Below are 250250 nucleotides of genomic sequence, written 5' to 3'. Positions count from 1 at the left end.
CATCCTCTAAGGTAATGGTGGAAGAAGAAAGTGATCTTGAAGGTTTCTTTTTCTCTTTTCTACCACCGTGATCTTGTTCAAAGTATACGATACCATTCATGTCACAGGAAGAATATTCCAGAGCACTTTTTGCAAGGTTAGGAGATTTTTGTTCTTCAAACAGACTTTGTAGAAAACCAGCACATAACACATTTAGGGAGCTCTGGGATAGCACATGGTGCTATTAATAAAAGACAGGGACAGGTTTCACATTATACATGCAAACGGATCTGCTGGCTTAAAGTACAGCCATTACATTCTGCATACTATTTGGTCATCATGGCAGTTGCCAGCCTGACCAGTACTAAAATGTTTTTAATGCAAAACCTCCCTGCTGTGTAGCTAGAACACCATCAGGATACCCAATCAATTTAGCAAATAAGAAATGGGGTGGGCATTGGCCTATGGCTTCTAACATTTGTCAAAACATCATGTGCAGACCTTTACTGTTGATTCCAAGTGATCTTTTACACTGGTCAGAAAGACAAAGTTCAGATCATCTTCTAACAGAAAGTTTGTTTTGGAGTTTGTGGTTCAAAGTGTGTGCTCAATGCTAAGAAGTCCATTATTTGCCTCATTTTTTTTTAAACTGAAAAATCCCCAAACGCTTTCTACAGGTACCAGACACTTTTTAGTATGTATAAAGCACAGTGCTTTGAGCTGCTGCTCAACTAACAGTACTTCAATAAGAACTTAACTTACACTAATATGTAAAGAACACAGAGTCTACATCCAAGTTTTCCAGAAATACTGCAGCCAACAGTGGAGCAAGAAGAGAAGTAAAAGAATAAAACTTGGATAGAGGCACATGAAAACTTTATCCTGTTCTGATAAATACTGTCATCCCTCTGAATGATAAAAACCTGAATGGTTAAACTGAACGATTAAGCTATATAAATAATTACCATGTAAGGGAGGACAGTGAGAGAGAAATCAGATTGTTTCAAAAATGTGTGATGATTCTTTACAAGCCTGAGAACTGCGCAGTAAGATAAGTTGGAACAGCATAGAAAGGTTAAAAAAAATAAACACCTCATTCTGACAGATTGTGGGAGATTTGCCCTGTAATATAAAGATTGCACAAAAGCTCTCAGGATGATTCGCAATTGCTCTGGTATACAGGCTAGCCCTGTGCCTTAAAGGTGACACCTCTTTTAACTGATTTGAAATGTTAGTTGCTTGGTGGCACTGGCTGAAATTGGAGCCAGCGACCTTTCACCAAATGCCACAGTTCAGCCTCTGAGCGGGGCAGTGGGTAGTACTGCAACGGGGCTGAAGCTGGACGCTGTGACAAACTGACCCTCCCGACCTGCCTCGACACACAGGGTGAGCTCTGAAAGGGGCTGTGGAAGGCGACTACTGAAGAGTTGTCTTCACTGGTGGCTACACAGGGATGCCATTGAAATGTGGGTTTCTGTATTACAGATAGAAAGAAAAACCTAGCTCACAATGTGAAAAATGCTGGCTATAAAATGTCAGCATACAGGCAAAACCAAAACACTGGAAACTGACCTAGCAAACATGGGCAGTATTGACTTTCCTTCTATAACCTTTACCTGCTGCCAGTATGGTGTCTTAAAAATAGATAAATGCAGCCCAGGGATTCCTGAAGAGGTTGAGGGCAGAACACAGCCAAGGAATTACTACAACTGAACAAAAACGGCTGCTGTGGATACTGTCTGTCAAGTTGTGGCAACAGACTAGTGAGGCATTGTAGTCCAAACTAATATATGGGAAGCCAGAAAAAAACCCCTGACTTCTGACTATCCTCTGCTCAGTGTATTAAATAAATAAAAATGTGTCCAGCTTGGCTCTGGGGACAGGTCACATTAGAAACATAAGGGTCTGAAAAAGTTGTGCATGACACCAACAGTCAGGTATTTTCCTCTAGGAGCAGAATACAGAACCTCAGAGAGGTTTAGAGTCCTTCTAAGCATGCTGCCTGCTGTAGATGATTCAGTGAGCTTGGAGCCTTTTAAAGTGCTATGGGTTATATGCCAGAGCCAGCAAGTAAGGAAATGCTCGGGATAGGAATATGCTATTCCTTTGGGAAGTGTTTCAGTGGGTGAGGTAGGCATCCCCACCTGCTTCTAGCACCTTTGCTCCTTGTCAAAAACTGAAAGACATTTGCTGTTTCTTTTGAAATCACGATGAAAAGACAGAAAGTATGTAAGCCATAGTATGCTCCTTTCCTAGAGAAAAGTTTAGCCTACAAAGGAGCCCAATCCTGTGCAGGGCCAGAATTAGGCCCTCACAGTGTGAAAAGTGGGTGCACAAGCAGAACGAGAGCTCCATGGAAATTTCCAGGACTGCCTAAATCCTTTAAGGGCTCAGGTCCCTGAAAGCCCTGTCTTCACTAACAAAGCCTCATCAGAAATACCATTTTAAGCAGAAACTAGGCCACTCAGTGCCTACCAGAAATGCCTTGTCCTGTCACTTCAGAGAACAGGTGCATATATACACCCATCTAAGGTTTGCCAGCATGCCTCCAAATGTCTCAAATGCAACCTGTGTCAGAGCAAGGGCCCCCAGGTTTTTTGTGTGTGAGCCCTCATAGAGCATGCCTTTGCAGCATGGCCTCTGGGTTCCCCTCACTCTTTTCTTCTTGTTTTACAAGAAGAACCAAGCTCAGACAGGCTATATCTGCACTGATGTATCCAGACACCTCAGACGGGCAGGTGTATAGCTCATTGCATTCATAGACATTGCACAGGGGCTCCTAGGCTATGGCTTGAGTGAGAATGTCCAGTGACACTCTACCCAACAGCAACATCTACTTGCCCCCTAATCTGAGTTTGGCGAAGGTAAATGGGCAGTGCAAAATGTCAAAGATTTGCAGACTTGGACTGATTCAAAAAGCATGTGAGCCATAGCCGTAAACAGTACCCAGGCAGGTGAAGAGTCCGTCTAGCTCCCAAGCACCAACATCATGTTCCCAGTAGCAATGCTCTGAATCAGCATATTAAATGTCAGTATGCTTTTGGGGATCTTTGCAATTTACTTCTGCTTGTGCAGCAGAATCCTTTTCCATGGTAATGCATGCTCCCAAAATAACACAAAGAACACCTGGTGAGGGTTGCTAGCAACACACAGGTTCATTTTTTTCATCAGGCAAGTAGGTTAATTTCTGGCAAATATAGCCAGCTCATCACAGCAGAATGGTACCAAGCTGTCTACACATGCTCTTTATCCAATTCAAAGTCCACCTCGAAAATGTCATTCTCCATCCTTGTGTAACTGGATCTGATAGAGTGCCAACTGGCAATATTAACAGTATGTGTCAGAATTAACATAACATGTACATGTTTCACAAATGTTAATTCTCAGTCAGAATAAGCCCAGCCTGAAGTACAGTGAGTAACTTCTGGGGCCTAGAAACTACATGTCAAGGTGTCCACATTAGCTTTTATATTTATTGCCAAAAAACTGGAGGCTGGTCTAGGAAAGGACACTCACTGTAGAAGGCTGCTGAGTCTTCCCGCAAAGATTTTTAGAACAGGATAGTCAGATGTTTCAGTGATAGTTTGTAGCTTGTCTGAGAAAGTTGAGTCTTCCCCTAAGTTATTGAATGCAACACAGTAGCTCCCAGTAACACAGTGGCTTTTGTGTAATCACAAATGGTAAATGAAAAGGCAAACATATTTTCCCTTGCTTTTACTTTTAATGCTTCTTTTAATGCAATCTTTCAATGCCTTTCATTGCACAATCCAATTGCACAAGATTTCACTTTAAAAAAATCTCATGAAAATATGGCTCATTTGCTCTCTTGCTACAGAGGTCAGACAGTTCAGTCTTGCAGTACTGCAATGTGTTCTTTGGTTCAGCTGTAAGGCATTCCTTCCCATCTGCACAGTGGCTGGAGCAAGTTTTGTTTACTTAGCTGAATGCTTCTTGACTATCTCAAGGTACTCCTTCACATCATCAGGAGATCCCAAAACAATAGGCACTCTTTGGTGGATATCCTCAGGCACTACATCCAGTATTGCTTGATGCCCAGTTGTTGCTATTCCCCCAGCCTTCTCAATAACAAAAGCCATAGGATTGCATTCATAGAGCAGTCTCAGCTAGAAGACAAAAACCAAAATGGCAATGCTCAGCCCAGGCAATGCTGAGAATCATGAAATGTAAATATATTCGGTGTTTGATTTAATTCAATCACTCCAAGTACTCCATATTTCACATAAACTTTGACTTAAGAATGAAATTGTGTGGATTTTTCTTTTAAGGAAAACACAGTGAATACAGGATTTGCTCAATGTGTGTCTTTCTCCATAGCTCAGGTTTGCATTGTGCTCTTTACACAGAGATAAAGCTTGTATGTAAGACACAACCTTTAACAAAGCAGCAGACCACATAGGCCTGGGTGAAAAGAAAGAAAACCACTGGCCCTGAGTGTACCATTAGGTTTCTCTAATGAATAACTGCATCTTATCTGCAACCTGAAGCAATAACTTATGGACAATTACAAAACAGATGAAAGGTCTTTGCTGAATAAACAGTTCCCTGTCAGCCTGTAAGTGTGTGACCTTCCCCAAGTGACTGTCATCCTGGCAGAGGCAGCCAGGCATAGTTCCTCCACTGGGACAGAGTTACCAAGTACAAGATGCAAGTGGTTTTCTCTTTGGCAGAGCTTCTCATAAGGGGTGCACTACATTTAGGCTTCTTACATACTAGCTTGTAATAGGAATCTCAGGGTAATGTGGGTTGTTTGCTTTGCTTTGTAATGTTTTGCTTGATCAGGGCCAGCAGCACCATTTGGGCTGAGACGGTACAGAGAAGCCTGTTTGAACAGCACATCCACTGCTACATTCCATAATCCAAGTAAGTTTGGGGACAAAGAGAAGTCAGTACAATAGAAACAGGTTAGCAGCAGCCCTGAAAACCTAAAAACAGGTTACTGTCGTGACAGTGTGCAAGTGGTGGCCATACCCACAGACCGGAGATGCAAACTACCAAGTTATAAAATACATATTCTGCAATCAAAACACCGATCTGTGATAGTGAAATATCTAGATAATATAACATTTTTCTATAACTGGCCTTATTCAGATTTACCTTTCCCTTGGGACTTTTGGAGTTTGCAGGATACAGAAAGATTCCTCCATACACCAGCGTGCGATGCACATCAGCCACCATAGATCCTATGTACCTTCCACCATATGGTGAACTGCCATCCTACAGAAAGACATTTAAGTAAATGTAACTTTTGAGCACATCAGGGTACATCCCCTCCCCCCTTAGTGGTCCTAATACCTAACTCCTCCATATTGTGATTCCTTGATAATATTCAAAGTAGTTTTGGAGAAAATGTCTGTTTCCTCCTCGTTTTCTAATTGGGAAAATCCAAGGAAAAGGACTGACAGAAGATTTCAGGATAGATAAGCGATAGACCAAACAATAGAAAATGCACCCCAGCTGTCCCTCAGTGCTTTAACCCTTGGAAAATACTGCATTTCTAGTAGCAAAAAGATCAACTGCTAGGAATTTATTTTGTTTTTTTTTTTTTCTTTTACAGTTGAAAAAAATATCAAAGAACAAAAGAAGTGACCTTTTCTACTTCTTCCTCCCATTTTTGCCAGCTTCTCAACTTCTTTTGGTATGAAAAAGTTAATAGTTGACTACTGACATTATTTCCTTAGTATACTCAAGAGAGTACATTTTGATATCTCTTGAACAGCTTGAGCAAGTCCAGCAGAGAGCTATGAATATGATCAGGGGACTTGAGCATCTCCCTTATGAGAAAAGGCTGAGAGTCTTGGGTTTGTTCAGCCTGGAGAAGAGAAGACTAAAGGTGATTTCATCAATACCTATAAATATCTAAAGGGGGGTGTCAGGATGATGGGACTAGGCTCTTTTCAGTGGTGGCCAATGACAGGGCAAGAGGCAATGGGCACAAGCCGGACACAGGAAGTTCCAGCTAAACATGAGAAAAAACTTCTATATTGTGAGGGTGCCAGAGCAGGGGAACAGGCTGCCCAGGGAGGTTGTGGAGTCTCCTTCCCTGGAGACATTCAAAACCCGCCTGGACGCGTTCCTGTGCCCCCTGCTCTGGGTGTGCCTGCTGAAGCAGGGGGGTTGGACAAGGTGATCTCCAGAGGTCCCTTCCAACCCCTACCATTCTGTGATTCTGTGATCTCAATAAACAACACCTTAAGCCTGGCATGATTCTAGGTGAAAACACCAGTCTTTCTTCAAAACAAGATCAAGAAGTCAAGAAGGGACATGAACTCTTAACAACAGTAAATGTTTACATTTCATTGCCATTGTAATAATTCCAGTGATGTCAGGTGTAAGATATGAGAACAGACATGATTTTTACAGGCATTCCTCAGAGTTTCAGGCCTCCTGACACCAGGAAACTGCACAATCACAAAGCAGACCCTGAAACTACACTAGCTTTCCAAGTGAGACACTGCCTCAGGACCCAGCTTGTGTAACCACTAAGCAATGATCCACTGCCAGACCCACTCAGCTCTCCCTCTGCTTGGACATTACAGTGAGGAAGCAGCAATCTAACACACATGTTGATCAAATTTCTTCCTCACCAGATGAGACGTCGTCTCTACTTGACTATGAAATGCCCAGTTTTGCCTCCAGCACCATTACTCAGGCCCCGAGCCAGGAAGGAAGATTAAAAAAAAAAAAAGAAAGAAAGGAAAAAAATATGAAAGAGGTGCAGTGCTGAAGGATGGTGAAATATCTGGCCACATCAGCTGCTGATCTAATTATCGGTCCTACATGAAGACAGACTTTAAACAGAAAATAAAGGAAAACAAGCTCTGAACAGTGCATGAGACAGTGTTCAATAGTAAAGCTGGAAATTATGAGTGTTGCTTGTCATCAGAAATTTCCTCTGAAACAAGATCTTTTACCTCAGGGAATTTCTTCTTTTTGAGATACTCTGTGACTGCAGGATCGAAGTATTTAGCATAGCCTTCATTAAGACTGTAGATATTTCCCTTCTTTTTGATTTTCACATCCCTATCCACCAAAATGAATTCTCCAATTGCCTAACGATAAGAAAGAAAAACAACCTGTTAACATTAATTGCTCATTTGTTTAGGAACCAAGGGAAAAACCAATCATACACACAGTTCAGGAAAGATTTACTACAGCTGCCACTTTCTTTAATATTTCAGTACCTATGAAAAAGTGGTATTTGCAGTCTAGATGCAAAGTGTTTTGTTTATCCATAAAACACAGGCAGACCATGAATCCTGGGGCATGCAAGGGTCTTCATACCACCATTCTCAGCTCTCTGTCACTTTTCTATGCCAAAAAAATGCTGTTCCTTGTAAATTTATCTCGGTCTCCACTCTTTTGCTAGACTTACAATAAAAGTACAGCTCTCAGGAGTTCGGAAACTGAGAGTGCCGTATGAATGCATATGCAATGCATAAACTTCTTCAAATAGCTGCATATACTAATAAATTCCAGTTCATCCTAGCTTGGGCTAACTGGAAGCCTGGAGTCAAGACAGCCAATCTCTGTAACCAAGGGCTGGTCTGTTTAGTTTTCACTAAGTAAATATCCAAGTTAGTGCTAAAAATAAACAAAATAACGTGCACGCATGCTCAAAGTTAAATCTGCTATCTGAATATAGACAAAAATACATGCAGCTACTTAAGCTGTTACTTAACAGGGAGCACCAAGTTGTATTTTCTGCTGCTTGACCACTGCAGGTTCTAAGACTTCAATACTGGCAGGTAGCACAGCCTGACTGACTGATTATAAAAAAAAAAACCAGGTCACTAAAGCAAACTACTTTCCGCTATGATCAATATGTTTGTTTGTTTGGCTTTTGGGGTTTGGTTTGGTTTGGTTTTTTAAAGCTCACACGGTCAATGCATGTTAGAACATCAAACGTACCCACACACATCACTTACTATTTTACACATCATGGTGGGATCTGAAAACACAGAAGGTGGTTAAATATTTCTGCTTCTCTGGTCTACTAAGGTCCTAGCATCAAGGAAAAGACAAACAAGTCTTAAAGGGCATTCTGCACTGCAGAAAACAGCTCATTTTAAATATCACGTGATTTGGCACATGCAGCATATTTGCTTCACTGACTCGGCTGTCTTCCCATTGTTGAACCACACATAGCACCGCTGCAGCGGGCAGGCAGAACGCAAAAAATTGCTGATGGCTTATTATGTGTACTTCATCTCTCCATGTTAGGTTGAGAATTGCTCCTTTGTTTGATTTTTTTGGGAGCACAAGGAGTTCGTATAGACAGTACCTTGTTGGCCCTAATAAAGAAGCAGAAACAGAAGAGATTCTCACCGGATCCAGCATGAAACAGTTGACGCCTCCAGCAGAAGTGGCCAGTACCAACATTGTGGCACTCCCATAGAGAGCATAACCAGCTGCCACAAGATTACGCCCAGGCTGTAAAGCATCTCTCCCAGAAGGTTCATCAGGGGATGCCTAGAATAAGAAGAATAAGAATAGTCAGTTTTACTTCATTTCTATAGCTGGTACGTAACTGGATTCTCTGGGATAGGGACAGGCTTCTACTCCATACCAATGCACTAGGTGGCACAAATGATTCCATGATCACACAATTGAGATTCCTACTGGATGCACTAATACAAATTATATGGGGGAGACAAACACACTGATCTAGAAATGCTCCTGTATAAGCCTAGTTGGAATGCAGGAAGCAGGAAAGGATTAAGGAGATAATATAGAGCTGTGTACCTCCTAGTGGGTGATGATGATGAACACAGCTCAGAGGAAAACTCCGGGGCACAGTTGAAAAGGAAGCAATGAAACATGACTCACAGAGTTCACAGCTGATCAAGAGTGCTTGGGATTTTTTTTGTTTTCTTTTGCTTCATACAAAAATGAAGTTGAAAATAGTTTCTTTGGGATGTATGACAACATACAAAAGATTATTAAAATGGACAGTTGGGTGCATTTTATCTGACTTACTCTTTCCCCCATCTTGTGACATGTAGGTCCAGTATTTCAAGCTCCTTCAGACAAGGCTTCTGCCTTTCAGAGTGAATTAGGCACTTCAAGTGCACATGCCATGTTTCAGCTCTGCTTTGTGTTTGAAGCCTGTCCTCAGGCTAACAGGACTATTAGTACAGAGAACAAGAAAACCTGAAAGCACATTCCCCAGGTAGATGACAATGACGTGGTGTTTTGTCTCAAACACAAATATTCATGAAATCTAAGACCTGATTTGTTTGTAAGGGTTAGTTCCTTTAGCTGGCTAATTAAGTATCAGCCAGGATTCCACGTACCTGTAGGTACCTCATCTTCTAAGAGAGTCATGCAAATACCTCACAAATGTTTTATGCAAGAGTGTGAAATAGCAGATTTGACTTAAAGCTGGTCCTGAAAGTCTCTTTCACAAACAAGTTTTGTTAGACTTTATTAATCCTTCACATGCAATTACATTTCATCTAAAGGTGCACAGTAACAGTTTTTCCTATCCTACATGAAAGCATTTTACCTTTCTATAGATGGCAAAGATGGTCCCAATGGAAACAAGACAGTCAATGTTCGATGAGCCATCTAGAGGGTCTATGCAGACTATGTATTTGCCCTAGGAAATACGAAAGAGGGAACAACTAGATTAGTGACATTATTTAGCCACTTCCCCCAAATAAAAACAATTCCATAGGTAAATTTTCTCAGAGACTTTCAAAGCATTATAAACTGAAAGCCTTTTCTAGATCATGAAGGAACTGAATGCAAAAGTCAGAAATTCTTTGGCCCAGATTTCATTCTTGATTTCAACTGTGTGATTTGTGCCACAGCAGAAGCTGGGAAATCTTTAAAGTAAGTAGTAGATGGTGAAATGGGAAAGGTGAAGTTTTCCCACATAATTTTTAACATATTAAAAAAAAGATACTACATTAGCTTCAACCATTTAATTAATCCTGATCCATTTTGATAGACATCCTGTAATATCTACCTTAGGTTACACTTTCTTGTCTCTAACAAAATGGCTTTCTGAATTATAAGGAAAAAGAAAAATGAAGAAGATAAGCCTTTTTTATTTAGAGATAAAATTAGAGAGATCAAAAAGGCCTTCAATACCTGACATTCATAAACTATACATTTCACTTTATTGCATGTTCCACTTTAAACTCCTTAATGAAACTCTGTGCTCTGAATGGACAGGTGCACAGAAATTACCTTAACCAGCCTGTGGTATTACCCTGGGTTTTGGGGGTTTTCCCCCCCAAAAAAAGAATGGCCCCTGCCTATTGCTGTATTAAGGGTTCCTGTAGGTACAGGAAGTTGCCAGTACAGAAAAAACAGCTGAATCGGCTGTACCTTTTAAATAACTTCTTTGCCCTATATTTTATCTACAGTCATTTTAATAATAATGTATAACAGCAGTAAATATTTACTGGCTTTTCGTTTGATTTCACTCATGCCAGAAACTTATTTAAGTCCAGCAATGCTCCAGTCTGCAGGTAAGAATTTTGATAAAAACACCATATTAGCTCACATTGAGTTTACAAAATTATTAACACCGAGCCTCCCTCAGTGATCTTTGAGAGATAGTAACATATTATCTAACTCATATAACTAAATATTATTTTAATAATCAGACAATATTAATAGTTTCTATTTAGTAATTTATGATTTGATAGAAACATAATTACATTAATTACTTTAATTTTATAAAGCTATTAATTGTATTTAATATTAATTGTAGTTCTAATATAGGATCAATTAAACTTTAATGATATATTAATAAAATTAATATAAATATTATTTTAATAAAAATTAAAATAAGACAATAATATCACTAAAATCTTATTTGTTGAGATCTAAAGCAATCTTTGTTCATCCAATGCCTATAAAATCAGTTTTGAAAATTTCTCAACAAGGAAAGAAAGAGGGAACTGCTTTGACAAAGCAAACATTATTCTACTTTCTAAATTATGTTTTAGTTGTTTCTTTTCTCAGATTTCACCATGATCTCACCAAAATATTAGCTAGGAAGAAGGAACTATCACTCAGCTAGTGCATGTGTGAATATAAATACTAAGTAAGTAAAACCTGTTTTTGTTCCATTGTTGCTAAGTCTTTCAGGGGCTTCAAAGAGAATTTTCCTGAATCAAAGGACTCAAGATTTGACCTGCACGGGACAGCTCCAGAATTAGAAAAAGGGAAGGGGGGGTAAAAAGAAGGTAGGGAGGAACAATACAGAAAAAAAGAAAACCAACAGCCATCAGTCTCGAGAGCAGAAATAACAGAAAGGACAAATGTTGACTGACACACTGTCCACCCGCTCCTCCCCCCCTTCATTTGCCAATATAGAAAAGTACATGTTTTATGAAATTTTAGCTCAGTTTCAGCTTCTCAGATCTGAAGCAATATACCTGTAAAGGCTTATTGGAATCAAGACCTTTAAAGCTACTAACCCTTTTTTCAGTTTCCACTATCACAGCATCTTTGTTTTCCTCTGACACGATAACACATGTACTGAAGGATGACTTCAGCATGTTAATCACCAGGTCATTGGAAAGGATGTCCAACTTCTTTACTTGATCTCCTGTCACATTGGTAGACCCAGCAATTCCATAGCTAGAGCAATGGCAAGAGAACATTTCGTGAGAATGGGCACTATGCCTTCCAAAGCACCCTGTCTCTGGCAACCTTGTATTTGTAAAACACCTTGTAAAACAAACAGCTCTTTTTGATGATATCTCAGTTCTCTAGGCCTGGTTTTTTTTATTATTTCTGTCCAGTGGATTCTTGCTGCTAACATTAGCTGTGGTGGCAAACATAGAAGACACTGAATGTGAGGAACACAAAACAAGGAATCACCTTTGACTAGTCCCTAAACTATAGGCAAACAGCCAGAACAGGCTGTGAAGGCTGATTACAATAACTGTGTTATTTGATGAGCTCATAAGTCCTAAATACTGCCCCTGAATCCTAGGCTTTAATATTATAGCTGCACAGCCTAAAAGCTAAGACTTTATTAGAAAATTTCAAAAGTAACATGAACCTGCCAACACTAGTTGCACTATAAATCCCTATGCAATTTGCTCCTGGTTAGCAACACGGTGTACAAACTGCAGTAGAAACACTTTGCTCACAGGTAAATCAACATTTTTACGGTTCAACGTTTTCAGTTTTGATTTTAAGTAGTAAACATTTCCTCGGGAATAAAACTGAGAAATACAAATATGGAGCACAAATAAAACCCTGCCAGCTAAGCAGAATCAAACCATCTGGCATCAGGAAGTACTAGGGGACCTTGTGATAGGTGATTTCGAAAGCATGCCAAACAGAGAGAGGGGAAGTTTTTCTCTTAGAAGAGGAAAAACTATAGCCAGCTCTTCACACATTCAGATGACTGTTATGCACTTCAGCTACAATTCACTGATTAGGCTGAATACTCGTATTTCAGGTTTTCACAATAACACTGAACACGCTACTTTGAATGTACAGCATTTCTTCCATTTAATGCACAAGACAAAGAAAAAGACCTGGCGTAATTCTCTGTCTTTCTCTCTCTCTGCTACAGCAGCGTGAACATTTTTCCGCAAGTGTGAAAGTGCTTTTAGAAAACCATATACTTTGGACACCACGCTTGTGGGCAGAGGCACAACTCCTCATCCTCAGAGCAGAAACTCTGTACGGCCAACAGCTACGGCTCTCATGCCTCGTCTGTTGGGGAGTCCTGGGAGGGGATGGCAGGGTGCCCTATGCAGAGCCTCCAGCTGGGAAGGCACTGTGGCTTCCCCAGCTGTTCTGCACCTCTGCTGCTGGGCAGCACTGAGTATACACCTGAGCCTGGGGACAACCCAAAGAAATGGCCCCAGTGATCCCTACTTGTTCATATTCGCTGAGAGCCAAGCAAAATCCCACCACTGGTAATAAAACACAGTCCCACAGTGGGGGATGTACTGCCCAAGGGGGCTCATAAATCCAAAGCTGGCTACCCCAGCACTGGTGGAGAGCCAAATCCCATAGGGGATCATAAGGCAAGGGGCAGCTATCAACAGACACACATGTAGGACTCATAAGGAATGAGACCTTAGGCTGTTACAAACCATGCCACAGATGGGAAATCCTGGTCTTCACTGATAGACACAGGAGGCACGTGAAACGGCTAGCACATAGTGGTTAAAAAACTGTCACAGTTACATAAAGTCTGAAGTCAAGACAGAGAAAAGTAGTTCAAATACACATAAAGTAGAGGATTTTTATTCTCTCTTGCAGATCCTTCTATTTTGTTAACTTCACTCACCAATTTTTCAGCTTTCTGGTACATTTTGTAATAAATGTTACTCTGTATTGCCAGAGGCCTTTTGCTTATTATGTTTTCCTGTCCTTTGTAGAGACAAATTCCTTTTCTCTCTACTACAATTTCCAATAAATAATGAAGGAGCCCTGACTAGCATACAGTTTGGTTTATCAACAATATGTAAAATACTTAGGGGGACTAGTTACCTACAACGAGTTACAGTTATTTAAAGTCTCCAGAGCTGTCATTTCCTTCTGATGCGTCTCCAGAGCAACTCCCCTCTGACTGGCTGACTACAGATGCTACTGCTCCTAACCAATGCTCTTTCTAAAAGCCCTAGATACCCAAAGCTTCATAGAGAAACTCAAACTGCTATGATGCAATGTGGAAAAACCCCACTGAATTTGATTAATCTCCTCATAGTATAAAATGATGCTTTGATATCAAGCTACTGACTACAATGGACAATAATTCAGACAGGCTTTGTCTTTCTGTCTGTTTGCTTAGTCTTCTGGTTCAAAGGACCCAAACCTGCTGAGAGTTCGCATGAAGGTCTATCAGCAGCAGACATCTGCCAAAGACTGCATGCCTCATATTATTAAGAAGTCATAGGACCCATTTCACTTGAGAAAATCGAGGGTCCAAGATGCTGAAGGAGTGAGTTACAGCTCTGTGCAAGCGGGTGGGGGGAGGCAACACCACTCACACGCCTTTCGGGTGACAGCCCCCCGTCCCCACCGCCCTGGAGGCGGCAGGATCCCCTGGGGATGCGGGGATGTGGGGTGCTGCCGGAGCTCCCCCGCTCCCCGGCATCCCGGGACTTACAGGTTGGCGATGCCCGCCTTGCGGACGGCGGTGGAGATGGCTTTGATGGCGGTGCAGAGGGAGTTGAGGAGCTGCGTGAACTCCCCGGTGCCTTTCGCCCGCCTGCCCTCCTCCATCACGAAGCGGGTCATGGTGATGACATTGGTGTCGAAGGCGGAGCGGTCCGTCATTGTGGCGGCGCCAGGAGAGTGGGGCCGCCGCCGCCGCCGCCGCCGCCACTAGTCCCGCTGGGGCGTGGCCGGGGCGTGGCCGGGGCGTGGCCGGGGCGTGGCCGGGGCGTGGCCGGGGCGTGGCCGGGGCGCGGGAGGTATCCCCTCGCCCCGCCTCCCATCCCTCCGGCCCGGGGAAAGGCTGGGATGGAGACGAGGATGAGGATGAGGAGAGGGGCCCCACCCCACCATTTCCCCCAACCCCCCTAAAATAACCGCGGCGGGGAAACCCCGCAAGAGCTTTTTTTTTTTTTAACCAAAGCGAGTCTCATTTCCCCGTGCTGCGGGTGAAACGGTGCTTGAGACATCCGGTATGCGAACGGGCACAGAAAGTGAACCGAGTCGCGGGTCATGGTAGCTCTTAGTGTTTCCAGTGCACGCACTGCGACGCTGATGCTCCTGAAAGCGTGCCCAAAAATCCAGAAGTCCACCGCGTTTCACCGCGTGATTGCAAAACTCCGAGTCTGGCATGTGGGTTATGGTGAACTGCACGCAATGCACAGAGCAAGGTTAGTATCTTCTTCTTCACAGGAACGCCCTTATCCTGACCCAGCGGTAGAGGAAAAACACACATTTAGTAACCAATTCCATCAAGTATTAACTTCTGTTTAAAGAGATCATGCTAACCCCATGTGCACCAATGCATCTGACACCACAACACGGCACAAAAGGCAAACTGCCACTGGCAGCTGGACCCAATGAGATTTTTATAACAAACTCTCCAAACCTGTTCAGTAGAAAGGTGTAGCTCAAGTCCCACTCCAAAAGCTAGACATTAATGCATCTCATAGAAATACTGCTACAGGACACACCTAGGAACATAGGCCCTCCTGAATCACACTGCTTTTGTCTCCAGCCTTCCTGACTGTACAACAAAATCAAGCAATATATTTTGCTACTAATGTTTGATCAGAAAAATCCAGGCATTAGTAAAAGAAACCAAGTTCACCCAACACCTGACCCTAGATACACCCTTTCACACAATAATTTCACAAATACAAATCTGGACAGTGTAGGTTTATTGTACTACCTATCATTTTATGTGTGCATTATCTAAGGAGTAAATCCAAGAAATTTTGATTACTTTTCAGTAGAACACATCCATGAGTTGGATAAGTACAGTCTCAAATACTAAAATTGAAACCACAGACTGAAATAATTCCAGGTGCTATCAAACGCAGGCCAAAAATCTTTTAAAATGTGCACCTCTTTGCATATATATGTTTTTTTTTCCTGCAAAGCACATTGCCTATCTATACATTACATATTTCAAAGGCATGCGTAAACGTCTGCTCCTGCAAGTGTACACAGCTTTGGCCTAATTTAGCCACGCCCAGAATTATAGACAATCCTGAAGATATTACATAAAAGTAGCTGTAATGCTCTTCCAAGTGGGATATTTCAGTCTTTGGCAAGTGGTTACCAGCCCACCATCATAAAAATGTTCTTGGAGTGGCAGGTGGATTTTGGAAAATTTACAAAACATTTAAATTAGCTTTTTCTTTAAGAGTAAACAATGCTTTACAACTACCTATAACAGCTACTTCAGTCCAAACAGTTGAGAACAATTAATAGCAAAGTTCCCATAAAAATTTTGATGATTGCACTTAAACTGGGTAGAAGCAAGCAGGATAGAACAGCCTGGGAGTATATGAGTTATGGTAACAAACCCCAGAGTCGCTGATCTGGGACAATTTACCTTACCTGTGAAGACCCTAACAAATACATCAGTAACCTGCAGGAAGAGTGGAACTTTAGTGTAAAATAGCCAAGATAAGGTCAAAATGGTCTCAACCTAAGGTTTTGGCATCCATGCCTGAGGAGAACTACCTTCTTTCACCTTACTCACAGGGCTATGCATACTCTCCTCAAGTTCTGAGCTGAAATCCATGCCCTTTTGGAGCTGGTGAGGTGAGTGGGGCGAGAGTTTTACTCCTCCATTCCTACCATGGAAACCAGGATGCTGGGTTTGCACTCATCCATCCAGATCTACATTTTCCACTGTGGGGAAGTAATTATTTTTAGCAATATAGCATGTCCATAATCTTCTTCAGTCAAGGCAACTCAATATTCTATAGATTAACCCATGCCCATACCCCTGGCCTTAGAATATGTGTATACATTGGTCATTTCTGGGATTCCATTGTAGTGTAGAAAGTTGACTTGACATCAAATAATTAAGATCTAATGGTCGAGGGTAGAGAAGTTGTGAGAACATAAAGCTTAGTGCCATGAATTGCCTGATACTTCCCCAGCACCTTGGGCAGAATCTGCAGCCTGCAGTGAGTTCCCTGCTGGGACCACTGGCTATCTGGCCAGGCTATCTAGCTAAGTCTGTCTGTACTAGCCAGAGACTTCAGTATAGGTATATCCTGAGATTATTCTGATCAATTCTCAAATAAGCATTTGTTAAGAGAAAAGGTAACTAGCTTAGCCAAACTCTCTTGAGCTCTTAGCTCAAGAGCCCTGTCTAAACTCTGGGCTTAATTTTTCCCCTCTTTGTCAGTATTTTCACGTATCTTAGGCCAATACAGAAAGATATCAGAAAGAAAATGAAAAAGGAGGTAACACAAGTGTCAAAAGACACTTGGAGTACAGATGAAAAATTTTAACCTCCTAAAACATATATGCAGCCCTACAGCAACCATGCTGTGTGGTGACTATAAAATTGGTGTACGATTAAAAGTAGGCTCTATGTGTTGTAAACCTTTCCGTTTAGAAATCAGTAGTTAAACATTTATTGAAAACAAATTTGTGGCTTTTGATAAGAAAGGTCAGTGCTGGTTGATTAAACATTGCTGAAACACCTCACCTCTATACAGAAGAAAACACGGTCTTGTTTGTGAATTTATGATGTTCAACTAGACACGGTTCACAGCTGTTTTAGAACTGTAAGCATCCAAAACCACGTTTCTTTGAAATAAACTTTTTTCCCAGCACATAAAATCCCAAATGTGTAGTTATTTTGAAAATAAGACACAGGCTGATGGACAATCCCCAGGTATTTTATTGTGAATGTTGCCTGTTGCAGGTTCAAATGACAGCCAAAAAGTCAACAGGAGCGAAACGCCTTCATAAAGGCCTTTTTTTTCCTGAAGTGTGTCCATACAGGAAAGGCAGCTTTAGATCCCACTTCTGTTGAGAAAAAAATTTTCTTTGTGCAAAAGTCTCACAGCTGCAGAATTTTCATGCTGGCTGGGTGGACGGAGGGTAACATACATCAAGTGACACTGAGATTCCTTGCAAGGCAGTGTCAATCCACCAGTGCAGATGTTCTCTACCTTGCTATGCCATGATGTTTAGGGCTGGAGCAGTGTGAAGGGGATGACTGAAGCTGGTCCTGGCTGCTGCATGAGATAGATCTAGAGGAACTGCAGTAGCATGTCCAGAGCTTCAGGTGGGGAAGAGTACTATGTGGGAAACTACCAGGCTGATTTCTAGCTAGACAATTAATCTTTCGTCTCTTTGCTTCAGAAAGTGTTTCATTTTGCCTACATTAATTTCCTATGCTGGGACAGCATACCAGAATATTTATTTACGACTGTGATAGCAAAGCACTTCACATCTCAGGACACAGGTGAAAGATAGCAGACAGTATAAACTTACATTTAAACTTATGTAATTACGAGTACATATTGGCTAAAAAATAAATTCTCAGCGTAGTAACTGTAAAACGGGATGCATTTGATATTATGCATTAAATTACTGTGACAATTTGTAGGGATTTCCCTGTGATCAATAAACCGAATTGAACTATGAGGTTGATATTAATCAAAATCCAGTGTGAAGGGATTTTCCTGTACCGTGCTTGCCTAGTGCCCCCTTGTGGAAGAGTGAACATTGTCAGCATTTTCGTGTGAGACTAGCTTTTGTGAGAGTACATTTGCAGTTTTCTGCAGGGTGACAAAGCACCTAACCTGCAGACAATAGAGTCTGGAAAGGAAGTCTACATGCCTCTGAAATACAAATATTGAACTGTAATTTTTAAATCTCTGTATTTGTTACTTATCCACAAAAGTCTACCAGGCAAGCAGAGCAAAGAATATGCTACTTGAATATTATATTTGCAACCACTTCTCATCTTGTAAAATGTATAAACCAGAAGTCTTTTAAGTAATCATTCCAAATCTACATCAACAAAATAATAAAAAAAACCAACTGCTAAAAACATGTAGAGATTTCAGTGCACTCAATACTAAGCTAAGAAGGTAATCAAAGTGTAGTTATAATTTTTGACAGTTCACTTTGCAGAAATAATTTTTGTCAACATTGAGTGATATAATGTCATGATTACATGATACAATTTGTCAATATAACAACCAAATGGAAAAAAGAAAGATTGCTTTTTTACATTTAAACTGGGATCCTGCAAAATTCAAGACTGGCAGAGGAAGAACACTTGGTATAAAAGGTCAAACTCTGTTCTCAGACGCTGATCCTAGGTTAGATTGCGAGGACAGATCTCCCATTAAGATCCTTGTGGATTTAGTTGCTGGCTCAGATACCTAGTTATACTGCTGAATTTCAAAGTACAGTCTGTTCAGGTTTTTCAGATACTGCGGTTTGGGATGAGTTACATGGACACTGTCACAGAGGTTCAGCTATGAATGTCTAACTTAGGCATCTTTTCAGCTCTGGTAATTTTAACTTTATGTGATTCAATTCAGAATTTCTGGATACTCTTAAATATTTATCGGCACAATTAAAAGTATTTTCTTCCATAAAGGTACAGAAGAAGGAGTGGTTGACTTTTCCAGCTTTATTGGCACTGTGAGGAAGGTCTGACCTGAAACTCTTCTGTCATTGAGATAGTTACTATAGACTATCATGCAGAACTGCAGCATAATATCCACAAAGACTCCTTTTGTGTAAGCCTTTGAAAAATGTGACCAACAAAGGGGTCTGGGTGACTGTTTACAGGGTTATTCCCTGTTGTTCTTTACCACATGTATTCTGTTCAATGCCAAAAGTACAAGCAATAAACCCATTTAAAATGACTGATAACTATTACATTTTAAAAATTAACTTTATCCATAGTTTGCACAGTTTGCCACAGCTTCTAAATCCTGAATAAGCATTAGCTAATCAATATAATTGCCTTGTGATGTAGGTAGGCAAGTAAAGAAAATCAAAGAAAAAGCTTTATCCTGGGCCACAGAGGACATTTGTGAGAGAATGAAAAGCAGGCTGATTACTTTGGGAGTTCACATAGTTTGAGAGAGAGTGAAAAAAAATGGGAAAAGGAAGCATATAAATGAAGAATATAAGAATTGCATTTCTGTGCATTCCCTTTTGCTGTACTAACTTGGTGTTTCTTTGGTGACACAGCTGCAGACAGTACAGAATAAAGGAGAGAAGGGACATGCCAAGCACATACTGGGTCAGCTCTGGAGAACTAGCAAGAAAGTTCAACCCATACAGCTAGAACACCACTGCAAGATGGTATGACTTTAAAAATGGGAGCGAAAGGTGGGTAGAGAGAAACCTATACTTTAGATTGCTATAGAGTTCATTTAGTTGTGAAAGGATTAATAAGCAGTAGCTCAAAACCCTTTTCCATGCACTAGTTTCTAGACAGTTATAAAATCCTGTTCTATAGTCTGATTTTATCTTACAACTTCCCATCATTGCTGCAAGTAGGGTCAATTTACTGTTGGCAGTAGTAGCAAAAATATTTCCTGTAATAATAACAGTATCACACATGTAAGGCCATTTAGTGCTTGCTTTGTACAGTCTCTAGCACACAGGGGATCTAGTCTGTAACTGGATCTTGCAAGCAGTTCTGCAATACAGAAAAGGCACTGTCATCAGTCTTGCTTGAGATGCATACTAAGCAACTTTGTCTTGACTTTTATGTTTTTCTTCTGATAAAAAAATCTACTGTAAAAGTATATTCACCTGTGCATGAGTACACATGTAGAGTTAAAATGAAAAGGATAATTTTTAAGACTGCTTGAGAATTTAGTTTCATGACTCACGCGGGTATGAATGAGTTGTGTAGGCTAAACCCCAGTCTTTGCTTTGCAGATGTGCTAGTACAGTTCCCAGTGCCTGTTCATCACACAACACAAGGCTGATATCCAAAACACAGTATGCATCAAGACAGGCAGAAAACACTGTAGGTGGCAATATCAGAATCAAGCTTCTGATCACTGGGAAATATATTTCAGCTTCCTCAGCCTCCATTATCCAGGTGTACTGGTTCCCAGTTGATTTCAGAACATCATAGGTAAGAGATCTGAGGGGTGCATCTAGCCTAGGGTCCACCTCCCACAGTAGCAGTAAGAGGTGGTCTTTAGGAGAGGGTGTGAGCCTGGTCATTCATGCACTCCTTTCCCCTCCTACTCCCTCCATAAATAACTGGACTAAGGATGCTAGAATATGCATCCCTGTCTGTTGCTTTAGTGCTCACTGTCCGGGAATTTTTCTCACAGATAGCTTAATAGTAAGCCATAATACAAACCCTAGAGCATTGCAAGATATGGCCTTGCGACGCTAGGGGCCTCATAGCAAAGGCAGGCATTGTTGGTTTAATTAATTTCTATGAGTCTAAGGAATGTAGCATGAGCACGTGGAGTAGGCAACAAGAATACCAAGGATCCAGCTGGAAAAGCACTTTTTAGTGTGGCTCTGAGGAAGCAGAAACAGAGATTTTTATATGTGTGCTGGCTGAGAGAGATCTGAACAACAAGCAAAGTCTCCTTTCTGTTCTTGAATGAGACAAAATGTTACTGTGAGGTTTCTATAAGGAAACAGGATAGTAATCAGTGCTTGAAGAAAACAAAAAAGAAAGGCATGGATGCAGCTCTGAGTGTATCAGAGGTGTCTTGACTGGCTCCTACATCCTGTGGCACCTAGCAAGAGCCACCAAGAGAGCCAAGATCTAGTCTCCACATGAGGTGGTGTCTCCAGCTGAGCTGGGAACTCAGCACTGGTGCTTAGCCAGGATCACTTCCCTTTTACTGAGATGGTATCTTCCTACTGTGAGTACCAGTGCACTGCCCTGCTCCTTTTAAGCTCCAGAGTTAGTGAAAGGTGTGAGTTAGTTGCCCTTATCTGCAAATCCAAAAATAAGCCAACTGTCCAAGCTAGCATCTGAAGTAATAATGGGGTGAGGCTTGTAGAGTCCATAGCACTGGATAGGTTGTGGTGAAAGAGGTACTCAAGACTGCTCAGTGCTGACCGTGGGAGACTCAGTATTGACTGGAGAGAGCAAAAAGGGATGCCAGCCCATTACCTCAGTACATAGACATGTTGCCATTTTTCCAGAGCATGTTAACTCCACAGGGGATATTTGGCTGTTACATCATCCACCTCAGCCAAATATATCACTTTTGGTGACATGTTTTCAATGGTTTCTCCAACCCCTTTCTTAAAAGAGCAAGTATGAATGATTAGAGGGAGAGACTAAGAAAGATCAGAAGTGCTGTGGCACTGAAGGAAGTCTTCCACTAGGGCCAGATACTGCCACAGTGTGAGTGGGGCCAGGGCAGTGCAACTGCAGAGCTGACACTGAAGCATGGCAGAAGCATGCATGCACACACTCACACAGACACACAGACACTTCTAGCAGGGCTGGTACAACTGGCAGCCTATTAATTTTCCTGGGTTGACGAGAACCAGAAATTTTGAGGCAGTGACATGTGGTGTCTGCCCAGACACAGAGCACCTGGAATCTCATGAGAAGTGTATTATATCACAGGAAAGGTGAAAGAAACCTGATCTCTCATCTCAGATGAGAGACAGAAGGTGATGGAGCAGAAAGTGGCTCAGAAGGCCAAAGTCTGAGAAGGTGCTGTCAGATGATGGCAGCTGCCAGCTGGGTCAGTGGGAAGTCTGGAAAGGAGTGTAGGTGGAAACAGCTAGCATGATGAACTACCCTCATGAACACTGAAAGAGAGAAAAAAAGCCCCTTCAGGGTAAAGACAACATGACAGAGTAACATGCAGCTATCAATATCTGTGTTCGGTATTGCGGCAGATAATTGCTGCCTTCATGCACCTGCCAGGAGGAATACCCAATCAATATGCGGGAAGAACTGACACTCCAACACAGACCATCTTTGGTCTGTTCATGCCCAAGGCAGTCAGGATAGGGACATATTGCAGCATTACACCTGCATGATACTAACCAGCATCTTGCCTGCAGACAATAACCAGCATAGAGATTTGGAACTGCTTTCACCATGGCAAGCTGACTTACGAATAACCTTTCATGTTAATTCCATCTGATCTTTACCATGCAGAACACGCGGCTGCTTCAATCATCCTTGTAGACCAAAAGTTAACTGTTTCCCTGTAGAAAGTCACAGAACATACCTTTCTTTCACCCTGTTAAGCAGCTGATCATCTCACACATATGACATGCATGTTAGAGACGAAATCTGTTTTCACACAGGCTGAGACTAAGATAAAAAAATCATGGTGGGGTGGAGAAAATTTCATACTCACAGCTTCCAACAAATGGGATAATGATGCTGGTATGGGTAATGATACAGGTGCAAACAGGTAACTCATACACATCTGTATCACTTGAGGCTATGCTTCACTTACAGACATCTTACTAGTGACAGAAAGAGTAACAGCGATAAAAAAGTATGGTGGAAAAAATATAGTCTCTATTTTTTCTCTTTCTTCTGTAATACTGCTTAAGATTTGTGAACTATGAGGTGTAGTTCCCTTGCCTGAAACATCTGTTGGAAGGGTACAAAATAATAAATTAAAATTAACTGTATTCTTCACAGGGAGTCTTTTCTGCAATGTTGTTAGGAGAGCATGACTACAGATCAGTACGGCTAAAACCTTGAAGTTCAAGTTCATAGTGCTAACGGAGACAAAGAAGCATGGGGAAGTTAAAAATCAACCAATGGCTCTGAAATGTCATTAATTTTAATAGCAGAGTTCTTTGTTTTTAAATAGGATAAGAATGTATTAGTGATGTTGTTCATAAATTAATCTGACTCATCCTCTGTTTTGTACCCACCTTCATATGATATGCTGTGCACGACCTTGGTAAGAGGAAAGTTCAGTCTGCAGCATGCTGCAACAGGTACGTTACAGAATAATGGTTCAGGGAAACTTGGGTGTTTTGAGTACAGGCCATAATGAAGATGTATTTTTTTGTACACAAGGCTGGAGTGGATGTATTGAAACACAGTACTCAAAGCCTACTTGCCAGTAGGTACTTAGTCTGTTTTCCCTGTCTTGCATTATTTTAGTTGCACTGCTTATTGCCTATGATGATGATTGCAGTCTGGTTTCCATGAAACAGAAGCACCTCAGAAAACCTGGAGGAGCAGCAGTGCATCACACTAATGAAATGAGATAAATAGTGGGGAACAACTTACAAAACTAAGCAAGAGAACATCCATGATCTAGCAGAGCTGTTATTCTTAGGGAAAATGCTCAGACACAATACTTTGAAGCAGCCTGGGGTAGGCTGAGGCAAAAGGTTTGTTGAACAGATTTGGCTCATATCTTCACTTAAATCACACATTTGTGCATATGAATGAGAGCATACATCCTACACCTCTGTTTTCATGCTCCGGAAAGCCATTAGTACAGAATGTCATAGAGCATCCTGAGCATCATGAGCAGATATCCAGCACTTATGGATAGCACTGTTCTCATCTGAATGCAGTATCTTTTTACAAAGGTGAGATGGTACTTTCCAGGTGACAAATTAAAACAGAAGGAGCTCTTATAACAGTAAGTCCATGGATAACAAAGGATGGTAAACCCAAGCGTCAAGGTTTAAAATGGTCAAGTGACTAAGGTATCTTCCAATTTTCAAAGGACTGTGGGTTTTGCATATGTGCATCTGCACTACAATACAGAATTATATTTGCATTGGTTTTAGACTTCTTAGGTTAAATCTTGCAAGCAGCATGGCGCTCTGCAGGAGCTGATAAACATTGTTTTCCAAGATACTGGAATAGCCTCAATACTCATTTCTTATCAGGACGAAATTGGTAAGGCAGGTACAAAGTTGTGAGCACCATCTTCCAGACCAAGGAATTGAAAAGTTATGTGCTACAGAAGTTGAATTATTTGCCTGGTCTTTGCTGTTGCTTTCAGAAAAATGCGATACATCAGAGTTGCCTCACTTACAGGACAGGCAGTGAACATAATCAGTTAGTAAAGAACTTTGACATCCTACACAGAGTACGATATAGAATTATAAGCTACATATTCTTCTCTTCCTAAAATAAATCAGTAGTAATCAATCTTTTCCCTTTTCCAGGTCCCAAATACAATGCTTTTTTAATCTGTCTCTGTTTAGCAGTAGCACCAAGAACATCAGTATGTCTCCTTCAAGGAGAACTGACCTTCAAGTGGGACCAAAGTTCTGAATGGAAGGGCAGGCTTCCCGTGCCAAGCAGTAAGCCTGGCAGCATTGGAAATATCAGCCTTACAGTGGTGATGCTGAGGCACAGTTATACAAACCACTGTCAGAAGTGCACAGTGGAGAATGAAACCACCACTCTTGACAGCTGAAATACACTAATACGGTCTTTATAAGGAGTGTCTGTCCAAGTACAAGGCATGCTGGCACCTGAAACAATAGCATGGCGCTCAGTAAATGCCAACAATCCAAAATCACAGTATGTGCACCCAAAGAAGTGTCACTGCCTGCCACCCCGTGCTTGTCTGAATGGCTGTAACTGACACCACAGGGGGCCAAAAGGAGGAAAAAACAAAAACAGAGCAAAAGTTTCCAGCATCCTGTCTCTAAGGAAAAGCTAGAAACAGTGATCAGGGATGAAAAGGGTTTTTAATGTTGCAAACATTAAAGCAATCTCTTTCCTGCTGCTTAAATCCTGATGAGTTCAGGAAAACAGGATTTTCATAATGAGAAAATCATCACTGAATGGTGTTGAAAAAAATGAAATCTGGTGTTTAGTCATAGACACTTCCTTTGAGAAAAATCCACTGGCTTTAATGTCAGCTTTCCACTGGCAGGGAGCTGCTGTGCAGTTCCAAGGCTCCGCCATCAGATGGCAATGCTTAGTTATGCCAAACTACTGCAAAACTAGAGCCTGGCAGTCCTCTGGAGGCGCACAGAATGATCTGGGCAGCTTCACGTGTCTCTCCCTACAAAAGAGGTTGCGAAGCTCTTAGCACTGGTGGTGACTAAGTAAACGGAGGGGAGCAGAAAAGCTGTCTCTCTTCTAAACCTGTAGAGAAGAGATTGACGCTGTATTTTGAACCTACTGCTAATACAAAATTATAATGTAAATCCTACTGGAAATGGTGTATTCACCACCCTGAGGTCTCTGCTCCTGCTAACTGAACACTTCCTCCCAGCCTGGTTCCTTCCAGGCAGTTTGCAGTGGTGAGTGAAGCTGTTTTAGCAGTACAGGATTATACCTTCTGCATTTCATATTCCTAACTGTTGCTGCTCTGATGACTGTGATTATTATTTTTAGTACAGTTGTTGTTTATTATGAAGGGCATAATTCTGTAGCAATGGAAGTAATTATTGGCACCATACAGGCAGAGAACAAAACCACAGTCCTTCTCCTATGCAGTCCACAGTCTGAGAATAACAGAAAACAGAGAAAAACAGGCATATGAAGATGCACCTGGTTTTACAGCTGAGCTGCTGCAATGCTCATTTGGACAGAATTTCCACTGTCATTCAAAAATTCACTGTCAGTTTTTCACCTTTTCCTCTTTGTATTCTGCAGTCTACAAGTCATTCTGCAAATGGCATTTTGCTAGTCTGTCCTGAATATATCACCTTCAGAAGAAAAAAAAAGAAAAAAAGATCAAAATTCAATAAAGACTTGAAAAATAAAAAAACCCGTAACCTGTAAGAATAACATATATTGGGGTTGGAAAAGATAATTTTCAATGCTCAAGTTGGGTGAGGTTGCCAGGTAACATATCCCCAACTCTTCCAGCCTTACATAAAGAAAAGATGGCAAACTGTCCATGCACATTCAGTGCTTCCTTCTGCTTGTAAGCCCAGATCATAGGTTCAGCCATTTATAGGCTGAATATCAAAACCAGTTAAATAGGCCCATGTGCGTTCTGTGACATGAACTCCTTATGAGATAGCAGGAGTCAAAACATCTTGCCCTCAGCTTCCAGTGTGTCTTAATGGCAAAGGATGAGCAAGCACTGCACAACCAGGCACAGCTGGAAGTTGATTTAGCCTATTTTTATAGGGGAAAGAAGACACTTGTTTTTATAATGGCTGGTAGGGTTTATCTTTTATGCCACAGATACAGGCCTAGCTAACTGAATCATTCCAGTTCAATCGTAAATGCAACCCACTTCCTAGCACTTTCCTGAAACTTGGCCCAGTGCTGTTTCCACACCAGACTGCAATCTAGCCCAGCAGTCCCTACAGCTGTCAGAAGTAATAACAGCCCTTTGGCCAACAATAGATCACGTATATCCTAACCCCAACTGCAGTTCTAACTTCTCAGGTTGAGCATACCCATTTCACAGCCTCTCCATCAAAGAGGAAGCAGCTTTGACATTCATACATCGAGGTTTGGATTTGGGCTGTCATTATACTGTTTGTGGCACAAATACTTAGGTCTCTTGACCTAACATGATGCTCCTCCCAAGCACTGTGCACACACTGCATGGCCCCATGCAGTATGTTCTCAGCAGCTTGCATCACTCCTCAAGTGGAACCAGAAGGGCCCTAACCCTTTTGCATGGTCTGTATACGTTTTCAAAATATGCAGCCATCTTATTCCAGATACTTTCTGAATTTGCAGAAGCTATGCCTTGGTGAAGAAATTCAGACTTTCAAAGGAATGAAAAAAATGGTTATGAGAGTTGCAAAGAAGTTTGAAAACATGATCTTAACGTAAGGAGCCACTTCCCTGAAATCTGCACAAAGCTTAAAACAATGATAGTCCGCGGCTTGGAATGGGCTTAAAAAGTATTTTTAAACATTGCGCTAATCCACGTGTGTTAGCTGAAGGAATGTGAACACCATTGGGGGATGTGCTAGACGGACACTGGCAAATCTTGTTGTGGCAGGTCACAGGGTCACTGGCCTTTGCTGTTTCCCTTCCCCTTCTGCCTGAGGTTACAGTCCCAAGAGCAGGCTGAGCAGAAGCTGTCATGTGGCTGCAACTTTGTGCAGCTCCAGCTCACTTTGTCATCTTTCAAGGGCCTGAATTCACCTCCCTCGGTGGTCACCAGGTCACATTAGACCCCAGGTTATGCAGAGGAAAGCTAGGCATAAACCTGAACAAAGAACTGTCTGCTACAGAAACTTCACAGGCAAGTCTTACATGCATTTATACTATAGGGTAACCTAATTATTTAGGATCATACCTGACTAACTCAGAGCAATTTTTTTGGTATATGATTGGATGAATGACAGTTGAAGCTAAAAAGGAAAACAGCATTAAGTGACAGATAAACTTCTTGGCCTCCTCCTGCATTCTTCTTAAGGGCAAAAGCTGCAAATGAGCTATAGGCAGTGGAAAACTCTACCCAGTGCTTTTTTGGCAACCTGCTATTCTAGGAATGCTTAATGATATATTTAAAGTAAAAGGAAAAAAAAAAACAACAAAACTGTTCTCACATTTAGCCCAATTTTTCTTTCATTAATTTAGCCTTTTCTTGTCTACAGTCCAAAGTAAGAAGTTTTGGACCTGGAAAAGGCCTGTGCTGTTCCACATTGGTTTTCACCAATAATCTCTTCATTTTTCATTTTCAACTAATAATATGCTTTTAACTCACTTTCAAATACTAACATTAGTGCCAGAGAATGCAAGTTCACTACACAAAGGCCTGTCTGAATAAGTACAAAAAAATGTCCTGATTTTTCATTAATTACACAAATATTTAGCAAGTGTATTCTTGCTTCCCACCCAACTGCTTTTATTTGAATGTTTCTTACAAAACCTTTACTATCTAAAATGGCTTGGGGAATGTATGGCATTACGGAGCTCTTTTTAATAGAAAGGTAGATCAGGAACTCTAAAGGGAGAACTGAAACTCTGGTGTTTCAAATTCTAATGTCACCTTTGATGCTGGTCTCATTGAGATAAAACAAAAACTGTCTTACAAAGTTGGCTGGTGCTTGACAGATAAAACTGTGGCAGGAGAATGCAGGGTTTCTGCACAACACCATGCACGCTTCCTCAGCCCATGTTCCCCAAGATATTGATCTTCAGACCCTGGTCACAACTGCCCCTTCCTTCTTGAAATGATGCTGGGAAAGGTTCATAGAGGCAGAAAGAATTCGAAGAAGAAAGTACTGACAGGCTGGCACAGCATTACAACAGGGAAAAGGCAAAGGGTTTAGTTGCCTGATGGTCTGAAGAAAAAGAGCTCTGAAGCGATGTGAAGTGAAAAAATAAGGATCTATAAATAGAAGAAAAATAACATGTTTCTCTAAAATAAGGGCAGTGTTTGAATCCAGAACACAATTCAGTGGAATGTTGGGAATCTCCCTCTCACTGAATGTCTGGCCCCCTCTGTACTGGATTTAAAAATCTTATTTTGGACACTTGTTTTGGAAATGTAGCTCTCTGTTTTCTAGATCTGAGTTTTGACAGCAGGAAAACATGCACTGCAAACATTGGGATGATGCTTACTAATTTTTTGAACAAGCTTCAGTGTGCTGCTGGCAGAACAGCACTTGTGTGCTGTACCCTCTCTCCACCCTCTTCTCCACCAAGACAATCTTTGCCTTTGACACACTGTAATTTTGTCTGGTCAGTGAAGAGCTCGCTGTTAAATTTGCCACAGATGACACTGTCTTAGAAACTGTCACTGCTGTTCAGTTTTTACTTTGGGTTCTGTTTTGGATGGATTTTGGTTTTTTGATTACATTTCCACCCCTGTAAGCTCAGTCTGCTGCCTAAGGTGGGTTCTTACTGGGTCTGCACCACTACTAATAAGGAAGACTCCATAGCTTAGACTTTGTTAATACGTCTGTAAACTGGGGAAACAAGGTAGGATGCTTGGTCTTCCCCTTAGGTCTCAACCTGCTCTATAGGTCTAAGAGAAAAAAGCTGGAAAAGGTAATTTTACCTACAAAAGTATAGTAAGCAGGTGGAATTCTATAGAAGAAAGGAAGGTAAAACGTTGGACAAATGAGTGGTTACCGCTTTCATGTTTTCCTTTTATTTTGCAACTTCCAATTCTATTCTCAGTCTGTTAGTCAGTCTGCACAACAAACTAAAAGCAGAAGAATGCTGGAAACACGGATTGCTTTGGAGAAACAGAGTAGAGTTACCGTCAAGGTAAATGTGCTTTACTGAACCAGCAGTGTAGCGGCTATCTGGTGGCTACAATCAACACATGAACTAAGGTAAATTGTGGCACATTTTAAGTTCTATGACCCTATAGGAATTTCAGGATTTTTAAATGTATTAACAGGAAATAAAAAAATAATAAGGTTTTATTTAAAGCCACAGGCTTTGAAATGAGGTATTATAATGTTTCAAAAATCAGGGTCTCATGGTTACCATGAATAGGGGTAGTGTACAGACCAGGATATTGGAACAAATTACTGGCCCGGTATCTGCAAACATTTTTGTTGTTTCTCTGTATTCAGTGAAAGTCAAAAGAGTAAATTATCAGAAGAAAGCTCCACACTCTCCATAACTGAAGAGCCAAAGGCCATTGCGTGATTGACAGCTGGGAATATCCCCTGGGCCATCAGTTTCACATTTGATCTTTCAGTGGAATTAAAAATGAAGAATAATGCAAGGAACACTTAGGCAAAACATGACAATCGGCTATGTTACTACAATTTTTCTTTATTCTTACACAATTCTTATAGTCAAAAGGTCAGGCTATGAAATGCCAAGAACATCCCCATGGCTGATCTGTTAATCCTGGGAATGCGTAACAAGGATTGCACGGGCAGTCATAAAATTTTAAAGAGCTACGGTAAATCTCTCTGCAAATACTGCCTTCATTTTTACAGTAAAGCAGTTAAGTGAAATAGAAGCAGGTCACTCATCACCAGTGAGGAATCCATTTAGGCCATAATAGCTAACACCTTACTTCAATTCCTCTCTCCCAATGTCTTTTGCCTTCTCAGCGGTGTTTCTGAAAGAAAAACCATGTGGGTTAAGAATTGATATTGTCAACCATTAACTAAGTTTTGTTCACATTAGCTTTGTCCATTGCAGGAGTAATTTAATTGTTTTCTTGTCGAAATGCTTATCTGCAGTTTTCTGGCACAGCTGCTTAACATGCCAGCTTGATGTTGTTCAGAGGGCTTGCTAAAACTCAGCTCCATCTCTTCTGCAGTTCATCGGAAGCAATACTTATGTGCTAAGCAAGAGGGGTAGTTCCTATATGGCATGAAACAGAGAAATGACAACTAAGGGAAATAATTTCATCATTTTCTCCCTGAATTATAACTGAGATCTCACATGCAAAATAACAGTTACATTTACAAGAACAAGCAATGGTTTGAGCGACGTTTGTCCACTGAAAAAGTGCTTTTAAGCTCCACTCTTTCTGGTTAAACTTTCAAGAATAAATCTTTATGAATGAAATTCCACAAAATTGCTGTCTGCTTTTACTTTTTCTTTCTGATTAAAAAATGTTAATGTATAACAAGACGGTTTCTTCTTGGCCTTTCATTGACTTCTCAGGTTAATGGGGAGTTCCAGCTCCCTCCCCATCATTAGCGATATTTATTTGTACAGGTACGTGACAGAACCGAGACAAGGTGGCTCCCTTTTCCTTAGCATTTAGAGTCTGTGCCATTTGTCCTGCAGTCAGATCCATCAGATCCAGGAGCTGGTTTTTATACAGCAGTGTAATTCAAATTCTGTCAGTATGGCTGTCCACTGGACTAAAAGCCAACCATTTTTGTATCAGATTATGGGCCCAGGTGTAAATGAAAACCCAAGGTAAAGTAGTTCCCCAGCTAGAATTTAATACTGGAAAGGACTCTGCCTGAGTGATCAAATTCAGTTTCCTCATAGCTACACACCACAGATAATAGTTATCAAATGTCAAACCATCTACAAATACCTTCTTGGATCCCAATCTACACCACATGCTCATTTCTAACTTGGAGTGTTCAACAGAAGGATGATGTTGGCAATTGGCACAGACAATGTGCTTGTTGGATGCAACAGCAGAGGTCTGGGTAGGCAACAACGCTCACCTGGCCTCACAATGCAGACCATACCCTGTGCTGTGGAGCAGGACAAGGCAGCCCATCAGACTCCCACTGAGAGATGTGGGCAGCAGAGGAAGGAGTGGGTGGATGAGAGAAAGGTAAAAAAATGTAAGAGTAACATCACATAGCTAAACAAGGAAAATTCATAAGCATAATTATAACAGCGATGTCAGCCTCACTAATTCCCTCAGTTATCGAAGAATGTATCTCATGAAGTATGGTAAGCAGTGGAAAAACAGAGGGGCAGGAAGTCGTGTGAGATGCCAAGGTTCTGTATTAATCCAACCCATTAATTTCACTGTTCATACTTACTCGCTACCGATAATGGCCACTCAGAGGGTTGCAGGAGAGGGTAAGGCCTGTCAGAGTTCAGAGGAGAGAAACTATATGGGCTTCATGTATATCACACCCTGTGTATGCATCTACTGTCCAACAGCAGGAAGAAGTTGGCAGAGGGCAGACCTGTACCCATCTCCCTTCCACAGCATTGCTTTGCTCTGGAAAGGAGACAGCGATGTGCAGACCTGGTGTGGGAAGTTGGCAGAGGTCTAGCAAGGGTATTTAGAACGTAAACTGTTTACTACCTGAGGAAACACCACAGTGACGCCCCATTTTGAAGAAGGCATTCAACTCCCTAGGCTTAGTGAAAAAATATACTTTAGCTTGTGAATCACAATAAGAATTTTACTGAGGAATATGAACATAAGAGCTCAGTAACTCCCAATAATTATCCTGTTCAGCCTTAGCTCGTTCTGTTGGATGGCCAGTTAGTTCTCAGGACACAACGAGTACAGAGTATCCTTCTTCTCAGTCCAAGCCTAAAATCCACCACCTTTACCTGCATTTTTGTCCAATTAAAGCAGAAAATTTGGCTAATCTTGCTAATAGCTCCTTCCATCCCACAGAGTATCTTCCCAGTCAATAACTCCTGTCATCCACTTTGTTCTAGTGCTGCTTGGAAAACATCAGCTCCATTCTTTACCTTCCTTCAAGTTCCCACCCCATTAAAACTAGGAGAAAGCTATGAGAGGAAAGACGTCAGGAAAGCTCTTTATACCAGTCTTTTCCTTCTTTCCATAAAGAAGAAAAGACCAGGCCTCCAAAAGCCTGCTTCTAAATTAAAAGTGTTGCCCAGTTCTAGAGGAGACAGATTCTTTTTATGCTAGAGAAACATTTGGATGCTCATCAGAGAGCTGTGATCTCCAACACAGAAGGAAATCCTTGAAATGTTATGGGGGACTTCGTAAAACTCGGTTTCGAATTTTGTCTGCAGGCAGCAAGTTTTGAAATCTTCCTTTGCAAAGTCCTTTATTCAGTTCACATCCATTAATAAAGAATTGTCCCACACACATCTGTGGTGCTTATTTTATAAAAAAAAATCCAATGTACAGAAAAGATAAAGGGAATGAGGAAATGAAGATATTATCAAAGTGTCATTGTTTATAGAAAAAGAACAGATGGAAAAATGAATATATATTATGTCAATAATGCACCAGCAAACATTTCAGTTTTGAACTATGACAAGCATTTATTTTGTGGGTATTTCTATGTTATGGTGGGTGTGGGTGATCCCATGCTGAACTGATGGTACCATGGTAAGCTCTCAGGATGCGACAGTCGTTAAGAGTAACAGAACAAACTCACCATAGATGTAAGCAAACATTCAGAGCTGTAATTCTCGGTTTTCCAGAGCTGTGCTGTACTATCCAGGACTTAATTTTGACACAACCAAGTGATTATAACTCTCGCTGGGATAAATATGTAGAAACTTTGCATAAGCTAAACCTGATTCTGAAACTTTGCTCTTTTACCTTCTTACAATATCTGCAGTACAATAATATCGCTTTGGTGCAAAATTTATTTTATTTTAATCTATTTGTTTATATCATTACTCTTATAGCAATTAAAAATCAATTCAATACTGGCATTATATTTGCACCGCATTTGTGTGCCTTCTGTCCCCTTGGGAGGTAAACATCTAGAGACATCTGGAGAGGTAGTGTCTTTCCATTGTCTGAGTCTCTGCGTGCCACTGCAATGTAAACATTTAATAATAAATTGGAAATTACAGAGTTGCCATGACAGCTATTGCCTATTTCCAGCAACTAGCATGGGATCTGTAGCTATTAATATGTACCCAGGACACAGTACTGCCTGTAGCTTTGTGCAGATTGTTATTCAAGTTAGCACTGAACTTAAAGCATTACAGATCAAAGCAATTTGCTCTCACAGTGATAGTCTTTTAGAGTATGTTAGTTAGCTCATGATTAGTTAGCATGACCTTTACCGCATGGTTCTAATAGTTTAAGGCAATGTTGTAAACCAGCTTGAGTTACTTTAGGATTTGTAAGTCTTAGGTTTTACTGATTATATATACTATAAATATACATCCTATATATTTAAAAGAGCTATGAATTGTGTTTGTGCGTAATATAAACATGGTTTCTATAGACAGGGGATTAACTTCAAAATAGAGAAGGATGAGAAATTAATTTAGCAGATATTATAACATAATAATGAGACACATAGAGGCAATTCCAGCTAATTTATGATTAGTAAGTGAAAATTAAACCATGAGTGACCTATATTTTGACCTATATATATTTGCAATGGTCCTCAGTAAATTAAATTATCAGCATTGCTTTGCTTCATTGTGTATTTTATTTATATCAGATAAAATCTTAGCTTGTGTGCCTTTTCCCTGTTTATCAGATTTTTTTCCAGATACTGGGGCAGTTCAGTTTAATAAAAAAAAGTCAAAAAAGTCAAGTCAAAATGCTAGTTCTTACTTTTATATCAGGGTAGACTTGCATCATGTTAGCATTTGTTATGGTTAACTACAGAAGGAAAAAGTGCTATAAACTTTGAGGTCATGCAGCTGCACAGACCATTATACCAGTGTAAGCTTTTACTTGGAAGGTTGTGCACTCTTCTATTTAGTCCTGTATTTTACCCAGTGACTATTTAATGTAAACACAGAAACAGTCTGGAACGGAAGAGGAGTGGGAATGAAGGACTCCCTCTTACAAGGCAAGTATCCTCTTTGTAAGCAGGCACACAGCTTCAGAGCTTTCAAGTAAGACTGCAGGGGCCTTTGGGATTTAAGCAGCACCTGAGCAAGAGTCTTCAGGTTCAGTGTTTTGCATTTGCATACTGGAACTTGGCCTGACTTCCCTTTTCAGTATGTTGACTCTGCATGATACTGTGCAAAGATCCTCAAGCTAGTGACACATGACCTAATGTTTCTTTCCATACAATCTCAAGAATATGGCAAGCTCAACATCTCTAATTCTGTGCAGTGTATTTCGCTGCAAATACATAGCCTAAAATCTTTATTGAATTTTGCTTGCATTTCCTGAACAGCAAAAACTCAACGACTCATGAGATTAATTTTCTTAACAGTTTAACACCCCCACAGACAACGTATATTCAAAAATACTCCCCTTCTTTCCCACTGAAGGTTTTTCACAAGTCGCTGTTGATCACATTCAACTGCTTTTTTGGTTGTGATCTAGAATATTGCCTGTGATGTCATTTCCTAGTGCCAAATTTTAAAATCAACCTGTAATCGCCACACAGTGAGCTAAGTCACCTCTTCCCGCAAAAAGCCTGATTCCAGCAGGATCAAACAGCACAAACTGGCAGCAACAAACCACCGCTCAGAGCAGATGAGAGTGCCTTCCCAACACCTCCTCACTCACATCATCCCCACAAGCAGCAAGTTCTCTTATGAGCTCTGGCAAGTGAAACAACAGGTTTTTTAAGTAAATTCTCAAGGATCATTTTCACATATATTCAGACCATAAAAAAGTTAAAAAACCCTCATACACACAGCTGTATCTGCTGCAATACATTCAAATGCACGTTGGAAAAGACCTCTAGGATCGTCAAGTTCAATCATCAGCCCAACAAATATGACTGCATCAGTTTGCTTAAGGCAAGCAGAGGTGTTCCAGGGATTTCTCAAAGCTTCCCAGATTCCCTATAAAACATGCATGTGTAGCCTACTTCATTAAAATGGAGCTTATGGGAATAACAGAAAACTTCCCCCAAGCTAAAGTTATGAGACTGGGACTGTTCACCTATGCAAAATCCTGGGTGCACGGTGTCTTATCTATGAACTATGAAGCTGGTTCTAACCCTACTTGAGCAGTGAAGCCCAATGGGAAATACCTACTGTCCTTGAGAAGTGAGTTAACCAGGTCCTCTATCAGAAAGGCAAGTTGTCAAGTATTGTTGAAAGAATAGCACAGACTAAAAAAAGCCTGTGTGTCAAGCAGGCTTACCAAATGACACACACTTTCCTGTTTTCTTCCTTTTCGTAGGACTGTTGAAAGTTCAAGCCCTTGCAATATCACCATAATCATACATATCCCCCAGTCATGCTTTTCACCCCTGCATATACCAAAATAGTCTCAGGAATGCCGCCAGCAGTCCCATGACTATGGAATTTTTTCCTTCTGATCCTCAGAAATAAACATGCTCCTTTAGTGATACCTTAGACATCTCTGCAACCATTATCATACAGTATTGGCGGCAAACATATATGTCACCTTCAGAGTAAATGAGACAACACACGGAATTCTTTCATTGCTAACAGGTTTCATTAGAGAATTATACATGGGTTTCAGAAAGTTATTATGGTCACTTTTTCCCTGCCAAAATTTTCAGCTTCTGAATTATCACCATTCTATACTTACACACGATTGGCTGTCTCTTCTCAGCTGGGAACACCAGAGAGGCTGTGAATTGCAGATTAGTTTTGGGACAGAGATCCAGGTCTTTTCTCTGCCTCATCAGACTTAGCTGCAGAAACTTAGTATCAAAGAAGCACAGGGCTTGTAAACCAAGCAAAACATGAGCCAGGCAGTGAGAATTCCAATTACACTCATTGTTCCCAAAGATAAAAAAAAAAATGCGTAAAGAATCTGATAAATCATTCAACAATGAATTACATTTTATTAGCAAGGGCTGAAGGACATGAGTTAGTCTTAATATTATTCCCAAAGCATGTTCATTAAAGATATTATAATTTTCTGTCTTTCAAATATTCAGACACTTCATATTGTCAAAGCAGATGGTGAATCATGTTTAGAATTCAAAGAATTCATCTTAATTAATGTTCTTCTTATAACTTCAATGTAATTCCAGAAACTCTATCCAAATTTGCAACATATAAAAATGCTATATGTTCCATATATATAATATGCATGTTAAAACAGTATAAACAAACCTATTTGTTTTGTGTGTATTAATTCTTTGTAGATTATGAATACATCATAAGAGTCTAACTCATGAGAATAAAACCTATAATTCATTGACAAGTTGAGGAAAATTATCTTTCAACATTTACAGCTGTTAGTTAGAATCAGTTAGGTCACTTAAGGCATGTAATGCGTGTATCATGGAATTATGTGTTGAGCAGTATGTCCTCCTCTGGAAGACCCAATGTACCTTTTTTGGAAAAAGTGTCATTTTACCGCTCTTGTGAATGCAGTGATTAGTACATAATCTGAACACCTTTTCAAGGAATTGTTTTTCACATTATATACTTCCACACAGTATACATTTTTGTTTTGAAATTCTTTGGCCTGTGTCATGCAGAAGATTCAGCTTAAACATTAATTAACCCTCCTTGCATTCAAGGCTATAACTTACTAGAGAGATATTAAGTTAGGACAAAACTTACTCTTGAGTCCTGTGAAAGCAATGCTGCATTTTGCTCTTTGATCTAGGTGCTTCAGGGTTTTTTCCCCTCCCCACTGGTGCTGACATGATGGACTGATTGCCCAGAAGAGGCACAGGGTGTAACAGAGATCCACCACATGTTCCGTCAGCCTCCCCAGACACAGTCCTCCAAGCACTAATGAAAGGATTTTCACAAACAGTTGACCCAAAATGCCACTTTGAGTTTAAAAAGGGAACAGCTTTATTTTGGTAAAAAAATATACATTTATTTCCCTCATTAAGTCTGGCACAGTGGGTTTTATAAGTCACCAATCACGCTGATATCTCAACACCTCTAAAATTATTTATAGTCCTGGGGACTGCTCACTTTAGGTTTGGACCCAGTCACAGAATCACAGAATCACAGAATCACAGAATGGTAGGGGTTGGAAGGGACCTCTGGAGATCACCTTGTCCAACCCCCCTGCTTCAGCAGGGACACCCAGAGCAGGGGGCACAGGACCACATCCGGGCGGGTTTTGAATGTCTCCAGGGAAGGAGACTCCACAGCCTCCCTGGGCAGCCTGTGCCCCTGCTCTGGCACCCTCACAATATAGAAGTTTTTTCTCATGTTTGGCTGGAACTTCCTGTGTCCGACTTGTGCCCAATGCCCCTTGCCCTGTCATTGGCCACCACTGAAAAGAGCCTAGTCCCATCATCCTGACACCCCCCTTTAGATATTTATAGGTATTGATGAAATCACCTTTAGTCTTCTCTTCCCCAGGCTGAACAAACCCAAGACTCTCAGCCTTTCCTCATAAGGGAGATGCTCCAGTCCCCTGATCATCTTCATAGCTCTCTGCTGGACTTGCTCAAGCAGTTCCATGTCCTTCTTAAACTGAGGGGCCCAAAACTGGACATAGCACTCCAAATGTGGTCTCACCAGGGCAGAGCAGAGGGGGAGGATAACCTCTCTCGACCTGCTGGCCACACTCCTTTTAATGCATCCCAGGATACCGTTGGCCTTCTTGGCCACAAGGGCACATCTTTGGCTCATGGTCAGCTTGTTGTCCACTAGCACTCCCAGGTCCTTCCCAACAGAACCACTTTCCAGTAGTTCAGCCCCCAGTCTGTACTGGTGCATGGGGTTGTTCCTCCCCAGGTGCAGGACCTTGCACTTGCTCTTGTATTTAATCAGGTTCCCCTCAGCCCAGCTCTCCAGCCTGTCCAGGTCTCGCTGGATGGCAGCACAGCCTTCTGGTGTATCAGCCACTCCTCCCAGCCTGGCATCATCAGCGAACTTGCTGAGGTTACACTCTATCCCATCATCCAGTTCATTGATGAATATATTAAACAGGACTGGACCCAGCACAGACCCCTGGGGAATACTACTAGTGACAGGCCTCCATCCAGACTCTGCCCCATTGATCATGACCCTCTGAGTTCTGTTTTTGAGCCAGTTCTCAATCCACCTCACTGTCCACTCATCCAACCCACACTTCCTTAGCTTGTCTGTGAGGCAGCTATGGGAGATAGTGTCAAATGCCTTACTGAGGTCAAGATAGAAAACATCCACTGTTCTCCCTTCATCGACCCAGCCAGTCACGCCATACTAGAAGGCTATCAGGTTGGTCAAGCGTGATCCCCCCTTGGTGAATCCATGTTGACTACTTCTGATAACGTTGTCCTCTACATGCCTGGAGATGACCTCCAGGATGAACTGCTCCATCACCTTTCTGGGGATGGAGGTGAGGCTGACTGGCCAGAGTTTCCCAGGTCCTCCTTCTTGCCCTTTTTGGAGATTGGAGTGACATTTGCTGTCCTCCAGTCCTCAGGCACCTCTCCTGTCCTCCACAACCTTTCAAAGATGATGGAGAGTGGCTCAGCAAGAACATCCGCCACCTCCCTCAGCACTTGCGGGTGCGTCCCATCAGGGCCCATGGATTTGCAAGGATCCAGTTTGCATAGGTGATCTCTGACCCAGTATTTCTCCACCAAGGGGAAGTCTTCCTTTGTCCCAATTTGTCCTCTCTTCTCTGGGGGCTGGGATGCCTGAGGGCCAGCCTTAGCAGTAAAGACCGAGGCAAAGAAGGCATCCAGTAACTCTGCCTTCTCTGCATCCTGTGTCACCAGGGCCCCCACCTTGTTCAGCAGTGGTCCCACTGTATCTCCAGTCTTCCTTTTACTGCTGATGTATTTAAAGAAGCCCTTCTTGTTATCTTTGACATGCATTGCCAGATTTAATTCCAAGTCGGCCTTGGCCTTCCTCGTCACATCTCTGTGCACCCTGACAACATTCCTATATTCCTCCCAAATGGCCAGACCCTTTTTCCACATACCGTGAACCTCCTTCTTCCGCTTGAGTTTCTCTAGAAGCTCTTTGCTCATCCATGCAGGTCTCCTGGCTCCTCTGCCTGACTTCTTCCTCCTGGGGATGCACCAATCTTGAGCTTGGATGAAGTGGTCCTTGAATACTGTCCAGCTCTTTTGGACCCCCTTGCCTTCCAGAGCCTTAACCCATGGGATTCCTCCTAGCAGGTCTTTGAAGAGGGCAAAGTTGGTCCTCTTGAAGTCCAAGGTTGTAACCTGACCCATGGCCCTGCTCCTATCTTGCAGTATCCTAAACTCAGCCATCTCATGGTCACTGCAGCCAAGGCTACCCCCAACTCTCACATTCTCAGCTAGCCCTTCCTTGTTTGTTAGGATAAGGTTGAGCAGCACATCTCGCCTTGTTGGGTCCTCCACCACTTGCATCAAAAAGTTGTCCTCGATGCTCTTTAGGAACCTTCTGGATCGTGCATGGCTCGCCGTGTTGCTTTTCCAGCAGATATCAGGGTGGTTGAAGTCCCCCATGAGGACCAGGGCCTGTGATTGTGAGGCTACTTCCAGCTGTCTGTAGAAGGCTTCATCAACTACTTCTTCTTGATCAGGTGGCCTGTAGGAAACACCCACAACAGTATCACCCATGCTTGGCTGTCCCTTAATTTTTACCCACAAGCTCTCAATGTGTTCTCCTTCTACTCCAAGGCAGAGCTCGATGCATTCCAGTTGCTCCCTCACATAAAGAGCAACTCCCCCACCTCGTCTTCCTGGCTTGTCTTTCCTGAAAAGCCTGTAGCCACCCATGACCACATTCCAGTCATGCGAGCTATCCCACCATGTCTCTGTCATTGCAGTGAGATCATGGCCCTGCAACCGCACACAGTTTGTCTCTGCCATGAGGTTTGGTGGTCTGAGCACAGTTCAAGAGCCAGAGATTTCTTTCAAACATTTTTTCAAAATGTTTTGAAATAGAAATGCTAACCCCACTACATCTACTCTCTTCCCTTCCAAAATGTGGAGTAAGTAACTTGACTAGTGAGAGTAAATAGCTTGACTAGTTCACAGCTCAGTTCCTAATTGTGGGAAATGTGGCGAATGTGCTGAAGAAAGCTGCGACAAAGAATTACACTTGTTTTTTTTTAAACTAATTCGGGATGCAATCACATTGCTTTTGAAATTAAATTACCTTTTATGATATTCTCAGCAGAGTTCTGAGTTTTTGGTTCCCAGATTCAGGAACCGGAGGGCAGTTAAGAACATGGGAGATGACTTTGTCACACTTCATGCTAAGTTACTTTACATTCACTTTCAATCAGTGCCTCCTCAGACAGGTGTGGGCGTCACCTAAATACTGAGATAGAGCTTACTGTCCTAAAAGAGACAGAGAGTTTTACATAAATATTTCTGGCAGGCTTTCCCACTTATGTCCTCACCATCCCTGCGTGAGGTTTCTCGTGGCTCTTGAATCAAACGATGTAGGGAGCGGAACCTCATATGGCTGCAGATTTTGGTGTTTTGGTGTTGTCTGGAAAAATTGCACAGGCTGCAGCAGAAGATTCCAGTGTATTCCCGTGGCTTCTTTTGGATGTGATGGATGCAGCTGGTGATGTGCAGGGGCACAGCTGGCAGGAGGGTAAAGGCTGCCAGCAGAGCCGAAGGGCCAGCAGCCACATCTCAGACACCCTCTGCACCCAGGCAGCCCCAGAGGCTGACAGCTGGCAGCTGGTTCTGAAAACTGGACTTTGCCAGCTTTCTTCACCTTCGTGCTTAGGAAAGGGAGGATACATACTGCATGCTTGAGAGGTCTCCAGGTAATGAGTTTGGCACTGAGCAACCCATATCCTTCAGGACTGCCATTTTCTTTCTTTCTGACATACAGGGAGCTGGGGAACTTACAGCATCATAGGACATTCTCTGCAGCCATTCTCCTCCAGTTTCGTGTGAGAAGATTTTCAGCCTATCTGTCAGATTATAAAATATTCTCTAGACACTCATTTGTTTATATTCAGTCCTATCCTGCAGCAGTTTTTGTGCTGCTGAACCTTTTCTTTCAGTTTGCTAGTGGCAAGCCACTTCATATTATTAACAGTCATAGGCCTACAGGAAAATATTAAATTATGCATATGTTTATTTACACTCTTTGTTTACATTATATTTGGAGATCAGAGAGTGAATAGATTTTTTTTTTTTTTGATGATTCACTCCATTCATCTTTCCTTTTGTTTACAAGCTGGAAGGGTTCACTCCACTGAGTATAATGAAACCCACATTCTCAGGAGCAACAAATAATTTTCTTGTGTCAGTTGAGAAAAGGTTCTTGAAAGCAAGAGTTTTCAGTCTCTTTATCCCATATTTGAATGACCGTATTAGGATTTTATCAGGCCAAATTGGTATCAAAGCATGAGGCCAAAATAAGACAACCATTGGTGTTCATGTGGAGGAGGCATTTTTCCGCTCTGGATGATAAGAATCACTGCAGCTGACATAATAGACTGGATGGAAGAAATAATCCTTTTAGGAGAAGACAGGCGAAATTAGATTGCAACACTCTTGATGTAGGAGTAATTCCATAGAAGAACATTCATATTTAGCAATTATATCAATGACTAATTCTTACAAGTGATGAGCTGGTAGCAATAGCCACTGAATCCCCACAAAATTTGATCCTAAGATCAGATGTCCATCTTTATCTTCATATTTGCTTCCAAAAAATATCTTCATGTGAGAGATACCTTTGGAAACCCAAAACTGGAAATGCTATATGTGTCTAGCTGAGATAAAACACAGCATCAGAGCTTCATTTTTATCGTCTTTGGTGTCTTTTAATATTCCTTTGTACTATTTTAAAATGTGCAACCAAGGAAAGATTACCAGGCAAGGTACAATTTTTTTTTCTACCTCTCCTGGAGCTTCAGGGACATCTCCACAGCCAATTTGCTTTACAGACTTACACATATGATATACTTAACACATTGATTTTGAAGAAACCACTTGGAGAAGAGCCTCCCTTTGTATTAATCAAAATACTGACCAAGTAGGACAGTGGCTTCAGCTGTTGACTGCAGAAGCAACTAAAGCAGAAAGGACTTTCTTGGAAGACGATAAAACTTAACCACAGCAGGGCCACACCAACACTCCGAACTGTACGGGGAAAAGTTTTAGTGTCAAGTAGCATATCAGGTGGTACTTCTGTTAACTCTTTGTCCTAATCAATGTGTAGCATTGGGGAAAAAACCCACCCAGCCAAGAAATATCTGGTAACAGCACCTATGAAAGCCATCAGAATAAATAAAAAAAGACTGAGGTCTGCCAGCTTCCCAGGCTTTTAAATTCAGTTTCACACATATCTGCTTTTACACCACTCCTCTACCATGCTTCCTTACTCACTCTCATTTTTGTTTCCATTTATAACGTTTATAAACATTTATAACATTTGTTACTTACATACCACTGCTACTAGAGTGGAGGTGTGTGTGAGATCCTTGCTGCCATCACACTGCCTATGCTGTCTCTCTGTTAAACCCTTTTCCCCTGTCCTGTGAGTCTCTTGTTTCTTCAGATGATAACTCTCTGGAATACAGGAAGCCTTTTCCTCTATGTTGGTAAAACTTTTAGCTCAACTGGTTTTTAGGCACTATTGTTACAAACATAATAATTAACAAGGCAAGCCATATGTTCAAACAAGTTTGAAAGGAGCCAACCTCTAGTTTCAAACTATGCCTAAAATTGTGCACATTTTCAATCAAATGCATCTTCATCTTCAATCATCAAATATAACCTTCAACTAATATTTAACAGCTTAGGTTCCTGTGCCATCAAATTGCCATACACACATGTAGTGTTGATTTTTCTGGATCTAAAGATGAGGTCATTTTTTAACATGGGCTGATACTGTTCTTGAACAGTGCAACATCATAGTGTAACTGAAAAAGAGAATGTATGCACAAACTTTAATCTACTTAGATGCCACAGGATGGCGAAAATATTAGTTACAAGATAATCTAGTTACTAGGTAACTGGCATAGTAATTAGACTATTAACTAGGTTAGTTAATGGCAATACTAGTCACTCCAGAGAGCAATCTTCAGGGGTCTTTTATTTCTTCATGGTCAGCCTCCTGTGATCAACTGAAAGTTGATCTGTAATTATTCAGCTTGTGAATTGTAAGCAGTCAACTCAACTTGCTGGACTGAGTTGTGCCCTCTTCCCCATGTTTCAATTGTTCCTTCTATAGAGCAATTGCCCCAAATAATTGCCACTGCTGTCATGTTTGGCACCAAAATAAAGTTGGTGTGGTACCAGTGATAAGATTTTTGAAAAAGTATTTAGCAGTTACTTTCAGTATTTTTTTGTTTTAGAATTTGTCTTAAGCCTGATTGTTAAAGGTGTAAAACATTAATACTAATGAAATATTGCCCAAATAAGCTGTTATAAAAATACCCCTTTATGTAATTTTTTTTTTTTTTTGCCAAAGTTACAGTAATGTTTTTACACTAAGCTTTTCTTTTTACTGGCAAATAAGCTCCACCAGTGGAATCACAAGCAGGTAACTACTTTGCTCATGTTTAAGGCTGAATAATGCAGGCCTCTGATATTCATGTACATCAGGCTATCCACTCTTCACCTGATAATAGCAATCCAGAGTGTTTAACTGTAAATGGGAAGGATGATGATGATGTGCCACACTGTTTGCCTTTGGACAGCAACAGGAACTGGTATGTGTCAGAGAACAGCTCTTCTTTCAAGAAATAAATAGGTTTGAGGTAAATGTGGAGCAAAAGAGGTTCTGGTTTAGCTTTTTCAGGTTAGAACAATGCATTCCCTCAGTCACAGGAAATGGCTGCCTCGTAAGCAAATAAAAGCAAGAACAGTCAACAATGCTGACAATCCACGATCTTTAAGAAAGCAAAGTTGATTTCAAGAGCTCTGTACATCACCATTGCATCAGTAGGAAACTTGTTCTATATTGAGTACTGAAGGCCAAAAAACCCACTAAGGCTGGTGCAGTGCAGCTTTTGCTTAAGCTACAGCATTCCTGATCAGAAAAAAAATACTGCTTTTCCAGTATTTGCAAAGTAATGTGTATTTTTATGGTCATTCACTCTTGTTTTTATATATATATCTGATCTTCTCAAGCAGAACTCGTATAAATATTGGTTTCACCTGGCTTCAGAACACAGACTTAATCCTATCCCAAGTGATACACTGATTTCAGACTCAGCCTTTCCTTGATTACTGCAGATAGACCTAGCCAGAAAGGCCTTCCTAAGTATGGGTAGTGTGGCTGTAATCCTGAAAGAGAGGACCCTGTACTGGATCTGACTGGGTCAGAGATATTTTCTATTATCTTTCTACCAGTGCCAGTATGTTCCAATTATTTTGGAAAGACTGAGATCTCTAGCAGGTTTTGACACTTTAAAAATCATCTCAGTTAGACCTGCTCTGAGTAAGTTTCCATTTCACAACGGCAAGTAGGCATCCAAATGTCATATAGGCTCCCGACTCCAATGTTTGTGAGCCTCCAAACCCTTAAAATTTCTGTTCAGTTGTGATTCGAGCTCCTAGCTACCTAAATTTCTGCAAGGCAGTCTTTAAGACCACTTGGAGTAGATTTACTTTGCAACCAAAGCAGAGGTCCTTAACCATGAAACACATAGGTTAGGTCTGGAACCAGCACTTTCCAGCTGATTGCGAGGTGGAGACTAAGCTACTGAAGCAATATAAGGCAGATACATCGCTTTCAGGGTCCAAAATTCACCGCTGCACTGCTTTGAGTGGATATGCCTACATTTTCTGTTAGCGGGCATTCATGAAACTAAAGCAAACCCTTCTCCTCAGGATTCTCAAACTACATTCCCAAATTCCCTGCCCAGCATACCCTGTCCAGTGGGGACAGGAGATCTGCACAATAGATGATCTCTGTGTTTCTTTCCCTGTAATCCAAGGAAAACAGCATCTGCTTGCAGGGAGGGAGCTTTGTCTGCAATTCTCCTTAGTTAGCAAGTATCTGAATCCAAACTTCCCACCTCCCTTGAAAATGACCCGGAAAATGCAACTGGGATTTCAGGGAGAGATTCTCCCAATTTCCCCTCTCAGTGTTTTTCCACTTTGCGTAAATAGTTAAACGTTCGTGGGGTTAAGCTGTGGCTAAGGCGCTCACATTGGAAAGCCCGGTTGGAATCCCTGTTCTAATGAATATTTAATTACCCTATCGTTACCAAACAAGCTACAGAGGCATTTCCATTCCCTCCTCCCCAGCTCCTTATGCCAGCTTCGTCAAGGAGCCTGGGTACCTGTGGACCAAGAATCTAATAAGCAGCAAGACTCACAAAACTGAGCACTACAAAGCTAAACTAGGTATTTCAAATACCTTCCTTCATGGTCCCGATTTTAACAGCCGGCTACCATTCCTAGAAAGCTGCAGAGCTGATTAAGTGCTAGCACCCCTTGGATATTTTTGGTGGCTATTCCTTGTGCTGACAGTTTGCCAGCAGGAAGCACCCTTGGCTTGCCCGGGAGCCAGCTGACAGCTCCAGCACCCAGCCAGCTCCGAGGCACAGGAGCAGGGCAGCTATGCCAGCAGCTAATCAGCGATTAATTGCTCCAAGAGCTTAACCATTCTCTGCCAATCTAAATGACAGAATAAAATATCTAATTAAATATGTGCTGTAAAAATACATCCTTTCACTCATACGCTGAGCTGCAGTCAGTGGGATTTTCTTAATGATTCTGTGATTTTGGCCGCCTCGCATTCCAATGACAGGGCCGCCATTAGCGTGCAAAAAAAAAAAAAACCAAAAGAAAAAAACCAAGGTGTTCTTCTCCAACCCGTGATCTTAACGCGCCTGCAAAGCACGTTAACGAACGAGCGGCCAAGCAATGCTGACGCTGGAAACTACCACCAGTGACCTCAGAAGGCCCGTTCCTGCTCTCTCCCCTCATGCCCCTGCTCCCTGCGAGCGGGAAATTCAACCCGCAGCCTGCGCGACAACTGCCACCCTCCCGGGCTGTGCGCCGCACCGCTGCCGAGTGAGGGCGCGGGGCGGGGCCGGGTGGAATGAGGTCATCAAAAGGCGCCGCGACTGGGGTGGAGGGCGGCGGGTGCTCGGCGCGGGAGCCCGGCAGGTAAAGCCGTGGCCATTGGGCGGCCGCTCGCGCGCCCGGCGGGGTTGGCGAGGGAGGGTTCTCGGTAGCCACCCGGTTGCTACCGCCTGTCACCGTCAGAGACCTCCAGAGCCACCGCGTGGCCGGGGAGCCGGCCCGTCGGCGGTGAAATGGCCGCCGGTGGTGGCTGCCGGCGTAAGCTTGCCTCGTCCGTGCTCCCCCCCGCACCCCGTCGCCTTGTAAAGTTCCCCTTGTAACTAGGCGGCTGCGGCCGGAGGGTGGCCAGCAGCGGGGCCGTGAGAACGCAGAATGGCAGGGCACGAGCAGCCAGCACGTACCTGTCGTCTCTTTTTTTTCCACGATACTTATGCAACCTAAATCGGTGTCCTTCTTTTAGGGCTCTGGTTTTAACTATAATTTCCTGAAAGAACTCTAAAAGTAATTCTCTTCAAGCTTCTCAATGCTGAGTAAAAAGTTTCTCACTGCTTAGTAATATGCTCCTCCGCTCGTTGGCCCCTTTAATGCCTGGAAATGTACAGGTGAAACCCCATAAATGGCATTTTGTAATTCATCTGAGGATTTCAGCTTAGCTGTGTGTTAGGTCCTTTGCTCAGGATCACGCTTAGTTGCGCAGAGGTCAAGTTGAGTGGCTGAGGTGGCTTGCCAACGTCAACATTGGAAAGAGAAGACTTTTGTTCTGATCGCAGGCTTAAAGAAATAGTTCTTTTGCGTTGTAGGTGGTATTTATAAATGGCAGCTGCATTGAGTTAAAAACAGTCATTCTATTTCAGCACAGACTTCATTGGACATTTCCTGTGTACGGATATCTTCTCACTTGCATGCTTCATCTCCTGAAAATCAGAAACATACACACCCCCTTAATTGCACCCTCCTTGGTGCAGATGACACCAAGTTGGGTGGGAGTGTTGATCTGCTCAAGGGTAGGAAGGCCTTACAGAGGGACCTGGACAGGCTGGATCGATGGGCTGAGGCCAGTCATATGAGGTTTAACAAAGCCAAGTGCCAGGTCCTGCACTTGGGGCACAACAACCCCATGCAACGCTACAGGCTTGGGGAAGAGTGGCTGGAAAGCTGCCTGGCGGAGAAGGAGAGCAGCTGAACATGAGCCAGCAGCATGCCGAGGTGGCCAAGAAGGCCAACAGCATCCTGGCTTGTATCAGGAATAGTGTGGCCAGCAGGAGCAGGGAGGTGATCGTGCCCCTGTACTCAGCACTGGTGAGGCCGCACCTTGAGTACTGTGTTCAGTTTTGGGCCCCTCACTACAAGAAGGACATTAAGTTGCTACAGCATGTCCAGAGAAGGGCAATGAAGCTGGTGAAGGGTCTGGAGAGCAGGTCTTATGAGGAGCAGCTGAGGGAGCTGGGGTTGTTTAGCCTGGAGAAGAGGAGGCTGAGGGGAGACCTTATCGTTCTCTACAACTACCTGACAGGAGGTTGTAGTGAGGTGGGTGTTGGTCTCTTCTCCCAAGTTACTAGTGATAGAACGAGAGGAAGGGGCTTCAAACTGTGTCAGGGCAGCTTTAGGTTGGATATTAGGAAAAATTTATTTCCTGAAGGAGTGGTCAGGCATTGGAACAGGCTGCCCAGGTAGGTGGTGGAGTCACCATCCCTGGGGGTATTTAAAAGGCATGTAGATGTGGCACTTCAGGGCATGATTTAAGAGGCATGGCAGTGTTGGGCTGACGGTTGGTCTTGATCCTAGGGGCCTTTTCCAACCTTTATGGTTCTAAGTTTCCCTGTGCGTTTTGAGCAGAAATAAAATGTAAGGTAGTTTTGCACCTCTTTAATGCTGTTCAGCATCTCCACAGAATCACTGTGTGGTTGGAGGGGACTGCTAATGATCATCTAATCCAATGCCCCAGCTCAAGCAGCGTTAGGTATAGCAGGTTGCTCAGGAGTATGTCCACATCAAAATAATTTTGTAAAATAAAAAATCTAAAATTCCATCCTTACACAAATGCGTTTTCTATAAACATAGTAATTGTAGATTTATGGGCAGTGTAAGATGTTTAGCTCTACGTATTTGAGTTCTGCTTAATGTTTTAAGTAGTTGGTCACTACTGTAATACAAAGAACAACTAATGGACTGAAGAGAGTTTATAGGGAATATCAGGATGCTCTTCCTGGCTCATTTACTGATAGTGAGCTATGCTTCTGTCTCAATCTTTTCTTCAGAAATGTTTTTTTTTGGGGTGGAAAGGGACTTTGATTTTTTTGTGTTTCCCTTTTTATTTCAGCTGAAAGGAGTTTTCTGTCTTGACTTGTAATTTCAACTCAGGGGAAGCAACTTCCACTGCTGCTAACTTGTAGTTGGTAAAGAAGGTCTTCCATTATGCTGATTATTTCTATAGTTTAGACTTAAAAGGAGGCTTCTGGAAAAGCACCCAGGTGCTTTGTCAAGGGTTATTACCAATTGAATTAACTTTTACATCGAAGCCTCACTATGATGTGTGCTGGTTCTCTTGTGACACAGAGTGAGGTCTGCAAGCTCTTTTGTATGGATTGGTTTACAGTAGTTTAACAGTAGTGACTGTTTCTGTTGGTTTGTTTAAGCCTTACTTTCATCTACAGAACAACTCATTCCTGCCTTAGAAAGGCTTAAGTTGGCTTAGCTATTTGTGTTAAGTATATGGAATAAAAATCAGTGTGTAATTACTGAAAATTATGTATACATATTACTTGATATTTAAAGAGTAAAGTTACTGTTTATGCTTATGTTGAGAACTGACTTCTTGCTAAGATCTTAGTGTCTTACATTGTGTGAAAAATTTATAAAACTATTTGGAAGAAGATTCCTTGCAAGACGATTCCTTGAAAGCAGTTTAAAGGGAATTAGTTATAAACCTCTTATAATTATTAAAGAGAGTCTACATCCAAAAGACTTTTTTTTCATTTTTAATTTCTTTAAATGCTAAGTGGAGAGGGCGTAGGTTATAATTCTAACACCTGCATGTTGAAAGCAATTTAGTTAGCTTTTATCTATGGACAAAGCAAATCATGCTTAACTGAAGGTGAAGAGAAACCAAAGATGGCTTCATTTTGCACTCTTACATGGGGACAAAAAGCTGGTGGTGTTTAAATGTGTAGCAGCTAGACGCTGGCCAGGGGTAGGTAAGGAAAGTCTGTGGTGCTGCAATACTTCTACACCTTTTGAAGATTCCAGTGAGTACATAATACAAAAAAGTTGGTGTCTGTGCTTCAGAGATCCTTGTTTGCAGCCCAGAATATTGGCTTAAATTACCAGTTCGGCTGCATGTGCCAGGCTCTGGGCTGGAGTGACTGTGCCTGGAGACACCCGTCTCTCTTGACTGTTGTTCAAAGGGTGGGATTCTGGCAGAACCAGCAGCTGGGATAAATATCTTCAAACAGACCTAGCATAAATTGGTAGGGTTTGTCTGGCCATTCTTACTTTTCTAGGAAATTCGATTTGTGTAAACTTCTATTTAATTGCTTTAATTGGCTATTATTTCAGGGAATGAGTTTGTGTACTGCCTGAAAAACAGAAGAGCTGAGATAGAAATGGCTTCTGTCTTGGGGATTAGTGTCTGCTACTTGTGTCATCTGTGTGTGAATAAGTTTGTGCAACTCTGATTTTGCACAATAAAAATATTAGTATGGTTTTTAAGGCATTAACCACCAGTTAATATATTAAAATTTTTGGAACAGCTTTAAGTTGGGAATTTTCCAGGGCTTGGCAGACGTTAAATACAGAGTTGTAACTGCCTGGTTTGGTTGGAGATCAGTTCTCTTGATCTTCTGTCATACAGCCCTCTCTTTCATTCATTTTTGCTTTCTGAGATCTTGGAAATGCATGAAAAGAAACAGCTACAGTTGTGGTCTGAAATAAGAGGTATTTTGTGTATGCTTACAAAAGAACATGTTTGGCCTAGTCCAACATTTTGCTGTGAAGACATAGCTTAGATGACTGCCTTTTGCGCCTGCCTTTCACTGTTGTGTAGTAACAATGTAATTAACGATGTCCATTGCTGGCTGATTGAGCAGGAGTGCAACGAAATAAAGCGTGTGCTTGGAGAGGGAGTAGATGATTCAGTGCATTCTGGATAGTACATTTCTAGCTTGTGCCACTGTGTTATGGAGTAATCCCTAAAGTCCACATGTCTCCTCTGTTTTTCAAGGGTGTTTTTTTTAAGTTTGTAATCCTTTCCCTTGCTACCACCTTGTAGTGCCTGTGCTGGACCTCCCAACAAGTTCAGATGGTTTTCTGATTTTCTCATGTGGATTATTAGTGTTAGAGTGGAATTAGACTGGAATAGTTAGTTGTCATCAATTGAAAATAACAGCTTCCTGCAATAATGGAACATCAGCATCAAGTATAATTGATCGTTCCAGTTTTTAATGGGCTATTTGATTTACAGGTTTAACTAGACTAATTTATATAACAGTTATTCTCACTTTCTTAGTTTACTATTTCTGATGGGTATATTCCCAGGGTAGTGCAGGTGCCTGTGTTTTTTCTTTTCCACTTTTCCCTGTCGGATCGGATTATGTTTCCAAGTTCTTCTCTTCTCCTGTCTCTTTATTTCATTTTCCTTTTAACTGCAGCAACCAAAACTGTGCATTACTGTGTATTTATTAGCACAAGTAAACATGTTTTTTTTGCTACAGATATTTTTAGGAAGTTCATTCTCTGATCTTGTCTACTTTGCAACTGTGTTTTATTTTGCCTGGAAGCTCTTTTCTCGGGTTTGCTTTCAGAGGCGTATGATTCTAATTCAGGCCGATGCTTTCTGTGTCACGTGGAAAAGCAATGTTATACAAACACCATTCCACGAAGGATCACTTCTCCCCTATTTCCCATTCTTTGTGCCTTTTATGCAACTCTATTATGCACAGATGGTCAAGAGTGACTCTATTCATGTGGCCACCATCTGCTATTATTGTTGTTTATTCTTTTGTGAACACCTATCTTCTAAAATACTAAAACATATAAGCAAACAATTAGCTTGCCTTACATTTTTATGACTTACGAAGTACATTTCATAAGAAGGTGCATTGAATATGAGATCTATTTTTAAAATGTACTAGTAATTTATTATATCTTTGTGTGTAGAAGTAGTATAACGTGAAACAGTGTTTATGAAATGATCATAAAGAGTTTGTGGTAGCATTACAGTGCTTAATTTGTTTTCATGTTTAGAATCCAGCTAGTGAACCTCCTTTTCTAAAGGTGAAATGCATTACTTCCCAAAAAATGGAAACTAGATATTCAATTATGGACAGTATATGGAAAAAAAATGTTACAGAAGACAATGTTGTATAAGAAGAGTATCTCAAAAAAACATGACAGAAATAATGGCTTTAGTATCTTCTCTGTGATGACAGTACCTTGGTATGTGCATAAGGTAGCGGGGAACTAGTCATATCAAATACAGGGAATACTGACTCAGAACAATGTATTTAGGAAGCAGTAGTAAAAGATACACTATTTGCATATACAAAGCTTGGATATGTATAGACAACTTCCAAGGTGTACAGCGAGGATATTCCTTAAGCAGCTGAGGTAGTATGTTTCTTGTATTACGTGACCAACATGATTAAAATTTATTCTCTTAACCTGTTAAGGAAGAATGAAAGGAAATGAGAATGAAGTTCGTTTACAAGTGTGTACTAGACAGCTGGACCACAAGATAAACCAAATGATACCTGCATGCTTTGACACTTGTGTGCAGAATGCGTACCAATGCCCTTTGATTGACTGGAAAGCACTTCAGAGGTATTTAAACCACTTTAGTAACAACACAAGATACATTACATCATGTTAAAAAAATACATAAGGTATGACTATATAGACAAGGGTTTTCATTTCTGTGTATTTAGCATAGGCAGTTCTTTTTGTTTAAAACAAAAGCCCAGTTTCTCTTTGTATATGTCTAACTCCGACTCCTCCTTCCTGTGGAAGTGAGGAAAATGTTGAATGTCAAATGCTAGTCCGAACTAGTTCCATGATCATGCACTGTCTGGGAGTCAAGTTTGTTACACTTTGTCTGAATCTGTATTCAATTAGTCAAAAGTAGGGAAGCATCCTGCTTTTGCACACTTAGGCTTAACTTGCAAATTTGCATAATGCTGCAGCTCCTGTTGATGTTGCTTAGGATTTTTATAAGGTGTATTGTAGTACTCTCAGTAGAAAATATGTTGGTGGAATAATTATGTTATTATTTTTGTACATTTTTGGGACGACTTGATTGAAGAAAAGATCGAAGCTTCATTTAAACAAATTCAGTTGGAATCAAATGGTAAATAGAATCATTATTTACAGCCTGTTCTGTTAAACTCCCCAAATGACATATTTATGAGGAGACGTCACAGTTCAAACAAGAGGAGAGCATGGGGTTTACAAGCATGTTTGAATATTGCAGCTACCTTTTCCTTTTTTTTTCCTCACCTGTCTCTTGTACCTGTCATTGCAACTTTTTCCTTTTGTGAGTGCACACGTACTTTCTGTCTTATCTCTCCGATTTAGTCATGGTGGACCAATGAGGGACAGTCTATGTGTAGATGTTAAACTTCAAACAAAGTATCAGCATGTTTTTACAATATTGTTGAAATAACAGTGCTGATTGAAAGCAAAGATACAGATGCCTAGCATTTAAATAATACAACAATATACTTACATATATATCTTTTGGTCCTGTTTAGTTGTGGGTTTTCACAATGGTCCTTTTAAGAAATTTAAGAAAAAAAATCTTTTAGCTCTGATATTACATTCTGCAGTAATTTTTATCCTCCTCTTGTTTAAGTGCATCCTTCCTTTATCAATTTTTGCTTGTCTTTTTTTCTTTCCACTTGGTTTGATTTCTGGTTTGCTTTAATGCGATTGCTACATAATCTGTTTCATTCCTACAGAGGCTGGGTGCATAGTCAGTAAATGCCTTGATCTTCTACATTTTTTTCTTGATACTAAAAAGGCTGTCTGTTTATGTGACCAAATAAACAGTTCATTCCTGTCTTGGATAAAACCGAGGCGTTCTCCCAGGGTGGTTGAGATCCAATATTTGATAAGCCAAGCATAGCCTGAAGGAAGAGATGATGTTCATCTTGTCTAGAATGCAACTATTTGTCCATGTATTTTAATGTCATGAAATCAGAAGACCTTTTGAAGACAATGCATTTGTACATATCATGTCAAGTTAATTCTTATGTAACATGGCTTTGGGCCTAAATGAAACATTTAAATCATCTATCTATCTCTTAATCAGGTGAATATCATGTATATATCTTAAAATATTTCTGCTAGATTGTTCTATATTCTGGATAGCCTTATACAGTTTTTCTGTATTGTAGATGCTGTGTGCTTTCCAAAAATGCATCATTTTCCATTAAATTTTTTGTTAATAAAGCAGGTTTAAATAAAATAGGATTAAAAAGCACAACTTTTGCAGCTCTATTAATATTTGCTTTTTTAAAAAGTCTGGAAACTGCATTGTTTTAGCACTGATCATACTTCTGTAAATTTTAGTCTGATGTGAGCCTGAAGTTGTAAGATTAGTTTAAAGGCAGCGTGTGTTGTTTGTATTTTATAATCACTTACAATTTTAAAGAGAGAACTTTATCCATAGTTATATATTGCACATATTAATTATTTTTATAATTAATACATAATAATATATTAAACAATATATACATATCACATATGTACCCAACCAGTTTAATGTGTGGTGGTGTAACATTACCCACACACAAGAGGGCACACTAAGCCCTCTGGAATAGAATTATGGAAAACCTTTTCAGTTAGGGTAAATTAATATCTGCAAAGAAAATTATAAAAGCATACCTTGAATGTGGCGCTATGTATAATTTTTAACAAATGTTTTGTATGAATATTTTATGTATGTGCCAGAAAGCTTAACTAATCTTAGCTGAAACCCCTTTTGGTTTACTTCAGTGAATATTGTGAAGTTTTGCAACTTAAGATGAGCATTGTTGTTTAAGCTGCCTTAAAGAAAAGTAGAAAGAAATCTAACTCACATCATCATTTCTTTCTTTACCATAATGTGTTATAGTAGAAAAAAAATAAATACAAGAGTTCCCATAGTGAAGTGAAGTTCCAGGATTCAAATACAAACATTTAATGATCTGAAAAGTTTTTAAACGTTGTTGTTAACTTTTGGTAAAGTTCTTCCCTGTTCACATCACAGGTTTTATTTTGTATTCTCTCTCTGAAACAAGCACAATGCTTCTCTGTTTCCATCTTTAAAATTTATGTATGGAATGAATTTTTTTTGAAGATACGTTAGTGTCAGTTGAAGAGTTTTTTGTCCTTGGACTCATGGTAATTTATTACTGAAGTAACAATTTTTTAAGGACCATTTTTCCCTCAGTATTTTCTGTACTAGTGTTAGCTTTGTAGTTCTGTTTTAGAGTTTTTTAGAGTCATTGGAGGGAGTAAATTATTAGACTTCATTATGCATTTGGGCTTATGTTCATCTCTCCACTTTTCCCATCCCTCCCTCCCTAAGAAAACATTTAGTGGTCCAACCTCCGTTAAAAGCACTGGATATGATCTCTGCATATCTGTATACCTTCTGAAAATCTGTCATATAGTTTGCAGAAGTCTTAAGATGCCTTTAAAAAGATTCTTAAGGAATTTTCTTTCAAAAAACAATGCAAACACTATTGCTCAGGAATATAAATCATACTGTTTAGGCATCTTCATTGTTACAGACAGTTAACATTTTTAAGTAGCCACCCTGAATACTGTGCAGAAGATCACCCTAATACTACAGCAATGAAATACATACTAAAGCTAAATTCTATGTGGAAAATAAACCAGCAACTTCAGAAACAGTGATGTAGTCTGACTACTTCTAAACATATCTTGCAGATGTCTGGTTAACTTGACCTTGGAGCAGAAGAGTAATATTTTATTTGTTATTTCAGCTACATTCTAGACTTCTATTGAAAATGTAAAGAACACTGTTTCCTGGGAGTACATTTTGGTATACTCCTTCTTAAAATGATGTATTTCTGTTCTTATTCTTTATTTGCTCCTTACCTTTTCATTTAGTGTTTCAGTTCAACAACGAGTACAGCTCTGTGGAATATAAAGATGACCATTTTTTGTATTTTAAAAAAAGTTAGCTCTATTTGATGCAGTATAATATGGAATGTAGCTGTATTTGCAAGACAGCTTAATATCTTTTTGCTTGTCTTTTCTCTGTGCCTCTCTAAAAAAAGTCTGGCTGCATCTTCTGTACATACCCTTTAGGTACCGGGACATAGCAGGTAATCTTCCCTAGCCACCTCATCCCAAGGCTGACGAGACCCAGTGCCGTCAGCCTCTCCTCCTACATTTGTCTGCTTCAGTCCTCTGGCCATGTTAGCGGCTCTCTGCTAGGCTTGTCCTGTCAATGAAATGGCAGTTTTTCAATAGCCTTACTATAAAGTTAGTTTCTTTCCAGTCGGTTAAGTTAAGCTAAGTGCATTGTTAGACAATCAGCTTATGAATATTTAGTGGAAAAAAAAAAAATGCAGTAGAGGCTTGTAAAAAGTTAAAATTGTTAAAATAATCTGATTGCTTTCTCTTACTAAACAGCTGAGCCATTAGGGAAGCAACGATGGAAGTTTTGCTTTGCATTTGGAAGGTCTTTTAAGTCCTATATTAACTTTTTTCAATTTAATTTTTAATTTTCTTTTATTTGTTTGTAATTTAAAGACCCTCCAAACAAAACTCTCAAGACCATCTTCAGCGTTCACCAGTGATATAATTTTTAAATCTGAGAACATTTTAAATTTCTCTCAGCATACTTAAATCTGATTGAGTCTGTCCTGGATTTTGCTCAAGTTTTGTTAAATTTGGATATGGCCTTATGCTGGTTTAACTCTACCCCAGTCTGGACTGCCTCCTGAAGGGTGATCATACTCTGTCACGAGCTGTGTGTTCTCGCCTCTTCCCTTGAGCTGCCCTCTGCACTTGTGCAGCTTTATAGGAAGGGATGCTGTGCAGAAATTTGAGGAAGAAAGACATATATTTCCTGTTGTGGCATCTCAGGCTAAGATTGGCTTCGTTTTTTTGTGAATACATAGCCTCACATGTTTTGTGGTTGCATTAGCTGAGGGATTGGATGGGGTCAATCTGGAGAGTTTCCAAGCACTTTGGAGTTCAGGATATGTGTTTTTTAAAAATAACTTGAAATCATTACCTTGAAATGCAATAGCAGTAAGTACAAAGTATTACGGAAGAAGAAATTCAGTGTGCAAATAAAAAATGGGGAAAAGTTCAGAGAATTGTTTTGTGGTTATAGTGATAGTAGCTCATGTTTAATAGAGCAAACACTGAGATTTAAAGCCTGAGGTTACAAAGGAACACCACTTGTAGCTTTAGCACTACAATTATTTATTGTCTTTCTTGCTGGGGCTCTGCTGCCCCTGTGGATCTGTTGAATGATCAGGCTATGTAAATGGTCTTAATTTATTACAGGCAAAATGAACTGTTTTGTTGCAGAGCACAGTTTAAACTTGATTTTTAAAATCTGCCTATTCTGAATTGGTGTCTTGAGTGATTGGAAAGATGGAAGAGTGACCTCTGCGTGGGGGTGGGGCTTAGCCAGGGTGAGAAGCAAATTGTAACCAGGGTGATGAAATTAACCAACCACGGATATCACCATACTCCTTGGATAGCCCTATCCAACTGGACATCAAGTCTGGAGGCATGGAGCATACAAATTAGAAAAACATGAGCAAACACATTGGGGTGTAGATGCAATGGTTTTGAGTTTAAAAACCTCAGTAGTGTGTGTAGGGATGACAGGAATAGTTAAATCCATAGTAGCTAAGTGTCCAATCTGTCTTAAAAATAACCCCCTGAACCAAAAAAAGAAACCACCTTTAGGATTAACGAAACAAGGAAACTGTCCTGGAGATTACTGGCAAATTGATTATTCTGAGTTACCCAGACAAAATGGGTATAGATACTTTTTAGTGTTGATTGATACATTTTCTGGATGGCCAGAAGCTTTCCCTTGCCACACCAACAAAGCTAGAGAAGTAGTTAAAATATTGCTGAAGGAAATAATACCAAGATTTGGGGTGCCAATGGGAATGTCCTCTGATAGAGGACCACATTTTGTGGCAGATGTAATTCAACAAGTTAGTAAAATTTTGGGTATAAAATGGGACCTACATACCCCCTGGAGACCACAGTCAAGTGGGAAAATTGAGAGGATGAATCAAACACTAAAGGGGCAAATAAGTAAGATCTGTCCAGAAGTATCTTTAAAATGGCCGCAGGCCTCACCATTAGCTCTCCTGAGAATTAGAATTCAACCGATCCGAAGATGGTGTAAGCCCATATGAAATTTTGTATGGCAAACCTTACCAAATTCCTCTCATCACAGGGGATATGAAGGTAGCAGGGGAAACAGATTTAAAAGTGTATTTGGTTTCTTTAGGAAAAACTCTTGGAGCTTTCCAGAGATATATTGTGTTGACTAGATCTTTTGCCTTGGATATACCTATATATCAGTATCAGCCAGGTGATCTCGTGTACATAAAGACCTGGAACTCTGAACCACTGCAGGAGAAGTGGAAAGGACCCTTCCAGGTACTGTTAACCTACACTGCAATCAAAGTATAAGGAGTGGAACCATGGATACACGGCACTCAGTGAAGAAATCACCATCATGGAAAATTGTCAATAGAGACCCAGAGACGGCTAAATTGACTTTAAAATATGTATAAGTTTTTCTGTAAATGGGTGTTTGTTTTGGTGCGGAAACTTCTTGATAGGAAAAGAGGAGATAAGAGCAGAGGATCAAAAAAAGGGTGATTATTTTTATAAAATGACATTGCAGGTTAGGATGGACTTTAGATATGCTCTTGCTAAAAGAGCATGGAGTCTGTGGATATCTGAAGGATAAAATAGATCATTGCTGCATACATATCCTGAATGTTAGTCAGGATGTTGAACATGATTTGAGTCTGTTCGGACAAGTACAAAAAGACGCTCACAGAATTCAACAAGGTATGCAGGAAAACTAGATTGATAAGGTATATATTGGACTGGGATGGAATCTCAGCTCTTGGGTAAGATCTATAATAAGCATGGTGTTGCTCTTGCTGGTCATGGTTCTGATAATCCTCCTTGTCTATTCTTGTCTAAAGAAGGTTCTAGTAGAAGAGATGGTGATGAATCAAAAGGTCACTCTTGCACTGGCAAATGGAAAATATGGTCCAGAGAATTTTGATAGGGAAATCCCTGTCACGTAGAGGTTAACAGGCATTAATATTATAGGGTAACTAGAGGTAGGATATTGAGTACTAGTTTGTACTGAAAGTATTGAGAAAAAAAATCTCAAAAATTTCAAAGGCGGGAAATGTAACTAGGGTGATGAAATTAACCAGCCGTGGGTGTCACTATACTCCTTGGATAGCCCCATCCAACTGGACATCAAGTCTGGAGACATGGAATATACAGATTAGTGTATTCTTTGATCTGTATTTTAGTCATTAGTTAGTCATTAATGTGAATGAAACAATAGACAATGTGTTTCTGTCAGAACCCCTCTTTTAAGGCTCAAAGCCTAATTTTTAGATCCCAAACCCTCGCTTTTAGGGTCCAAACCTCTGTTTTAAGGATTAAGGATTAAAGCCTCATTTTTTAGGTAGCAATGATTCAGGGAATAAATGGTTGGGTGTTACTAATGTAATCTAGTGTAGCTCAACTGATGCTGGGGCCCGGAGCCAAAACTTAGCCAGGATAATGAGGTAGCCTTAACAGGAACAGCCAGCATGATGACTAAACCTTGTTGCTTTGGGGGAGTCAGAAAGGCCTCAAGATAAGAAGCACCTAACCAAAGTTACAATGGCATTTGACCTTAAGAAAAGCAGATGTACAGAACCATAAAGATAAGGACCTGCAGAGCAAACACTAAACCAGAACAGACCATCCCTCAAGGACAGTACATATGTAATCTCAGAACTGAGTTTGCGCGAAAGCAAGGGTTAACTAGTGGACACAGTGAGGAAGAGTATATCCTTCATCCAGAGACCCCGACGACCACCCGGAACACCAACAGGCATGCGCAAATGACATTGCATATGATGAACATGTATATCTTTTATCGGAAAACTAACGAATATGTATACGGAGCATGCACTTAACTGGCACAATTAGATCTGACGGGATGCACGTTAGGAGGAGCATTCCTCTGTGCATCCATCACCATAAATAAAGAATGCCTGCATTTTAACACTACATTGGTGTTGCGAGGTTTATTCCCAACTTCTGTGACAAAATGAGTGCTTCCACAGTATAACTAGGTCATCGTTATTAAAAACTTTTGGAAACATGGACTTAGTGAACCTTAGAGGTGAAAAAAAATATTTACAGTAAAGAATATTTAACTAAATATTATGAAAAAATGGATCATACTAACTAGTGAAATAGAACAATTCCCTTCTGCAGAGGTATTTAAAAAAAATAGAGGAGTGTTTCGCATACTCCTGTCTCATCTCAAGGGAAAGAGCTAGATTATTCCACTGCGGACTCTTCCAGACAATATAATTAATCTGTCAGGTATAGGAGGTATGTATGCAATAGTGGAGGCACAAAAAATAGAGCAAACAAACAAACAAATATATTTTGAGAATATTTTAAATAAATCTAGAGTTTGGATGACATGGATAAGAAAGGCCAAATGTAATCAGAAATGACACAGTTGGAAAATGAAAATACATTTTGTTGTGAATGAGTGGTAACGTGCCAAAATTCTAGTTCACACATACAGGGCACATTTTAAATAGCTCCCTCCGTGTATTTGAAAATTGTTGCTTTTACTGAGTATTGGGTGTGTATTTTGAGCAGTTCAAGTATTTAGAGTCAGGTTATGAACTTTCTAAATATTTTAAATGAAGTACACTAGACAAGAGTGCACAGTTAATTCGGGCAAATATGAACAGGAGTGGGACAAGAGCTGAGAGTCCCATGCCTTATCAATACTGTGGGACCCTGGAGAGTGATGTAGCAGGAGAGTTCTACTAATACCTAGCATTATTTTGTACAGCTAAAAGTTTCCACAGAGGTCAGTCTCTCATACCTTTTTTTTTTTTTTTTAAGAAAAATAAAGACTAAAGAACATTGTTTAATGTCTTATTGGTTGCCCATAGGGCTGAGAATGCTGTGGTAGTAAGTGTGTGTTAACCAGGTACTCCTTTCCAAATGCATTGTGATAGCTTCTAATAAAATGATCAAACCATTCCTCAAAAATACTCGATTTTTGACTTTCAGAAATTTCTAATCAGATACATTTTATTGAAGTTTTAATGTTTAGAAGTGTCAGCAACTGATAAAGCTAACGGGGATATAGGAAATAACTCATTACTGTTATAAAGCGAGTATTATATGTGGCTGTTTCTTTACAGGGCTGTAGTGCTAGGTGGAATGGCAATGAAAGATTTTTTGTTGGACTTTTTTCTTTTAAATTACAAATTGGATCCAGTCTTAATAAATGTTTTTATCCATCTTGTCTTATTTTGCTATTTTTATACTATTTTGTATTGTTGCAGGGAGTTCGGCTTCTGCTTTTCAGGAGGTAGAAGAAAATGTCAGGTTCTGTTAACAAGCCTTGCTAATGAATTATTATATACTTCTCAGCAAGGGGCTTTGTCTCTGCAGTTCCACCCACATACTCCTAGTGAGTTTTTGGATTTCTATGTGAGTTTTTCCTTATCACAGTGATAAGGAAGTCATGGCAATAAATAATATAGAGTTCCTGCCTCCAGAGGATGGTAGTATATAGTGGAGATACAAAATCAAGGAGAGAGCTTATGTAATAAATGATCAAAGCAATACACTAACAGCAGCTTATTTACAATTTGTCTTAAATGTGATGTTTTTGTATATGCTGTGCATGGACTATTGCTGCTGGCAGAAAGATGCTGAATTGTGTGTTAGCAAAATTTTTGTGGATGAGTTCCTCACAAAGTTAAGAACTGTCTAGTGCAAAAATGTTAGTGGACAATCTTTTTACAGCAGAATTAACAATTAACAGCATGTGCACCATCTCTGGTGGTTATTTAGAGTTTCAAGGTTGGACTTCCAGGACCTTTTACTGCTTTTTAACATTTACTTTTGACCATTTATTTATATTCTAGAAATAGATATATCTAAGTTACTTGCATTGAAATTACACAGATGACCAAAAAATAGTTTTAAGCTAACCTCTAAAATTGAATTTTTGGAAATAGTTTTTTTTCTTTTGTTTGATAGTATGTTTCTGATATTTCTTAATCTGTACAACTATGCAGTGCTACGAAACTGCCTAAAACAAACATGCTATTGTGCATGACCGTGATGAACTAGAGAACAGAGAAAGGAAGTAATTTTGTTTTAATTTATGTTAACAGTGGATATTTGGCACGTTATTTAGTGAGCTGTAACTCTTTGGAGGCTCCAGGCATAGACCAGATAGTATAGAAATTACATTTTTTAAAAAATCATGCTTTTTGTTTGGTTTTTTCCTCCTCTGAATTCAGGGTATGTATGTTTGCAGTTGGATATTGAAAAACTAGCGGTGAAGCTGTTAGCAAATATGTTTGGTTTAGCTGGAAGCAGGTGCATTATGAAGTACGAGAACTTCAGTTAACATCATATAGACATAATTTCACACTGAGGATGTATATCCTAAGATGGACAAATAAGTTCATAGACATATATTTAATTGGACTTCTTCAGTGTTCTTTTAAATATGATTTTCCATCTATTGTTGCAGATTATACCATCTGAAGTCGTTATATTTAGAAACTCCACAGATGATTAGTGGAGTTTGCTGTACCTTCATCATGCAATTCCTACTTCGAAAAAGCTAAAACCAGTGAAATTATTACAAAATTAACATTTAAATTAAAAGCATGCATGATTAACCTGTCTTAAAACTGTGGTGTGTTAAATTCAGTTTCTTTCCTGCTTCAGGGAGCTCTAAATAGGACTATCTAAAATTACTTGAGACACCACCTCATTTCACAGGATGCAACTTCCAGTGTGAGGCTTTAGTGGTGAAGTAAAGTTATCATTTGCAACAGAAGCATGCTTTGCACAGAAAACAGAGCTTTTTGCTAATTCAATGGAAATATGAAATTATCAAAATATAGTACAAAAATACAAAGATATTCAAATGAGTGTGTCCCCAGCACCATCAGGATAGAATAGCATTATCAGCTTCTTTGTTCACAGTTCTAATGTTCTGTAGACTTCTTAAAAATATTCAATAAAAAAATTCATCAGAGGTTCAGAAACCAAGACACCTGAAAACAGGCATTTAAGTTCACTTACTAGTGCTTGGAGATAGGGTACCTGCAATTTTTGACCACTGAGATGTCTTAAAGTTGAGGTGATTTGAGATAGTATTAAACAAACAGTGTTACATTTGAATTAAAATTCAGTGTTAGAGTGTATGCAGTAATAGTTGTTACTTGTCTACAAGTGTGTTCCTCTTGTCTGTTGCTGTGTTTGTAAACATGATCAGATGTGTTATCTCCACTAAACAGAAGTGTTGATCTGAAAATTTCAAGTGGAGAAAATGAATGTCCGCTCTACATGTTTTTTAGCCTCATTGGCCTTTGTTTTGAATTCTCTCGTGAATCTCATTGTTTTAATGTTTTGGTATTAATAGTTTTGAAGAGGATTTATATTTGTAAATTTTTAATAATGCTTCAATTAAATGTGTTGTGTTTTTTTTTTTTTATTTTGGACTCACTTGTACGGCACTATGTGTCACTTTTAATCTGCCCTGTTAATTAATGTTAAATAAATCTGACAGTCTTCTAAATACAAAGTGTGGTTCTGTAGGTATTGAACTGCAGCTTTACTATTTATTTTAAGGTGTTCAGAGGTGCTTCTTACCCATGGTAGCTGAGAATTTAATGTAAGCTACTGTAATTAATGTAATACTTGTGAGGTAAGAAATTGGTCACATCTTCCAAAAGGAAAGCAGAAAAACAGGGATATAAACACTTTTTATTAGTACAGCATGAATATTTATTGTATCATACTCATATTATATAAAAATGTATCAGTATTGTATTATACCTGATATTCAAATTAGAAAATCTAAGTATTTGTGCAAAACAGGGATTCTTGAATGCCAGTTCAGTGTTGTGTTTTTTCCCATCAAGTCACTTTATTTCTTTTCTCTCCGCCAATGCTTAGCTAACCTGTGAGAAGTTATAAGGGTTTGGTAGTCAGAAACAAAGCCAGGTAACAGCCAGTTCAGTCCAGAGCATTACACACAGACATTGTAGATGCATTGCTTGTGTCACAGCATTCAGATCTTTTGGTGGCTAAACAAGGACATGATTGTAATGGCCACCTACTATTTGTAGACATTGCTCGTTCACCAGGCTGAGGTTTCTGAATCTTCCCTCAGCTTTTCTTATGGGTCTTCCTAAATGCTTCAGTTCCACTTATGTACTAGTTCTGGACTTCCTTGATTTAGAGTAGAAAGCAATCGCTATGATATTAGGGCCCAATATGCATTTCAGGGAACTTAATTCTTCATCTTCCTCTTGGTTTTTTTTTTTTTTTTAAAGTCAAACTGGCAAAACACAGATGAGCATTGGATATATATCTGTATGATAATCAGTTTTTGGAAAGCCACACTGAAATCACTGGGATTCTGCAGGAGCTCATGAATCTGTTTTTGGATTCTGGTACAAGGTTGAATTCTGAAAGTACACAGATGTACACATCAGTTAAGGCAGTGCAAGATGCAAAGTGTTTTCTTGCAAATATGTGAAGTTTGTAACACTCGAAATAGTAAACTGTAATGATGAATAAGATGATGATTAAATATGGAGAAAGTTTATGAAAGCTCTCAGAGAATGGAGAACTCTACTGGAAGGAGTTTGAAAGACACAATGAGTGTCTCTTGCAGGAAATCTTCAAATTATCCTGAATTGATTGGGGTATTTTAGTGAAAGAAGGACTTCTGAAGTGACATTGGTGCCCTGGTATGTTTGCGAAAGTGCAGGAGGATTGATGATAAAAGTAAAAGATTTTCCTCAGCTTGTCTTCGAAGACATCCCTGTAAGAGCTGTTTCTGACCAGTAGAAAGTCGTAAGGCAGGGAAATATTTGCTATCTTTTGTGTGCTTTGTGTGAACTAGTTCAGGCAACAGTATAGATAATTTCTTGGCCTGAGTCTTTCACTTACTGATACTAGCTTGACAGCATGCCCTGGATTCCTACAAAAGAAATAGCAAGTCTTGGGGGAGTCTGGGTTCTCCTTTGTGCTGACTTAGAGAACTCCACAGAAACTGACTTTGGACTCTGAAGTCTATGATGAGGCTGTGAAACTTTGAAACAATGTCACAAGGGAGTATCTGTTCGCTTAATGTGCTTAAAAACAGTCTCGGCTGCCTGTCATGAAAGCGTCACGGAACTGGCAGGGAGAGAACGGCGGGCCTTGAAGAGTTGCTTCTTCCTCTGATTTCCATTTCTAGTCTAGAAAGTAGGCAAAAAGGATTTCAGTGAGCTAGAAGTGCATAACTTTAGCTCAATGGTCATAGCAAAACTGAGGATGCGTGACAGTTAAACTTCTGTGAGGAGCTTCTGCCTGTTATTGCAACAAATGCTGATGCATTTTAATATTTTCTTGCTTTTATAGGTATTTGCATATTTTCCAGTGAGAAGCCCTTTTGTTTTCTGTAAGATGCTATTATCCCAAGTGTTAATGGGTTTCCAGCTATTACGATGTAATCGTATACCATAAGTATTTAGCTATAAATTTGAAAAATCTTCTTAAGCAATCTCAATGGAATACTTGGAATGCACTCATAGTAAATTGGCTCATTTTCTTGTAATTTATTAGAAGTGCTGGTATGAGAGTAGTTGTAATGTGAAAAGTATATTAATTGGTGGAGGTGCATTGTATATATGAAATTATAACTTTAAAACTTTAAGACAGATGAGGTGCTCTAATCTTAGCTTTGTTACTTAGAATCACTGTAGAAAAAGACCTCTATTTTTTGAGGTAATGCATTTGAAATAAATACAGCAACCTTAAAAACAAGCAGTGCAGTAAGAAATTAAATTAGACGTTGCATAACCGTGTATCTTTTCTAAAGGATTATTGTGGGTGAAGAGAGTTAACAGGAAGCCTATAGTAAAGTTTGTTTCTTTCAGTTTATAAAAGCTGTCTAGAAATATTTTCACTTGAGATCTTCTCTGAAAAATAAAACCAGTGCTTCTTGACAGCAAATCCTGAAGCAGCTAGCTTGATGCCATTCTGTGGAGACACAGTCACTCTTTGGCTGTACTAGTTTTAATTAAGACAACTGGACTTTAAATAACTTCTAGCTTTAGTGCATTTCAGAAATGATTGTGAAATTATTATCTGATTTTATATTTTTTTCTTTATAGAATGTGAGAAGTGGAAGAACTGCAATTGATTTCAACACTGTAATATTAATCAAAATCATTTTTGGCACTGGGAGGCTGAATAGCCTTGCTTTTTATGGAGATACCATATGTAAGAAGTGTCTAACGCTTTGTAAAACTTTTGCCCAATAGACCAGAACATGGAGACACAGCTGGACCCCATGAAGGATGACTTGCCCTTAATGGCCAACACTAGCTACATGCTTGTAAAGCACTATGTATTGGACTTGGATGTGGATTTTAAAAGTAAAGTTATTGAAGGCATCATAGTTTTATTCTTTGAGAGTGGGAGCCGGTACAGGAAAACCAGCTGCCTTGACAAAGAGAGCTGCCAGTCACAGGTTGATGAAACCTGTAAAATGAGGACATCTGAACCCTGCCATATTCCTGTGACAAATGTGAGAGCCTGTTCGTCTAAAACGGCTGTCTGTGGTAAAGGTGAAGAAGATACTTCTGATAAAAATGGTAACCATAGCAACAAGGAACAGGATTCTGGGATTTCTAGTTCACAGGACTGCTGTGACATAGAGAATCACGGGAACAAGGATTTTCTGCTGGTATTGGACTGCTGTGATTTATCTGTGCTAAAGGTTGAGGAGGTAGACGTTGCTGCTGTGTCAGGCATTGAAAAATTCACAAGGTCTGCCAAGATAACTGATGTTTCAAAGGAGTTGGAAAATCTCAGGAATCAGATTGTACATGAACTTGTGGCTTTACCTGCAGATCGCTGGAAGGAACAGCTATACTATTTCACTCGCTGTAGCCAGGCTCCTGGCTGTGGAGAGCTTCTGTTTACTACTGGCACTTGGAGCTTGGAAATAAGGAAATCACGAATTCAGACTCCAGCAGACTTTCCTCATGCAATAAGAATATGGTACAAAACCAAACCAGAGGGAAGATCTGTTACGTGGACTACAGACCAGAGTGGCAGGTATGGAACTATTAGCTGAAAGTTTTTCACAGCGAAATTTTAAACATAGGTGCAAGAATGTAAAATCGTGTAATGCTGAGCAACTGTGAAGATGATGAGCATTCCCTTCCCTTGTTTTCATTTCAACTTTGGTTTTAATTCTGTTGCTGTCCTGCAGGAGAACAAACTCTGCTCAAGAAACCACGAAGGACTTGCAGACCTCAGGCCAGTCTAAGTGATTGTGTCTTTGCTCACTCTGATTGGGAGTAAATAATTGTATATCAGAATAAGTGTGTGCAGGGAATAGGGAATTATCACTCAGGGGAAGGGAAGGTATGCATGACAGGTTATTTTTACTTTAATACTTTGTGTTCTTTTTCCTTCCTGGTTTACACAACTGACCACACAGCATAAAGATTGGTATACATAATATTTAATAGAATTGCTTCACGAGTAGTCTTTCATCAATATTGTAATAAGTTTAGAGATGCAGTCTTTTCCTGTTTAGACTCTCATAATCAACTTTTAAAATCTCCTTCATCTGTTAGGTAAAGTACATTGATGTTAGCAAATGTTAGAAACTAAAACTGCAGGAAGAATTGGCATTTTATCTAGTGTTTGTGAAAGTACACAGTGCTGCTCTACAGAAATCTTCAAGATAAGCTCTTTATAGGAGGGAAACTACAGTCCACTCTTGACTTCTACAACTGTAATTGTTTTACTGTAATGTTCAAAGCTGGATTTTAATGGCTGTTAGTTCTTTGTGATACCTAAAAAACAGGAACAAAGCTGGAAGATGAGGAAGAAATTTGGTCTAACTGAATATTTGCTTTTCATTCCCAAACTAGAGGTATATGGTTACCTTCATTTCAGTTATGCTAATAGAAATAAAGAGTCTTCTCACTGGCATCCACATTAGGGAGGAAAACCAGGTCTTTTAATTGTACATTTGTTAGTCAGGTAATTCTACTGCTAAACCATGAGCAGCATCAAGTCCAGGAATGTCTCCGTCATGTTCATTACCTGTTCCCCTTCCTCCTCCCTTTCTCTCTCCCCAAGGAGTTATTTTTGGTATGAGTTTAGGACAATTAACTCAATATAGTATCTTTAGTTATGAAAATTCTGAATTTTGACTGGCAGGCAAATTGAGTGTTAGGGCAATTGCCTGTGATCACACAATATGTCCATGTCTACCTGCCCCTGATGAAAGTCTCTGAGACTAATGTTAACAACACTCGGTATAGAACTCCTCTGTGCATTGTCTGTGTGTTTTGAGCGTTTGAAGGTTTATTTTAAGCATCTACATCACTAACGTCTTTCAGTTTTGATTCTTCCCTTTCATGGCAAAGCATTATTCTTTAGAGACATTTCATGGCAGTTGTACACGAACACACGGAATTTTATTAATCCATAATGTAGTAAGAAAAGATGGCTTGATGTGGGTCATGCAGTCTGATGGTAGCAAATAGTCTCAAGCAGGTTTATTTTCAGTCTTTTGTAGGGTATTCCAGAAACTAATGTCAGTCAGAAAATAAATTTTCGTATTACAGTCATTAGAATCTTTCTTGCTACATTTTAAAAGTTAAATTCTGTATGTGATGAACCCACAAATACAGTCTTAAAGCTAATTGTACAAAACACTGTCATACTCCTTTCCTTTCTAAAAATAAGGTCCATTTATAATGTATGGGGGAAGTACTATTATATTATATTCTCATAGGGGAATTCTTCAAATTGTTCCTAATTGTGTGTATGATGTTTTTTTAGACAGATGTCAAATCCTTTCCCAGAGGAGTCTATATTCTATGGTTCTAACCCCAAAGAAAAGTGAAGCAAATAACAAAGTACAAGCATTATGTGGCCACTTCCAATATGTTTCCTGTAATTTAATGCTACTACAATGTTTCAAGGTTTAACTTACGCACTGTTCTATAAAGACTTCAATTTTATTTGTTTTAACCAATGATGTATTATAATACACACACAAAAAAATTGGTTAAAACAAAGCTTTCTGGGTGAGTTTAGGCAAGCTGAGATACGTGTGTGCAAACCTGATGTTAGCAGGGCAGGGCTCACTTCTGTTTTCAGTAGAGGAACAGAACACATGGAATTTCAGCATTTCCCTGTTTGGGCTTTTGATACTAGAAAATACATTAAGGATTAAGAAGGAAGGCTTTCTTTAGCATTAGACCATGTCTTTTGCAATAACATGCTTTTTGGGGCCTTTATGTAGAAGTACTAAAAAGGGGGCAAAATAGAAGAATAGAATAGAATAGAATAGATCTCTGAGTATATGCAGGTATGCACATATATATACATGTATGTCATAAATAGACACACTCCTTTATCTCTCCAAAAGTAATAGTTACAAGGACTATAACAGTTCTTAAAATTGGTAGGCAACTTTTAACAGTGATCAGTAACATAATTATTAAAATAGAAAAAAAAGTTGTTTTTAATGTTTGTAATATACTTATCATGAACAAAGAATAGTTCTGTTTCAAAGCTTTTCTGTTGTTTGCTGGCACAATACAGCACTGGGATTTCAAACTAAGAATGTAATGTTGCAGTTTTAAAATCATACTGAAAATTATACTTTTCTTTGAAGTATTCTTACTAATATTAAGTATTATAAAATTATTTAAAGTAAAACTTACTTTAGACACTGTAATAACTGCTTTGTGGAGGGAATAACATGCATAAAACATCTTTCACTGCTGAGAAACTTTTTGCCAGCCCATCAAGGTGTTTAAGCAGTTTTGCCTAACTCAGGAGTATGTGGCAGTGTAGAGTCAGCACAGCTACCAGCGTATTTTGAATTAAATGCTTTCTCATGGTCATTGTTAAGAATCTTTATTCATTTAAATATCCTGGGATCCCACCTCTTTATTGTTTAAGAATAGGATTAAAAACATTTGGGTTAAAATTAAAGAGGTAATTTTCCTAGCAGACAGGCTTGTGAATTTATCCCTAATGGGAGATTCCTGCCACCTTTTTCTGCCCTACTTATTGTCATTTCTACTTAAACTAGTCTTCTACTCTACTTCTACTAGTCTTAAACTAGTTCGTGGTTCTGTTGATATTAATAAGTGACTGGAATGGAACTCATTTCCTCATTGTGGGGTTAGGAATGAAAGAGTATCTTTGATATGAAAGGTTTCAGTGAAAGACATTCCATGACACTGAAACCTTTCAGTACTCAGTCCTAATCCTGCAAGCTACCTGTGCATTATTTACCTTGGCGTACATGAATTGGTCAGGCACATGGATTTATTTTTTCAGGTTGGGGCCTACATATCAGATATACAAGAAAGGAGACATTCTAGGAAGTAAAAGGGATGGGTTGAATTACTCCAAGTGTATGATTTTCATGAGAATGCTGTGGAAAAAAAAGTATATTTTTAGAGGCAATTAAAGGATGATTGAGCAGTGTTGGGGAAATGCTCTAGAAAGAGTTAACCTGATGCTAATTTTCCGAAGTGGGAAATATGGGAAAACATTAAATGATCTCCTTAAAAAATGGTTATGATATCTTGATATTTGTTTGACCAATTTAAATGCCTTACCTTTTAAAAATATTTTGTACCTGTCTGCTTGCTGATCTTGATGATATCTTATTAATGGATTAAAAAATCAATGCATTTTTAAAGAATTCAGGAAAAGATTTTGCCTTTATGAAAGCTATGAAGGTGAATACAGTGATTCAGGGAATAAATTGTTAAACGTTACTAATGCAATCTAGTGTAGCTCAACAATCATTGGGGCCCGGAGCCAAAATTTAGCCAGGATAATGAGGTAGACTTGGGCTGTAAGATAACAGGAACAGCCTGCATGATGACTGAAACTTGTTGCTTTGGGGGAGTCAGAGGGGCTTCAGGACAAGAAATGCCTTAACAAAGTTGTAAGGACGCTGCAGAACTACCGAACTCCTATCTGGAAACCACCCCGTGATGCCTGAGGTTCCACTCAGAAGCACCCAGGACAAACACACAACAGTCTCACGACTGCCACTGTTGTAAGGGGCCTCAGGCAAGAATGCACTCAAGGACATAATCTTCGCAAGCCTGATGGGGAACATCCTGGTGGGACGCAAACAACTGGCAGCAGGCACCAATCGAAACCAAGACCAAAGGAACTAAGGGCATCTCCATTTAGATAAGAGTCAGAACACCAGTTGAGACCAACACACCTTGCAATACACTGTGACTTGATGGGCCAACTCATGATCAAGTAATACAAGATTACTTGGTGGGCCAACTCATGACCATATGTGGAAGAAGGGACTTAAAACGCATGGGTAGTTAAGATGCAAGTATTATAATTAGTTCCAGGAAATCTAATGCATATGTATATAACTGAGCAATATAAGCTTTGTCCATCATGACTTGCGGTGTGCAAGTTAGGAGGAGCAATCTCCCTTCGCCCTGCAATAAACATATCTGCTTTATAACTCTCTGTGACTTACGGAGTTGGTTTCTGTGCCTCAACAGCAAGCATAAATGTACAGTTTGGTAGAAGTGCTAATGCTAGCATATGTTCTGTAAGTAATGCTTCTTTTCGGATGGAGCATTCAGCTGTATCACAGACATCACTGAACTGCATGGTTCGTCATTTGTTACAAATAATCTTGCATTTCTGTAATGTGCAGCTGAAGCATTTAAGCTAGGTAGGGACTGGGAGAATATCCAAAGAGGTGGTACCTAGTGTAGCAATAAAACAGACTTTGGCTTCCAGTTTAAATAATTTGATGTTACTGAGTCTGCTGAAACAGCAAAGAACTAACAGAAAACTTCTGCTGAATGTATTGTGATCTGTGCACCTGCATCAAGAGTCTGTGTCAGGCTGGATCTCAGTGGCATGGAGACTGGCACAACTCATAATTTTTTTGTCTGCAGATAAAAAAAGAGAATATTTACCTTTTCTGAAACTAGTTCTTTCAAGCCTGCCTCTCCTTAAGGCGCATATGTTTTGAAATGCAAATCATGTTTGAAGAGAGTAGTTGCAATTGTTCAGTGCATTGTGATAAGAGCTATTAATGAATTTGGGTACTTCTGAAGATAAGCTCTTCAAGAATCATACTCTTTGGCACTGTAGTCAGTCAGACTGTATTATGTCGTATGTTGCATACAGTAAGGACTAAATAACTGTATAAAAGTATGCATAGCAACATTGAAATTTTTCATTTTTTACTATTGTAACATTAGTTCATAGTTGATAGTCCCTTTTGAAAGAGACTGACATTTTCATAAATGTTCTAAAATTAAGATTTTTATAAATATTCAGGATAGCAGAAACATGCTAAATATGCTTCTTGAATATTTAGCTAAAGCTTGAAGCTGGAAGTGAATTAGTGAGCAGTGATCTCTAATTTCCAGCAGATTACACATAGAAGTCCATGTTTATGAACTTTCTGTATATGGAAATATAACTTAGAAAAACATTTTGTGTAGTTGTGAGCACCATGTTTCTAGTGTCAGTCACAACAATGATATTTACTAAAAATCAAGAAGTGGAGTTTAATACATTTTAGTATATGTAATTTTTTTAAGTTTCAGAACAGTTTGCAAGAATTATGAAATTGTTTTGTTTTATCTAGAGACTGCTGGAGAAGCAAAATGTCACCATTTCGCATGTGGAAGGATCGTCTTCCAAACATAAGTCTTCAAAGCTTTGGTTTAGAATTGTTTAAGCCAGTCATCTTTTATGTCCTGCAGAGGTCAAATGACCATCTAAAGGCTGCAAAATTGTTCTTTGTGTCCTAGCGATTGGTACTTAAGAGCGAAGAATTGCATTTGACTACAGTGAGCTAGCAGTTTGCAGTGGATATTGCCTGGGCATTGGCTACAAGCTATTCCCTAATCATACTCACATACCTGGGCATTTTAGGCCATACTTAGAACATGTTTACAGTAGGCCTGCAAAAGAAAGAGAGTAATTGTACTGATTCCCAGGCTGGATCATGTGGTTTCTCCGTACTTAGTCTGAAGTCTTTCTGATTACCTGCGAAGTTCAGTATAATGCTTTGTGTTTGTATTTTCTGTCTCCAAAGTGTCAATCACAGAGCTATTTTGTACTTATGAGAAGAGGGAAGGAAGGAGAGCTAAAAAGGAATGAGGAAGAAGCCTACCAAAATACACTTGCTGAAAGAGACACTCTTGACCTCTCTAAACCTGGATGCTGGTTCCCTCCACCACTGGTATGGTGACATAGGTGTGTGTACAGCTAGGTGATAAGGAATATTAGGGAGCTACACTAACTGAAAATAATCAGGGCAAAGGGGAATGCCTTATAGGAGTTGATTGGAATATGCTACTAAAGTTAGTTTGGAAGTTGGAGTTATCTGTTTCACTGGTGATACAGGTTCATGCCAGTGCAACCCTGTATCTATAGCCTTTATGGGCTCTAAGGCATCCACTGATTTTTCATAATGTATTTGATATTTTCAAAGCAAATTTTTTTCCAGCACAGAAATTGGAAAAATGAGTAATTTTCACAGTTTCAAACTGCAAATTAGAACATGTGTCATGAAAATAGATGTTTATTTTTCAGTGGCATGAGTTAGCATGATTCTGTGCTATTGGGTGCTGGTAATGCAGGAAGGGAATAAAGAGCTTGTTTTCCTTCATGGGCAAGGCTTGAGAGAATAAAATGCTCCAGAATCCAGGCAAGTCACAGCCTAAATCCTAAAAGGCTACCATCAGCTGTGGGTAATTCTCTCCTGTTATTTTGTGTAATTTCATTCCTAATGATGAATATTTATAATTGAGTAACTAATGAAGCAGTCTGACGTTTGTTGATTACTCATGTCTGATGCAGTGATTTCTAAGGAAGAACAAATGGGTATCAGGAATAGAATGGAGAAGTAAAATAAAAATAAACAACAACAAAAAGTAGGCAGGCCTTGAGTAGAAAGTGAACTGATTTGATATTTCTGGAAATGTGGATGGCAATGAACAAATATCTCTAAAAAAATCTAAAATAGCTCTTCTGATTGTCCTAACTAAAAAGGAAGATGATGAGAAACGAGGGGGGTTTTAGTGAACTTAATACTTCTTCATAGTTATAGCAAGTTTCATGGCCTGTCAGGACAAATGATACTCAGATGTAGGTGGAGTAAGTGGATGCCTACAGCACAGGACAAAGGAAGGAATTGCTGGGCATTCACAGAGGCACTGCATACTGGAGCACGAGGGACAAGGCTGATGATACTCCTTCACGAAGAAGGAATACAAAAGGCAAATTTCTTCACTAAAATGTGCCAATGAGAGGATCATACTAGATCAGAGGAGGCTGAGAATGAAATAGTACCAAGAAAATATCATTATCCATATAAACAATAAAAGTGTAAGTGTTTTAATTGTCAAATTTAAAAGGGAGGTGAAAACACAGAAGATTAAAGATCCAGTGATGTGGGGAATGATGAGTCAAACCAGCAGTTGTGCGGTTGTGAATTGGCTGGCCAAGAAACCAAAGCAACCTTTGATTTCAGAATAGAGCTGAGAAAGTCCAGCTGTATCACAGGTCATATCCATAGGAAGACTGTTGTCTGTTTTTAAAGACAGAGTCTTACAAGAGGTTGGAATTTTTTTTGTTCACTGATGTGGAAACAGAACAATTAGAAAATCTCCTGTTTTCTCTGCCAACAGTCAGTTATTTCCAATCTTTACTACCATTTAAACAGGAGCTATGGCTATGAAATTACATTTTGTTTAAACACAGTCAGGTGGTACTTCCTAAGGTGTTACAGAATTAGTATTAAAGGATGTACAGGGAGTGGAATACCTAAGGGATGGGTCAGCTGTGTGATTTCAAGTTTAGGAAACTTTCTCATAATGACACTGAAGAAGCTGTTAAGTGTATTGCATTTGCCAAAAATAGAGGTCAAAGCAAGTGAAAAAATCCTTACTGTTAGAGGCAAAGTGGGAGCACGGTAAGCATTAAGTTGATTTACTTTAGATGGAAAAAGTATGTCCTGTCTTAACCTTATTATCCTTGCTTCCCAGTGATGACTGTACCAAAAGATAAAACTTTTGAACAGGAGATTGTGCATGTACTATGTCTAGAAGAATCAGGATTGATATACCTGATGTGGTCCACAAGTAAGTGGGCAAAAGTCCAAAAAATTTACAGTGAAATATCAGTCCAGAAATGTAGCTATCCAGCTGTTGGAAAACCAGCATCAGAGTAACAGAGGTTACTGGACAAGTCAGCAGAATCACTCATCTCATAATCACATTTAGTACTTTTAAATTGAGGATTGTTTGAAGAGGCATACCTAAAGAGTATATGCTCTGTTGGAATCTCTTGGCAATCACTGGCACCTTGCAGATATGCGAATTGATAAGGCAGAAGTTGGGACTGATTTAGGTGCCAGGAAATCCTGGCACTTTGTGGAAATTACACTGTAATTTAGAGTAAGAAACAGCTGCAAACAGCGATGGTTTTACAGGGACTGGCCTTGTAGTTGCAGGAGGTTGCCACTGTACATCTTTGCATGCAGACAACCCTTGAAGAAATAGGGAATGTATTTTTTCAAATACAGAACAGGGATAGAGTTGATGAGCTGTGCATTTTCCTTCAGAAAGCCTGAAACAGGCACTAACCAAAGCAGGCTGACATGGCTGAGCCTTAGGACATAATTCAGGTGTTTGATGGCCAGTAGCTCAAAGAGGACCTGCAGATTCCTGTTTGGAGAACAGACTATCAACTGAACACTTATTAGCTTTAAGGTAGCAGTTTAATTTGTTATTATAATTTATATGCTTACATGGGAGAGGGAGATCTGCCAAGAGCTGGTTTGAACTGGTTTTGTTATGTTATGAAAATGTATGGAATACTGATGAGTTAGGATTGCATGAATCAAATTGTCCTCAGAACCCTTGGCTCTGGGAGATTAGTGAACAACAGACAGTCCTGAGTCTCCTCTTGGAGTAAAACCAAACAATACCAAAACTAGTGCTTGATTTCTCCAATAGCCTGGGTTGTTGATTACTGGGAATTACTAGTCATAAAGTTGGTCAGGTGAATGACCAGAGACGTGTTTTGTGGGTGCTTGTTTTTCCAATGTAACAAGTAATTAGATGAATAGTTTGAGTTCTGTGTTTATCTTACTTCTGCTGTATTCAATTTCCTTATTGCTTCCAACCTATTGTGGCAAAGATTATGGCTGGCATAAACAACATATTACATAAGTAGATGATTTGAATGTTACGAGACTATTAAAAGTGAAAGATGAGAGATCGAGAGGATAGATAGTGGGAAAAAGGAAATTAACTGGGAGGTTTCTTGCTAGCAGTGGTAGGGATAAATTAGAATCAAGGCAAATTTTGTATCAATTGACCAAAGAAGTCTAAAATCAGTTATTTGTCATTGCTGTTCTTTGATGTACCTTGGTTAGCTAGTAATTTTTCTTTTTCTGGATCAGGTGAAAAATATAATCAATATCAGGGTAAGAGTTGTGTTTCTGGTACTCTTATGTGCTGTAATTGTGCTGCCTGACCCAAACACAGAAAACTGTCAGCTACAGTGGGTGTCCTAAAGTAACGCTGGACTGTTACCAATGTTTTATAAAGAAATTACTACTGTAAATGAAGTATAAAAAAATTAGTGAAGTAAAACATGATTTGTCAGGGGAAGCAAAATATCTGTGGAGGTATATTTTACAGTGAGAAGAAAACAGATTCAAAATTCCAGTGAAAGAAGAAAAGATTATAAAATAATGAGTTCAACTTATAAACACGTCTCTAAAGCAGAACAGGAGACTATTCAATGTTGGCTGACACCTCAGTTAATAGCGTGCTGTCAGTCAAGCCTCTAGGTGATCTGGCTATGAATGTATGAATATCTAATTGAAAACTGATGTAATTGTTGTTCTGGTAGTTCCTCTTGAAATTTAGAACTTGTATGTTTCACTACTATTTTCGTAGCAGACTTTGACATGTTTGAAAATAATTTTGTTTGAAATAATTAAGTTAATAAGCATACCTGGACAAAAATGGTACTAAAATGGGTGAGGAGTGGAAAGGAGACTGAGTTTTGAAGAAAAGATTATGTACTTGACCAGTCTTTCTCTACTTTTCTAACTCCCTTTCTACCTGGGCCTTAATTGTAGAGACTTATGACCTGCCTGTGTATGTATTTTAGCACTAAAATGTTTTAGAAAAGCAGTTTATTATGTATGTCTTATTTCTCATAATGAGAAGCTTCCTAGTCCAATGTTGAAAACATAGTTTTTTAAGCTTAGGGGTGTTGTTATGCAAGTACTAGGAATTAAGACAAAACTGCAAAATGCAATAAAAGTAGTAAAACAAGAATTAATACATCTGTGCACCAGCAATAGCAAGCTAGAAGGTCTTAATGAAAGGCCTTGTTACCTTCCCAGCTGTGGCTAAGCTGCTAATAAGAAATTGGCTGGCATCAAATATTGCAGCTGAAACTGGAAAGGGGCAGTAGATGAAGAGGCTGCCTAGGAGAGAGGGAAACTACAAAAGAGCAATTCTACAAGGAAGATTGCTGTGTGAAAAGGGAGGAGGCAGAGGCTGATAGGGAAGAAACGCTTTCTTCTCATTATATGCCTTGTGGTTGAAATTCTGAAAGGCAGGTGAGCTAGTGTGCATGACCTTGATGCAAGAATAAATATAAAAGTGTCAAGGTTTATTGAGGCTTGGACTAAGGAAGGCTCATGGCTAGTTTGCTGTGAGTTTGGATTGTACAACCTCCTCCAGGTTGTACAGAGGAATGGGATTGATTGTAATGAAAGCAGTACTGTGATGACAGCAGGGAGGTGTCACAGGTGTTGGTGAAGCCCTGCAATGGTGTCTTCAGGAGGTATTCAGAAGCCTTATTTGGCCTTATGGGTTCAGCTGAGAGCTATTGTATGAGGCTGGAAGGCTCATGCAGAAGCAGGAGGGGGAAAGACTGGAGTTACTCTTTTCTAGTTTATGTAAAAGTTATTGTGGTAATCTTTTCTTCATCCTGTCTTAAATGACTTAGATTGTACTTTGATTAGTTCATGTCATACAGGCTTGAAATCTACATAGCTGAGGTTAAAAGAAAATCAGTAAACAGTAGGTTTGATTTTTTTACAGAAAACTTAATTCAGCCTTTCTTACTGTAACTCCAACTTCAATCTCTTTTCCTTCCATCTAGGCCATGTGTTTATACGATGGGATCACCAATAAACAACAGAGCCCTTTTCCCATGCCAAGAACCACCCGTTGCCTTGTCAACATGGCAAGCCTCAGTCCGAGCAGCTGCAGGCTTTGTTGTGTTAATGAGTGGAGAAAACTCAGCAGAACCAGTCCAGCTTCAAGAAGGTGAAACATATTTTCTATAGCAAATTATTTTCAATAATTTTGTAGTTAGAAATATAGCTTAGCAAATATATGATTTTTGAAAGAATGGCGTTTCTAACCATAAAAGAACTTACATTTCTATCTATAATCTCCATGTCATTCTATGGAAAAGTTAGCTGCTCAAGGCCTCAGGATAACTTAGTAAGAATTCAAGGCATCTACATTTCACAGTGTTACTTTTACTTACTTCTCTCTATGTTTTTATTCATTTTACTTTTTCTAAACCTAGACTTCACTTGTCAGAAATTGGCTTTGTTTTAATCACTCTGCCGCTGAACTTGTCATAGACAAAGTACCTTATCAGACCCTTGACAACTTCAGGCCTTGGTAGATAATTAACTTTCAGTTTTAGTTCTCCAGTCCAAATGTAGCTTAGCATGCCAATGATTAGAAGCACTCATTGTGTCATATCTGTTTCCTGAAATAATGGAATAGATAAAGAATAGCAGGTCAGTGCTCAGAAAATCTGGTCTTCAGGGGTTTTTGGCATTGGTAGATCATGCCTTGCGCAACAGTAAGCAAGCAAACAAGCATTTTTCTCTGTGTCGGTGATACTTTATTCTCTGACCCTCTGTCTCCACAGAGGAGGAAGTTTTTAAGGCAGTTCTACACATAATGATACAAAGTATGTCCTGCTCCCATTAGTTTTGAGATAATCTGTCAAACAGGCTCAGTATTTTCTAGTGTAAGTAGTTCTGATGAAAAGTAGTGTATAGGAAAAGGTTAGAATTAGGTGTTTCTGGGAAAAAAAGAATGAAAGTCTCCTTGATTTGAGAGCCATCAGTTAATCCATTTGCATGGAATTGTCTGGTTATTTTTGGCCATATGTGAGGCCTGATTCAAGCCTTGTCTCTGCTGTTGAAGTATGGAAAACTGCCATGATGAGCTGCTCAGCTCGCTTGGACAATAATACTTTCCTGTCTTGGCATCAAGAAAGCAAGAGTGCTCTTGAATTCAGATGAGGAGAATAGCTCTGCCATCATTGTTTAATTAGTTTAATCCACACTTACACCTTGCAAATGAGTTGTTGCCTGCCTGTCCCTCAGTGGTCTGAAATATTAAGAGGAAGAGGGTACTTATGTGAATTTCTAGAAATAGAAGCCATGGGAAAAAAATTCAGACAGGATAAATTGGCATAAGTCTATTAGAATTGATAGTCAGACCAGTTAGGTTGTTGAAAAGGCTGTATTGTGAAAGAATTATTTACTCATTAATGTCAGTTTGTCATTCTAGTTTACAACATCCATTAAAAATTTATACTTGAATGAACAAAAAACCTATTTGTGGGGAAAAACATTTTTTAAATGCTGTTGATGGAGTGTTGAGAATGATATCAGGGTACCATATTAATGATAGCACTGGGGCTTAGTCACCCAAAGTCAGCCTTGTCACCCTGTGGAGAACAGAAGGGGATTTTGTTTATCGTTGTTGTTTTTGCAGTGGGTCAGTTTATTTTGGTAATTCATGTGTCAGCTTAAAGCTTAGTTTGTTTTGAGTGTTTTTTTTTTAATTTCCGAAGGCTAACCCAGTGTATTTTCTTTCCTAAAAACTCTGTGAAGGCAAGAAATACTGTAAGAAGTCTTTAATGGAAAGACCAGTAGGGAGGAAATGACTCATTTTAGCTTTACAGAGCTAATGAAGCCTTGAGTGAGAAGTGTGAACTGGGAAGAACTAAATGTGGCATTAAAGCTGGCTCCTTTAGGAGCCATGTGACAATGGCAAAATTTTATGCTGAACTTCACTGAAGAGAAGCAGCACTTAATGTCCTTAGAGTTTTCCTTCTGCCTTTCCTCAAGATGGAATTCCCAAGAGTGTGGAAGGTTCTGCTTACAGATCTATGCAGCACACACAATTATTCATGCTAATTTTGATGTCACGATGAAGGGTTGCTGGGTTTCTCTAAAGGTAGTAGGCATTGTGTTCCTGTAGCTCTCAAACACTCAATCATGGATGAGACCCTCCTTACCTTGGTACTCATAGAAACAGTTGGAAATGACAAATGAGTGCTAAAGAGCTGTTTGGAATTGCAAAATTTTACAAAACTGATAGGAAAGAAGGGAAAGGAGCAATATTGTGAAGAATGTTTTAAACAAACAAATCCAAGGCTTAAGTGCTAATCTGGTGCCTTGAATAAACCCTTAATGAAATTTAGAAATACAAATTCATTAGTCTAATTACTAGAACTTTTAAGAGTTTAAAAGTTCAAAATAGTCTCTAGTGTTAAATAACCTGTCCCACATAGATCTTGTTGTTAGACAATTATGCAGGGAATATGAAATCTTTCCAACTTAAAATTTTGTCTTTACATTTAAAAAACACACCTAAAAGCCTTTCAGGGTGGCTTCAATTAAAGTAACTTTTCTTTGCCAAATTATTTACATAGAGTATATTATTGCTGTGCTGCATAATTATAAAATAATACATAACTGGCACACAAATATTTTTAAAAAATGCGATTTCTCAGAAAGGATATGCATTTTGGCAAGCAGTTGTGAATGAATTTATTCTGAATAGAATTACAAGCTAGCTGAATATTTTTTCCTTTAAAAGCCAATTGTGCAGGCAGATAATAAAAGAACACCAAGTAAGGATGACACCTTCATGCTTTTCTGCATTCTGCTTCACAGACCCGCATAGCTAGACTAGGTGTCCTCATTTGCCACTTGTATTTGCAGGTTTTGGTAGTACTGTACTTTCTCCTGTATGTGCCATTGTTGCATTCTGCCTCCTATGAAACTGGCTCATCTTGTCATATGAAAGAAAGTGAGGCTACATTTGTTTGAAAATACTGATATGTCACTTACTCAATTACAAAGAGTACCTATTCGAGTATGACCTAAAAGTGTTTAAAAATACCATGCATTCTTTATGGAGTACTTAGAGAAGAAAAATTTATCAGAAAAATGCAATTGACAATGCCCTTTGGGAGAAAGCTTTACAGGGAGCACTACGTGTGTGTCTCCGTAGTGAGCCATTTAACCGTTGGATTCATTTTTCAACACTTGTCATTTTTACTTTCTCTCAGCATATTACCATAACACATAGGTGCAAATGTATTTAGTCACAAACACCTTTGCGTTTGTTTTGATTCATGTTCAAGAAGCAGATATTCAACCCTTAAGTGTGAAATTGACTGGCTTGCTTTTTGTGCGTTTACCATTATGTAGTCCTTGATCTTGTTTTGCCATCTCTGGTTCCAGAGGGGTGTGTATTCTGTTACTGAGGGGAAATGTGGTGCTAAAGAAGTCACTGCTACTGCCGGGGAGCTAGCTGCAACAACAGTTGCTTTTGTTTGTGCTCCTCTATTTTTCACAAGGCAAAACAAAAGCGTCCAGTGCTGGTGTTGATTGACCTCCGACATATATCAGGAGCTACAGCATGGGAGTTGACAGCTCATCACGTGCTACTCATCCCTCTGAGCCAGTGTTGAACTCATGCTCTGGCATGAATTTGAGGGTGGTCTGTGGGAAATTCTGGCTTTCAGATCATAGATGAGATCAAAGATCTCAGCAAGTTACAAAGAGTTTCAGAAAGCTGGAGGGTTCTTAATCCTGGTGCTCCAGCCAAGTAATAGTTTTGGTATAACTGTTTATTTACCTGATGTTTTATGTATTAGCGCTAGCTCTTACTTTGTATATTGAATGCTGTGCGGGGATCTCTCGCTTTTCCCCTACAGGTAGCTGAGTTTTGTGGGTTTTAGTAAATCATGGACATCATTGGTATTTTGTGGTGTTTATAATTGTGTTAGCGCAAACTCTTTGAGGGAAGATACAAGTAATAATACTCTTAATGTTCTTGCATCTGGCATTAACAGATACTGACTTGCAGGTGTTTCTTCAGTTATAATGGACTCCACAGGGCTCAAACAATTTTATTTTCAAAGATAGCTAAATGCATTAAAAATTCTAGGAAGTAATTATATCATTCATCATTATTATCTCAAGTAGAAGAAATAAACAGCCTTTAAATTGTTCTTTTGCACAATTATAAATAGATTATAATTTCCTACCCTTGTAAAATATAGTCCAAAATGTTGCAAGGGATGTTTTCCAGTTACACCTCATAGAATAGATGATTGTTGTTGCATGGTTTGTGCAGTTACGACATATTAGATTTGTTCTGTAGAGCTAAAAAAAAAATTTTAAAAAATTATTTTCAAAGTTACCTGTAGAGAAGATATTCTGAAAGTATTAGAAGTACCTAAAATAATTGTGTGTAGGAATCAAGCTGCTTTTAAATTAGGTCTGGTTAAATTAGGTAAGGAGAGGGTATAAGCATTACAAATAGAAGGACTTTTCAAATAAAAGGTGTTCTTCCCTTTTTTCCCATTGGACTAACCTCAGCCTAATCTCTTGTTGTTCCCAAGGTTAGTTTTAAGGTTACAGCTTAAGGTTGCTTAGTCTGAAAGTGATTTTGTGTTACAAAATGCTGGGTTTGTGGTACAAAATGTTATTCGTGGTAAAGAAAGCCATCTCCGGGTTTCAGCTGCACTGTTCTGTCTTATCCTAGAGGTGGTGCTGTCTCCAAGGTAGCTACTGGAAAGCAGAGGGCAGCCAGGGGAAGGGGAGAGATGGGAGGAGTGGAGCTTGTGATCCCAGTCTGTACCCTGGGATAGAGGTAAGGTTACCGATGAAGGAAAACAAAACAAAGCCCACTGACCTGAAGAAAGTTAAAGAAAGGAAGTGAAGCTTTGGGAGTAAAGGGCAGGCTGGGAGACAGTCTTACCAGAAGTGAGAAAAGACAGAAGATAAACGGGGGTTAGACTCTGAAAGAGTACTTCATGGTGCTTGCTGTAGAGAAGTATTCCCAACATAAAGACCATTTCAGTCACTGATCAGTGAATGCACTATAGAGGGAACTCACTCACTCATGCCAGTGCATGTTGATTTCAGTTGTTCAAGACAAAACTGTAGGATAAATATATAGTTATCCTACACAGTTCTAGCATGTGAATGCAGATGGCATCTAAAAGCCCTGCGGGAAAAGGATTGAGCCCCAATCCATTCAGGTGTGTAAAGTCAGTATTAATCTTGGATCTTTTTCTGGGCTTATCCAGAGTTCACATGGTCTCTGTAATACCTGCAAAATAAAAAGGGTTTGGAAAAAAGACAAGGATCTGTATGTTAGTTGCTTTTCTTTTCTTTGGGAGGTCCTAACTGAGATAAATCTGAAAACACATACTGAGAAAAACTTTTGTCTTTGGTACCTTCACCCTTCTGCAAGGTTTGTTCCAGCTCAGAATAGCATATGTTTGTTGCTAATTCATGTAAATTTCTGAATGCAGTACAGGCTGTTCTCTCTGGATGGCTAAACTGATTCCCTATTCATTTTGACATCGTGTTCACATTACCCTTGTTTTTTTAAAAAATCTCTGTGGTCTTGCTTGCTCTAGCCTGTCTTGCTAAACTTGTTTCTCACTGTAACCCTCTCTGCTCCCTCTGTTTGCATAGCAGGCACCCTTTCCTTTTAGACAACCTCCTTGCTGTTGTGAGCGCCTTCTCCTTTACATCTTCTGCCGTCTGGAACAGTTTTCTGTGACTGGCTTTTGACTTTCATGCTTGTTTCAGGACTCAGTTGAAAACACATTAATGTTTTTCCATTAAGATTCCTCAAATTTTCACTCTTCATCTGCTGCTATTTAACTCTTAAGGTTTTAAAATTAACATAACTTCATGGAGCATTCTGTAATTGTTTGTATATAACAGATGCTACACAAAGCAAAGCACTGTAGACTACCTCTGGACCTTCTCTTGTATGCATTTAAGTCAATGGTAAAGCTGCTATTAACTTCAGGGTGTGGAGGCTTGGGCCTCCAGCACAGTTTATCGCAATGAAACTCTCTACATCAGGAGTTTGGTATTTCAAAATAATAAATTGTTGCTGTCCTGTGTGACCTCTTTCTCTCAAGGTGGCATTTGTTTGCCTTTGCTCATTTGTAGCTTTGGTAAGTTACTGAAAAAGAAGGTGGGGGGAGATTTGGCAAAACAGTTATCCTCTTTGTTCCTAATGTGTTTGGACCAAATAAGTTCCTTCTGCTCACATACTGACAGGAGCCATATAAGTTCACCTGACAATACAGAAAAGATTTTTGACGATAGTGGTGAATGTTGCCAAAAGTGGAATGGAGTGAGAGAGTGTAAGTGGTTGCAAGTGCGTATAACAGGCAGAGACTTTATCTGCCTCTTAAAAGACTTCACAAACAGTATTGTTTTGTCATACTAAGTAGGTGGAAAATTTGTTGAGGCTAAGTGTCATGGTTTAAGCTGGGATAGAGTTAATATTTTTTTTCTTGTATTTTGTTTGGACAGCTTGGTTTTCTGTGGTCATTAAGGTAGGAATCCCAGAGATGCTTTGCTGCAGTTGTTTATTTCGTTTCTTCTATGCCTTGTGGTCTCCACTGGATTTATTTCCCCCTCCTTTTTTTCCTTTTGATAGTTTCATAGCCCTGGTCAGAATACTATTGTAAAAGAACAAGTATTAATGTTCTCTTAAAATAACCAAAGATTGTATGTTCCCACAGTTGCCACAGCTACAGTTATTTGCACATGATTCAGCAGGTTGTAACTCATGCTAGGGTCTTTCCAATAGTAATTAACCTATTAGTACAGTGTAGTTATTGTACTTGTGACCATAAATGAGTACTTTAATGTGACCTTTAAGCTATACCCTTTTTAAAGGAACAAACGGAAACCCTGAACAACATTTAGATTAATGAAAAGTATGCTGTCCTAAAACATCCTCCAGTTCATCCAAACGTCTTCGTAGATACATTCATCCTATATTGTACTCCTTGTCTTCCAGTACTGTGTTCCCATAATGATAAGACTAATAATCTTTTTATGTTTTAATAGACTCTCTAATCTTGTTCTAGCAGCTCCTGGATTATCATGACCAAATCATTGACTTAGGCAATATCCCAACTGATTCTAAGCTTTGATTTCTCACTGCCTGGTTGGCACATCATGTATCTCAGATTGCCAGGTCCAATTCACAAGTGCTAGTGTTGTTTGTTAGAACTTACCTATCAGTCTGGTACTGTCCAGAACATAAAGAAAAGATTTAATTCTGTGTGAGATAATGCAGTTAAGACAAAACCATAAGCTGGTTGATCCAGGGTTGAAAGAGTTAACATTTGATCTTTTTCTGTGTGTGGATTTAAAGGTGCTATTAGATTTCACATCAGATCCAATTCTTGGGCAGTAACAGTACAATCATGTTAAGTTGCATTAATAACATCTCACCTATAGATGATTTATTTATAGATAAAGACATCAGCAGATAGAGGAAAGTTGCAGGTTTCAGTAAAAAGTACTGAATCCATGGCGGTTACATATGACTCTCTGCAAAATTATTTTTCTTTCCTCAACAAAAATACCGGGATGTAAAGTGGGAAGTTTGGCCCAAAATCTGTAGTACAAAAAATGTAAAGTACTGAGTATGTGCTGTGACTGATGAGTCTGTATTAATGTTCTTTTTATTTACAGGTATCTTGAGCTGGTACTACTATGTGACTATGCCAATGCCAGCATCCACGTTCACTATTGCTGTGGGCTGCTGGCAGGAAGTTAAACAGCAGTCCTTCACAGCTGCCAACCAGACAAATGTTGAGTTTCCCTTGCCATCTTCACAAGCTGATTTCAGGTTGGTGTTCAGAATATTGTTGAAAAATTAGAGATATGGGTAGCATTTTCACTTACTCTGTGAAATATGAAAATGAGTCATATTAGCACAGGAATCAAAATAGAACTTGTTTAATCTGAACAGAAAAGTCTTGACAGGAAAATAATTCCAAAGGCATTATTTCATGGGTAAGGGTGTGGTTCTTTTTATGTGGAAACAAGCTGCTTAGTGAGCAATAGGGTTAATAAATCCCAGTGCCTTCTGGATTTGCATCCTACATCCTGTGTCTCTTAATGCCCTGCTGCAACAATACCAGGTCCTCCCTTGTTTCTTACAGGGCTTGGCTGTAAGATCATTTGTGTTCTAGACTCAGTCCATTCTGGCTACCTAATGCCCCCTGCTACAATATTGCCTGCTCACTCACTTTTTTCTTCCTGTCCAGTCCCATCACAGAGTTAGAGCTGGCCTGTGCAGTGGTTTGCCTGGAGTGATATGTGCTGACAGGGTATATGAAAGACGTCTTGCAGTGGTCCTGTAAAATAAAGTTGATTCTTTTCAATAAAAAAAAAATACCCTGTTATCTAGTACATGTAATGGCTACTTAGCTGTCTTTCACCAAACCTATAGAAATGTAATTATTTTGGACACATCTATTCCTCCTTCCAATCCAGTCAAAACTGCTCATTGAGTTTAAATTATTATAGAGTGATGGATGAACAGAACAATACTATATAGGCCTGCAAATGAGACTTGAGGCTAAAAATTAAGTCTCTGGAGAACTACCACTTGTTTCCCCATAGAATCATAGGACAGCCCAGGTTGGAAAGGGCCTTAAAAGATCATCTGGCCCAGTCTTTTATGGGAAGGGGAGTTTAAATGAGATTATCTAGCACCCATTGCCCCTTGTCTTTTCCATGTGGCTCCTTGTGAAGAGAGAGCCTCTGTGCCCTTTGATGTCCTTTAAATACTGGAATACTGTGATGAGGTCCCCCTGAGCCTTGCCTTTTCTCCTCTCTTTCTCTTTTCTTCTCAGAAAAGGCCTAGCCCCTTCAGTCTTTCCTCACAGGGCAAATGAACTTTGTTCATTTTCGTGGCCCTCCTTTGGACCCTCTCCAGTCTGTCTGTGTCTTTCTTTGATTGTGAGAACCAGAACTGGACACAATACTCCAGGTGTGGCCTGGCACAGACTACCTGGAATAGACTGGGGTGATCACGTCTCTACTTACGCTAGTAATGCCCCTGTGGATGCAGACTGGGATCCAATTTCCCTTTGCTGCTTCAGTGGTGCACTAATGACTCATGTTCAAGTGATTGTCCACCACACATCCCTGGGTCCCTTTGAGCAAGGCTGCTCCCAGACACACAGATCCTAGCCTGTGCTAGGCTCTTTGGTTATGTCATCCCAGGTGCAGGACTTTGCATTTGCTTTTGTTGAGCTTCACACTGTTCTTTCTATACCACACTTCCAGCCTGTCCAGGTCTCTCTGTAAGACAGCTCTCCCTTCTGACGTGTTCATCTCATCACCCAGTTTGCTGTTATCAGCAAACCTGGTGAGGATGCTTTCAATCCCATCATCCAGGACATTTGTGAAGGTGTTGAACAGTGTGGGGCCCAGTATTGATCCCTGGGGCACTTGTGACAGGCTGCCAGCCTGAGTAAAAACTACTGATTGCCACTTTCTGGAGTGTGGCCTATGAGTCAGTTTCCTACCCATTTCACAGACCATCCATCCAGTCTGTTATATCTTGCCAGTTTGTCCGGGAGAAGGCTGTGGGAAACTGTGATGAATGTTTTGCTGAAGTCCAGGCAAACAATATCCACTGCTCTCCCCAAGTCAACAGAACAAAACAGTTGTTTTGTTGCAGAAGGTGATCAGGTTAGTTAGGCTGCAAGTGTAAGTATTTTTTCTGTTATGCAATTAGAAACTTAGCCAAAACAATACTTGCCTTTTAGGTAGCTGTTTTGGGCCAATATTGTGTTAACATTAAGACAACGGGAGTCCTTACTGTTTTGGTAAAGCTAGTCAGACTTTGGAACTTGAGGACCTGGTAGGGATTTCTTATTTGAATTTAAAATGAAAGGATTCTGATGGCTTGCACCTTGGCTAATTTTTGTTTAAAAAAATTCTAATAAGTCTTGAGAATAAGGATTTATTAGTAATCAGTAAGACATGCTTATTCAAGCTTTAAAATGGTTTATAGGTTTGATAAGCTTTTAGAAATTGTTCTGTGTTTATTCCTCTACTATTTATATGTTTATAGTATGACTACCTCTATAGAAATATGCTGTAGATGTTCACTGCATATTCCTCTGTAATGTACAACACATTCAATAATAGGAATTTTTATTGATTTGGTGCAAAAGATTATTCTGCCAGAGTGTTGATATAATAAATGAAAGTTTCCGGCTTTTTAAAAACTTCTGAAAAAAGGGAAATACTTTTGTACCTATTTGTAGCAAAACTTAGTGCAAGTTTTAATCAACGTGATGATTGTTATGAGTCAATCTGTGTGATGGTCATTGGACGAGTTAATTGTCGCAGGTAGTGTGGTATATGTGCAGCAGTTGAGTTAGTGACAGTGGAAGAAACAGAACTAATGTGTTTTGGAAAAAAAAGTGACTGGGGGGAAAAAAAATCCTCTGCAGGTGTGATGTCCATTATGCATAGACAAAAAGTAGAGCCTGGGTGTGCAAGGTTGTTTTGCAGTTAAGTAGGGCAAAAAATCTGTCCTCAAAAATGTGCTCTTACAGTTACATCCAGTTAATCTTTATTTGGGAGTTACTATAACAGATACTTGTTACTTACTTTAGTCATTAAGATGAAGTAACCAAACCAACATTAGGCACAGTAGTAGGCATTTGTAGAAAGGGTGTGAAATGCATAGATCAGCAAATGTTAAGGTAGTGTCTTAGATAAGATAATGGAGATTAACTCTTGGGCCGCAGGAAAAGGAAGGATTTCTGAAAGAAGTCGTTGAAAAGCGCCATGTAATTTATGTCCAGGTGTCTGTGAGTTTTACATATGGAGACTGTATCAACGAAAATGTTAAATGGTTGTAGGGTATTAAGTAAGTTTCCTATCTCCTTGTGGTCATTAAGGACTTGGCAACTTTTACAAGAGACAGGGTGCTAGCTTTCGTGTTCTTGCCTAAACTCAACTCTGATAATTAAATACACAGTTACATTGCTTTAGAGCAGAAATATACTGGGTTAGACCACCCTTGGAAAAAATTGTGTAGTGATAGATGTAGTTTCTTTGCATATGTAATCAATAAAATAGCTTAGAATCCATTACTTTCACAGAAAGAGTTATGTAAGGTGTTAAAAGTGTTGGCACTTCAGCAAAATGTGGTCCTTTTCTACATGTTATAATTTTGTTTTGTGTGTCAGCACTCACCTGGAGCATGATCTTCCAAATGTAAATGCTTTGGGGGATGCCAGGTACTGTAAGTGCTTTGCCTGTCCAGGTGTAGTAGAACCAGCTTCCTTAAGTTGAAATCTCAACCCAAGAAGAGGCTCTGCACTGTATGGAAGACAAGCTACCAGCTGAAAACATGAAGCTGATTTCTGCTAAGATATGAGTCTGTTTGGGCAGATAAATTATTGTGAAGGTATACGACTCAGTGTTTAGGAAGGATTTGATTTACCCCTCCTTCCTTCCAGCTACAGCTCTGAATAGCCTGTAAAAGTAATGTAACATAAGCCTGATTATTTTCAGTGATATTTTCAAATGTCTAGAGTGATAAGCCTGAACCGGTAACTACTGTTGGTTTTTACTTAAGAAAAGAAAATCAGAAAAAGTTCCTGGAGAATTTTAGTTACAACAGTATTAAAAAGAAGCCCCTCTGGAATTTCATTCTAATTGCACTTACTATGTTTGTGTTAATATGTATGAAACTTTATTTTTGAGGTCAAGTTTGAATAGGAATTCTCTGAATAAATATTTTGTATTGTTACTTAGTTTATGTTTATTTTGACCACTTGTTCTTTTGATGCATATCTATTTATAAAAACAAGGTTAGACTAGTCTCTTTTTTGTATTTACGAGTAACTCTATCAGTTCTACTCAGACATGTAGTAATAAGTGTTTTCAGTGCTGCACGTGTGAATAGTGTGAGAATATAAATGAATTGGGTTTATGCAAACCCATTCTGATGTCTAGAGAATATCCTTTTTCCAGTATCCTATTGTGTTAGCATACTGAGTTGTGCACATTTCTTGTATCATATTAAACTATTTTTTCTTTTGTTTTGTTTTTTGTTATTGTTTTTGTCAGATGGCATGAAGAACTCTGTAGTCATGTGGAATATCCCTGCCGTTTCCGAAATCCTGCTGCGAGGTTGCAGGCAGTCATTCCTTATAGAGTCTTTGCTCCCTGGTGCCTTATGGAGTGCTGCAAAGAACATTTGCTTCAGCTAATTCCTCGGTGCCTCTCAGCTGCTTACACCACACTGGGTACCCACCCCTTTTCCAGGCTTGATGTTTTGATAGTTCCTTCCAACTTTTCCAGCCTGGGAATGGCTAGGTAAAGAAACTTCTCATCTCCTGTATTTTGTAAACTCCTTTTTATCAGCTAGTTAGCAGTGTCAAATGGCTTATCAATATACAGTTGGTGTGCTAGTTTTTGTAAACCAAGCTTAAAACTCTAGTTCTGGCTTCATGTAGCTACGTTGGTTTGCATCCTTTGTGCTATGATCGTTGATTTTAGTTTTACTAGGGCCAAGGGAAGGAAAATACAAGCTTATTAGACACGTGGGTTGGAATTTCCTCATTTGCCAAAATGAAATTCTTTCATTGGCTCTGTTGATTTAAATACTTCATGTTGCTATCACTTCGTCATGCTTTCTTTTGGCATTGATTTTACCATTATGTCTTGACAGAACAAGAGCATATTAAAATCCAGATCTAGAGTTTATTCATAAGCCTTTTGTGATTTATGAGTTTCTAGTCAAACACTGGTCTTTGGAAGCTGAGCAGGGCAAATTGTAAGGATTATATTATCAAATTTTCATGGAATTTTGGAGAATAAAAAGCTTAATTAAATATTTTCGAGTTTACAGTATAATGTCCAGTCATTCAGTGACTAAAGAATTTTAGCTGTATTAGTTGTAAGGCAATGCCTAGCAATTGAAATTCCCCATTTGTTTTTTAGTTTTCTTAAAAATATATATCTTAAAGTTCATAAAGAGATAGTGTTTGTTAATAGCAGAGAATGAAGCCCTGTTTTCATTCACTATTTGCCTAGTGCCAGCAGTAGAGTGAATTCATTTAGGCAGATGGACAAAACATCCAAGGGAAAAATTAAAGGCAAGGGTCTGTATAGAAAGATGAGGACTGAAAGGAAAGGTATATTCTCAGGCTGTTGGTGTTGCATATTGGAGCTCTTGGGGCAGTTGTCAGGTAGGTTTGATATCTGAAGAAACTTCAACAAATTGCACAAATCGTCAGTCCAAGTACTTAGATGAACCAGAAGTTTATTTATTCTTACAAACTGAGTAATTAATCAAATAAGGAAACATTTGTTTTATACTACATATTTTGTTTCTTATTTACCTAGATTTTTTTTATACAGCTTTCCTCTTGCAGTCTTCCTTAGGGATAAAAGTAGAGAATTATGCTGGCATGTAATAATATTGTATAGTTTTTAGTATGTTTACTTTTAAAAATGAAGATCTATAAAATTTAAAACTTAAGCATTCAGTGACCCTCCTCTGTCATATAAGCTTCATCGCTTTGTAGATAAGTTGTACTACTGAGTTTCCAATCATAGCTCTTCTCTAAATGAACTCCTAAATGAAAGCATCAGGAAATCTACATGAGTCCCAGTTGCTTTGGGCACCTGCCACAGACTATATTCTCTGATGCTTTGCATAGTGGTTTGATTTAGAGGTGTGATGTTGTGTACCATGTTCTTGAAGCCATATGAAATCCGTAGAGATGCCTAGCAATTTCCTGTGACTTCAAACACGTGGTACAAAAAGGCTGACACAGTGCCTTGTGGATCATCACTGTAATTGAGGAAGAAACTGGCCATTTTACTTGGCTGTGTGCTAAGAACAATGACCAGTGGAACCATGAAGGACAACACATACAAACAGTACAAAATGAAAGAGAAAAGGGCGAGAGATGCCAAAGTGACAGCACACAGTAGGAGAAATCTTCAAGATTCAGTTGTTGATATGCTACTGCTGTTTGGGAAGTTGTCAGAGTTTCCCCTGCATGTACCTTTCCCAGAATTCATAAGCAAAAGATGCCTGCAGCGTATTCTGTTGCAAAACCATCTGTGGTTATCTGAGTCCAGATTGTGTGTTCAGAATATTGTAATTGTACTTTCTTTGTGAGGGAGATGAGAAAAGCCTATGCTTTTATTTCCCTATGCTGCTTCTAACCACTGTCAGTTCCAAGTGATCCATATCATTGAATGAAAGTAAGGGATGAAAGAAAGAGCATGCATACTTCCTGATGCTTCTCATCCAACTGTTCATCAAGCCAAGTACATTCAAATTTTCAAAATTGAAATAAGGGAATAATTTAAGGTGTTTAAATATCAAGCTGTATTTGGACAGCAAAGGAAATTAAGTGACTCATAATAGCTTGCTTGTTCTTGTTTTCTGTGATTTTTTTCAAATAGAGGCTTCTGTCTATATAGCAAGCTACTTAAATGGTTAATTCCTGTGCATGCAAGGATAATTACCTAAATCATTTCAGTTCAGTATAAGCTATGTGCAAAACAATGTCCAAACCCACATTCAAAAAAAAAAAAAGTTAGCAATTATCTTGGGTTAAAAGGGTGCTATAGTATTTATTTTTTTATCTTCTAGTCTATCTGTAGCAGTATAAACATAACTCAGCATGCCAGAACAAAGGGGGTGTTGTTCTGAGAATTCCAATTGTACTCCTGTCTGCCAGGGGAGGAGGCAGTCATAAATTTTAGTCATTATCTGAAGTATCAGGGCTTTACAGCATTTGGCACTTTTCTTGGTCTGTTCCTCATTTGCTGATACTTACTGTGTTTTTTATATCTCAAAATACTTAAGGGGGATGTTTTCCCAACATTTTAGACTGCTATGAAATGATGATAGCTCTTGCATAGAGTGACCTAATTAGTCTTTTTAAGCTCTCCATTCTAGTAGCCACTACTGTGGGTCAGCTGCATTCGTCTTGAAGTCTGACTTTTTGAAAGAAACTCTGGTTGAAAGTATATTCATTTTACTTGTGTTTTCTGTACATCTTTTCCTGTGTTTTTTTAATTTGCTATAGACTTCTGTATGGAAACGGGATCCTGACTGTTTATAATAATTGCAATCATCCCCTCTTGCTTCCTGCAGATCCTTGAAGCTGGAGGATTTAATTTTGCACTCTCTTTTGGTTTTACACTATTTTAGTTTAAGTGATTCAGTATAGCTTCTCTCAAATTTATACTGATAAAAGAAGAATGTGGCCTACATGTCTTTGGTGATATTATGTTAAACTGTACATAAATTAATAACGCATTGTGGAGCAAATTTAAATAGGTTAAAAGCCAGAGATTCAGTGCTTTCTGTAGAATTTTGAGGGTGTCGTGAACACCTAGTAGCACTTAATTATCTGATTTTAAGTTCTCTCACTAGCAGAAGGGAGTGAATTGGAGGAAAGGATTAGGGGAATGTGTCAGACTGCAAAGACTCTAGAGCTCCTAGTTAGATTGTTCAGAGAAGAGATCCCTGACCTCACACTACACTGAAAGGTTTGCATCATTCATGTGCTAGGAGTGCTAAGAGGTTAAAAGCAGCACCATATTTTGGTGCTGTTGATTATGACATGCTGCTCCCCGAGGAACTGTCAACCCCATTGGCATTTAAATAGCCTTGTTAATTCATGGCTGCAAATGCTCTCATGTGAACCAGTAGTTACTCACGTGAACAAAGCTGGCTGAAAGACCTCAGATAAAAAACAGAGTCTGTGTGCCCTGGTTGTTCATGCTCTTCACATCAGTTCGTTCCCAGTCCAGTTTTGTTGATCACATTTGAAAATGTAGTGTTTCAAAATCTCTTCCCACTCACCTGCAACTCAATTTCCTTTCTGTTTGGCAAAAGCTGACGAGACTCCGAATTCCTGGTTCTTTTTCATTCCCTGAGGAAAAACATTATTTTGAATACAAAGCCTAACATTTTGTGCCATCTGAGCCTGTGCTTGAGACCTTGACTTCTGCTGCAGTGTTTAATTGCAATAGAATTTTACTTTTTTTCCCCCCATGGAAGTAATTATTTCCATGATAACCATCAAGGGCCTTCCACAGTCACACCAATATCTTGTGTTTCTATGATGTTAGAAACTGCTTACCATCTTTTGACTTCTTCACAGCAAATGTGCTGATACTTATTTTACTCCCCTGGGGGCTGTAAGCCTTTGTTTGCATTGAGTTGAAGTACTTTTTTTGAAAAAACGGTCTTCAAAGTTTTTGTTTCCATCATGCATAGTTTACATAAGATTACTGCTTTTTCTGTTTGAATTAATGTACTTAAGATGTACTAGCTTTGTATTAAGATTCTAGTTTTACAATTCTGAGCCAAGCACTATGTGTCAGTAACTTGACTAGTCACATCACTTGTTGCTGGGACCTAGAAGAGTATGATGAGAAAAGTGTCCTTTGGTATGTACCATGCTCTTAGTTTTTCCTTAAATACTTAGGACTAGTAACTGCTGAAAACAGAATAATGGGATAGATGGACTTCTGATCTTACCTAGTTAGCTGTTCTTACAGCAATTTTGCCCAGCAGAGCTAGCAAGTAAGTAGAACCAAAGAACTCTGAGCAAGACACTGACGTTTTCTAAGCACGATCCCCGTCTTAGGTTATTTGAATCCTATTTAGGATCTGAAATTAGTAGCCTGATTTTCAAATATGCTGGATGTCCTTGAAAACCAAATGGTGCATGATGACAGAAACATAGAGGATGCTTGGCATATTGGTAAATCAGGTCAACTTATATAGCTGGCTAAATATCGATTTGGCAACCCAACTTTCAGTTCCTATTTATAAAGATCTTAGTCACTCTTGTCCTCTCAGGTAAATGGTCTTTGGTATTTTAAGAGGAAAGAATATCTCTTTCTTTAAAACATGGTATATCAGCAGAACTCTTGAGTCTTTCCGGGCCATGTCACTAAGGTGGTTAACTTTTTTAATTGAAAAAGGAGAAGGAAAAAAAAAGAAAGTGGGAAAGAAAAAAAGCCCAAGCAGCTTCCTTGATGTGTGCATCTGTAGACACCATTTATCCAATCTGCATGTCTGCAGTTTTCCAACAACAACTGATAAGGCTACAGTAAAATCAGCCAGGACTATTGGAAAACATCCAAGCGTCAAACATAAATGTGAGTCTTCAGTATTGTTCAGTCTTCCTGAACTGTGATTGACTGCCTCAGCTGTAGAAGGCTTTTGTGAATATATACATTGTTATAAACTTTTTTGCACAACATTTTCAATTGTGTTAATTTGACAAAATACTTGCAAGAGTAATCCTTAAACATGAACTCTCTCAATTTTTTACATATCATTAGTTGGTTATCCAGAGAGAAATAACAAAGTACAAAAATTAAATTGAAGAGTAAAAAGTATGATGTCTGGAGAAAGCAAGCTTGATTCTTTTTCCAACTTTTTTTTTTTATTCATTATTTGGTGGAGAATCTTAACTTGAATCTTGAATACTTGTTTGCTTATGTGTGTGGTGTTTTTCCTTTTGATTATTTTTATATGAGGGACTGTAAATTGCCTCAGATTTCAGTTGCTGACCCTGCAAATGGTTTTGCATGCCCTCAGATTTACATACAAAAGTCCTTTTCTTTTCATTCAAAAGCTGTACCTGCATCTTTACTTAGTGTATTTGTTGGCAGGGTCATGACTTGATTAAACATATGTGAAATTTGACTTAATGATGCAAGTGACTTTAATGTGATTTGAATTTAAAGAAGAAAAAAAAGCTATTGAGCTTAGCTTTCCTGGAAATATTTGCATGTAGTAGTGTTTTGGTATACATCCAGTGGTTATTTTTAAGTTGAATTTGGAGCTTGAAATCCATAGTGGAGTCTACCTAGGATGAAATAGTATCTGTCCTCTTTGTCCTTCTCATGCTAAGATGGAGAATCAAGCAGGATATTTGGGTGAAAATACTATGAAATCCATTCATTGATGAAACAAAGTGCTAAAGCAGGATTAAGCGTAAAACATGCTTTAAATCCTAGGTTCTGTTATTCTGTTCCATTCTGTTTTCTGTATAGGTGATGACCACCTATGCTGAGTTCTTCAAGAAAAGATGCATATTATCAGCTTTTTTTCCAGAGGCAGTTTTTCCAGTTGACATTTTTTCATTTGGAAAATTATGTACTTTGTAAATCACACACAAATAAGTAAACCTTGTTTATTTTAGTATTGTGGGAATTACCTATGAAATCCCTGTTGCCTATGGTACGAAGGCTACCATAGAGAGTTATAAATCTAGAGATTCGCTTTGATTTACATGGTCTTCCTTTTGAATAGAGGCTGTTCTGGTAGAAATTTGGCACATTTGCTAGTCTCACACACCCTGCAATACTGCTCTAAATAATAATTAAGTATATCTATGTTTAGCAAAGGGACTCCATAGATTTCCCTTGATGATTGGAGAGGGGAAAATGTAATAGTAGTTGGGGACATTTTCTGAAAGAGTGGAAGAAGTTGGGTATCTATTTAAAATGTTGGTTTTGTTGTTAATACCAGAAAGGTGGTCAATTGTGGATGACATAATATGCAAAGTTTACTGTAGCCTATATGGGCTATAACCTACAGTCAGTTTTTAATTCAAAGATATCTTGGATCTGTCTTCCAGTGATCTAAACATTTAGCTTATTATATTTCGCTTTAGTCTTTCCTTCCTCAAATTCGTCACTGTCGTAGGAATTTGGGTTCAGTTTTTAGTGCTATAGAATTTAATTAGAATTTTAATGAAACTAATATTAATCTGCTGATGGGTAGCAATTTAGTAATTTTTACTTTTGCTGAAGCACTGCTATACTATTTCAAGAAAATAAAGCTGTTCAAAATTCATCCCAATTGGAGTCTTATCTGTGATAGCAGTAATTCAGAGTGTGTGGCTGTACAACACATGCGTACAAGCTTAGTGATATTTAGACGTTAAGAACATTTTCTGACACTTAGCTAGAGCCTGATGTATCATTTGCTAGCACTGCAATTACAGTCCTTCATCCACTTGTCATTTTTGGATCAAAATAGGATTTTGAGTACTTCGGGCACAATATATTTCTTTACTAATGTGTTGAGCTGCCGTGTTGGTCTATTAACTCTTAACAGATGTTCTTTTAAATGTAAACCTGCAAAGAGAATAAAACAAGTTCATTTCTTGATGGAAAGCAAAATTTGTTTTTCATTATTTTATAAAATTGCTACAGTCAGAGAAATATTATTAAACAAATATCAGAAATAAGAGTATGTCCTTTTTGCCCTTCAGAATGATATTTAAAAGATTAATCAATCAAAGAGATTTCTTACCTTCAATACCTCTTTTTTTCCTCTTCAGTTTCTTGAAAATAAATACTTAAAAAGTAGTGAGTTCTTGAATTTTAACTTGGCAAATAGGCTTTCATGTGCTTTGCATGGCACTGGAAAAGTAAATGGCTTGCTTTATTTTAAGAAACAGTTCAAGTTTTGTATAAGGTAGCTTCTTAAGCCAGATACTATCTGGTTTTATATTGGCATCTTCACTGATGTCAGTTACGTTTGACTGCTGCAGCACACTGAGAAAAGAGAGAATAAAAGGTTTTTCACTTTGACTGTGGCAAAGTAGGATGTAGAAGTTACCTGCTGCAAATAACTTTTTTGTTATTATTGACTATTTCCCTCCTTCCATCACCTAACTGCCACATGGTTTTGCACTATGGCTTATGACATAAAAACAAAAGGCACTTGATGTTCTGGCAACCACATATTTTAAGTCTAAGGCATGAGACTGTGGTAGGGGAAGCCTTGTTTCTTTAATTTGTGGAACATCTGCATAGTTTAAATATGGTTTTGGTTTTTTTTTTTCTTCCAATGGCTGAGCACCCAGCCATCTGAAAAGCATGGCCTTCTATTTTTTTTTAAATGCTTGAATGTGCAAAGAATTATATGCTTTAATACACACTTAAACCCAACATACACAAGTTACTTTTGAATTTTTTTCCCGTTAGGCTTGCATTTCACAATCTGACAGGTTGATGAAATAGCATTTGAAGCTATGAAGAGTAAAAATTGATTTCAGCTTTTTCCACCATCCTTCTTACAGTGCCACAGCAATAGCTGCTTTTATACTTAATCCCTAAAGGGAGATTACTCAAATGGCTTGTATAACCAGCACAGTTCAGATGATGTGTCCTTTTGCTTTAGTGTGATATCTCAATGTAACATCTGTGCAAGAGTGTATATTATTTTCCTTCCACTAGCAACAGCATAAAGCAGAAAACAATGTAGTAGTCTGCTAAAACTGTGGGAGCAACTACTGCAGCTTAAGGTGGATTGAAAGGGCTCTACATCAATGTAAATTCCATGCTCTGAAACTAAATTTTGAGTTGAAAGCAAATTTCAGCCATACTGCCTGGTACTATCAGCAGTCTGTGCTGGACCACTCACAGGTCCTCAACAGACACTCACCAGGACCCATCCAGATCCATATATGAGATGATCTCCAACCTGATCTGATATATGATAATATCTATGAGATGTATGACAAAATCATATATATTTTATGTATGTATATGTATATAAGTGTATATAAATGTTTGTGTATATATATTTATTACATCAATATATATGTATTATATCAATCTGTCAGTCATTACTTCCTTGCCTGTCAGTTGTAATATTGCTGACTCTTTATGGACACAAAAGTGTAGAAGCTGAGTTCACAGTATTGCATCACAGGTATCTCTGATGAGGCTTCTTAATTTGTTTCAGTCTTGTGGCATCACCATCCCAGGAGGTGATGAAAAGAGGTCCCATCAAGCTCGGCTTCTTTCTGAGATTCCAAGCCTTCATTGCTGTTACCTGCGGGACTGCTTTGGGATTTATGTTCAGTGACAAATGACACCTCTGCACTCCATGTTACTTGTGTGACATGTACATGTTGCCACAGTACTTCGAGAGCCTTTCAAGAATTAAAATGCTTAGTTTTCAGAAAATCCTAGGGGGTAGTAGGAATGTATTCTTATATTATGGGTAGCTAATTGATGTCTGTAGATGTTACAGGAGAATCTTTTGAAGAAATATACAATTTCCTAATTCCCTTTTCCTCTCCCATCCCAAGCTAAGGTTAAGTAAGGAACTGAGTCGATGTCATTTGGACTCAAACCCAGTGTTCTAACATTGCATCAGCCTTTCCAACCTTTTCTTGTTTGTAGTGTTAAGTACTAGCTGTTTGCCAAGTTTGCCAAGTTTGAAATACATACTCCAAACCTCTGTGCTGCTAGTACTAACAAAAATCAGTCTTTAATTTGAATAATGTATAGTGCTTCCTTTTTTTACTCTCTGATTTTAAAAAACACTGTAAGCATTTTCATTATTACCTCTAATACTGGAAAATTAAAATTTCACATGTAGAAGTTTCAGTACATTAAAAATAATGAAAGCTACTGAAACTGGTGGTAAGGGATGGGATCTTTAGTGACAGAGCACCTAAAATTCTGACAGAGGATTCTAATATTAGTCTTACTGCCTGTGGTGTCATCATATATGGAATGTTTTTGGAGTATGGCAATAGACTTGTTCACTTACTTAGAAATTGTTTCAGAAGGTGGTTAAGCTTTTGGAAATGCCTTATTTGGTGCCAGCAAGGTCCTCCTGCAGCATGGTTAGTTCAAGAAAGCGTGTGTGTCAGCCATTGTGAATGGAGGTGGTGGTTGGTTTTTTTCTAGGTGAAGTGGTGCTGGTTTTTTCTCGTCTTAACATTGATTTTACTGGTTGGACTGGTGAATAAAGAGAAGTATTTCTTAACTTTTTTGGTTTACTCTTCCACTGAGAATCATTTTAGGTGCAGTAGAATTCTGATATGGGACATTTCATTGTTGGCTAGGTGTAAAGGTGTCTATGATGACTATTTTTCCAAGTCTCTTTATCTTTCGGATGATGCAAGCTGAGCTCAGACTGAACCAGCAGTATAGTCTTAGACAAGAAAAATGGCTTTAATGTCTTTCCTTCTGCCTCTTTCAATCTCTCTCTCAAAAAAAAAACAAACCCCAAAAACCATATCCATGATATGTGGTTTATGATTTAATCTGTTTTAAATTTGTGCTGGTATTTTTGATTCAGTTCTCCAAATAATGTGTCCAAGGAGGCAATTTGCTTTTCCCCATACAATTACAACTTCAGCAATCAGGTCATATATGCAGCTGATGATTTTTCTTATTTTGCATATACTACAATGAATGTTACGGTCCCCATAATGCTGGTGTAAATCATGAGTTCTGTGTGGGTATGTCCCATGTGCATGAGACCATAATTTGTTTATGAAACTTAAAATTTTACAGCCAAATACTAAAAAATGTAAAGGTAGGTACTCTTGTAAAAATTTGGGCCTTTTTGCTGTTAATGAAGGTGAGGCATTAAATGCTGTTCCTAATTATTATAAAGTATATTGTGATATTATTGAAAATCAGAGCTCGTGTGCAAATCAGGATGACTTGCCTAAGAGTTTAGAGCTTGGTACAGAAAAAGCAGATTCTGATGATGGCTTTCTCATCTAATTTATCTAAAACTTTTGGGACTCTGAAGGAGGAAGAATTTCACTCATTTGTCTATGCTTTAGACAGGTTTAGTCTTTGTTGAGACACTAGTCAGTTGTGCACAAAGTCACTTTCTGTGAACACAGCAATTAAACATCTTTTCCTGGAGCCTTTTTTGTCTATCAAATGAAAACGGGGAACAGAGATGGAGTTTTCTGCTAGATCTGTCAGCTACAGGCATTCTTGGAGACGGGTGGGGAGTGAAAGGCTGCGTTGAGATTGCCTGCCCATTTCTACTGCAAGGCTAGTAATTTGTAGCATTGTTTCTTACACATGGGGAAAAAAATACTGGGGAGAAAAAAAAAGATGGAGATTATTCTTTCTCTGCTTCTCCTTATCTTGATTGCAGTGTATGTTATGCTAAGTGTGCCTCACTGCTTTCTGGCTGAGAAGCAGGGAGACTTGGCATGTGATGTCAATCCTAACAAGTGCAGGCTGCCTCCAGTACTCACAGTAGCCATGTGCGTCTATGCTGACATGCCTTCTGCCAGGCAGTTCTGTGCATAAAAACTGTGTTCCGAGTGCATTTTATTTAATGATTTGGCAAAGGCCAAATTGCCAACTTTCTCTCGTTTTCAGCTGTAGCGGTGTAGAAATTGCCAGGAGGGAGTATGGAGAAAGGCATAGGCATAGTAGTGAAATAGATAAACACGTTGTGAGGAAGAACAGATAGAGGATTAGCTGAGCAGTGATAACATGAAGGAAAATAAATAGAAATGGATAATGACATAGGAACCTGTGAGGGAACAGAAAATGTTGAGGCTAGTGAGGATATGCTAAACACGACCAGATCAGTAGGTGTTTTGCACGGTTTAGTGAAAAACAGCAAATTCCTTTCTGGAATCTTAGATTGTATATTTGACACTGGTGAAGGATAAACATAATGAATTTATTAACTTGCTGCAATACCACTTTGTGACTATTATTTCTGTTATTATTTCATTTTTCTGTAGTGACCAGAAGCCACAGTAACAGAGTAAGTCTTCCAAAAGTACCTAATTAGGGCAGGGACCACATAGCCCTGTCAAACAATTCCTGTGGAGTGCTTTTCCTTTTGGTCTTTAAAAAGTAAAGACGACAGCAATACTTATTTTCTGAAACTTGCCAAACTTCAAGCTTAGGTTGTTTTTCATTGTGTAAATGTATAATTTCTGTAGACTTCAAGGTGGGGTTAGTACCCTGTTGAAGGCCTCTTTTGGGCTTTATTGGGAAATGTTTGCGTGATAGGATTGCTGTTTAGGGATGTGAGAGTCCTTTTGGCACACTGAAGTGGCAAAAGTAGATGGTGGACAAGGGAGATGAGCATGTTCAGAGCCCATTGCAGGGATCCCAATGTTAAATGCTTTTGCTATTTGTTGGAATCTTTTATTACTGTTATTAGTAATAGTTTGTGTCCTTTTCTGTGGGTCTGTTTAAATAAACTGCCCCAAAAGTTATTTTAATTAAGAACAAAACAAAAAACCTGCCCAAAAATGTGAAAAAAAGGCTTTCAAAGTCTTCATATGTATTTTTGCACTGATTTGATGTTTGTTGTCACTTCTCCTAGAAGGGCTTGTTTGAATGGATTTCCTATGACCTGCTGCTAAAAAGCCTGTTTTTCATGTTGTTCCTTTTCCTTCTCCAAAGTGAAATTCAAAATAGAAGCTCTGATATGAGGAAATTTAAGTCTCACTTGATTGTGAAGCAATTGGAAGGACGACAGAATGTTTACAAACAGAAAGAGAACTCCATGTTAAGATTCATGTGTCTCCTAGTCTGTGAGTTGAACTCTTTCGGCTGGTTTTGGTCTTTTTCCAGAAGTGTGAGTGTCAGGTAATTTAAAGTGAGCAACACACAGGGGCTTTTAGACCTTTTGAAATACACAAATAGTGAATTATTTACTCTGGGGCAGAGATTCAAGATCTTTTTTACCTTCCAGAAAGCTTAGGAAGAAAGAGAAATTAAAAAATAGCATAAGCTCAAAATAATCCAGACAGAACATTTAGAACATAGACTACGAAGTGATGAAGATTAGGTCTTTCTCTGCAATGAATAATTTTTCTTGTAACCACGTGTTCCTTCCACATTTCTCCACAAGCCTTCTCAAATATATATTTTGGCATGTTTGTAACACTAGTATTCATACTGACACATTCTCTGGCAGGAAAGAAAACCAACTTATAACAGCCATCTGTAATTAGTGGAATCACTTATTGGTCATTAAAAATAATTCCTCTTCAATGGCCACCAACAGAACTTGTAAGATCGTTGTTAAAATCATACTCTTTTTTTTTTATCATTGAGTACTAAGTGGTTGGACATAGGTTAGATGAGGTTTTTGCCACCAAACACCTTTGCAGTGAGGATTTGGTTCTCATGGTTTTATAGTGCTTTATGGCTAGTTTCCGTTCCCCAAAATATGCAATTTCTCTAGTAAATTCTTACATAAACAAAATCTGGTGGTAAAAGCTCTGGCTTTATATGAATCGGGAGGCAGGAATGCCTTTCTTGTCACAGGGTTTTATTTATGGTTTGGTTTTTTTTTTTAATTTTGAAAGTTTCTGCAAGTACTTCATTATATGGACACTGCCGCTAATAAAGGTAACTTTATCTTCTTAGACCTCAGTTTAGCCTTCAGTCTTATTTATCCTTGTCCTCTTTGAAAAGTTACCTCAAGGTGTCTTTTTTAATAGCAGTGGTGCTTGGGATATTTTTTCCCACTTTGTTCAGCTGCTGCAAGTCTGGTTTTTCACTTTCATAACATTCACTCCCTCTAACTCTGTGCTATTGTATAGTTAAGTCTCTTTTCCTTATATATGTTGTAATTCAGTACTAGCTTTGATCGTGACCATTCAGCTAATTCTTCCTCTGCTTAATGGCTTGGATCCTATACTTCCTGTATTTGCTATTCTTCTTATTTCTTTGCTGTCATAACATTCTCCCAGTTGGGAAACTTCATTCCTGAAGGACAGTTTTATGAAATTCATAGTGTTCAGCAGCTTATTTCACCTTAGAGTGATCCTTTTCACTTTGACATTTTGTTAGTCAGTTTCTCTCTCTGCTCAGTCCCCACGTCCGGCAGCTTGCGGCTTCACAAGGCTCTAGGTCAGATTTCAGGTACTTTTGATTAGAGGGAATAGCCAAAACTTTCTTTAGTGTCTCATGATTCATTGTTAGTTTTCTAAGCAAAGCTCTGACATTCCCTTGCTATGCGAGGTCTGAGGTTTTCCCCTACCTTCACCAGCAATGGGATGCAAGCTGGTCTAGGGGGCCTTCGCAACTCTGAGTTTGGACCATAATCTTTGGGAGATTCCAGCATGCATCAAAAAGCGTAATTTTCTTCTGTCATACGTTCCGTGCTTTTAGAATAGTTAATCCAGTCTGCTTGGCCAGCGTTACTGTACTGATGTTTAAATGCTGATTAGTTAAACTTGCTGCTGAATCCACTGCTGAGCTGCGATTATGACCTTCAATAAGCTGCTGCTGCTGTTTGGCTGAGAATGCAGAACTCATTTTTCAACACTGCCACCATCAGACGCTGGCAGCTGTGCACCCGTTTTGCCAAGGAACATAATTTCTTCTTTCCTTCTGGCTTCCTTCCACTGTATGCCACTTCCAGCTGCATTACACACCACTGTAGTACCATATAATGTTTCTCTTTTTAAAAGTAAATAGCCTTCCACGTCTTTGGTTTGGGCAAAAACATTTGGAGGTAAGCATTCAGGTGGTTTACCACACCCTCCGCAAGGAAGTTTTGCATTTTTAGATGAAAAATTCTGGTTCTTTACAAGGTCTGATAGATGGCAGAACTGCTTTACATTTTCGGCAAAGTATATATTTTGGTAAATACTATAGGAAGCACTGGGTCCAGCAGCTGTGGAAAGGTCTTATGATCCTTCACTGTTATTTTTGGAGTGTGTGTGTTGAGGGGATTGGCTGGCCGTCTCATTTGATTTTTTTGCCTGTAACAAGCTGGGAAGGGATGTAGTTAGTAGTGCCTTGGACCTTTTGCTTGAAATGAACTCCATGGATGCTGACTTAGTGTCGTGGTTTAGCCCCAGTCAGCAACCAGGCACCACGCAGCCGCTCGCTCACTCCCCCCTGGTGGGGTGGGGGAGAGAATTGGAAGAGTAAAAGTGAGGTAACTCATGGTTTGCGATAAAGACAGTGTAATAGGTAAAGCAAAAGCTGCGCACAGAAGCAAAGCAAAACAAGGAATTCATTCACCACTTCCCATGGGCAGGCAGATGTTCAGCCGTCTCCAGGAACACAGGGCTCCATCGTGCATAACAGTTACTTGGGAAGACAAACGCCACCACTTGAAGTGTCTCCCCCTTCGTCCTTCTTCCCCCAGCTTTATATACTGAGCATGATGTCATATGGTATGGGGTATCCCTCTGGTCAGTTGGGGTCAGCTGTCCTGGCTGTGCCCCCTCCCCTCGCAGCTTCTTGTGCACCCAGCAGAGCACGGGGAGCTGAAAAAGTCCTTGGCCAGTGTAACTGCTGCTCAGCAACAACTAAAACATCTCCACATTATCACTGCTGTTTCCAGCAAAAATCCAAAACACAGCCCCATACTAGCTACTACAAAGAAATTTAACTCTATCCCAGCTGAAGTCAGGACACTTAGGTCACAGGTATTTTGTCACGGAGGCCTGTAAGCCTGAGAAGTTTAGCTGAGCTAACAAAATTGGTTTGCTTAAGTCAGACCAGATATTAGCTAATAATTACCTTATGTCCCTGTTTTGCATTGAAATCAGACTCAAAAGCTAAATGTAATAAAAAAGTTTACAGTGCCACAGTGCTGAGCTAATTTCTAGTTTAGAGATCAGCATGCTTAGAGATACAAATCAATAACTTTACAAATGCTTCTGCATGTGTCTTTGTATTTCTGCCTGAAAGAGGAAATTAAGCAAAATAAAAATGAGACAAAAAGTAGTCTTAAAAACCCCACACTGTTAATGGCATTGACTTTGTTAACTAGTAATATAATGCCATTATAGTGGATGAACAGGTTGAAGTGGTCGGTATGGAGACACCTACATCTAGAGTCTGTACAGCTGGAGAGATGTACTTTGGTACTTTATTATTCTGGTGCCCTGAGCTAAATATCCATTCCTAAGGATTGAATCTGTTCAGAGGAGTGCTTATTTTTTCACACCCTTATGTTCCTGTTGGGGTGAAATGGTCCACAACTGGAACAGAGAATCCTGTCTGGCATCCTCTAGAAATAATACAGGTTGCCTGCACCAAAATCTCCCCAAGAGCTGAACCAGTTTGGAAATCTAAGTGTGAATGACTGGAGGATTTGCTTTAAAAATATACTGTTGGTCCAAACAAAAATATTAATGTGGGCATAGCCATTATCTCCCTGCATCAATAAACTCTATCAAACTGCACTAAGTAGTTTGCATACAAACTATGTGGAACGGTGTTTAACTATACTATTGTACATAGTAACAATGCAGCAAATACCCATGGGGAGATCTTACAGGTGGGAAAGTTGATTTTACCTAAAATAAAGCCTGAAACGAAGTAGGTTTCACTCACTGCCCAACAGTCTGGCACCACAATATTTCTGTCCAGATGTTAGGCTCTGGATCAGTTGCCATGACATGAAGTCCTTATGTCTCCTTATGTCCTCTGGGTCCCCTGGGTTCCCCTGGCCACCCCACCTACCCCCCGCCAAACCCATTCTAAACAGGACACATCTTTGCTTCTGCTTTTCCCCTGGAGGAAGGATCAAAGCAGAAACAGTGTGCCGCACATGGTAGTCACATGGCTTAATGTAGTGTGATCTATGAAACTGTGCAGAGTATAATTTTGCTTCTAGTTACATTGTTGTTAGTAGATTACCTCAGCTGAAATCTAGTCAAGGTAGTCCCAAATTATGCAAGAGAACAGAATTAGTCCTGCCCACACATATGGTTTATTTAGATTGTAAGGCTTGAAGATGATTTTCCAAAACTTCATGTTGTTCTGCGTTTGTGTTAATGAAACAGATTCTGTTCAGTCATGAGCTTTTGTTTATGTACAGAGTGTATTTTCAGGAATTATTTATTCAAACGTATAAAGACTGTTAAAAGATTCTGAGTTGATGACTCCTATAGCAGTCTGTTTTTATTTTATGGTTTACATTTCTTCATTAGTGTTGCTTTAAAGCTTAACAGAAGTAAGAGTTTTTATATTCTACAGTCTACACATACTTTTTCTTTAGTTATCAAAGCTATGATAAAAAGCACGTTTTACCAGTGCAAGTATTTGCACTGTACCTTAATTACTATTCCAGCAAAAATAAATTGAAAATTATGTGTATTTCATTAGTGGTGTTCTCCAGTGACATAGTATTTTCATTCTGATAGCATCGTCTTTTTAGTGCTTCATTAATATTCACTTGGGAAGTGCTGCAAAAGCTAATCCAAGCTATTAGGACACATTGATACAAATCTTACTCCTTGTGTAGCAGAGCATAAAATAGCCACCAATAATTTCATAGGTAACTCAGTAGTATAACAAGAACTCTAGAAGGTTACTTTAATGATAAATTGTTGTTTTTATTATTTAGTTGCACAACATAAGTTAATAAAACTAAATCAATAAGAAGTGTCCTCAGGTAACTCTGTACTGCATTTTTGTTTTTATACACATACCCCCGAGGCATTATGTATGCAGTAAATCAGCAGCAGGTATAAGCTACTGAATACATAGCATATTTGGTGTGAAACTGCACTGTGCAAGCATGTGTAGGTCATTCTGGACACCTTAGAATTACTCTTTTAATGAAAAGTCGTTGTGTGTTCAATTAAAATCTGGGAAGGTGGTGGCAACATTTTGTAGAAAGGAGGATAGAAATGTACAGAGAACTTCCCCAGTGATTAACAGCAGTGATAACATTCTACTTTACACAAAACTGAGATTTCTCTTTTCTGAGGTGTTTTTCAGTTGTTTGACACTAGAGACAGAGTATGGGTGCTATTTTTAAACAGAATTCAGCAAATAAATACTTTATGCTTAAAAACATCTGGCATCTCATGGCATAAGGACTTTTAATTAACATCTGCTTAACAAGACTGAAATACTCTGTTTGTTATATTTGCATTCTAAATTGCTGGTTAATGTGGTGTTTAAGGAGGGTAAAGCAAGAATTATTAATATTTTTCTCCATCTCAAAGTGAACTGTTTTTTCCTTGTGTCTTTCTCTTCAGTCTTACATTGTCTTAAATATGATCCTTTGTAAAGGGAAAGAAGGGAGTTTTTTCTTATTTTTTGACAGCTGCATTTGTTTATGAGCTTGTGGGATTTTGTCATAATTTGTTCTAAAATGGAAAGATGTTTGAACTCCTATATAAACCCATATTCTAAACAGTGTAGCTTATTGCTCAACAAGGATGCTGAATGTGTCAAAACAGAAATACCTTTCCAATAATAACCACTTTGAAAGCAGAAAATAGCAGAGCTGTCAGTTCTGTGAAATGATCCAGATAAAGATATCAAACTTCCATCCTTACATTTTCTTTCTACTTACAATTAATGTCACACATAAATCACATTATCACGATAGCAGGACATTAAAAAATGTGCAAGCCAAAAGATTAGGAGCGGTCCACTTCTCGTTTTCTTCTATGCGATTTACTGCCAATTAGAATGAATTTTAACATAGATTAATTTTAAGTGAAATAGACATTGTACACACCAAAGATGCCACAAAAATCTTACACCTGCATTGTAGTAAAGAGAACTACTGGCATCTCTAGAAGTCAGAACATTTGCATGATGCACTGACTATTCTCTCTCTACTTACTTTTAGCCATTATTATCCTTGCTCCCACAGGCTTTCTCAGAGTTGCCATAACTCCTCAGTCTTATGAAAAGGTCAACATTCTCTCACTGTTTTTCAGAAAGTGCTCGGCCCTCCTCAGATCACCGCCCGTGCGTTGTAGCTAGCTAGGAAATTTCATAACCATAACTGGCCTTAAAAACTTTGTTTTTATATAATATATCCTGCTCTTTTGAAACACCTGCATAAATCTTATTGATGTTAATGGGCATTGTATACTCACTCAGAGAAGGAAGGATAACCATTTGTCTGAGATTTACCTAGTTTTTGTGTTGTTGTTATTAAAGATTTCTGGACAGTGTTCAGGCATAAGATTTTCTTCACAGGGTTCCTATTGACGTCAGTAGGAGGTATGCTTTCATATCTGGAAAGCATACTCATTTGTTTTTAACTACATAACATATGGATCAGTGCTTAGATACTAAGTTTATAGGAGCCAGAGAAATACCTAAATAGAGAGACATGGGTGGAATGGCTAAAAATATACACGTAGTTTTAGATATTTTAATCTACTATAGTATGTCTGAAAATGCAAGGCATTCTTAAGATGTTGATCTTGGCACTTAAAAAAATGAAAGAGATTAGTCTGTAATCATACCCAATCAGTTTATAAATTTAACTTTCCTTCGGGTAAAAAATAAACTAAAATCAAACCTTGAATTAAACCAGCTTAGTTGATGGATATTTGTGCTAGAAAGCTTGCCCTCTACCTTTAAATATTTTACATAGCCAGATGTAGTCAAGCACAAATTATCCAGATCTGAATGTAATATTGTTGTGTTGTAATCTTGTTGTGAATGTAATGGTACAATATCACATTAAAAAAAGGCTGTTATTACATTAAGGCTTTTTTTTTAGCCTGCCAGTTTGTTCCTTTTCCTTCTTATTAGATTTTGCTTCTACCATTCCAAATTGATAAAAGAATAAATCCTTCCTGTTTATAAACTATTATCACACTGATCTTTTCTTTTTCTGTTACTGAACTTGACTGAAAATGTGAGATGTATTGTAAATCATAGCTAGCCACTTCATCACATCATTTTAGCATTCTCTCTTCCACATGTGTATGGTACTTTGCCCTATGATTTCTAGTCAATTTTATGCCTTTTTACGTTGGTTGAAAATGAGTTTATGTTTTGGAATATGCAATGTGTCTACTTGTATGTATCTTTTCTTATGTACTATCAGTATAGTTACTGCTAATACTGCATGTACAGTGAAGAAGAGTACATTATGTGTGCAGTGTGTTTTTAAGATGGGGCTAAACTAGTTGATCACTTTCTTCCTCCAAAGGTATCAGTGCTTCTGGTAGCTGGACATTTGGAATAAGTTAAAATTCTAAAAGAAAGAGATTTTTCATTGTTGTTTGGTTTGATATAATTTTTAAAATATTTTTCTACATATAGTTATTGTGGTCCAAATTATCTGCTGTTGTTAATAGGTGTGAGATTTTATTACTGATAACCTAGCTGAAGAAATCAGGTGGCTAAATTCCAATCTGATATGTTTACCTCCTGACATTCTCATGTCTGAATGAGTCAAGAAAAAGTGTGGATGAGATCATTTACTTGTGTTTTTTGTGTTTGGTATCAGGGGTAGAACTGAGATTTTTCATCTTGTGAGCGAGTTCCTGTCATGAGATTAAACTAGCAATTTTTGCTGTTGCAGTTACTTCCTAGCACCCCAGGCTTTTCACCTGTGTTGATTAAGTACTATTCTGACAGTACAGGAGTTACTTAAGGTGTTTGCTCTGGATGACTACGGTATCTATGCTGCCGTGGCCTGTAAATAACCTTAGGATCTCCTAGACACTATGAAAACTGTGTGTCTCAATACTTCTGCCACAGCAACAGTCAGGTGTCTTTGGATTCCTAGGCGAGGGACTCAAAAGGAGGTGGTAACATCCATGCTTTGTTATGGTAGTATCTGCCTTTGTAGGGTTCAGGTCCGAGGCCATACAGGTTTGAAATAGGTTACATGGAGTGCCTCCTGTGAGTGACCGTCAATATACATGTTCCACTTTGGGGTTTATTTGCACATGTGTATCTGAGCTTGGTACAGCTTTTCCTAGACAAAAGAATCGGTACCTTATACACACCTAGGTTTTCTTTGTGCCCTGCACTAAATGCACGGAGGGCAGCGCATGCCTTCCATTCTTTAGTGCCTCTCAGTTCTCGCTTTTGCTGAGGTGTTTAGCCAGCATTCTGTGGCTTCTGGTTTTGTCTCTTCTACGCATCTGAAGTAAATCTAGTTGCAAATTACAAATAACTAGTCCTCCTTACTTTGTGCAGTACTTTTAAATAAACTGAGTTTGCAAAAACTGTAAACATGAATAGTATACAAATGCATTCATGTTACTTAAAATTGAAGTGATTGTGCTCCTGGAAACTTTTTTTTTGTTTGGTTTATGATTCTCTCTAACTCTTTCCACAGTGATTAGGAAACTGTAAAGTTATGTTATATGTGTGGTATAGCATTTTAAAACCCATCTGCCTTTCCCCAAGTGCATAATTCATAGGAAGAATTAGCTAGTGTTCAGATAGAAAGAATTGTGCTAATCCAGGCTGCTGTTACAGTTCTGCAATAATGCCATAGAAAGGCAAGGACCCTCAAGATAATTTCCTTTCCTTGTTCCCGGATTTGCTGACAGAGTTGCTACCTGTGAACTGTGATTATTCTGTTGCCATTTATGGCTAGGAGAAAGTAACACGGGAGATACAGATCTGACAGGCTCATTAGAACTTTCCAGTCGATTGAGGAGTGCCATGTATTCTTGTTTACAAATAGGCCAGTTTTTTATGGTTAAGTTGTCGGTTTTCATAACTTAGGTAAAAATATCTGCTCTCTTATTTTGTGTACCTAAGTCAGAAAGGCACAGTGAAGCAGCTCTGGCAAAGGCCAGCACCTAATTGTTTCCTACCACATGATGTTTAAATTGAACGTGACCTGGAGCATTCATTGGACAAGGAACTTGCAAATAAAGATGTTTTGGAGTTTTCTTTCCATGGTACTAATTGCAGAGAGCAGTGTGCTGCTCCAGAAGCCTCTGATGAAGCTCTGTGCAGTAGTTGCACATATATAAGAGATCCCAAAGAATGAGGTGGTTGTGTGCTCATTATTCCTGGGGTCTGTTTTGTACTGTGTTTTGCAAAGACCTCTTCCGGCAGTTTCTTTGTGTAATGCTTACGCGGGGCCAGTGCGGGAGTCTTTGAGATGGTCTGTGCTTCCGTGCCATCAGTATGCTGAAGATACCCACCTCCCTGTCATCATACCCAGATGGTGCAGGCTCTGCTTTCCCAATGTTTGTTTGATTCATATGCTTACATAAGGAGGAGTTGGCTGAGTTTCAGCTAGAGGTAATGCTCATAGGAAGAAAGGAAAAAAATGGTGCTTTAACTGATTCCACTGTAGAGAAAAAATGCTTGCCCTCTTTCAAGAAGTCTCATCATCTACTGATTTATTAGATTCTGCTGATTCTATGGAATCATTGTTGGATACAGCTTTTTTTGTAAGAGGCATGTTTTTACCAAATAACTAATTTGTGGTAAGGATTATTGGTCAACGAGCACATCTTCTTTATTTAGCTGAATTTAGACCTTCCTGTTTCAGTTCGGGAGGTGAATAGTCTTCTTGTATGGGCATGGGAGGCCTGCTGTCAGTCATTCCCAGTCAATTGTTATTTTTTTAAAAACTTCAATTATAAACTTGCCCAAAGCTTTATGTGTTGACATGTTTTATACATTTGAATATTAGAATAAAATTCTTGTCTGAGGTACATGTATGTCTGTCTCCCATTGAAATAACAAAGAGTCATATGCATACATCCAAAGAACTGAACTTGGCTTTAAGCATTATCTCAAATAGATATAAAGTATGAACATAACTTGCTTTCATTTCTCTGTATGGGGATCCCTGGAAGGGCTCAGAACAGTCAATGCAGAAAAATACCATGATTCTTGCAACTGTTTGCCTTCTGTGTTGCATTTCCTCCTTTACTTTTTTCTCATTTTCAGCTGTCGTTGAAGTTACCTTTTCCTGATTTGTATGCAGGTTATGCTTTAGAACTGGGAGGGACCCAAAGCTGTTGAACTGTTTTGTGTCTGATCAGAATCTTGCCCCTGCACAACACAAGCATCGCACCTCTGAGGAAGCCTCTAGTACCTCTAGGGAGCAACAGTCTGTTGGCAGCTTTGTTTATGTTTCCCGCATTTACAGCACATTTGTATTGCTGTTTCTGCTTTGGTTATATGACCAGCTTAAATTTCATTCTAACCATGTCAAATTATCAAATAAAGCTACAGCACTTCAGTGGACAGGAAAATGAGAGGCTGGACAGTAACATACTTATAATCTAAATTCTTCCTGCTTTTCAATTCTAAGGCTGCTGTAATTTTTCCATTTTACCAGTCCAGTGTACATGTTCAGGACTTGCCTGCAGATGTCTGCATTAACTGAATAACCATTTCTTTATATATTTATTGGGTTTTTTGTTTTGTTTTGTTTGTTAATTGAAGGAAAATCCTTCTGAGCAAATAAACAAAGCTGATAAAGTTTGGGAGTTGGTAAGCTGAGTGATTCTTGACATTGAGTAGTGGGCTGCATTATTTGGGTAGTAGCTTAATTCAACTTTTCTGCACATCACTACCTGATCTTTACATGGGAAGGAAGACGTGTGCCTTTGGAAAGTTTCAGCTTAAAAATAGTACAGTATGGAATTCGTTGAAGAAAAGTGTGTTTTGTGTACTCTGAATAAATCAGCATTATAGATTAGTAGGTTTTCTTTACTGGGCTATTTTATGCCTAAATCCAGATTTTTCATACATACATGACTCATTGATGCAGACATCATATATAGAAGATGTACATGGGGGAGCATTATAGCCCTCCAGAAACTTTATGTTGCTAGTTCTTGACCCAACTCTGTGTCTGCTCCTGTGTGTATATACTTAAATAGTATGTTTAGTTCTGGAGTAGAATACCACCTAATCTTCCTGAGAGGATTTTGACTGGTAAATGAAAGTTGATTGGAGAGGAAACTTGTCCTCTTTCTGAGGTGTGGTTTAAGGCTCCATAAGGAAATACAAGATTTCGGTCTGTCTCCTAAGAGCCTTGTGTTCTCAGTTGTAAACACAAACACAGACACCTCCAGAGTTTACCAATGTCTTGGATTAGTTCCTTCTTGTTAATATAGCAGAATTACACTGCAGTGACAATGTTACTAAGAGTGTGAAGGAAGCAGCTGGTAGTTAAGGATCTTACTGAGGGTAAAGAGCTTGTTTGTGGTCATGTGTATTAATTCTGACTCCACCTGATGCTTGTAATGTAGCTAAAGGAGGAATTACAGGTGATCTGCAAAATGTGTAAAGGCCTGCCTCTTCTGGAAAAGAGAAGAAAACTTCAGATAATTAGACGTTTTAGCCCTTTTGACATAAAGTTGGGATTTAAAAAGAAAAAGGTCTTAACCCTGCTGCAGATGCTAAGCTTTCTAGCAGATTCAGTTTGAGTATTAATGTGAAATGTGGTTAGAAAGTCCTGTGCTGCCCCTTGACACAGTTGTTATGCACTGGCAACCTTTTATTCTTGTTTTAATATAGCAGTTTTTATTGCTTTAAAAAAAGGCAGGAAAGTGTTGGTGATGCACCCAGATACCATGGTACAAAAGGATTCTCTTTCCCCTCACTCCGACGGTCAGGGAAATTACTTAGTATTTACTCATTAGGCACTTGAGAACATAGACACCCATGCTGACACTAATTCTTATGAAGTGTCAGTGAGATGCTTCATTTCTGTTAATTGCATGGTTTCAAATGAGCTTGTTTCATCTTGCTATCCTTAGCTTTGTTATCTTAAGCCATGGCAAAATCCATTGTTGCTATTATGGTGACTACTTTGAGCATAGTCCTATGCCTGTTGATTGCAGTGGGAATGATAGCAAGGGTCTGCTCCTTTATATATAATTCTTCAGGTGTGTTTCGACCTATTTCAAACTTGTTCTTTATTTATTATCTGCCTAGAAACCACTGTCTTGATCATATAAGTTTTAGACTTTTGACATCTGAACGGGATGCATACATACAATTCTTAATGGTGGGTGATATTAAGCTTCACAGTGACAATATATCTGGAAAATCCCTCCAGCAATGGTGTGGATTTCTTGATGTTTTGATCCCTTTCTGTTTATTGCAGAGGGTACTTGACTTAAAAATGTAGGGCTGCTGTCTATTGTTATTATTAATGCTCAAATGTCAAAGCAGGTATTCCAAAAAACTTTATGTTCAACTAATCGTTATCATCTGCTTATTCTAGGTTTTAACTAGTCTTGTTTGGTCTCTTTTGCAGTAGATCAGTTCTCTTTCAGGAGGCATAGGAAACTCTTCTAATTTGCATTGTTTTTCTCCTTGACATGTAAGCAGAAGTAGAGAAGACTGTTTGGATAGAACTGACTTGATAGAACTTCTGTCATGAGATCGATGTCCACAAGCTCATCTTGGAAATGTTCAATGGTATACATAAGAACATGAATTAAGTAACAGTGAAAAACACGTTGAAAGGAGAGGGAACACCATAGGATGCATTAGGGGGATACAGGGCAGTAGTGATATTAATGCTTTGGCTTATCCCTGTTCTGAGACTTTTGCAGTGAATGTACTGATAAAGCTAATAAAATAAGGGATGTTTATTATAATTCTTTTATACCAAACGTGAAAAAATTCTTCGCTAGCTTTTGCACTTTCTCTGCCACTGCTAAATTTTTAAGGTTTTTGTGTTGCATACAGGGCAGATTCCTCTTATGTGTGGTCATCTCCAAATTATTCTGTATCTTTATGTTTATTCATTGATGTATGAAGGAAGGAGTGAAGAACAGAATTCTGTATGCTTTGTGTCTGTTCCACTGCATTTAAAGTAAAAAATATAATTCTTCTCTTCAAAAGTGGATTAACATGTATAGTTTATTTTAAAGATTTTTTAGAAATATTCCTCACAGGAAAGAACATTCTTTGAAAGGTGCAAGCAGATTTTCATACCTGTATGGGTAAAGTAACAATTTATTTAGGACTTCTAATATATATTGAACTATATTAGTTGCCCATTCAAAACAATTTCATCTGAAGTCTCCTTCCATCTGTTCCATCCAAATATTTGCAACATTATTTAATTTTTAGAAGAAAAATAATAATTAAAAAACCTCACACTTTCCAAACTCTGTTAATACTACCATCAAACCCTAAATCTTTAATGGGGTTAAAAGGAGATTTTGCTGTCTTATTTTACATTTCAGTGATTGACTTTCTGACATAGATTTCTTCTGATCGTGGTTACTAAGGAAAGGTTGGGGGGGTTTTTTGAGGAAAGCTGGACTGTGGAACTACAGAATTTTTCAAGGTAATGTCAAAATGTTATATCTTGTCCTATAAAAATTAGCACCTATTGGGTTGTGGAACATTATATTTGACTGGAAATTTGAAAAATTTTTTTTAATTTTTCCAAGGGCTGATATATGATACATTGCAGTCTGAGTGTTGTCATATGAATTTTTTTCTGCACACATGAATGCTTCCCAACACTTTGTGGCTGTTGGAGATTTTCTTTGGGACTAGTAGGGTCCTCATGAAACAGACTGAGAGTTAAATTGTTGAAATTGGTGGAGGAACACAGGTAAGAATGTTTTGCACTTAGGAAGATCAGAAGGACAAGTAGACTGCTGAGGAGAGAAGGGTGCTGTGTGTTTCCTTTTCCTGTGAGGGAATTTGGTCTATGATGGATTTTGGGGAAATTGAGATGTGTGGTTTTGAAAATATGAAAAATTTGCTTGGAGATTGTGGTTTGTGAACAAAACACCACTTCTGTTTTCTGGGAGGTTGTAGGATTTCCTTTGTCTGTGGTATCATGAAGGAAATAGCTGGTTTCATTCCTTCCAATTTAAAGGCCAGTCCGTTTTCTTGCTGGGTGCCAGGCATCTGGTTTGTCATGACTGCCTGCTCTTTCCACCATATTGCATAAATTACGTCTCTGCTTAACAAAGGAGGTTACTATGTGCTTTGGTATTACCAGATGATAATAAATTTGATTTCTAAGTCTAGTTTCAAATGTTGAAATCAAACAGTGAATTCATATTCATTTCATAATCTGTCTCATTCATGGTATGATGCTGCATGCATATTTATAAAAGTTCATTTTCCCTTTAATTTTAGCGTAATTTTAGAATATTTTGCACTTCTCAGTGCTAGCTGAAGCACCACTGTAGTTTACTTACAGTACAGTGCTCCAGATAAAATGCAGCATATCAGAGACAAGTTCGTTAGTTTGGAGAGAACACTAAGTTATTTCTAAGTAACTGTAGAACATGATTTTGAGGTGTTTGGGGCAATTTTTCTCTTCCCCACTGCATTCGGTAGCATAATAAGGTAAAATCTTTAGAGCCACTGCTGCTTTTCTGATTTTGATTGTGCATGATGTGTTTGTCATGCTAAACATTACATACTAATATTACATAATATATATGTAAAAGCAGTATGTGCAAGTTATGTCTTGGAACAAACAGATTTACAGATTAATTCCTCTTTCTGAATCCCATGACTTAAGTTTGGATTATCATATTTCCTCTGCAACAATTTGATAGGCTAGAGGCGTGTTTAAACAGTGCAGAGAGAACTGCTTTTACTCACTCACTTTTCCAGAGCAGTTGGAATACCATTTTACTGTAGTGGCATGAAGATGCCTGATTTAAAAAAAAACCTATCTGCCTTTACCATAAGGAAGGAGAAAAGGGTAAAATGAAGCTTACTATTGGTCTACAGTCTGTGTAAACTCTTAGCTTCTCATAATTTTCTGAAAAGAGCTATTGGCAGAGAAGGTAGGATTCAACAAATTCTATTTATGGACTAAGCAACTTCTTTTTCTTAAAAACTACACTGGGCGCATCCTTGTAAGTTCAAGCTATTCCATCGTTACAGCCAGTCTAAACCAGTGGTCTCTACCTACTGCTGTTTACTTTTTTCTTAGAGTATCTGAGAAACAGGCCTCTGATTTCGAACAGATCCTGGTGTTATTGTGCTGTCTGGTAGTGCCAGATTAGATATGTTGTTTGTCTATTGAAGCTTAATTTCTATTTTTGCTTGACCAGTTGATCTGTGTTGATACAACAGTGCATATGTATAAATGCATATTCTTTAAGTTCCCGAAAAAAACCGCTCTGAAGTAACAGAGGTGTTTCCAGTGCTTTCTGAGAAGAAACAGCTGCATTCAATTTGTTTATGTCTGTATAACTGTAATATTTGCAGTAAATTCTCAATTGACTAGATTTAAACCTCTTGAAGGTATAGCTATAGAGTGACAGCTATAGGCAGGGGTGGGGTACCTATTGCTGTCACCAAAGAGCTTTTCCCTCCAGAACTTGGAGCTGAGCCCAGCAGAAGCACACTGGCAGACATTGTGCTATCCCGTCTACTGTCAGGCCACGGAGAGAGTAGCAGCTTCTTGTTTCTGCCTGTGACTTTGCTAACAGGTGGTGAGGACAGCATGATAGACCTAGAGGTTTGAATCCAGAATATGACCTCAGTATGGAATTTATCTTTTTAAGTGTTTCCTACTCTAAAACCGACATGAAAGCTGTACTAAAGTTTAAGTTGCAGTCAAGCAAGTATGTACAGCACATCAGGGACAGTCTGATAGTTGAAGAAAGTCTCAAGGAGTGTTCTCCCACTTGACATCAAATTCTGCTAAAACTAAAAGTGTAAAGTAATTATACTATATGTGGAGATTAACCAGATTTACAGCAGAGTGAGTGGATTTGGCTGTAAAACTGCTAGTTATCTCAAAATATCAATCTGTACTTTCTGAAAGTTACACAATTTACACAACTTTTTGATCATTAGGTTCATAAATCTAAACTGATATGAATGCCAAATACCATTGAGATTTAAAAAAAATTAATTTGATCAATGCTGACAGTGTGGAATGTATAGAAACAAAATTTAACCATTTAACAAGATACAGACCCAACTGAGTCTGCAAGTGAGTATCCGACAGGAACTGCCTGCTATCCACCTAGCATTAACTGAATTTTAACGGGAAATCTGATGCTGTTTGGCCTGGGTAGAAATTGTGGAATATGTTCGCTTCCTGTGAGTGGTCAATATCCACAAGCAAACTTAAATGTATGGTCTGACAAAAAGAAAGAGGTTTTAGTGTATTGGTAGAACTGTTGTCAGGAGAGTACATGGGAAACAATCAAAAAATGTCTACTTTTTAAAATTTATACTCCTTGGTGATAAAAAAAAAACAACAAACAACAAAACTCACAAACAAACAAACAAAAAACCCAAAACAAAATAACCTCAAAATGGATATCTTTTGACCCATGGTAGTGTATTTGCTGTGGTCTTGCAAGGCAGGAAACCACCTCACACTCTCCTTTTTGGACTTGGAAAAATTCTTACTAATATAATCTGTATTAGCCTTAGCATTTTGCCAAATACAGAATTTGGCATTCTCAATTTAACAACTTTAAAATTTTCTTTCTATTCTCAAGGTTTATTTGATGAATTCACAGAGCACAAGTTATCTGGCCACTGTTGGAAATCTCCAGAAGAAATGTTGGATGCAACAAATGTTTCTAGAATATAATAGTGTTTGCTTCGTTTTGGCATCTTTGAAAAGAATAGGTAAATTTATTCTGTGGCAGTGTCCTGGACAAGAGAAAAAATATTTGTTGAGTCCTTTTGATGGACTGAAACAAATTTAGAGATGCATGAAAAGGTATATTGATAGAAGATGCAACAGAATAAAAGTTCATCAGTAGGTGATACTTAATATTAGAAGACATTAACACAGTTACCAGTTATGCTAGCTATTTCCAGTTAAACTATCCCTTGCTATGTGATTCAATAATAATAGCTGGATGTCTTTGATGAATAAAGTAATTCACATGCACACTAGCTACTTCCAGCTAAACTGTCCCTTTGCTATATGATTCAACAATAATAGCTAGATGTCTTAGTAATTCTCAGGCACACTGAAGCTCTTCTATCACTGGATATGATGTAATTTAATCTTATTTTTCCACCAGCACAATAAATGTGACTGTGTGTGAAAGAGAATCTGTGTTTTTGTGTAAGATTTTACTTGGAAATAATCTTCTAAAAAGGAGGAAAAATAATGCATTGCAAAGAGTTTGATGTTCCCAAAAGATTTTGTTTACGGCTTTGTTGAACTGTTAAGCATTTATTGTAAGGAGAGTAGATTGTTCTAGTTTTAATAATTATAATACTGTTCTGTTTTAATATTGCATGATCTGTGGGCTGCCATAAAGTTGTTACAAATTCGAAGGGCTGATATAACATGAAATGAGGCACCTCTTCTGAATGTTGCTTTTGTTCTACATTTAACAAATTAGTATGTTGACATTTGTCACTGATGGATTTCATTATTTGCTGAAAGGTTTTTAGGGGGTTTGACAGCATGAATGGTTCATCCTACAGACTTCTGAGAATTGATAAAGGCATCTTTGTTCTTTGTGCAAAAGCACAACAGATATCTTATTGACTGATGCATACAAAAAAGAAGGCTTGTATAGCTGCTGTGCAGAATAAACTAAGAAAATAATTTTTAAGCCAGTATGTATTCTACTATGTTCTCTCCTTTTGCTAACATGTATCTTGTTAATCAGTGTAACAAGAAGTATTGGATCCTCATTTAGTAAAAAAATACATGCGTTTTATGTCAGTTTACATACTGTTTATGGATGACAAACATAAGAATTACAGGTAGTGGATGATAGCAGCACTAGTTAGTTAAATTCCTATTGCCTGAACCATTTTTAAGATGGCTGTGCAGAGAGTTGTAGCGTTTGTATTTACAGAGAATAAGTGCATAGTGGCAATAATGCATTTTAGTAGGGATGTTGAAAATCAGAACAGACTTGTCAGTGTTGGATTTGCACCCATTCTTTTAAAGTAAAATGAAAGGCTTCAGAAAATGGATTTCTAGGTACCAATTCTTAAAAGCAAGAATTATGGGTGATAGCGCATATGGGCAAAGATTAGATCACACGCAAATTGGATAATTACCTTAATATCATTGTTTGCTCCCACATTTGTAGCTGGTACAAGAAGCAAGAGTTTATTAGATATGAACTGAAAATTTAAAAGAATTGGATCTCTGCCTGTTTTGTGATATAGGTAGTTCTGGGTTTTTTTTAAAAACCTCTGAGCTTTACCTTTTTATTTATTTTTTTTCTTAGAAATATCAGGGATTTATAGTGCTCTCTCTTTCAGTAATGTTTGGGATTTCCTGAATGATTCAGGCATATATCAGGCATATATGGAGCTTTCTTGGTCTGCAGATGAAGTATTTGTGATAGGAATCCTTAAGAAAAAAGAGCATTCCTTAGGTTTGGTGTGTTTTGTGATACTACTCTAACTGTAGTTGTAGAGATTTAGTAAGAACCACTTCTGCCTTCAAGCAGATTTCGTTTCCTTGCTGCTTTTAGAACAGGGATACCATGAGCTTTACATTGAGAAAAGAATCCTGAAAAACTTGAAGAACAAGCAATCTCTTTTCCTTTTTTTCCTGTTCATTTGGTTTTTTTGGTATGTGTGGATAAAAGCTTTCTTCTATATATTAAAATAAGAAAAAAAATACCCATTCTTTATTTTACTTTTTCTTGTCCATGTCACCTTTTGAGACCGCTAATGTATGGGAACTTACTTGAATGAATTTTCACTGAATACAGAGAAGCAGATAAATTTTGCTCTGTCTATTTATCATAGTTGGTTATTTGCACTTTGGCTCTCAGCTGTGTTAATATCTGCCAGAAACTTCATGATGGAGTAAAAGGAAATCCAGGTCTTCCAGTAATAACAATGATGGAAAGCTACAAATAATGAAATCCATCCATGATCAAAAAATATAATCCATCAGTGACAAATGTCATTATTGAGACAGGAACTGTGGAATGTTGTTAGAGACTGTTCATCGTATTAATCATTTTAGCAAGAATACAAAAACAAAGAATAGTTTGAAAAGGCTCTGAAACAAATGTTCTGTGCATTTTTAATATAAAACAAGAGTTTATCTTTTTTTAGTCTTTCCTTTGGTATATGCGAAGGAAACCTAAACAAAAAAATTATCACACAAAACCATTTTGTATTTATGAAATGAGAGGTGTGAGAACCTGTATCTATACATGTTTCCGTTACCCTTTTCTTGTTAAAATAATATATCAATTAAAATAATTAATTACAATTTTCAGTGTCTGTCTGTTGCTATTTCCTGCTCACTTTTTTTTTTTTAATTTCAGCAAGTGCTTAAGGTTAATTTTGTGGTCCTAATCTTATAAATCAATTTTAAAGGAAAGAGAATGAATATAAATGCATGGTTCTGGTAGAGACTTTCCACACTATTATTTGTAATTAGCCATTTTCACATGGTTAATAGCCTAACTTTTTGTGTTCTTCTTTTCTTCATTTGGCCATTTTCTAATACTCGGAAGCACTCAGAGGAATGTGGTAGAAGTTGCATTTGAAATCTGGAATTTAGCAAGTCCAGTATGTAAACCGAATACTGCACTTTTATGTGTATATAAAGTTCTTACTGGAATTAGTGGGAACATAGTATTTCCTCTGGCTCCTCAGACATGAAAAACATTTTTCCTTAGCCTCTGAACCTCTTGTGATGCTACCTACATCAGCTAGGGTAGAGATGTTGTATCGTTGCAATTGATCTTAGCATCAGCTGTCTTATGTCAAACAAAAAAAGATACTTCTATGAAAATTTCCATATCCTAAAATACTATTCACAGAACAATCTGAACTAGAAATATTTTTACTGTCTTGATCTTGATTTCTTTGCTCTTTAACTGAAGTGCTCTAGATTGATTTCCAATCTATCTGGGTTTTTCGTTGTTTGGTGTTTTTTTTTTTTTTTTTTTTTAAAGAAAAAAAGAAATAAGCTACTTGAGTTGTGTAGCTTATAAGGCTTGTTTGGAAACATCTGCCATGTAACAGTGGGATTTTCTACTATGAATACTTCGTAAGGGATCTAGAAATTTGTGTCATTGATTCACAAATTATTTTCAGTGTTAGCAGCGTCAGTACTTTTTGAGGAGCAATTGCATGTGAAGTGTGAAGGTTAAAAGTTGAGCTCCATAAAATATAGAGAGGATTTTTTAAAGAACAAGACAGGTGCATGCATTTATTGAAGCTGCTTTACTTGTACTTATTCCTAAATTAGTTAACTAAATCAGTTAAATACGAAAAATTCATTCTGTGATATACAACATGAAAAGCTTTAGACCTCAAGGTGTTTCTCTTTGAAAGCTGACTGTAAGATTTTTGAAAGTATTGTAGCCATTTGTTATGAGGAGATATATGCGTAAAAATAATTTTTATAAGATAATTCCATTACTTTGTGTTTTTTGGGGCATGAGATTTCAAACAAACCTGGATAAAAAAGTTGATGGGAGCTGAGGTTTTGAATCTGTAATTCCTTCTTTCCTCCCACATAATTTTCTGTGTTTGCTTTTCTTTCTGTAAAACAGCAGGCAATTTGCTGCCTATCACAAATCCTGGGAGTATGGAAGTTTCTGTGGGGCTTACATAAGACATTAGGAAACAAAATCTGAGGAGCTCCAAAAAAGGTTCATGCCCCTCAAGTTCTTACTTGGGTTGACTGCAGGTTGATCTCATCACCTCTGGTTCCTGATGAGCTTACTACAACGTTGGGTTAGCTCACTGGCAATACTTGGATCCCAGACATCAACCTGAAGTCCACATGTAAAATACAACACCCTTTCTTTCCTTCTTGGTTTACATCCCAAGTCAGAACATTTGAAGCAGGTAGGATTTATTACCATGATATGTCTGCAGCAGGATTTCAGCTACATATAATATGTTTTGTGAATTTTTTTAAAACTCCAATTAAAGTTTTTTTGTCTTAGCACTGTCAATCTGTGTGCTCTGTTTGTGTTAAAGAAAGGATGAGACAGCATTGTTTAAAGAAATTAGTTGCATTATTGCCAGATTGTTAGTCTTGTGATGTGTTCCTGTTCCTGAGAGTTACATCTAGGGAAATTCTTGTAACCCTTCTGTGAGAAGTGATAGTTTCAGTCCACCATTTCAACATTGCGTATTTTCGTTGGATGATGGAGGACAGAGGAGCTGAGCCCCAGAAGAAAGCTGGAACTTCAAAACAGAGCATGCTTCAGAAAAAATAAGAACAGAGTATGGCGTGTTTTTGGCAAGACTGGTGCAAAAATTAAAACCTCCAAAATGTTTCCTGTCTGCTAGATGTGCATTTTGCTGGGTGACTACATAAATATCTTGTTTTAGCAGGTAAAGCTCTACATTTTATACCTGAGGTCGTTTAAGATAGAAATACAAAATGTGAATCCCACTTTTAGGATTGACTGTCCTATGGTAGCTTTTTCAAAGAAGTAGTTAATAGATGGTATCACCCTGTATGTGGCTAGTTGCCATTATCTAATTGTAAAAGAAAAATTCTTCAGTAGTTTGGTTTGTTTCTTGACTTTTATTAATCTTTTATTGTAAAAAATAAACTAAAAATGCCGGAGATTCTTTTTTTAATACTTTGACTTTTTACTGATGTAAAAGTTTCAGAATGAGTTATGACTGAATTTTTGAGGAAATGTATGCAAATATATACATGATATAGCATGAAAGGATATAGCATATCTTTCAATTTGTGAACATAAAGTTAAGAGAATTGAATTATGGGGAATGAGATAGGCTGATACCGTTTTCCTGTAGACTGATCTGTATTAGCTGAGCGTGCGTTAAATTCTTTGTTTATTTTTTGAAGTACATCAAACCTGTATCCTTTTTGTTCAGGTCAGTATAATCAGTCAGTATAATTTTGCAGTACCAAAGTAAGGTCTCCTGGCATACAACAATTATGTTTGTCAACTCTTGTCAGTATTTTCAGTGTCGTTTAGTTTATTTTTGTTCATCATAAAGTGCTAGAGCTATTTTGATATCTGAAGAAAATTTATAAAATTTCTGCTGTGAATAATGTCTGGAAAAATCTAATAAATAGTTGACTTGTAAGTCCAAAGACATTGGAAGGTGGTATATGTCACAGCTGTGGGTGACAAATACATACTGTCTTTTTATGCAGATTTTTACTTCAAGGCGGTTCATTTGGTATAATATGGGATTAGAGGTAATGAGAAATATCAAGAGTTGTTACAAACCCAGTTTTTTGTGTAGGAGCTGTTTGAGCTTAGGCACATGTTACCTTTTTCCTTTCACTGTATAATTTCTTCAGTTTTATGCCAAATAACCGTTTTGCTGTTGAACAGTAATAAAGAGAGTTTCTCCTGAGAGGGTTTCACCCTGGTGCATAGGCATCCTGACTAACCTGGTTTGGTGTGGCAAAATAAGCAAGACTGAAGTGAGTTTCTGCCAGTTCATGGAGCAGCTGCTATTCAGGTGTTCAGTTCATTAATTAGGTGCTTGACTGAAATTTGAATTTTGGATGTTGAGTTGCTGTACCGAGTTGGCTGATACCATCCTCCTTCCAACACGAACAGGTTGGTCTTCTTTCCCTATTGCCTACCCTGCTGTATTATTGCACGATTTATGGAGTAAAAAGTAATTTGCTCTAGAATTACTTTCAGCTGTAACTTCCAGCCACTTGTTAGTTTCCCACTATGATGTTAGGAAGGCAAAACTTTATGAAGTTTCCATTATTTCTGGAACAATGCTCAGAGTATTCTAACTACTAGATCCTCGTCTCTACAACTGCATCTACATGTACATTTGAGTTTCTGGTACACAATAAACCTAGGAGATTAAAAAGGTTGTTTGTCCCTGTAGTTCTGTCAGTACTGGACTGTAACATACACCAGAATGCTGGAGATTATGGAGGTAAGTAAGTGGATGTTGCATGTTCTTGTGTCTGCATTCCAATGACACAAGTGTACTCAAAGATAAATTAAGCTAACATTCAAAGTCTGATGTAGATACCGCAGACAATATGCTACTACTGTTCTTTGTATCAATGGAGTAATGTAGGTTGAAGGCAACTGATGAGAGACTGCACAAGCTGTACGTAAAGAGTTGCCATTTAATTGTCTAAATTTCTCAAATTCCTTCAGTCCTGAAATGTATATCTTAATTTTAATGTGTTCTTGGGGAACTATTTTTAGAGCGATTTCCCCTGCTCCCTTCCACGTGTTTAAGAAGGGATTATCTAGAAGTACAATAACTGTCTACCCATTTACTATCTGACTACCTTTTTCTAAATAGGAAAAGATAAGAAATATGTGGAGCACTATCAAAACGTGAAAAATATTTTTTTATTATCTATGTTCCATCTGTAATAGTGATTTTGGGTGCTACTCTTGACTCCAGAGCATAATTTTCCAGCTGATACGGTCTTGGCTCTGTTATTTCAAGAGATATAAAAGAAAATGTGTCTGCAAATCCCTGCGTATTAAGAGGGAAAGACCTCTGCTTCCAAAGGAATGGAACAAGTCTGTTAGAAATGAGCTTCGTGTTCTTATTTAAATGTTTGCTTAAATTCTTGTACTACGTTTAGCTGGAGTTAGTACTATGTCTCTCATCTGATTATGTGTGAGTGGCCAAAGATAGCACACAGCTGCAGCCTGTGTGCAAAGTGGCATCTGCATCTAAGTCGTAAGTCTGGAGAAAAAGTTTTGCAAAATTTCTTTCAGCAATTTGGCCTCTCAGCTGGTCAGGTTACTGTTCAGAGCTCTAGGACTCACTGGAAACCTGTTATTTGTTAAAGAGACCATTTATTAAGAACATCTACAGAGGTGGATTTGGATGAATGGAACATCATGACCCTTTGGCCTTCCACACTAAAAATTTCTTTCCCTTCGGGGCTCAGTTTTTCCTTCGTATATGTTCATACTATAGTTATGGCGTTGAGATTTCCCTTACCTGCAGTTTAACTGGGAGGGGGAACTTGTTCCTTCTTTCAGTCAAATGATACAAAGATCTAAGTTATAAGGGTGTGATTCTGGTTGGAACAATAACCTTTTGCTTTAAAAGTGCAACCAAGTGTATACTTGTTGAAAGCAAGTTATTAACTTGTTTTTCTGTAAGAGCCATTGGGAACTTGTCCAGCTTCCTGGGAAGGACTGGTGGGGTTTTTATTTTTTTTTAACTGGGAGAGGTTTCCCGTCTTCCTTACTACATCCAGCTAGCCTGTTCTGGCCTGCTTTAGAAACATGGGCCAGACTTGAAAAGGTATCAGCTAGAGGCATTTATAAGCAGCATTTATGTACCTCGTCAGGACTTGATGTAATTGCTGAGGTGAGTCACCTTTGTCCATTCCTAGTGTATGAATGGATTTCTTTCCTCTTCAATTCCAATGAAAGCAATGGCTTGTAATTTGTTCCTAGTAAATAAAATGGATGGTAAGAGGGCCAAATTTCTATTCTGGTTTTAAAAAAACCAAAAAGGTTTTGGCTATTGCCATTTAGTTATCATCCTGATTATCTTATTTTTCACATAGACATTTTCTTGAATTATTGAGTGTTTTAGGAACAACAGTAGTAGTAACAATGCGCAATAAATAACACTGCACATTCTGAATGATGTTAAGAAATGTAAATTTTGTTAGTATCAGTAGAGGTGGAGCAGAGCTTCTGGAATTCAAACGTATTGGAAATAGAGAATCTCTATTTTAAATTAAAACATAGAATCAATCCTCTCACCAAACTAATAAAAGCTGGATGTGTCACAGAAATATGTTCAGTCTTTTCTAAAATTACTGTTAAGATAAACGGGAACTTTGCACTGCTCTGTAGTGATATCTGTTATTAAATGAGGCTCTGAGTTGGAGATACAGCTGCTTGTTAAGGGCAAACAAAATAAAATTAATAATTTAAGGTGTGTCTGGAAAGGAAGTTGCTGGCTGTACCCAGACTCTAAAATGAAATTCTGCTGCAGCATCTACTCTTATTTTTGGCCTTGTAGAAAGCGGTATTCTTGTTCTTTGGCCAAAATTTAACTCATATACATTTTTCTCACTGAAGTGATTTGTAATCCTTCCATAAAGAAGATTGTCCAAATGTGGCATTTCTATTATTTAAATGATTGGAAAAAGCAGGAAATACAATTTCTACTTTTATTGTGTATTTACCTACAATAGACTTAAAATGCAAACCATTCTGTGAGCCTGTCTATAAGGCATGAAATTACTTTTGTTTTGCTTAACCAAATGGCCGAAACACTGCCAGCAGTATGTCTGGAATGCTATTTACTTGTCCATTTCTGTGGCTTTTCACTGTAGCACTGTACAAATGCCACAGTTAGGGGTCATTTACTTACAACTGACCAAAGTAATACCCCCCTAAGCTGCAGTTATTCTTCTCGTCAGGGGTTTTGTAATAAAAGGTTCATCATGTTCTGCAGCTTCTGTGCTTGCCCTTTTCCCCGCTCTCTCCCTCCTTCCCTTCTCTTAATCAGAATTGCTTTTGGCGAAAATTTGGAGAGCTGCTGTTTTTTCTTGCCTTGTTCTCTGTGACTTGATTCCTCTATTAGTGCATTGATTTTCTTACATTGTTTCTTACAATGCTAGCTGATTGAAATGTATTAACTTGCTTTGCTGGATGACTATTATTATTATTATTTTATAAGGAGATGGTTATTGAGTGTGTTTGTCTATTTAAGTGTGTATCATATTTTATGGACTCAGATCTAGACTTTCAACTGGTTGCAAGAAAACTGTGGGTGTTTTAACATTTCCAACGGAAGGGTAGGGCGGGTGGGGAAGCTCTCTGGAACGCTTACGAATAATATTTGACTCTTGGAAATGTCTTAAGGCCATGCACTCCCCTGCCATGCTTGGAAGGCTAGACTTAGTTTTAAAGACCTGTGGTCTTGAAGGCATTACCATTATGCTTTATTTCCTTTCTAACTGTCTGGAGTTGAGAAAACAGTTGAAATTCAGGTTATGGATGCAACAGGTTAGCCCAGGAATACTCTGCAGATGCTGGTCTTAGTTTATGCCCTCGCTACTTCTATCTATGGCACAGTGCCCCTTTAATGCATTGCATGCTAGTCGGAGGGCTTAATTCTGCTACTTTTCTTTCCTAGATGTACTTAATTTCAAAAATTATGTAATTTTTGAAATCTTAACATCTGTAATGTCTATAAGCACAGCAGAAATTGCCTTACAGGAGAACATGAGTTGAGAACTGCAGTAACTTGCAATTCAGTGTGTTTTCAATAGCAGGGCAATAATTCGTAACAGTTTTTTTCCCCCAATTTCTTCTTATAGTACTTGCGTGCAAAGCAGAGTAGGTACAGATTGGGTTGTTCTCCCCTGTTGTGAAAAGCAGACATTTAGTGAATATCGAGTCTCCGCAATTCTGTGCTTCTGGTAAAGGATGTTCTTCCTCTGTATTTGCAGATGATATCTTTTTAGCTTGTTTTGAGTTTTAACAAGCACATGTGTTTTACTATGCATGATTCTTGTTGCTTTCGGATAGTGATTTGTTTTCTTTATAAAATGTTTCTGCTTTATTTGTTTCCAGCTTTGATCATTTAACTGATATATACTTGCTGCCTATATTCACACCTGCTCATCTTTTATTATCCTGGCTTATATAAAAATGTTTCTATTGAAATAAATCAGTCTTGTAATTTGGAAAATATAAAACTTTGGTTTAAGTTACTTCTTACAGGTAATAGCTGTTTGACGGTTGAATACAAAACAACTGCTTAGCAGAATTTTAGTTTGATTCTCTGCCAACCAACAATAAAGTACAACCTAATTTCTAAAAATGCCTGAGCTATAAACTATCAGTCATGACCTAGCATGCATATAGTAATAACAGGCTGACAAGGCTAATAAAGCCTATACATTATTATGGCCATGCAATACATGTTATAACAGGTCAATAATGTGTTTTGTCACTCATTCCTATTGTGCAGCCCACACATCATCTTCCTGTCACAGAGTGTATTACCAGGAGGGAGCCATCTCTGTGGAACACGTCTGTGCCATGAAATTGCTCATGCTTGGTTTGGGCTGGCCATTGGTGCTCGCGATTGGACTGAAGAGTGGATAAGTGAAGGGTTTGCCACCTTTTTAGAAGATATATTTTGGGCTAGGGCACAACAGGTAAGGTGATGATATGATGATACATCACTTGTCAATTGAGTTATGTGGCAATCAAAATTATATATCCTGCTGTGAATTAGATATAAGTTAAACCTCCTGTGTTTTGAAGACAAGTCTTTTAAAATAATATTGGAATTTGTTTGATAACTTGATCTAAAAAAAATCAGAAATCCTTCCTGATCCACAATCTTTACAGAGGTAGAGGTCAGTGCAAATGAGACTAGAAACAGCTGTTTGTCAGTGATTACCTTCCCACAAATGTCCTGCTCAATTATTATAGTTCAGCTATGAAGTAGTTGCTCTGCATTCTTTCCACTTGTATTGTGTTCCTGAAAGTGGATAATCAGCGGAGTCTTACAGATTATTGTAATATTCCAGGTATGTAATGAAAGTGGTCTGATTTTGTCCGGTGGACAGCCAAGAAGCGTACCTCAAAACAAAATGGAAACTGGTGAAATAGGGCAGCAGCACTTACACTATTTTTCTTTTATACTGCCCAGCAGGAGTTACCGTCATGTCAGAGATTAGAAATCATTATCTGCATTAAAGTGAAAAGCTCATAAATTGCATGTCAGCTAGCAAAGTGGTTTTCTGATCCAATTCTTATTTTTGTTGTACCTGTGCTCCTTCAAGCATTTTGTGTGTTAGTAATTTCTTCCTGTGCTTGTGTCAGGCCCTGATTCTACCCCTTAAGTCTGCAGAGCTCCATCTGTGGAAGAGCAGGTGGGACAGGGAACTGACATTGTACACTCTTTTGAGTGTCTATTTTATTAAGTGTCAGGCATATTTATAGCACCAAACAAAACAAATTTCCTTGTCACTTACACATTTCTGGAACAAGAAAGATAGGAAGGCTGTCCTTGCTTTTCACTTCCGGTCCTAAAACTCATTTCTGCCCTTACATTGAGCATGACTCCTCCGCTGTGAGCTGTTTTACCTTCTATGCTTTTGTGAGTCACTTGAAAGCATTTTCATTCTAGTAGACACCCTTCCATATAGCTGGATGGAAAGGAATAAGCAACAAAACAGGGTGATTAGTGCCTTTGTTAATTTATAAGGTCAGAAAATAACGTAGTAATGCATTTTTTTTCTTTTTAGGATTTATGAGTAGTTTTTGTGCTGTGCAATTGTACAATTGTAGGATTATAAGTATATTCCATATTGCCTGACAATAATTTCATGTGACTGAAATACTGGTGTAATGCAGGATAATATTAGCTGCTTTTGCTTTCTCCCATCTCCCATCTTTTCTTATAATAGAGAAGCATAAATTAGTTGTTATTTGTAAGCTGACAAGCTGGCATTTATTTCATAAGCATACATCTCTGTTAATATTACGTAAATGGGAAAAAAACACAACAGGGAGCTTTCACGAGTGTGTCAGAAGTAGGAAGAAAGGAGTGAAGTCAGGACACAAAGCAGCAATTTGCTTTCAAGGCTGGGAAGATTAAAGATGCAACCAAAACTGATATGCCAGGTATCTGTACTGTACATTCAGTTCACTTATTGCCACTCACAAAGGGGAAAACAACATGCCCAACTATCTCCTCAGGCAGAACTATTGAACTGACTATTGATTTGATGCACACAGCGAGGCTTCTGTTTTCCTTAGTGCTGCTATTAGCTCTGATAGCAGCAACTGTTATTTTTTGGTTTGCCTTTTTTTGACATGGATATTGGTACTGTTTTCTGCATTTTCTGCTTATTAAAGGGAAATAAAAGAGGTTTCTTTTTCTGAAAATTATTATTGTCTGTTGAGAAACAGCAATCAATGATCTGTGTTTTTTGTACACTAAGCAGCTGTCACATGATGAAGTAAAAGGGCAGCAGGAATTGAAAGCTTCACTTCGCTGGCGACGACTGAGAGATGAGGTGCAGAACTCTGAAGAAGAGCTGCAAGTTTTAAGGTAAAAATATGATAGTGTAATCTTTGCTTTTGCATGTTCTCTCTCTCATGTTTTCTACCATTTTCTCCCTTCAAATCATCTGATTAAATCCACTGCATTTCCTTATTTCCTTCTGGAGAAAAAATAAATGTCAAATTAAATTGACTAGGTTATTCATCTTCTGTATAATGCAATTGCTTTTCTCTTTGTTATAGAAAGCTTTCAAAAACCATGGGATTTAGTTTGATATAAAACGTCACTAAGCAGTTTACAAGAGCCTCTATTCAGGGGAAAAAAAAGGCCGTTTCCTGAACAAAGTTCACTGTTTGAAGCCGTAACAGATTCACTTTCTGTGGCTGAAGACAAGCACATACAGGAGTTTGGTATCTAACTGCCAAGCTGAATGAAGCCGTAAAACACAAAGGAAAAAGCATAATGAACTATGTAAAGCTACTTTCTATTTAGAAACTGCTAATAATGCTATTTAAACAAGATTTTGGTCTATACATACCAGATGCTGAGCTCAAGGCTTCTTCTTACATAGCTAAAGACATTAGATCAAAAAAGATTCTTGCTTTGCTAATGATTAATAATCTGGGTTGTTCTGATTGGTGTCTTGCGAATTTGCCAAAGTCTTTTATCTTGAGTGGCTTCCTAACATCTCCACTGCTTGTCTCCTCACAGTCTTTGACCAAGAAAAACAAGTTTACTAACCCTAATTCAAATTAGCTCTACACTGACAAAATCACGGAAGTACAGGGACAGATTTCAAGAGCGTAGGTAGACCATTCTTCTACACTGAAGTACAGGCAGTATACATAGACCATCTTAAGCATGTTTTTGCTACCATGTTCTTAGAAACCTCCAATAAAAAAGTTTCCATGGTACCAAGCTAGGCTGTTTCAGTGTTAACAATTAACTAGATGATCCCTGAGGTCCCTTCCAACCTGTGATTCTCTGATTCTGTAACTGCTTCCTAATGCACAGTTGAAATATTGTTTATTTCAAACAGTGTAGATTTATTATTTTCTTTTTCCAAGTGGAAGTGAAGAACAAATTGATTCCTGTCTTCTATATAATCAACTTCTAAATTATTTTGGAAGACTGTTGCCATTTCATTCATTTTGAGGTCTTCCCTTCTTATTGTGCTTTCCCAGTAGGACCTAAAAGCCTTTCATATTTGGTCACTGTTCACAAACACAGAAATTCTTCTCTACTGCCTCATGTCATCTGAAAAGCTGTCATCAGCTTTGCATAACTGTAGTCTTTCATTGATCTGTTTTCATGTTTATTGATGAATTGTTTACCCTACGTGTAAGCAGAGTCAGTGAAGTTACTAATTTGCAAGTATGCAATGTGATGATAGGTATAAAAACAAAAGCAAGGCTTATCACTAGCTGTCATACAGCTTCTACCAACTCACCTACTGATTGAGAGATGCTAGGGTTTTTGTTGGTTTTAAAATAAATTATTTTTAGTAACATTCGTTCTCATAATATGAAGCTTATCTGGATGTATTCAATTTTCAACATTATGGAATCATATCTGTCATCCTTTGTATTAATTATGTAGTTTTTACTTTTAATAACGTGTATATGTGTACATTTTTGAAATAATTTTTCTAAGGGCCAAAATATCCTTTGTAGTTTGAAAGTCAGGAAGGACTGATTTATCCTGAAATTGAAACTTAAGCTTTCTGTTGACTTCCAGGGTTAGTAGACATAAGTCTCTGTAATAAGTATGCTGCTTAACTTTTGCATAGTGGTTTTCTCAAAGCTAATACAAAAGAATGACCATTTCTTGTCTGAAAAATATGCCTCTAATATACACTTCAGGAGAGGAACATAATGCCAGCTTGGGATTCTGGCAATCTCTTCCTCTCTTATGTCTCTAGTTTCCTGTGGTTGCATTAAGGCTATCCACTAGTTTCAGTCAGATATAAATATTCACTATTTTTGTGGCATGGACTTGAATAGGATCTCTCTTTGCATGTTTACCTTTTTTTTTTTTTCTTCTTCCTCCTCTAGTACGTCCATGTGCTTTCCAGACTTGGTATGTAAGAGAGAAAATTTCAGTCTTGGCACTGCACTGAGTTTTAAGTCTGAATTGAGGCATGTGCTGGTTCAGGCTTGTGTTCTTATTCAAGGATATTAAAATTAAATTATAACTGTTTGTCACTGATTGCCAGTTATGTCAGGAGGAAAAAAATCAGACAACCCACTCTTCCAAAGCATAAGGTTATTCTTCATTTACTTTTTTGTTCCCTGATATATGATCATATGATTTTCTGTGCTTTCTACTGACAGCAGAAAAACCCTACCCAAAACTTGTCAGCTGATCCTATTAAATTTTGAGACAGCAAATGAATATCTGTTCAGCCTAGGTGAAAGCCACTGAGCCAACTGATCATCAGCATAATGCTTCTTATTATTATGGATATTTGATGTTATGTTATAGTAGCATCTCATAAGCTACCTGTGAAAAAGGAAGTCAGGTATGAAAGAAATAGGTAAGTGTCTTTTCAGCAGGCAGCAGCTCTGAAAGGCGGCAGCATCAGCAAATCTTAGTATTGAAGAAGGAGTCTGTGGCACTGTAGTGGTCATACAGGACAAGACTTAAGACAGAATACTGCGTATATTCTCACAGAGTTTGAAGAAAACCTACGGTTATAAAAGCACCTGTGGAATATGTCCTGGCACTAATTCTGCTGGCATGCATCAACACCATGACTCTCATCGAGTCTCTCATGTTATGAAAGCAAAGACGACTAGAGAAGTACATTTCATTCTGTGGAATAAAGCTGATGTTGAGATTGTTTCATGACCTGGCCCTTATGACTGAACTTCAGCTTGTGATTCTTCCTTAAGACAAATAGGTGTTGATACCTACTTCAAAATTTGTCTCTGAGTTCGACTTGAGTCAAGTCTGTTTCCCTCCTGAAGCAATGCTCTGTGACTGTTCTGTAGGTGTTCGAATGGTTTTATTCTGTCATAGTGATAAGAAACATGCCTTTTGGATGGTTTCTCATGGTTGCTGCAAAGGGTTTCATAACTGCCTAGGTCATAAGGGCATTTAATTACCAAGGACTTCCTGATGAATTGTACTTTTACTTCATACAGTGTAATTCGCCACCAGGCAAACAAAAAGCAGCATCTTTCACTTCCTTCAGAAATTTGCTAGTATGTAAAATGTGCAGCTTGAATACCCTGAATCAGCTCGCCTTGAGCATTATGCCTAGCTTCATCAACCAGGTTAGATGCCAGATTTTGTAGGTCAGTGTAACAAACTTTCAGTCTCTGTCCTTCAGTGTGTTTTAAATACACTAAGCATTGCTTTAAAATGTGTGCTGAAGTACTGACAGCAGAGACAGGGTAACTTTCTGAATATTTACACTCTTTTGCAGACATTACCAGGGGTATATATGCATCCTTTGCAAAAGGAAGTTCTTCAGTACCATAATTCAGATGGGATACTCCTTTCTAGTCACCTACTAGGATCTACACAGGCACAAAGTTGGAGGAGGAAAGAAGGAAGTTTGGTTGCGTAATTTAGAATAATTGTGATTATGGGAGGTATTTCAGTTTAGTGTGGATCCTGTAGCTTGAGCTTAATGTCCATTTTTCAAAGTCTGTAGACTGGGCTATTATGAGAGAAATGAAGCAGTTTTGGCTTTTTATATATGCAGAGAACAATGAAAAGTTGTGTATGGAATGCCAGCAGGCCTTTCTTCCAGGAGAGTGATCCAGAATGGAAATAGGTGTACCTCTGCTCTTCTACAGTGGGCCTGCAGTGGTTACATTCTCTTGAAGAACTGGAGTTTCCATAGGATAAAAAATCAGTTATTGATCTCTTCCTTTCAGCGTTGAAGGAAGATCTTCCCTGAAAAAAAATAATAACTGTAGCATGGCAAAGGACTGTTAGGAGCAGTGTAAAACTGAATCTGCATTTTTCATTTCTATTGTATTTCAAACAGTTATATTTTATCAAGATTTTACTGTGTGAAGTGAATTTCACGTGCACAGGTCCTAAATATAGTGCCTAAAGTGTGGAAAACAAAAAAAGCTTAGCACTCTGGGCAAAACTCTTATAAGAAACCATGACACAGACACAAAAAAGGAAGAATCTTTTTCTCAAAGCAGACGTAGATAGGAAAGAAATTTGATCACAGGGATTAGTTCATGAGAAGTGTGTGAGTGATGTGGTTTGAAGAATCCTGCACTGCTCAGACCTGTGTTGCCTCCATTCTGTAGAAGTTGGGGGAAAGATGTTGGGTTTCCAAGACCAGCCATTTCAAAATCCACACTTAGAATTGGAGAGGTTGTTTCTGTCTCAGGGTTAGGCTCTTAAGACAGACCACTGTTTGCTGGGCTTTTTCTGGATTGAAGGAAAAAAGCTAGAGGCCTCTTCAGTACTATGCCTGTGAATGCACTGCTTACAAATGAAGAAAAAATGTTTGCATACCTTCTCTTTAGTCTCACTCTGCACTCACAGGAGCCTAGAAGTCCTCCAAACTTTACTGCTGTAGATTTCTGGCATACCAGATGCTGTATTACATTTTAAAATCAGGCAGTGAAGCAGTAGGCTTGTTCTAGATGTTATTGTCTGTAAACCCCAAACCTGTGTGTATGTGAAAGGCTTGCTCTTTTAAAACTTCAACTACATTTCTTCCAACCTGAAATAGCAAAAATGAAAAACAGAATGTTATTTCTTCTGCGGTGTATTGCATGCAGATGAAAGAGGTTATTCCTGCAAGTATAGTCATGTAAGCTGTTAAGCTAATGTAGAGGTATAAGAAGAGAAATCTCTAGTTGAACATAATGACTTCAGTATCTGTCCTCTCCCCTCCCCTCCTGTCCTCTCCCCTCCCCTTCCCTCCCCTTTTCTTCCCTTCCGTTTTTTGATTGTTTCTCTGTTTATAATGTGTCTGTGCACTGTAGAATGGCATGCAACGTGATGTCATGCTGGCAGTGAAAAGAGTGCAGCAGCTTAATGATGGATTTCACTGTCTGGTTAGCTATGTACAAAACTGCATTAAAAGTACAACGTTTGTTTGTTTGTCTGTGTAAGCCAAGTTATTTAGGGTAAAGAAAAAGTCTGAACTAGTCACAGGTGTCTGAAGTTACTATGTCATTCACAGTGCTTTCAACTATGAGAACACGTAAATTATCAATTATGTCTTTACTTACTTAACCAAGGTTTAATTAATGTGTTACCATTTTAGGCCCAAAAAGGAAAACACAGGAGAACTGAGTGAGTCGGGAGCATCTATTGTCAAACATGGTCTTAAAGCAGAAAAAATCTTCATGCAGGTCCACTATTTGAAAGTGAGTGTTGTCAGCTGATTTCCATTGAAATTGCTTTACTCATATGAAAAAGACTTCTTTCTTCTAGATATCAGTGAATTCATAGTATCCTACTTGTTTCTGGCTTAATTTCTTGCAGGGTTATTTCCTTTTGCGGTTTCTGGCAAGAGCAGTAGGAGAGGCTTCATACCTTGCATCTTTACAGAAATTTGTCCAGAAGTTCCATGGTCAGCTTGTCCTTTCTCAGGTACCATGCTTGGCGTTGTTCCTCACTTTCTGAAAAAACAAATGACTTAAACTTCCGGTTTGACTATCTAAATCACCATTTCTAGTTGTAGTGAAAAGAGAGGCAATTGTAACTTGGCAATATGGGTGAAATTCTTGCCTGGTGGAGGGCAGAACATTTTTTTCAGGGTGATAGATAAATTGGACACCCTGCTAATATCTGATAATGAAAACAAGGGGTGGTTTTTTTTTTTTTAACTTGCTACTTTGCAAGGTCAACGTTCGTAGGTGCTGATGTTATCAAAGATAGGGTTGTTTACTATACTGGAATACTGAAATTGTCTCCTGTAGTCTTTTAGCTCATGGGTTTGGGTTGTGATCATTCAGTCTTTTCCCTGATACCCGTCTGTTTCTGATAGAGAGGAAACACAGAGTAGGAATGTAACTGAAAACTTCTATAAATCATAACAGTGCATGCAAGTTATATTTCTGAATTTATTTCCTTCCACTCTGCATGTTGGTTCATTCAGTGCTTATAATTTCACAGTCTTTCTTACGAGTCTCTCCCACCAAGACAGAGTGATGTCCCCATCACTCTGTGACCTTGCACCTACCTGTATTACAATCTTGTCACAGCCTTTGTATACATAGCCTTGGTATACATGGTACACATGTATACGTGATCCATACTCCTATGCTTTCTAAATCATTCTGTTACTGAAGTATTAAACTAAAAGGGATGTTTAAGATGTGTTGCTTTTTTCACTAGCCTTTCTCTGACAGTGATACTGTGCAGTGGCAGCCCACTCTTAAAAGCAGTTGTCATAGAACAGGATTTCTTCCTGGATTGGTGAAGGCTTGGTTGTAAAAAATAGTGTTGAATTGGAATCAGATTAGGGACAGGAATTGGAATCTACCCTTTCTAAGTCCAACTGCATATATTTAATCACTAGAACTGCAGACTTAGCTTGTCCTCTTGCTGGTATAAATGGTGTATTATTATTCCACGCAAAGAACAGCAGCTTCAAAAGGAAAGATTGAGCAAGTCACACCACAGTATATTGTACCATCTGTTACACAGAGAACCCACCTGGGGCTATAAACAGAAATTTACTGCGCCCTGGGTCTTCCTGAAAAAGTCTTGTAGCCACTAACTGTAGCATTAAAAGGGGGACTGTCTTGTCCTCCAGTGTTTTCTTTTGAGAAGGGAATGACAGCTCTCTGAACCCAGAGTTCTAGGAAATCCTGTCATTGGTGAAGAATCCAGCTTGGGCCACGGCACTGCACCTTGTTGCTTCTGTATTGCTGTGAAGACAACCATTCATGGGGGTGTCTGTAAACCAGGTCACTGAGCTCATCATGGTTAAAAACAGGCCTGGAACAAAAGGCACAACATCACAAATAGTTGGCATCACTAGAAGACCCATGTGTTGAGAACAAGAGGCAGGGGAAGAGAGAAGAGAAGGGATATGAGTGAATTTCTGAAACCAGTTTCGTTGCTGAAGTCTGTCTTTTCTGGAGTTATGGTTGAAATCTTTGAAGGGATTCAGAGTGGTGATAAATGTCTCCTTGTAACACAGAGTAAGGGTCTCTTATTTTGAGGAGTTAATATCTTAACGCTTTCCTGTTTCTTCCAGCCACAGTGATTCTTTGCTTGTGCACTTGCTGTTTTGAATCTCACTCTTACGGTGTGAGATGTACACCCACGTATCTTACAGATAACTCACAGACTTACGGATTCTTTCACATGTCAAGTCACCCAGAAGTTAGGCATAGTAGCTCTCCTGCAGCAGCTCAGCCCCATGGAGAAATGTTTGGAGTGTTAAGGGAGTTAATATTTCCACTGCTTCAGCTGTTTACTCTACCACGTTGCTGAGACCCTGAGCAGTTATGTTTGGCATAGTGTGGAAATGCCAGTGACTATATGAGTCTTGTCTACATTATGGCATCCAAAATCAAAAATATGATGCTTCACTATTACACAGCTGGAAACCTTTTGAAAATTACAGAAATTACAAAACTGCTAAAAACACAATGCAGCCCAGTGTTTTAATCTGGAGGTAAGAAAAGTGCCCTCATTTTGGTGAGAAAAAGTTAGCTTGTGGCTTCTGGTTGGTGTGAGATGAGTTGTATCAGTAGACTGTTTAAATGCTGCAAAATGGCTTAGCACATTATACTATTAGTCCTGATTGCATTGTAATTGAACTACCCACCTACTAGAGGCTTCTCACTTTGTCCAGCATTCTGCTATGAAATGTCAATTTGTAGTTTATCTGACTCCAGTCGCATGAGATGAAATATTGTACGTTGTTCTGCACCCCAAAATAACCATTTTCGTTATTGGATAAAAAAATTGTTCAGTGTTCTTAATTATTCAAGCAAGAGTAAGTGGTGCTTTTATTTCAGGTTTCTTAGGTTACTTTGTATTTGAATATGTGCAGTATGTCCGTAGCTATATGCTTAATGTAGGTAAAAAAAGATACTTTCCTTCCTTTGAAGATACTTGACTTGGTGGAGAAAGAGCCGTGAGCTGTGTATTATATAACTTCTATTGTGTGCCTTTTCTGCTTTTACCTTTTTTCACAGCAGCCTCAATCCAGCCTCTGTGGAAGTTCCTGGGAAGAGAATTTTAACATCATCCTGTTGTTCAGTCACTATGTTAAAAATGAAAAGGGGATAGGGCTATATCCATTTGTAAATGCATCTACTTTCTTTGTAACAATCCTAAAGATTGTATTTATGTTGCTGCCTGGCATAGGTAGATAAGCAATCGCAGCAGGAATTGCAAAGGCAGAAGCAATGAAGTGAAGTCAGTACAAAGTTTATTGTTCAAGTCCCTTCTTGAATACATACGCTGTCAGTGTTTAAAGGAATAAAAGATTTAAAATAAATAGAGGTGCAAATGGTAACTTTTAAATATCAGTGGTGTACTTTCACCTTGTCCAAAATAATTTTAAGAGTTCCCAGCTTTAGGAATTGTGGGGATGGGGGAAAGTAGAAACAGTGAAAATAATTGCCCATGTTCTGAATACCAGTCTTGTTTTCAGTGGTGTTTGTAGTATTTTTCCTAGATGGGAGATGCAGGTGCAAGGAAATGACTTCAGATGTGAAACATTAATCAGTTTGCCTTTTTCCTTCATTTTGATTGCGTGCTCACTATGTTTTTAATAGTAGTTTTTGTTTATTTTAGTTGAGTTAGCAACAGACAAGTAAAACAAGTCTGGAATCTTTGAGAAGGATTTAAAAAAATCTTTCATTTTTCTTTCTGTGAGAGAATTCAGTTAGTAAGTACTTTGAATGAACTTTTAAAGTAATGAATGGAGTGTTACTGACTATAAATAAATAGAAAGGAGTGCAAGTTGCTGATATTCCTAACACAGTTAAAGCTGTTGTTCAGTTTTGTGTTGAAATAAGAACATCTTGGGAATTTAATTGTTTTCAGACTTTAACTTTCATGTATTTATGTCTCCTGTAGTAATAACCAAAGGTCTGTAGTGTTCATTCATCTGATTGAGTTATAATTTGCTATAGTGAAATTACAATTAAGGAGGCAGCATTTCAAAAATATCATAATTTATGCTATTCTTAAAAGTTTTAAAGGCAGATGTATGGATCCAGGCTCACTGGTGTGTACCATATCAACATGTTTCTGCACACTGATTTGCATACGCATATACAATTATCATAATTTTATAAAATTGGTATCCGTGCACATGTATCGCCATTCAACTACCTATTAGCTTGTAGAACTCCTGTAACTAGAATTGGAAGTCTAAGCATGCGGCATGCATATTTTGATGTTTCATCCTCTAGAATCTTTTCTTTAGATAAAAGTTTAACTAAAAATTTGTCTCTGAAGTTTGGCCCCAGCAGTTCCATGCTTACTGACCTGTGAGCTTGAGCAAACCGCTTTGACATCAGTGGGGTATGGTGTGGACTCTGCTGCTGTCACATCCACAGTAGCCTCTAGGACAAGAGTCTCTGCTTTCTACGCTCTCATGTGCTTCGAAAACAGAACTAGATGAGTCATTTTTACTCAGATTAAGTTAGTTTCCTGTTCCAGTTCTTCAATATTGAAATTCAATAAATGAACATATTACTACTTTTTTTGTTAGCTGTGCACCGTGCAGCCTTCATTCGCTTTCCTTATATGTATGCATTATGTGACCACCTTTAATTATTACATGATCACTGTCTTTTCATTTTCAAAGACCTTTCCCTCATTTATGTAGAATAGGTGTTGCTCTCATATGAAAGAGCTGCTTGCTATTTTGTTCTCTGTTCATTGTTCATAGGCACGTTATTTACCATGCAGTATGTTTTTCTGTCTGTTCAACTTTTTAAGTTCTAACAAGTGTAAGGCAATAAAAGAGTGCTTCACTAGGCCAGACATTTTAACCTGAGATTAACTGTGTTTAAAATGCTTATGTATGTGACAACTGATTAATGTATGAATCAGTTAATTGCACCGCATATTGTGAGAACCCATTGTGTTCATACATAAAAATCTGACTAGTGTTAGGCCATATATCTATTTCAGTACAAGTATCTTGAAAGAAGGAACATATGAAATATTGTGCCTCAAGTATAAGTAAGACTAGATTAGTAAAAGTCATTAACATGGTAAAAGGCAAGATTTTTTTTGGTGAATAAACTATCTATTTCTGATAAACTTTTTTCAAAATTACATAAGATAAAATGTGTATTTTACAGGACAGATAGATCAGAATGCAGTAAGGCTAGAAATGGAAGTGGAGAAGAAAGAAGAGAGTAGTGAGATTAAGAGGAACCCAGATGTTCTATAATCATGTAAAATACAGATAAGTGTTTAAAAAGTCAGTTAACGTGTCACACATTTTAATGTCCAACAGTATAGTTGTATTAAACAGGTAACTTTTGGCATCATTTATCTCAAGTATAAAGATCTTAAAAAAAAAAAAAGGCAGTAACTTTTACTCATATAATTGTTAGGGGAGTGACCCATAGATCTGAAAATGTCTTGGACCTTTCTGACAGAGAACACAGACGCTTCCCATAGCTGCTGAACTAACTAAGTCTTGAGCCTCAGTCTTCAGCTATAGATTATCTTTTTGCATTTCCACTTCTGTTACAGTAGTCTTTCACTCCTCTGCTGACCTAAAGTTTCTTTATTTGCTTAGCTTCCATTTAGCATCTTTCAAGCTTAAAATTACATGTAGCTTGTTATGCAATAGCATTTGATAGGAAAAAAGATGAATTCTTTAATTCTGACCAGAGCAAACTGACAAGGGAGCAGTCCCAAAGCATGCGGCTTTTATTAGTGCTGAATCACAGCTCCACCTTTTGTTTGATTTAGTGAGTTGTATTTTAAATAATCAGAGTCAAATGCATGTTACGTATGACATTCTGCTGGATAGTCTTAAGCAAAAGTCCAAAGAATGATGTATGTGTGTAGAACCATTGATACATAACAGATCTAATTCCTCCTCTTTTTTTAGGTATATATGTGTGTTCTTACATGTTTATACATGTAAAATAGAAGGAATCTGTGTTTAATTCAAATGTTTAGGTGGTGGTACATTTAGTATCTTTAGTGGACAGTGAGAATTTGTGTAATTTCCAAAGAAATTAAAACATTTCAAGTGCATTTGGGACAACATAGGCTCTGGTATCAAAGTGTTAGGAGAACGCATGTGCAAGCTGCGTGCCTTTACTTCCCTGCCTGCAGTTTAGTTTGAACCTTCCCATCAGCAAGGTAAAGAGGAACGCCAATGCTTTGTTCAGTGAATTAAGTGACAGTCAACATACTTTTTCCAACTTAATCTGGTCCCTGAATGGACTTACATGCTCTGAGGTGTTTTGACATATATGAAGATGTTTTCTGTGAAAGAGCTAGGGCTCTGACAGAAACCCTTTTACAAATATAGCAGGGGTGATTTAAGACTTGCTTCCTAAGAGGACATATTCAGTCTTGTTAGTATGGACAGTTTACTAAGGTTGGTTTGTGTCAAAGCACGTTTACGAACTGCATAATTGGTAGGGATAGTTTAACTTTGAGTGGGTAATTTCTGTAAGGAATTGGATGTAAGTGCATTTGGACTTTATTTGTTGCCAATCGAATGTCCTTTTAGATGTGTCACTTTTAGTCATGAAATCTCCATTGCTCATATGCACCTTATTTATATTTCAGTTAGAGAATGTAATTGAAAATATCTGTTGGTCATGGAGTACTTGAAATATCTAGATTTGAGTTTTTCGTAAAGATGGTATAATTTGTCTTCTAATATTTAGTGTTCTTTATTTAATGTCAGCATGTGTGACCATAAAGAGGTACCTGTCTGGTGCCCCAAAACAGTTCAAGAGTAGAAACATGCTGGTCATTGCTCAAGACAAGAATTGGAGTAATAATATAACATCTTTAGTGTGAAATAAAAGGCCTTCTAAACCCAGATCTGTCTAGTTTCTGCTTCAAGTAGCCTTCATTCCTAGGGTTCTCAAAATTACTTCTCTCAACCTACTTCTCAGTCACTGAGTCCCCACTCTTCTTTGCCTTTGACTCAGACATGCTACATGCACTAACAATGCAAAGAAAACTCCCCTTGATCTCAATCCACAGTCTGTATCCAGATTTGATCTGCTCAGCAGCAGCCCGAAGTTACAGTTGTGATTAAAATTGTTGGCTTCAGTCTGGATTATGGTGAGAGCAGACAAGAGTCTTTAGGGAATTTAATTACGAGGGTCTAGCAAATCCTTAGCGAACACGTGTGAACTAATTTTTCAAAGGCTTTTTCAGTTTGGCCAAATGTCAATAAAATTCCACAAACTCCAGAATAACAGTTTCTGTATATAGGGAAAAGTTGTTTTCTAGTCTCTGGATTTCCAGCCGGGGAAGAACAACAGGAGTATGCAGGGAAGCGAGATTGTTTAATAATAGGAACATAAGCCAGTTTGTTAATAATGCAGCACTGTGGTAGCATGTGATTTCCTGGCTTCACTGAATTACTTGCAACAAAGACAAAAACTATAATTTGTTTTATGATCTGACTCAGCAGTTATTTATGATTACCCTGGTCACCCACCAGTCTTTGTGTCCAAGCATAAGGTCACTAGAACCTTTTAAAGAAATGCCATCAAAGCTTAAAAACCTCCACGTTATCCCCTAACTTTTCTCTTGGACACTTCTGAACCATTTCATCTGTGGAGGAATAAAAAAAAATATCCTGAGGATAAAATTTCATTCCAGATGGTTAAAATTTGGCAAAATTCTAAGCAATTGAAGAGTCAGACCTGTAATGGGACGTGTCATGCAGACTTGATAATAGGCAAATATTAAAAGCCATGCAAATATGAGGTAAGTGGTAACTTGTTTTGCTACTCAGTTTGAAGCATCAAAATAGAAGCAGTTAAAATAAGACAAAATAGATTAATCCTAATTTTAAGAAGGTGTGTAGAATGGAGATTACTGCCTTATTCTTAATAGATATTGGGAAAAATGAAGACAGGTTTAATCACAAAGGAGATGTTTAATTTCATAGTATAATATACAGAATATAAAAACACTTCTAATACCAGGGGTATCTTCAAGTGTACTGTGGGATTGATTATAAAAAGTTGATTATAAAAAGTTGATGCAATCCAATCAGGGAATCTCACTGCATTAATGTATACAGAGACAGTGCAAATAGTGTGGAGGATGACCACTTCGGTATTACTTTTCACACACTTTTGAAACAACGCTAATGATGATCTTTTCATATTCTTTATTTCCATGTAAGTTTACTCTGTACCTCCAGCAAAGCTTCCACAAGCAGAAGGAGACACCGGTTACCTGTTTACATACAGAGTAATGGCTCAGAACTTCAAGTAGTAGTATGAAGTAAGGGGATTTCACACTTTATTGTCATGTCAGCAATACATTGGAGTTGGGACAGAACGACTCCTGGCACAGTTAATGATGGCATTCTTGCCACATCAACACTGAGCCCAGCACTGTGTGATTTACCTTTTGTCGGAAGCAAATTTTGCAGCCACTGCAACACAGCCTGAATCTGTCTTGTAATCTAAAGGAGGAAGGCTTAACCATGTTACCAGTAGTTTCAACTGTGCAATCACTCTTTATTTGATTCCCTAACAATGCCATAATCAGACAGAAGAAACAGAATCTTTTGTTGAATGCCATGGCAGTCCCTGAATAAAAATTTTCTCCCTTTTAGGAAACATTCTTCAAGACCTTAGAGAGCAAGTACTTGCAATCAGAAGTCAGCCTGCCCTCATATATTGCAGTGAGAACGTCATTAGCCTATGAAATTTCTCTCTACAAAGATTAGTATTAATAAAGTGGAGGTATTACTTTATGAAATAACATACAAATGCATAATTCATATTAATCCTCTTATACTATTGTTCAGAGGAGTGCATTATGGCAAGGTGATTGTCATTAAAATTAGGTCATGTGTAGTGTGGGATGCCAGAGTAACTTTTTAAGCAGGGCTTATCATACTTTTATAAATGAGGACAATAGTAATGCTGTTCCACTGGCATTGCACCTTCTTTGTAAGTCCATGAAATAAATTCTAGCTACCTTTTCTTTGAAGAATTTACTCCTTAGTTGGTGTGGTTGGCAGCAACATTGTGAGGTTTGTCACGGAATAAAGAGTAGGTGTGATGTTCCAATCAGGTATGTGCATTAAGAGATAAAAGAAAGTGCCTTATATGGTTAGATAATTAAAGACAGCATGATAACATAAGCACAGTGGAGAGAATGTGAACACCCTTAATTCTAATGTTTCTTAGCCTTTGAGTATGTGACTCTGGAACCTTTAACAGTTTTAAATATACTTTGTGTGTGTGTATTATAGATTAAATGAATGTGGTTATGTGGGATTGTGTTAAAATAGTCAGCAGGCTTTTCAAGCCTATTTTCATTCAATATTGACACTTTTTGCTTGAGTGGGTAGGAAAACTGACAAACATAACGTACGTTGTATAAATAACAGAGCAGTATATCACCCTAGTGGATATATAAATCTCTTTCTTATCGTTCTGTTATCTGCAGTCTTTGTAAATCCATTGCTCACTAGCAATGAAGATACAGAGTTATGTGTGTCTTCATAAACATACTTACTGTGGTGCTTTGTTCATTTTCCAGGATTTTCTTTGCATGCTGTTGGAAGACAACCCTGAACAAAAAAAGTAAGTGAGAACCAGGCTAGAAAAGTCAAAGAATAAAGTAGAAAGAAGATTAAAATATCAGCTGTGCTAGCCAGAAATAGTAGGATTTAATTTAGTGTTGTTCAGCTTGTTTTTTTCAAGTGTGTGTATCTTTCTCTGAAAATTCTCAGACATATCTACACAAAAAATATGAGACTTGCTGTGTTGCCTCTATCCCATGCTCCCTGCAAGCAGTGCCTGTAACTTGCATGTTAGGGCAGCAGTGAGGTCCCATGTTAGCTATGCGACCTGAAGTGCCAGGCGCAGCTGCCTCCTCAGATTAATCCACGATCCTCCTGCCAGCTGCTTTTGGCACACGGCACCCTAGAGCAAGGAGGCCAGAGCTTTGCCATGGATCTATCTGGGAAACCAGAGAAGATGGATTTTCCCCAAGCTGGTACCATCCCCACCCTGTCACACAGTGTGCCGAATAGGGAAGGATGGAAAACGCTAACAGAAATCCAGCATTAATTGCCTGACATGTCCTTCAAAATCCTGCTGTGACTGGGCCTGGCTGAAGATGATACAGCTAGTCTTTAGCAGAGCTTTGAACCCATCCCTGCTCATCTGCTTGTTCTGTGCTACTACAGGCTGTGCTACAAATACAGATTATTTTGTAGTGGAGATTTACATATTACAGTTTTTAAAAACTGTATTCACTTGAAAAATGCAGATTTGGGCAGCAGGATTCCAAAAGTCTTCCTAATCCTGAGTGAGTACTTTGGAAAAAAAAGGACAGAAGATATTCATAGAAGTCAAGTGTCTTGAGATTTTTAGTGGAACACTTCTGTTCTTAGGGAATGAGGGACAGAGAAGCTAGTTATCATTAAGATAATGTGTTTTGTGGCATCATGAGTTTAGTTTGGGTGGTGGAAAGTGATACACCATAAGATGATATTTTGTTTATATCACTGGATATGAGTTTCCAGCCCAAATATAATCAGGAATATTAAATGGAATGCAAGGGAAAGTGAATTATTTAATGGCATGATTATTAATTGATTTGTTAATAGAATCTGTTTTCTTTCCTTTTTTTCACTTCTGCGTCTTTGAAGTCCAAACCCAGTGCAAAATGTTATTTGAATAAGCATCTGATTTTCAGGCTAGAAACATGCCAAAATATTTAAACTTTCATTGAGTCTAATGCAATAGAATTACGTCTCCATTTGCGTTGCATCATACTGCAGAATGTATGGACAGAATTTCAGACCTGTGGTAATTCATTTTACAATCAGACATATAGTACACCTGAACTTAGCTACTGCCAAAATTACTTTGGGTGCAGTCAACTACAGCAATGCCAAGAATAACAGAACATCTGGATATACAGAAGGGCTTTATTTCTCATCTGCTACAAAGATGTTTTTTTATTCTTGAATGTATTCTATTGCGAGTACACAAATACTAGCCTGAGTTAAAAACAAAGGGAGGAAAGATAAAAATTGAATATTTTTAGAGATCATCTGCATATGAGTGCTTTTTTGCTTAAAGTTGCAGTCATACGAATGAAATGCATTTCAAGATTAGAGCAACAAAATTCTTTGTAGCACACAAAACCTCCCAGATGTGTGCAATTCTACCAAGTAAAAATTTCATGTTAAAACTAAATGCTTCTTACTTGAACAACGTTAAGCATTCCAGTGTACTGAAGTTTGTAACGGAGGGTGGACTTAATAATAAAAAAAAGAAAACAGAAATTAGTAGTAGAGATCGTGCTAAATCGTGCCCTTAGCTGTAGAAACAGAGGCAAACTAGTGTAGTTAGGAGTACAGTTTGGGAGACTTTTGTAATGAGAACAGGATTAACACTGGCAGAAAGCAATCATACAACAGTGTTGAAATTTTCTGTAACTATTATGTTGGTGTAATGCAACATTAGTTTTCTGCTATTGGATGCAGCAGACTGTATCTAAAAGACCTTCACCCTTCCAGTACTTACTTCCTTTAGTTTTTAGTTACAGGAGATTTTTTAGTACATTCCCAGTGATGAGCTGTTCCAAGATACAGACGTTAACTTCATAAGTGGCAGTCATTGATTTTTGCTGCCTTCTGTGCTCAGAGGAGGAGGATTATATGCCTAGTTTATAGGGCTACTTCACTTCCTGCTCTGACTCAATTTTAATGGCGTGTTAGTGGGAGGAATCCATTCTCCAAGGCTGGGCCCTCCTGTTTCTGGACTGTGGCTGAATACTGACATCAGACAGGCTTAGCAGTACCTTCTGGTCCTTGAGAATTTCCTGACTTACCCTTAAGGCAGATTATTTCTGTGTGTGAAGGGCTAATGGCAAGAAGAACAAACATCTACCATATCTTTCTCTGTTTTCAAAGCCTTTTAAAATATAACATGCACTGGCTATAGCCTCACATTAGCTTGGCTTTTCTGTAGAAAATCAGCAATACATCCCACCTGTAACTGAGGCATCTTGTTTCCTCATACATAATTTGAAACTTCACTACATTAAAAAAAAACCCAAACTAAACCAAACAAGAATCCCTCTTCCGTGTTTGTGTATCACAGTGCACTAGATGTGATAAAACTCCCAGTGGCTCTGTTCTCCCCAAGGCTTACACCCATAGTCTTTGCTGTAAATTGATCCTCTCCACATCTGCCCAACACATGAGCCTTGCAAAAGCTCGGTGTTTTTAAGGCCCTGTAACAGAGGGTGAGTTTCACCAGCCTCAGATAAATCAAGAGTTTCAGCTGCTTGTGCTCTTTACGATGGCAGATTTTTTTGAGGTCAGTTCTGTTCCTTGGGATTTTCTGGTGGTATTTTTTATTTAATTTCATTCAATAAAATAAATAAGTGTACTAATAAAGCTATGGTTTGATTAATACATGATAGACAAAGGAAGGCTTGTGCAACAGCTCTGCTATTTGTACTGTTAATAACTCAGGCTTACTAATCACATTCCTTGGATGTCTTCATAAATTGTCAATTAAGTACTAAATCAATGTTAAAATAATGCTGTAATTTCAAACTATTCAGCTATACAGGTATATGTCCCTTTCTTTCATACATGCTTTCTTCGTTACTCACATTGTCATGAATATGTTGATTTTGATTAAGACAAACAGCTGGTAGGCACCCAGCTTCCAAAGCAAATCATTGGGAAAGATTTTTTCCAGTGTTTTAATTTGTCCTGTTTTTTGTATTTAGTAAGCCGAAATATATATGCTGGACAAAAACCAAAGGAAATCTTATCTGCAGGAAGCTATGGCTAGTTGACAGAATCACCAATCAGTCACTGTCTTTGATTTGCTCTAACTGTGCCTCCATATTTAACTGGAATGGCTTACTTGGAAAATGATTGATGTGAATGAATGTATATATTCAGATGAAGCAAATATGCTTGTTGGAGTATTTTCAGTTGGATATGGCATACTTTCCATCTTCCTTTAGGAAAAAAAAAAAAAAAAGTTGCAACTTTCATGTGCGCTGTTTATTCGCTGCAACATCTTATTCTAAAAGTAGTTTCTCCTCCTTGACTGAGGAATTAAGTGAGTTTACATTAAAGTTTTTAGAGTGCCTTCGGACTTTGTGCAATGAAAACTTGATATATAGACATCTCTTATAATGGTGATTTTCAAATTGTTCTTAATGTTAGTATTTTACAGAGCTTGCTCTGAAGCATTGAATCTGGCCATGAAGAGTATGTATGCATGTTAGGACATCATTGCTAGGCTGATCAGGTTATCTTCTAAATACACAAGGGATGAGATAATGGATGTACTAGCATTCTCATTTTACAGTAGGGAACTGTAGTACAAAGCAATTGAAGAATCTGCCTGTCCTTGTAAGTACTTTGTTATAGTGTTTATCAGTTGAACCCAGATCCCACAGTCCAGTATAGTACCTTAACCAGAGACCATTCAGGAAATCACACACACAGCAGGTTTAAGTCCTTACAGATGCTTAACTGCAACATAAGCAGGCGGTAAGTGCCCTTTCTGAATATGGATGCTTTACTGAACTGCAGCCTCTATAAATATCAGGCCCTGTGTCCTTTCTCTAGGACATTTGTTCTGAAATAGCAGTCTCTTTGTGATCTATTTTTTGAGCTTGATCTGAAGCCCAACAAGTTAGTGGAAACCTTTCCAAGGACTTCACAGTTCTTCAGTATTGACTCTCAACACATTCCAAGTAGATCTTTGCAGTAGTCTGCATATTACTAATATACTTGGAAAAAAAAATAGTGAATGCCTGTAAAATGCTAAAACAAGTTGCTTTTTTTTTCTGATGGGCGCCAATAAGAATCTCCTAAGTTGGAAAAGAAAAAATGTGAGTGAAAGTACAAAGAAATAAGACTGCATATGGTCATATGACAGGTGTTTAGCTGAAACTGAAGGTGCTGCAGGCAGCACTGTTGTCTTTGCTTTTGAAAAAAAAGTCAAAGTTTCAGGAGAGGCTGAGCGACTTACAAGTGCTGTTTCTGCCCGGGTTAAAGTGGTGTCAGAACAGTGCAATTCCCCTCAGTGTCATAAGCGTATTCCAAAGCCAGTGTTTTGAAATTAGCTGTTGTTGGCTTAGAAGCAAATAGAGGGTATATTATACAAAGGCACTACATAACACATGTAATGTTATTATTTCGCATAGATATTCCCCCCCCGGGAGGAAATCTTGCACTTTAAATTAAGCTTAGTTTCGGGGCGGGGGGGGAACTGGCATTGTGAGGCTGTGTTTCTTACCCCTAGGTAAGATAAATTAAATGCACAAATAATGGTATTTTTCCCTAGCTGCTAGCTCTGCTTCAGCACTGGAACACTAAGCTGTATTGGTTTTGATTCATGCAATAACAAATAAATAGTCTAATTCTGATTATGATGCTTGAGAGAGAATAAATGGCATGATCCACCTGTTCTACCTTTGATTATGCAAAATTTGGGTGTCCAGTTTTAAGCTAGTCCTGTATGTGCTGTCTGTAGTAACCAGACAGAAACAAGAACTCAAGAAAAAATGTTGTGTTATCCCAAAGAAGGTGAACTGACTGACTGGTTGGAGATACTTCTCTTTTTCTCCATTCCCTGGAGGGAGTGGAGAAGGGACTCAGCTAACTAACTTAGACTAGACACCAATTTTTAGAGCACTGTAGTAAGGTAAAGGTAATTATAGCCTGAAGGTTCTGGCAGTCAAATGCTCTAAATTTAATAAATTTGCACAACTAACAAGGTACTACTAAAACCTGACCAAATCTGGATATTTAGTAATTCATTTGAATGCAGAACACTACCACGTTACAAGCATGGCATATATGTTCAGCAGAAAATCAATTTCCGTAGTGATCAGACATGCAGAATGGTAATTTCCTGAAAATCTAGTATCCTGGCCATACAGAAATGCTTCTGCATGACTGCTGCAATTATTTGAACCACATGATCAGAGGGAATTTTTTTTTGGTCTGTGACAGTCTACAATCTCCTAATATTACAAGATATATTTTGATATTTCAGATTTAGTGATTGGGAAGATTTCTTTGTCTCTGTGGGGTTTATTCTCCCTTCTGGGACTTTTTAAGTCACCTCAGCCAGGCTGATATGTCATCTCTTACTTGTAAAGACACTGTTGCAGTAAAGTTTGGACCTAAATTGCGTGAACTATCAAATACATTACCAACAACGAACAGGCTAGTGCTGTTTCCACGTTAAGCCTCCTTGGCCTGCACCATAAGATATGACTGATCAAAAACTGAAGAAAACTATTAATAGAAAATGAAAGCATGTATAAATAGCTTTATTGTCATTGTAATTTGAATGTTCTTTTTCTTTAATCTGTAGCTTCTTCCAACTTTCAATATGATGCTATAGTCCATGTATGCAAGCATATCTTAGTAGCTGAATGACATAGTGCAGCATTTGTAACGCAAAACTTTGTTATGTTTAAGGTACCTGGTGGCTGTTATTTGCCTTTTAAAAAAAATTCCTGTGTATGTTGGACAAACTTACTAAAACCAGATTGCTTACTTTTTGCATATACTGTTGAACAATTACTCAGTGAGAAGCCAGCTGACTCTGTTTTGATCAGATTCTCCCTCCCACCCCTAATTCACATTGGCAGAATTTTATTCTGTTAGGTAGACCTGCTTGTTTTGATGGACCTGCTTCAGAATACTGCGCAGCGTGAGTAGGGATGGCAGATCTCCCAGCGCTATGGTGTAGAGTGGAGGCTGTAGCTGCTAATTCTACCTCAAAGGAATGCTAACGCATAGTTCTGCTTGGAGACAGAGGGTAAATTTTTCATCTTGGATTCAACAAGGATAAGAATGTCTAACTTGGGATATAAACCGTGCTGTTGTTACATGTATTATTATCAATAATTTAAATCTTTGGTCACTCCAAATAAAACTAGCCAAGTTAAAAAAAAAAGTAATAACTGTGTCAGTAAACAAACAGAAATTTTTACTCTATGAATGTGTTCCAGGGTCATCCACGAACATATTGCTTGACTGCTTTTGAGACTCCATGAGCTCTCTAAGCCTTAGTTTTCCCACATGAATGTCAGGCGTAATAGTGATTGATCTCTTTCCCACTGGCAGAGTGAAAGTTAATATTTAAAGGTGTTTAAAAATTGTTCTGTAAAAATTACTGCTGTATGCATTACAAATCCTTCGTAGTCACTGATACAGTCCATAAATAAACATCATTAAGGGTCAGAATCTTGAGCACAGTTTTGTCAAGGGTTGAGGGAAAAAAAGGCTTCTTTGTCATGTAATTCAAATAGAAATTGTGTTGGGTTGCTTCCCTTCCTGCTGCAGACCTTGTAAAGGGCTGTTCTTTTCAGGAATGCTTGTTGGTTAAGGGTCTACATTACACATGTGAAGGTAACTGCAAGTATTAGAATGAGTCTTGCCAAGGCATTACCAAGCACAGGACCATGAACATCTGTTCTGCTTCTCAGAATATTTGCGTTCACTGAGGGCTTACTCAAGCTTGTTTTTCATTATTGGCACACTGCATGGACAGTGTGATTTTTTTGTTTTGTTTTGTTTTTCAGTTGGCTTCCCTGCAAGTTGGGAAGACTTCAACCAGAGTTGAAGTAAATGCGACAGAACTTGCTTGCAAAAGTAAAAGGGGAAATATAATTTCTGAATTGCAAATACTTATGCATGTGGTTATTCCAGTTCCAGACAGCTTGATCATGACAAACTATTTCCTTTTGTTGGGGCTCCATACTATCTGTGACTTCACTGTGAATGTTATCAGGATATAAAGAGAGTGCAGAAAAGATGAAACTGAAATATATTAGGTACTTGGTAACTTTGAGGATTAATACCAATGAGTGTCTTTTAAAATCCAAAAGGAAGTTTGTATTTAATTTAATTTTCTTTGGTATTTTATCTTTACATTTAGGCTGCTTCTGTAATAAACAGAACTGGTTTTGAATGTTCTCTGGCTAAATTTACTTGCCTGTGATTTTTTTTTTCTGTAAAAGAAACAAAAATCCACTCAACAAGAAGTGGAACACCTGTTTATACTTTACAGGTTTCATAATTGCAGTTTACCATCTCACACTTTCTCTGTCAATCTTCATAAGCACTGAATTTCTCATTTGAGTTTTAAACACACAGAACCTGATCTGTTTTTTAATTTGCTCGTATCATCTCTGATAGTATCATTCATTAAAAAGCCAAGAATATGGTACATTCTGCAGTACAACCAATACTTGGGATTCAGGGCTTTGCTCAGCTTCTGAAGGGTTAATTTTCATGTGGAAAAATTGGTATTTTTAAGTCTCTTCTAATTGTTTGGTTTTTTTTTTTTTTTAAAGGTCTGGGCTAACTGTAGAAAGTATCTTCGAGAACTGGCTTGACACTTCAGGAATACCAAAGGTAAGTATAAAATACCACTTCATAGTTCTTTCTGGAGTCTTGCATTTCTCATTACATTGTACGTTATTTAAATTGTTACCTGACTTATAACAGGTATGGTTTTAAATGAACAGTTTTGATGTTGACAGCTTTCCACATATTTATATGGGTCTAGCTTTTATCAGTTGCAGGTTTTTGCTTCTACCATCATCTCAATAAACCTGCCAAAGGGCAAACTTATCCTCTTGCTCAATGTTGTAGACATGTGGAAGTATGCTTTACAGTATAGTTGTGGACTCTACTAAATGTAAGGAGCATTGTTCAAAGTTTTCAATATAATTACTTGAAAGTCATACTGACAGCAGTAATTAAATGTTAAATTATTTGTACTTTGATATTTTGTGAATATTGTGACTTGCTCAAGAATCTGCTGTGTGTGTAACATACTTCATTGGTGTTCCAGCTCTTTTGCAGTTGAGACTGAGCATTATTTTCTGCTTTTAATACTAAAAGCTTTTAGTATTAATGTTTTAAATTCTGTGAACTGAAAATTCTTAGTTGTGTCTGTGCTATGTGAAGGTTCTGATCGTTCATTTTGGTCCAAAACTGGGATTAGCTGAAGAAAGATATCTCCATAGAAATCTTCCTAAAAAACAGATTTATACAAAATATGGTTTTATTACACACTTGGGGCTTAATTTCTAACTGATTTCCCCTAAGCTGGCATCCCCTGTGTTGCCTGGATTTTGTCTTACCTAATGCTTGCATTTGTTTCCGCTTTGTATTAGTATTTAAAAAAAAACCACAAACCACACCAAAAAAAAAAACCAACAAAAAAACTTTTAATTGTTGGAATGATAAGTCCTGGTTTCTGTGTCCAAAAGTGAAGGTACTTAGGCAACGTGACTGAGGCTCTGAGGAGAGAGCATATTTGCAAGCAGAATTGCCAAAATAGCTGAAGAGCTCAAAATGATGAGCAGCGGCCACTGATCCTGAGCTATAGCCTAACACTGTTGTTCAGCTCTTCACTTGAAAGCCTTAGAGGTGTGCAAGTCCACTGGTCTCTGTATGCTGTAGAAGGCTCTTTGGGAAGTTTTGCCTTGAGATAAAGATGTTCAAAGGCTAATATTTGAAGATGCTATAAAATCAAGGTGGAGGGGTTTTATTGCTATAATATTGAAAATAAAATTAGCTTTAATTGGAAGGGAGCAAAGGAAGTGACAGTAAGTATCATCATGCAATCCTGATGTTCAGTCATTTTTTGAAAAAGGACCTTGATTTTAATGCTATGTTGTGATCAAGGTTTTTTTCCTGGTAGAAAATTCAATACACTGTAGAACAGCTCCTTCAAGTATAGGGGAGAAATTGATGTGGCACAGCTGAGGTTGTAAGATGCTGAACTGGCTCTCTGACGTCTAAGAGTTTTCTGGCATTTTACTTACACGTATCTCTGTGAGGATGTGCCTTAGTAGTGTCCACAATCAACTCTAAAATCACAAATAAGGAAGATGGGAGCAGACTAAAGAATTGAAAATGGTTTTGATTAATGTGAAAACTGAACTCTGGTTTCCTGAGTGTGTACTCTAAGTTGTTCAGAATTAATAGTGAGTAGTTTCATTATACCCTGCGAGTATGTATTGTTGTGTAAGCAAAACATATAGCAAAAATATTTCCGCATCCAGCAGGCTTGTAATCACTGTAAATTTTCTTTAAAGACCTAAGAGATTTCCCTGGTAGCTTGGCTGTTTTTTAAAAACATCAACAGAAATGGTCCTGATTTAGTATTCTCCTTCTGAGAATCAGCATGCTGATCTCTTCCTCCTGTGTCTCTCTTCCCTCAATAACCTTTTTGATGATTTGCCTTTGTTACCTTCACCACTTCTCCGGCTCTTGTGGGAACTGGCTTGCACTTTACTGAAAGAACTGGAGTTGTCATTCAGTGAATAGGAAATTTTGTTTCCTTTGTGCTTATTAAATCATTTGGGGAGCTCTTATTCCTGAAATCAAGACTGTAGAGGTTAACAAGTTGGTGTCTATAATCTATATGTGATGGTATTTACTGGCTAAAGAACCGTAAATCTACTTGCGTGCTGTAATGGAGCTGATATTGAACCCCCCCTAAAAAGTATTTAGATTATCTTTATTTCAGCAAACTATTAACTTGGCTAACATGATGAATCTATGTGAAGGCACATAGACTACTCTCTTATATGCAGGTGAACTACCTGCATCATAAATAGCAGCCCAGGAATGCCACAGAGCTGATTTATTTTCTCTCGTATGGGTTGCCAGATGAGTGGACTGGGGTCCATGTAGAGGAAGGTTTCTGTCAGCTGCGTTGGGCAAAGTGATATGGCCGAGCCAGCCAGTCAGGCAGCGTGAGCAGTATGGGGTACAGAGTACCCATTGCAGTTGACTACCCTTCCTGAGTACTAGAGCAACTGAAAAGCAGCTGCTTATCACCCTTATTTTACTGACTGCACTATAGAATCCTGTAGCATAACAGTTAAACCTACTCTTAATCCTGCAGCACCCACTCTTAGAGGGACAAAATACATTTCTTAGTAGTTTAGTAGATACGTATAAGAAGTAACTTGATTGAGAATTTAAACATTTTAAATTTACAAAATGCTATCTAAGGCTTCACTGCATTTGGAGAGAAAACTTCCTTACTGGAGAGAATATCCTCTGTAATGGGATTGAGAAATATACATCATGTGGTCTGTTCTGAAAATCAAGTCAGAACATGGTTCCTTTATCTCTCTGTCATATGAGCATTTTTATATCTTATAGTGGCTGTGGTTGTTTCCATGGCATCTTTTATTTCTACATTTTGGAGGGTTTTGCTCAGGAAATTCACATCATCTACTGACTATAAATAAAATTCACAATTTGTGGTTCATTTACAGCATTAGTTACCAAAGTGTTTTTAAGAATTTTCTTCTGTGGTTATATCCAAATCTGTCACCTGCACATAACTGGTACTCTCTAAAATTTGATAACAACACGGTCACTTAAAACAAGACTTGCTACCCCACCCTCAGTTCACTGTCTTCACAACAGCATCTACCTTAAGGACATTGGAAGGGTACTTGTGCAAATGATGGATGAGGGTAAATGCTTTCTACTCCCTGGACTGCTGAAGCAATGTTACTTACTATCTTCCTTCCAGTAGAGGAATTAGCATTTTGTATTCTTTACAGTCGTACGTCATGACATCTGTCTAACTGAAAATCTTGTACTCCTTCACCTTTGCTTTGTTACATTTGCCATCCCAAATCCTGTCTCCAACTCTGTCCAGGGAGCTGCATATATATACCCCTTTATACTTGCAACTTATAACTATTGAAACTTTAACATTTCTCAATTTCTGTTACCATTTCCCTCTTAGAAAAGTCTTTTGGTCTTTTCTAAATATCAGGCCAGTTTCCAGGCTCATATATATACCAGTACTAATCAAGAATAACTTAAGGGAGTCATACTGATAAATAAAAACAGAATTTGGCCTGTTGCCATGAAAAAATAATTCTGCATGCCAAGTCATACTTCCAAATTTGGTATTTTCTAAAGCATTAAAAGTTAATCTTACAAAAAAGGGCATGTGGTAATGCCTGGCAAATTCTTTCTTACACGGAAGAGTGCCATGGCACAGTGGTTGTCTTCAGGCTTGCTGTGCAGGCAGGTTTTCTCACAAACAAAACAATAAGGAACATAAGAGATGAAAAGTAAGCACTTCTGCAATGCAAGCTTTCATGAGGATTTTTTTCTGGGAATACATGGTGGTGGTGTTAAATGAGCTGAAGCATATTGCACTGTTGAAAATACCTTGTATCAAATCAAGCAACCTTCAACATGTACTTCTGTCTCAGAGGTGACTCATCAGGGGATTATAGCAATTTTTCGTCATGTGCAAGTAGTCATGACTTAACACCACTAACTTCAGTCAGTAAGTGAAGCTGGCAAGGAGTAGAATCAGAAGAACAAAAAAGCATTTAGAGCTGGAAAACACCTATGAAAAAACTGAAGTCCACTTCATCCCTGCTGCTGATTGATTCTCTTAAGTACAGTTTCTCTTGTATCCTTCAGTCTATGTAATGTTTAATTAGAATTTAAGACTGAAAGACCATATGCTTCTTGAGGAAGATTTTCCAGTTCTGCACAGGCTTGTCTTTGTTATATTGTCCACTTACTCTTACCTGAATTTCTTATTCTACCCTAGATAATTAACCTTTTAAAAATCTGCTTAAAGTATTTCCCCATTTTGAACTGTGTTGTGCACTGTTTAATGGAGAAGTAGACCAATCAGCATTAGGTAGTCTGCATCTCATGAACTCCTACATGTATTTTTTTAACTTATTTCAGTTTCGCTACCTTTTCTTTTGCCTCTGAAATTGCAGTGTTTCATAACATACTATAATTTACTGGTAGACTTGCTATCTTGAATGTTCCTTGGGTGTGTATTTCATTGGGTACCTTGTGTGATGAAAATGGTCTTCTCCAGATTAATTTCTGAGTTAAAAAAAAAAAGGGGGGGGTGGGGGGAAAGAGTAGTTGACTTGCTCCTTCATGATTTTTAGTTTCCAACAGATCCTTCAGTGTAATCTACAAGTCTCATGTGATCACGTAGCTGCAGCCACTAGGATAAACACACCGAACATCCCCTCAAAATTATGGAAGAATTGCAAAAGGTGATAGCACTGCTGTATCCTTCTCCTAGTCCCTTTTGATACTTTATCCTCCTGTTAAAGCTTTATTCTTATCCACTGTTATACCTTAAACAATATTTCTTGATTAAAGTAGGTACTGCCAGCAGGTATTTCAGAGTATGTACAGCTTAGAGTGTGTATTGTGAGAATACTACTCCATGCCTTCTACTTCTGAATAAAAACTGGAGTACAGCCTCCTGTTACAGTACTAAGAATTTTGCCATTTAAAAATAATTCATATTTTTTCCTCTCTGCACTGCCTTTTTTTTTTTTTACTGTGGTAAAGCAGTAGTCTAAGCTATATCTACTAATATTATTTGTAAATCATCTAAATTTCTGGAAATACACAGTCAAAAGAAATCTTCCAGTGGTGAATATTCATTTATTCATTTCTGGGTTTGTTTGTATATGACTAGCTCTTGGATTGTCCTACTTGAAGCAGAAATGGATTGGAAAGGAAACTCATAGCAAAATTATTAAAAAATTATAAAAAAATTAAAAAATATTAAAAAATTAAAAACTTATAAAGTATTCTCAATCAATGCAAGTAATGTATTTCTGTGGTTTCATTAATTTTAGGAGGATGTTACAGCAGCAGCTCAAGTACTTAATATGATTTCTGAGAAAGCAGTTTGTTGTTAAGGAGGTTTCTGGCTTTTGCCCCAGTTAAAAGCTTTAGAGATTTCCTGTTTCCTTTTACTAAGATGAAAATACAGATGAAGATATAGCCCTACAAGTGAATGCATTGCAGGGTAGCAGTTACGGTCAATTACTAACAAACCAACCACATTTAAATATTTATTAAAAGAATGCTTTTGCTAAACTTCTGAATTAATTTTTGCAGTTGTTCACCTAAGCTTGACAGAGGGTACTAGAAAATTTTTAGCAGCAAAATCACTCTTATTGGATCAGAGTATAATTACAGCTTGGGTTTGATAACGCTTGATATTTCTTGTCATTGCTAGTCATGCCTTATCTTCAATAGTTCTTTCTGGATGTTCATAATAACTGCATATTGGTGGATGGCAACATTTGAGACAGTAAACAAGTGAAATCCTTGTTGTTTGTTGAGATACAGTAAATTTGTAGGAACTGACACTGAGAATGACCTGTAAAGTAGGAAAATCTCATACAAGCATGTGATTTGGGGAAAAAATTAGGAAGAAGCTATGAAGAGGTATAATTTTTATACTTCTTTAATAAAGCTTAAAAGTGACCTGACAGTCACCAACCTGATCTCCTTCTATGACCATGTGACCTGCCTAGTAGATGAGGGAAAGGCTGTGGATGTTACCTGCCTCGACTTTAGCAAAGTCTTTGACACTGTCTCCCACAGCATCCTCCTAGAGAAGCTGGCAGCTCATGGCTTGGGCAGGTGTACTCTTCTCTGGGCAAAAAACTGGCTGGATGGCCGAGCCCAGAGAGCTGTGGTGAACAGAGCTAAATCCAGTTGGCAGCCGGTCACAAGTGGTGTTCCCCAGGGCTGAGGGTTGGAGCCGGTCTTGTTTAATATCTTTATCAATGTTCTGGATGACGGAACTGAGTGCGCCCTCAGTAAGTTGACACCAAATTGGGCGGGAATGTTGATCTGCTCAAGGGTAGGAAGGCTCTGCAGAGGGACCTGGACAGGCTGGATCGATGGGCTAAAGGCCAACTGTGTAAGGTTTAACAAGGCCAAGTGCTGGGTCCTGCACTTGGGTCACAACAACCCCATGAGGAGTGGCTGGAAAGCTGCTCAGTGAAAAAGGACCTGGGGGTGCTGGTTGACAGCTAGCAGAACATGAGCCAGCAGCGTGCCCAGGTGGCCAAGAAGGCCAATGGCATCCTGGCTTTTATCAGGAATAGTGTGGCCAGCAGGAGTAGGGAGGTGATCGTGCCCCTGTACTCAGCACTGGTGAGGCCGCACCTTGAGTACTCTGTTCAGTTTTGGGCCCCTCACTACAAGAAGGACAGTAAGTTGCGACAGCATGTCCAGAGAAGGGCAGCGAAGCTGGTGAAGGGTCTGGAGAGCAGGTCTTATGAGGAGCAGCTGAGGGAGCTGGGGTTGTTTAGTCTGGAGAAGAGGAGGCTGAGGGGAGGCCTTATCGCTCTCTACAACTGCCTGACAGGAGGTTGTAGTGAGGCGGGGGTCGGTCTCTTCTCCCTAGTAACAACCGATAGGACGAGAGGAAACGGCCTCAAGCTGCGCCAGGGGAAGTTTAGGTTGGACATTAGGAAAAATTTATTTCCTGAAGGAGTGGTCAGTCATTGGAACAGGCTGCCCAGGGAGGTGGTGGAGTCATCATCCCTGGGGTATTTGAAAGACATGTAGACGTGGCACTTCAGGGCATGGTTTAGGAGGCATGGTAGCGTTGGGCTGACTGTTGTACTTGACGAACATAGGGGTCTTTTCCAACCTGAATGATTATATTATTCTATGACTCTGTTAGATTAATTTCAAAGTTAGTATTAAGTATTAGTCACAAGAATATTGCTGCTTAAATACTGAAGTTTGCTACTTACCCTTTGTGGTTTTTTTTTATCTGAACATGGAGACTTTTGTGTGTATTTTAATATCAGTGCAGAGAATGTAACTGTTAGTTGAATTCTAATGTGTTGATATTTGAGAAATAATCTGAAGAAAGCGTAACTGCTACTTTAGGATAAGTACTTATTCATGTATGTGGAAAGCATACTTTGAAGAACAGGCACTTTCCCTCAAGAAAAAATGTTTTTGATATTAGCAAGCTTGCAGATTAGAAGATGAAAAGATCTTTACAAAGTCCTTAAAAATTTAAATGAGATAGGTCAACAATATAAATTGTTTAATGGGCTTTCCAATTGTAACAAGCACAATAAGAAAAAAGTTTTTGAATACAAATAAATAGTGCTATGTTTTTTCCAAAATTAGCAGTTGTACTGTCAACATCACATCCCATTTCCTTAGAAAAGAATATGGGATTTTGGAGAATATAAAAATGTAATCAAGCAAAGTGTATAGTACAGTAGCGTGCATAAATGTCAGATGAATCATGAAGAGGAACAAATCAAAACAGATTGCACTGACAGACTTTATGTTGTTAACTCTTTAAAAGATGTTTAGATAAAGATAATCCATCTGAAAGTCTTTCTAGATAGACCAGAGTATACAGAGAATTTGATATTTTGTTTTGGGCAAACTATCAGATAAGTTGTAAAGTCTGTCACTGTTTAAATAGATCCTATGTTGATCTCAAGAAGGTTATAGGCATAAAATGGCCTTGTAATTTATTTAGCAGTTCCTATTAATCGTACTCACTGCTACACAAGACACAACAATGGTATGTTTGTTTAATAGTTCAAAAATTCAGGAAAATGGCTCATATAAAATGATACCTCATCAAATGTCAATAAGGAACCAAATTTATTTTAGAGCTCTCTGAGTTCAGGCATGGCTTAGTATTGTTATTTTTGGAGGGTTGGGGGGTGAGTTTCTTCTGCATTGCATGTGATTGCTGATTTTAGGAGAAAAACACAGACAGCCAAGATCAGAATAGCATTGTTACGAATTATTGTGTGATCACATGCTAAAATTGGAAAAAATGCTCTCAGTTTAGACAGCCATATAGCACTGAGGAACTTGGTGTCTAGCTTGAATATAGATGTTGATTTTTAAATGTTAGATTTGAAAGTATTGGCCATAACATTTCAGTGCCTTTGTTGTTCTAATTTCTAAAAGTGAATTTTAAAACAGTTCTTGGAGTCTTAATTTAGCCATAACTTGAATAACTCAGAAAAAAATGTTTTTGAGATTCTCAGCTGGGACTGTGAGTCTGCATTAAGTCTGAGGAAGTTACTTTACTGTATTTAGTTTAATTACCTGCTAAAACATTGGCTTGACTCTCCAGTCAAAAGCCAGATTTTCACAAACATCTTTCTGTTTTATTTCAGGCTACATTTCAGTATTGTGTATGTCCAACCCAGACATACAGTAGTAGTAGTATAGTAAATCTGCATGAATAATAGCTTGTTCAAGGACTCGAAGTACATTTGTAACAAATGTTCAATATCTGAAATAATTGTGGGTTAGTGTCCACACATTTGTTGTTAGAATCTCTTTTAAGTTTAATACATCTCAAGCAGTTGTTCTGGTTCCCTTTTCCTATTAATTGCGTTGCTTAACAGAAAAGCTGTGTTATGCACAAAACGACTGAGCTTATCCCTACTAGAAAGGAGGGTTTTTTGGTATCTAAAGATCAATAACAGTTTGCTACCTGCCTGATCAATGCTGGTCATGAGCTAAATCGTACTGAAGCATCAATAGGTAGAGTTAACAGTTGACTGCACAGCTGGTGTGCTGTGACCATGGATTGTTTGGCCCACCCTGTTTCTCTTGCTACTTTCTTTCCACTGTAGGTTGTCGTATGGGCACGTTGGCTCTTATCTTACACTGCAGTGCAATCATATTACAGTAGTCAAGTGTTCAAGTTATGATGTGCGCAGCAGCCAGCACCAGGGAACCACAGGTGTTGGCTCCACAAGGTATATTACCATTATAAAAAGTCAGTAACGATTCCTGTTGAGTTTCTTTCACGGCTGTGCAGCTACTGACAGGGAAACAGGAGCTATCTCTGAGCTTTAACACACAGTGAGTTTGTGTGTTCAGGGATTTTCATCCCAAATCAGCCTCAGGGTCTGCAGGTCTGAAAATCATGTCTCCCCCTAGTTTTCTCCAAACATTTGACAGGAGAGGAAGTGCAATTCTTTAAAGGATTTAAAGTATAAATCTGTTTCATTGTTTCGGCGACCCGGTGTTTCCCATGACGACTTCTGTGTGAATGCACAAACTAATCTATTAGTTGCATTAATTTCTATTTGCCGTTAACATAATATTTTTGTTCATATTCTTGTTTGTTCTCTTTGAACTATGTTCTGGTCTTCTTCATTCAAATGCACACAGTTCAAGAGTCAATTTATAGGACCTTTCAGAATTACCACTTAGTAGAAAATCTGTCGTGCCTTTACAAAATAAAAATGAGTTGTCAATAAAAGTTTTAAGTAGACCTGTTGCGAGCGTGAAAGAAAAATCCATAGTAAGGTTTTCTACTGTGATATCTCTATTAAAAAGTTCTTTGTGTGATGCCTCATAGTTGAAGTTGCTTCTATTTAAAGCACTGAGTTTGATCTTGGCTTTGATCTAAAGCTTTTGATCTTGAAAGAAGGATGTTGTAGCAGGAAAACAAAAAGGGTAGGAGAGAGGGTTTTTTTTTTTTTTTTTAAGTGATAAAGTTAAAGGGATACTGTCCAGATTTAGTACGCGCTAATTGGACCTACCTTTATTTACTTAAATCTGTTTGCAGAGTCCATCTAATTCTGTACATGGAAGGGTTTGCTCAAACAGATGCTTTAATGAGCCTCGTTGTTTTACAAGGGCACAGATTTTCTTTTGAAGCTTTCAGGGACTTGTCATGTATTGCACAAATTATTTCTAAAATACTGAAAATACTTAGTAGCATTTTTTTAACTATACCAAGTGTGATGCAGTCTATCCTTTATGGTCTTTCATTTTAAATGCTGAACAAAAAGCACTTAATAAAATCCTAACTCAAGAATTTCTAGTATTCAGATTTTGCATGATGGACATTACTTGGATCTCTCCCATCGTGGTGGAGTTTGAATATCCTCATCAAAGAGTGCAGAAGACCTGCTTGCAGTGTCTTCTTGAATAAACCGTTTCACTGAGGCCTCAGTAAAAGGCTTGCTGTGCTGTAATACGAATAAAAAGCTGCTTTGGTTCTGGCTTTTAAGATGCGTTTCAGACCCTCCAAGTTAATTGAATAGTCAAGATTCTTTAGATGTCAAGAAAGTACTGGGGGTAATCTTGAAGCACTTAATGGTAATGATACTTTCTTGAACGAGCCCCACTAGGCCATTCCTCTGACTGTGAAGACCTGTGACAGAGGGTCGTTGTAGGAAGGTTAATAGGAAAGCGTCTTTCATAGTAAGGGACTTAACGGGAGAGCGTCTCTCTACAAATTAGGCTGTAAACCCGGTCCGAGCGTGTCCGCAGAGGTTCGGCAGGGCCGTCCCTTCGGACCCCGCTGGGGTCGGCGGGAGCGCGGCTCTCCGCAGCACCGCCGGCGGGTCTCCTGCGGCTGGGCTGGGCTGGGCTGGGCTCCGCCGGGGCGCGGAGAGCCGCGCCTGCAGCCTGCGGGGCCGGCAGGAGGGTCCCAGCCGGCGGCCTTCGGGTGTGCGGGGCGGCCCCGCCGGCCTCCCCGCCCCGCAGCCGGCCGGCCCTGACGTCCTCCCGGCAGGCCCCTCCTCCCTGCGGGGCCGCGGGGCGGGAACCCCGCCGAGGTGTTTCATTTCCTACCCGGGGCCGCGGTGCGCCGCCACCGGGGCCGGGAGCGGCGGGGCGGGGCGGGCGCGGTCCCGGGACGGGGGGCGGCGGCGGGCGGACCGGGCTGCCCGCGGCGCCTCCGTCCCGTCCCGTCCCGTCCCGTCCTGTCCCGTCGCCCCGGGGGAGCGTAGCGGGCGGGCGGGCGGGCGGGCGGTGCTCCGCGGGCGATCCCGCCTCAGCGTGCGCTTTCTCTCCCGTGTAGCCTCTGCTGGAGGAGGGTGAGACTTGGAAGGAGTGTCGGCTCGTCCAGCAAGTGAGCGGCGAGGTGAGGAGAAAATCTTTGGCAGCTGTTACATTGACCCCCGCTTCTTCCCCTTGCAAATCCGCTCGAGTTTTCCACCTGACGCCCCCCTCCCCAGCCCTGCCACGCTTTTGCTTTAAAAAAATGATTGCTTTCGTATTAGAAATAAAAATATTCCTGTGCGGGGAAAAAAAAATCTCCGGTGTTATTACTTTATTAAATAATAACAACCCCACAATCTAAATATGGCATTGGTGGTCTGGAACAACATTCGAGTGGGTGGCTGGAAATAAATTTCATACTTGAAATAGGAGGTGTAAGAGATAAAGCACAGAGATTTTCCCCAGAATTTTTGCACGGTGCAATGGTAACTTTCCATTTGGCAACCTGGTCTGGCGTCAGACACGTTCTTTGTGCAAAAAACCCTTAAACTGAAAGCTCCTCGATGAAGAACACCACCTCACACTTTGACCATGCACAAGGAACTAACCAGATTAACTAAGACCATATAAATGGGAAAAGCGCTTTTCCTCTTTCCAGTGAAGCAATGAAACAAATTGTCTTGAGTCTCTTTATAGCTTCTTACTAATGCTGAATTGCTGCACTCAGGTCGCATCTTCTTCCTAAAAAACCACTATGGTTTTCAACTCCAGGTCACAAAATGGATTCAGACAAACCAGAGGATCAGAAAAAGCGGCAAAAAGAAAAGAAAGCAAGATGAAGTCGTTTTCCAAAAGGTAAGGGTTCATGATGTGCGTTCGTGTAGTGGGACAAAGGGCAGCGCATCCAAAATGCTTTCCAGTTACTCCCTCTTAAACTTTATAGAGACGTTCTTTAGCTTCTTTGATAAGGTGATAGTAAAAGGGTGTTACTGATAAAGCTTCAGTGTCACTATGTATGATGGAAAGAAATTAATAATCTTCTCAGATGTAATTTAGGAGACAAAATTTCCCTGTATTTGTATTTAAATTGAACATTCTGAGGAAAGAAAAGAGTGCTTTCATCAGAGAAATCAATAGCACTTGGGATTTTTTGCCAGGAACCTGCACCACTCTTTGCAAATTTTCAGATACTGGTAGCTGAGAAACAGTTTTCATGGTGGATGTCGGGATAATAATAGCTGTGATATGTACGTTGAAACAAATGCTCTGACTGTGCTGTTGGCTCTTCATTCAGAGGGAAAGTTTGGAAATCATCTATTTGCAATATAGACTTAATTAAAATGTGTCTGGATGGTTATTTTTAAAATTACTAGAGAGAATTTTTAAAACTGAATACAACCTAAATTAAACTATCTTAAAACAGGTGATTTTTGATTTAGCTATTGTGAAACATTTGTTCTATAATGCTGAGTTGACCATTTAAATCACAATATAGAGAGGTAAGTGATTAGCAGACACTTTTACTAAATAGCTGTTTTTACTAAATAGCTGTTTTCTGTCCTGGGGGGGTGGGGTGCGGGGGAATAAAACAGGAATAAAGATGCATTTCCAAATGCGTTATTAGAGCTACGGGTTTTTTTGGTTGCTTTGTTTTTATGAACAAATTTATAATTTTTGTTTTAAACCCTTGTTACCTTTAAAGGATTAAAAGAGCAGTGTGTTGTTTTGCTGTTTCGACAGTGCTTCTAGAATGCGTGATGAATCATTGCTGTTTCTGTAGCCAAATTCTTGCTGATAGCATGGCTGCCAACTCCTGGGATGTGTTGCCTTAGTATGGGCATTGCAGTATATGACAAATGTCTGCAAAGTGTATTGTTGTATGTGGGTGACTTACCAGCTCCATGGTGAGTTAAAAAACCACCAAACAGCATCCCTTAATTCACTACTACTTTTATTTTGTAACCGGAATACATTGTTTAGGAAAGATGTTCTGTGTTGTACTTTAGCATGATATGATCTATACAGAGATAGCATAAACTGTTGCACCCAATAACTCCATTTCTGCTTATATTCCTTTATGTGAGTGCTTGCTGTTTTGTATGTGTAGCATTTGTATTTACAGCCATTTTATGTTAAGGTGAAGAAGAATTTTTTTAAGTTAAAAAAATGTATCGTCATGTGAATTTGTGAGCACAATGCACTGATGGTACAAATAGCCCTAGTACAAGCTACAGTCTGCATACATTTTGAAGTAATATTTAAATGGTAGAAAGTTTGTCCCCTGCTACATCTTAACAGTAGGCTTAAAGGTACATTATGTTAGACCCCTCCTCATCTCTTATAGGAGAAAGCTTCCTCAGTGCAAACCCCCTTTGTAACAATAAAATTCCACTTCTGTTGAGGAGGTTGTTCCACCTCCTCCTGCTCCACGGTTTGTGAGAGAGGACTTCAGCATGTAGGCTCACCGTGTAAGAAATGCAAAACCTAATGTGCAAACCTAAGATATACTCACTGCTGTTTTTTTAAACAGCAATTCTTGAGTAAGGTCTGTGAGCAGAAACATGAATTAAAATCGCAGGCAAGAATACACGTTGTCTTCTGATATCCATAAGTATTGATAATTCTTGGAGGTTCAGTGCACGTTCACAGCACTGCATCAGCTGGGTTCTTAACCCCATGGGAAGGAAAAAGTATAACAATAACCTTATGTTTAGTAGTAAAACCATTGACTAGGCACAGAGGGTGGGATTCTTCACGTTCCTTAGAGGTTTGGTCAATGCAATGGTGACTTTTCTAACACAGTTAGAGACGAAAGAAGGGAAAAAGCACGAGGAACCTCCCTGCTGCTGGCAGAGCTTTATTGTGTTATCTGGTTCCAGAGTTGGTTACATCTAGTTTTCCAACATGGACTTACCAGTCAGTGTGGATGGTGCTAGCCTCTGCTCCACTAGAATTCTTGATTTTTAGCAGTGTCCATATTGGCTTGTAGCAGAAATTGCATCATACAGTAGTTTAAGCGCTTCTTTGGGGATAAACAGGAGAACAAGAAAGAAAAAAGCGCATAATGGAAAAGTAAGGCACCTTTGAAGAAAGTAGCAGAGGTAGGAATAAAACCATGGAGTGAGAAGAGGGAGGTGAGAAGCAGAGCCGTAAGTAAAAAGAGAAGTCAGAGAGCTGGTACCAGCTCATATCACAAGTGTAATTAAAATAAGGATATTGACATATTTTGCTACACTTGGAAAACTGAGCTTTGCGCTGATCTTGCTTATCTTTTCAAAACAAGCACTAACTTATTAAATGTAGCTTCTAAACTTTCATGTGCCTGTGCTGTCCGATTTTCCTCTATCATTTTTTTTCTTTGTGATAGGAAGTCCTATTTCTAATACCAGATGGATGACTTTGCTATACTGAGACACCGCCAAATCAAAGCAACTGCTTCTGCATCCAAGTACAAAATCTAGGACAGAGAGATAACTCTGTATGGAATAAGTGAAACAGAATTGAGGAGGAAAGGTTGCTGACAACTGCCGGGGGATTGCTTCTTGAAAAAAGTTGCCTTCTAAACAGTTAAGTTTGTAGGAGCTCACTTCACATTACACATATATGTATTTAAAGAACATTTGAAGATACCATGTGTTGGATAAGAACTGTATAACTGGTAGCGTTAACTGCGCTCAAGGGCCATATGAGCCAGTGGGGAAGCTTGAGTAGAAAGATGTGGTGCTGCTCTCCATTGTGGACCCGCACACGATGGATTACAGCAGCCTAACAAATTCCATGGATGAGAAAGACTTTCTAGTCAAGTAACCAAGGGTTCTTGTTCTCTTGCTCTTTGTTTCTTTTTTTTCTTTTGAGCTTTTTTCCCTTTTAAACCTTTTTGCTGCTGTGTCTCTGAAATCTTTTATTTTCTTCGCAGCTTTTATTATAGCCTCTGTTTTCCCAGTTCTTTTTCACCCCTTTTTGCTTTCTCTGTTCTCCTTTGTCTACTTTGGTCACCTTGAGTACTGTTCATTACTTTCTATTTACTTTCAGTTGCTTTTCCTGTTTAATAAGTTATCTTTTGCTCACCTTGTTTTCTGTTTATAGTACCCTATAGATACTCTTCTCATGACCTGTGTGCATGTATATACACAAGTTTAAAACCACCCACCCACTGCATTTCTGCTTTTGTCATCCATCCTATTCTCCTACATCCTTTACTCCTCATTTATCTTATACTGTCTCTTTATCTTGTCGTTTACCTGGTCAGCATGTCTAGTCATCATTATATGTATCAACACAGATATATATATATTTATATATATATAAAATACATAATTTTATGTGAGAAAGTTAGAGAAGGTAGAAGAGATTGGAAAGAATTGGTTGGTTAAAATTAGTGTTAAATATGAAGGGTGTGATAGAAATGCTAAGTGTTGTTATTATTTTTGTTGTTATACGGGAGCGTGCCTGCATAAAAAAGATTCCATTACCCATTCCAGTGCTGAGTGTTAGGCAGAAGAAAACCATCTTTCAATTAGACTAGTGGAATTGCAAGCATGCGATCTGTATCCACTGTGGAATTTGAGGGGAAACATGTCTTTTTATTAGGAGAGTAATTTACTTTTACATGAAGTTCAGTGTTAAAACATAAAAGCTGCTTTGAGAGTATGACAGTGTCTTAGGGTGAGATACCGAGGGTACTAGGTAGTTAGGGGGAGCACTGAAATATTTTGTGTATATATACACTAGGTAAGGAAGACAATTTGTGCAAATTATCAGAACTGCATTTGCCTGTTTCAGTTTTAGTCTGATTCTGTACTGAAACTTTGAGGAATAATTTTTCCAGAATAATTTCTGCTGCTTTCTCAGAAATATTGTTTTCATGTGTTTAAAGTTTGTCTGCTAGTTTACTAAAAACGTGATTGTCTGATTTTTTTTTTCTATTGGTTGTTGCTATTGATCATTCTTCCCACTCCAGACATTTACAATTGTCAGTATATAAGATCTGTTAATAACCTGAGCAAAAATTACTTTGCTGAAATAGCTGTTAAGTTTCTAATAAAAAATAATAATTAAAAAAAACCAGTTGTGATATGTGTGACTAATGCTAAGTGCTAAAACTCTCTTGTCCTTTAACAACTAATTCATCAGTGTAACTGAAACACAAGAAACAAATCTTGTAATTCATTAAAATGAGTTGTGGTGTTATACTTAAAGGAGAAAATGTTTTGTAGCCTTGGCAAAAAATAAGGAGAAGAAAATACAAGGTGATAAAAGAGAGCTGTTATTTAACTAGGGATTTTACGATGTGCTTCTGCTAATTCAGGTAAAGGAATAGTAACATGTAACGCATTAAAATTACTTTAAAACTTTAATTACCATCTATTTTTTGTTTCTCAAAAGTAATGTTTTTACTTGAGTCCACCAAACGGAGAATCAAAGCAAGGATCAAATCTGAAATACATCTCTTGAGTTTTCCGCTGTATAGTGCTTAACAGCTAAAAGAAACAGGGTAAGAAGTCCAAAAGTGTTCTTCAGAGAGTGTTCAGCGGAGTCATTTGCTGTACCTTACCTTTCCAAATTCAGTTAATCTCACAGAACTTTCTAGGAAGCCTGTAAATGTATTTTCTGGCCGTCACCCGTTACAGATAACATTTAATTCCTTTGGCAAGGGATTTGGATGGAAAACTTTATACACATCTCATGTACAAGAGCTGAATTGCAGTAAATGTTGTTAAGCTATCTGAGAAATCAAGCCTGTCATTTGAAAAACTTATCCCCTGAATACATATTAATATAATTTTAGGCCATTAGAACTAAACATTTTCAGCATTCAGTTTTCCATCCCCGTAAAAATACCTGTATTTGTGGATTGTTTGGGAACGGTAGTTGTACATCTCCAAAAAACTGCTGCTTTAAAGTTCACTTAAGAAACATTTACTAGAAGAAGAAAATACTCTGTGTAAAAAAAATATAAAAATTTGAGTGGAATTTTTGGTTTAGCTGTAAGAATAATTTTTAAGCAATTAGTCCAGTTCTTACTTCAGTATCAGCTGTACCTTATCTGCAGTAGTAGTGTGTCGGGATCTTCGTTTCCTTTTCAATAGCACCCATCTCTAATAGCAAGGAAGTGTTGTTGCATAACATATTTCACATTGAGTCTCCCAGATGGATGTTGTTATTATGTTTGTCAAAGGGTGAATGTTCCTGTTAGGCCACATTCAGGCCACATTTTTAGATCAATGAAGCAACTTAACCACCATGCATATGATGATGCACCCGCTTCCTTTCAGCCTCTGAGATGACCATTTCTAAATTAGGAGAGCTCAGGCCATCATGGCCATGTGTTGAAATAGTTTGAAGTTGACGAATAATTACATCACTGTTAGTTATAGTGGTCCAAACCAGCAACCATCCTCTGCAGTGAAAGATTAAGGTCACTTTAATGTAAAACAGACTGTTTGTGTGGGAAAGAAAAAGGAAGTTTTAGTGGAGAAGTTTTTTCCTTTTGATTTGTGGGAAGAATTAGGTATATGCCTGTGATGGAGCACTATTTGACCATCAGTCTCACCGGAGCCGTTTTAATGAGGTGATGTTTGTGCATGTTGTCATATGATACCAACAAGATGAATTACATTACTGGGATCTACTGATGCTACTAACTTATCAGTCTGCTGCTGTTTCTAGTCATAAAGCCCTATTTTTGGTGGTTGAAATGTGCTCCTTTGTACCTTAGCTTACAAATACCTTTTGTCTTTAATGGAATAGGAAATGGAAAATGTGAGAACAGTTTTGTTCTTTACAAAATAACAGAAAAACAAAAAGCGTTTGATGGTTTTTAATACTTTTCAAACGTCTGCCCCCACCAGTGTTTATGCAGTGAATTCTGAGCTGTGATGTAGTGAGTTTTGGAAGCAGAAAGAAGGCTGTCTCTGTCAGGGCATTTGCAACTGGAGCAACTTGCTACATTTGGAAAAATGTGGTACGCTGCATTCACACGCTCTGTAAGTTTTCTTCTACAGAATTTACTACGGGTTTTTTATTAGTTGAGCATATACCCTTGCACATGGCAGCAAGGGAATAATCCACTTGATTTAAGTTTCCCCAAGTTCTTGATGGGATTGATGGTAATGACAACAAAGATGGTTTCATGGTCTGCTGGCTCAAACATGTGCTTTATTTCAGTCTTACATATATTATGCATTGTCAGAAATAGGCTTAACAGATTTGATGACCAGTCTTAGCTATTGTCCTCATTCTGTGTCTTTTTTTCAGTTTAGATTATGTTCATGTACTGTATAGTAAAAGCATATGTATGGACGAGTCTGTAAGTGTGGATGTTGTTAAAGCAGTATGTGAGCATAGAAGGTGAAGACTAGACCTTTTACAAAACCAATTTAAAAGTTTTTGGTAGTTCTGAATCTGCTTTTTTGATAGCCATAGTACTAAAAGTAGTCATGGGTACAACTTATAATACTGTCATCCTCTCTTCCCCTTCCAGCCCTGCAAGAAGCTCTTTCAGAGCAGGAAGGTAGCTCACTGTTAAAAGCAAATACATTCTTTGATGCTTTAATTAAACAGACACCACTGAATTCTTAAAGGTGTGTGAATTGTACTATACCTGTTTGGTCTGCACTGCATATATTTTCTTGTGTTACTTTTCTTGTGGACACAAATTGAGTGAATGCTCACAATTATTCTAGTTCCTCTCATCAGAGGGTTTACTTCCAGGTTTTTTGAAACCTATATCAACATTTGAAACTAGACTACAGTTTCTTAACATTAGCATGGATTTTTATGCTATATATGTCTCTATATATGCTGTATAAAAATAGAAGATATTTTTGATCTGGTGAGATGAAAGATTCATAAGCTGTCCGGTATCCATTGTTTCATTGGGACTGCAGTCTCGCTATGGATGAGTGAACAGAAAATATTCTCCTTTTCTCTTTGTACTATTAAGCTAAGCTCTTATTCCTACATTGAGGCAGCCTCCATACCTGAACAATATTCATGAAGCACAGGGTATTGATAGTTAAATTTAACATAGTTTTGATTCAAAAATTATTGCCGCTGACAATTTGCTTAATAAAGAAGGTACAGGAATTTTGTTGACCTCCTGTGCTATAACTGTACTCTAGCTAACAATAATTTTTCAATAAAAGCTTCTATTTTTATCCAGAAAAACTGCAGATGGAAAAGAAGTTTAGGCAGTTATGTTGTTCTGTATGTGTCTTTCTCCCTTTTCTGCCTTTAACTCATGCATCCATTGGACATTTTCAATGAAACTTGTTAGTGCTCTAAATCTGCCATATTCCTGTACGAGATGCTGTGGGGAAAGCTCACATAAAGGCAAGGCAGAAGTATGAGATCCATCATTTCTGGGAATGCTAACAGACCCATGAGGGGGAAGATGTTAATAACTGTCCCAACCACAGGAAGCATTTTTGTTGACACTTTGAGCCTATGAGGCAGTTTAGTCATGAGGCACAAGTTCCTAAGAACTTTGATTTCATTACTTTTGCTTCTCACAGAATTTAGTGTTTTGATACATACTATATCCTATGTACTCTTCCAGTCACATGCTCCAAATGTGGTGAACACCCAACTAATGAATTTGCCTTACAGTTGGTTTCCTTCTTCACTCCTAACACAAATGCCTGATAAAAAAGGGGCTTAGGACTTAATGTGGAAGAGCGATGAGTGTCTTGTTTATGTTCACTTGTCCGTGTCGCAAAAGGAAATGAAATAAAGCTAGAGAGTATTAAATGTTTCCATGCTCAAGATCCTGTTTATTTCAAAGGAAAGATGACCAGCTCAGTGCCAGTTCTGCAGTTACTATGGTTGTCTTGTTTTTGTTTAAATTCAAGAGATTTTTCTGCGTTTTGGCTGTACTTCTGAAGAGTTCAGTGAAGCTACTCATATGTTTAAATGCTTTGCTGAACCAGGCCTTAGTCATTCATCCTCAAGATCTTTCCAAGTGACCATTTTTCTGGCTGAAGAGATTTTACTTCTCCTAATTACCCAGAGTGCTTCTTACTGGGAGATGTGGTGCGATTTGGTTGTTTGATTTTTTTTTTTTTTTTAAACACCTCACAGTATAGATTAAACCATTTGCGGGGGGAGGGGGATCTAATATTTGAGGAAGGATAAGGGGGCGGATTAATATTTGAGGAAGGATAATTGCAGAATTCATTTGTCTTAGGCTCAACTTTCTTCTACGTCCTGCAATTCCCCCTCCTCTGTTTTGCTTGTTAAAGCAAAAGTAGGTGCCCTTCTGAGTGTATGCCAGTTTGTAGTGTGAGAAACCCACAAGATGGAACTCTAAGTTTATCACTCAAATTTTTCTTCGTTGTGGCTTGGTAAATATGGCCTGGTTTTTGACAACAGGTGTTACTCTAAATAAGACTCTTAGATTTTGAAATGCTTATTAAGAAATAGAAGGAAGTAAAAAATTTTTTAATTTTGTCTTTTGTGGAGCACAAGCAACACAGGCATTCATATTTAGGAGAAATGATTGCTCAAAGAGACTAGGAAGTCAGGGAAAGTTATTTCAGCTTATTTGGTTTTATAGATGCGGATATGTGAACAGAACATGCATTTTAAAACTTTTTCCAGGCTAATTAATATACTATACTTTTGTTCTAATACACCCTCTTAACATCTGTAATATTTTTCAAGGAATTAAACATCTGCTTGTCTTGAAAAACTACGATGCTTGTTTATCAGCACAGGAGAGGAAACACACATGACAACCAAATGCTTTTCTGTATTAATGCATTGCTCCTAATTATACAGCAGCTTGAAGCTGCAGGATTGAGTTGTATAAAAATAGCTGAGAGATTCTAGGCGTCTCAGAACATACCACCTAGTAGTGTGAAGATACAGTTTTAATGCAACTGTGTGTTTACGAAGTGTCTTCAAGTGCACCATTGCTAGGTGCTTTTTTTTATGTAAGGACCTCATTACTATTGCAGGAGATACCTCAAAAATATGCAGCAACTCAAAATTCTCTGTCCTTCAGAATTGAAATTAGAATGTTAACTTGATTTTACAGATGTAAACCAAGGCATGGAGATGCTATGTAGCATGTCTAAAGATACCTAAGAAAGTTGGATAGAGCAAGGAAATGGACTGAAGTCTTTTAAGTTTGGTGTTGTAACACAAACCTTCATCTGAGGGCTCTCTGTGTTACAAATACCAAAGAATGAAGCCACATAATTTTCTATGAAGCAGTTAGTGCTCTGTGTGCCACAGCATGGACAGGTTGGTGATGTTTTAACCGGTAGCAGAGATGGGAACAGAAGCTAGTGCTGTGACTTCATCTCCCCAGTGGTACTGTGAAAGGCTCAGCGCATATAGCAGTGTAACTGAAAAGATGAACTTGATCATGGTAGGATTTGTTTTATCAACATTTATATTGCAATAAGACATACTTTCTAGTAATGAATTCAGGCTACAGTTAGTGGTTTCTGATCATATGTATCAAATAATAGGCAGTCCTGTAACTTTTAACGCAAAGGGAGAGTAGAATAATAAGAATAATAAGCTTGCTAAATCATGTTTTTTCAGTGCAAATAGTTTTGACTGTAAAACTTTGAGGCATGCTATGATAGTGTGATACTTAGTTTAGAAGCCAGAAATATGCCTGTGTGTTGTGTCTGCACAGCATAGAAAAAGGTGTGATGGACAAGTCTGCTCCTGTCTTGTTAAGCTGGAAGTAGTGCAGAGCTGGAACCTATGATAAAGAACAACTGCATACATAATCCTTTACTGTAGAGGTACACGTATCCTAACGATGTGTGTTGCTTTGCAACTATGTAGGACAGAAATATAGAGTTAAGTATCTTGTGTGAATGTCCTGTGTAGTGATCTAGCCTAGTGGCATGTAAGTAAATATTTAACAAGTTATATTTAATTAAAAGTATCTGGTCAGACTATCAGATTCTCTTAAGGTTTGTCATGGACAGAGACTTTTTGTGAAAACAAGCCATTTTGTACTTCCAGGATGTATTATGTACCTTGCACTCATTTTTAATTGGTTAAGCCTGTGAATGTCCTGTACAGGAATTTGTCTGAAGTGTTTTTAAAAAGGGAGGTTGTGTAATACCAATGACCTAGATGGCGTGTAGACACTAAGTCTTTTCATTTGTTTTCTCTTGTCCAGAGTATTGAGACAGGAAGCATTCTTAGAATTATTTTTAGGTTTTTAAAAGTCAACCTTGATTTCCTCGCGTGACAGTAATCCATTGGCTAGGCCTGAAAGCAATATTGTTTATTCTTCCATGGTGCCATATGCTTGCAACTTTTCACTTTCTTTTGGGTGCCTGTCTCTTTTTTTAAAGAAAGTACTCGGAAACTTCAATTTTTATTAGATTGTCATACTTGAACTGTTTGGGTATGGAAGAAAGTGCTCCCCGATGTATCCATGATTCTTCTCATAGTGGGTCTAAATCAAACACCATAAATAGTTTGATTTATTGCAGTCTAGTGAAATGATCATGTCTAAAAGATCACTTTCTTTCTCCATAATTGTGTTGTCTTTATGACATCACATTTGTTGTGACAGAAAGATGGCTGAGCAATCAGGATTCAGGAATTCTGTTTTCCTTCTTAACTTATATCGTCCTTATTCTCCATCTGAGCATTCAGCTGAGAAGTGAGCTATAGGTCTCAGTCCACCTTTACACCTAGGTCATGGTGCTGCTGCTGCTGCTTTAGCACGTGTCCCTCTTTTTAAACTAAAGCAAAACTGGGTGCAGCAGTGTGTTTCTGTAACCCCTACCATTGGTCCTCATTCCATTTCTAGCGTTAAAATCTGGGAAACTTTTACAGAGATGTTGTCTTAAATGTGCACATGCTGCATAATTACTGAAACCGACTGTTCCTTCTTCTACCACACAAATGGGGTGTGCCATGTAGAGAGGGTAAGTGGTTTCAAGTTCTGCGTCTTTGTAATGTAAAAATATACTTAGCTAATTGTTTTGTTACTTGTCACACCAAGTTAATATTTGTAAAACATACTGAGATTGTTAGATGTAGTGACTGTTAGAGTTCAAGGAGTTCTTGTTTGTTGTTGCTGGTGTCAGAGCAATGACTGATGGTTTCAAGTAAGTGAATTGAAATGTTAATTGTTTTTTGTGCTAGGCATCAGCTTTTCAGTATCTTTCCCATATTTGTCTTGCAGTACAACGTGATGTTTCCAAATCATATGCTAGACAGAATTTGACTGTATTCCTTTCATCAATAAAAAGCTAGTGTTTTTCAGCTTGTCTCTTCCTGAGTCATCTTCATCTGAATGTTTTTATTACCCTTAGATCTTAGAATAAACCAAATGATTAAAATGTTGTAAAAATGTCTTTTCAGGACAAAATAAAAATCCCTTGTGACTCAACAAATCTGCTATGGAAAAGAGTTATTTTTGAAGACTATTATGTGAGTTTTACTTGGCCATAACATTGCAAGTATCTGTCAGTTTGTGAAAACCTGATTGTGGACACAGAATCATGAAATCTGGATTACTCACCTACAGATTTTAAAAAAAAAACAAAATAGTATTAATTACACAGAGGAAAAACTGGAAAGTGAGAGTAGTTTGATCAAAATACCATCACTTTCATTATTGTGATTCTAATTATATTTACAATTTTTATCAATTTGTAAGTCACAAAATGGGAAGTCACCAAGCCATGAAGTGTTACGAACACAAATAATATCCTTGAGACTTTGTAATGTTCATTGCTACTCGCGTGTTGGCCAAGGAGATCTAGGTAGGCATACGAAAGGAATTGTAGAAGGAAAGTCAAAGATGGAGGTTTTCTCTTTATGTTCCCTCTCCCTGGCCAGTACCTGGCCAGTTCCTTCTCCGCTGGGAGACTTCTGTTCTGTGGGAATATTAGAAATGGCCCCACTGTTGGCCTACAGGCCACAGAGGACATTTGAAAACTGGACATAGAAGTAAAGTTGCTTTAAGTTACAGGTAAGGAGTTTCTGTCTCCATAATTATGTTGCGTTTGCTTTTAATGTAGGTGGTGGGGCATGGGAATGAAAAGATATATGGATGGCATGTTGAGTTAAAGATGCCCTTACAAGGATATCCTTGATATTCTAGAAGATAGCATATAGTACAAGTGGCTTTTTTTCCAATTTATTGAATTTATTGCCATCTTGGCTTAGTTAAGGGTGGACTGGGTGGGTGTTTTGCAATGCGGACTCTTTCCAAAGCACTGGCAAAGATTTAACAGTAAATCCAGCTGAGTTCCCCTGAGGGTTTGAGCTGAAATTCTGACCTTCATATTAAATTAGGCATGGTTACAAGACAAGAATTATTTGAAGTTTTTACGAAGCATGTGACTGACAGAACAGGCAACTGGGATGCCAATAGTTTTCATGTATGTTTTCTTTGTTGGGTCAAAGATATATTCAGGATACAAAGGTTCTTATTTATGGGACTTGAAGGGACACAGATAAAAAGATTTAAATCATTAAAATAAAAAACAGCCCCCTCAAACTTCTTTGCCCAGGTTTCCTTCATTTGAGTATCCCCCCTCAAAAAAAAAAAAAAAAGGGAAAAAGGCTTCCCCCTTTTTTCTAAACACCTGAGGCTTCATACAACTACCCCATGCATTTAAACCAGACAGTAGTTTGGGGTTGGGATTTTTTTCTGGTTAAACCTCAGTTGTACTTTTGAAATACTTTAGCCAATGTCTTCTGTGATGTTCAATGGCCAAATGGACTTCCCGCTTGTTTCAGTGGTCTGCTTTATATCTGTATTGCTGTAGTTCTTTATGGCAGGGTGCTGCAGCTATTCCTGCCAGTATTTTGGGTTATATTAGGAATGAGAATCATGGCATAAATGTTGGCCCATACCATTTCAGGCAGAAACTTCTATTAAACTTTGAAATGACCCATCACCACACTACAAATTTTTTTTTTCAACTCATAATTGTGCTATGCTTTGGAAATAACTGTATATCTGACAAGTTTATATTGATGTGTGATTAGAGAAAACAATGTTACAAACTCTGTCAGTCGGTCACTCGTCTACCTCTCCACAGTTCCTGCTGGCTTAGTCCCTTGCTGGTGTCAGGGTTAGCAGCGCTGGATGCTCAGAGGGAAATGGAAGGTAGAGTGACACAGTCATTAAGTCAGTCTTTCCACAGTACCACAGAGCAAATGCAGTCCTTTTATTTTAATTTCCTGTCTTGCATCACATTCTGACTGCTTGCATTTTCACATTGGTTTCTTACTATGTTCCCTACCCTCATTTTCCTCATAATTTGAAAGTGGGGATTACATGTGGCCAAAAAATGAATACATACTTTGGCTCCATCCAGTAGCTCTCCCAGTCATTTTAGATGCTAAAGGAGGTGTAGTCATCTTCTGAGGATTAGTGCTTTTGAAGTAGGCCTTTCTGTTACAAAGTAGACTGTTCCAGTATACATTTGGTTTTTTACCCAAATGGCAATAGAGCAACTCTTAAATGTCTACCCAGATTAAATGTTTTTGCAGTATGCTGACAGTTTCAATAACTGGACTGGGTTTCTGGGGACAACAGTGGCTATATAGAGCCTTTCATTCCTTGATTTAAGTATGAACAAGATTGGCAACAGCTGAAAACTAGCTGTATCTAAAGGTTGCTGGGTGTTTTGGGTGAGGTAAGGCATTCCTTATTCCTTCTCAGCAGGAATGGCTCCTAAAACAGCTAACAAGAGAGTTGGTATTGCTTAAAATCCTTTTTTGATTGTTTCAGCAAAAGCCAAGGATAGGACAGATTTGAAGATCTATCCGAGAAGATAGATCAACATCTGAGGCTCTGAGGTTACGCTAGTTCTCTCAGCCTCATATCTTTTGCAGGGTTTAAAGGCATTCCCCCAGAAGGAAAAAAGATCAAGTTTTCCACTGTTTACTCCGGCGTTTTTGTTCTAGCAGTTTTTTTGTTTGTTTTGGGTTTGTGTTTTTTTAATGTGTAGCATTTGTTCTGGAAAATCTGCAGTCCATACAGGGGAAGAAGATACGTTTTCGCAAGATATAAAGACTGAATATGTTGTGTATAAACCAGTCAATATGAAAGCTCAGTCAAAAAGCTCTTTTAAAATTAAAACCATTGCTAGGTCAGTTGGCTTGATGGTTGGTAAACTGGGGGACGGCAAGGGATGGCTGACTTCCTTTCAGCAGGCGCTGCTGAGCTTGAAGTGTGTGTAAGAGAGAGCATCCACTAAGGATTACTGAGTGAATATTTACAGTCACACCATAGGTAATTTGGACAGGGCTGAGAGAGAGATGCCTGGTTCTTACCTCAAAGGGAAGGAAGAAATCATTTAAGCCAGTATGGGAGGTGAACCTGAGCTTAGATGGGATCCATGCTGTGTTTGCAGGGAAGCAGTACCTGTTCTTGTTAAGAGAGGCTTTGTCCCAAATAGGAATATCTGTCTTCCAGTGGGTGTTGAGGGTGCACAGCAATTCCCAACCTTCATGGCCTCCTGGCTAGTTCACTATTAGGAAATTTCTGCCTAAAATGTTTTGAGTTCTGTATTCTTTCTAATGTCTTGGCTCCCATACAGAAGCCAAATGCTCCAATCTTCTTTGACTACATAACAGGGACCCTTCTGAAGTAGTTATGAAAACCTCTGTCTTTGCTTCTCAGAACAGCCTGGAAAGCTCCTGAAATGCATGAGCAGGGAACTTGGGGGTGGAAGAGACACCTTAACACTGACAGTAAGAAGTAATATCTGTACGCACTGGGATCTCTGATAAAGAGATAATTTTCAACAAAAAGCAAACTGGTTAAATCAGGAGTTCCCATTATTAACATCATAAAAGTATTAAAAATAGAATTTGCAGCAAACAGGATGTCTGGTCATAACCGTGCAGTTTTGCTTGCCTGGTATTTATGCAGTTGACCTTCTGCGCTGAGATCAGAGATCAGCGAAGAGCCTCGTGACTATGAATGAAAATCCCCTTTAATCTCATCACACCAAGATGGCAGCTCCTGGAAGGGACGGGCTAGCATTTAACAGTAACGTGGAGAAATGAGTACCTGCAGCAGCACATACGCTGCTCCCACTGTGGGGGTGACACATCCTTCTGAAAAGCTGTAGTTTTACCTGGAGTTGTGGCCAGTGGACCTACGTATTTTCTTTTTAATTGTAGTGTTAAAATTCTTCTTTTTTTTTTTTTTTTCCTCTGATGTTAAATTTGGAAGTAGACTGTCAGGAGCACAGACTTTATTCCAAGTTCCTAAACTTGTTGTACCATATGAATTAACAAACCAATAGATTTGAGAGGTGGGCTGTGGTGCCCAGCTGAAAGTACACAGTGAGCAGAGCATTCCCCACTGACCATTTAAAGTAGAACTATAAAGAAAATCCTGTCTTCAACCTGACAGACGAACAGGCATGCCTGCAGCTTGGAGCCTGGAGCAGACAGCACTAACATTTTAGCGTGGAGAACAATTTGTGTTCCCAGTCTCTGCCTATTGTGTGACGGCAGATGAGAGTCGGGCTGGCTCCCGAGAGCTGGAGCGCACGGGGCTGTGCCTACTGCCGTATGCAAATACTTTTTTTTTTTTTTAAATTCATATTGTTGTGAAATGCGGTCAGCTGTGCCAACAGCACTTAGCTGAAATTAACCTTCTCTATTGTGTGCTTTTCTGTTCTGAAAATTTCCATCTCTTTCAACTGAAAATGAGACTGCCTTAAGTTTTAAGGAGCAAATCCATGAATGTAATGAAAGACAAGCTAAAAAAAGTCTCTGAGAAACTACTTTTAAGAATTGATAGCAAATGTTGAAATTTGTTGAAAATAGCGGTAGTGTGCTTGCATAAAAAGGAGGCTTAATAATCAGTATGAAAAGCCCTACAAATAAGGCTATCCTTTTTCAGTGCTTGGAAGAAACAGGCTGTTTCAAAGTCGGCATATCTAAGTATATAAACATTTTTTGTCAATGTTCAGCTGATTTCTTCTGAGAAATCCATCTGGTATTATTTTGTGTACTCCTGAAACTGTATTTAGTTTCTCGGAATGTGTATGCAGTTTGTATGAATCGATAGTATAGAAAATTGTTTTCCAGCTAAGTGTATCTCAGTAAGTAAATGAAATAATAATAGTATTGATAGAGGCTCAGAAATCCCCAAACTTGTGCTGTGGAACAGTTGCTTGTCAGTAGTAGACAAGACATATCTTGGAGAATGATTATGGTTGCCACAAATTGGTATTCTGGAGAGAAAAAAAAAAAAAGGGTGGGGAGAGAATTTCTGTTACTTTGTATTGATCTAGGTCTCAATTTTGTGATGATTCACTGAGGTTAGTAAAGCTGTACACATAGATCTGCGTTTTGGTTTACTGCCAAGTTCTTAGGTTTTGGTAGTGCCCTACTTTCTGATTTTTTCTTCCTCTTCCATTTAAAGGAGGGTATTAGCTTACAGCATCAGAAATTCCGTTGCTTTATCAACATATAATGGTATACTTGAAATAGAAGTTATCTGAAATAGGTATTCCTAGCTTATTTCTCAGTGTCTTCTTGCCAAGCCATTTGTTTACTGAACCTTTGAAAAGAGAGATATAATTTTCAATTAACTGAAGGAATGTACAACATTCATATACCACGCCCAGCCTACTTAGGAGGACAATATTTTTTTGTGCCTACATGCCCTTGAATAGTTAAGGGGCAGGTTTTCGGTTGATGTAAGTTTGTAGTGGAAAAATACAAGTCTGAAGCTATTTCTTGAGAAAGCAAAACATGTAGGTGAAAGCAAAATGCTGCAAGAACATACAGTAAAAGTAGTATAGCTTTCCTAAAGAAATGTAATCATATTAGTGGAATGGGATTGTCAAAGAGCTCTAGTCAAGCTTTGATTTCCTCTCAGACTGGGGGAAGCATTCTCTAAATTTTACTTATTTTCTTAAAGAAGGCACAGTATACATATATTTATATAAAAATTTGCTTTCCCCTCTCCTCCTCCCCCAAAACAAAAAATAAATGCTGTGTTTTAAGAAAGATGATTGTCAATTTTTAATTGGTTTCATGATAACATTTTTAGTTTGAAAGAGGCGTTTTTTTTTTAAAAAAAATGATAATACTGCTTTTTTGACCATGTGGGAAAGCATGATTAATCCCTGGTCCTCTGCAAGAACCATGTCTTTTCCTGTGCCATCTATGTTTCAGCAAAATAACTAAGCTTGAGTGAGATCACATACACATTTGGGTCTGTGACAGTAGAGGATGTGGATTTAATTCTGAAAAGGTGGGTTGATCTACAGCAACTGTACTCAACACCCACAGAAGGCTTCCTTCCTCCCCACCTGATGTCCTCGCCAGCTGTCCCTGCTCGCTGCCTGTGGGCAGAGCTCCACTTATAACCTGACTGCTCTTTCTCAAAAGGTATACTAGGGGGCATAGCAAGCTTTCCTCAAGAGTGTGGGGAGACATCCAGGATGATCCCACAGCTCAGATGGTTTGAAGTGTAATCATCAAGTGTAGAAGGCCAGGTCTTTGGGTGCATGAGGCTATGCAGAGGGTGTGGGCAGGGTCTGCATTTCTCCCTGATGACTCTTGAAGGCAACCAAAAGGCAGCCTGTCATAACCTTCTTGACTGGCCCCTTCTGCTGTGAAGTAGCTGTAGCAGTTCTCCAGAGGATGCTCTGCCAATACCGTGCAAGCATGGAGTATGCTGCAGCTCTTTACTGCAATGAATGCTAAAAGGCTGGAGTTGGAAGATTTTAAGTATTTTTTGAGTCCCCGTGTTGCCAATTGATACACTCTGAAGTGATCAGGTCAATAAATTACATGACTTCAGGGAGGAAATTTTAAGATCAATACCAGAAAAAACGCGACGTGCACTGTTTACTAGGTTCTGGCCCTAAACTATCGCTGTTTTCCCTTTCCCCTCCCCCCTTATCTCTTGGAAGTCACGAAACTGAAGCTTTTTATATTTTGTGCATGTAGCCACAGGACAGTGAAAATCCACAAGTACTGCATTGTCAATCAGCAATACACATTATTGATTGTAGGTTTTCATAGAATATCATCAGCAGGCACTCCTCCATCGTGGATTGATAGTAACTTGGTTATATGTTAATGGGCCACTTGGCCTGATTTAAACTCCTGCTTAAATGTCAGTAGAAACATATTTTTGTTTTTAAATTATGACCTTTATGAAAAGAAGAAAAAGAGGGTAAATAAAATCATAAAACCTAATCTCATTAAAGATTCAACAAGTTCTGGCTTTTGAGTCAGAAACTCAATCTTCACTTTTAATTTTTCTTTGTACCAGGGTTCTATACAGAGGAGCACAAGGCAGAGGCTGTTGCATGCTATTCTGTGAAGCAGAGTGCGTAAAAAAGTAAAAGCAGCTTTTTTAGCCCAAACATCTTTTTGTCTTTTGTTGGTCAGTCAGACATTTTAATACTGGGCCAATTTAAAATCTAGGCAACGTAGTTCTGTAGCGATTCATAGGGTTTCAGTCCTTAAGCAAGCTCTTCACAGGCCTGTGATGCCCGTGCTCACAGTAGTCCCCATTTAGCATAACCCAGTAGAAGGACTGGCAGTTTTTCATGCGGGGTGAAAGAACGATTGAAGTGCTCAGATTTAGCTGAAGTTAGTGCAAGTGATTCCATGCTTTATAATCTGTGTAATGGAGCTACTTTGTGTAAATTAGAGTGCAGTATTCCATGTAACAAACAGCCACTTGTGCTCTTGGAATAAACCAACACTAGTTTAAAGGAAATGTCACAATGTACATTTTCTCGTATGAAACTCTGAACTAGTATAAACTTTGTGTGACCTAAAGAGTGCGATGGCACTACACTGGGTATAAAACAACATAGAACTTGGTGCTCTGCATCAGCTTACAGTGAAGCTCCAGAATTTTATGATTGTTTTAGTTCACCTACATAAATGTTCGTACTGCCATATTTTGGCACTGGCATGACAAATAATTTTCTGTTTTAAAAGGTCAAGGAAGAATAATTTAAATGTCCAAATACATTAGCTATTGTTTTATTTTTTTAATTCTCTGTCTCTTGAAAATATTGAGCAATTCAGTTGCATAAACAGGGAAGTGACTGGGCTCCTCCAGTAATCCATTGTAGGTTCAGAGTTTGTGCCTTTCAAACTGCAGTGGCTACCTGTAAGCAACATAAATCGTTCTGAGACCCATACAGCACGTACAGATAGAATGGCTGCACCCAGCAGCTTCTGGATCTTCTTCCACAGTGCAGAATTATCGCATCATTTAGCAATATTAGAAAGATCAGTTTAGAGAGATTAGTGTAGGATAACAGAGGATGACCTGTCCAATAGGTACACCTAGTAACTTGGATTGCTTTTCATAGTTCTTTACAGATAAGGTCAGTACTTTGCTTTCATAGAAAAAACACTTAGTGTTTCACATCTGTAACAGTGGAGACAAAAAGGTAAGTTAACTGCAAAGGTTTGGGTCAACGTGTACTGTATCAGACATCTGTGTGCCAGATATGCATGCTTCTGGGAGAGTGTTTCTGCTCAGTGATTGGCACAAGATGCTGTTCTTTATTTAAGCCAGCTTTAGATGGGTTTCTATGAAAGATGGAGATTACTGCTTAGACAATTCATTCTTCCTTCTTAACAATTCCTCCATCTCATCTGCCTTTCCTGGTTTTTAGCAAGTTTTCTCCTGCTGACTCTTACTGAGACAGTGGCTCTGAATTCCTCTGCTGTTCTGTTTGGTTTACCATGGCAGTTGTTACTTAAAATCAAGGAACATTCCTGGGTGTCCTGGAGGTTTCCCTGAACTTCACCTTTTCTAGACGAAACAGTGCAGCTCTGTGTAACCTCTGGGGGGGCAGCTATGGAGCTTCTGTGTCCCTAGCTGATGACGGTCATCAGTGAAGTAAGTGGCGTTGTGTAGAGACCTGTGAGGCCTCACTTCCCCTGAGTGGGGGAGTTGTTCATATGGCCGCACAGATCCCCTCTGCAAATATCTCTGTTCGCTGATGGTTCCCAGCTGACTGTTAGCCAAGATGTTTTACCCAGCTCTTACAGAATGAAATCAGATTCATCTAAATGGACCTACTTCCCCTAAGACTGATGCACACTGGCATTAGCAATATTATTTTTTTTCTGAACTAGTAGAATCCCATTTGTGTATTAGGTTTAGGGTTTTTTGGTTGAGTTTTTTTGCTTTTTGTTTTCACTTACTATTAGAAAAGTTTGCATTAGTTTAGTAGTGTTCTTGTTATTCTGCCTGGCTTACTGGCTTACCCTAGTTATCTTCTTCTGAGCTGCTGAATACCAACTGCCAAATAATTTTCCATATTCCGTATTCCTCTTTTTTTTCAGGGAGGATGGCATTGCATGTACAGTCCAGGATGTTGAAGGCATGATCTTGCAGCCCCTGGAGTTGCTGGCTGTGTTCAGGCTAGGCTGGATTCTTCAGATCCTCTGAGGCATAGAACTGTAAATAGCTCGTGCCTCATTTGATTGAGAAGTCAGCCTAGTGCCATGCGTTTTTTTCTCTCCTTTCTGCTAAAGTCCAGGCACTGGCCTACCTCACATTTCTCCAGCACTGCTACCAGAGAAGAGATTATATCTGAAAATTGAGTCCTCCGCCACTACATAGCTTTGAATAGCAACCACAAGCTCACTTACACTGAATGTTTTAGCTAAATTACATAAGTCATTCTTTCTTCTCCTTTGCCCTTTTTCTTAACCGTTTCCTACTATGTGCTTTGCTTCAAGGACATTCCCATCTGATTTCAGAGGAGGGGAAGAAAGCTGATCAGCTCCCAGGAAATTCCTTTGGTAACTGCAGGGGCTGGGCTTGTGATATCATGGTATTAATAGTTCCTGTTCAGAGATTTGGAGGATGCTGTCTTTCACCTCCTAAAAGGATCGAAGATTATTTTAGTCTTGTTTCCTATCACAGATGCTCACATGAAGCTAATTTCAGTGTATATGTGTTTGCCCATATGTTTTCTCTAGTAACCTGGCTTGTTTAAATCCAGTATGACAGAAAGATGTCAAAGACAACTAATAGAGTAAACACTAGCCAGATAGAGGAAGGAGAGTCAGTAAATAATGCCATTGAAAGAGACCTTGTGATCTGTTAGGCACAGGGAATCTCTGTGTAGAAAGGCCCTAGAAGTACCTGAATAAACTTCAGGTGAGTTTACATTCACGACAGGTCACACATCCAGGGGAACCCTGGACTTCATGGATTCTTGTGCTTCTGGAACAACACAGTTTTCATAGAATCACAGAACAACAGAATTGTTAAGGTTGGAAAAGACCCTTAAGATCATCAAGTCCAACTGCTAACCTATCACTGCCAAGTCCACCACTAAACCTTATCCTCAAGCACCACATCTACCCTTCTTTTAAATACCTCCAGGGATGGAGACTCCACCACCTCCCTGGGCAGCCTGTTCCAATGCCTGACAACCCTTTTGGTCAAGAAGTTTTTCCTAATGTCCAACCTAAATTTCCCCTGGCGCAGCTTGAGGCCGTTTCCTCTCGTCCTATCGGTTGTTACTAGGGAGAAGAGACCGACCCCCACCTCACTACAACCTCCTGTCAGGCAGTTGTAGAGAGTGATAAGGCCTCCCCTCAGCCTCCTCTTCTCCAGGCTAAACAACCCCAGTTCTGTCAGCTGCTCCTTATAAGACTTGTTCTCTAGACCCTTCACCGGCTTCGCTGCCCTTCTCTGGACATCCTGTCGCAACTTACTGTCCTTCTTGTAGTGAGGGGCCCAAAACTGAACAGAGTACTCAAGGTGTGGCCTCACCAGTGCTGAGTACAGGGGCACAATCACCTCCCTGCTCCTGCTGGCCACACTATTCCTGATAAAAGCCAGGATGCCATTGGCCTTCTTGGCCACCTGGGCATGCTGCTGGCTCATGTTCAGCTGGCTGTCAACCAGCAGCCCCAGGTTCTTCTCTGCCAGGCAGCTTTCCAGCCACTCCTCCCCAAGCCTGTAGCGCTGCATGGGGTTGTTGTGACCCAAGTGCAGGACCCAGCACTTAGCCTTGTTGAATCTCATACCGTTGGCTCCGGCCCAATGATCCAGCCTGTCTAGGTCCCTCTGTAGGGCCTTCCTACCCTCCAGCAAATCAACACTTCCACCCAGCTTGGTGTCATCTGCAAACTTACTGAGGGTGCACTCAATCCCCTCATCCAGATCATCAGCGAAGATATTGAACAGGACCGGCCCCAACACTGAGCCCTGGGGAACACCACTCGTGACTGGCCAGCAACTGGATTTGACTCTATTCACCACCACTCTCTGGGCTCAGCCATCCACCCGGTTTTTAACCAAGTGCAGAGTGCACTTGTCCAAGCTGTGAGCAGCCAGCTTCTCCAGGAGAATGCTGTGGGAGACAGTGTCAAAGGCGTTACTAAAGTACAAGTAGACAACGTCCATAGCCTTCCCCTCATCCACTAAGCAGGTCACCTTATCATAGAAGGAGACCAGGTTAGTGAGGCAGGACCTCCTTTTCATAAATCCATGCTGGCTGAGCCCAATCCCCTGGGTGTCCTGCATGTGCTGCGTAATGGCATTCAAGATGATCTGCTCCATGACCTTTCCTGGCACCGAGGCCAGGCTGACAGGCCTGTAGTTCCCCAGATCCTTCTTCCAACCCTTCTTGTAGAGGTACGTCACATTCACTACCTTCCAGTCATCTGGGACCTCCCTGGTTGACCAGGACTGCTGATAAATGATGGACAGTGGCTTGGCGAGCTCCTCTGCCAGCTCCCTCAGTATCCTCGGGTGGATCCCATCCGGCCCCATGGACTTGTGAACATCCAGGTGAAGGAGCAGGTCGGTGACTGCCACCTTTTCAACAACTGGGACTTCATTCTGCATACTATCTCCATCTCGCAGCACAGGGGCCTGACAACCCTGAGGATGACCAGTCTGACTATTAAAGACTGAGGCAAAGAAAGCATTAAGTACCTCAGCCTTCTCCTCATCTTTCCTGGCAAGGTTTCCTTCCATATCTGACAAAGGAGGGAGATTCTCCGTGGCCCTCCTTTTGTCACGATGTATTTATAAAAACATTTTTTGTTATCTTTAACGGTGGCGGCCAGTTTAAGTTCCAGCTGGGCCTTCGCCTTTGTAGTCTTTTCCCTGCATAACCTCACAACATCCTTGTGTTCCTCCTGAGTCACCTGCCCCTTCTTCCAAAGGCAGTAAGCTCTCCTTTTTTTCTTGAGTTCCAGCCAAAGCTCACTATTCAGCCAAGCCGGTCTTCTCCCCCACCTGCTCGACTTACGGCACATGGGGACGGCCTGCTCCTGTCTCTTTGAGACTTCCTTCTTCAATAACATCCAGCCTTCATGGACTCCTTTGCCCTTCAAGACTGCCTCCCAGTGTTCCGTTGTGATGAAGCGAAGCTCTTGCTCATGCAACCTTATCGTTCTTATACAGCAGTGTCAAAGGGATGTGTAGGATGTTGGGTACACACACACTTGCACCCAGGATGTGCAAGTCTGTTTCTCCTTTTGATGCTGATGAACTGAATGCTTTTAAACAAACCAATTCACCTTAGTTTTTCAATAAATGGCACAACATAATAGTTATGTTCAGTACAGATAGCAGCACACCTATTTCAATGGGTATCACACGGAAAGCACAGTGGGGTGATTCCCAGTGTATGATCTGTAGACCTCTGCTCCTGAATGGGTTGGTTGACCATACATTACTGGCTTTATTTTCCAGCTTCAAAGACTCACTACCCATCCTTTCCTGTACTTCGTAGTACTTTTTCAGGAATGATACATATGAGCACAAAAATGAAGAACTTTGAAAAGTGATGAGTACTGAAGATCAATCAAAACTGCTTGGTTTGTTGCTACTGTTTGTATTGTACTAGTGCCTTACGTAGCATGCAGTTGCTGCATGTAAAGTTGTATAAAGGGAAAATACATTTTTATTTTTTGTGATGTTAGCAACTCAGTGCTCTTGTTTCAGTGCACAGTGTTTCATGAACAAGACTTCCTGCCCACATATTTTGCTTTTTCATACCCTCAAAAGGATGACATAATGTGATCAGGCAAAGCCATGCATGACAGGACAAATGCAAGGCTAATGATTACATTCCAGTGAGGTCCTTAGATTAAGTTAGGATCTAGGGCTAATTACTGACATATATTACAAGGAGATTGAAGGGAATGCAAAATCTGCTAGTGATATATTTCCTAGTTTTGATTTGTGAATAAAATTTTAATAAAAGTCAGATCAGGTGGTGTGGGGTGTGTTCCTTGAGCATTGTGAAAAAGGGTATTTGAGCCTGGGGGTTTTGTCGTTTGTTTTCCCACAAGTATGTTATACTGAATGAATTCAATTAGACAGAATCAGTACTGAGCACCATGCAGGTTGCCCAGTCATTATAAAACTCATGCCATGTCCGGAACTGGACTAAGACTCCTGAGCCAATTTCAAAGCACGCTGCTTGGCCTCTCCCACAGAGCACATGTGAATAATATTATTAGTTAGACAGAAGTATTTTTCAGATTGACTTACACATTAATTTAAAACGCAGGTGGAAACTCCTCCCAGCTTGTTGAGGTATGTTACTTTTTTCATAGTTTATTAGTTCACAGTAGTCAATTAAATGTGCTGTGTGTGCATCTTTAGTTAAAATGAGTTATACTTTGGTAATGAAAAAGAACCTATTTCTTCAACTTGCATAAATGTAACAGAAATAGTTTCATTTTTATTTTATACTTGATTCTTCTGGTTTGCTGATGTGTAGCTCAAAATGCTGTGATAAGGTAGCTTGTTTCATCTAATCTCCTCTCTGGTGAAAGCCCAACCAGGCAGGGCTTCTACATTAATCTTTTTAAATTTTACCGGTCATCTGTTTCCCTGCCATGAACTTTGGCATATGATGGAAATGAGGAAGAGGCAGAGACAAGCTAACATTCTTACTGACTTTGGGTAAAACAACTGGCAGCCCATCATAGCAGGGTCATAGAAGTCTTCTATCACCTGTGTGGACGGAGCAAGTGTGCCAATCTCTCTTGTTTCATCTAAAACAACACTGGCCTGTGAAGCAGGCTCTCTTTGACATTGTGCAGAACCTTAAAGGACAGAAAAATTTTCATTCTCATGCTTGGTAATTTTATTAACTCTGTTCTAGGATTTTTCGTGTGCTGATGCACGTCCTTCTCTGGCATCATATGGATGAGGAAGAAAATACTGTTTCTCTCTATTTTGTTGTAAGCTACATACGTGCATACAGGTGGTATGTGTTCACATGCATCACCACTGTGAAAGATTTACTCTCAGTTTCCAAGAGGCCCATCTCTGTCTGTCATGGCCTGTTGCAGCTGTCAGGAAGAGTAGATTAGTGGCCATTTAAGTAAGTTGAGATCCTTCCGTTTTCTTTCCCCCTGCCAGTATTTTCCATGTTAGCAAGCTTTCAGAAATTGTCAGAGCTTACAGGCTGTTCTTTTGTGAGTACACATCTTCCAAGTTTCCTTACAGAACTCGGAGAAAGAAGTGGCTTGATTAGCTTCCTCCAGCCCTCACTGTGGTTTTCCGTGGTATGAACCACTAAACTCATTAAGCTAATAGCAGAGAATGGAAAAGAACAAGATCAGAAAGAGGATGTTATGCCTGTTCTTCTTATCCAACCCTTTCATTCTCTGAGGATCTGATAGGCATAGGGAACTTAACACAGATTTGGGGGTTGCAGTCACCATCTGGCCCTCTGTTTGTTTGGCCCCTTGGCCTTTTTCTTCTGTTCTCTTTCTTACTTCTTGTCTCTCTGCCTCTCTTTCTCAGCTGGGTGGGAGAGCTGTCCTAATGTCCTTCTCCCTTGTAATATACACATAAGGTGTGAAGAATGGCTGCTTTAAATCAATCCTTACATTCATCACAGAAGTACTCTGTAGTTATGTCACCTGGCAGATTCGGAGTGCAGTGTGTTTTATTTCTTTGCAGGCCAAGAGATAGTGCAATGATGGTGATCTTTGTTGCTCTTATTTTGCACCCAGTGTAGAGCATCAACTGTCTTCCAGATGATGAAGGCGGGTTTATTTAAAACCAGGCTCAGCTTTCTAAAATCGGGAGGGGCGAAAAAAAGGCTATGGTTGACTCCTTTCTTGCAAATGAGGGAATGCAGTGCCTCTGCAGGAGTAGAGGGAGAACCTTGGTAATGCTTGGTGCTGTTGCACAGAGTAGTTGCATCTGTTGTAGAGAGCTGTTGTATGTAGTGGTACGATACATCCTGCATTGGAAGATTTTCTGCTTTGGTCATGTAGTTTGGCAGTATCTTCCATGTCAGAAAGAAGGATGTGTAATAGCCTCTGAAAGTAAAGTACATAGAAGAAAATCAGTCTTGAACCTAAATTTTAAAATAATCAGATACATTTACTCAATTCCCATTGAATCTGATTGACTGTCCAAAGGATAGAAATTGATTTCTGGAGTGGATTGTGAGACAAGCCTGACCTATCTGGCTGAGAGAACTGTTGGGTAAATGCAAAGTATAGCAAATAGCTTTTTATTTGTCTGTAAAATGCTATGATCAGACATTGGTTTGTGATTTTAAAAGTGAGACTGTGCCAGTGTGTTTGCTCTTGAGAGGTATATGCCCTTCTACACTTCACTGAGCAGCGCTGAAAATTTGTATTGATCAGACCTGATTAATTTTTTTTTTTTCTTCCCAGTATTGCGTCTGATACGAAAGAATCTGTCCGGTGTTAATTTCTTTTCAATTTCACAGTGAAACCAAATATAAAAGTTTTTAGGATAGGAGATGTTCATATAGTCCTTTCTTGTTTCTGAAAAGTTTCAGCAGAAAAAATGAAATGTTACAGTGCCCATCAAGACTTTTCATGAAACACAGCCTTGTGCAGTGAGCCCAGTTCACTACCTCTTAAGCATGTTGGTTTTGTATTGATGGCAAATTTATAACCAGTATTACAAATGTATACTGGGTAACATTGCTCAGGCTGACGACAGTAGCAGTGGTGTGTCACTTTGCTTCCCTTTTGTTTTCAGGTAATCCAAAGTCTTTCACATACTGAGCATCTGTGCAGTGTTTTAAATTCTCACATTGGTAGGAGCTGAAGGCAATGTAGAACTGAGCCTATAGAGTACCTCAGTGCAGCATAAAATTTTCCACTGCGAAACAGTGGTTTCCTAAGAAGGAAGAGAAGGCAGAAAATACAGATGTCCATTGATTTATTAATACACGCTGCTTTAAAAAGTGTCTGCTTTATCCATTTTCCAAGGAACATTCATTTCAGCACTGGAAAGGATTGGGGGTTTAGGTGGACATAAAGTACAGCCCTGAGCATTTCAACACAGAAAATCAATAATTTCAGGAAGACAGGTAAATATTTAGATATATTCAGTGTTCACACCATTTCTTAGGCTCAGGCACATAATATCTTGAAATAAAATGTGGTGCTTAGAAGTTGCATGGTCTTGTCATTATCCCTTTATCCCTCCTGCAAAGAACAGTAATTGTTATTTGTAGTTCTCTTCACAATTCTTTGGCTTCCCTGGCAGTTTTTTTGGCATCTATGCTAACTCTTTATTTGCTTTGTATAAAGATATAGAATCTGACTAAAGAGTCTGTTTGTGCTGTGGTCTGAAAGTTAACTGATGCATTTAGACAACAATAACTCTTTATTTTACCCTGAAGCAGTGCTTTAGTTGTGTACCAAAACTTAACAGTCCAATTGCAAGATCTCAGTGTCTTTAATGTTCAGAAGAAAAAACTTATTTCAAACACCTCTTCAACTGTGATCAACAGCCAGCCACCTCTGTGTTAGAATTTGGCATGTGCATAGCAGAACGGCATCACTGTGGCACATGTAAAATGTGTGGCAACAATGTCCACCTATTAAGTTGAGACATAAATAAAAGTCTACCTAGCTCATACTGTAGGGGGGATTTAGAGAAGCCGTGTGGTGCTACTCTGCTCAAGTATGGTCAGCATATGTTTTGAGTAGTAAAGCTTGGAGCTGAAACTGGGGAGAAAATGCCAAAACTTTTGCTAAACAAGTTGTTTTAGGATTTCTGATTTTAGACAGAACTTACTGGGTAGGATGGGTGGGTGGGGGAATGACAGTTAGTGCAAAAACTTATGAAAAAAATGATACTTTGACCCAGTGTGCTGGTGGTCTTGGACAGGATGAGAAGACAGCTCTCCCATGGCCTGTGAGGCCATGAGTTGACCATGAGCCAACAATGTCCCCTTGTGGCCAAGAAGGCCAATGGTATCCTGGGATGCATTAAAAGGAGTGTGGTCAGCAGGTCGAGGGAGGTTATCCTCCCCCTCTACTCTGCCCTAGTAAGACCACATTTGGATTGGTGTGTCCAGTTTTGGGCGCCCCAGTTTAAGAAGGACAGGGAACTGCTTGAGCAAGTCCAGCAGAGAGCTATGAAGATGATCAGGGGACTGGAGCATCTCCCTTATGAGGAAAGGCTGAGCGACTTGCATTTGTTCAGCCTGGAGAAGAGAAGACTGAGGGGGGACTCCATCAATGTCTATAAATATCTGAAGGGTGGGTGTCAGGATGATGGGACTAGGCTCTTTTCAATAGTGCCCAATGACAGGACAAGGGGCAATGGGCACAAGTTGGAACACAGGAAGTTCCACCTCAATATGAGGAAAAACTTCTATATTGTGAGGGTGCCAGAGCAGTGGGACAGGCTGCCCAGGGAGGCTGTGGAGTCTCCTTCCCTGGAGACATTCAAAACCCGCCCGGATGCGTTCCTGTGCCCCTGCTCTGGGTGTGCCTGCTGAAGCAGGGGGGTTGGACAAGGTGATCTCCAGAGGTCCCTTCCAACCCCTACCATTCTGTGATTCTGTGATTCTGAGTGCCTGAACTAAAGTGAAGTGTCCAGGGGAGCTACAGGGAATGTGTGTGCCCACAGCACCTGACTGTGTGATTTGGGGGTGTTCTCCTGAGAAGTGCACAATGCAACCTCATCATCTCCCAGGCAGAACGCTTGGTAGAATCTGTTTCCCCCATGGTGAGGGTTCATGGCAGCAGCACTGTATTAGGTACCACTGTACCTAATCATTTTCTCAGTTGTTTTCACTAAAGGAAGGGAAACCAGAAGGGAACGCTACATTTGTTTGAAAAAGAAATTTTGGGAGAAGGGTTTTGTCTTCTTACCTAAAAATGTAGCCAGACAGCAGTATTTTCTTGCTTCAATCTTTTTTTTTTTTTTTTTTTAAACCCAACTTGTAAATAACCTCTAATAGTGCACTTTGATTTTACTGTCAGAGGTCATTGCAGCACATGGAATCTGTGCTGAAGCGTAGAGTTCAGTCCTGATCAAAGGCTGTTCAACAGGTTATTTTAATTCGCTCATTTTTTCGTGTACCTTTCTCCCATGACGAAACGTACCAGATCCCCTGTGAAATAAGGAGTCAGTAAGCAGTGATGCCATCCAGAAATGGATCTTAACTGTAGGTGAACCAACTGCGCAAATAGGTACTGCATGTTCATAGCTTGTGTTCCTTTGTTCCATAGGCTGAACAGCACAATACTGCCCACTGTGTTCTATGGCTGTTTCTTTCCCCTGTGTAATGTTATGGTTTGGCTAGTGTGTATTATTTCAAACCTCCTGTTGCATAGGGAATGTCTGTAAAAGAACGTGTGGAAGGTGTGCATTGAATACCAACATATTCAGAACTAAGCGCTGGAAAAACTCCTGTCTGGATCTTGACTGTTAAGCAGTGTTTTGTAGTTCCAGCTCTGTTTTGATGTCAAAGCACAAAGACCTATTCCTGAATTATTTCTTCATTCCTTTCCATGCTACTGACACAAAATTAAGTTTTATGTCAATGACCCTAGTATCAGCAATGACTTTGGGAAACAACTTCCAATTTATTCCACACTTTAGAGGAGTTCTTGCTCCAAATTTAGGACCCCCCTCAGTTTGGTCTCTTTCCCCTCCGTCAAAAAACAAAAATCTGCTGTATCCTCCAGTGTTTTGCTACATAGTTGAGTATGATAACTTTGAATACTGTCATTTTGTTTTGTTCTAGAAATGAAGAGGAAGGGACTGTGTTTATCAGCTTTAAAAATATTAGTTTTTTATTCTGGGAAGATGCGAATTCTTTACTTCTAAATAACTTAAGGTTCATCCATGTTTTTCCTAAACTCTGGATCGTTTACATAGATAACAAATCATGCATCAAAACAAAATTCCTGCTGTGTGTTGTGTTACCAGAAACTAATTTTTACATGAAACCAGCTGTTACAGGGGACACAAACTCCACCATGTACTGTGACCATTTTTGGAAGGCAAGGAGACGGCATTTCTAGGAGATGCTGCTGTGGAGTTGGTCCTTGTGCTCAACCAGAACCTGAAAGGCTTGATGATCCTCTGTTTGTGTGGTTGTCACTGAGAGATGGCAGCGTAACCGGAAGGTGTAACTCTCTCTGCATTGTGTTGGCCTCATGGTATGGAAAGTCATCCAGTCAGGAGATGACTGCAGCGTCAAGTGAATATTATTGTTCTTCTGTATGTATTTAGATTGGTCAGTATGAAAATATACGTGACCTCTGCATTATTTTGTGTCAAAGTGCCAGCTGCAGTGGGCCAGACCCCTGCTTTTTTATTGCTGATTCAAACAAATAGTAGTTGCTGTGAGCAACTGAATGATAAAACCGGATTTAAGAAGAATTACAAGGTTTCCATAGCTTCAAAGTTTTATTGGCAGACTTAGTAGCTCACAGTACTTCTTTTCCTCTCTCCCCACCATGTAATTATGATGCTATAATCTATTTCTGGCCACTTTCAAGAGGTATTAAAAATTATGGTTCTATTTTGTAACCAGGGTTTATTTAAGGAAAAGTAAAGGAGAGGGAAAATTCCCTTCTTGGGACTTGTGTAAAGTCTCTTTGTTTCTCCTGTTTTCCTTCAAGCTTCTCACTAAGTCTTCTGAATACCATGGCAAGGTCAGGAGGCAACCTGGAAATAGATCAAGTCATGGAGAGGCGTTCCTAAGTATTTAAAAATATCTTGTTTTGCTCCTTATTTGCTTATATTTTTAAAATTCATTTCTTAAAGTCCAGAGTTATGTACAACCATGTTCAGCGGTGGCATAAAAAGACCTTAGAAAGGAACGGCCTCTTCTAAAGAACTTGCTCTGATATTGTGTGCTGCGTAATCATAATTCACATACACAGTGGAGAAGTAACAGGAAGGGTGACTGAGCCTGAGCTAAACAGAAACAGGGGCTTTGTTTCACATACTCTGGAATAATTTGATTGCTAAATTAATACCTACTTCTCTGGCTGCTGACTCATATGGGAATTGCAGTCATAGAACTACTCCAAAATGAGATGCTTTTGAGCCCATTTTCAGCAAGTCAATGTGGCCTTAACCATGCTGACTGTGCTGTTTCTGCTGAACAGCCTGCCACAACAAAGGGGAGCTAGAACAGGGTAGTCAGTGGGCAATCCAGGAGACACAATAGCCCTTGGACCCCAGCCATGTAATGTGCACGTATTAAATATAATTCTTATGGAAATAATTTTTTCTCTCCCAAGAGAGCACTCCAAGGATCTGATCGTTCAGAAACACAGATATATGCTTCTTTTAACCATCAGGGCAGTGATTGTTCCTTTCATAATGTATACTTATATAATCTGTCATTTATAGCCTAGAGCTTGGAGTTATAAATACAATGCTAAGTAAGTTTCAACCTTATATGGTCCTTTGGGACATGAGAGTGTCCTTGCTACCTGTGCTTGAGTCTATTTGCTGCTAGTTTGTGTCTTACAGGTCATTACCTATTTGTGCGTCTGTCAGGCCAAGTCAGAGCAGGCAGGAGCTGCCACAGGCTTTAATTTCTGCTGTGATCCAGAGGCAGTTAGCTTTGGTTTTAAACTCGTGGTTAGGACTGACTCTGGCCAAAATGTCAACCCCATGCACCAGATCTGTGCCTCTTGGAGGGAGATCCCTCGTGGGTTGTGGGTGGAGACAGAGGCTGCCCAGGTCTGCGCCAGCTCCCCTGGAAATAGGTTCCTGAGAGAGGAAACCCTTCCCTTTACCAGAATAGTACGGTGGGGGGAAAGGTCTTACAATATGTTTCCATCTTCCAGAAGGTTTCTGCAGCTTCTAGTTGCCTTTGAAATAAAATGCTTTTACTGTGATGTAAAGCAACATGACAGTGCTTTCCTTTGAGCAAATGTTGGGGTTATCATGGCTTGAAGGAAACTTCTGTTTACTTCAGGTGTTGCGGAGCCTGATACAGCTTCGATGTGGAGGGAAAGCCGTGCACATGGAAGCGGTAGTCTGGTTTTATAGGCACAGTGTGTAATGTCACCGCGGTGGGGCTGCCTTTATGGAGTTCCTTTGATCTTGTCTGTATTTTGGACTGGCCATAAATGTGGCATTTACAGTCATGACCACATGAATGATCTGAAAGATGATGTGATTGTCATGGCATTAAATTGCACACAGGTGAACACTGAATGAATTCTGGATGTGTCACTTGCAAAGAAAGTTATTTCTCAGAAAATACACTTGAAAGCATAGAAGATATGATGTTTTTTACTCAGTAGGATGAATTTGGATAGCTGTCTTAATCGGAGATCAGGAACTGTTGGGGTTGGGGATCACACTGGAAACTGTTCTAGCATGCCTCTGTAAAAACGTAAGTGTCCGATTCTGTCTTGTTGAGCATGTTTTTTGTGCTAGTGAGGTTATTGGCACCAAGACCAATGTTTGCTTTCCTTGATAAATAAAAAGAGCATACTATTTCCAGGAAGGCACAAGTTAAAAAGGTACCTAGATATCTTGTTTACTATGTAATAAACAGAGGAAATAATTTTAGTTCATTTCACTTTGCAGAAGTATTTTCCATGAATGAATATAGTCTTTGAATTTTCAGACATTAGGTAATAGTATCTTTTCCTGTTTGTTTTGGGGGGGTTTAAGGTGTAATTTACAGGGAGATGTCAAGTTTTACTGAAACTTCTAATTTTTTATTTCTAGGAGTGCAGCCAGCTTCATCTTACAATATTTCTGAACTGTGTGTTGAATTTTTGTTTTAAAGAGAAAGCTGTAAAGAAAACAAGGTGGGGGGTTGTTTGCCATTCACAGATAGCAGCCTGTGAGTTGAAATGAAAAATCAGCAGGGAGGACCTTGTCATATCAGCTAGGAATAGCAAGCAATTCAACTTAAGATGTTGATTCTGGTCATGATACTTGGGTATTCCCTGTGGCTGTTCACATCAAAGTGATGACTGGAAACATCTAGGGTTTCGGTTGGTTGTTTTTTTTTTTAACTGCCAGCAATGCTAGCCACACCATTAATTTTTCCATAAGGGCAAAGTGTATCTTTGTATTGTGCTAGCAGTCTGTCTGCTTGTGGGTTATCTCGTGAGACCTCCCCTCATGTACACAGCTGGAGTGGCATGCAAAGAGGAACAGTCTTGACTCTCTGAACCGAGTTCTTCATCTAATTAGACATCCCTGAAACAGAGATTTTGGCTGCCTTAATTCATTGTCTTAATTTGGTTGTCAATATTTACCTTTCATTTTGAAAGGGACAGTGGAAGAAAAGTCCTAGGGTTAGGAAACATCACAGAGACTCAGGTGTGTTGATTTTCTAATTGACTTGATGGAGTCCTCCATGCAATTATGGAAGAGCTGAATGGAAGAATTGCCTTTATTCAAAAAACTATTTTCCAAGTCCATGAAAAACAATTGGAGACTTCAGTTTGTTCTTCATAAACTATTACCTCTCTTGACATTTTTGATCATAGTTTTTGTCCTGCCCGTCGTTACTCACCAAAATGATGTCTTCCATGCACAGGATGAATTTAAAAAGTAGTCCTGGACTTAAAGTTTACTTAATAACAACAACAACAACATCAACAACAAAACAAGCTGTAGAACAAGAAAGCAGACAGTAGTGTGAAATCAGATCACATCAGATTTTGCAATGTTGGGGTGCATTAATGACTAAGTCTGATCAGTGTAGGGAATATGTTAGAGATTTTCTCGCTGCTGGTAATTTAACATGCATGAGGGTCTGAATTCTTCTGCTTTTCAGTCTCTAGACAATCTGTGCAAGTCTAAAAACTGAATGTAATGGCATAAAAGTGTAATAGTATAAATCCCTTGTGTAATGGTAGCCAAAGCAAACAGATTTTCGGCATAACCTAACTGTGTAGCAAATGTGGCTGTTGAACTAGGAACTGTAGTTGTGAGCCACTGGATACTTCTTCCTTCTGTAACAGTGTTCAGGAACAGCTAAATTAATTTAAGCTTCCTGAGTGGAAACAAAATCATGCTTAAATTGGATTAGCAGGAGCCTGCAATGAGAGTTCCTATTGCAAATGTCTATTGCGAATAGACATTTATCTTAAATTACTGTTTCAAAGAGAGATTTTTTTTAAATTGTATTTAGCTCCTTCAAATAATGTCATACGGAGAGTGCTGCAGTCTGAAGGATTGTGACTGCGGAACAGATGCATCAGGGACAGGATTGGTGCCAACTTCTGACACGCTCAGGCACACTGATCCGTAAGGACCTCCTACAGGGAGAGAGGGTGTAATTCAATTTCCACACCTATTCCATCCCCATGTCCATCAAGGCTGGTAGTTGTGAGGGCAGCTTTTGTGATATTTTTTAGTAGTGGCTCAACTGAGGCAACTAAGCTCATTTCATCTAGCTACCTTTTGTTTTGTTTTAAATGTTGCATTTCTTCAGAAAAGGAAGTTTATCTAGAAAAGAGAATTTAATCACCACCGTAAATGTTTAAGCCTCCCGTTTCCATTTGGTAAATTTTTCTTGCATACAGGACCATATGCCAAAAGTATACTCATCCTTTTACAAAGTTGGAAGTACGTAGACACTGTGGACTGCCAAGATTCTCCCAGCTTACAGGAGGCTCATGAATGTCTAAGTCTGATTTAGCTCCTAATTCCAATAAGGGGTAGTACAAAAATAGGAGAAAAAGAACCCATTCTGCCACTACAGTACAAGCAAAAACATTGGAAGTATGGCTATGTAAAGGTGCCAGGACTGGTTCCACAGTGTGTGTATAAATAAAACCCCCTAATTTTCTCATGCAATGAATTATTGTAGCAATACATTACCTTCTGTTTTTATAGCTGAGATGTAATTATAAGCCTTCCAAAGTACCTGTTTTCACTGTTTGCTCATGCAAATCTGGCTGTTTCCAGTTGCAAAAGCCAAGGCTTAGCATTTGTCTATTTGTCTACATGGCCACAAATTGCTTTTATAAAGTGTTTAGAACATCTAAAGTCAACTTACAGGGACAAGTTTGTGGGCAGATCTCCAGTGACAAAAGCATATGTCAGAAAATGCCTTGATAACACATACTACTTACAGCTTCCTGCTGGTTTCTAAAAAACTTCTGTGTAATGAGTTGGAAAATATACCTGTACTGAACTTCATCATTTTATAAGCATGTAGGCTGGCATGATTTTATACTGCTCTGCACACATATATAATTTTGAAACCTTTTTCCCCCTATCTTAAATTAGTTTGATCCATATCAGTATTTATGAGCTCCCTAAATAAGAACGGACACAGAGTGCAGGTGTCCTCAACATAAAAGCTGTGAACAAGGTCATTAGGAGTATGTTATGTGTTGACTTCAACCTCTGCTAGATTTGAGCAAGGCTGTTGCCAACAGCATTTTGTTTTATGTTATGCTCTTTAATGTTTACATGTTTTGGCTTAGCACTGAAACTTTAAAGCTAACCAAAGAATATAAAATGTCAAATTTAAATTACCATAGTGTGTGTATGTTAAAATGATTACTCAGAAAGCGCTGTGTGCCCCACCCTACAATCCTTATGTAAATGAGTTTCACTGAAATCTATGGGAATTTTGTCTCAACAGGTACTGCTGCAAAATCAAGTTCATTACGTCTTACATGCTTAACATATAAATCTAATGCAAAGCAGTTGCAACTCAGATTCCTTACTTTGTAAAAAGCACGCGCAAGTCTCTTAGGTGGTAGATAGCCCATGCAGCATAACGAAAAACAAAGTGACTATTAATGTCCACTACCCAAACTTGTTTGATTTTAATATTATCAGAAATAACTTGATTGTGTCTTCTTTTTTTATTTTTGTTTCTTTAACAATGTTGTTACAAGATGGTTCTCTGAGGTCCTCTTCAAAAATTTTAGCCTTAAGTTAGCTCTGTCAGCATTCATAACCTATTGCAAGAATCCATTCAATGTATTAAGTTTTAAATGTTGCCTTGTGTTGTTCTTAAAGGGTTTGTATGAAATTTATATTTTTCCCAGTAAATGCATATTTTTCTACGCACACCTGTCAGAAAAGTATTGCAAAACTATATGCATTTTACATCAGGACCTACTAATTTGCTCTGCAAAGCACAGTTTTATTTGCAAGTTGTGATGAAGGTGCAAATTTGCAAAAAATGTGTATAAGGTTTATCTGAACAGTAACTTCCCTCATTGTTCCATTCAAGTTGTAACGAAATCTGTATTTAAAAATGTGCTGCAGATTAGTTTTTCCATTTATTTGCTGATTTGTATAATTGGGGAAAATTGATTTATAGTTATTCACAGTAGGACTTTTTTCACAGTAGCAGTGTATCAGGAACATGCAAGTCATCTTAAATATATGGCCAAGCTCTCTTATGCTAAGCTAAAGTGCCTGTGATGTTTACCTATTATGTTTATTGGAGTGTCACATTGTATAATTTAAATATGAAATACATATGGTAAGCTAATACAGCTGGAAAAAATATGTCAGATTTGATGTGGAAAAATACAGATCTTTGATCTGAACCTGGTGTCTTCACGCTTGACTTTCCTTCCAGTATTTTTTTCTTTTTACTTTACATTGACTAGTGATTCCACTTCAGTCAAGACTATTTTTATCTGCCTTTCATAATAAGGTACTTTAAGCACAGCTTTGAGCATTGCTTCAAATACAAGTTAATTGTGGAGTACTAAAGATATTTTGTATGAGCAATAGAATTATGTGCATTTTTCATAGTAATTGCACAAAATACAGCGATTTTTACTTCTGTTTATAGCCATTTAATTACTTTTATATTTGCTTTGCATTAAAACCTAGAAATGAAAATGTGGTAGAAAATGAGAAACAGCAAAATACAGTTTGTAAAAATCCTTCTGTAGGTGCTAGGTAGCATCACGCAGTGGGTGATTATTCTGCCTTGGACTGTGTATTACTGAATTCGGTTGTTTCAGCCACAAATAGCAAAAATTTATTTGTAGTGTTTCCTGATTTCCGGGTATGTTTGGCTGTCTCCCTTACAAAAATAGCACCACAGAAAGCCTTTAGACGGAGCTCAGGAGAGTTGCACAGAAGTAGCTTAGAAAAGGCTTTTGAAAACGAAGTAGAACTGTTTTCTGTGCCTGAAGTGTCCTGTGTGTCCCTCGTACCAGGGGCACGTGGTGCCTCCCGCTTGCTGCTGGCGAGGGTGGCCTTGTCTGTGCACATGTAGCCACTTCATGGCTGCAGTTTGTTTTGCAGCGTTTCAGCTCAGCCCTCACCCTCCACATGCGACGTTCTGGCAATAGTCTCCTTGGGGAAGTGCACAGTCCTAATCAAGTGTCAAATACAGAAATGTGGGAAAACGAGAAGCAAGAGAGAGTTTCAACTTCAGTTATCTTGAAATATTGGAAGAAAATATGGAGGCTTTGAAAAGTGGTGAAAGGGTGGAATGTGTAAAGCTTCTGTGGGAAGAAAATGTCATCCTATCAATGGAATTTTTTTTTTTCAGCATTTTCTTGCCTTCTGTTGGATTTCATAATACAAGCATGCTTCTTTGTTCCCTTCTATTCCCTGTCAAAGCCCTCTCTTTCGATCGAGCAAAGTATGTTCATTTTCGTTTCTGTTTTTTAAATGCTCAACTTGAAATCTAGTCAGCTTCAAAATGTTAGTTAAAAATATGTAAAGTCCGCCCCTGCTTTGTCAGTCTGCCAGATTTTGTGGTTTTACAATTCAGTTTTCTGGAGAGGGTTTTTTAAAACTTATTATTGGGTTGGGTTTTTTCCTCTTCCCTGTTGCTGTGTGAATAATTTAAAAACCAAAAAGAAAACAAAAAAAAACCCAAAAACAACTAGAGAAGCTGACTGTCAGGTGGAAACAGTAAGGTGTCAAACATTAAGTAAACATTCCAAAAACAGAGGAAAATCCAGTCACCAAGAACTGAAAAAAACCCAAGGTATACATAATAAGTACAGAAAAATGGAGTTAATATTTTTCATTTACAGATAACGTGCAACCCATTTTTAAAAAACAGACAACAACATTTGGTTTACTGCTCTAAAGAGTAGCAGGTATAAGTGGAAAGGGGGAGAAGCATTCAAGAAATAGCTGGCTAAAAGCCAGCAGTCTGTTTTCCCATGATTTTGAGGTCTCAGCAGCCTGACTCGCCAGCTTCCATTCGGTCTTCTGCAATTTTACATACCCAAAATCTAGATTAAACTAAGCCCTCTTGCTGTCTGCCCGTGCAGTTTAGAGCTGTGTTATGATATATATGGGGCATGCGTATATCACTACGGTACCACTGGCCTACACAGAGAGCACTTACTGGTGGAACTGGAAACATGAGCTTTAATAAATAAATACATGAAGGAAGGAGGTATTGTATACATTGAGAGGCCCTTAATTTGGTTTTCTTATTGTGTGCAGCAAATGTTGTCATTTTGCAGGGTTGCTAAACGTAAGTCAGTGATTTTCAGTGTTCAGTCCAATAAGCTCTAATTGCCTTGACGATACAAATTTAGCCATGTAAATGCTGAAAAAGCCAGTCACAACAGTTTGGGGTTTTGTCCCTGTCCCTCCCCCTCCCACCCAACTTTGCTTTTCAAGTCAGTTCAAACTATACAGTCAAAGATCCCAAGGGGTTTGAAAAAGGGGGAACGCATTTTGCAGAGAAAACCAGTCCTCAGCACCGTATGGACTTGGGCAGCTTTGTGAAAAAATTGCGTGCTGTTATATCAGAATATGTCTTTGTTGTCACTTTCCTGTTCTTTCCCTTGAGATACCTCTCAGAAAGGCACCGAGCCTTACTATTTTGCTCCATGCAAAACATTCAGAACTAATCAGCAGTGTAAACACTTCATTTCTATTTGGACAAACTATTTTTTTGACCACAAAGATTAATACAGAAGGGCAGTATGTAATGGAAAGGCTGCTTCTTTACACTGGCTTTGTTAGTGACACAGACCTGCTGAAATACCATTGCTTTATTTATTTATTCCAACCAGATTCGCTATAAGTTGAGATTGGCATTGTGAAATCATGCAGACCAGCACTTATGATTTACTGTAAGCATGCTAGTGATATAGTATTCATAATTAACAGAAACAACAATTTCAATAGACTGTTACTTTTTCCTTTTATTGCTTTTATTTACATTAAAATTGCAAACCTCAGTGCACCTACTTGGTATTTCACCTCTTAAAGCAAAAGAATATGTTTATTGCTTGTATTTCCTTGAAGTCAGTGCACTAACACCTGAAATCAACAGGGCTCTTAACGGTAATGGATGCTCTCATCTTGTTACAGAAGGCAAGAGGGTAACATTTCTGCTTCTGTTTTTGTCTTTTAGAAATTCATATCTGTCCGGGGGCAGATGAGAAAAGGGCTTTAATTTTATGTTGTTATTGCCCCTGGAATTTAAAGATTTGTCAAAACTCGTTTCATGTTGTTTAAATGCCAAAATTAAAATTTCTAGTTAATGCAATTATTAGATGAGAGATAATGCTCCCAGAAGAGCGTTGAATAAAAAGAGTTACAGTAAGAAAAGGAGGAGGGAAGGAAAGAGGTGGAATATGAGCACGGAGAGCAATATGTAATTGCAAGGGTGGAGCATGTCCAAGACTGGTTTGTGATTGGATTTAGATTAAGAAGAAGAGCTTGTGTATTTAGTCTGAAGAGAAGACGAATATTATAGAGGCACCACAGTAAAGGTATAATCAGGTTAAAGGACTTTGTGCTCTCGCCAACTGAGTGGAACTGAAATTGCATTTTCAGTAAGTATACCCTTGTCTTTTGGCCTTTTCACAGCAATACTGCATTTCTTTTGTCATGTCCCTTACCAGTTCTTGGAGTAATTCAGCTGTTACTGGTTACGGTGCTTGTTTTGAATATTGGTGAAATTCCTTTCATATCACCTTCTGCCTCTATTGCCCATTTGCACTTAGTAGTGGTTAAGAGCTTAGATTTATCATTAATCACCTTTTTTAGGGGTGTTTGTGAAAGAAAATCGCTGTCTGTTGCTGAGTTCAGTCATAACGTTGAAACGGTGATACTTAGCTGAGAGTGTTTTACCTGCCCGTGCCAGACTGGGACAGTACAGCTGGCGTCTGATCTGTGACTTTAGGGGTACATGAAATACATGCAACTTCTTCAGGAACAGTTTACGGGGGGGGGGGGGAATCTAATACCCATGTAATCAGATTCCCGTGTCTGTTCAGGTGTTTTTTCAAGATTACATTTTTTTTAATGGTGAAATCTAAGGCTTGTTAACATGTTTTTCCTTCTCTAAAGTAAAGTTTTCACCTCTCTGGAATTCAGACTAACATAATTGGCAAAATGAAGACAGATACACAGATTCATAGCTAAGCTGACTGTGGGCAGGAATTTGCCCTCTTAACAATCTATGGGGAAATATCTCTAAGATTGCCAGCAAAACAGAAAAGAAACAGGAGATCTCAGTGCCTGCTTTGCCTGGGCCATGAAAATGTACACACTATGGTTGTGGCTTCCTTAATTTCCAGAAATGCTGAGTGCTTCAGTTCCCAGCTTTCTAGGACTTGTGGGTATATATACATCTGCAAGTCAGTGCTGCAGCAGGTTCCCAGGCTGAAGTCAGTGGTGCACAGAAACTGCTTTAAAAACTGACGTACTGTTGTGGCTAAGATGTCTGTGTTTAAAAATAAGGGGGTAGTGAGGCGTGTTAAATTTCCAAGAATATGTTGTTTGTTTCATTGTATTTTCAGACTGGACTGGCTAAAGTTGTCTACAGATTAATGAGTTATTAGATTCTGCAGATAATAAGCAGCATATAATAGAAATGGCTCTATGAGTCTGTATAATATAGAAACCTCATGTTTTGAGCTAGTTTGAAAAAACAATAACCGTACTGTTGCTGCCAAATTCTACAGTGTAACTTTGTTATTTATTTATTAAACGCTGTAATATCCTTTTAAAAGGGACACTTAAAGAGGGCCCGATGCTGTAAACTTGTGAGCAGTGTAGGCTGCTGTTCCTTCCAGTGGAGGTACTCATGCATGCCAAGTTAATTACACCTAAGTGTTCGCATGGTTCTGCCCATAAACTGCGGTTGTCTTGGGGTTTTGCTGGGGTAGGTGATGACGTGGCCCAGATTTTGAGAGACATATTCAGGGGATTGCTTTCAAACATGGGGTAAAAACCACATAGCAAATTAAATCTCTACTGCCTAGTTTGAAAGAAAAGAAAAAAAGTGCTATCATTTCCTGTTATTTAAGATGGAGCTATGAAGGGCTAATTTTGCCAGTGGAAAATATTTACTCATTAAAGTAGCCATAGCTATTTGCTGTTTGTTACTGTAGCTGTCCTAATTTCAAAGAATTGCAAATGTCATTAACTCATCCTAGTGTAATCGGTTGTTGAGTTTTTATTTCTAAAAAGTAGGAGTTTGGTGATAGACACGTGCCTTAAATCAGTAAACTGCCTTGGATATTTTATGTGGAATAACAATAGTGAAAGTAATCTTTTTAAAATCTTTTATAGACTGAGAACTTTAATGCCAAGCTTCTTGCTGGAGGGAGTTTTTATAGTTACGTTATAAACACCTGGGGATTGCAGTTTATAATGGAAACTTCAGGTCCATTTTAGCTACAGCAGCATACACATATCTGAAATTAAACTTCTAAAGATTGATTTTGCTAGACAGAAAATGCTGATGGAGTGGGCACTTGCCTTTGCTTCTTAAGAGCAAGAGCTAAACAGATATTTTGCTTGCGTTTTGGAATGGGTTGCATTTCAGTGTTCAAAAGCATTCATTACTTATCTTAAATTAGGTTTAAATGATCATGTTACCAAGCAATTTCTTAAATTAGCTGTGGGATTGCACCGTTTAAACTTTTCATGTAAATAACTTGGTGCTGTCACTGTGTACAGCACTGTAGGTTCTTGCTAAAGCTGTCAGTCAACAATTCCCATTAGTAGATAACATTATGAATTACTGTCAAAGCACTGTACTTAGTGCTTAGTGGTTGTCCAACCATTTGTATATAAATAAAACTCTACTGCTGCACAGTCAGGCCACTGCTCCCTGGAATTATCTGCTTGATTGTTTTAACATTTGTATGTAACTTCAGTGATTAAGTGCCGGTCTTGTTCTCCTTATGCAAGTAAATATTCCCTTCAAGTTAGTGGGAGCTCTCCTTCCATAAGAAGGATGGAATGAGGCCATAGGACAGCTAATTTTCTTCATATCTTTCCTGGAGATCAATATTTTTTCCTCTCCCTCCTTTCCCAAAGAGAGAGAAGTTAAGAAGCAGGCAGCCTTAGACATAAATAACCACTGTTTTGTAAATGATAGGCTCCCCTGCAATTGATTGCAGTGATTGGCTTGATGCCTGCTCACCAGGAAGTCCTACTGTGGCCCATAGCGGTTCCTCCAGGTCCACGTTAAAAGGTCCGAGTTAGGCAGGACATGAAATGGCTGGAGTGGAACCCAAAAGTGCATGGGTCAGGAGTGGGATATGGGCTGCTCTGTGCTTTACACACATTAGATCCTTTCACTAGAGGGAAGATAGTATGGAAATGAATGGCATTAAATTGAATAATTTATTGGCACATTTCTAGAATAAAAATAAATGACTTCAGAGTGGGGCTTTTTGCTTAGGATTTATTTTTAGTTTTCTGCAACATCTGCTTTACCCTTTGCTTCCTCAGTCATTTGTAAAGCATTGGAAATTTTGAAATACCTTTAAAAATGAAGCTTGTAGTAAATGATTGATGTAAAACGTCACAGAAAAATCTCTGTTTGAAAATGGACAACCTAGAACCCTCTTCTGTTTTGGCATGAAGACTTATCATTGTGCCTGCTTCTGGAAATGAAGTTGCAAGTACCTGCATTTTATAAATATGTTAAGTGATTCCGCATACTCTGGGATATGATGCATAAACCTAATGGAGAGAGGGGTATGAAATTAAGGTCTTTTAATAAACTATTTGAATATTCCTTAGAGATATATAAAAAACCAAACCCAGCACCACCACCACCAAAATTTTAAACAAATTGTAGGACTTGTTATTAAAAAAGAGGGGCTTGGAGAGAGGTAAAAACTTTTCAGTGAGTTATGTGAGCATATCTTTGTATGCTTATGTGTGTATACCAATATTACAAATGAGCATAATAAATTATGCTTGTTCCTACTGAAAGTAAATGAATATATTTAAAGCCTCTAGTTCTACCCCAACTGTGAGAATGTATTTTTAAGGGAGTTTGTGCCTTAAACATCGTGTATTTTATTCATACCCTTTCAACAACCTTGTAGTTGCTTAATATGTCTAAAATATTTTTGTCTGTTTCTGTCACTTGGGTTGTCATAAAACCAGCACATACTTTTATAATGACAAGACAGTACTAATTTTTGCTTTTCCAAGAGAGCTCTTCAGAGGCTAGTGCTTTGATGTAATTCTATTAAATTGAATAGAGTTGTTCCCACACAAAGCTGTAGTTATGAGTCAAGAAACAAATCCGTTATCTGGATCTAAAAGTAATTATTAATGTTGTGCCTCTATGTGGTCAGTACATGTGATAAAATAACTCCTGCTCCCTTTTAATAATTCACATATCTTCCTTGGCATTACACAAAGTCTCATCTGAGAAACATGAGCAGAATGTAGCACTTTTTCTCTTATCACATTTTATCTGGTAATTACTTCTGAAAACATTAGTATTTCAACTAACTTCCAGGGTTTGGTTTCCTGTTTTGTTTTAGGTTTTTTGGGGTTTTTTTTTGTTTCTTTGTTTTTTAAGAAGTCTTGATGCTACGCACACTGATGGTGTGCAAATCCTGCCTCAAGCCACTCAGTTTCTTGTACTCCTTCAAGCTAAAAATCTGTAAGTTACAGTTTGGAAAAGTTAATTTCCAGCAAGTTTCAGCTTGGGTTTATTTTTATGGTTGGTTTTAATGCGCCTATAAAGGATTTTGAAAGAGAAAATCTGGCAGCTAGATCCTTGCTAATAACTATAACATATTTTTAAATAGCACTGGGCATAATAAGGGTGTCATGCAACACTCATCCACTTGTCCTCGGATCTTTTAAAAGCTTGGGTTTTTTTCCAGTGGTAATTGTTTTCCGCAACAGTTTTAAATAAAACTTTATCCATATTTTTTAAATCAAGAATAAAAAGTAACGGGATACGCTTGTTCTGTTCCATACCACACTCATCGCCATAGAATCTGAGTAGCTTCCACAAGTGCATTAAGCAATGAACTAACATCTGTCATGTGTTGTGCATTGTCTCATCCTGTACCCCTGGAGAGAGCTGTGTGCCGTGGAGTGTTTTGTTTCAGAAAGGGTTTCTTGGGAGGGAGAAAGGGTTGCTTTCCCCCTCCCCCGCCCCACCCCTTAAGTACATACTGCTATGTATTTGTACTAGAGCAGGCAAAACTGCGAAACTTGCGATGGAGTGGAAGGTGGTGGTGCTTGTGACCAGTCCTTAGTTCACAGTGCAAGTTTTAAATCAACCTATTAAAAAGGTCAGGCTCCCTTTCAAGAAGTCTGTGTGCTTTGAGTGGAGAATTGTGGAATGGAGGAGGAGCCCAGCTGTCGCCTGCGATCCTCAGTCAGCAGTTGGAAGTGGCCTTAGTGCCACTGGCAAAGGCTGCAGTGGCTCGCCTAGAGGGGTTTCTGGTGGGAACCAGTGTAGAAACAAGACGACCAATATGACAGGGGTGTGGTAACCTGTGTTGCTAGAGCTGCAGTACAGTGTTCAGTACCTGTTATCTTCTGAAGTGGCAGGGGCTTCATTTTGAGACGCTGGGGTAGTTGGGCTGAGAAGTAACAGCGGCTGTGGAATTGGATCACTTTTAGCAGCAGTGAAGGAGTTCTCCCAGACAACCTGAGGTTTTTAGTCATGGCCTTTGTGAAATCTCAGTTAAAACAAAGAATCCAAGAAGCAGATGGTAGTGGATTGGTATCTCTGCATCTTTGGTCAATGGAGACTTTTTCATGACTGTAAACTCTACTTACTGCTCTTCTACGTTCCCAGCATCACCTATGTAGTCTTAGGTTTAGATCTCATCTGTTACAGTTACATCTGTTGTAAGGTTGTCTGTGATTAAGGCTTGCTTGAAGGTATGTGGTTATTTCTGAAACTTGAGTCCACTCAATCTTGTCAGTTGTATTCTTAAGAAATTTAAAAAAAACCAAAACAACAACAACCCCCCCCCCCAGTGAACGGTCAAATGGACATGGTGTGTTGGAAAAACTATTGTAAGTATGCACAGGCTGTGTTGGATGTACAATGAGTCAGAGCCAGGTTTCAGGTCAGAAGAAAGTATTGCTAGCTGAGGTCTGGAAATACGGTTAATCTATAAATGTTAAAAGACAACTGACATAATTATACATGAAATCACTCATCATCCGTTGATCTGAAATTGCAAGGGTAGAAAAGAGAGTTGATTCCTGTGACTTCCAGGAGTAAAGGGTCAAGTGATGGAAGTGCACTTTCCCATCTCTGCTTTAGTCCTTTCCTCTGGGAAGGTTTGCGACATTGTTAGTGCTTTATGATGAACCTTGGCCAGCCCTCCCTGGTGAAGTGGTGGTGTATGCTGCAGCCATGAGCTAAGTGGAATTTGTATGACTTTACTCAGCAGCAGCCAGGCTGATGAAAATTTAGAGAAGGAAAAACCTCTCATCTCTCTCCTTCAGTTTCTTTCTCTGAATGATGATGACTGTTTGGGGCAGATATAATACCTTTGTGATTGATTTATCAGAAAGGAACCTGTTCTGGTGAACAAGTCATGGTCTCCCCAAGACCTGACCACACCATAAGAGAGTTGAGAAACTCATAGTGAATTCCTATGGTCCCTGAAGATAACAATCCTAGATGAACTCTGGGCATTCACTGGATAGTTCATTGGTAGGCATAGGTAGAACAAATTCCCGTTCCAGAAATTTCCATGTATGTGCCAATTTCTCAAGGAAAAAGAAGATATTTCTTCAAGCTAGCCCTTGCTTAGTTATGTTGCAAGGATTCTGGACTGAAGAAGTAGCTTAACTGCCCAGGGTGGTTTCTAGAGTTAGGATTTGGCACTTTTCAGTGCTGGGTGATGAGGTTACTTGGCTGGTAATTTGCAACACAGCAAAGCTTAGAAAAATCAGTTAATCTTCTTTGGCTCTCAGGTTTTTCTAGTACATACAGTCAGAAAAATAGTGGAAATCTGTCTGATGGTACCTCTCATTGATGGTTGTGGCTAGCATACTGTGATAATGATTCTTCAACTCTCTGTTTCACAGCTTGTAGACTGGCCACTGAGACACTGGTTTTCAGTGTCTGCTGTAGTCTGCAAATTTCTTTTAATGTCTCAGAGGACACTCCCTGGACTGTTTTCAGAGGATTTAGATGAATGTCATTCAAGGTGAGCTGGTTTATACTGCCATTGATCTCAGCATCAGCACATAGCCTGGAGCAGCTGAGACCTAGAGTGTTTTGGGTGGACAAATAAGGAGGCAATTACTTCCATTTCAGCATCTGCTACAATGTGGGTGTGAAATCTTTCCACCAGTTGCTCACTAAGACCTTTTGGTCTTCTGTATGAGTCCTTTAATTTGTAGTAGTCCAATAGTCTGGAAAATGAAGCTGGCGTTCTCCTTGGAATTGTGTTTTTGTACCTGGATGAACAGTTTGCTGAACCTGAAGTGCCTCTGTTGGGTCTGCTGTTAGATGAGAAGGTGGTCATAGTGCCAGCTGCTGTCACATGGTTGGAGAGCACTAACTACAGGGCTGACGTTCTGATCACCTCTCCAGTGCTGAGGATTTCTGAGATCAAATGAAAGGGTAACTGAAGATCTTGCTGTTGCCAGTTTCAACTTTAGTTTGTGTCAGAGCAATGCTGTCTGTTACCAATATGTCTGAGTAATGATCCTGTGGAGTATGGTTTCAGATGTGGAATCTGGCTTCTTGCATCCCCTTTTCTCTTGCTGTGGCCATTTCATATGAAACCAGGAGCAGCACATGCTGGAAGCATACTAGTAAGTGGCAGAGATGATAATCTGCATTGAATAGACAATGTGTAGCCTATTATGCTTAAAAGGGAATTATTATGCTTGCGGGTAAAGTTATAGTGAAACATTTCTTTGAGAAAACTAGGGTTGAGGGAAAGTACTGTATAACTTGACTGAACCTGTAGTGGAAGCCACCTGGTTTTCATTTTGCTGGCTCAGCCGTAGGTTAGGTCATAAAGGTTTAATAATTTTTGACATTTCAGTGCATTTATATTAGATTGCAGATGCTGAATCTCTTCATAAGTGGATCTTCTCTCCATTAAGTCAATTATGGGAAAATATTTTGTACTCTAGCTTAAGAAAAAAGAATTTGGTTTATGGACTGGTAGCAATGGCTGTCCTTTTAAAAACATTGCTGGTAATGTGTAACCAGAATATCAGACACAGAACATGAAACAGCTTTAAACTTTCATTTACGCTGCCAATTCCCACATTGAAAGTCATCTTAAAATATTGATAAAATTAAATCCTTGCATTCTCATCTCACAGTATTGTAACATATATACCCACAGGTTTCCTGTCTGCTTTTCCTTCCTGCCACCCTACAAATATTTTCCAGTGTTACAAAAATCAAACACTAAGTTTGATGCATAAGTACCAAACAGTTTGGTGTGAGTAATATGATGTGATTTGTACAGTGTCAAAATAGCATTTAAATGCAACAGGACAAAAAAACTGTATGAAGATGACAAAGTTTAAGCACATAAGTAGTCCCAAGAGCCTGCCCCAATTGGGTGTCTGTAACATTTAGGGGAGTATGGCATTGTTTATGCAAATGTTCCTTTGACGAATCAATGTTAATTTAGGACAGGTTTTGAGAAGGGCACCACAAAGATGCAGCCTCACTTTGTAAAGTGCTTGCCAATCACCATCTCCTCTTTCAAAAATGCTGAATACATTGCTCAGTTAGAAAAAGTTTCCCAAGTTTGTTGCTTCATGGACACATTAGTCTTGCACATATCAGGTTAAGTTATAATTAAAATCAAACATGTGTGCAAAACCTTTTTGAACCCTCCAGAAGCCCACGTTAAGTTGTAGCTGTGTCATAACATTTATTGCTTGTGTATCGACAGTTGCGCTCTGATGTCTGCTGGCATTTGAAAAGGAGTGTTAGAAGTCAATGGAGGTCAGGTTGTTTGAGTGGTGTGCACATGTAAATTTGTGCAGTTCTTTGCGATTTGTGTCCTTCATCGAGCAATGTTTTCAAATGTGTGGCCAGAATAAATCAAACCTTTATATTTGAATAGGTGGTGACCTTAAAATGATTTCTGACATAGATGATCTGCTTCCAAAAACAAGAAATCCTTAATTTTGATGTTACAAAGAAGAAAGTAACTGGGAACTAAATGCAAGTGCAGTTGTTTATTAAATAAATTGCTCTTACTGACATTTTTATGTCCTACTAGTATGAAGCAAGTGGTACCAGACATAAGTGTCTCAGAAACAGTATTTTGAACTGTAACACAAATCAAATGCTGATGAACTTGTTGCGATCATTACTTCTTAGAGTAAGACTTTTTAAAGACTTACTTTGAAGTTCATACAGATTTCTTTCCCATGATAAAAACCCAGAACAATTCCTGTTTTTTTTGTTTTTAAACTAGATACTGAAAAATTAATTGCTGAGCACAGAAAGAACCATCTCAGCAGAGACTGCGATGAATTGCGTACAATGGGAAGACATTTCATATGAGTGTAGTTCATAAGTAAATGAGAATGAGTTACATAGAGAGATATTTATTTTGCTTTTAAATATAGTGAGGTCTAGTTATCTTTCATAAACATTCAAAGGGGAGCTGATTTTTCAGCAAGAGGGAAGTAGTAAACAAACTGACCCAAACAAAGTTAAACAGAACAGTCTGCTTCACAACGCACTTCTGAAATTTTGTCAGCCTCTAGCATAGATGGGTTTTGTTTTGTGAACTAGTTCAAAGCATTTTTTTTGTCAGCTGCAGATTACTTATTTTTTTCCTGCATATTAATCAAACTGCAGACTAGGTCTTTCAGAGGTAGGCTCTCGTAAGTAGTGTATCACGGTATGCTGGTTAACAGCTGTTAGCGTGGACATTTTTATTGAATTTGTATGTTACTTGATATGAGTACATTTTAGACCCTGAAGGGGGAAAAAAATAAAAAGCCTTGTTTTCATTTAAAAGAAGTCACTGTGCAGATGAAAACAGCATCTGAGGAATATTGTTTGAGGTAAACAATGATAAAGTCTGTCTAAAGAAATTATTGAGTAAATAGTGTTTTCTTGAATTTTCAAGCTAACAATTTTCTGGATGGTTTGAGGAAGGGGCAGGGGGCGGATTTGTTCTACAAAGGTTTTTTGTTTAATTGCAGCCTGCAGAAAACAGCCCTCAAGGCAAATTGTCTTTGTGGAGAGTTTATAACATGAGATTCATTCAGGATTTTTTTGATTGGTTCAGACGATAGGCGCAGAGATGGCCTGGCCCTATAAATCCTGGCTCCTGGACTAGGAGCAGTGCTTTCTTATCTGCAATTAATGAGGAAAGTCTATCTGAAGGGAACCATTCACTATTGAACTCTGGGGTGGAGTTTTTCCCTTTCTTTCCTAAGAGAGGAGTGGGAAGGAATTTGGTTTGACTTTGGAAAATCTTGTAAAAATGTAAATGAAAAGGGACTTTATGTTTTGGAGAGGGACGATACTACCTTCTTCCAAAGAAATACAGGAGAAATGCGTTGTGCCTTAGAAACTTGAAACTTTTCTGTGTAGTTTTCAAAGGTCAAATTACTTTAATTCTGTTTTGGGCCTTGTTTGTGTTGTATTTCAGCCAGCATTTTCCAGTGCACAGTAGTGACTTTTTTTCCTTTCCCCCCTGTTTTTGCTCAGTGTAAACAGTTGCTTGCTGTGGTTACACAGACAAATATAGCAGAGAACCCTTTTCTGGGAGAAGAGTCTCCCCATGCATTTCTTAACCATTTTTGGGAAGAATCGATCTATCTGTGCATGTGAGACAGGGAGGCAGTAGCTGTAAATTGAAGTGACATCATATATATATTACTACCATTGATCCGCTTTTAGACTAGAGCCAGGATAAAAGGAAATGGCATCAGGGAGGAAGTATGCTCATTTAGGCACAGATCCCAGTGTGATAATGGAGTAATAATAGAAATCACGCCACTGTCAATCGGTTGCTGCATTAGTCTGAGGCACATTTCCCCTCCGAGGAGGCTTTCAATGACTTCATTCAAGTGCAGGCAGGAGCAAATGGGATATTCAGCATACCAGCTGTACTACTTCAGTGATTTGTGTCCTGGCTCAGGGATGCAGTGCAAGTTCTGGTGCTGTGGATGCTCAAGTAGATATATCTGTGTCACATTTCATGGCTGTGAAAGGTCAGTAGTCAAATGTTTCAGTGGCATTTTTTCTAGTATCAAGGGTGAATCTGGCATTTATTGCATTTGTTAATGTAAGAATTGATAAATACGCTCCTTTGCATGGGTGGTCTTCTGGGATGTGAGGTTGATGACCTCTGTAGCTGCCATACCACGTCTTTGAACAGGCAAGATTTGTTTTCTTTGTGCTTTTTACAGGTTAGGGGTAGGATTCAGAAAACTCATAGTTTTTTTCTGAGATTATGTGTAGAAACCCTTTCAATGAGATACTATTTAACATAGTAAAAAGGCTTAAGTGTCCTGTGTACTTCCATGAATAAAACACAGAGTATGCTTTCTCTTATTTCCCAAATATTTAGTGTACGTTGAATCTCAGCCCCCATAAGCTGCTTGGCTTCTATTTTCTGAGTTATATTTTCAATTTGGTTACATTTTTGTTAATTTTTCTATCTTTTTTATTTTCAAATACAGACCTAGTTTTGATACTCCCTATCATTCGCAGTTTGTTTTAGAGGTAACAGCGTCATTATCCAAACTTTAAAACCACCACATCAGGTAACATAGGGGAAGCAGGGGACAAATGGGTATTTAGTGTGAGGAGAAAGTGAACTCGTTGAAAAGGCTGAGGAGTTGCAGGAGAGGTTTTACAGTCTTAAGGGCAAGATAAAGTACACAGTGCTGGGATACAGCTTTATAGTGGGGATAACGTTTAATTGGATGGGACGTGACAGAAAACCTCTGGTGTGCTTGATCTCAACGTATTAATTTATTCCCTCTTTGTAGTGCCAGTATGCCCAACTGGGGGAGGGAGAACCCTGGGAAGAGCAGTATGATTTCTGTGCAGCAGGCATAGGTTGGGACAGGAGTTGTCTACTTTATAGTATAAATAGATGCTGTTGCAGCAATCACTGCCATCATGAAAACTATTTCTTGATACTTGCCACATTTTGTGATTGAAGTAATCTAATTTAATAATTGCATATATTTAGGCATTTTGATTGAGCATGCTCCAATACAGTTCAGAGAGTAATTTTACTTATATATATATATAAATATATATATATAATTTTTCTTATTGGTTTGGGTTTTGGTTTTGGTTTAGTTTTTTTTTTAAACAGCAAGACTGAAATTTTTTGTTCAGGGTGTTATTGTTGCTTTCTGAATGTTCTCCACATGGAGATACACATCAACACAGTAAGTTTATCTTGCTGTATCTTGCTGTAGCTGCATTGTGTGGGGTTTTGTCAATGTTAGATGTTCAATATGCATTCACACAATATTAGAATATGAGTTGTTGTAAAGGAAAATGGCTTTACAATACTTGGAATTTACTTTCCATTTTCTCAAGCATTTATGTTTTGGTAGAACTTAAAAGCAAGGGCCCCTTCGTATTAAGCATAAGGCAAACAAATGGAAAATCAGTAGTGTGTACCCCACACAATTCTCATTGTGTGAAAGATGAGAAGTAACAGGTGGAATGGACAAATGAGGACTGCTGTGGGGAAAAGGAAAAACAATGGAGTGTGGGTTTTTCAACTGAAAATTGGAGTGCAATTTTATGAAATTTATCATCATTGAAAAGCTGCTTTGGAGATAACATTATTCATATTGCTGTGTTTGTGGAAAAGAAGATTTCTAAACTGCTGAAGGAATTTTGAAGTAGTCACTGTTGTGAAGCTTTGGCTGAGCTTTCTGCCTCTGCTTAGGATAGGTTTTCCTCTTAGGCAGAGTCTCTTTTATTGAAAGGAAAGGGTAAGGAATGAAAGAGAATGTTCCTTCTTTTATTTTTTTGTTGGAACCAGTGGAAGAACAAAGTGTAATAGCTGCGCCCACTAGTGCCGCTTTGGTTACAGGTCTGTCAGCACTCCGCTGGTGCCCCCACCCTCTCTGCCAGTGCTTGCTAGCTCCTACCTTGGACTTTAATTAAACTGTGAGCTGGAAAATGGTATGTAAAGTCTCATCTTGGGCAGCTGGAACGTGGGAAAATAACAGATGCCGTGGTCTCAGATTTTTTTCTCTGCAGTCTCAAAATTAAACCGGTAAGACTTGAACCTGTATTTGTGAAAACTCTTCACCCATAATGCAGCACTAGGCAGAGGTAAATTAAGGACATGGCTGTTGTTCTGCTTTTGTTGGCTTCAATGAGACTGTGTAATGTTATCTTAAACAATAGTTTTCTGTGGGTGACTCTGTATAGCAATTATACTGGAGATATATTATAAAATAATAACTCTCAGGTGTTATGTACCTATGTATTCAAGCAGCTGTTCTACAGTTTCTACAAATTAAGTATTGCTCTGCTGTCTTCTCTGCTGAGAAAGCTTTCTAAATCAGAAGTTACCTTTCTCTGTGTGGTGGTCTGCAACATTTCAGATTTTATTAGTGTTCAGAATGAATTCAGTTTCCAGGCATAGCCACTTCCCAGAAGCCCTCCCTGTTTTATTTTTTAGAGCAGCTGCTTTTGGACTGTGCAGTAAACATTCAAGCTGGCATTTTAGTAGTTGTCCTGAAATTGAAATAGTCAATATTTTTAAATGTCTGACTATTTTTAACAACTCCATTTTTTTGGCAGGCTTCAGTATCACTTAAAAAATGTTCCAGTAAGAGCCAGTAAAATGTGAGGGTTTTTTTCAGTCTCCAAGAATACAACTTTATTAAAAAAATAAAAGTAGGGAAATCAAAAATGCAAGGAAACCAAAGCATTAAAATCATAAAGATCACTTTTTTCCTTCACTCTGATTTAGGTACTGACGCTAAATTATGTCAGACAAAAAGGGAAGAAAATGTCATGTTGCTTGGTTAGTTGTTAATGGCAATATTTTACAGATTAAGACTTAAGGGAAGATCCTTGATATCTTAATCAACTTACTGTCAGAGGTCAGGGGTCCAGACTTGTTCAGTCCACACAAACAGCCTTGGCTGTGGGGTGTGTTGGAAGAGGCATTTCCTATCGCTGACTTCATTGTGTACTGCTTAGCACATTGATGCTGCAGAGGGGGACGTAGGCAACAAGGCGGAAGTAATGTTAAAGTATCAGATTGTCTTTTTTCATTAAGCTGTCTGGAGCACATTAGAAGTGAGCAGTGCTGGTTTCCTTCTATGTGCAAAAGCTTAAGATCACGTTCTTCCTCCCTTCCCCCTTCCTTTTTTGGTACCCTGCAGTGACGAATAATGGGGAAAGCTTTGGGGCATGTAACAAACTTCTGAATGATCACCCTGAACCCTCAATTTCCAATAGATGCTTCCTGGCAGCTGGTGTAATTTCTCGCTGAGCTCTGTTTGAATTATTTATTTGTTCATCCAATAAGCCTATTAAACAGAGCACTTAAGCACTTGCTACATCAGACTTCTTGTGCTTTTTTCTTTTTAGGCTGCATTAGGTTCAACATGAAAATGATAGGTTCTGGAGTTAGGCAACTACTAAAAATATATGCATGTTTGGATAGATATATATTGTGTGTGCCACAAACATAACATTGATGCATCTTTACCATGTAACGATTTATGGCTTGTGACTCATTGCACTAGAATATGCCTCAAAATGTGTCGTTTATAACATATACTTGTTTATAACAATACTTGTTATGTGGGTCACTTATTTGTGTTGTGTTTCTTTGTTCACTGTAAGAATGTTGTGCAATTGCTCGTATAACAGATAAAAATGCCAGTCTCAAATATTATACATTCATATGTCTGGTTGATTCCTGAAATTATGCACTGTAAATTATTGTCTTTTTTTTATTCCTTCCAAGCCCAAACAAAATGGAATTACTTAGCATATGTATTCCATAAAAATCTTACTTAATAAGCTATGATTATGTTTCAATAAGATAAGCATCGTTTAGATCTGATCTAACTATAGTAATGAAAACCACGGAAAATGAGTCTTAATTGGGCCCCAGCGCAGAGGCTTTCAGAACACAGACATGTAAACACTGAGGTTTTTCAGAAACCAGCTAGAAGTTCTTGTCATATTTCAAGCACACGCTGGAAGCACACAGGTTATCACAATCTTGTTCTCTTTGGTTTGTTTCCATTTAATTGTTCAGTCAGTAGAGATCGTTACTCACACATGGCATTTATTTTCCTCTTAGCTTCTCCCTGACCAGCTGGTCTTACTTCTGGAGTCTCTCTTGGAGGAGAAGACGTTGTGTCCTAGAATACTGCAGTGCTTAGAGAAAACATACCAGCTCCGGGAGCAAGATGCTGAGGTAATCCACTTTGAAAAAATAACCCTAACATATGCCATTGCATTGTTGAGTAGGAGTGAGTGTTCCACTAGGATCCAGGCTCTAAATCTGAAATTGGATGTTCTTAACTCCAGTATTGTTGCACTTTCAGCTGCCCTAATTACTCAGTATTTCTGTGCATTTTGTGTAGGTCCAGGTGTGTTTGCATACTGTGGTAGTAGGAGAGAGCACTGCCTAGATGTCATTACTATTATACAGGTACCTTGGGCAGCACATTTGCTCAAGTGTTAAATTTCTCACTGTGTCATGGTCACTGTGTATTAAAGCCTCGTTCATTTGAGTGGCGTGTATTGTCTCCCAATGCAGTTGTGTCTGTTATGGTCTAAAATTATTCTTCCCCATGGTCAGCCCATGTTGTTCCTCTTTGAGTGCTCTGAACTCTCACTCAGGATTTAGAAAAGTTTGCTTTCCAGAGAGACTGCAGTATGTTCTGGTTTGGGGCATCAGTTCTTTACAGTTGCTTCTAGTAAGTGCCAGGGATATTAACAGTCCCTGAGGAAAACACTGTTTTATATGATACTGTAAATGTGCCTTCCTTATCACAGGCACATGCGGGGCTAGCATCCCTGCTCCAAAGAGCTCAATGTCTTTCGGGGGCAAACCAGGAAATCCTTATTACCACGCTCACTGCTGTTTTGTAGAGTCCTTATAGATTTCTCAGGATGGGAGAGTTGTGACAATAAAGGCAGCAGCAGTTGTGGCTGAAAACATCCCTGCTTCGAGTATGTAGTATTCAGGAGGGGAGGTAAGAAGATGGAATCAGTCATGAAGATAAGGGATCTGTAGATTTATATGTAAACAAGGGTTAGTTGTGAAGTAGCATATGATCAAACTAATGTGCAATGAGGGGGCACGGTAAACTTAACATGACGTTTAACTCTTGTTTAACTAAAAACTACTGTGAAGGCTGCAGAAAGTCAGTGTGCATGACTTGCCCTGTTATAACTGGAACTTTATGGCAAGAATTAAAATTGAGGGAGAGAGGAAAATCTTATTACTCTTAGGCTGAAGTTACTGGGTGGATGCTTATAAATACTTGAAATCCAAACAGTAACATAAAGGTCAATAGAATAGAGGCCTAGCTTTTTCTCAGAAAAAACTGACAACATTTTGACTGTTGCTGTCTACGGCACTGTTTTATTTTTTTGTTGATACAGGTTTCCAAATGCCAGATTTGTTTTTAATTAGTACTTGAACCAACATTTCTATTTATAGGTATTAGAATATATTTTAATCACAACTGAGTACCAGTGAAATGTCAGGGATCCTATAATGGGAAGAGGAATTAATAGGGAGATAGATCAAAGCAATATCTGTGGTGTTGCTGCCTCATGCCTGCGAATTGTAAGCACCAGGCCACAAGCTTCAGTTCTGCAGGTTTTTCCTGTCTCTCTACTTTATATTTTCTTTCTTCCTTGCAGTGTCATATGAAAGTACTCAAGTGATCTGTCAGTATTTTTTCATTTAAAAAAAAAAAACCACCAAAATGACGACCCCAGTCAAAGGAGCATGATCTCCATTGAAACCAGGGCCTTAGCAGACGTTGAGAAGTACAGCTAAGACAACATTACCACCACCGTTACCAGTCATCAGATTGCGGACACCTACAGTCCTTTAAAGTGAATAGTAGCTTACATGCTCTTATGTACCTGAGGGAAGGACTTTTCATGTCTCTTTCTCCAGTATGTGTACAGGGGAGTTTTCTTGTCATGACCCAGGGACAAAGAACCAGAGTCCAGGTCTATAGCTGAGCTGTTCATGTCTAGATTTGATTTGTGAAGACATTAATCACTTTCAGTGATTCTGTTGTGTTACTGGAGTTCAAATGTTCCTGTAACAGAATGCCAGAAATGGAGCAGGCAGGCCAATAAGAAAACTGTCAGTGTCAGAGGTTTTATTGAGGGTTTTTTTAAAGTAGTGTTGTCAGCTGTGTTCCATCCAGCAGCAGAAAGTTAAGAAATAGGAACTTGTTTTCTTAATTTTGACAAGTTGCATCTTCCAGTGGGGATTAGCAATGATACGGCCAGTAGTATGTGAGAGTCATACACAAAATAGTATGTTTTTTTGTAATTTAAACAAAGTTTGGTCTTTACAATTATACATAGAATATTGTCTGCACACTCGGGAGTTGGAAGGCTTTCCCTGTATGTACTGTAGGTAGCTAAACAGACTTCTTCACAGCATCAGAGGGAATATAAAGAACAGTGTGCATATATGCTGCTGAGTACTCTTGCAAGGGCAAGAATGTTCCACACTTTGTAGTACTTATGTGGAAAAAGTGAAGGATTTGGATAATCTCCCCATATCAGATAAGTGTGTTGGGAGGAGTAAAGGGGGCAGTTGTCTGGTGGATTTTACTGTTGGGATGAAATCAGCAGAGAAAAACCTCCCTCTCTGTGCCTGTTTTAAAGGCCCTGAATGTTCCGTATAGACACTTCAGCCCTGTAGGATGCTGGCATTGAAGCACCACACCAAAGCTAACACTGGCAAAGTACTGGGGAAAAGTTGCCCAAGGTTGCTTGAGCCTGGCTGAGTGGAAATGGAACACATGGGCACTGGGCCTGTTTCATCTTTGAGTTACTTTACAGTTCACTCAATGAGTGAGTTGTGTGTACACAACTCACATTTCACAAATGCTGCAAGAGAGCTCATTATTGGGGGTTATTTTATTCTACACAAGTACAGCATGGGAAGTCCTGGTTCATGTTTCTTAAAGCCTTTTTATCAGTATTTCTGAAGCATCTTCATTTTGACTTTAAAGTTCAGCACACTGAACTTTTACTATTGTAAAACAGCGTGCACCTGGCGGTGTCTGCACTTGCCCACAGCAACGTGCAGGTCTGTCCTCAGTCAGCGAAGGTTGCCAACAGCACTATTTGTTACTCCTGACCACCTGTTACCACATGCATGTGCAGCCTTGCCAAAATAAGGGCACTTCAGAAAGGAGAGGAGGGTTTGCAGCAAATTATCTGCCTTGCTTTGATTCCTTTGTACCACTCAGGAGAGGAGAGAGGTGTGAGTCAGGCTTTGACTGGAATTTAAGTATTGTTCTCTCTTCAAGGAGTGCTCAAGCTTGTCCCTCCTGGAATCTCCTCTGTCCTCTTTCAGACGAGGTCTCAGCACAGATATGTAGCTTCGGAGGAGGGCAGGAGGCAGTGGTAGCCTCTCCCTTCTAAGACATACACTGATTTGAATGCTTCAGCTGAAAAAAATCAGAGGTTAGGTAACATATTTCTGATTTATAATGCATAAGTCATCTTTCATAGCAATCTTTGAGTCACAAGAGCCAGAAATGAGATACTGATGGCTTAATTACATCTCAGTTTGGTCTGTCCCCAGTCTTGGATGCTACAAGAGGTTTGTAGGACACCTGCTTAATTGCAGAATTTGTGAGTCCCTCCTACTTTTTCGTTCAGTCCACTTCTATAATAACAAATCATTATTTCATTTTCCATTTACTGTTCAAACCTTGGAACATCTAAGAAGGCACAAAGCTACAAGTTTGTTTTCCACAGGTTAAATTCACTGATATGAATTATTTGAATAGAGCATATCCAATATATCTTTAAATAATGTTTTGAGAGCAACAAAGGTTTCAAAGTTTAAAACCATTTATCTATCACCTCTGAGTGCCTTGAGCCCATCCATCATGGCTCAGACCTTGTCAGACAAGTGGGAGGCAATTGCGTGGAGAATGATTGTGTCCTCGCTTTCCTCTTCCTGTTCCCTAATTTCTTGCTGTGCTGCTTCCTGCTACATAATAAGATAGCTCATGGACAGGCTACATCTCCATGACGTACCACATACTGTATGCAAGAGAAGCATTATGGAAGCTGCCTGCAGTCTGAAGATGACAAAGTCCAGCTGGAAGTTCAGCTGAATGAAGGGAGCTGGGGTATGTTATAAAGCAGCTGCAGTTGCCAGCAGACAGCACAGCAGAATAGTAGAACTGAAGGTGGGCCTTCAGTTCTACTATTGATGGTGGGTTGTTTTTGTTCTGTTTCTTTCTGAGGTGGACTTTTTATGCAGATACTTAACTTATTCAATAACTAGCATCTGGCAGAATGTGGAGAGTTGGTCTGTGTGGAAAGTTTATGGGTTGCGAGTATTTTTTAAGTCCACCTAACACATCCTGACCCTCTTGTGATATGACTATGCAAGCTTATCTTGTTTGAGCATAGGCTGTTGAGGACTTTAATTTAAAAGACTTGGAATAATTTACAAATATCTAAAGACAAGACTAGGAGCTCTGGAAAGCACTCAGTGAATCTGTTAACTAGAAGAACCCTGTGATTATTTCCATTATTTCTGTTCGAACATCTTCATTTGGTCATAGAATCATAGAATTATTGTGGTTGAAAAAGACCTCTAGAATCATCAAGTCCAACCGTCAGCCCAGCACTGCCATGTCTCCTAAACCATGCCCTGAAGTTCCACATCTACATGTCTTTTAAATACCTCCAGGGATGGCGACTCTACCACCTCTCTGGGCAGCCTGATCCAATGCCTGACAATGCTTTCAGTAAAGAAATTTTTCCTAATATCCAATCTAAACCTCCCCTGGTGCAGCTTGAAGCTGTTTTCTCTCATTCTATCGCTAGTCACCTGGGAGAAGGGAGGGCTCTGTAGCATATGTACACGCAAAATCACAGGGCAGAGTAGCATGCAGAACAGTAAAATAGGTGACAGGGAGAAGATCACTAAGGCTGTAGGAAAAGGGCAGTGTGTGTGTGTGAAACTGTCAGTCCTATTTAAGACTTGACAGTATTTCTGCAAGTGTGTTTTACTTGTTCCTGAATTATCAAAGACCTGGTGATAAAAAATACAGAATGTGGACAAAGCAGAAAGTTTATGGTGTATTTCCCCAGACTTTTCACTGTGGAGTTAGCTTTTCTTTCTTTCCTACTGCAGGCATCACTTTTTTATAAAATATCTTGCCTGCACAGCATATGGAAAGTTGCTTTGATAGTTTTCCTTATCTCAGCAAGTTGGCTGAAATGCTCTTCACTTGCATAATGCTTTCCCTGTATTCAGGATCATGATGTGGTATATTTTGGGGAGCGTGGAGAGACTGTAACTGTTTCTGCAGTGAGTAAAATGAGTTAAGGTCATAATATCGTCAGTCATGTGGGTGGCATAAAGCCATTCTCACACAACTACTTCATTGTGCATGAGGTCTGCCTATGAGACCAAGGCTATAAAGTGGTGGCATCTTATTTCACTGCCAGAAATCCAGTCATGCTAATACAAACCATATAAGGTACTTGGCATCCTAAAAAGTGGTGAGAATTGTGTTTAGGACAAAATAACTTTGATTCATTGATCTTTCCTAGCCCGTGAAAAGCTGGCAGACCTGGAAGTACAAATTAATTACAATGCAATATCTGTCTTGCCACTTCCCATCTGCATTGAGCTGAGCACATTCTCGCACTGCATTATTCAGCTGTCCTGCCAGTTGTGGCTGGGCATTATTGGAAGGCACTCTTATGGAACAGAGCCCTGTACAGTACACTGTAAAACTTGGTGGGAAAAGGCAACTGCTCAGGAAAGGTCAGTCCATGCTCATAGGCAGACAAGTCACTCGGTGAGCTTTCCTTTCAGCACAGCCACTGGGCTAGTCCTCCCTTGGGGCAGGGGTTCAGGAGCAGTCTCCAGCTTTTGAATAAAATTAGTAATGTGTTGGAAATACATCCACAGGCTTGCCAGTCCTTCCTGACTGGAACATGGAGCAACAGATAGGCATGTTTCAGACACTGGCATTGCAACCAAACAGGGAGATACACGATCCTTTTCCTTGACCAGTGTCATTGTTGGTGTGATTCAACAGATGAAAAAGGTAGCAGCTCGAGCTGTCCGTATTACAGGACATTACTTTCTTCAGAAGCCAAGTGAATATAATAAAGTTTTTATTTCTGCAAAAGTAAAATTAGTTTCGTACTTATTCCATATTTAAGCATACAGCTTATTATTCCATTTCAACTCAGGCCGGGAGGAGATGCCTTATTTTGTATATGAGAGTATGTTTTGTAGGACTTACAAAGCTGCTTTGAAAATTTATCACAGATGCAAAATAAATTTCACCTGCCATTTCCTTTCTTAACGTTACATTCAGACCATTATTGTGGCACTAGAGTGGGTAAGATTACATTGAAGAATTTTTTTATTTGCAATTGCAATTAGCAATTCAGAATTGAGGAATGAGGAACTTAGAAAAAGCTCTGTAGAGCAATCAGGCTGCATGCCAGATTTGTTTCTGAAATAAATCTGATTTGAGGTTGGTATACCCAACCATTACTGAGGCAGTATGTTCATTAAATGGAAAACAAAGAAGAGAGAAGTGCGAGTTTTTACAAAGTGAAATCTGTGTACTGTTATCCACTTTCCACACTCATCTTCACAGAAATATTATTTTTTCCCTGTTTTTCTCCTGATACTCCCCCTGGCAAATACTAGCAAAGAATATCTCACTGTCACAGAAAATCCCATTTTCATCAGTAAAGGGGCTAATTTCAGAGTACAGTAGACTATCCCCATCTCCTCAAAGGAAATGCATTGACCAGAGCAGCAGCCACTTGTCAAAAGGTCCTCTGTGATCTTGATATGTTTTGAGTCATCACCCTGTTTCATGTTTGTACTTGTGTAGCATCTAAATGCAGTTTGCAGGCTCTTTAGCACAGGTGCTATTGGTATTACTATTGGTAAAGATAGTTATGCACAAGCGTGGATTCGCAGGAGGTGGATTTTTTTCCCAACAAAAGGAACTTTGAAAAGAGTGGCTTCAAGGAATATGGCACTTGCTTCCCAAAGATGAGGCCCAAAATTCAGCATGAGGCTAAGAAAATTGTAACAGGACAAGGGAAAAACACTTCCAGTAACAGCAGTGGAGTTAGCCCCTGGGACTGACTCTGGCTCATGTGCCCGTCGTAACTGAGTGGATGTGTTAGGATGAATTTGTGAGACTGACCAAAGGATAATTTCAAGTAGCTATAATTTGGGTTTGCTTTGTTGCTACACGCAAAGTGGGGGGGCTTTTCCAGCCACTTGAGAACAGAAAACCCCTCCATCAGCATTAGCTCTCTGAAGGGCATGATCAGAGAACGAGATTTATGGAGTACTAGAAATAGCTTTGCACCAGTCAGCACTCCCAGTCCCTCACCCCTCCAGGAGCCAACAGCAACGTGTTTGTTCCAAGTGACCTCACTCTCTGCAGGGTGGCGTTAACAGGAGTTTCCAAGCCCCTGACTGGTGCCGTTACTGACGCTGTTCACTTATAGTCCTTATTTTTCTAATGGTTTTGAGACTTAATTTCTTCCTTACCTGGCAGCCCAACAATTTAGTGAGACTTGGAAAGTGAGGGAGCTGATGGTAAGAGGGAATCAAGGATGAAATTGGGATGGTTTGGGGTTTTTTTTTTTTACTGTTTATCCAAAGAATCTATGGAAGAAGGGATTAGAGATAGTGCCTGCTTTTCTATGTCTTATTGTCAGGAAAGGGGAATGAAGTGGTGGAGTCCTCTGGGCTACTGAAATCAATCCCAAAGGTGTTCTGAATTGGGTGCAACTGTTTTAAATGAAATTTTATACAGTATTTCTGTGTAGGCCAGTACAAACCTAGCACTGTAATACAAACCACCTGGCCTTGTTATGAAATTTAAAAGGTTGCTCTGTTTGCATATCTATGATAGCACTGACACAGTGGCCAGGATGTCAAGGAGAACGTAGTCTTAAAAACACAGACAAAAGCTCCTAGTTATGAGAGTAATTTTTTTGTCCTACTATCAAGCTGTAGGCATTTTCGTGCTTGTGTGGTACATGCTCTTTGTTTGTGGGTTTGGTTTTTTAAATTCTGGAAAAAAAATTCTGAAGATACTTTTTATTTAAAATAAACTGATTTTGAGGCTACATCCAAACAGTTCATCTAGTGCTTCTGGTTCCAGTATAAAGGCTGACTGCAGATGCAGGTTGTGCCTGGATAGGACCATGGATTTAGAGAAAACCTGCTATGCCGTAAGCCTGTGAGGTCTAAATGGTGCAAGAAACAGGACAATTCAGAACTGATTGACTCAAAACTGCTAACTGTAGCTGGTTCTGATGCCATTACCTTAGCCACAGGGATCTGGTCCCACTGCTGAGTCACTGACTTAATAGTGTGTAGGTAAAAATCTGCTGTCCTCCTTCCAGCTCCATGCCTTTTGAATACTTTTAGGGTTGCAGTGTCTTGGAGGGGAATTTTGCTGTGTTCACAGGGGGTAAGCATCATCCTAAGCAGCAACAGTCGCTGTGTTCTTGGGGACAGGGAAAAAAAGAGGACAAGATGACCCAAAAATCTGAAACATGGAGTAAAATCTAAGTGTTCGTATTTCTGGAATGAGCATATTTCTTCTGAGTTTATGACATCAATATATACTTTGCTTCAGAATTTTTGTTGGGTGTTGGGGAAAGGGGTGTGTGTGAGAGTGATGGGAAAGGACTTTGTCTTTAGAGTCAAAATCTGTTTAATTGTTTGGAAAACTGCAAGTAAAGTTTTAAGTTACGCAAAATTGGAAGGATATGTGCACTGGCTGGGTTGGCTGGCTGTGACCGAAGCTGTGGAAAAGCCAGGCAGCCACATTGTTCATTGCCTGGAATTAAGTCTCATTTTCATATGGAGCTCCAGATTCTGTCTATGACAGTAATCTTGCCTGGAAATTACAAATGTTTGGACCACAGTCACTGTGGGAGACCAAAGATAAAAGGAAGGCACTTTTTGCCTCTAGTCAAGAGACAGGAGATAGAAGTAGAGGGATGGAGAGCAGGGCATAAGCAAAGGGGGTAGCTTACTGTTGCCTTGATAGTTGCAGCAGCCTTTCCTTTTGGTGAACAGGAGTTATAATTTAATAATAATTGGTAACAGACAGTTGGCATGCTTGATCTCAAGCTCTTCAGAGCTGGATTTCTGCTGCAGATGTATGGGTGTTTATGTGTTTTTTCCCACTACAATGTTTGGTTTTATAAGCCCAGCACACTTTTATGTGCATGTATAAATAGCTTGTGTTGAAATACGTATACAAACACTGTATGGGTAAAAATGCGAGGCAGACTCGGTCTGGAGACAGCCAGGAGAGACAGTGGTGATGGGAAGTATTTGAATTGCTCACGATGTTGATATTAAAAAAAAATAATTACAGTGATACCAGAGATATTCTAGCCATTATTGTAGATAGGTGTTTCAGTAGGGTGTCAGGGGAATGTAGATGGCGTTGCATATGAGCTGGAGAGGCAATTGTGGTGATGCATTTTGAATAAGGTGTCAGCTGGGATGTATACATATGCCCAAGCCAGTCTTACCTTGGTGAAGGTATGGGGCTTGCCCCTGCAGTGCTTCTTGGTGGAGGCTGCAGTGTGAGGCTGATTGTACCTGAGGCTGGGACCCAATCTTCTTTCCCCTTCCTCTGAGGTACAAGATCTCCCATCCCTGCCAGCACCCTGTCCTTACTCGCTGACAACCTGTACCTTCACACATGCAGCCATCCTCACTACAGCACTCAGGTGGGAGAAGGGATGAGCAGGGAAGGAGGGCGGGTGGGAGCAAAACCCTGGGACCACCCGGCTAGCCCTCCAGCGGGGATGAGCAAGGTGCGAGGCGCTGTAGGGTCGGGCGCAGGTGCAGGGTGGCAGTGGGGTGGTCCCAGGGTTTTGCTCCCACCCTGTTCTGGTGCAGAGTCCTGCTGGGATGCCAGCACCTCTCCCAGTGCCGGGACACATGGAGGTTTGTGGGGCGGCGCAACCCTTTCTTCTGCCGCCAGCCAGAAGGCGGCCCTGCTCCTGAGAGCCAGCAGCACCACAGCAAAGTGAAGCTCAGCGCACATCTCCAGTGAAATTGTTAAAAAGGCAGCCGATGACATCTTTTCTGCCATCTCCATCTTGCTGCCAGCTGTGAACGGCGCTAACGCTCTGGCATGGTGAACAGGCAATACTGAAAAGGCAGGAGAAGGGGGGGAAGCATTTGGTTCCAGTATAAGTAGTGTATTTATGTTTTTAATCAAGGCTTATTTTTAAAAACCTTTGTTTTTCAAATTAAGTGAGTTCACATGCTGTGTTAAACATTTCCTTACCTCACATGCACCATGATGTAGGAGCCATTTCCCCTAGCATGGAGATGATGGCAGTGCACATGGAAACGTGGTGAGAAAAGCCTTCGAGCACAGCAGGGTTGCACTCTCCCAGCAAACGTTATTGAGGCTGTCACACTACCTCAGCGCTGGTGACCCTTTTCTCATCTAACCGTGCTGTGGGTCACTGTCCCGTCATTGCTTTGTTGGTCTGCTGTAAAAGAAGAAAGAAAACTGGAGGCTAGGTCTTGTTGTGTGTCCGTCTCCTGTTAGGCAGGGTGAGGAGAGACAGGCTGAGGAGGATTGGGATTACAGATTTAGGTGTCCTAACCAAGTCAGTTATTCACAGTGACAGCTTTGACACCAGAAGAGAGACGCTGCCTGTGCCACCTTTGAAGAAGGATTAGACATGGTTTCTTACTCTCTTGCTTTTTCTGACTTATTTTTGAAAATTTTCTTCTACCAGTGTGTATGTCATTGATCACAGACTGTGCCCCCATAGGGAGAAGAGCGTTTGGTCTCTAATTGGGAGCTCTCTGTTTGTGAATCTGAGGTGGGGAAAAAAGGGCATTTGTCTTTTCCAGACAAGTCCTCAGCATGTGCTTCATTGCCAGGAATGAACCTTCTCCTGAAATGCTGCCCTTTGGTCCCTATGCCTTTCTGATCACAGAGAGCAGCAGGGATGCCCTCCACTCTGCTTGGACTTTCCTAAGCATTTTTGGTGATTCCTGGGCTTTTATATGCTTATGTAGGAAAGAGTCTCCATGCTGGCTGTGGAGAAGCATGTACTTTATTTGGAGGTAGATGTGGAGTCTTGTTTATAGCCTGTGGGCGCTGGATAAGAGTGACCTGATCAGGTTGCTCTTAAGCAAGGCTGTGGTACTACAGAAACTTTTTAACAGTAAGGTTCAATTGCATTACCTAGTGCTGGGTGAGTGCTAAAGCAGGAGCATGTGGTTGGAGGGGAGTGGAGAGAATGGGAAGGAAGTACATGCCCATAAGTCAGTTTTATAAAGGTGGGAAGTTTCAAGCCTGCACCTATTGCTAATTGAGGCTGGCACCGTTATGGGAGCATGCTGCCTGTCCTGCTGGCACACTTGCGCAGTTGCAGGTTCAAATGCTGCCAGTTGTCCCACGGTCTGCCATTAACCAACCAACAGAATTTGGTTTTTAAAAGTTTGATTGTACAACACCTCTCTTTTCTGTTACTAAATGGAGGCAGTTGCTGCATAAGGTCTACCCACAGCACTCCATCAGTGCTGTTGAGTGGAGAAAGGCTTGCAAGTCCTCCTCCCCTGTTGCCAGCACCCTTCATAGTGTGCAGTTGCTTGATCTATGTAGAAATACAGCTCAGAGGGAGTAAAATTAATTGAGGAAGTAGGATATTGCTACCAATATTACCAAAATCTGAAGTCTGTTTTTCTGCTAAAATTAGATTTTAAGTTGCTTTTTAATGACCAGTTTACACTCCAGGTTTTAATGTATTTAGACCTCTGCATAGTTCTCCCCAAAATGATAATTGGCTCCTGACAAAAATTATTTTGATTAGCCAGCCCATTATTACCTTAGAGTTTCCTGAATGACCATACTACATTTTGCTGGATTGTCAGTGGGCTGGGATACTCACACTGTGGGATGCACAGAGGGAAAGGAGGTTGTCCAAGGTGGCAGGACTTGGCATGGGGCTGCCTGTACAATCAATGAAGTCCAATGCAGAGCATGATGGGGCTCAGTGAACTCAGTCAGCCTCGGGTCCCCCTATCCCACGGAACAGCAGTTCCTCCCAGTACTCAAAGTAAAATCCAGCACGAGTAAGGCTACCAAAAGATATTTTTAAAATTTGAGGTGTTACAATAATTTTGACCATAGGTCTGGAAAATTAAGTGTTTAATTCTGAAAAAGAGCATTGCATTGTAAGAAACAGCATTCCTTGGACCTTGACACTATGAGGGTCTCAGGGAGAAAAGGTTGCCATCAAAGACACCTGCTGCTGTGACGCTGTATCTGGCCCATGGTTTCTTTGGCCCTGCAGTGTTGTTAGAGTGAGTGCTACAAGACCTGAGAGATAACTTAGGCTTTGAAAAGTCCAGTTTTTGGTCCAAAATACAAGCTCGTTTAAGCAGTTAGACAACTTCTTTGCTCAGTCTCCTGACAAACCCTTGGCATACACAATAATTGCAATTACAGAACCCTTGTCAGAATGATAATCTGTTGTGCTTGCATCCAGTAGGATTTTGGCTACTGAGTAAATTTTTTCAGATTGCCAAACTGATACTCTGTCAGCACAGTTGTAAAGCACACGGTTGTTCCATTGCTCCTTCTGAGCTGTGTCAGCATCCCTGATCACCTTGCTTGGGTAAACGTTCATGAAACCAAACTGGCACGCTAATGCATGCGTATACTGTGGCATAAAAGATAGGAATGCCCATTTGAAATTCAGGCTACATAGGATGAAAAGCCACTGATGCAACCTGGCTGGTGTCCTAAAGAGTAGCTATTTCAGCTAACATAGAGGGAAAAAGTTACATCATTAAATGCACTATAAAATTGGCAATTCTTAAACTGTAATTCTTCCATGTTAAGCAATTGTAAAACCTGCTTTTTAGTCCAAATATTGCCCTGTAACATGTGGCATTCTTCCTTAATTATCTAGGAAAATTATCTAATATTTTAATCCAATTTATGTGTAGATAGGAAGAGGCTGGAGATAAACGTTTTCAGATGGAACAGAACAGCATTTCAGTGCTCTGGAGATACCAGCTTCCTTCTTGTTAATTAAAACTAATCTAGAGTAGCATAGCACATTTATTTGAAAAGATTTTTTTTTCCCTCTACAAATTAGACTGGAGTCTGGCCTCTGAGACTCTTTAATTAACATTTAGGATTCAAGTTGTTCAAGTAATTTTTGTCAATGGAGTCTGAACCTGTGTTTTATAAAGATCCCATATGCCTCCTACCTTTAATAAAGGTTCCATTTTGTTGGACAATAGCTCTTACTGTATTTCAAACTACCCCATTTTCTAAGATGTCTAAGTATGTTGCTTTTGTTCAGTGATTTAGATTTGTTGTCTCGTGGCGCCTTCTAAATTGGATCCAGCTATTAGCAAAATGTACTCATTTTCCCTGAAGCTAGTCTCCCATTCTGCAGACCAAAGGCTTACTAAACTCTAGCTTTTTTTTTTGCCCTTTAATAAAGGCATGGTTTAAATTACTTGCTTTCTAAATCTTATTTGTAGACCTCAGGAGTAAAATATTTATTTTTTGCTTGCATACATATGATAGAGAACATTAGCAAGCTAGATCATTACAATATAACATATAAAGCTTTTTCTGAGGGTGTTTGTTTTAGGCCTGTGTGATTGTTTGTGTGGGGCAGGGGAGAATAATATGGATTAGGCAAAGTAATTTATCACCTGGGTCAGAAGAAAGAAAACCATCGCTTTAATTTCAGACCTGTTCAAAATAGTTTAAAAATACTGTTCTCAGGTATGTCACTGGGAGCTTTTCTTTTGAAAGTCAAGCCATGTATTTGGTGACTTAAATGGGTTTAGTCACTCAGCTTGAAACACCATTTCCCAAAAGGTCTTGGCACAGCTTTCTGACTAGATTATTAGTATATTTTATATAAGTATTTATTTCAGTTAAATAATCTCATGCAACAGGTTGCATTCTTTGAAAACAGCCTAAGACACCGTAAGTTTGGTTACTCAAGATCTTGCATTGCACTCTCAAAATACAGGTAGTGTTTGAGTTGCAAATAATATTGTGCAATGCTGTGTACTTGTCTTAAAATGAAGTTAAAAGATAATATGAGCCCACTGGAATGATTTGTGTAAGCCACTGCTCCTAAATTTGTGAGACTCTGCTGTCTGACAGTAGCATCCCTTCAAGACGCTTCATCTAGGTGCTAGCCAATAGCTAGATGTTGATGTGGTGGATATTTATAAGAATGTGAAAGCTGGTTTCCAAATGTTGTACCTGAGACAGCGAGTGTCTCAGTGTCTTCCTGCCACCAAACTGTGCCTCAGAAATACACTACTAATATGGATAGGATCTTGCAAAACTCACAGTAACAATCTTCGTTTAGCTTAAAAAAGCTGGTAGGGGAGACATCCACACCAGCTGCAGACGCAGGGTGGAAGGAAGGAAGGAACAATTTCCAGGCAATGAGGGTCCATCCACGAGGAACCTGAGGTCCCAGCAGACCTCCATCACTCCCCCAGCCACCTCTCCCTATCCTCAGGAGTACCAGTGTCAGTCGCAGGCTCAGAAGGACAGCTCTCAGCCCGGAATCAGAGGCTGAGAAAATAAATCGCGTTTCCAACTTTGGCACGTGGGTCCCTGCAGCTGCCAAACCAGTAGGAGCGTGGGTGGGTGGGTGGTTCCAGGTGTTGCTTCAGATCCAGACAAAACCGTATGTGCTCTCTGCCAGCAGTAACAGGAAGGGTTGCTGTAAATTACTTTTCAGGTTTGGTTTATATTGTTTATGATGTAACCAGCCAAAACGACATATGGTGTGCATCTCGGAACCGTGCAGAAGAGCGCAGAGGAATGTACAGGGAGAAAATTTGGAGAGGACTAATGAATTCTTAGTTTTGCCACTGAGTATTTGCTCCTGGGAAGAACAGAAAAGCCAAGAAGAGCATACACAGGATGTGGTATGGTTAGCTTAGTCCTGCCACAAGCTACTTAGTTTTCAAAATTTTCTTTCGAGACTGGTTTGTTATAAGTGCCTGTTCACATGACTCATTCATTAGGCTGAGAAGATGTGGGGCCCATTTTACTTTTCCTGCTCTAAGCATTGGATGACATGTTGGGAACTGATTTTTTTTTTTTCCCATCCTTCTCTTATGTGAATAAAATTCTCATGTTTGTGGTATCAGCCTAGGGCGTGGATTATACTAGAAAAAATACTTTTTTATAGTGTATCTGCAAAATAACTGCATTTGCTTTAGCTGCCGTTCGTGTTACATGGCCATCTACATGCCACGCTGCATGGAAGGCATGGAGGGGCAGGAGATTAACCAACATATTTGTTCAGTCCAAGCAGTAGTGAAGATTTCAGTTGCCAGCATTGTGCAGGTCACCCTCTGCCCCTCTTGCACTGAGAGCCAGCCTTGGTTTCTGTGCTCAGCTTGCTGGGGTCCCAAACAGGACACGGGAGAGCTGGCGGGGCCGACCAACCCACTGGCTTCACAGGCACTTCAGCAGCGATTGCTTCTCCTGCAGCTTGCTCTGCCATGAGGGCATCTGGGGCTTTTTGGAAACCAGGAGGCAAACGTGTAATCTGAGGATAACAGACATGCTGCTCCTGCCCCGGCTGGAAAAGGGCCAGCATTTCAGGTCTGGAAATGTGCCAGGATTTGTACTCGCCCCTGGGAAAGAAGGAACAAAGCAATAGAGAAAAAGAAAAGCGTGTGCTGTCCAGATCTCACTCAACAAATAAATATTTTTCTTTTAAACTATTTGAAAGGATGTTGATTGCCAAGAACAGGAACCCTATGGAGGAAGGAACAATTAAGGAAACGGGCACAGCTTAATTGTTCCGTGTTTTCCAAAGCCATTGGGATTCAGATGATCGGGCCATGATACACATGCAAGGCAGACGTACACAACATTGGTATGTGAGGAGGAAGGACCACATGATGCCTTCACAGGGAGAACTTCTGTTCTGCTCTCCATGCCCCTATTACGGTCGCACCAGGATAGGTGCGTTGGGGACGAGCTGGCTTGGGTCCTGTGCGAGCCAGGTCCCTGCTTCTTATTGAAAGTACTCAGAAGTTTAGCCTCTGAAGTCTTATGACCTCCTCCTTTAGGATCAATAAACATTTTAATAACTGCAGGGGAAAAAAATAGCTTCATCAGGAGGTATGAAGAAAGCCCCGTTCCAGAATACTTTATAATCTGCTGTTGAAATATTCTTATTCTTACTGAAGGCACAGTTTGAGATTTTGACTAGACATAGAAACTGGACTTCATTGCTTACCTCTTGGGTGAGCGCTGCAACTGCTGGACCATGAGTTGCAGAAGAGCAGTGGTCACAGGAGAGGACCACAGTTCCTTTCTCCTCCTTGTTTCTTACACGTGCTATGAGAATACATAAGGATATTTAAAAAAAAAAAAGTGACAAAGTGCAGAATAAAATGTGTTGGATGAAGATGTACAACCTTTTAAATGTGTTTATATTCTGTTTGGTTAACTTACCTTACAGATGAGAGAGGTGTATGCTTAATTTTTGAGCCTTGAGGGTTTTGGAGCTGCTCGCTGCTATGAGAAACACTCTGTAACAAGCTGGAGTGCCTGGGAAGATTTACTGGTGAAATGTTTAGTGTCTCCAGGGAGAACCAGCAGCTGGGTAGGGTTTTGAAGGTCTACATTATGGATATGGGCATCTACAGCAAAGTGAGTTGAATCTTGGAAAGCTATTTACTTTTGTAGATTTAGCTCTGGTTCCACTTGCAGGAATCTTAACAGCTGTTATTTTGTCAGCGAAAAGCTTTAAGAGACAGCTTTCATTCCCTTCCATGCACTGCACTCTAACCGTTCACCATCTTACATGCTGTGGGTGCAAACTCCGCTCAGCCACAAAACCCCTCTGCATTTTATTTCATTCGTTCGTTCATTCGTTTATTTCATTCATTCATTCATTCAAACTATTTTGTATAAAAAGTCAGCTGGAAAGAGATGTCAGGTACCCAAAAAGGACTCCTCCAGGCCCTGTGAGCATTTATCACTTTTTAATTACGCTGATGGCATTAACATTTAATTACATACATCTGTGAATTTTTTCTTGAGTTGTGAAGTTGGAAAGGAGTAGAATGACAAGGAAAGTATTTCCAAATACCTTATTTCCAAAAGCAACAATATACTGAAGTGTGAATTTTTTCCAGTGCCTTTCTGGCTTCCATTTTCAATATTATCAGTAAATCTGTCATTCAGAAAAAGGTTCATGTTCAGTTACTAGATATGAGCACAATTTGGACTTAGTTTTGAAAAATATCAGAACTGCTAGCATTTTATTCTTAGTATGAAAGGTGACTGTTATTAGGTTCCCTGTCTTTTGAAAGATGGTAAGAACAAAGGCTGAAACAAAAGGATTGAAAGGGTGGAAGGGTTTTACTGCACTTAACTGTTTTCCTTTAGGATCAGTGCTGAGCCACTAGTGGAATATAAAATGTTAAGCTGATCACTGCCTACGCCTGAGGAAGCCTTGCTGGAGAGTAAGGTGATGCTTGTGCCACAAGAGTGGCTAAGAACAAAGTCAGAAATCTAAAGACAGTAACAAAAACCCCACGTGTAATTCATGTTCACACTACTTAAATAAAAAATTTTTTTTTTTAAACGGTGACTATCTTGAAGATTTCCATACTTTTCATTACAGTATGTTATTAACTGCTTTTGTCAATGTGCATTTGGTAGAATAGCCCATCTTTTTAAGCGTAGTCAGATTTTAAATGCTTTTCAAGGTGCTTAAAGTCTATTACTGGCAAAGATACGGTGGCAAAACTGTGTTTCATTTAACTGAAATCTCCCTGTTTTTATTTTTCAGATATCTAACTCTTATCCTTTCGGCACAGATTTAATATTGGTACAGAATTATATTTCAGCCTTTGTATCACTTGGATTATATACTTAGATAGGGGAAGTTATCAGTTATATCTTGTGGCTCTGCCTGACGTTTGCAGTGCTAACCTCCTCCCCTTCCCCCCTTCTAACAGTATAAAAGAAATAACCTCTAGCCTAATTTAAAGGAAAAAAAAGTCACGACTGGAAAAAGTGGAGGTGAAGATGCTGCAGATCAGTGCCTGGATCTGGTTTAGTTTGCTAACCAGTTAGTAACTAAGTTAGTTAATAACTTGGAATCCGGGGTTTGCCTTTGGGCGTTCTGGGTTTCTGAAGCGCACGCTCCCGCCCGCAGAGCTCAGCGCCTCTGCCCAGCTTACCGACCAGCGTCGAGAGGCACCTGCCTGGCTGCTGGGGAAAAAACCCCAACCCACCAGAAAACTCAGACCCAGCAACAATGACAAAACCAAACTGGCTACAAATGTACTGTTTATGAACGCTCGCACAGATACAATTTTTCTTTCCCCCCCCTAATATTTCTTCTCTTCCCGAAGGTTCGTCATCGGTGGTGTGAACTTGTTGTTAAACACAAATACGTGCCTGGGTATGGAGATGTTGAGAAATTTCTCAGAGAAGATCAGGTCAGTTACATTTAATTAGCGTTTTCAAAATAATAAACTTTTTGACACCCTTAGTGTGAAACTTTAAAATTTAATATATTTTCTTGCTGCAGTTTGTCAAAAACTTGAACATGTGTTCGGTTTTTGCCTCCTTTGCCCCTTCAACACTGTAGTTTAAGGAAGCCGCCTCGGGGTATTCAACCCCAGCTAAGCATGCCAATCATCTGGCAGGTGGTGAAATAGGATACATTCCCTCCTCTTGTCCCATTTTATGCAACCCAGAGGTATCAGCCATGCTAGGAAGATACTTGTCAGCATTGGTTCCTTCTGCAGGATGACAAAGGCAAGTCTAGCCGTGAATGTTAACGCATGTAGATGTGAACTAGGTGCAAAGCAGTCAGTGCTGTGGTGACTTCAGTTTTCAAGATAACATCCAGAAGGAGAAGCATAGCACAATGGTACACATCCAGAGGATGCAGGCCTCTGCATTAGGGAAATGATATCAGAAGATTTTGAAGGTCTTAAAAGGCTGCCCATACATGATGTCTTTTCTATGGCTTCTTATTTAGGACATTATGAACTTACAATTCTAATTGTACGTCTGTCTTGTTCTTTTCTATTTCACTTTTATTTGTTTTTGTTCGGTATGAACTGTATAAAATCAAGGCATTCACTGCCTAGGATAACTGTTATATATTTAAATTGTATGTAAAAAATAGAAAATGTTGCAAGGTATGTCAAAGTCTAGGCAAGATATTTATGTCTTTACCTTTTATGTTGGTAATGAACAAAGCCATTTACAGCCAATGAGGTTTTTGTGCTTTCAGGCAAATACATTTTATCACAAAAGCACAACAAAGTTATTGCAGTCTCTCCTGCTCTTTCTTCTAGCTCTAAAGTATACCTCCTATTTCTATCTCAGCCAATAAGCAGACCCCAGACTTCCTGACAATCTCTTTATTTAAAAAAACAAACAAACAACAAAAAAAACCACAAAAAAACCCAAACCCCAAACAAAAAAAAACCAAGCACACACACACCCAAAAACAAACAAACAAACAAAAACCCAACATAAACCAACATTATTTATGAAAATAAGGTGTTATATATATTGTGTGTACTTTAATCCTGTGAAAGGATGGAGATAACCACCAGCAGAAGCCTGGATTTGGGGAGTGGGCAGGCGGCGGGAAGTCCTTGAGTTTGTAAAACCAAATATATTGAATTGCATTATGTTTGGAACAGATACTATGCCAAATAAAGACTAACTTTTTCTGCAGTGCAGGGAAATAATTTTTGCAATTTCTTAGATTTAATCTTCAATACCTTTCATTTCATTTACTCCAGCAGTGCCTATAGTTTATGGCACCACCAGATTCTGGAGTGCTTACAACTCAAATCAGAGAAGTTGCATGTCCTTACTGATCATGAAAGACTCGGCTTTTTTTAAAGTCTGGGAAAAAATGCAAATGTGACTATTCAAATCCTCTTCAGGACTACAAAAACCCAGTGTGTTTACTGCATGCTCATATTAAGGCTTGGGGAAAAATTATTAAAACTGGGTAGAGAAGATAATTCCTTTTTGTAACAGAATTCCAACATTCTGAAATTCTCTATGAGAGCAACTGGAGCCCAGCTCCAAGGCTTTGTGCGGGTCTGGTGTGGCTGCCAGACCCTGGAAATCTGAGATCTTGTGTCTCTGGATGGAAGAGGGCACACTTAGGGAACTGGCAAGGAGTCTGGCAGGTTTCTGCCACTCTGGGACTTTTTCCTTTAATTTCAGTCTCTGCTAAACCTTAAACTTCCCTTCTTGTTGAAACTAATTTTTTTGAAGGCTTACCAGTCAGTGCTGGAAATCGTGAGAAATAGTATTAAAAATTGTATTTTTTCAGTACTACCCAAATTTTCCCTCTCCTGCAACTGTCCAAACATTAAGTACAACTGTAAAAGTCAGCATGCTAAGCTGCTAATATTTTGTCACGTGTATAATCTGATTTCAATAAGTGCAGCTTAACGCTTACTGAATTCCTGTTACTACATAAAAAAAATTGTACAATCAGGAAAAAAATGGCAATTCCTAATGTGTTTCCTGTTAAGTTAGCCGGTGGTTTGATGACTGCCGTCAAAGGGGCCCAGATGTCACCCCCAGTGACCTCTTACCTTTCTTGATAGCTGCTATGCCCAGAATGAGTAGTTGGGAAAAGCCTGCCTTCTGCCAAACCAGAATTTGTGCGTGCTCAGCTGTATCTCAGATGTAAAGGGAAGAGCCTGAAACACTGACCTAACAGCGTTCAGCTGGTGTCCAGTTACAGAATTGCCAAGGGAATTTTAGAGTGGACTGTTTCGGGTGATGTCCTCTTTGTTTTTGTGTCTGTGTGTAAACATGCCAGTTGGAAAGAAAATGTGTATCCTGTTGAAGGGAGGACAAGCTGTTTTCTTAAGGGGCATTTGGAAATATTTCAGGTAGTAGATGATAAAAGAAAACAGATTTCTACTTGAAAAGTGGCGTGGAAAATGGCGTGAGAAAGCATTTTCATGTCATGACATAACACATATCTCTCATATTCTGTTCTTACACACTTGATACAATGTATAGACAACCATCCTTTAGCTAAAGAGATCCAGAGAAAACTACTTTTTGAGGGGAAGGGTAGGTGTTATAGCATATATGGTATTTTCCGTGTTTTGGGTTGTCTGGTTTGGTTTGGTTTGGTTTTGATTAAATGAGTACTAGGAGGTCAATGGAATGAAAACCAACTAACTAGTCGTTACTGGTGATGGGATGCCTGTGTGTTTTGTTCCTCTTTCAGGCAATGGGTGTGTATCTCTATGGTGAATTAATGGTGAATGAAGATGTGAAACAACAAGAACTTGCACATAAATGCTTTGCTGCAGCACGAGAACATATGGATGCGTCCTCAGCCAAAGTGGTGGCAGAGATGTTGTTCTGAAGAGGTGATTTTTCTTTTTAAATTAAACACCCTAATTGTGCCTCATACAGAAAGAATATGCAGAGCTCATTAAACGTAGTAAAAGTTGACATATCATACAGCTTGTGGCTGCTTAGGTCAAGAAGTAACTCTTGTTAAATATCTTGCTTTGTTATTTTTCTTTTGTTTGTTTGTTTGTTTTTTTAAGCCCAGCCGCTGGATCAGTGAGTTAGATACATGTAGGCACTAGCTGGAGAGCATGGAGCATGGCTTTGTTGTAAACTTTGTAATGGACTGTGCAAGAGGCAACTGTAAGTCAGAATGGCCAGAGAAGGCCGGGCTCCACCTGCAGTTCTTTCCCATTCTGTATTCTTAACTCTGCTTACAGAGACTGCAGTTGTGCAAGGAGCATTTCTGTTTAACGAAACTGCATGTTGACTTGATAAGCAGCAGAGCCTTTGAAAAGAATCTGAGCCCACAGTGGAAGTACGAAGCTGTGCACTTGGAAGCCAATCTGAATCATGTGAGAACAAGCTGATAATTCAAATGTTTTTGTGTTAAGTGTAGTGAGGCCTTCGAAGGCTGATTATGAGGTAAGACGAGTAGCATTAACATGAAGAAGCTGCTTAATATCGTACATAATCTAGCTTGTTCCTGAAATTAATGCGGAGGAATCACCAGAGAAAAAGCAGAATTGCACAAAATATTCACGAAATAAAGATTGCTGCAGGCTATAAACTGGTAATTTGCAAAGATATTCTCCATTTCTCAGTCTGTTTGAGTAGCTGGAGGTAACCTTACAGTGTTTGTACACGCATGTTTAACACATAGCCAATTAGGATTGGTATGAAGGTCTCTTCCAGTACGGCATACTTCAGATTTTTCCTTAATGATATAACTCATCTGACAGACTGATTGCCTTTGTTGTTCACATAACTTTACAGTTAATTTGTGGTATCAAAATTCAAGCATCTAAATTAGCAAAATCATAATTTTCTAATTGGTGCCGAGCAGAAATCTTAGTTTTCTCCTGTTCAAGCCTGTACATATAGCAGTACTTGACAGTAAATTCCAGTTGAATGTGTGGTTACTTTATTTATATGAAATACAGCAGATAGATACCATGAAAGCAAGTTTGTTTATGAGAACAGCCATGTTGTTGTTCTGTATAAGCAAGAGCTGTGCCTGCCAAGAAATCTTTTTAGGAAAAGTGGATTAGACTGTAGAGTTGCCAGGGTATCAGTTACAGAGTAGGAGGTTAGCCTTCTAAAACAGGTAGGGCTAAGAGACTTGCTTGTGTGCTCCCAGTAATTGAGGACCCACAGGAATTTGAGTTATGTTCAATAATTTTTAATCTGGTAGGTGCCTTCAAGTGTCTGAAGGCCAGAAACATCAAGATGCAATTTGTTCTGGCACTACCGTATTTGGAACTGTCTTCCTATAGTTCCTTCAATAATTAAAAAAAAATCAAAATTTCCACAAGCCTTTAGTGGTAAGTATTTAGCACAGGAAAATTACGTGGTGTGTATGTATTAGTAATAGTCCAGAATTGCCTGTTTGACTCTTCAGAACGACTAGAAGTGCATGGTGAGCTGTTACATAAAATCTAAAGAAAGACACTGTAAAGAGAACAACACTCTGTGTGACTGCAGAGGTTTCTTTTAATGTTGTGGCTGTTTGGGTTCCTGGCATGATGATTTGTGAGTTAAGATTAAAATCACATTGCCAGGGATTACCACACAGCCATGACCGCAGCTGCTAGTTTGAAACTCACCATAACTATCCGATCCGTGCACAGCGTGGAATCCTCTCCGTCCACTAAACAAAAAAGAGGAAAGCAGCAGACGCATCGCGGAGGAGCCTCATCCGATAATTAGCTGTACCAAGACCTCTCTGGCGAGGTGCAGAGCTTAGCTGATTGGTGAACAGTGATTGTTTCCCTCTTTGTTCACAGTGGCTAAGTTCTGCACCTGAAGAGAAGGGGAGAGGAGACTTTGCTTAATGTCAGCCAGCGCAGGGCGGAGAGAGTTTGCTGGTGAGAAACCTTGCTGCTGAATGGGCAGGTTTACAATGAACGCACGTATGTGAGATGCAGCGTATCGAGGATAAGAGGCAGAGGTGGCTTGGGGAGGACCAAAGACTCTTGGTTTTAGTTGAGAATAAACTGTGCTCCTTAAATTCTCGGTCTGACTGCAAGCATAAGGCATTGCTTACAGTAATTTGGTTACCATGCTTTTCTGAAGGTCAGAGGAAATAAATAAACTTTTGTGACTTTAAACTGGAATTGTCTATAAAGCTTTGTTTCGTAGTCTTCTCTTTAATGGGTGCTGTCATGATCTCACTGCAGTTGTAGCTTAGCACTGTGTGTCGTTTGCAGGAAATGGTTGTTTCCGACTGGAGCTGCCACTTAACGGCTGCTGCTGTTGTTCCAGGCTGTTGATGGACCCGTCCTCCGGTGCCTACTGAGCTGATATCAGTTCTGATTTTACACACTGGCTCAGTTCAGCAGGAACAGGAGTCGAGCCCTAGAGCAAAAAAAGATGTACCTTTTCTTTGAGAAATGTTGTTACTGTTTTCTCTCAAAAACCGGATTAGTGTACATTACAATATCCTGATGTTAAACACTAAATAGCCTAAGGTGGAAAAGCTACCACTGTACTGTTTAGAGAACTGTTGGCTTAAGACGATAAGGTATGTGGATATGTGTAGCACATCATACAATATTGCTCTGGTAACTGACCTCCTCCGTTATTTTCAGAGTAACCTGCTAATAACCAAGAGACTGTGCTTGCAGTGTGGATCTTCCCTGTTTTCTCCAGACCTTGTTGTGGTAGCTCTAGAAATCTAACGAGACCATTGCTAACTCTGTAACCACAGTTATGCTCTACCGGTAACCTAAAAAAAAAACCATACGTGGAAACCTAGGGCAATCCGGGACGCACAGACACTCCTTTATCGTGACAGAGTAATAACTTTTACTACTGTTTCTGTTGCAGGAAAGATCACAGAGAAACTGTTTTAATGTATCTCCTGCTAAACCCCGATGGTACTAGGATTTCATTGACCCAAGACATCACAGGAAGGATTATGTGACTGCTAAAACAATCAGCTGACAGAAACGTTTACCTCTCGGTATTTATGTCTTCCAGAGGCTCACTGTAACCAAGAATGCTCGCGCACAAAACAAACCACACACACACACATATGCACGCGTTACTGTGGCTTTAGGCAGTTCTTTAATACAAGAAATCTGGGGTTTGTCCTTGCTCTTTGGTGATACAACCATTCCAGTTTGCAGACGCCAAGGACTCTTGATTTGAACAGTTTTATGCACCCCAGTAATTTGGCCAACGTTAGTAATCTCTGAAATTTGATGAAACCGTATTCTGTACTTAAAACTTTGTTTGTAATTTCTATGCCAAATTAAAAAGCCCACATAAAATTAGCAGGAGCTGGAGGGGGCCTGGGGTGGTTAATTGGAAGTGGAAATAATCTGTGAAAAGTGACCAACCATCATCCTGGTGATGGGATGGGACTGAAAGAAGAACGAAGATCAGCGTTCTCTCTCTGTCTTGTTTAGATTAACTTTTGCCAGAAATGTCAGGCCTTCCACTTTCTGAAAATTACTTCCATACCCCTGCGCTCTTCCTTTTGCACGGTGATATATCGAGTATAGCTCTTCTTTCCTAGGAACATACTGCTCCACTGATCAGAAGACTTCTTAATTGTTCCTTTCAGAGAGTAAGAATTTAAAACACAAAAATTTGCAAACATATTTACTTTGTACACTATTGTTTTACATCAAACATGCCTGTAAAAATAAATACCTTTTTCAAGTGTGTGTAGTCTTTCCATTGCACAGTGGTTCAGCGTTAATTTACAAATACTGGAAAACAGTATTTGTAATGTATTTCCATTTCTGCTTTTGCAGTAGGAGAGAAACAGCTGAAAGTTGTTAATTAATGGATATTAACAGGAAGAATTAAGTGTGGTAATTAATTTTTTTTAAAGTTCCTGTGCTCAGAATCTAAAGAAAGAGCCTGCCTCAACAGTGACGTCAGTCCAAAGAGTACAGTTCCTCTTTAACTCACTACATTTTCTGACCTCCCCCTTTGCAGGCACACAGTGTCAATACCTGAATTACAGGACACTCAGCAACTACTTTCAAATGCAGCAAGGGTTAGGAAATTTTCCAAGAACATGCTGAGATACCTCAGTGACTTCTAATAGAGTTACACTCACAGATGTAGTTATGAAGGGATGCTGTTCATGAAAGAGTTACGCATGGTTTCATAGGTTTTTCTGCAATGGAAACTAGCTTGGTTTTTGCCTTTTCCATTGTGTAAGGGCAAGAACCCAGAGCTGGATAAGGCTCTTGCATGAGACACCTAGAAATTAAATACGTTGAAAACCTGTTCATAGCCAGTACTGTTAAAACTACATGGCAGGCAAGACCTTCCAAACATTTGGAAATACCACCAAGTTTTTGTTCTTTCAAAACAATCTACTTACGTACCTTTTTCTCAATACTGAGCATGGCAGTAGTTTATTTTGTTTGCTACAGCTGTTCCAGTCTGTCTCAGCCGCATTAACACGAGCATGAACTTGAAATTTTCCCTCACAAAAACTTTGTTATCCATCATGCATTGACACAACTAAGAAAACAAACAGAAAATAAAATGCTCCCACCAAACAACCTCAAAAATGTCAAAGAGGTGGCAGCCCTGGCCCTGTATCTGGGCTTGTGTGCCCTTTTGTTGCTAATCAAAGCATTGCTAAATGGAGTGAGGCTCCAAATTAAGAAGGAAGCTAAATGTGCTTTCAGATAGTTACTGTCACCATAACTCATCAGAAGTGAGATAACAGGAGACTCCTATATGTATTATATAGTAGCTTCATTAACATAAGCATTACCTTTTAGTTTAAAAATCCTTCTGAAACATGTAAAAAGCTCTGAGAGTGAACCATAGAAAGTGTTATTTAATTATTTAAGTTTTTATTAGGTCCCATTGACAGCTTAGCAGGAAAAAAAAAGAAAATCTTTAGCACTGTTCCTTTTACTCAATATTCTCCCAAGGTGGGTGTTGGTTGTTTCCATATTAATCTCTTGAGAGGAGGAAATTTTAGATTCTAAGTGTAGTAAATAGAAGTAAAGCACACACACAGAAAAAAAATCCATTTCCAAACTTATTGTAACTAAAATCATTAGTGGAAGTGATGTTTTTATCGAATGATACTTCTATCCAGACGTGAGTGTCAACACACTAAAATCCAGTGAAACTGCCCATTTGTTCTTTGTTCCTAAGTATAGTCAGGCATTTGGGGAGCATGGCAGAAATGTTATGAAATTAAATCTCTGTTTGGAGGTGAAAACTAAGACTTTGAGGCTAACATATCAATGTAGGTGGCTATGACAAGCACAGGCACTTGCATAGGTGTGTCCTTGCCCTTCTTAGGTTTCATTCTACTCCTGTTTCATAGCCAGCCCCCCTCTGAATAAAATAAAGCTTTTTTTTTTTTTCCTTTCCTTCCCTAATTCAGTCCATTCCAAACAGTGGTAGTTTTACTTTGGCTAGCATTGGAAAGCCTAGTGCAGGAGGCGGGCCTGTCTCCCACTTATTTCATTAGGCCAGCAGCTGGTAGGGTCTCAGTGATGCTTTTCTGCTTTTAACTGTAAAAATGAATCTCCGATTAAGCTAAAACTGTAGCTGTATAGTTAGGCAAGGATCACCATCTATTCTCCCGTGCTGCTTACTGGGTCACTGCTACAGAGTGAAGACAGACTGCGATGAAGAGGTGACCTAGGCAAGTCCCTTGCCCCCTCAGAGGAGAGGCATTCCTGGTCACTTTTCGCTACAGACAGAGTAAAACATACCATTTTGCTGACAGCAGTTTCCCTGCTTATGTTTTCTGTCTTCAGCTTTGCTGGAAAGTGTTTGCAGCTGCTGTTGGCTCCATGCTTTCCCCTTTAGGAGGGAATTAGCTGTATCCTATTGCCCATTCCCTGGAAATAAGAGGGGAAGGAGAAAGGTCCAGCCTGGAAACAAACGTTCTAGACAGAAACACAGTCTGAGCAAGTGGGCAGCTAGAGAAAACAAGCAGGACTCAAGGCATAAGGCATCTATATGGATGTCTGGCACATAACAAGCACAATGAAAAAGGGTATTACAAGAAACAAAACAAAAAGGTTCTATAGCGCTAGACCATGATAATGTATCACGCCGTGAACTGCAGCCAGCCAGTTTATCTCCATAGCTGATGGAAGTCTGGAGAACTCGTATTTCTGTTACAGAAAATTTTAGCTGTTTTGTTAAGAGCTTGCAGGTGTAGGCTCCTCTGCAGACATGAGTATGCAGGAGGAACCCGCGGCGTCTTTCTAAGAATGAACAAGCAGCTGAGTTACTGGTGCCATTGTGTGCCAGAGGCTTTACGGGTTTTGAGTTTATTCATTCCATGCAGAAACTGGACTGGAAATTCTCTGGGGAACCGGGTCACCCCCAGGCCCCTGTACTGCAGGCGGGCGGCAGTGGTGGGGCCAGCTCGTGCAGCAACACTGCCGCGCCAGTGCAGGAAGCGGTGTGCTGCGGGTGGTCCTCGCTGCGCGGCTCAGCTGGCTCTGCTTTCGTGCCAGAACAGGGAGGAATTGCTATGCCTTCACTGGGCTGTCTTTCCACATGCATGATTTAAGACGCAGGAGTAATTGTATATGAAATATGTAAGAACGGTCAAATTTTACATCTGTAACTTAATGGTATTTTCCTCTGAGCAAAGCACTCTCTTAATATAATAACGTACTTCTATAGTAAGACTACCAGTTGACATAAACCCACACACTAAGCACAAAACCTTACTCTAATTGACTGCAAACCTTATTCCAGGACACTAATTCTCAATATTTAAAAATAAATTAATATATTTTACAGTCTTGTAAAACTATAAAATATCTACATTTGTGCTACAATTCCCAGTATCAGTGAGTCAGGTTTGAGGTCTTCTGTAAAAGGCAAAGATTTTAACAGCCAAATAAGTGCATTTCTGTTCTTGGTCTCCATCTTTGATGCCCAGACTAGTAGTCCAAAAAACTGTGAGTAAAACCAAGGGCGTATTTTCTGCACAAAATTAAGGGCCTGAGTCTTGCTGCTTACAGCTGCAAGAACAACAAGCATTTGTTATGATGGTTATTTAAAGGCATGCAGAAATCGCAGTTGTGTAAAGATATGGGGTTTTGTGATAATTTAAGCATCAGAAAATGGAACTCAGTTTTCAGCTGAGCATCACTTTGTATCAGGACAGTACCCCAACAGCAGTCACGCCCACAGTACTACTGTGCAAAAGCCTGTTTTCCTTACCAGCCCCATTGTGGAGATGCCAGCTCTGCTGTCCTCCCACCTGCCTGTGAGCAGCAGCTGGACATCATTGTAACATTTGGTTAACATAGCTCACGTCCGTCACCTCTGGAAAATGCCATTTCTCTGACTACTTCCAGGCTTTTCCTCTGGGCTTGCTGGGAGCGGTGTCTCAGCACTGAGGCGCCCTGCTGAAACTCACTCCGGGACATTTTATTCATGAGCCAATGGCGTCCGTTTTGCCACTAGCATCACCCCCAGCCGTCTTGACTAGATGCTGCTAGATCTAAACAGGCTAGTTTGACAAGCTGGTGTTTGGCACCATAATATAGTTCACTTCACCGTTAATCCTGAAGACAGTGGTCATCATCTACTACACAGAAAAAAAGTGTATTTCTTTTAACCTCATGTTGTTACATCACAATATCATCCAGCTGTGTCCTTCAGTTGTTTTTGTATTTGGTAGTAACAGCTATCTGATTTACATCTCTTCCCCCTTACGGTCAACTCTTGCAAACACAACAAAACTAAAACGACAGTGAGTCAGCAGCCATCTTACTCCATTCTGCATCTATCCTTTGGGGTGCCTGGAACTCACCTTTCTAACTGCCAGGCATGGCCAATTAAAATTTCATTCCAATTCATTCAATTTTACATCAGAAGTACTATTCCTTTTTCTTGTTCCGTAATGTAAAATGTAAGGCCCATCCTCCCTTATTCTCCCTTTC

At 39.1% G+C, this 250250-nt stretch overlaps 2 protein-coding genes across 20 annotated transcripts; one reads left to right on the top strand and one right to left on the bottom strand.

Annotated features, from left to right (window-relative positions):
* Positions 1–3680: 3680 nt before the first annotated feature.
* Positions 3681–14324, bottom strand: LOC142050625 (fructose-1,6-bisphosphatase 1). The gene is made up of 7 exons (XM_075079485.1): positions 14096–14324; positions 11436–11598; positions 9506–9598; positions 8326–8469; positions 6912–7049; positions 5095–5214; positions 3681–4103 (listed from the first exon to the last, which is right to left on the bottom strand). The coding sequence occupies exons 1-7, from the start codon at positions 14263–14265 to the stop codon at positions 3912–3914; spliced, it is 1020 nt and encodes a 339-aa protein (XP_074935586.1). The 5' UTR covers positions 14266–14324; the 3' UTR covers positions 3681–3911.
* Positions 14325–46482: 32158 nt separating this feature from the next.
* On the top strand, positions 46483–246017 carry AOPEP (aminopeptidase O (putative)). Of its 19 annotated transcripts, none has more exons than XR_012658117.1 (18): positions 46483–46548; positions 65925–66873; positions 78001–78167; positions 85691–85847; positions 90104–90352; positions 129353–129542; positions 131340–131449; positions 136650–136752; positions 136871–136978; positions 146084–146127; positions 153908–153968; positions 165214–165276; positions 165906–165989; positions 220818–220934; positions 239181–239267; positions 242057–242201; positions 242565–242699; positions 245173–246017. XR_012658117.1 is itself a non-coding variant. In XM_075079806.1 (17 exons), the coding sequence occupies exons 2-16, from the start codon at positions 66083–66085 to the stop codon at positions 242195–242197; spliced, it is 2469 nt and encodes an 822-aa protein (XP_074935907.1). In that variant the 5' UTR covers positions 46483–46548; positions 65925–66082; the 3' UTR covers positions 242198–242201; positions 245173–246017. The 19 variants fall into 19 exon arrangements, 15 of the variants coding, with proteins under 15 accessions (XP_074935907.1, XP_074935903.1, XP_074935906.1 ...); XR_012658119.1 differs by lacking the exon at positions 242565–242699 and adding an exon at positions 168502–168700; XM_075079806.1 differs by lacking the exon at positions 242565–242699 and having other exon boundaries at positions 131343–131449.
* Positions 246018–250250: the final 4233 nt, after the last annotated feature.

The sequence above is a fragment of the Phalacrocorax aristotelis genome, chromosome Z, assembly GCF_949628215.1.
Source record: "Phalacrocorax aristotelis chromosome Z, bGulAri2.1, whole genome shotgun sequence".
NCBI classification, from domain to species: Eukaryota; Metazoa; Chordata; class Aves; order Suliformes; family Phalacrocoracidae; genus Phalacrocorax; species Phalacrocorax aristotelis.
The sequence above is the reverse complement of the archived record's forward strand: the minus strand, read 5'-3'. Positions and strand labels throughout refer to the sequence as shown.

What these genes read in the sequence shown, in the direction of transcription:
- LOC142050625 (XM_075079485.1), bottom strand. Translation starts at nt 14,265, where the DNA reads ATGACGGACCGCTCCGCCTTCGACACCAATGTCATCACCATGACCCGC. An exon ending in TAGTGGAAACTGAAAAAAGG is followed by an intron (nt 9,599 to 11,435) that starts GTTAGTAGCTTT and finishes CGTATTTCCTAG; the next exon opens with GGCAAATACATAGTCTGCAT. An exon ending in ACTGTTTCATGCTGGATCCG is followed by an intron (nt 7,050 to 8,325) that starts GTGAGAATCTCT and finishes TCTTATCGTTAG; the next exon opens with GCAATTGGAGAATTCATTTT.
- AOPEP (XM_075079802.1), top strand. Translation starts at nt 66,083, where the DNA reads ATGGAGACACAGCTGGACCCCATGAAGGATGACTTGCCCTTAATGGCC. An exon ending in TTTGGGCTAGGGCACAACAG is followed by an intron (nt 129,543 to 131,339) that starts GTAAGGTGATGA and finishes TTGTACACTAAG; the next exon opens with CAGCTGTCACATGATGAAGT. An exon ending in GACAACCCTGAACAAAAAAA is followed by an intron (nt 146,128 to 153,907) that starts GTAAGTGAGAAC and finishes TTTTTTTTAAAG; the next exon opens with GTCTGGGCTAACTGTAGAAA.